Consider the following 268,575-nt stretch of genomic DNA (forward strand, 5'->3'; position numbering starts at 1 on the left):
AGCAATAAAGTCTGACTTAACCACACCCACTGTGATTGGCTGATGGGGAATGAGTCTCTGTCCATTTAATCACACAAATATTGTAGGTATCATAATGTTGCCATATTCAAATAAAGATGTTGAAACATGTGTCAATAATTAAACAAGTATTGGTTACAGTACTTGGTCAAGCTGGGAACGAATATGGCCCCAACCATCCGTTTGGCCCAACGACGGAATCCAAACGCTGGCGAAGAGTTATATCGCGTTCAGTCTTTTCCGGCGCTTATTAAGACAAATTAACGTTATGCAACTTTATAATCTGACTCCAAAGATATAAAACGTATTGTAATATGAATCAAATTGATATAAATATAGAATTTGGATAAACATTTGATCATTCTATTTACTCATGTTAACATTGAACTCATTCATTCGATAACCAATATCATATCAGCCCACATCGGCCGTTGTGCGGGTTCTGAAACATAAACTCAACCACACCAGAGGTCCTGACTTATATAGCCCTCGAATAATCATCACAATTAAACACAACTTAGTTAGGGTTAAATAATTAGTCTATCCGTGTAACCAGAGGAAATGGTTGAAGCAACTGCCCCATGCTGGCGTGCCCTTCATTATTATTATAAAATACTTACGCAACCCCAGCCAACTATATACAACTTAATACAGAACTCAGAAACTATAATTATAGTAGTTATCATCTGATAGCCCACATATAGTAAAGTAATGGCTGTACATCTTAGTTCATCGGTATAGACAATTAGCATGAATTTACACCCCGGTTATAGATTTATGGTGACAAAGGATATCGTAATACTTATTGGAACTTAGAAGAGTCAATGATACAGAGAAGATTAGAATGAATACAAATGTAACAATTTATTAACCAGGTAGGTAGCACATAATTCAGAAGCCAATTTACATTCCAATTCAAATACGAAACAAACGAAAAACTGTTGCATACCTGGTAAGGAGATGAAGATCTGGTTACAGATTCCTCAAAATAAAATAAAAAGAAACATGATGCTGTATCAAAGATACAGCATCATGGGGTTGCATTCCTAGATATCGAAAGTCCCGCCTGAGCCTTCTACACATCTCCTTAAATAACCAGAGAACAAAGCATATAGGAGTTTGGTACTGATTGGTTGTTGTAAAGTCAGGGGTGTAGCCTAATATACATACAGTGGGTGATTGGTCAACATGTCTAAGTTAGGAGTTGTCTCCCAACATTAGGTTAAGTTTACTTATTTATTGTCACAGATTAACATTGAATCCTGTTGTCATATTAATAAACCCAAATGTACCACTTGCATTAAAACACTTCATATAACACCAAACAAAACCAGTTTCACATTCTTTGTACATGTAGAATGTATTGCTTTTAGAACATGAGGAGAGGGGGACAAGAAAGTGTGGTCGGGTGTGACTCTGTCCCACACCATGGGGTAACTGTCTTGGGGGGTAGATGTGAATTCTTTGAGGAAGGTTTCGGGGTAGATGTGAATTCTTTGAGGAAGGTTTCAGATGATAATTCAACAGGAATTAGGAAGCGGTTTCCTATGGATTCAGCCATTTGCTGCTGGCTTCAGGAAATACCTTCTGCCAGGGTTTGGCACCACCTTACAGCTCTTACAGTGGGTTGAGCTAAAAATTGTCCTTAATCTATGGAGGTATTTTGGTGTAAAACACCTGCACACATGTGACACTGGAATTTGTTTTTGTAGAGATTATCCCCACAGGTGCATCAATAAATTTGAAATAACTAGGGATGTCCCGATCAGGTTTTTTTTGCCTCCGAGTCATTTGATTTTGAGTATCTGCCGATACCGAGTCCCGATCCGATACTTCTATAATACATAAAAAAGAATAAAGAAGAGCGGAAAAAAACAGATCCAGGATGTTCCTTATGTTATGCTGCACGAGTTGCTGTTTCTGTGTGGAGTCAAAAGAGTCTAAGGCTGGGTACACACCAAAAGATAATCGGGCTTATTTTGGGCCGATTTTCCCCCTTCCGACAATCCTAGATATTTCCCGAGTATCGCTATGGTTCTACAAATTATTTTATCAGATTGTCCCTTCGTGTGAGGTGTGTTAAGAGTGTCCGAACCTGCTCGGAAGAATGTCGGAGCCGCGCCGATTGCGAATCGTAAATATTCAACATGTTGAATATTTACGATCAGAAATCCTCATGTGTGTGGGGAATCCCGAGGACAAACGCGAGCACGAAACCATATCCAATCAGAAAGCGAGATGAGGGAAGACGGAAGCAGTCATGGTGCAGCATAAAGTCCGCTTCTCAATCCGTAGGTCGCATTTCCAGGCTGTATATACGTCATCAAGAATATTTCATATTTCAGAATATATAAAATTGGCTATTATTCCTTGTTCATCGTATATTGTTTTAATAAACTTATGACTTTTGAATGTAATGCTCAGTTAACTTGATTAAACCAGGTTTTGTGACGTATATGCAGCCGGCATATGCGACCTCCGCAGGCTACAGCCTTCGGATTGAGAAACGGCCAAAGTGAAGTTGATGTGGACCGCAGAGATGGAGGATCTGTGGCAACAGCATGAATGTTTATACAACGTGTCTTGTAAAAATTATTCCAAGCACTATCATTGAAATGTCTTCCTGCATATCATCCGCCATGCTTGTTTTGAAGTCTTGCGAGATTTTGTGGGATTTCCTGTTTTCACAGTCGAGACTCTGATTAAACTATAGGAGCAAAACGGATAAATCTAGGATTTTTTATCCTCTAGTTTGTGGTCCATCACATTTTTAAAATCTTATAAGATGTAAAAAATATTTTGGTGTGTACCCATATATATATATATATATATATATATATATATATATATATATATATATATATATATATATATATATATATAGTATATGTACAGGGGTTAAATTGGGATTTGTTTTGTGGGGAGGCTGTGTTGGGAGGGAGGGTTTGAGGGGTAGTGCTATAACCTTCATTAATCCTTCACAAATCATATTTTCTGCATCACAGATTAAGAAACTCATATACTCAGGTTATTTGCTACATTTGCTGCAGTAAATATAGTGCAAAACATATTTTATGGCCTGCATCAAAAAATATGGTCGGGTACAAATTTTGCATACTCGAAAATCAGTATGTGCATTCATGCAATGAGAGTTGCATGCGTGTACAATGTTTTTTCACAATTAAAAAAGAAAATTCTAGCACAAACACAAGTACATAACTACAACTGCTTGAATCTGCTGCTATGAGTTTCAAATGGTTTTTCGCTTACACATGACAAGTTTTGCATGCTTTTTCTTTTGCACCACATATCTTTGAGAGAAATGGTGAAAAAGTGATTTGTACCTGCAGGCTATGGCGAACATTGTTCAGCACTGCCCACCAGGTGGTGCCTGAACGGACATAGTAATAAAGCCTCTGCAGTGCAAAGCATGGCAGTGGCAAGTAAGCAAAATAAAGCCATCGGCTGGTGTATGTTTTCAATTGTTTCCAAAGGAAGCCCGGCACTTTTCAAAAAAGCCTGCTGCTGGCTTTTTTTTGCGCAGAAAGCCAGTGCTTGCAGTTTTTTTGCACTTAGGGAGTGTGCACACCAAAGCTTTTAAACGTGCTGAAAACACCTGGAGGAGGCCGAATGCCAGCTTTTTTTTAACTGAGCGCCAGCTTTCTTCAGCTGGGCACTTTGGTTGCTGTGATACTTCTGCTCTCTTTATCAGTCGTTAAATGATGCGCCGGTTGGTTGTTGTGATATTTGTCCCGCCCCTTCTCCACAGTGATTGGACGGCTGTGTGAGAACTGACATTGACAAGCTGATCTTTTCACCCAAAGTTGAATATTTTTCAACTCTCAGTGCTGAGCACAGAAAAACCACCATACGCCGTCTTTCAGCGCGGAAGAAAAACACCAGGTGCTGCCTTTTTTGAAAAACGCTGAGGTTCCATTGGAAACAATTGAAAACATAGCCAGCCGTGGGCATAAAAGCTTTGGTGTGCATGTAGGGTGGCCATTCGTGCCTTTTCCGCCTGACACGTCCCGAACAGGTTTCCGGGTTTGTTCTCCCGAAGTCACGTTGGTCGACCGCATACGTCATCAAGGTTTAAAATTTTGGGATCAATTTCAGAAAAGCTAAATTTTTACATTTCAAGGTAAGAATGAAACTACAATGATTGTATGTCTTAAGAGAAATCAGTCTTAATTTTCTAATGTATTTTAACTGAAATGTGAGAACCTCAATGATGTATGCGGTCAAGCAACGTGACTTCCGGAGAACGCACCCAAAACTTGTTCGGGACGTGTCCGGCGGAACTGGCACGAATGGCCACCCTATGTGCATGCCCCCTGCTGAGAGTTAAAAAATATTCAACTTTGGGTGAAAAGCTCAGCTTGTCTGAAAAGGTCAGCATGTCAATGTCAGTTCTCACACGACTGTCCAAATTATAAAATTATACGTTTTTATTGTAGTTGAAAATATATTTAATTTGAATCTTTTCAAACCTGTTATGTTTACAGGTTTGTAACATAAAAAAGTTTTTCTTCCTATGCGATGTGAATATACATGCTTTAAAATAGATTTATTTTTTAAATATATTTCAAACTACAAAAAAATGCCCAAAAAATATATATTGGTGACAAATACATTTTGTAAACATATTTCAAAATATATTTCAGCACTAATATTTTTGGCCATTTTTTGAAATATATTTAAAATTATATCTGAAAATATTTTTTTGCCATATGCGCTCCTAAACTTTTACAGATTCATGAGCTGGTTCTGGCACTGAAATACTATTTTTTCAAGTCAAAATGACAAGCTGTCTGTACTGTGGAGAAATTTTTTAATATTAAAATATTTGGAGTATATAAACATATGTTGCCATGACTTAATTGTTCACATAATAATTTTTACAGTTTACAAATAAGAATGTTTTCATTCATGCAAAACTGGAACTTTATTAGGGGGGGAGACTTTTATTTTGACAAGCTGTTTATTTAATACGTGTGACGGACAGATGTGTGTGAGAATGCAGCAGGAATGCTTTACTGTCCGTCTCTCTGTCTGTCTTACATTTGATTTTCTCACACATTTAAATAGATACTAAACAGACATTTAATCACAGGACTGATCTCAGCGCGAGCACGCGCACATACACCTGTGCACGTCGAACTGCAGAACGCTCGGTTTAGCCGATTTAGGTTTTCGCTCACGATCAAGGGAAACCCATTACCCGTATTTATCAGATGTGAAGGCGTCGCATTTCTTTGTGATCGTGTGCAGGTGTTTTTGAAGCGCATTGGATGAGCATGCATTAGCGCAGCATCAGTTTGTCAGTGCGCATGCGCACGCTGGAAGAGAGCATGAGCCCGCTGTCAGTGCTGTGGAGAATCATGAGATATCTGCTCCTCCGACCCGAGACACTGCTGCTCCTCTGCATCAGTCTCGCTCTCTGGAGCTATCTCTTTCACACCGATGATGTAAAGACCATCGTCCAATCCATGAACGTGATGAAGGGTAAGATGAAGATGACGCCGACTGATGGAGATGATGTTGTGGATGGACAGAAGGTGTCCAGGACATGGGAGTTCAGGAGTCCGACCGCAGCCGTGTACTCTATCCAAGGCAAGAGAGATCATATGGAGGACAGGTTTCATATTCTCACTGACACCATCAACAGAAGCCATCCAGACATCTTCGGCATCTTTGATGGACATGGAGGAGAGGTAATTCATCTGGATATGTGCTAATCATTTACTAAAGGTACAAATGCTTTAATATTAAGTACTAAAATAATAAAATATTAAGTATTTGATGCTGAACTTCTGTGTTTTTGCACATGCATTTAAAGATAATCGCTTATATTGTTTAAAAGTACATAAAACAACTTTATGTCAATAACAAGAAAGGTGACAACTTAGTCAGAGAACACCTCAACCAATTAAAGGTATAATACAGTGAGTAACATTAAGTTTTTCATATTATGACAAGTACTGAAATTATATACTCTTGTTTTTCTCCGTGAAGGATGCTCAAAACCTTTTTTTCACGTTCTCACATGCATTTTACCAAATATGTTATTTTTTGTTCTGCTAAACTGGATAAATGACAATTTATGACAATTGGGTAAATGTCATAAAAATAATGAATGAATGCAACATCAGCTTGATAAAAGAGTTTCTGTTTCTGCATGTTTCTGCTCAAACAGAACAGATGTAAACTGTAAGACCAATGGAAGTTTTCCTCCTTTAGTATTGGTTTGTTTATATTTTGACTTATGAATCATATGATACACACAGTGTTGGGTGTAACTATTTACTAAGTAATTAGTTACTGTAATTTAATGACTTTTTACTTGGAAAAAGTAAAGTAAGTGATTACTCAGTAATTTAATTACAGTTACTTCTGATGTAATTGAACTAAATACTGTGTATGGACTGTAGAACAATTATACTAATACAATAGTGGATTTAACATCACAAAATTTAAAGTCTAATGCTGCGTTTACACCAGCCATGGTAGAGGCGTGAAGCATGAGTGATTTCAATGTTGAGTCAATGTGAAGACGCGTTGACGTTGATGCGGCAGCCCAGCCCGGAGTCACTCATTCAACCTGAAGGAACGCTTGATATTGTCCGTGAGCAGTCACCCGGAGCTATACGACACAAGTTTTTATTTCTATAGGGGAGACAGGAATAAAAAGGACCTTGCTTGGAAGAGTGTCAGTGAGGACATCAGGCAACCTGGTAAGCTGTAATACACATTTCACTTTTGAGTCACATGACGTTTATCGACCCGCGTCGTTTATTTTAGTAATGTTAACAAATACAAACCTGTAACTCTCTCGATAAATGCACATTCAACATCAGTCGTCTTGCAAACAGACAACAGCATATCACTTGCCCCTCCCACAAGAAGCGGATTTTGCCTCTGATGCGCGTCAAATGCTGGCTTTTTCCGCGTGTCTACTTCGCTCTAGACGCGCGAATGCATTCAAACTGTTCAAGCGGCAAACTAGGCGCGGTTGGTGTAAATGCAGCATTAGGTTAAAAATAATAGCTCATCCCTTGTCTCCCTTGTAATTGTCGCCCTTTTAGTGACTTAATATCTACGCTATCCTCAGTTTCAGACAAAAGCAGAAGTCAGTGCGCCAACATTTTTTATTTGTGCAGAAACCTACCCATATTTGAGAGGTGATAAAAAGAAAACAAATGAAGAAAGGCTGAAACATTCTTTAATTTAATATATTGTATGTTTATTTATTTAAAGAAGATAATTTTTTTTGAAAAGCATTAAACTTTGGTGAAAATCCAAATAAATAAATAAAATGCACTTTTTTTAACGCTGGCGGGGAAAGAGTTTAAGTCAGCTGGAAAGTTAATTTTATTCTCACATATTCATCACCAACTACAGTATAATATGGCATGAATCGATTCTGGTGTGAAAGGACCATTTTTGGGCCATTTCTTTTGCCTATGGGCCTATGAGGGCTTGCGTCTAACCCACATATTCATCCACAATTCATTGCACCAGCCTAATTTGAATGACATCATAAATACATTTTCACATTCTTGTTACCTAGCAATGTTCTTTTCGGCAAAACCATTCATGTGGCACTGACTTTAAAATGTAAAGAATAGCTAGACATGTTCGATCAAACCCACTGCTATGAAGTATATTAAACAGTATCACCTCAAAACAGTTCTTTATATATTTACACTTATTTTTCCAAGTGGCCAGGACATGCTAATAAGTGCTATGTAAGAACTAAGCATTAAAGGACTTTAAGATACCTTCAGTACTTCTTGAGTAACAGACAGAGATTTAAAATTAACCTTTTTTCTCAGTTTTTTCATAATTTGGCATGTAATGCAACAAACAACAGATTTTACTAACAGACAAACCAATCTCAGTGTAAAAATGAAATAATGATAATGGTATCTTTTTACAGGGGACATTTCACAAGACTTTTTAAGATGTCAAATCAATCTTTACTGTCCTCAGAGCACATATGTGAAGTTTTAGCTCAAAATACCATATAAATATTTATTCTAGCATGTTAAAATTGCCACTTTGTAGGTGTGTGCAAAAATGTGCCGTTTTGGGTGTGTCCTTTAAAATGCAAATGAGCTGATGAAATTCAAACACCGATCACTATGATGGTCGTTTGTTGCAATTAAAACTCAATTGTGATTGTCTCTGCACTAAATGGCAGTGCTGTGGTTGGATAGTGCCGATTAAGGGGTGGTATTATTATAATAAGAGCTCATTATTGCATCATAAGGAGAGCCAAATTTTAACAACCTATTTTTTCATGTGCTTTTAGAGAATGGTTTACCAAAACTAAGTTACTGGGTTGATCTTTTTCACATTTTCTAGGATGATAGAAGCACTGGGGACTAGGGATGGCACGGTTAGAAAATGTCATATCATGAGATGGCACGGTTAGAACATTTCATATCATAATTATAGTGACCAAAGTTATCACGGTTATCAATATGATCATGGTTTTCTTAAATTGAGATGGAAATGTTCAAAAAGAACTGATACACACACTGAAAAGTTTTATTTTTGAAAATCAGCAAACAACAAATACAATTAGCAGCTATATGCACTTTTTTAAGCAGAAACATTAAATCAGGGGTGTCCAGCCTTTTTTGTGTGGCAATCTACTTTTAAAATGATAAAGCCGACAAGACCTACCTGCTAAAAAACATTTTTTAACAAAACACTGTTAAATTTTTTAATAACACTTTAAATGCGTGTTAGGACTATACTGCATATAACTCTACGTTGAATTTAGGGCTGTTACCATTACTCCATTATTTTTGAGGAGTTAAAAAAATCCTTGAGTACATGCCAATTACTCCTTATAGCGGAATAGCGGAGATGCGGTTTTGATGAAATAAACTAGAAAATGACATTATCAGAAGCATCTCTCTCTCTCTCGTTCGGTCGTGCGCACATACACCGTGCGTGTGGATCAACTCCTGCATGAAGGCAAGAATGTGCATCCAAATTTCGGAAGTTAGACAACTTCGCTGCAGCGGGCAGACATAAGATATAAAAACACACTTGAGAAGAAATGCGCAGCAACTCAAAAATACTTGTTTCTAAGACCATAATGCCAATTTGGCGCTTTGTTTTCCGAAGCTCGTGGAGGCGTGGAGCAGCATAAACAGTTATTAACTTATGTGCGATCTACCGGCATTGCATTTGCGATCGACTGGTCGTATTGGACACCCCTGCATTAAATGAACATGGAGCCCTGAGATGTATGAACCTGTTTTAATGAACAGTACCTTAAATAAGAAGAACATCAAATGCACACATAAGCAACGCATTAAAACAGTGCATCTGTTACTGTCTTCCGCCACGCCTTCTCGTGCAAAAACCAATGTTGCATGCGCGCGCCTGCGTCAAGCTGATTCTGGCTGGATAGGATTTACCGTGAGTTTTCAAAGTCACGGTAATCAAACACGGTTGTAATGAAAATTACATTTTAAACGATAATACTACCCGTCAGGACATTTTATCATGGTTAATCGTGAAACCGGTAATCGTCCCATCCCTACTGGGGACCCAATCATAGCACTTAAACATGGAAAGAGTCTGATTTTCATGCCATGGCCCCTTTAAAATCATTATTCAATCCCTGTAATGTGGCTAAAATCTCAGTTGAAAATTGTAATTCTCAGTAAAATCAGTACATTCTCAGTAAATATTCACTCAAGGGTCCATGCATACCTGTCAACCCTCCAGTTTTTACCGTGATTCTCCCATACTTTACCATTCTATCCCACTATCATCCAGTTTAAATATTTTGCCGTATTTCTCCCGTATTTTTAATCTGTCTATAAAAAAAAAACCCTGGACGTATTTGATATGTTTTCTACTACATTCACCACCGGGAAAGCAGGCGGCAGTATTAGCTGTAACATTATTTACAATCCTTGGGTGATAATGTAAGGACACACCTGCATTAAATATATCACACTGTGCAAGTGGTTTATTTTATTTATTATATTTTATTACAAAATGTGTGGCAAATCTCATAGAATCACAGGCAAAAAATACATTTTGATTCAGTTTAATTAAATTTGTATAGTGCTTTTCACAATGTGCATTGTCGTGAAGCTTCTTTACAGAAACCATTAGTATATTAATTCTATAAATTTACATGTGAAGAGCTCTGGTTATCTCGTTTTGTTTTTCTTTTAAAGACCTAAATGTGTTCCTATGAAAAGCAATGCTTCTCTCTGAAGTATCTGCAGAGCACATGTTTGGATGGGGCTGTCTGAAGGAATTTGACTAAATGTGCAGAGGGTCACAAACATCTGCTGCAGATGCATTTCGTGCATTTATTTAAAAATCTGTCTGACCAAAATAAACTCTCTGAATCACAGTAGATTCTAGTTTGTGCACTTTTACATCTCAAGATGCTTTCTGGAGAGACCATACAGACGGATAGGCTACATCAGTTTGATGTGCTGACACAAGGAAGAACTGCCAAATTCCTTACAGTTTTCCTATTCTCTGCTTTTAGTCTGTCACAGTAGCTGTACCTATGTGTCTGTTTGGTGACTGGATTGGATTAGACTTGGGTGATTTTCTCACTGAATGTGATTTAAAAGTGAACACAAGAGTTTTAAGTCAGGTTGTCAAAGGATAAAGTCACACAACAGGAATTATTACAGCAGATTTCTGATGGAGGATAAATTTAGCCTCTCATATGGTAATAAATACAATCATATGAACAGTAAGGATCTGATCCTGAACAAGCTGTGTACTTTAGAGTAGTTTAAAAGCATATGGTCCGACTCTCAATGAGTGTTCAGGGCAACTGCCAAAATCCCCAAAAGTCCCAAGTCTTAAAACCATTGGCCTTGTTGATCTGGACCAGTATTCACAAAACATCTTAAAGCTAAAAGTAGCTCTTAACTTGCTGATTCAGGAGAAACTCTCCAACATAATGGGCCTCATTTATCAGTCTAATGTAGAAACAAGCACAGATCCGTGTGCAAATATCATTTTAAGACGAAAAGTTCACATGTGATTCATGAAACATTCATATACTGCCAAATCTCATTTTACAAATGATCGTCCATTGGTAAATGTGCCGGATGAAAACTAATGTAATTTGAATATTATGCACATATAAATAAAGCCTCTCCCCAAGAGTTAACGACATAAATAAATGAAACCTGGCCAAGCAAAGAAACTTCTCTATGGATACTAAACTTTGACCTTTCAAATTCAAAATAAGTAGCTTGAAAAGCAATATAAAAGGAAATCGGGAAAATAGAGTTTGGAGCCAGATCACTGAAATGAAATTGATCTTACACCAAAACGCCAACATTGTAGTAATGCAGGACTGTAAATAGCCATTTATCAGGTGATGAATGTCATGCTGCTTAGCTAAAATACTGAAAATGTTACAGTTGAAGTCAACTGTTAAAGCATCAAATAAATGCTCTATGAATCTGTGAATTTGTGTATAATATGGGTTTATTATCAGTAATGAACTAATCAATGTAATCATTAAAGGCGATAAAACACGCAAACTTTGTGCTGAACAGGCAAATATGAACGAATCAAATCACAAAATATAATTGCGATTAAAATAGCAACAAACGTGTAAAAATCTGAATTGAATTAAACTCATGAAACTGTATCTGAAACCATCTGGTGTAATAAACACAGGCAGATAAATGCAGACTCTTGTCATTAGATTACCTCAGATAGACAACGTCTTGTACCACTTTTTGTTATCTGCAATGCGGTTATGAGACTCTGAGAATGATCCAATCACATAAGTTCAAAGACAAAAAAACAATATTGATTCGCGTACAACATAAGTGGGAGGGTTTGAGGTGCACAGTCCTGCACCCCAAGGCAGATCCAAAACCAGCCAATTAGAGAACAGGAGGGGTGTGACGTGGGGTGAGATTGGGAAGCTGTAGATCAGGAGAGGTGTGACATGGAGTGAGATCAGGAAAGGTGTGACGTGGAGTGAGATCAGGAGGTTCTGACGTGGAGTGAGATAAGGAGGGATGTGACACGGGGTGAGATCAGGAGGGGTGTGACGTGGGGTGAGATCAGGAGGGGTGTGACGTGGGGTGAGATCAGGAGGCTGGAAATAAGGAAAGGTGTGATGTGGAGTGAGATTAGGAGAGGTGTGAGGTGGGGTGAGATCAATAGGGCTGTGGCATGGAGTGAGATCATGAGGGGTGTGACATGGGGTGAGATCAGGAGGGGTGTGACGTGAGATCAGGAGGGGTGTGACATGGGGTGAGATCATTAGGGGTGTGACGTGCGGTGAGATCAGGAGGCTGGAAATCAGGAAAGGTGTGATGTGGAGTGAGAACAGGAGGGTGTAGTGTGAGGGTGTGGAGTGAGATCAGGAAGGTTGTGAGGTGGGATGAGATCAGGAGGGGTGTGGCATGGAGTGAGATCAGGAGGGGTGTGACATGGGGTGAGATCAGGAGGGGGGTGACATGAGGTGAGATCAAGAGGGGTGTGACATGGGGTGAGATCATTAGGGGTGTGACGTGGGGTGAGATCAGGAGGCTGGAAATCATGAAAGGTGTGATGTTGAGTGAGATCAGGAGAGGTGTGATGTGAAGTGAGATCAGGAGGGTGTAGTGTGAGGGTGTGGAGTGAGATCAGGAAGGTTGTGAGGTGTGATGAGATCAGGAGGGGTGTGGCATGGAGTGAGATCGGGAGGGGTGTGACATGGGGTGAGATCAGGAGGAGTGTGACGTGAGGTGAGATCAGGAGGGGTGTGACGTGGGCTGAGATCAGGAGGCTGGAAATCAGGAGAGGTATGATGTGGAGTGAGGTCAGGAGAGGGGTGATGTGGAGTGAGATCAGGAGGGTGTAGTGTAAGGGTGTGAGATCAGGAAGGGTGTGAGGTGGGGTGAGATCAGGAATGGTGTGGCATGGAGTGAGATCGTGAGGGGTGTGACATAGGGTGAGATTAAGAGGGGTGTGACGTGAGGTGAGATCAGGGGGGGTGACATGGGGTGAGATCAGGAGGGGTGTGACGTTGGGTGAAATCAAGAGGCTGAAAATCAGGAGGGGTGAGATGTGGAGTGAGATCAGGAGAGGTGTGATGTGGAGTGAGATCAGGAGGGTGTAGTGTGAGGGTGTCAAGTGAAATCAGGAAGGGTGTGAGGTGGAGTGAGATCAGGAGGGGTGTGGCATGGGGTGAGATCGGGAGGGGTGTGATGTGGAGTGAGATCAGAAGAGGTGTGATGTAGAGTGAAATCAGGAGAGATGTGATGTGGAGTGAGATCAGAAGAGGTGTGATGTGAAGTGAGATCAGGAGAGATATGATTTGGAGTGAGATCAGAAGAGGTGTGATGTGGAGTGAGATCAGGAGGGTGTAGTGTGAGGGTGTGGAGTGAGATCAGGAGCCTGGAGATCAGGAGAGGTGTGATGTGGAGTGAGATCAGAAGAGATGTAATGTGGAGTGAGATCAGAAGAGGTGTGATGTGGAGTGAAATCAGGAGAGATGTGATGTGGAGTGAGATCAGAAGAGGTGTGATGTGAAGTGAGATCAGGAGAAATGTGATTTGGAGTGAGATCAGAAGAGGTGTGATGTGGAATGAGATCAGGAGGGTGTAGTGTGAGGGTGTGGAGTGAGATCAGGAGCCTGGAGATCAGAAGAGGTGTGATGTGGAGTGAGATCAGGAGAGGTGTGATGTGGAGTGAGTTTAGGAGGGGTGTGATGTGGAGTGAGATCAGGAGGAGTGTGACGTGGGGTGAGATCAGGAGGGGTGTGGCATAGAATGAGATCAGGAAGGGTGTGAAATGGGGTGAGATCAGGAGGGGTGTGACGTGGGGTGAGATCAGGAAGCTGGAGATCAGGAGAGGTGTGACATGGGGTGAGATCAGGAGGGGTGTGGCATGGAATGAGATCAGGAGGGGTGTGGCATGGAATGAGATCAGGAGGGGTGTGAAATGGGGTGAGATCAGGAGGGGTGTGACGTGGGGTGAGATCAAGAAGCTGGAGATCAGTAGGAGTGTGACGTGGAGTGAGTTTAGGAGGGGTGTGACGTGGAGTGAGATCAGGAGGGGTGTGACACGGGGTGAGATTAGAAGGGTGTGATATAGGCTGCATTTGGTTGATTGAAAACCATATGTACTGAATACTGTTGTGTCTGTCTCAGGCAGCAGCAGAGTATGTACTGACTCATCTTCCGGCGGTCCTGAGTAAACAGCTCCAGCAGTATGAGAGACAGAAGGAGAACAGCCTGCTGAACCATCGGTCAATCCTCAAGCAGCACATACTTAACATGGACAAAGAGCTTGTGGAGAAACTCTCAGCCTCATATGATGAAGCAGGTGATGAAAAAGTCTTAACATCAATTCACTGATGATTCATTTTTTTATTGTTTTTAAAATAGTAATAAACAGTGGCTCAGTAGCACTGTTGCCTCACAGCAAGAACGTCCCAAGTTCAAGTCTTTCTGTGTGGAGTTTGCATGTTCTCCCTGTGTCAGCATGGGTTCCAGTAAAAAACTCTTTATGAATAAATTTGAATGTAAATAAATTACATTTGTATGAGGACAAGATTGAGGATGGGGACTTTTGAACATAATTTTAATCTCATTCAAGATCACTTAAAAAAAGCTTTTTGTTAATACATTTTTCTTTGTGTGAATAATGTGTGTGGAAAACTCTCTCACTGTATGGGTTGCTGGATTTTTGTTTATCAGGAACTACATGTCTGGTGGCTCTGCTGTCTGAGAAGCAGCTGACTGTAGCTAACGTTGGCGACTCAAGGGCCGTGTTGTGTGATAAAGACGGTAATGCCATCTCGCTGTCACATGACCACAAACCCTACCAGCTAAAAGAGAGAAAGAGGATCAAGAAAGCAGGTGCGTCTGCACAGTCACTCCACACATACCTGCAGGAGATATTAATATTGCTAATAGCCTATGGGGTATTTTTCCGGACAGGGATTAGCTTAAACCAGGACTAGGCCTTAGTTTAATTAGGAAATAAAACGTCTCAGGTTACGTAGGTAACCCTGGTTCCCTGAGAAGGGAACGAGACGCTTCGTCGCCATAGCAACGCTTTGGGGAACGCCTCGGCGTGACTGATCTGAAGCACGTGAAAAAGTTAATCAATAATTAGATGATTGGAAATAGGCTGGATGCCGTGCGGACCAGTGGTATAAGAAGGCATCCCAAACAGACACACTCGCTACCAGTGCCGAAGCAAGTGCCTACAGGGATGCGGGGAGTATGGCATGGAGACGTAGCATCTCGTTCCCTTCTCAGGGAACCAGGGTTACCTACGTAACCCGAGACGTTCCCTTTCGAGGAACTCGAGCTGCGTCGCCATAGCAACGCTTTGGGGAACGAGATGCCCACGCTTCCATACTACCAAATGCCTGTAGTGTGTATAACTGAACACAGTCAAGGCAAAGAACCTGGGACCCTAAAGAGGGGTATAGGTCTAGACCATAAAATCTGACAAAGGTGAGCGGTGAAGACCAACCGGCCGCATTACACACGTCCTGAAGAGAGGCGCCTGACCCTAAGGCATTAGAGGCAGCCATACCCTGGGTAGAGTGGGCCCTCACAGCGACAGGTGAGGGTAAGCCCTGATGTTCATAAGCCAGTGAGATAGCATCTACTATCCATCTGCTCAGAGTCTGCTTGGTCACCAGTAAACCTTTTCTGGGTGAACCAAAGCACACAAATAGCTGCTCGGACTTCCTCCACTGAGCAGTCCTGACACCAAATTCAGCTTTTCTTGGTCCGTGCTCCTTAAGGGGGGAGGACAAAGGGCCTGTAGAACAATAGCCCTCGGCACATTGTTCAGCACCTTGGGAATATAACTTGGCTTCGGGTGTAAAAAAGCCTTAGCCATCACAGGTGCAAACTCCATACATGTCGGGGATACTGACAGGGCCTGAAGGTCCCCCACTCGCTTTAAAGAGGTGATAGCAGAAGGAACATAGTCTTAAAGGCCAGAAACCTATCTGGCAAAGTCTCAAATGGTTTAAACGGAGCCGACGAGAGCCCTTCCAGCATGACTGGTAGGTCCCAAGTTGGCACCCTTGTGCGGCTAACACGTCACAACCTGCGAGTGCCACAAAGAAAGCGAGCCAGTAACGGGTGTCTACCCACTGATGAGCCTTCCACCGAAGTATGGCAGGCAGAAACTGCTGCCGTTTAAACCTTAATGGTGAAAGGAGTAAACTCATCAGAGAAACACTCCTGCAGAAACCTAAGCACTACGTCGACAGGCAGTTATAACTGGGTCTGTCAGATGAGCTGAACACCAAGAGGTGAACATTTCCCACTTAATGGAATAAAGTTTCCCCGTGGAGGGATAAACACAACCAGGGGGGAAAGCATACAGACGTAGCCTCGGCCACGCCTGTACCATGGAAAACCACAGTGGGCAAAGTGTGGTGTCCTGGGATGCAAACAGATCTACCTCTGTGCGTCCTAACCTTTTCCAGATGTGGTTCACCACATCTAGATAAAGTCTCCACTCCCACCGGAGATGTCTGTTGTCTCGAAGGGGCATCTGCCACCTTCAGGTGGCCTGGTATGTAGACGGCCCTCAGAGAGTCCAGAAGTGTATGGTAGGCAGAAACTGCTGCAACCTATACCTTAAAGGTGGAGTAATGATATGGTCTCCACAACCTCAGTTGGTAGCATGACATTCTTCCAAAGGAGTATGGTAGGCAGAGACTGCTGCCACCTAAACCGTAGGGTGGAAGGAGTTAAGCCAGCAGAGAATTGCTCCTGCAGAAACCTCAGTACCACGTCAAGGGGCAGTTGACTGGGTCTGTCAGGTGAGCTGAACACCGAAAGGTGAAGTTTCTCTACTTTAGGGCATAAACTTCCTCGTTGAGGGAGCTCTGAAGTAATCAACTGGTTCCCACAACCTCATTCGGGAGCTTCTTGAGGGTTGTCCAGACGAGATATGAGGTACTTCCAAAAGGAATACGGAAGGCAGAAACCGCTGCCACCTAAGCCTTAAGAGTGAAAGAAATGAAGCCAGCAGAGAATTGCTCCTGCAGAAACCTCAACATCACATAAACAGGGCAGTTGGTTGGGTCTGTCAGGTGAGCTGGGCACCATGAGGTGAAGTTTCTCCACTTAGGGCCTAAGCTTCTTGAGGGAGCTCTGGAGTAATCATATGGTCTCCACAACCTCAGTTGGAAGCCTGACATCCTTCCAAAGGAGTATGGTAGGCAGAGACTGCTGCCACCTAAACCTTAAGAGTGGAAGGAGTTAAGCCAGCAGAGAATTGCTCCTGCAGAAACCTCAGCACCACGTCAAGGGGCAGTTGACTGGGTCTGTCAGGGGAGCTGAACACCAAGAAGTGAAGTTTCTCCACTTAAGGCCTAAGCTTTCTCCTTGAGGAAGCTCTGGAGTAATCATATGGTCTCCACAACCTCAGTTGGGACCCCGACATCCTTCCAAAGGAGTATGGTGGGCAGAGATTTTCTCCAACAGAAACTTCAGCACCACAACAACAGGGCAGTTGACTGGGACTGTCAGGAGTAAAGTATGGTCTCCACAACCTCAGTTGGGAGACCTGAGCCTGCGAGCCTGGCCCCCTCAGAGGCCAAGCTGACAGCTACCATATCTCTGGCAAACTTTCTCCAGAACTTCTGTGGCAGAGTGATTGGAGGTAAGAAGAGAAAGCCACATCAGGCAGTGTGTGGTGTCCTGAGACGCAAACAGATCCACCTCTGCGCATCCAAATAATCTACACCACATCTGGCTGGAATCTCAACTCCCAGGAATGGGCTTTGCCTTACAGGGCATCTGCCATATGCAAGTGGCCTGGGTCTAAACTGTCGTCATCGAGCACAGTTTGTCCAGAGACCACAAATGCCATCATACCAAAATAAACAATGTTGTGATTTTGGATCTATCAGCTTTCCATAACTGTACTCCAACCTGTAAGGGATGCATCTGTTGTCAGCGTCACACGCAGCAGCGCACACCCAAAACAGTCCTTAGGATAGAAACCAAGGTTTCCTTCACACCACCAGAGCACGCAGACAACGATGCGTGACTTTGATTGCAGACATCCTTAGAAATTTATTTAAGAAACCACCAATGTGATGTCTGTCTAGACAAACACATGATGGCTCCTCAGGTCTAGAAGGAGATGGGAGTCCAACCCATACCACCATCATTTCCAAGGCAATTTCAGTGCCATAGCCGATGATGAGTTTCAGCGATTTTGACCCTTTTGGCTTTCCATAATCGCAACAACCTGTGAGGGACGCGTCTGTTGTCAGCGTCACACATTGACAACGCACACCCAACACAGGACCTTGGGACAGAAGCCATGGCTTTATTCCTGTTACCAGAGCACGCAAACAACGGTGGGTGACTTTGATCATGCGAGACGGGTTTCCCCTCGGGGAAAACCCACCCGTGTTGAATGAAGACATAAGCTCTAATGTAAGGAATCAGTCCTCGGATCTGATTAAATCAGAGTCTGTCTCAGTCACAGCATAGGACTCAGCTGCATCATTGAACAATTACAAATCCCTCCTTTTTGAAACAATAAAGCAATGGCTGTAGGTCCTCATTTCTCTCATGTGGAGGTTCTACAGCCTCCTGCACAAGAATGTATACATGCTCCCCACTGGAGCCAGCTGTATGCCATCCCACCATATGCAGGAGAATGGTTAATTGTGGCTGCCTGTGGTACTACGCACAGCAGTGAGTGTGCCCTGTGAGGGCACTGAAGGGAAGCAGGCACCATAAATGGGGTGTGAGCTGCTTCGCTTCAATAAGAAATAGTGAGTGCCATAAACAAAGACTTTACCCGCCTCAGCGGATGATGGACTCGAATCGTAACACACTAGATCATATCTTGTTGGCGCACCAGCGGCCGATAAGGAGAATAAATGCTGTGTACAGCTGTACAAGCAACACTCAGTATAAACACAAAATCACTGTTTGACACAGCTCATGCAGGCTGTGACAGGCAGATATACATACATAGCCTACACATACAGGTGTAGAAAATGTAAAAATATTATGTTCATTATTATGTATGTACATATAATACCTCCATACTGTAAAAAGAGGAGGCTTCACGTGGAGACTGCACGTTTAGTCTTAAACAGTAGGCGGATTATGAAGATGATTCATCTCTCCAGAGATAGACAGCTGAAATATATGGCTCTCACGCAGGGCGCCTTCCCGATCCGGCGAAAGAGAGAGAGAACGGACGTTACGTGCAAGCGGAGATACCGCCGCCTGCATGGAATTATATCGCGACTACCACGAGTACAAGCCTCCTAGAGAGCGAGAGTGCAGTTACCGCTCTGCCTCGACAGAAGCGGGACCGAATCTGCGAGCCTGATGTATCCTTCTCGAAGCGCGAGGCTGGAGCGCAACACGTGCATGGGAATGCTCACAGTGCACACAGCCAGGTTTCTCAAAAGCCAACTGTGCGTGCTGCGCTCTAAGACACATATGCATGTGTATCCTTGTAGGGCTGCAGCTATCGATTCTTTTTGTAATCGATTAATCTAGCACTGAATCGATCGATTAATTGAGTAATCAGATAAAATTTTTGTGTGTGTTTTTAAACAACCAAAACAAATAATGCATAACGAAAATGACGTGGCTGTAAAATGTTCAAGCATTTGGCTTTTCTAAAAAAAACAGAGGTATTTGGCTCCAAAAAATAAGCCTATTTATTTCAATTTTTACCCAGTTCGTGTTTATAAGTGCCAGTACCAACAATTAAGCACTTTAATTTATTAATATGCACAACAGGTTTCATGCTGTAATCTAGCCCTGACATCAAAGTAAATATCTGGTTTATGTACATTTCTACACCTGCAGCATTTACCATTAGGCTACTTACAAATAATATATAATTTCTGGGGTGAGCCTATTTGCTATGGTAACAACCTGTGTGTGTGCGCGCACGTGCACCTGTGTTTGTATGTGTGTGTGCACGCGTTCTGTGCGTGAGGAAGAGTGACACCCCAGTCAGACGTTCAGTTGCTTCATTGCATGTTGGTACGGCAGAAATACATACATTCATTTTCAATAGAACGCTGCATTTGGTTTGCATCACTTGCATTGCGGTGCATTTTTGGTTAAGAATCCGTTCGAAAAATCACAAGATCACGTCCCGCTGTATATAGTGAATGCATGCAGCTGAAATTATTGTTGCGTGGCTACATAAAAGTTTAAGCATATGTGATGCATTGCGCGATCGGTCTGACTCGCGTGAGAGAGAATAACTTCCTTATGCTAAACTCCAATAAAACAGAGATTGTTATTATTTAACAAAATATGTCAGATTACAAGTTGCCCATATATGATTGCACTGTGGTGCCGTTTTTTGGTACACACACCTGTAAAGTGCATGCGTGTGTGTGAAGGGGTTCTTTTTTAAGCTATACTCTCCTGCAATTGAACGTGAATACGAAAACATCAAAGCTAAACATCATATCTAGTCAAACCGCATAACAACATCGCTACAAATACTGTATGGGATTAAAATACCTTGTTTTATCGACGCTTGGTGAAACAGCAGTGGATGTTTTCGGTTCAGATGCTGAATGTAATGATAATGTAATGATCCCAAACTTTAGACGTTCTCTCTCTGGCGTTTATGGACATATTCGCTCTCCGCCATCGTGCCAACTAAATTCAAAATGTACCACGCGCTATGGTGTGCTTCCTGAACATTGAACAACGGTCCGTGTGAATCAGATCTCGGCGCGTGTAGTGCACGTCATATGAATTTAACGAGGCTTCGAGGCAGAATTTTTGCCTCGAGGAATTTTTTGAATCGAGTTAATCGAGTAACTCGATGAATCGTTTCAGCCCTATATCCTTGTCTGTGATATCGCACTGACAGGGAGATACACATACTTGAACTGATTCTTAAAACATATTTCAGATTTATGCAAACGTACACGCAGTCACTTGCTGAGGCACTAAAAGCGAGTGTGTCTGTTTGGGACCAGCATAAACCACCTTAAACCAGCTAAAACCAGCTACCAGCTTATGCTGGTTTTAGCTGGATTTTTCAGTAGGGTTTTGAGGCAAAACAAAGGGCACTAATGTACTTTAAGATATGTAAGTGCAAGTTGTTTTCAGTTTGGACAGCTCTTACATTTATTTTAGTCTAGGACTAGTCTAATCCCTGTCCGGGAAACCGCCCCTAAACGAGTGAATCACATTTAAACTTTTCACAGCTAAAAGTTACTAAATGAAAGGATGCACTGTGAACGATTACCCTGTGACTTTTTATATGTGCAGGGCAGGGTAGACTTGTTTTTATAGGAATTCTTAATCGAGCATAATTTCCACATCTATACTTCTCATTAAAAATAAGCTCAGATGTCTAGTTTAGGGTCAGATGATAATAATGCTAATGTTTCCTGAAAACTGGGATTTTCTTTTGAAACTAGAAAATAAGAAGCAGTTAATGTGAGATCTTTATAAACAGTACTTGTGCAGTACTCTTGCAGTACTTCTGCAGTACTCAGGTAGTATTCTCGCAGTACTTGTGTAGTATCCCGGAGTACTAATGCAGTACTTGTGCAGTACTTCTGCAGTACTCATGTAGTATTCTCACAATACATGTGCACTGCTCTTGCAGTACTCATGCAGTAATCTTGTAAAACTAGTGCAGTAATCTTGCAGTACTGTCACAGTAATCTTGTAATACTGGTGCAGTACTCATGCAGTAATTTTGTAATACTGGAGCAGTATTTGTGCAGTACTCATGCATTAATGTGATAATACTGATGCAATAATAGTGCAGATCTCCTCCTTTATGCTGCGTTTACACCAACCGCATTTGAGGCGTCAAAATCGTGTTTACCACGCCTAGTTTGACGCTTGAACAGTTTGAATGCATTCACGCGTCTAGAGCAATGTAGATGCGTGGAAAAAGCAAGCATTTGACGCGCATCAGAGGCAAAATACGCTTCTTGTGGGAGGGGCAAGTGCTATGCGGTTGTCTGTTTGCAAGATGGTTGATGTTGATGAAGAGAGTTACCGGTTTGTATTTGGTCACCTTACTATAGGGGGAAAATAAACGGCGCTGGTCGATAAACGTCACGTGACTCAAAAGTGAAATGTGTATTTACAACTTACCAGGTTGCCCAATGTCCTCTCTGACACTCTTCCAAGCGAGGTCCTTTTTATTCCTGTCTCTATAGAAATAAGAACTTGTGTCGTATAGCTCTGGGTGACTGCTCACGGACAATATCAAGCATTCCTTCATGTTGAATGAGTTTATTCCGGACGGGGCTGCTGCCACAGCAGAAACAGGCTCCTGATTGGTTAACGAGGTGCGAAAATCAGCCAAAGTTCAACTTTTTCGGGCGTCAGCCGCAAATACGTGTCAAACGCAAAATGCACAAAGACCACCATTTGCACGTACCGCAGCAGATGCTCAGTTTGCGCCATTCACGTAAACTAGACCTCCAGACGCGCATCAACGCGTCTTTACATTGACTTAAAACTAAAATCACTCGCGCTTGACGCCTCTACCGCAGCTGGTGTAAATGCAGCATTACTCCTGCAGTACTCTTATAATGCTTGAAAAGATGGCCCAAGACAGGCGGGGATGGAGGCGATTCATCAATGGCCTATGTTTCGAAGGGAATGTAAAGGCTTAAAGAAAAAGAAAGACTCTTATAATGCTCCTGTACTACTGCAGCCATTTTCATGTTAGTGTTTTTGTTTTCTCTTCTTTAGGTGGCTTCATTAGTTTCAATGGATCATGGCGTGTGCAGGGCATTCTGGCCATGTCACGTTCACTCGGGGATTATCCATTAAAGAAACTGAACGTGTTGATCCCTGACCCTGATGTACTGACATTTGACCTTGACAAACTGCAGCCTCAGTTTATTATTTTGGCATCAGACGGACTTTGGGACACCTTTAGCAATGAGGAAGCTGTACATTTCATCAAAGAACGTCTCAACGAGCCGCATTTTGGTGCTAAGAGCATCGTCCTTCAGTCGTTTTATCGTGGCTGTCCTGACAATATCACCGTGATGGTGGTAAAGTTAAAAAAAAGACGCTCTAAAGCTGCTGGCCAGTGAAGATGAATCAACTCTTAAATGTACAACTTAATGTAAACTAGACTAAGTATTTTTATGAATGAATAATCAAAAGTAATTCACATTATGCATAAGTTTAATGTGAGATGAACACTGTCAACTGTATTTTTGGAGCAATTGTTTGTATTCACATTAATAGTACAAATGTACGCAAATCCCTATTAAATTTTCAGCAATCTTTATGCTTCTCTTTTGCAGGGACAGATTATAGGATCCATATCTGTCAGGTTCTAACACACACACACACCACAGTCCCCCACAAAATGTATTGAAAGCAGTCCCTATTACCCATGGGCTGACATCAGGTTATTTGTGTTTGTTTGGGGTTGGAGTACAGTAAATCTCCTGGATCAGAGTTAGCAGTGTCAGCAGCCATATAACCCTTTAGCCTGCTGCTGGAAGAGGTGTTAGTGAGACCAGCAGGGGGTGCTCACCCTGTGGTCTGTGTTGGTCCTAACACCCCAGTATAGTGATGGGGACACTATACTGTCAAAAAACACCGTCTTTCGGATGAGACTTTAAACTGAGGTCCTGACTCTCTGTGGTCGTTAAGTATCCCAGGTTGTCATTTGAAAAAGAGTAAGAAAGGCAAGTTTATTTATATAGCACATTTCATACACAGAGGTCATTCAAAGTGCTTTACATAGAAATGAGAAAACAAAAAATCAAATATACATGAATTTAAAATATAAATTAAAAGAAAATAAATGTGATTTTAATAAAAACTGTTTAAACGTGTGAAAAGAATAAAACAGGAATAAAAGTATAAAACAGTTAAAAATAAGAATAAAAACAAGAGAAATAAAAATAATTAAAATAGTGCATATAAAATATAGTGCAATCAGTTTGGACGCAGCATAGTGCTCATTCAGGAAATGCATAGCTAAACAGATGTGTTTTGAGTCTGGATTTGAATGTGACTACTGTTGGAGCACATCTGATCTCCTCCGGAATCTGGTTCCAGCTGCGACTGGCATAATAGCTAAAAGCTGACTCTCCTTGCTTTGAGTGAACCCTTGGTATTTCTAGCTGATGTGATCCTAATGATCTGAGTGATCTGTTGGGTTTATATTCAAAATCAATCCTAAATGTAACTGGTAGCCATTGTAGCGACCTGAGGACTGGTGTGATATGTTCATATTTTTTGGTTCTGCTCAGAATCCTGGCAGCAGCGTTCTGAATGAGCTGGAGCTGTCTAATGGTCTTTTTGGGCAGGGCAGTGAGGAGGCCATTACAATAATCCACCCTGCTGGTGATGAAAGCATGCACAAGTTTCTCTAGGTCTTGTCTGAAAACAAATTTTTCAATGATCTTGCCTATGAAAGGAAGATTTGAGATTGGTCTGTAGTTCCCTAACACAGTGTTATCCAAGTTGCTCTTTTTCAGGAGGGGCTTAACAACTGCAGTTTTAAGGGACTTTGAAAAAGTCCCAGAGATAAGTGATGAATTTACCACTTCTAGGAGATCTGCTTCTAAACAGTTAAAGACACTTTTGAAAAAGGATGTTGGGAGTGTGTCAAGGGCACAGGTTGATGTTTTAAGATGTTGTACTGTTTCTTCCAAAATTTTACTATCAACTGCTTCGAAATCAGACATCGTAACTACTTTCTGATGTTGTGGTCTGACTTGTCAGACCCCGACGCAGCTCAAGGATGTGCTGATCACCTTTCTGATATTATTGATTTTCTCAGAGAAGAAGTAAGCAAACTCACTACATTTGCTGTCTGAGAGCATTCACTTGGAATGTGACTTGGGGGGGTTGTTAGTCTCCCTATAGTAGCAAAAAGAGTGTGTGTGTTATTTATGTTGTTGTTTATAATATTTGAAAAGAAAGTCTGTCTAGCTTTGCCTAGTTCCACACTGAAAGCACGAAGGCTGTCTTTATAGATATTATATTGGACTACAAGTGTTGTCTTCCGCCACATGCGCTCAGCTTTTCTGCATTGTCTCTTCATATTCTGCACCACTGTTGAGTTTCTCCAAGGTGATTTTTGCCTGCCATTCTTCTTCCTGACTTTTACAGGAGCAATATCATCAATTGGACTCTTAACTTTCGAATTAAAGGAATCAAGGAGAAAATCAACAGAGTCTGCAGATATGCTTGGTGTTAAAGATATAGCCTTCATAAATAGCACACTGGTGTTCTCATTTAAGCATGTCCTTTGACAGACACAGATCTAGTTTCAATAGTAGGAGAGATCAATATATCAAAGAAAATACAGAAATGATCAGACAGTGCTACATCCTTAATAACAATTGATGAAATGTTTACACCCTTACTGATAATTAAATCAAGAGTGTGTCCACGATTGTGTGTGGGTCCATGTACATGTTGAGTCAGATCAAAAGTATTTAAAACAGCTGTGACATCTTTTGCCATAATGCTTTCTGGCTTGTCTATGTGCATGTTAGAATCTCCAGCAATAGCAAAACAGTCAAACTCTGAGGAAATTGTTGATAACAGTTCTGTAAAGTCCTCAACAAATGCTGGAGAGGACAGAGATTGTGTCCATGAGCAGTGGTTGTTGTGGCTGCGTGGTGTTATCTCTGTCCTTGTGGTATATGTCAACGGCATGTCCATTCAGGTGCTGAAGAGAAGTCCTGTGGTCATTCATTCTCTGTCCAGATGTGTGTGTGTCATTCAGGTTGAGTGGATTGGCACACACTGCTGAAGGATGATGAAGGGAGAAGTAGATATTGTCCTTTAGCACTCTTGCACCCAGTCTGTTTGGGTGGATGCCATCCTGTTTGAATAGTTGTCTCTGACTCCAGAAAAGATTGAAGTTGTTGATAAAGTTCAGTCCCTTTTAGGGCTGCACGATTTGGGTAATTTTTCCCATTGCGGTTATTGATGCTAATATTGCGATGTGCGGTTGCGATTATAATAAATGGTATCATGAGTCATCTTGATGGGTTTTAAGGAAAATCCACACACAGTTTAGTGATAATGCTAAAATGTGTATTTGTAAAACTAGAAATGTTTTCGTATTGCAACGTGATGTAGCAACTGCTCAGTGTCAGTAATCCTAAATCCAAAATACTGCCATACAACAGACGTAGAGTTTTTTTTAGCTACCAGATCACTGTCAATCTCCTCTGCATCCATCTTCGCTCTGGTTCACGCCACACACGTGCATGCCACACTTGCACTGCCTTTTTTTCCGTTTTTCTTTCTTTTTTAAACAGCAAGGAAAATCATCAAAGTGTTATCAGAAAGTTTGTGTTAACAAGTCCACACATTTATTTATTTAATATAATTGCAACATTTTGCTGTCATATAATCACATAGGCTGACATCGCGATTGCCATGCGATTAATTGTGCAGCACTAGTCCCTTTATGTTGCAGGTTTTTTGTAGCCAGGTATTAAGTCCAAGCAACCGTGAAAACCTATTTGTTCCTCTTGCTGGAAGTGGTCCACTGATGAATGGCTGAACTTTCACTCTTCTAAGTGTTTCAAAAAGTTGGTTGAAATCCCTCTTAAGGAGTTCAGATTGCTCTTTGTGAATATCATTCTTTCCCACATGAATGACAACTCGATTTACAGTCTTATGTTTCATCAGAATGTTCTGAAGTTCCCTGTTTACATCAGAAACAGTTGCTTGTGGAAGGCAGCACATAGTTGAGTCCCTGTTGCTAATGTTTCTGATAACTGAGTCACCCAATATCAGAGTTCTGGACTCGGATGCGCTCTGCGCTGAGCGCTGCAGTCTGCTCGATCTTGAGCGGCAGTTAGCATCAGTGTTAGCTGCTGGCTGATTTGATCGGTGTTCAATCACATTTATCACATTTGGGGATTCCTCACTCATATTTATTAATACTTCAAATCTGTTCTCAGGATGTATAGGTGGTGGTAGAAAGTCAGTGTTTGCAATCCTTGTCATAGCTGTATCTGGGGTAGAGGAAGCAACTGCGGCAAAATGTGATGCTCGTGACAGTCTGATTTCTCGAGTGATTTTGGGTCTTGCTCCCTGTTTGTACCATTGATTAGTGTGTTGATCATTAGATTCATGGGACTCACCGGCTGTATGCTGAGGGCGTCCATGATGACGAAGCTCTGTTGTGTGTTCCGTCTGGTTTGGTAGTCCTGTAAGTAACTTTGTTTCAAAAACAGCAATCCTTTGTAAAAGTCTGTGGCAGTTTGTGCAGCAAGTAGATTTTTGATGAGGCATTTCTTTTTCTTATCCTTTTGAATGTAGGCAGCTGTGTTTTTCCTTCTGGAATGTAAGCTGATGGCGGTGGGAGGCTAGACTGATGAAAAATTCCACTTTTTTGTAATGTTCCAGTCCCGAAAGTTTGTAATTTAATGTTGATGCCATACTTTGTTGTTTGAGCACTATGCTGATTTGCTGAAGTTAAAATTATAAGATAAAATATAAAAAGTGATAGAGCAAAGCGCAGAGCAGTAAGCAAGAGCATCCGAACAGTAGCAGAGCAGGAAGTAGAATGTGTCATATGCACATTAAATATTATTGTATTTTAAATACTGACATTTCTTTGAGACAGGAATAACAAATGTTTTTATATTATAACACAATTCAGAACAATTGAAATAGTTTTAGGTTTGAAAAATTCTAATTTAAATTCTGTTTGTGTTAGAGAATGAAAGAAGTACATTTGTATTGTTTTTGTTGCATTTCAGAAACTGTAAAAAATTCAAATTAATTGAGAGTAATTAAAATAATAGTGATGAAATCTACTCTTGTCATGAAGATTACACATCACTGATCTGTTTTTCTAGAACATAATGTTTTGTTATAGGGGGCAGACACTTTTTCCCCAAATTGCATTATTCTGATAAAATGATGGGTTTAAAGGGGACATTTCACAAGACTTTTTTAAGATGTCAAATAAATGTTTGATGTCCCCAGAGTACATATGTCAAGTTCTACCTCAAAATACCATATAGATAATTAACTATAGCATGTTAACATTCACACTTTGGAGGTTGTGCTTAGGTTGGATAGTGCCGATTAAGAGGCCGAATAATTAGAAGAAGATCCCCATCTGACATCACAAGAAGAGCCAAATTTCAATGACCTATTTTTTACCTGGTTTATTAAAACTAAATTACTGGGTTGTTCTTTAGGTTGATAGAAGCACTGGGGACTCAATTATAGCACTTAAAGGTCCCATATTTCCTGATCCCATTTTTCAAACTTTAGTTAGTGTGTAATGTTGCTGTTAGAGCATAAATAACCTGCAAAATTATAAAGCACAGAGTTCACTGCCAAGACGATATACTGTGTGGTTTTACACACGACCACGTTATATTGCGTATACCATAAACACAATCATAGCTTCAAAAGCACAGGAAAAGTGGGACCTTTAAACATGGAAAAGACAGATTTTCATGATATGTTGCCTATAAGACAGCTGCTGAGTATTCCAGAAAGCCTTGACAACTGTAGCTAATTCAACAATTTTTGACCAAAGCTGGAGCTTAACCTCGGAGTGACATCTATAATTCAGGTTCAACATATAAATCATTTCTACAATTGAATGTTGATGAGCCTTTTATTCCACCTACAAATTGCCAGAGTGCATCATTACCAATTTTTTTAAACTGTTGAGCTGCACCAATTAGCCTCCTTATACTTTAAGTCTCTCTGTAGTCAATTTTATCAGTTAAAGGTCCCATTCTTTGTGTTTTCTGAAGTTTTGATTGCGTTTACAGTGCGTAATATAACATCTCTATAGCGCTGTTTTCACTGTCCTCAAAATGGGCTAATGTCTTCCTTGTTCTATGAAGTCCCTCCTTGAGAAATACGTATCAAGTTCTGATTGTGTAGTTTGTTTAGTGTGTTGTGATTCGATAGCAGTTTAGTTTGCCGTTAGCTGGCGACTGACGTATTCCTGTGGACGGAGTTTAGTCAGAAACTGTTCTAGTGACGTCATTAAAGCAGGAAGTAGAGGGGTGTAGTCCATACCGGCGGTTCGCTGTAGGCTTTAAAAGGCGAATTCTGTTAAAGAAAATATATCGCCTGGCGGTAAACTTTGAGCTTTATCATTTTACAGGTATTATGCTATTATCGAAACATTATATACTAACTAGGGTTTTAAAAAGGGATCAGAAAGAATGTGAACTTTTAAACTTTTAAAAACCTTTTAAAAATCTTTGAGCATCATAATAACACATAAAAAAGTTTCATCTGTCACAATAATTTCTTTATGCTTTAAAACAGCTTAAATGTAACTCTACAAATTACCTCATTTAGTAAACGTGGATTGATGAATATTAAATTGAATTGAATGCCTTTAATGTCATTGTATTTTCCTGATTACAATGAAATTAGTGGCACATTAAACAAGCAAATTAGTCCCCTCAATCGCACCACATCGGACCATAGGCATATATGTAATAGATGCTACATTTGTTAGTTTTAGACACATAACTGCTAAGTCTGGTTTCACACAATGCATACGTAAACTATGCGTTTGCAGCACTAATCTTTATGTTAAAGGGCTGATGTTGAAGGGATAGTTCACCCAGAAAGGAAAGTTCTGTTATCATCTACTCATCCTCATGTTGTTCTAGACCTGTATGGGTTTCTTTTGTCTGAGGAACACAGAAGAAGATATTTTGGGAAATGATGGTAAACACACAACATATTGGGCCCCATTTTAAAAAAAAATTTTTATTAAAACTTTTAAAAGCCGTTTTCTTTCAATCATAGAAGTAAAAATAGCAGGCTTTCAATTGCTGTAAATGTAGGCTAATATCCTACATAATCATTGTAATCTCATAAAATAATTAGCAAATATGCAAGAAAGGGTTTGTACTGTAAAAATACAAACAAGAGATAAAGAATTTACCTACGTGCGGAGGGCTGAAGTGTTTCAGCACTGGGACAGCGCCATATGGAATTTTTTACAAGCATTACTTAAAGGGGCAATAAGTAGGATTTTAAGTGTCTTTATTCATAAATATGTCCTTGTTGGTGTCAAATGACCTCTGCCAGTGATCTGACTTTTCTTTGTAAGCTTAAAATTTCTCCTCTTTACTTACATTGAAGTCCAAGGAGGCATCCATATCGTTCCGCTGTATTGATAAACTATAATAGCAGAGAGGGACAAAAAGCACTTGCTTACCAACGCGTTTCCACAACGCGTTTTCATTCAGAACATGTGAACCAGCTGCAATGAACAAGGAGATCAGCGATTAACGGCTACCGTAGTAGCAACCCGCATTTGGAAAGGGGAGGCGCTAGAAAACACTGTTCGTTTGAATGCAAAATACAATTCCACCACTAGATGGGGGTAAATCCTACTTATTGCCCCTTTAAAATGTTTCTCATCTCACCATATCCACAGGTACAGAGTCATCATATACAATAAATCTGTAAGGTAGCATTTAAAAAACATTTAAAAATAGATGCTACAGGTGAAGCAGCTCTTTACGCTTTCTAACTTCTCATAATCGATCTTCATTTATGTCCAAGAGACTCAATAATAATCTTTTACATTTTAATCCTTTAATCTTTTTATATTTAAAAGCGTTTTTGTGCTGCTGAGCATTCATATGTGATAAGCAAACCTGCGTTGTCATCCCGTTTACAGGCGCATATTACTAACGCGCTCTTTAAATAACAAAAAACATATTACGCCATTGACTTTAGACCAGGTTTTTGTTGGTCAATGGCGTAGTCTATTTTAGTTGCCTCAAAATAGCAACGTGCCAACAATGCGCCTGAACACACCTTGTTTTTAGATCAGAATGCCCATGGGCGCAAACATGGACGCAAATGCATTCGCTGTTTAAACAACGTGGCACTAAACGTGAAAATTATAATTGCGCGGGGTCGAAACTAGCAAAATACACTTGCTGCATTGCGCCGAGTGTATGATAGAGCCCATAGTGTCCATTGACTTCCACAGTAGGAAAAATATTTTGGAAGTATTGTGATAAATGATGAAGAAAATATTTTGATAAATGATAGAAAGCACACAGTTGATGGTACCCATTAAATTCCATCATATTTTTTATTCCTACTATGGAAGTCAATGGTCATTATATGCTGTGTGTTTACCATCATTTCTCGGAGTGTCTTCTTTTGTGTTCATCCGAAAAAAGAAATTCATACAGGTTGAAAAAAACATGAGTATGAGTAAATGATGACAGAATTTTCATTTTTGGGTGAACTATCCCTTTAACAAGTTTAACAGCACTTTGCATGTGTGAGCAGCACAGAAGCTGAGCTAAAGCAGCGGTGCTGTGATCATTTCAGTGCCGGGGCCATGAGGCATCCAAACATAACATCTATGACTACTGATCCACTCGTTCAACTGTGTTGATATGACTGGTTACATGTTTGTAACTTGGAAACCAAGGCAATTTTAGACTGCAGGAATCAGACTCTCTAATTTCATGGAGAAAATACTCAGCAATGGTGATGAATTTGCATATGGCTTGCCTAAATGCATATTAAAAACACCACATAGACACATAAACAACAATAAAAATCTAAAACAGGTGGACTTAAAGGTGCAATGTGGGACTTTTAGCGGGATCTCGCATTGAGATATTAAATTGCAACCAACAGCTCAGTCCACAGTTAACCCCTCAATTTCGAAACACATAGAGCAGTTTGTCCGTTTAGGGATACTGTAGAAACATGTCGGCGATATCCATTAGTAATCAATGCAGTGCACAGTGTTACTTAACTCAAAACGCATATTGGGGCGGTTTCCCGGACAGGGATTAGACTAGTCCTAGACTAAAATAAATGTAAGAGCTGTCCAAACTGAAAACAACTTGCACTGACATATCTTAAAATACATCAGTGCCCTTTGTTTTGCCTCAAAATGCACATAAGTAATGTTTTTAGTACGGTATGTTTCTTAAAACTAGTTATATTTCCCAATTAAACTCAGGTCTAGTCCTGGCTTAAGCTAATCCCTGTTCGGGAAACCGCCCCATTGTGTCACTAACCACTTTTAACTGAAAATGTAGATACCAAAAAGTAACTTTAAAATAAAGTGCATTAAGTAAACATAATGTATATTAACTAAAATAACTCAATTAGCTGAAATAGTATGTATGATTTTCCAGATATGGAAAATATAAATGCATGATTTTTTTCTTCAACCTATAGACCGTTTAATCGGGTGCAGGTGCGGTGACGCGATAAGCGTCTGGTCCGAACTTTACTTCCGGTTTCTGTTTGTTTAACGGTCTGACTAGTTGCTAAAACTGAACTCTTAAACAAATACCCCGTCAAAAATAACAAATGTTTTGGGTTCCTATGTAAACTACATGTTGTTTATTTTGCTTTTTATATAAATAAACTACTTTAAAAGGACTTTGTTGTTATTTATTCTTCGCAGAGTTTACCGGAAGTTACGTGATGACCACGAAAGCCACGGTGTTTATGTTGTTACTGCTGAAACCGTCTATAGGAAAGATGGACAGTAAACATTTTTATGTAACTTTACACGTGCAAATGTGTCTATATCTTTGCAATGGAATCTTCTTCTCTCATAATTCTCACAAAACATTTTCATTTTTGACCGAAAACTGTAAAATCTTACACTTTAATGGAGTTGATTAAATGTCTATAAAATACCATCCAGTAAAAATAAAAGCATAGCCATTACAATACTGTGTATATTTAAAATAACAGATATATCTTTTTATATATCAGATTTAAGTAGCTTATGCACTTGAAATTGTCAGTCCAATCAGATTATTTTTTAACAAACTGTATTTAATATTTTATTTATTACCTCAAGGCGCACACAGTCAAATCAGATTTCCCTTAGCTGTTATTTTCCTTGCTTATTCACAGTTATAGAAAGTGAAAGTAAAGAGGGTTTTGAATATTCAAACCATTCTCTACTATGCGTCAGATGTCGGTTTCATAAGCTAAAAAATATATATATTTACAGAATCAAGGTATAGGAATAAAATGTTTTTTTAATTTTCTCTCTAGCGCCCGGGGTCCTTTTGAAGTCATATTCCGTCCCTGAAGTTATACAATGTAAAACTGTTCTCTTAATTTAATTTGTTTAAGAGAAATAACATTGGGTTTATGACTCGTATTAAAGAACAACATTCCATCATTATAAACTTTTTGACAGATGCGAAAGAAAACAGACGGGACAAATATAACTTACTCACTGAAATGTTTGTCAGGATGTCCCCCCTCCCCAGCGCGAGGCGGTGCCCGTTCACCGGCAATCCCAGCATACACCGCGCTTTCATTAGCATTAAATAGTCCGGTATCTACGAGAGCTGCGCAAGATACGTTTACTACAAGAAAGTGACAAATATATAAAGAATATACTGTGATATAAAGAACCAGCGACAAAATGAGCGACAGCGAGAAACTGGACAAGCAGCGGCTGAAGAACTTCAAGAATAAAGGGCGCGATCTGGAGGTAAAGTCACTCACGCGCGCTGCTGTGACGTCGATCACTTTTACACCAAATTCACTAAATAACCGTTTGTTCATACACACCGGGGTTATGATCTCAAAACATCGCCGTTTCTAACTAAAACTTGACGACGTTTGAGTGTCTGTTTGAGAATATATGCGGTAAATCGTACAAACGGGTGAAATGACGATGTTAGCTGTGCTGCTAACTGTTCGTGCCCTTACCTCCATATGCCGTTACCATCGAGATAACACGCATCAAGCCACGTAAATAAAGTGTGTTTAATGTACAACAGTAATATTTGTTGAGTAAAAGACTCCGTATATTTGTAAAGTGTAAATGTCTCGGGTTCAGGCCCTTACAGGAAAACATCCTGCGAGTGTTAACTTAGCATACATGCTAACTGCTGGCCTGCTACATCAAAACACATTTTAAACATCCACATCATGTTTTATATTACTGTTTGGCGGAAATGTATGCGTGTATGAAATATATCGAGCCGTTATTGATAATATATGTTCTGTCGGTCAGTATAGTCATGTCCCCTGTTATACTAGTTTTAGCAGCTAGCTAACTAGTTAAACTAACGTTAGATCACACATACAGAACAAAACAAGCCGCATACCGACACAAGCGTTCTTCTGTATGCATATGTTTGTGTAGATTTGTAATATTTATGGCTTAATTTAATGTTGAGTATTGATAACATTAAAGTGAATGTTAGAAGTGGATGAGCTGTACATTATAAACGTTGTATGTGATTTTCAAGTAGACTAACTTACATACTGTTATAAAAACACACAAAAAGATGATTCACATGTATCACATGCATCTCTCAAATGTCTTGAACACTAGAGTTTGTACAGTAAAAAATCTGGAAATGTAAAAACAGTTTTTTCCAAACTACAAAAACTTGTTGAAACGAAATGTAACGTTACATAGTTAAGAGTAAAGTTGTGTAGTTGTGTTCCATCCGCTGCAGGTCATGTTTTGTGGGTGATTTATCTAGTTAAATGAACTGAAAAGATCATGGAAAATCATTTGCCAAGAGATTTGTGAAGCCCAGAACACTAATCCATAAAATACATTGAGATATATATATATAATGCTAAAAACTAACTAATGTGTATATATAATGTATAAATTCTGAGAAAGCTGTACGTAGATGAATTCTATAGTAAATAAAAGCTCATGGTAAACTCTGCGAGTGAAATGATCTCAGGACAAATTAACATATTAAATGGTTATTACAGTCATTGCAAGATATACAGCCGCAGATAACAGAATTATACTTTATGCTCTCTGTATTGCCAAATAATACCAAATTTATTCATAAATCATGAACCTTTCTTTGGAAAAATGTCATTTAGCAAAGAAAATGCTAGATTTGTAAAGCATTACAGTACCTAATACAGTTTGAAGTCACAGGCATTATGCTTTTAAATTGTGCTTCATAATGCTGCGTTTACACCAACCCACGTTTGAGGCGTCAAAATCGCGTCTACTGCGCCTAGTTTGCCGCTTGAACAGTTTGAATGGTTTTACGCGTCTAGAGCGAAGTAGACGCGCGGAAAAAGCAAGCATTTGACGAGCGTTAGAGGCAAAATCTGTTTCTTGTGGGAGGGGCAAGGGCTATGCGGTTGTCTGTTTGTAAGACGGTTGATGTTGATTGTGTATTTATCGAGAGAGTTACCGGTTTGTATTTGGTCACCTTTCTATAGGGGGAAAATAAACGGCGCGGTCGGTAAACTTCACGTGACTCAAAAGTGAAATGTGTATTTACCATAGACTGTAAAAAAGATGGACGACGCCTGTTCGCTCTCTTCCATTGGTGAAAAGTGAAGCCGTCAGTTGCCCGATATGGCGCTGACATCTTGGGTCTTGAGTCTGCGCAATAGCGATTTCGGGACCAGTCATGCGCAGTAGTGAGCAGGAAGGGAAGGCGCGAAGTCAAAACCCCGCCCTCGCTCTCGTATAATGCGCATATCACACGATATCACAGCTGTCAATCATGACGTGACACCACTGTTTTTATATCATTAAATAACTAACTAAACACAAACCTATTTTAAAAACAAACATTAGAATTTACATCAGCGTGATAAAAACTACAGTAAATGACAGAAACCAGCTTCGGAAAAAAGATAATTGAAGTGTAATTAATTTTTTTAGCTGGTCTCAAGTCCCATTGAATAACATGGGGAGGCGGGCTTTATGACCTATACTGGGACCGGTCACTGGGGGGCGATCGAGACTTTTTGGCTTCACTTTTCAGGGCTTGTGCGGCACGCTTGGTATTTACAACTTACCAGGTTGCCCAATGTCTTCACTGACACTCTTCCAAGCAAGGTCCTTTTTATTCCTGTCTCTATAGAAATAAGAACTTGTGTTCTATAGCTCCTGGTGACTGCTTCGGACAATATCAAGCATTCCTTCATGTTGAATGAGTGACTCCGGGCGGGGCTGCCGCCACAGCAGCAAGCATGCTCCTGATTGGTTAACACGGCGCGAAAATCCAAAGTTCAAATTTTTCAACTTGGGCACCAGCCGCAAAATCACATCAAACCGCAAAATGCACAAAAAGCACCATTCACGCGTACCGCACACGACGCTCAATTTGTGCCATTCGCGCAAACTAGACGCACGAATGAGGCGGAAACGCATCTACCGCGCCGCGCTAAACGCCTCATCCACGCCGCGCGACCTCCAGATGCGCTTCAACGCGTCTTCACATTGACTTAACATTGAAATAACTTGCGCTTGCTACCTCTACCGCGTCTGGTGTAAACGCAGCATTACATTTCTTCGACTGTCAGATCAACATCATCAGTTTTGAGGCAGTTGCTATTCTCATTTCTAGATGTTTGTGTGAGAGTCTTGACCAGCCACAACATTTTAAAAGTATGCTTTTAATAAATCATCATGCAGGCTGAAATGGACACTGTTGTTGGCTATGTTCGGCACCCCTCTATGTTTAACACCCCTTGCTGCAGAGAAAACAAGTTCAAATTCATTTCTCAACAACAAAATACTAATGTTTGTATGTGTATTTTAAGGAAGTTTTTTTTTTAACTCAAAATTTGTCACATCTTTCATGGGTCTTGATATGCTTTCAGTCTTTTACGTTGCTGTTGGCTCACTACTGAAGTTTGCTTTTGTTGAGATTCAACAGACACTGGACTGAAATGGTTAAAATGCATCTAGAAATGATGATTATAGTCAAAACTGGAGTGGTCTTTTAATTTTTCCTGCAGCTGTACAGATGAGTTTGTATTAAACTGGCAATAATTCAGAGATTAATAATAAAGACGATAATAATAACTGTGTGATTTCTTCTGTACAGACGATGAGAAGGCAGCGAACAGAAGTGGTGGTTGAACTCCGAAAGGTATTAAACACCTGTCCATTCATCAACATAATATAGCTTTAGTTGTTTATTGATGTGTAAGATCATACAGCCTGGTCATGTGTATATAACCAATGTAGTAAATAGTTATAATGATGGTGTTACTGCTAATAATAACATTTTACAACAAATTGGTAGTATGTTAAATAGATAAAGATGTCACACACATCACATACCTTTCTAAGTGACTCTTGTTTGCGTCCTTTGATGCTTTGAGTCAGTGAGTAGTTTGTAGTTAGTCTGTCACTAGTTGAGTCATCTGTCATAGAGCGTCTCAGTCATGTAGTGTGTGTATAGCTAAGACACGAGCAGACCGAGAGGATGACAGAGATTAGTTTGATATCTAGATGTGGTGTCGTTGGATGACCACTGGTTGACAGAAACAACGAGAGGAGCGGACATGTTACATTTGAGTCAACTCTTTTGTTTTGAATAAGTGGGAATTTTCTCTGTATGAATGATCTTATTGGTAAAGCAGTCAGCTGTGTAGTGTGAACCCTTGAAGAGACTCTTCATATCATGAAAATCTGACTTTTCCCATGTTTTAGTGCTATAATTGGGTCCCCAGTGTTTCTATCAACCTAGAAAATGTGAAAAAGATCAACCCAGTAACTTAGTTTTGGTAAACCATTCTCTGCAAGCATGTGAAAAATAGGATGTTCAGTGATGTAGAAAGCTAGTTTTATTATAATAATACCGTCCGTTAATCTGCATTATCCAACCACATCACTGCCATTTACTGCAGAGAGAGAGAAAACGGCACAGTTAAGTTTGAATTTCAACAAACTACCATTATGATGGTCAGTGTTTGCATTTCAACTGCTCATTTGCATTTTAAAGGACACACCCCAAAAAATTGCAAATTTTTGCTTGCACCTACAAAGTGGCAATTTTAAGATGTTATCATAAATTATCTGTGGGGTATTTTGAGCTAAAACTTCACATACGCAATCTGGGGACACCAAAGACTCATTTTACATCTTAAAACAAGTCAACATAATGTGGCAACTTTTAAAAAGAGTTAAGTGTTTGACTTCATGTAACGCTGTGCAGACAGATTGGTGTATGACATTAAAGGGCACCTATTATGCAAAATCCACTTTTACAAGGTGTTATGAGATCTTTTAAAAATGGGCATAATATTTAAAGTACTCAGAGAAACTGTGGTACTGCGATGTCACAAGCTGATCAGTCTTCGCAGTGCCTCATAAATTTGAGCACACTTAAATGCAACATCATTTCTGTAGCAACCAATGCAGCTATTCCAGAAAACCAAAGAGCACAGGGCACACAAGTTCAAAGTCATGTAGTGTGGATTTAGTGTAAAGCTCTGTTATTCATGAATTAAAACCTACAAATACTAACAAATACTCATAAGTGTATGTCACGAACCTGTGTCCTGTAGAATAAAAGAGATGAGCACCTGCTGAAGAGGAGGAACGTACCACATGAAGATATCTGTGATGATTCAGATGCTGATGGAGATTTCAGATCAGTAAGTTCCTTTGCAGATCTTTATGGATTGTTGTTATAGTGTTTCTATGAAGGCTTTGAGCTTTCAATAATCTTGATCTTTGTTTGCTTTTACACAATAGCAGAACACCTCTCTTGAAGCCATAGTGCAGGTAAGTCAAATCACATCACAAAAAACAGGTGTCTGATTGAGAAATAGATTAAATAATCAAAAAATGTGTTGTAATAAAATAAGATTGTTCGTATAGCATCTGATTTGGTTTTAATCATTATAGATCATTGAGGAATTGTGCAGTGTTGAAACTAGGGTTGCAAAATTCTGGGAATGTTTAAGGCAGGAAACTTTCCATGGGAATAAAAGGAAAAAAACTGGGAATTTGAAAAAATTGCAGAGTTGCCTATAACAGGAAACTTTAATGTAGTTAAAAAAAATCTTGCAGCGTAATGTTGTTTTATAAACAACAAGATTTAATGCAATTTCAGCTGAATTTCTACCCTGCACATTTACACTGCTTACTGAAGGGCCATTGAGGCCACACCCCTGCATGTACTTGCATACTTCCATAACATGCACAGATCATTTCTTGAGTCCTGCACACAAAATAATGTCAAAATGTCCATCTTTTCATGTATTCATGTACATTTGCTTAAAACTTCCTTGTCCTGTGTTTAAGCTAGTGTGTAACAACATTATACCATTGTACAACCCGAATTCTGGAAAAGTTGGGACGTTTTTTACATTTGAATAAAATGAAAACTAAAGGAATTTTAAGTCACATGAGCCAATATTTTGTTCGCGATGGAGCATGGATGGCATAGCAAATGTTTAAACTGAGAAATGTTACACTTTTATCCACTTAATTAGCTCATTTAAAATGTAATGCCTGCTACAGGTCTCAAAAAAGTTGGCACGGGGGCAACAAATGGCTAAAAAAGCAAGCAGTTTTGAAAAGATTCAGCTTGGAGAACATCAAGTTAATTGATATTAAGTCTGTAACATGATTAGCTATAAAAGGTATGTCTTAGAGAAGCAGAATCTCTCAGAAGTAAAGATGGGCAGAGTTTGGACCAAAGAGTTTGGATATTTTCAGTTTTAAAACTAGACTCTTCTGTAGTTACATCGTATACTAAGGCAGTCGGAAAATTAAAAGTTGTGATTTTCTAGGCAGATATGGTTAGGACTATACTCTCATTCTGCCGTAATAATCAAAGACTTTGCTGCTGTAACATGGCTGCAGCAGGCGTAGTGATATTACGCACTGCCCGAAAAATAGTCCCCTGCTATTGAAAGTTACTGAGATGCTAGGAGTGGTGGCACCAGACCCGGAGATCAGCTGAATGCATTCCAAGGAGGTACAAATCAAATGTTTGACTCTAGGGGGGCTGGAAAATTAGCATATTTCATAGTGTCTCTTCAATGTGTATATGATATCATTGTTTTGTGTTTTTTTAGAACGCAACCAGTGATAACCAGGGCATTCAGCTGAGTGCTGTACAGGCCGCGCGGTGAGTAACATCATCATCGTGGTGTTATATAACTCCTGACGAGTGTTTTGTAAGAGCTATAAAGTTTACCAATCACTTTTTAAACACACTGCAGTCATTTCTAGGGCCATGTGATTTTAAATTAAATCCTGTGAAAGACTATTGAAATTTTACAAGTTATTTTACATCATTTTTAGGAAGCTGCTTTCGAGTGACCGTAACCCTCCGATAGATGACCTGATCAAGTCTGGTATCCTGCCCATCCTGGTGCACTGTCTGGACAGAGATGACAATCCTTCTCTTCAGTTTGAAGCGGCCTGGGCTTTGACCAACATCGCTTCAGGCACGTCTGAGCAGACGCAGGCTGTGGTCCAGTCAAGTATGTCCATGCTATACTTGTTTATTTGATGTTCTCTTTAATGTGTATAGATGTTTCCATAAAGCTGTTGGTGCGTATAGTGGAGAAGAATTTCCTGTTTTATTTAAAGCTCACGTAACACACGCTGTTTCTGCATTTCTGATGTTAATCTGGAGTACCTATAGAGTAGTATGACATCCTTTATATCTCTGAAGAGTCTTTAGTTTAATCAGATTTATAAAAGAAAGATTAGCTTTACCGAATCTTTCCGATAACGTACGAAAAAATGAAGAAGGAGGAGTTATAACACGGGAGGAGCGAGTACGAGTCATGCAACACTATACAACACTGTTTTAACTTATGATTCACTACATGTTCGTGTCATTTATATAATATACACGCGCCTATTTCCAACATAAGACAGAAGTCTTACTTACCACGTGTAACTCGTCATGACCCGGTTCTGAAAATCCACCGCATCAAACACACACGCAAAACTCCGCTGCTAATCCGGATAATAAACTATATCCATTGTTTCCATAAGGCTGGATGTCTTCTCCTTACGTCCAAAAACACACTTCTTGTTGTGCCATTATTGACTTTTGAAATTAAACAAAGCTGAGTGGCGTGATAAGCTGTTAGCAAGCTCTAGCGTCTCCCGCTGACTGACGGCTGGGCGGGGTTTTCCGGGGGAAGTTTTCCGGCGGAAGCCCATATAAAGAAGTGATACGTATCGAAAACCCCTGAAACGTCAGTTAGACCGTAATCGAAAAAAACAAGCCGAAACTTGTACGAACCCTGGCGAAGTGCATTCGGCACAGAAATACTCTGAAACACGCCCAACTGCATTTTTGACACTTTGCCTACGTTTAGCATTAGGAAACAACTCTATAACTGTGTTAAGTCAGAATGCTTGAAATACCATTAAACCCCCCCTTTAATAAAGGAACACGCCCAGATTTTGGGAATTTAGCTTATTCACCACATCCCCCAGAGTTAGATAAGTCCATACATGCCTTTCTCCTCTCTGTGCGTGCTGTAACTGTCTGACGCAGCCCCCGCTAGCTTAGCACAAAGACTGGAAGTAAATAGCTTCAGCTAGCATACTGCTCCCAATTAGTGACAAAATAACGCGAACATTTTTCTATTTATGTTGCGCAACACTATCATTCATAAAACGAGCTAAAAGACTAAAACTCACACCTTGAGTGTGATGGATGAAACGAACATGGATATGCAAGAGAGAGAGGCCGATTACAACAAGAGTCAAACACTATGAAAATACATAATGTGGTTTTGTGTTCATGTAGATGCAGTTCCTCTGTTCCTGCGACTGCTGCAGTCCCCTCATCAGAATGTATGTGAACAGGCTGTCTGGGCTTTAGGTAACATCATTGGTGATGGTCCTCCGTCTACACTGCTGCAGTCTCACACATGTTTATCATCACACTTGAAAAAGTGTAGATGTGTTTATTGAATGTGTTATTGATGAAAGTGAAGACCGTATGGAGTAAATGTGTGCGTTTTGGTGACGTTGCAGGTGATGGTCCACAGTGCAGAGATTATGTCATCAGTCTGGGAGTGGTCAAACCTCTTCTGTCCTTCATCAGTCCATCCATACCCATCACCTTCCTCCGCAATGTCACCTGGGTCATGGTTAACCTGTGTCGTCACAAGGACCCTCCTCCACCCATGGAGACCATTCAGGAGGTATGGATTTAATATGTTTGGGTACATATTGGCATCCAAGATGAATTTCAGTGTTTTTAAATAATGTAAGTGTTTCAAGCCTTGCTAAGTTTAGACTTGCTGAAGGATGACAGACCAACATTATTTATGTCTTCTGAAGAACAATTTCTTTTCTAAGGGTTTATAGATGATGCATGCCAAATATTGTGTGACTTGAACACCTTGTAAGAAAATAGTTGTTGAAGTCAGTTGATCAGATTGACAGATGTGTAAGCTTATGATTTATTATTGTGATGATGTTTCCTCATACAGATTCTTCCTGCGCTGTGTGTATTGATTCACCACACTGATGTCAATGTAAGTGCTGGACACACACACACAGAGATTATAATGACACATGTTAACTTGTGATGACTGATAGGTTTTTGTTGTCTTTAGATTCTGGTAGACACTGTTTGGGCTCTGTCGTACCTGACTGATGCTGGGAATGAGCAGATTCAGATGGTCATTGACTCTGGGATTGTACCGTACCTCGTCCCCTTACTCAGCCACCAGGAGGTTAAAGTTCAGGTATGACTTTCATATTCGCATTAAACGCATGTTGAGTGTAACAGGGTCAGAATAGAGTCACCATTGGTGAAGGTTGTGTCATTAAAGTGACTCTAGACAGATCAGCTGTAAAATGCCTGTGATTGGCTGCAATGTTTGGCAATATAAAAATGCCTTTAATGTAAAATAACTTTCAGCGATTTCACAAATGGTTGCTCTAATCATGATTTATTTGATAATTAGTCTGTTTGTGTTTGCAGACTGCAGCGTTGCGAGCTGTGGGAAACATTGTGACAGGAACTGATGAACAAACTCAGGTTGTGTTGAACTGTGATGCGCTGGGTCACTTTCCTGCTCTGCTCACACACCCCAAAGAGAAGATCAATAAGGTAAAACCTGATCCTTAATGTCACACTCACAGATCAATAAGACTTGACTTTAGTCACTCACATATTGGATATGACGAAAACAGAGGCGTGGCACTGGTGTGTGTGATGCGTGATTGGTTACAGCAACTGTAATACAAAGATGCAGATGTAATGTTTAATTATGTAATCCTTTAACTAGAGTAAGTGTGTGTGTGTGTGTGTGTGTGTCTGATGGGTCAGGGTGTCAAAGGTCATAGGTCACTGCTGATACAGGAGTGCATCTGAGGCAGCCGCTCACTCACACTGAGGTTTTTTTGCGGTCTAGCCGATGATTAGAGCCTCTGTATCATTCTGACCCTCGGCCGTCAGTGCCACGATCTCAAAAGGGGCTCGCCCCGTGGTCTGATCCGAGTTGCTCGCTCTCACTGCGCTCTTTTCACCTCCTCTGCTGGGACTCACATCATGTGTTTTTCTATCGCAGGAGGCTGTGTGGTTCCTTTCCAACATCACGGCAGGGAACCAGCAACAGGTCCAGGCGGTTATTGATGCTAACCTGGTGCCCATGATTATACAGCTGCTGGATAAGGGTGAGCGATGACCTTCAGCTCTCCAATGAAGCGTAACGGTTCTCCACTGAGGATCTCATGTTTTTACAGGCAAGAGAGCTGATGTGTTTTGCATATCTTGCAGGGTGATTTTGGCACTCAGAAAGAGGCAGCATGGGCCATCAGTAACCTGACCATCAGTGGCAGGAAGGATCAGGTGTGTTTTATATATAAATGTGCACACACAGGTGTCTGTAAATAAAGAAATTAAGGATTCAGATGTAATTCGCCTTTTGTTCTGTAGGTGGCGTACTTGATCCAGCAGCAGGTGATTCCTCCCTTCTGTAATCTGCTGACAGTGAAGGATGCTCAGGTGGTACAGGTGGTTTTGGATGGGCTCAGTAATATACTTAAGATGGCTGATGATGAAGCAGAGACCATCGCTAACCTCATAGAGGAGTGTGGAGGTTTGGAGAATACAGCCGAACACTTACTGCAGGTCTGAGATATGATCGATCAATCTCACTCAAGCTTGTGTGTTGTTTGTTTTCATCTGCTCAGGTTTGGAGAAGATCGAACAGCTACAGAATCATGAGAATGAGGACATCTACAAACTGGCTTATGAAATCATCGATCAATTTTTCTCATCTGATGATGTAAGTCTAATGTTATACACGCAGCAGTCAGCTTAAAATGTTTTAAGTCAAACTTTATTTATAAAGCACTTTTATTAATTTTATTTTGCAAGTGCAGTACAACCATGGGCAATACAATATAAAATAATAAAAAAAAAATTAAGATAAGTGAAAGAAAAAAAATTAAATAAGAGCCAGACGCTCACACAGAGTTAAACTCCAAGCTATAGAAATGGGTTTTTAAATTGGACTTAAAGATGGTAAGTGTTTGGGCATTTTAAACATGTAACGGCAAACTCTTCTAAAGTTTAGGTCTGTTTGTCCATTTTTAAAATCATTATCTATTAAAACACATCAAGGATTTTATTTAGGGGTTCACAAGTGATTTTAAAATGTCCAAATCCAGGTCGAGATCCCCACAAGCGCCCTCTGGTTTAAACAATATGTCTTCTGTCATATTCTCGTTAAATTTCAGAAAATAAATGGTCATCCAGGCTTTAATTTCCCCAAGACAAAACAAAAGTGGCGCTATTACGTTTGGGTGTTTCAAGGGCACATATAATTGTTTGTTATTTGCAAAACACTGGAATCCAATATTATACTTTCCAAGAATATATCCTAAAGGAAGTATTTATAGAAGAAACAAAATAGGCCCCAAAATGGAGCCTTGGGGTACCCCACACGGGACATATAATTGCCAAGCCGAATGGACAGACTTCTCCCAACCAAATGATTTCAATCCGATTAACCAAATCGCATGTAGGCACGGTACAGAGCGATCACACTAGTCAAACCAGCCAGGCTTTCGGGGGTCAAGCGTGCTCGGTGTGGTTTGGTTAGGATATTGTGAGCGTGCCCTTACATGATGCACAGTAGGACAAATGTACTAATTTTTATTGTACTAATTACACTAATATTTTTATAAAGCTCAATATTTTAAGAGAACAGTTGATGGGTTGTTTTGTTAAAGTGCTGCTACATGATGTAACATAAAATATCAATCAAAGTTTTGTGGTAATTTTGACAATGTTTTTTTTTTATAATCTTAAAACCTTAAGATGTGAATGCATGGAAAGTAGTGCAGTTATACAGTGAATTGATGGATACAGATGACCTTGTGTTAGCCCGAGTCTGGGTGAACATACTACTTCTGAACATTCCCTTCTTCCATTGTTTAAGTGGTTTACAGTATATTGAGCTGTTTCTAGCGATGACAGTAGTAGACCTCCAGCCTTTGCCTTTCTGACTCTAATCCTGACCGATCATTCCCACATCTCTTTCAGATCGATGAGGACTCAAACCTGGTTCCCGAGGCCATCCAAGGGGGAACGTACGGGTTCAATTCCTCGACCAACGTGCCAGCGGAAGGATTCCAGTTCTAGAAGGTGACACGAAATGTGGAGTTTTGTTTGTGGCGCAGCACTCTGTTCAACATAAAAAATAATTACGAGAGAAAGCGAGCGAGAGAGCGTGTGAGGATAAATGAGATCCGTTGTGCTTTGCTGATGGGATCCACGGCTGCATCTAATCCAAGAGAAATTGAGCGGAGTTCCTTTGGCTTTCCGAAGGAAGCGCTCCATATGACGTTTGAGATGGCTTTGAGTGGATGCGAGTGCGAGTGAGTGGGTGACTACTGCGTTTCAAAACACGACCATCAGACCGAACGCGCTCTGAGAGAGCGACCTTCACTAAAACTATCTGCCGTGTCTTTTCGACAAACCAAAATCAAACCAATGGGAATAAGGAAGATATCACACATTAGGCAAGAATAAAGAAGACACGAGAGCACACTTCAGAGGTGGCCCGGATGTGTGTGTGTGTGTATGTATGCATGTATGTAGGTATGTGTGTGTATGTATGCGTGTGTTTGAACGGCCCCTGACCCTGGGGGTCCGTTCATCTTCAGCTCTGGAGACGGATCCGGCGGACTGCAGACCTCTCCCTGCGCGCCTGCGGTCCCATCGTGTGCGCAAGTGAATGGACGTGTAACGGTGTGTGTGCGCTTGACTGACTGGCTGGAGAAATGCAGGACTGAATGTAACGCCGCAACGATGCGGTCGACGACAAAAAAAATCCAACAGTGCGTATGGAAGGTGACTTAATCTGGGATAATTCGGTGGGAAAATATGAATTGGCCTGGAAGAGTTCAATAATCACCTTCAATGGAATGACTTGATATTGATGATCTAAAGAAGACAATTACATTTGAGTTTCCCCTTTCGTTTGTTTGCTATTGATGACACTGGAGTTTTGAAGATCAGTCGATTGGCCCCGGTGTGCATTTCTTTACTTTTCTTGTCTTCCCCCTGTTTTGACTTTTTATTTCCTTTTTAGTTTTTCAGTGCTGGTGTGTAAATGCATATAATACACGTTGTGCACTGTTGTAACTTTGCACAATCTTGGGCTGTTGTACATTTATGATATTCATGGTCATTATCCAAGGTTTTACTTTTCTGTTCTCGGATCCGTGGGTGGTTTTGAGCCGATTATGAGGGGATGTATTACACAGATTTTATGTGTGACAGATTTCGGACATATCCTTTGCATGTGCTTAACTACAGCATAGGTCATTTTAGTGAGTTTTAGTTTAAGTGTAAGTTTTTTTTTTTAAGATAACCTGCTGTGCTGTTTTTGTAATTTTATGTCTCCACCCACTTCTGGCCCCTGACGACAAGCAATTCTTCACCATTTTGCAAATAAGTGGTGTATAAACATGCCAGCATTCTCAACCTCTATGTGTAGTGCTAACCCAGACTAGATCTTGATTTGTAGATGTGTTGAGCTCCATTAAAGCAGTGAGATCTATCTGAAATTGAAGTCTTTTAGTTTCTCTGCAGACTGTGTGCTGTGCACGGACGGATATAGGAATGAATGCTTGTTTCCCAACACTGGTTTACAATCCTCAGTTTCTTTAATTGGCCGTCTTTTTGTTTGCATAAACTCTTGATGGCTATATTCGGTTTGATTTACACCCCCACAGCATTCCTTGTTTGCAAATACGTAGTTTCAAAGAAGACAAAATAGATGGTATACATCTCCTGTTGGACATAGACTACAGGTTCTGTACCTATTCAAATAAATATTCAAACGTGTCCATTTCACCTCTCCATGACTCTGATTTCTGTGTGTTTGAGTGACAAGCACAGCAAGGCCTGATGTAGACCTGAGGGAAGTTGTTCTCGTGCTAAGGAGAAATTCCAGGCTTAGCATAAACATAAAAAATATATTTGCATACTTAAAGCACTGAGCTGCAAAAACACATGAGTGAAAAACAAGGTACTTGTAACAAACTGACATGTTAAGCTAGCTTAAATGTTAACATAGCTTATGGTTATAAGAGCCGCATTAGTAAAAATGATCACTCATTAGCATGTTAACCTATTAGCATATTAAGCTAATTAACTTTTTCATTAATGTAATTTAAAGGGGACATATGCATGAAAATCTGAATTTTTCCATGTTTGAGTGATATAATTGGGTCCCCAGTGCTTCTATTCCCCTAGAAAATTTGAAAAATAACAACTCTGTAACTTAGTTTTGGTAAACCATTCTCTGCAAACATGTAAAAGAAGTTCATTGAAATTTGGCTCCCCTTGTAATGTCAAAAAGGATCTTATTTTAATAGTACCGCCCCTTAATCTGCACTATCCAACCACGGCACTGCCATTTAGTGCAGAGAGAGAGAGAGAGAGAGAGAGAGAGAGAGAGAGAGAGAGAAAATAATTGACAACACAATTGAGTTTCAATGTCAACAAACCAGCATTATGGTGATCAGTGTTTGCATTTCATCAGCTCATTTGTATTTAAATGTACACACCCAAAAACGGCACACTTTTTGCTCGCACCTACAAAGAAATGAGATAAGAAGACCGTATTTTAAGAAATTACCATAACAAGCATAACTCCATAACATAAAATATACAGAAAAGACAATGAGAGAATTAACTTTTGATCTTCACATGGCCTTCAGAAGATCAAGGTGATTTAACTTTCTGGTGAAAAAAATGCATTGTGAAATGTTCAACACAAGTTTGTAAGAGGGGGGAATGTGTAAAAACCTGAAGATACGACCAAAATGTGTATTTTCTCTTTGAATATTTTTAAATATCATAAAAATTATAATATTTTAAGTCGAGGTGGGATATGCAACTACACAAAAATAAAAACATAAAGACTATGCTTTACAGATAACAAATGCTATTTGTTAGTATTCTATGTAGTTTTTATTAAGGTCTTAAAATATATAGTTTAAATTTGTTCTTAGGAAAATGTCCAGGCGCCGGTTGCACCAGCTGTGCGTAAGTTACAATGTAGCATAGTTACGATGTAAATCGGGCTTAAGTAACAACTTGCGCACTACTAAATGTTTTTGCGTTGCACCATTACACTTAGTTTAAACGTAACAATACGTTGTAACTAAATAATTACGGAAGCCTCTGTCCATGAACAGTGGTCTGAATAAGATGTCAGCTGGATTAGATCACATCGATGAGCTCGTAATTGATTATGAAGAGCCGCAAGTTCGTCAACAAGTTTTTAAGAACTATTTTGTTTTCTTTGTATCCATCAATTAAAATAATAAATTCTTCATGACTGAATTTTTTCTTCCTGTTAATTTTCTCCTCCATGTGTGGGATAGATATTTTCAATTAAAAGTGTAATGTTTTGAGTTCGATAACGTATGCTTTAACGTTTTTTTTTAACTTTCAGTTTAGGCCAGTCAAATTTTGAGTATGAAATTATGTTCAGACTATTTCCTGTTTACCTATTAGAAGGCTTGTGATTGGGTTAAGAAAAATAGACGTCATTCTATGCGACAACGCAATACTTTACGGAGAGCTTACGACCTACTAGCTACGTTCTGCCTTAAGAACAAATGGTGCAACAGAATAAAGTACAGACAGAGTTAGTTATAAACTAGCTAGTAGTTACTAAGCCTCTAGTTTGGACTTTACGTCCCAGTTTAAGTAAGAACTTACGAACGACTGGTGCAACCCTACCCAGGACACTTATCCCCTCCTCGGTTTCACATGCAAGGCATACAAGGTAGTCCTAGACTAAACACGTGTTTGAGCTGTCTAAACAGAAAATAAATTGCACATACAGATGTTAAAATATCCCAGTGCCATTGTTTTGTCTCAAGATACACATCAGTAATGTCTTTTTCTAAGGTATGTTTATAAAAAAATGTTTAAACGTTTTAATTTAACTAAGACCTAGTCCTGGCTTTAGCGAAGCCTTAATAATGTGCTTAATAATAAAATGTATTTTGGAGATAGTTTCGCATTTTTATACAATGTCATGGGATACATGTTAGTGATTACAGCTCCATTCTCTGATCTCGTGACCTCTGCATACCATGATGTCAGAAATCTTTGTACTTAAACTACATCGTAGCTTCAATACAAAACTTTAAAATGGTAAACAGCAGACACATTGACAATAATCAAGCATACAAAATAGTATTTTAAATTACTTTTTATATAACTTTTAAATATTAGTTTATTCTAATAAAATGGGAACTGATCCGTCTTTTGGGAGAAGCCATTAAGAGTTATTGGCATTGATTTATTGTGATGTGTGTGTTTGGAATAAAACTTTTGGCTATAAACAAAGAAGGAATGTAGTTGTTGAACAGTGTTTGTTGTTAAAGAGATTAACTAATTTTGGGGTGAACTTTGTGCTTTAAAACTTATTTGCTTTGAAATTTATTTTTTATGCTTAAACTGCACAATACACCATAATTAAAGTAAAAAAGTATAACATGTGCTCTTTAAAGTAGTAGGCTGATTGTTCACTCTAGGAAGATAATCTAAACTCTCTGGATGTTAGACAAAGTGTGACAGGACCCGCACATAACCATAAACACACCTTAGACTTAATTCTGTCATACGGACTCAATAACAGAAATATTACCTACAATCGATGTTATTTCAGACCTTTGCCTCATCTCTTGCAACCCACATATAGATAAGATATCTCCACCACCACATCACCGGTTAGGCAGTGCAATCATATCTACTACTAAAGAGAGTTTTATTAGTAACCTTCCAGTCTGGTTTCAAATGAAATCATGTGACACAAACTTGATTTTGATCCTTAATCTTGATTATGTGACAGAAACCTTAAAGCTTTAGAAATCGTTGCTCCACTTAAGTTGACGTGAATTAAAGAAAAAACCCAGGCATGGTATGACCATCACACCTCTGCTATTTAAAAAGGTAGCTAGAAAACTGAAGAGTAGATGGGGACTACAAAGGTTTTCTGCGATGCATGGAGGGAGAGTGTTCACAGACAGGCTCTAAAAACCAGCATGTCTACAGATCTTGGCAAACTTCTCAGAATCTTTAAGATCCTAGAATTCCTTATTTTTAATACAGTTGCAAAACTAACACGTTTTAAAGCATCAGAAATTATAGAAGTCTCTTGAGGTGCAAAGTTAAATAAAAATTAACATTTGATCATTGTGAAATATTACTTCTCATATTACAGGATCTAAGTGCAGGTTTTTACACCATAGATCATACAAATCTAGATAGACTAGAAAATTATTAGTCAGATGCTAGCCTGGTTTAAGTCTTATTTATCCAATTGTATCACTTTGTTTATGTAAATAAGAAAGTCATATAACTCTCAGGTTAAATGCGGTGTACCACAGGGATCGGTTTTAGGCCCTATCATCTTTTCGTTATACATGCTTCCTCAAGGAGACATTATTAGGAAACACAACATCAGTTTTCATTGTTATGCTGATGATACCCAGCTCTACATTTCCTCAAAACCCGGCAGTTTTTAAGGTTAACAGACTGTATTAGGGATATCAAAGAGTGGGTGGCCAACAATTTCCTTCTGCTTAATTCTGATAAGAGGTATTGATTATTAAACCATAAAGCTCAAAACAAAAATGGTGGTATACAACATTTCTGTTGGTGGTTGCACTGTTTTTCATCTTCCACAGTTAAGAACCTGGGTGTGATGTTAGATATCAATCTGTCATTTGATAGTCAAATTAATCAAAGGTATCAACCAATAACTCGTCTCTTAAACCAAGCATTCACCTAATTTAGCTTCTAAATATATTTATGACGCAAAAGTTAGCTTGACCGGAACCGGGCACACACATCTATTGTTTTGTATGGCTTTAGCATTTCATGCAAGTGGCCTCTACGCTATTATCGGTTTGTGTTCTCCCCTGGTCTTATCCTCGGGTCTCCGAGGACACCTGAGACCCACAGACCCAGTTCCGGCTCTGCCTGATGCCTATCCTCGTGATGCCCAACTTATGACTACAATCAACAGCTTAGCCATTTCCTGTGTCACCCAGAAGCAATATGAAATGGTCTTCTTTATTAATCTCCTGCACAATCTGCTTCATTTGCCTGGTTGTGTACGCTTTTTGTGTGAACTTCCAGCCAAGTTAAATAAAAATCAAAATATCTATTCTTTGTAACAGTAGTTTGATGTTATAGCTGCACTCAGTAACATTACTCTCTATGACTTGACATTTGCCTCAAAATCAACATTTTTACAATACATAATTATACCTCATACCTATATGCCATTTTTATTCAACCAACCTTCAAAAAATCACAACCTATCACAATCTGTTTAAATCATTTTTCAGTCACATCTGCCACAAAAACATACCCGGCAGTTTAAAGCCAATCTAAAGTGAATAATCACTATTTTAAGCTTCTATTTTAACCAATGTCATTGGAGAACTGACTCTCTCGCTTAAGTCTGGTATCTCACAAGGTTTTTGTTCTGGTTTCTTGCTGCTTGTTGCCCTGTTGGTTTGCTGACATTAAGCTTACGGTTTGGTCAATTCTGGTAATATAGCTTTTTTGTAATGGTCCGGCTACAATCTTAAAGATGTCACTGTTTAAGTTTTGTAGGTGTGTGGTGCACTTGATATTGCTATATTTTCTGTATGCTTTTTATGCTGCTATTCATGGTATTATTGCAAATTCTTATGTAATGTCAAACTCCTGCTTTTATATATTTTATTTTTTTTAAGAGCTATTTCCATGTAAGACAGAAAGGCATGTTTGGTTTTATATGATGCCTGTTATCATATTGACTAAATGTCCAATAGGTGAAGAAAAAGCATATAGGCCTACCGATTTTTTTTTGCAAGGAATAATAAACGACAGGCTGTTAAATTATTCAAAAAATACTGCACACCCAAGGTGGTAATGCGGCACGGCGCAGAGCATTCAACAAGGCCTATGGTAGAACATCTTATAATCTATTTATGAGGACAATACAACTAGCAAAAAATACTATGGGTCAGTTTCCTGGACAGGGTTTAGATTAATCCAGGACTAGGCCTTAGTTATTTGAGGACATTTAAGTAGTTTTTACAAACATACCCTACAAAAAACAACACTGGTGTGCATCTCGAAAGGCACTGATATATGTAAAGATATGTCAGTACAAGGTGTTTTTAATTAAAGGGATAGTACATTTTAAGATGAAAGTTCTGTCATCATCATGCTAGTCCTCGTGTTGTTCTGGACCTGTGTGGTTTTCTTTTTTCTGATGAACACAGAGGAAGATGTTTTGGGAGGTGATGGTAAACACACAGCAGTAAGTGACCATAGTAGAAAAAAAAATATTTTTTAAGTATTGTGATTAATTATGAAGAAAATATTTTGATAAATGATGGTAAGCACACAGTTGACGTTACCCATTAAATTCCATTATATTTTTTATTCCTACTATGGAAGTCAATAGTCACTATCTTCTGTGTGTTTACCATCATTTGTCAAAATACCTTCTTTTGTGTTCATCAGAAAAAAGAAATCCATACAGGTTTAGAACAACATGAGGAAGAGTAAATGATGACAGAATTTTCATTTTAAAGTGAACTATCCCTTTAAGGCAGTTTAAATATGCATTTTGTCCGGGAAACGACCCTCAATATTCTAATCTATTCTATGTACTTTATATATAAAAGTTTTTCCGTTTTTTCTTAGTCTATATTAAAAGGCTGCTTTAAAGCGATGCAACATTGCAAAAAAGCTAAATAAATAAATTTGACTTCTAATAAAGTGAGTAATATTAATTATTATTATTATTATGAAGCTCACACGCAGATGTAATGACTCCCTGAAATTATGAGTAGACTGGCTCTCCATTAACTTCCCCTTAAGAAAATTAACCGTGTTTTTCTGGCTTATGGTCATTGAGTAGTAACCATGTTTTTTATCGACTACAGTAACCTTGTGTTTTTTATAAACTGTAGTAAAACCATGGTTAATTTTCGTAACGGACAAAGTCACATATCTTTCTAAACATTTGTCGTTTGGCAGACGCTTACAGTCAGATTTTCATTTTGAAGCTCATATTATAATTCAAGCGGAATCTGGATTAACAGTCTTAAGCGAATCAAACCGTAGACACCATTTCAAGAGCAACTTTCCACCAATCACATCTCTCGTCTCAGGATGAGCTACCTGTTGCGTTGATCGGTTGATGAAACGGGAGATTGGATTGGTGGAGAGAGTAGCTCTCCACGCATGCGCGTCTCGTGTAGCTGTGGAGCGGTTGCAGTTTGTCACGGTTAGTTTGTTTATTTCTCTCACTTCTCAACTGTTATTCAAACATATCATTGCGTTTTTACCCACAATGAATTTTATTTGTTAATGTACACTTGTGAGGAGAACTTTACGTGTTTATGTATAGTTTTTAAGTCCTTTACATTATGACTTTGAATATTATCATATTTATTTATAATGCCGTCATACAGTCAGTAGAATTAAATGCCCCATTAATAAACACAGGGGCACGCGCGCATCTCTGTATAGATTTCTCTTATACACATCATGATTTTAATATATCTTTGTGTTGTGATGATATTTGATAGTCTTTCAAATAGTGAAGACACTTCCTGGTGTTTAAACTTTATCCACACTTATCAGTGTAGGTTGTGTGTGTGCGCTTTATATTGTCTGTTATGTTCAATCATCTCTGTGTTCACACGTGCTTTAACCTGTGATTTTATAACTTTGCCATTATACTGTGATTATTAACTAAACAAAGCATGACAACAGTCCATAAGTAGTGTAGATATCATCACAATGGTGTTTGGTGTTTCCAGGGTGAACACATTTCTTGCAAAACCCTAAAAGGCCTTCTGCAGTTTCAACACACAGACGCCCAATAAACAACTGATTTAAACATTAATACTTGAGCTCTGATACTGACCAAAACTTTACAATAGCAAAGCTGGAGTCTTTTGTTAAGTTCCCAGTGATATATTAAGTTAAGATGTAAAGTATTTCTTTTATCCTCATAAAAATTTTTTTTAATAAAAATATCAGATGACATTTAATCACTAGGAACACAAAAATCAATGAGATTTGAGACATAATGAGCAGTTAATGTTTTGTTTTTACATTTATCTAAAGTGCTGAAAACATAAATTCTCTTACGTTCATCATTTCATTGCTGTTCAAAAGACATTTATTAATCTGCTGAAGATTTCAGTAAATGTCCTTAACATGCATAAACATATAAACTGAAGTTTACACCTAAAATCTCAATCTATCCTCCATTTACTGTAATGTTATAGGGAATATTCTAGTATGAACTCTGTTGTGCAGTTCCAGGACAGGGCTATTGCTGCGTACACACCAAACGTGTAGCATCGCGTTGCTCGCTCTAGATTACTCGCGGGATTTAACTTTGTGTCATGCGAATTTTTCGCTTGAGTTAAATATTTTTAACTTGCGCAAAGGCGCGTTTGAGGCGAATTGTGCGTTTTCGCGGCAATCGCGCCGCCCAATTTGCGTCTTTGCATTGACTTTGTATTTTATCTACTCATGCAAATCGTTGGACCGTTGGTGTGAATGCCCCATTAAGTCTAGTCCAAGACTTATCTTAAGTAGAGATGCACCAATTGCCATTTTCTTGGGCGATTTTTGATTTTTCTGTAGGTGTGACCTGCCAATAGCGATTTTCTTTCTAATAACTATAATTGACAGCATATAGGCTACAAACAAAAATCCACTTTATTTTAATTAAAAAATAAACACATTGCACTTTCACCCAAATTACATGATCTTTTATTTGAACAGATCTCAAAATAAAGTGCTCTTAAGGGGGTAGCACACCGGACGCGCAGCTCAGCGCTGCGCCGTTCTAAAAAATCGAACACATTGTTTTCTATGAGTATACGCACACCGGCGCCGACTGGTGGCACCTGTCCGCGGCGCCCAGCTTTGACTCAGGAAGTTGCTCAAATCCCTGTCGCGCCACTCACATAGTTTAACATTAAATAACATCATATTTGTTCCAAATCATTAACGATTAACATTGGCTGCTAATGTATACTTAGCATTTTGAAGTAGACGCTATCTGACTAAGCTTGCGCTATTTAAAGGCGGAGTCCACGATGTTTGAAAGCCAATGTTGATATTTGAAATCACCTAAACAAACACGCCCCTACCCCAATAGAATCTGGACCTTCTGTTGATAGACCCGCCCCACACATACGCAACCCGGCAAGGATGTCGGTTAGTAGACACGCTCCTTACTGCTGATTGGCTATAAGTGTGTTTTGTTAGTTGGCCCGTCTCCTTTTCCAAAGCGTTTTTCAAACATCGTGGACTCCGCCTTTAATGTGCACTTCTGGTTTACGATACATCAGAGTTGTCCTAGACGTAACGGTCTCGAGCTTATCCTCGCCCAGAAGCGGGAAGAGTTTGGGCGTGCTCTCGACGGGGCGAGCGAGCAGCTGACGCATACGTACGACCCAATCATCGAGCGACTTAAGGAGCTGCAGGTAGAACATAGCAAGCTGATATCTCTGAGCTCCAGTATTGAGGACGAAGAGCGTCCACTGGTTTATCTAGAGAAGGCCCATGAGCTGAGGGAACGTCTGAAAGTATTGAACGAGAGCGTGCTGCCTGAGATACCTTGCATTCATCATACACCACGAGCAGAAGAGTTCATAGAGGAACACTGGACTCATGTAACCATCAGAGGACTGAGAGATGGACCCATTCCAGAAATCTCATGCCGTGCACACAGACACTCCATAAGCAGCTGCACAAAATCTGAACAAAATCAGTGCAGGCACGGTCGACCGTCTTTAGTTGTATTGTTGTTGCTCATCCTGGTTCTCGCAGTCATGTGTTTAACTTCAGTTGATGGGTCCAGTATTGGGTTGCCACACATACGCAACCCGGCAAGGATGTCGGTTAGTAGACACGCTCCTTACTGCTGATTGGCTATAAGTGTGTTTTGTTAGTCGGCCCGTCTCCTTTTCCAAAGCGTTTTTCAAACATCGTGGACTCCGCCTTTAATGTGCACTTCTGGTTTACGATACATCAGAGTTGTCCTAGACGCGACGCGTCCGGTGTGCAACCCCCTTAGACTCATTATGTTAGATGTCTAATAAAATGTCAAACAGGTCACGGATCCGGGTACAGAATTTAATTAATGCAGCTATTGGATAACAGGTAGCTGCTTCCACTGCGAACGTGGCTGTGACTAGGGATGCAACGATAAATCCCGATATACACTAATAATCCCTGGCCGATAACTATTCTGAATTGCACAGCCGATTTTATGCACAGCTATTTCATGTACTACGGCTTTTGATCAGTTAAGTCCTTATCAATCTAATCACTGTTAGTTTAAGTCGTTTATTATAACATGCATTTGAAAAAGCAACCTCTGGCTTTTGGATGTAGCGGCATTTCACCGTAATTCTTTGAGAAGCATAGCAAGCATAATCGGCCAATTTATCGGTGAATCCCTAGCCAGTCCTTCCAGAAAAACACAGTTTTTTGTGATTGTTGCGGGCAAAAATCCTCGATTTTGCGGCACGTTTTCTTAAAAAATGCGATGGAATATGCAGGATATTTATGCAATTTATGCGATGGAATTGTGGGGATTTGCGAAAATTGCGGAACTTGCAAAAACTGCGGAAACTTGCAAAAGCTGCAATGATGTTCACGTCACATAATCACGTCACTTCATAGTGTTCCCATGGCAACAGAGGACACGGCTGCGCTTTTGGGAAGTAAATGCAAAATTTTTCAACTTTCTGCTAATATATATGTGACTTTTTGCTACAAAAATGCGGAGATTATGAAATCATGCAAGCCCCGCATATTTTGTGCGCAGATGTAATTAATGCGGCGAAAGTGCGTCGTATTTGGAAAAAATGCAGCCCCGCATAAATATGCGGACTTTGACTGATTATGCAATATATCGCGCGATCGCGTTTTTCTGGAGGGACTGCCTAGCTGTGACGGTTTTGCTTGCGCAACTGGCAGCAAAAAGACTGATTCGGAATTGGAATGTCGTAAAACTGAACGGACGATAGGGTTGGGTATCGTTTTAATTTGAGTGATTCTGATGTCAATTCCGCTGATCAAATCCTGTCTCTTATCGATTCCTGGTTCCAATTCCAATATTATTAGTGAGAAAAAAAGAGCAAATACCTTTTTAAGATTTTTTTATTCTTGCCATATTTAGTCTATAACCTGTAACTGACAATTCGTCTAAAAATGAAAATTTAAAAAGTGCCAGAATGAATGATACAAATTGCAGGGCTGTCAAGTTTCATTAAAAGTTTGCAGGGCAGGCCCAATAAGATATTTGTTGCAGTGGCCCTTCGCCCCCCCCCCCCAATTCTTTCAAGTTCGTGCTAGCAATTTAATTTGACCTATCGTTCATAACTGACAATCACAAATAGAAATTCTAACAATTGGTAAGTCTGATCAAAGACTTCATTCAAATAAAATATTTTTATATAGCCCATTTATAGCTAAATTAGACTCCTCCGTATGATTTCTCAAATAGTTCACGCAGTACTTTGACGTCATGTGTGTCTCGGTTCTTGCAGCGCCGTGTAAAGTTGAGCACATCTTAAAACTCAAGACAGCTACAGTAGAACTCCCGGTAGGGAACCTTTCTTTCTTCTCTTCTGTCAGTCTTAACAATGCCAAACTGATCAACTTGAATATCCTGCCCTGTATTTTCTACATTATTAAAGTTACATTTTTAAATGTCTCCAGTGTTCATAGACAGATAAACACACAGACGTATTCATTATATTCCTGTAATAGATGTGTACGTCTGCACACGGGTGGATTTTTAGGAGACATGAATAGACACAGAAACATTCATCATGATTTGATTTTTGTCCTTAGGAGAAACTGCTGCTGTCCCTCATGATGGATAACCTGGAGGAGGATTTAACATGTTCAGTGTGTTACGGTCTCTTCAGTGACCCGAGAGTCTTGCCCTGCTCCCATACATTCTGTAAGAGCTGTTTGGACAGCGTGCTGCAAGTCTCTGTGAATTTCTCCATCTGGCGACCTCTTCGCCTGCCGCTCAAATGTCCCAACTGCCGTAGCGTAGCGGAGTTGCCGACCGACGGCGTGGACGCGCTTCCGGTTAACGTCTGCCTGCGTGCCATCGTAGAGAAGTATCAACGTGACGGTCGGCCCCGTTCTCCTTTATGCCCCGAACATCCACATCAGCCTCTGAACGTCTACTGCGTTCAGGACCGCAAGCTCATATGTGGCTTCTGCCTCACTGTGGGTCAGCACCGAGGCCACGCCATTGATGACCTCCAGACCGCTTACGTGAAAGAGCGAGCTGCTCAGGCCCAGTTGCTGAAGTGTTTGAGAGGAGACCGGTGGGAGGAGATCTGCAGCCTGGCAGCTGATCTACAGCAGGAGAAGATCCAGAGCGAGAGTCTCGTTCAGAAGGACCGAGAGGTTGTATCGCGTTTCTTTCAAGGTCTCGAGCTTATCCTCGCCCAGAAGCGGGAAGAGTTTGGGCGTGCTCTCGACGGGGCGAGCGAGCAGCTGACGCATACGTACGACCCACTCATCGAGCGACTTAAGGAGCTGCAGGTAGAACATAGCGAGCTGATATCTCTGAGCTCCAGTATTGAGGACGAAGAGCGTCCACTGGTTTATCTAGAGAAGGCCCATGAGCTGAGGGAACGTCTGAAAGTATTAAATGAGAGCGTGCTGCCTGAGATACCTTGCCTTCATCATACACCACGAGCAGAAGAGTTCATAGAGGAACACTGGACTCATGTAACCATCAGAGGACTGAGAGACGGACCCATTCCAGAAATCTCATGCCGTGCACACAGACACTCCATAAGCAGCTGCACAAAATCTGAACAAAATCAGTGCAGACACTGTCGACCGTCTTTAGTTGTATTGTTGTTGCTCATCCTGGTTCTCGCAGTCATGTGTTTAACTTCAGTTGATGGGTCCAGTATTGGGTTGTCAGTTTCATCAGGGATCAGTTCTATCATTTCGCTTTCGAGTGAGCTTACTCACCTGTTTCATGACTTGTGGACACACCTTCTCTGTATGTTACACAACATTAACACCAAACTATGCTCTCATATTATGACTTTAGGAGAAAACGCTTACCAACATCTGATAACCTTTTTCAAAACACTCCACTTGTGTTAACCATTTTGTAACTTGAATGTAATGGATTTACAAACATTTCACCCGGACTGAACCCTTCTTCTGTACAGACACAGATTTATTCACTGTGTTTCAAGAAAGCGGTCCGTTATGTAATCAGTCCATTTATTCACTCTATTCTCAATCATGTGCTTGTACTTCATTATTGAGCACAAATTAGATTGTGCCTACAGAAATATTTTAACATTTGTAATAAACTTACAGTACAAACATTGCATTCACAGTATTGCCAGAATTATAGATGTTTTCATCACCAGCAGGGTGGATTATTGCAATGGACTTTGACCATTTGACAGCTGCTGCCAAAATATCTGAGCACATCACTCCAGTCCTGAGGTCCTTACACTGGCTTCCAGTTACATTTACAATAGATTTTAAAGTATTATTACTCGTTTATAAATCACTTCATGGCTAAGGACCGAAATACATGACAAATATACTAACTAAATATAAACCTAACAGGTAACTCAGATCATAAGGATCAAATCAGTTAGAAATACCAAGGGTTCACTCAAAACATGGTGGGTCAGCATCGAGTGCAGACTTGCGCGCTGAAATCTGCGGAGGTCATGTGACCAACAGGAAGGTCGCACACATCTCAATTCTCACAGTTGCATTCTGTGTTCTCGCGACCTTTTGAGTTCGTTCTTCCAAGGTCGCCTGGCAAGACCAGTCTTCACGAGAACGCAAGTCTGTTCTTGGAATAAAGAAACAGCCATAGAAAAGCTTTTGGGTAAAATTAAACAGTCAGTGTCTGTGGGTGGATCTTTATCAGTGTGACATCACATTAACAAGAGAATCAAAACAGCATGTTTAATGATACTGATTTAGTTTAATGGGGATAAATAAAGAAGGAGAGGGTGTTTTTCATTGTAGGGTGGTTATGTTCACACACTGCTAACACTTTGTAAAAGTGGAATTTGCATAATATGGGCCCTTTAAATCTAAATGAGCACTGTGCTGCTTCAAACTGACTGCACTTTTATTTCTGTTTTATTCTTTGTAAAAACGTTAAATTTTTTAATGAAATTAAATGTATTGCTTTTGATTGCTATTTTAAATTTGTATGTATCTTTTATATGTTATCTTTTATTGTGATTTTTTTGTCCTCTCTTTGAAATGATTAACTTCTTTTAAAGACCTCTGTGTATGAAATAAACTTATCTGGCTTTATCTGGGATGCGTTACTATGTTCACATAGCTGCTGCTGCTTTTAATCCAAATCCCTAAGATATGCGACCTACTCAAATGCATTAACCAAACATTTTTGGGTCAAGCTGACAGTATTGATATTAGCCAGTGTTGATTTGGGCTGCTCATAGAATTTATTAGTGCAGAAATAAGACAGCTTTCATTTTTAAGTGATCAGGGCCTGTACGTTTACTAAGGTATTGGTAGAAATCCACATTCTTAAAAAAAAAACAAGTAAATTTACTCATCCAATGTCATCAAAAATGTTTGTCTTTCTTTGTTCAGTCAAAAAGAAAATACGTTTTTTTAAGAAAAACATTTCAGGGTTTTCTCCATATATTGGACCTTAACAGTTAAAGGTTTCAATGCAGTTTAAAATTGCAGTTTCAACAGGCTCTAAATGATCCAAAACTAGCCATAAGGGTCATGCATACGTAATACTTAAGGTCGTGCTGGCGCATCACACAGCTGGTGCAAAACGAAAAGTTTTGGCTTAAAAATACATATTTTTTATTTTTCTTGCTGAAAATGACTATAGTTTCACTAGATAAGACCGTTTGGGATTGTTTAAATACAGTTCAAATGCAAAGTCCATTAAGATGAGAAAAATCCTGGAATTTTTTCCTCAAACATATTTTTTCTTGACTGAACAAAGAAAGACATCAACATTTTGGATGACATGAGGGTGAGTAACTTATCAGGATTTTTTTGATAAAGGTTACCATATTTAAATACAGATTTTGAAAAAGTTATGTTAAATAAAGACTGTAAAATACAGGCTAAGCATTAATAAATAAAATAAGTAAATGTTAATCTAATTTACAGCCTCTTACATGTCTGCATCTCAATTATTGGATATGCCTACAATATGCTACGGAAGGTTCTTCACTGCAATTCAATAAAATACATTTTTGTTTCCATGGTACGGCAGAAAAGCCCTTGATAGACTAGACTAAAGGCAAATCCCATTTCTCTGTCTTACCCCTTTGTTTTGCACGTTCACGTGAGAGTAAGGGCTATCCCAATTGGGCCTTACTCTCACGTGAACATGCAAAACTACGGGGTGAGGTAAGGGGTAAGACAGAGAACTGGGATTCAGCCTTAAAGGCTGTGTCCGAAACCACTTCCTTCCTCCTATATAGTGACTAAATTTGGCATCTGCCATTTTGTAGTGTTGTCTAAAACCCAAGTGAACAACTTAATTCCCTAAATTCATTCACTACTTTTTACCCAAAATGCACTCTGACTTTGAGGGTACATTAAATGTACAGTCGCTCACTCACTATTTCCCATGATACAAGAGGAGATGAACAAGTAAATATAATCATCTGAAGAATAGTGAGAGTAAACACCACAAATTTACCTTTATACACTTTTGTTAGTTCTTCTTGTCAGTTATTTTCTACTTTAAAAAAAAATAGGTGATACCTTTTATTTAAAATAGGAGACATTTTTATTAAATATAATAAACAAACAACAGTAAATAAGCATGAAAAGCAGTCGTTTCGTTCTCTTTATTATCATAAACCTTTACACTGTTTGTCACATTTGTCAGGTTTATGACAAATCTCTGCAACAGCTCTTTGACGCATAGCATTTACGTCAGTGTCCAAAATCGCTCAATCATTTTCATTCACTTATTCCCCATATAGTGAACTCAATTGTCATTCACTATATAGAGAATATTGAAGGGTTTCAGACACGATTACACCAGCCCCAGCCTCTATCAGATGACCACACACGTGGATAGCTGACACCAGCTCTGCAAGGACCTCAGACGACCCCTGCCCTGGACTATAAACGGATTATACATTTTCTTTGAATCTTCTGAATTGTGTTTTATATGTTTTTACATAATTCCTTCTGGTAAAGCTGCTTTGCGACAGTGAAAAGTGCTATACAAATAAATGTGAATTGAATTGCTGAGCAACATTGGACTCATGTTTAAACACTGAAAATAAAAGTTACGCTACAATTTACAGAGGCCAATTTAATTCATAGTTTATTAAAAAAATAAAACAAATAAGAGTGCAGAGCAACTATTTATTTCTGCTATAATGAATAAAACAGCTTATTAAAAAAGATGTAAAGATGAAAGTTTTTATAAAGATGAAGATAGGAGAGACATTAACACCACCTCAAGCCGTTGCCGTCTCCTCTCTTAACACAATGGTTTTAGGGTTGATAGCGACATTTTTGGTGGTGTTGTGTGTCTTATAGATGCCAATGAGACGATCGGCCATCTCAAACATGTTGTTCCTCAGGGAGATGATGATGAACTGAGCATTCTTGGTTTGTTCCTGAAATCATTTGAGAACACCATTAGAGACAGGTGAAAAATATCAGATCAGATGAATTCAGTAACAATGACATCTTAAACAAAATGAACAGGTTCAGTAAAACAGGATTAAAATAACACAAACAATATAGTCTTTCAGCATTTTATAATCATATTGATTTCATATAAAATAAACCCAAAGCAACATTAACACTGAGATTTGATTTTAGAAAATCTGCAGGGAGGAAGAAGCATTTAAATGAGAATGTATCTACAAACAGACTTGTCATTAGAGCGTTTCATTCATCTGAAGACATAATAATGGATGATTAAGCATCAGACACTCATATCAGTCCCTCCAGAAAAACGTGATTAAGCGATCGCATGAATCTGCATATTTATGCGGGGCCTGCATTTTTTAAATACGCTGCACTTTTGCCGCATAAATTGCAGATTTCTGCTTGCAAAATATGTGGGCTTGCATGATTTCATAATCCCTGAATTTTCGTAGCAAAAAGTCACATATATCTTAGCAGAAAGTTGAAAATGTTGCATTTACTTCACAAATGTGCAGCTATGTCCCCTGTTGTCATGGAAATGTTAGGAAGTGATGTAGTACAATAATACAATAGTTATGTAAATCACATTTTTTAAGAAAACGTGCCACAATCACACAAAAAACTCGAAGTTTTTCTGGAAGGAGTGTCATATAATCGCGGTCATACATATGAACAGAAGGGTAAGGGGGCGTGTAAACCAAAGTGTTTAAACGCGGCTTAAATGCCAAGTGGAGACTGACTGTAAGCATGATACTTCTATTCAGTCGTTGAATGATGCGCTGGTTGGTTGTTGTGATTTTGGTCCCACCCCTCCTCCACTGTGATTGGAATTTTTCAATTCTCTGCTCGGACAAAACCCACCAACTGTTGGCGTTTTTGAAAAGGGCAGCACTTTTATTGGAAACAATTGAAAACATACGCAGGCAGTGTTGGGGGTAACACATTACAAATAACGTGCATTATGTAATAATATTACTTTTCTGAAGTAACGCATAAAGTAACGCATTACTTTGTAAATGTACACATTAATATTTGAGTTCCTTTTACAAAAAAGTAATGGAAGTTACTTTTTTAGTTGAATTAATTCAAATAAAAAAATGATGTACTGAATCAAACTAAACAGTCACTTTATGCACTCTATGCGTACACACAACAGTTTGAGTCAGAAACCGAGATGGCAGGCCAGAGCTTGAGATTTTTGTGATAAAATATGCAATTTCTGAATGCACAACTTTTCAGTCATAAAAAACAAGCCTCAGCCAAGAAAAAGTAACTAAAAAGTAATGCAAGTACTTTCCATGAAAGAAAAGAAAAACTTTTTTGGGGTGTACCTAATATTGTAATGCAATACTTTTAAAAGTAACTTTCCCCAACACTGTACACGGGCATAAACGCTTTGGTGTGCACGGTACCTAAAGCTGTTGTTTAAAGGGTACCTCCACTATGAAGACTTGAGATCTTTACTACTTTATATTGCCACAGCGTGAATGCACAGCAATGGTGTCAAAGTAAATGATCCTTATATTAATTGTGAAAGAGAGGACTCACGTATATGTAGCAAGCCACGATAGAGACGTTCTTAAAGTCAAGTGCAGCGTCAATCTCGTCCATGAAGTAAAGCGGTGTGGGCTTGAAGTGATGAAGAGCAAACACCAGAGCTAAAGAGCTTAGCGTCTTCTCTCCTCCTGACAGATTATAGATCTTCTTCCAGCTCTTCTTTGGAGGACGCACACTGACGCCACACACACACACACACAGACACACACAACACAACACAACACATTAAAACAATATACTACAGTGTTTCCTCTAGGATTTTTTTCAGCTGTGGCGGCAGGGGGCGCCCATGATGATTATAAATGTACATTATTATTTTTTTTAAAGTAGAATATAGGCTACAGTAAACTAACATGTATTTTTTATCATTTTCATGCTTTCATTTACTTTTCCTTATATTTATAGCATATTGCTTTTCTATGTTTGATCTAAAATGTATTTTCTTAAAAAACGTTACATAGCTACGTACGTAGTTCGGATATTTCATTGTAGTTTTAATGTAGTGTGCATTGCAAGTTGTGCTCGTGTTTAGCGTAACAGATCTGTTGCAAACTCACGCACAGTCCTGTTTCATAATCCGCACCGCTGTGATTGACCGAACATCCATCAGCAGCAATTTTATTTCACACCCAGACCATTTGACATAAAGACCCCGAGCAGGTCACACCGCAAATCGCGCAGTTGAAACCTTTAACGGTCTTCAGACAGATCTTAAACACAAAGCACGGGGCCATTTAAAAACGAGTCAAATTTTGGTCTTGGATGTTAGACCCGCATTTTACTCTTGTCTATTGAGTCCCGACCTGCATCTACAACGCAAATGACGCGCGAAAAGCCTATTATTACACCCGTTACATCAAATATTATGCAGTTCACCCGCGTGTACCCCGACCTTGCTGTTTCGTCTGAAAACAGATAAAACAGTCTCACCGTCTGCCTCAAGTTTCTATTACCAACGTTCTTCTCTTCCACGGGAATAATGTAAGTTTCCTTACCAACAGATTCGACTATTAATGTCTTGCAGTCGCATAGATTCAGTATTTAGCCTTTTGTTTTTGGACAAATATCATATAATTTAATGTGAAACTTTGTGAGTGTCGATTTAAATCACAGAAGATTGATTGACAGCTGAGCGGTCAGCAGCGCGCTCTGAATAACTAATGGCCTGATAAGTTGATAATATGAGTACAGTGATTCCAAATGAATGTCCAAAAAACTCTTAATATGTTAAATCGAAAGTTTAATAATGTCTTTTCTCGCATCCCTGCGCTGCGTCCGTGTATATGCGCCGGTGAACATCAAATGCGTGATGACCTTGCACCTTAAATTACCCTAAATTTATAGTCATAAAGATAAAAGTAAAACAATATTCGAAACTTCAATTTGTGTATTTTTATTTGTGTAAACTCACAATAAGGTGAAAACCTTGTGCTTATTTAAATCATTAAAAACATGACGTGCTTTCTGCTGCTTTGGTCAGCGCGTCACAAAAAAAACAGAAACTCAAATACTTTTTATTCGTTTTGTCAATTTAATTATTATTTAAGTGTAACATATTTCGTGTAGGCTTATTTATTTTATTATTATTATTTCTCAAAACAGAGACGTAGCCTAATCATCCTCTGTTGATTTAAATCTATTTGTTCATTAAACTAAACCCATGGAAGAAATTATGATCCTTTAGGAGATTTATTTATAAATGAGTTAACAACGCGAATCCAGAAAGGAATTTATTTCTAAGAAAGCCAGTCTGGCAGGGCGTACATTTCTGTAGTTTTTTTGCGAGCTGCGGCCGTGGGTTTTGTCTAGAAGGGATACAGCAAATGCCGAAAAGTTAAGGATTAGATTTGGAGGTAGGATTATTAGGATGAAAACAGCGGCTCTGGCTAAATGAGATACAAATACATCCTACAATCGTGTGAAATTTTGTGTTTAGAGTTGGGTTTGGTTGAAGGATTAGGATAAAACAGTGGCCATCCAGCGAGATTTCGTTTGCTGTATCCCTTCTATCCACAACCGCAGGCGTGGCGGGGATGTTTTAGGCATGGCGGGCCGCCACGGTAGAATGTATATAGCGGAAACACTGTACTATCACATATACTGAAATAGATCTTTAATCGATTAACAAAATGTGGGATGTCTTAATGATTTTAAACCCTTTAAATCATAGCTAAACTCTTTAGGTAAGTGGATCTCACAGGCCAAAGTTAGTTGATGTAAATATAGTACAGCATTGTATTATGATTGTGAAGTAACAAAACACTGTTGATGCGTATGCACCTGAACATGATGCCTTCAGAGAAAGGATCCAGACTGTCTACCAGCTCTAGTTCAGCATCTCCACCCAGTGTGAGCATCTGATAATTCTCCTTCAGTTTATTAGTGATGATGTTGAAGCCGGCCATAAACTCATGCAGTCTCTGTTTGCGCAGATCCTCACAACCTCTCTTAAAATTGTCTCTCTGTGCGGTGATGTCATCGAGCTCTGCCACCCTCTGCAAATACAACTCCTCCTACACACACACACACACACACACACACACACGTACGTTTGTAAGTTGTGTTCATGCAGGCCACTTTGTTGATTTGTTCTTAAATGTTTTTCATGCAATTCCCCAATCTGACAGCTATATTCACCTTCTTCTTGAACTCTGCAATGGCACCGAGGTTGGGCTTCATATTGGCACAGCGGTCCTCCAGCAGAGCGATTTCATTCTTAATGACATCTGGATTACTGATCTCCTCCAACTGATCTGGGTTCAGTGTGGGCAGCTCTTCTGATGGTGTACCGTCAATGGAGTGCAATGACAGTTTACTGGCCTGAGAATACAACAGGAAACAAAAGGGAAAATTAAGATGAAAAATGTAATTGGCTGATGTTTAAAATGGCATTTACATTCATAAGGGCTCTAAACACTCAACGTAAATCACTGAAGTTAAGAATTATACGGTCTTGATTTGGTATAGACGGTTTTATTGGACGCATATGCCATGACGCGATTACGCATCTGAGCGTAACTGAACTTCCAGTCTCTGTTTGTTTAATGTTCTGACTAGTTGCTAAACTGAACTCTTAAACAAATATCTCGTCAAAAAATAACTAAATGTTTTGGTTTCCTAAAAACGAGGGAAGACGGCGATCATGGATTGCTGCTATTTGATGGGAGGTTTGGCAGCCGATCTGTAGTTAAGATTGCATACATTATATAGTACACATTTTAGGGGCCAGTCACACTAAAAGCATTTATGGCAGTTGCAGGCGCTTTTTTTTAATGATATTCTATGGGCAGGGAGCGTTTGCGCGCTGTTTATGTGCGCCGAGCGCCTTGCGTTTTTTTTGCCACCTGCCGCTGAGAGCGGAGAAGCGCCTGACGTCATTCGCGTCTTTCCATTGTCCAATCGAATCAGGGGAGAGGCGGGCCTTACGTGGTGGTGAGGGAAGTTTACAGTTGCTTTGAAGAACCGGACTCCACTCGCTCACTCTCTCCTGCATGTTTGTGCACCTCTCACCCTCAAACAAGGTCAGAGCAAGCGCCCTCTTTTTAAAGTTTCTGCTAATATGACAGTTAACAGCAAAAGAGCCCACGCCTCAATATTTGATTGACAAGACAGCTGACTCAGTGGTTGCAATGCTTAGCAATATGAAAAGCCGTGTCGCACTGCTCTTTTTTTAAAAAAAAGTCAGTGCGTCGCGCCTTGTGTTTGCAAGCGTTTAAAGCGCTTTTGCTGTGACTGGCCCCTTACACAGTAAAGCGAAGTGTAGTTTTTGATATGAATTTGAACTAACTGTTCTTTCATACCGCCACTGGTGAGAGTGTCAAAGTGTCCGGAAGTCATTCATTTTCAATGATAGCCGGTGACAAGCTCCGTCGGGCAGCGGCGCGTCACGTACAGTGTGAACCTCGAAGAGAGTTGAAATCAGCTCAACTTTATGGTAATGAGCTATGAAACGGTTTGGCGGCAACCAATTGAAACGCAGAAACGTTAGGCGGCAACCATTTGGAAGGCAGAAACCTCCGCTTAAAGGATTTCAGAGAATGCATTCGAGCATCAGAGCGTCCACTACACCTTCTCTATAGCGTCGTTGGTAGGGCAGCCAGAGCTTTTACTGATGCTCTCATGTTTTAATCTCTTCTGTTTGGCCATGTCTGGGTTTTCTTCTCTCACGACCTCCGTAAAAATTCCAGAGCAATTTACCTACTGTTTTTCGCCAAACTCAGAGGTCCATTAAGAAATTTAAACCTGCCAAATGCAAATGTCTGTGTTTGCCAGCAATATCTTTTGAAAATGCGTTTGTTTTCGTGTTTTGGCTAACGCGATCTGGCGTAAGTTCTTACTAGCGCGCGTATATTGTACTTCCTGCTTCCCATTCATTCAGACATGGATGTTTTTCCATTTTGGCAGAATAAAAAATTAAATCAAGCAAGCTGAATCTCATACACTGTTAAGGCTGCCAACTGTAATATCAGTCTCAGGTAAGAAGCTAAGCCTTATTTTTGTACACTCCTGAATGGTAATGTTAATTAATGAAGATAATAAATTCTTATTAATCGTGATTTCTTCATTTCTTTTGTTTTATATAACTGTCTGCTTATAATAAACCCAGTTAATTTGATTAATTCAGCAAAATTTCAAACATCACAAATGCGTATCCAGAGTACGTGATCTTCTGCAACACCCAAATGCGCGACTCCCACCTCTGTAATAGCCTGTACATTTTAGTCCCGTCCGAATCGGTACATAAAATCAAACATCGTGGGGGACACGTTGAAACTCAAAACGTCGTTTGGAAAACTAATCCGTCCCAATAGACCCCTTCACGGTTCACGTCACAGGTGGTTCCCACTGCGCATGTCGGGGTCAGAAAAGCCATTACATCAATGTTTACAAACCTTGAAGGGGTCTATAGTATTATAGACTGACATAGAAGAGAAGAAAATGTGCAATCATTTTTTTTCTTGAGCACGTAAAGTAATCTTGTCACTTCATATAGTGACGCCTAAATCATTAATCGCATGGACTGTTTTAACAATGTCTTTACTGTCGTTTTGGACCTTGACGTACCAGACCTTGAGAGTCGCGTTGCTGTCAATTAGGGGTTCAGAAAGCTATATGATTTCAAGAAAAAACTCTTTAACTCGTGTTGCGAAAATGAATGAAGGTCTTACGGGTGTGGAACAACATAAGAATTAATGATAACATTTTCATTGTGGAGTAAACAGACCCTTGAACTCTAGCCCATCAGCGGTAAGTTGTGCGGTTCATCCACTATTACTTTAAAGCTCGATGAATGAAGAGGCAAAGTCTACCATTATACAGACACTTAGTGGTAAGGGGTAGCAAAAACACACGCACACATGTGCTGCTGTGAAGGTATTATTCAGATCAAGTATTATCTATAAGAGTCAGATGACTGTGTACGAGTGATCAGTACCTCTTTGTCCCAGTGTTTGATCTTGTTCTGACACTCGGTGATAGCCGTGTCGATATGCTCCACCTTCAGCCGTACATTGAGAGACTCTTTCTGCAGGGCATGCTCCTGTTCCTGAAGAGCCTTGATGTCCTGCAGGACTTCACGATGTTTCTCCTGAACCTCAGGCAGGGCTTCCTACACAAACACAAAGTTAACACTGGATTTGTTTTTAAACACATGCTTTAGTTTTTTTTAAATGCATAAATCATCTCTCTGTAATCTTTAGATTTAATACATTTTTAACGAAACGAATTACAAAATGATAAAAACTCTAGAAAAGCTGGAAAATTAGCCTATTTTCAAAAAAGTGGAGTATCCATTTAAGGCCCATCTGACGGTCTTCTGTGTGAGAGATGCTGAAAGTACCTCAGCCTGCTGATACGTCTGCATGATCTCTCCGGCCTGCTCCTCTAGTTTCTTCAGTTGCTCCGTCAGCTGCTCCATCAACGTCTCATTATCTGCGATCTCCTTCTCCAACTGAGAGACGCTATCTTCAGACTTCTTCAGATTACTGTCACATCAGAATACAACATTCACATAACACACTGCCATGTTGTTTGAGATAATGTGAGTGGTTTGGCACATTATATTGCGGTGTGTGGTGCAAGACAATCAATATACTGTTATACTCAGAAACAAAGCACTAAATATAAACATGAACCACATGATGACGAGGTAAGGGTTTGAGCAGGGACTGACCGCCCAGCAGTCTTGATGGCCACCTGGGCTTTGGTGATGGCTGAGGAACATTCATCCAGCTGTGTGTTGATCTGATCCAGTTTGTCCTGTTGGGCCTTCAGCTTGTGACTGTTGATATCCAGGATGAGTGCATGCAGTCGCTTAACTTCGGCCTCCACCTTACCTGCTTTACTGGACGCCACCTCGAAGTCTTTAAGAGACAAACAAAAGTGGTGAGTATCAGCAGGCGTTTAACAACGCTGTATGCAACTCTCCTGTCAGCGATACCTTTCCTGAAGGTCTCCAGAGATTTCTCCATCTGCTTCTGCTTGGCTTTATCAGGAGCGGCTGAAATGACATTGGCTTCCAGATCTTTAATCTGAGTCTTCAGGTGAAGCTCCTGCTCTGCCAGACTCTAAAACCATAGCAGATTTCAGTGTTAGTTGAATAAAGATACAACCTCTTATTGATGATGTATTAGTGATGAATGGGGTCTGACCTGGATGCTGGCCGTATATTTCTCCAGTGTATTCTTCATGTCTCGGAGGTCACATCTGGCTTTGTGCACCTTTTCCTCCAGCTGAAGTTTTCTCTGCTGCCAGTCCTGTAGCTGTGCCATCTCTTTATTCAAATCGTTCTCCATTTTATCCAGCTGCACGCAAACACATTCATGTCCAGCCAGTGTCATTTAAAGTCAGACACATGTGAAATATTCATTTGAAAATGGATAATAATTGCAGTAACATTAAACTTTGGAAAAAGGTTTTTGGGGTGAACTCATTCATTAACCATCTGACCTGTTCCTGATTGACATCAGCACAGACCGAGGAGCCCATCCGGCCCTTCATCACTCGTCCTCCTCCTCCGGTCATGGTACCTGATAAGATGACAGCAGTGTGTGAGACAGATGAGTCTTTGTGACAAGCACACGGCAGCTGAACGTGCACTCACCGGCCTGTTCAATGATCTGGCCCTGCATGGTTACCACCCTCCAGCGCTTGTTTTTCTGAAACGCCACACGCGTGGCCTGCTCCAGGTCTTTGGCCACCAGTGTGTCTCTCAAGGCGAAGTAGAAGGCCGGACGGACGGCCTCATCCTTCACTCGGACCATGTCAAACAGACGAGGGGTGTCCTCTGGAGTGGAGATGGAGCCCATGTTCTGCTCCCACACTTTCATCTAAGCAACGTAAAACAATTTGTTATGGGGAAGACCATTATCTCACAAGACTAAGACAACTTAGTCTTTTTTCCATAAAAAAAGAAAAAAACTTAAATCAAATTCCATCCTTTTCCAAAAACATGTATGAACCTTGTTTTCTAGGATTAGTGTGCTTTGTGAAAGGGTGTATGTTGAACAAAACATGCCTGTCCCTAGGATGGTCTTCAGCTCTTCTAATTTATTTTAACTGCATGTTTAACTAATTTATGTCATGAGATTATTTTCTCATCTTGTCTAGAGCAATGAACGTGGCCACACCGATGTTCTGGGTCTTCAGGAAGGTGACACATTTCTGTGCCGTGTCGATGGTGTCCACTAATATATTATCAAGAGAGCCACAGCTGGAGGAGATGGCGACGTCATATTTCTCATCTATAGCACCCAGATCCCCCTGATGAGAAACATATGCTGATGTGACACTAGCAGCAATGTGCATTTAAGTGATACGACCGTGATTAAAGTGCGCGTGGACGTACCAGCCGGCCAAGGATGCCCGGGATCTTTCCTGAACGTTTCTGCTGCATGAGGGAATCCAGCACTTTGCTTCGGCTGCGGTTAGTAGACAGAGAGCTTTTGGCTTCAGCCACCTTCTGTCTCATATCTCCAACTAACACCCGCTTCTGTCTGTCCTGTTCAGAGATCTGCTGCAGCTCCTGCTCATCCTGAAACCCCCAAACATTCATCTTACAAACACATCTGTCAGGGCTTCACTTACCCACAGATTCTGCCCAATAAATCTTTTTTATTTCTTGTATTATGAAAAAAACTGATGTAAAGCCAAAGTCTGACACATAGTAAAATGACCAATCATTATTCAATGTGAAGTCACACATTATTGGTGTGCAGCAAAATCTGTCACCCACAGTACATACAGTATGTCTTGATATCAACCATAACCCCCCCCCAAAAAAGACAAACTAGTCGACAACTAATTAAGTTTTATCTAAAACCACCAATGCTTTATGCATAATGATAACATTCACAGCTCATGTAAAAGTTTATACTGGGAAAAAAGTCACTTACTCTCTCTCAACAAGTATTGTTTCGGAATAGTGAAAACTTGTAACTTGGTATAAACACTTTTTGTATTATTGCCTCCCTACTAGGGGTGGGCAGTTTGATCAAAAACCCATTTCCAAAATGAATCATTTTATTTCACGGTAACTGTATATTTCACAATATACTTTTTTTTTCTCTGATTATATTGTTTAAGGAATAAACATTTGCAGAAATTTGCCACTCACTGTAGCTTTTAACTTAATGCTCACCGCAGTTTTAAAATATGGGCAAGTTAAAGGGAAAATTCCCAGAATATAACAGATTAAGTCTTGATAGACAGAATTTTGTTTTTAAATCTGTTATTTATTTAGACTATTGAAGATACAGTTGAAAGAAAAAGTATGTGAACCCTTTGGGCTTACTTGGACTTCATCATAAATTGGTCATAAAATGTGTTCTGATCTTCATCTAAGTCACAACAATAGAGAAACACAGTCTGCTTAAACTAATACCGCAAAAGCATTATATGTTTTCATGTTTTTATTGAACACAACATGTAAACATTCATAGCATTCATAATGTTCATTTATTATGAGTGGATTATTTTACATGTTTCTCCGTAACACTCAGTCTAACATGCGGGTGTGCAGAGTTAGCCACGCCCACTTTTTTACATTACACGGAATAGAAAAATCTTTTACGTCTGACATTTTATTTCAAAACAAAATATAACGCCATACCGCCCAGCCCTACTCCTAATGACAAATCGTTTTATTGGTTTCCTAATCTTTGTAAGTCACTGTGGATAAAAGCATCTGCTAAATGTAAATACATTAATTCCACACATACCTTCTGGAGCTGCTTCTCACACTGGGGTATTTTGACGTTGAGATCTTTGATAGCAGCTCTTCTGTCTCGCAGCGTGTCCACAGCCTCCTGTAGGGCGTCTTTAGCCTGCTTGAGTTGATTCACAGCGGTGTTGTGCTGACTCAGATAGATGTCCAGCTCAGATTGAGCCACATCCATCCGTGAGCGAGTCTCATTCACAGCCTTACTCAACTCCAGCAGATCCTGCTCCTTTTTCTGCAGAAGAAAATTTGAAAACTTGTGTCATCATCACCTTTTAAACTCCAGTGGCGGAGAACGGTGCATGGATGTGAGTGATCTCACCTCCTTATCTTCCTGCAGGCCGCTGGTTTCCTCCTTCAGACTCTCCATAACCTGAGCTAACTTCTCCTCCTCATCCAGCTTCTTCTTCTCCAGCGTCTCTTTCTTAGCAGACGCCTCCGTGATAATCTTCTCACTGCTGGCAGGAACGCTCCTTACCTCCTCCAGCTGAACAATAAACATCAAATGCTCATGACAATCATTATAGTTACCATGAGCAGCATATTATTAGGCTTTATGACGATACGTCCTATATGCTTAAGATCTCAGGAAAACAAGAGACATACTCTCAGACCCAAAAGTCAAGGCAGAGATAACTCACCTTCTCCTTGTCTTTCTGTAGCTGTTTCTGCTGTTTCTTGGTTTTGCTCTTGGTATGTTTAAGTTTCTCGCGGACCTCCACGTCCTGCAGGTCCAGCTGTGTGAACTTCTCCTTCTGGCTCTCTATGAACTTGGTCAGCTTGGTCAGTTTTCTGCAGAAGAGAAACAAAATGCAGCTGAACTGTGCTGCAATGTCTGAGCAATATACATGCACAAAGGAGGAGGAGGAAAAGGATACTCACTTCTCCACAGTCTTCAGCTCCTCGCCCTTCTCCTTCATGTTCTCTGTCAGCTGGCTGCTTTTCTCACTCAGCTCTTTGGTGTCCTCCTGAATCTGCTGTTTCTCGGCTTCTTTCGCTGACACTCGCTGCTTTAGATCATGCCTGAAGAGAAAATAAATCTTCAATTTAATGCTGAAGTTAACAATAAATTATAAAAATTTTCAGGTAGGAAATGTAGACCTAACAGCAGCTTGATCACTGTAATTTTGTCTTTGCAAGTGTTTGATAGACTACTTAAGATAATACAGTCTTATTTCAGTGATTGATTTCTGTATAAGTTAAAGAGCTGATGGTGTGTTTGTTTCTTACACATAGAACTGACAGAGGAGGCTCCTCTTCTTAAAGATGTCATTCTCTAAAGTGAGAAACTCCACAGCTTTGTTCTTCTCACCCTCCAGAGCGCTCTTCTCTTTCTCCACCAGCTTCACGCGATTCAACTGTACACAAATACAGACAGAGATTAAGACCAGTATTCCCTAACACAATGTAACTGTATGAGATGTTTTCAGGCTGATAACACATAATGTGAGGTCTCATCTGTAAGCACAATTAACAGACATGCTAGTGTTTGCTCAAGGTAAAGTTGCCAAAAAAAATTTAATTTGTTCTCTGATATCTACATAGAAGGTTTGTGGCTTTATTAAGTGCAAAAAAGATCCAGAGATGGTTTTACATGTCCATTTATGTTTTTGTATGCACAAGGTTTACATATGAAATGGGAAACAATCGTGTTTGAGGCTCACGATATGTCATTACCACATACAGAACTATTATTATTCATCTAAATACAGTTTTACATTCTACAGCAACTTTAACAGCGCTGTATTTTTGGGGATTTGTAAAGTCAGTAGATTAAATTGATGTTGTGGTACCTTCTCTCCTCGCTGCTCATTGAGTAGCTCCACCCGTCTGCACAGCACATTGATGGGCTCTTTGAGACGACATGATCCGATGATGTCCTCCAGATACTCCAGCATACCTTCATCATGTTCTGTCTGACCTTTGGGCTTCATCATGGCAATTTGTTCCACCTCACCCTGACAATGAAGCAGACATTTACTAGGGATGGACATTCGTCAATTTTGCTTTTCGAGTACCCGATAGGTCTGAAAAACGAGTACATGATTACTCTTTAAGTGGGGCATTAGCATGGGGGCTTTAAGAACCACTGGACTAAATCAACTCTGCAATGTCAGTTAATGTATATTTGTTGTTTTAATTGATAATATTGACGCCTCAGAATTCTACAGTGATAAGTTTTTACAGCGTTTTGTAGGGGTGGGAGAAAAATAGATTTGCCAAACTATCGGGATTCTTTATAAAACAATTTTGAAATTGATTTGTTTACCTCAGAATCAATCAATATTTCTTTGTTTCCCATACATTGATTTATCTGTGGCGGCCCGCCACAGAATCAACACTGGCCGCCGCAAATAAATTTTCATGATTCCCATTTACATTTTACTATTTAAAATGGCTTAATTCATTGTAGCGAGCACTCAGCCCACCTTCCTCCGCGCTCTCTCTCTCATATTTCGTTTAGCGCCTCAACAGGGTGCGCCCCCTCGTCTCTCATGTTGTGCAGCGTTCCTCTCTCGCATACAACAGTGAAAAGTGTTTTAACTCTGCATTCCTCCATGTACTTTCTCTTTTTCGCGTAAAGTCAACAGTCACGGATGTTACTGACAGGGAAGATGGCTGATCGAGTTCATCATGACTTAACAAAAGGTTAGCAGTGGTGTTTCCAGCAAATACCTGTACTCTTGGTGAGTCTGTGTGCAAGCTCTCTCCCTACCTATGATGCGGTATGCCCGCGCACGTGTTCTGTGGTCGCAACTCAGCAACAGTGTATTCTCTAATTTTTCTAAATTTGCTCCAAATTGACTGCCCTAAATGCGATGTACAATAAAACTAACTACTCATAACACACTCATAACACAGCAACACTTATGAGAAGAGCAACATCACGGCCTCAATGTAAATGTATGGTGATTTTGTCGAGTTTTTAGCAGCAGTTAAAGAAACAGTTGGTTGGATTAAACAAGGAGGTAATGTGTCATGTTTAGTCACTATTTTATAGACAACAGAAAAATTAATATGTAAAAATAGCATTCAGTTGTGTTAAAATGCAATATAATGTGACAGATGAAAAAGTAAAACATGACGCGATGACGTAACATATATGCTAATAGACGTGTGACGTCATCACCGCCACAGTCTCTCAAAATCCTGTGGAAAACACTGTATTTACTTTTCCAAAGAGGTGGCGGGGAGATGTTACAGCTTTTAATCAAACAAATGGCAAAACGTATGTTGTTGTCTGTAATAGATAATGTCGTATCAAGCTGGAGTGAGAAAGCGAAACCATGACAGAGACAGGGGACCAAACCTCTTCGAGAATCATTTCTGCACTTTCACGTGATAATAACGCTCTTTGATAATGACATTTTGCGTGTGAACACATTATTTCTCTCCCGATGAGTTCGGTGTGCATTCGCGCGCTCACTGTTTCTCGAGGAATTTGGTTGCAAAAGCTCCGTGTCACATTGTATCCATGTTTCTGAACTTGAGACGAATTGATTGCATTAAAAGGTCTTTACGGAGGACCCGGGTAAAAACAGTGTAAAACCCGATGATCAGAGTCACTCAGCGCTAATGCACATGTGCAGTCTTAAGCGTGCCTCCGGTTTCTATGGCAAAAACAAACAACTGGCTCTTGCTTTAAAAGTCACAACCACGCAGTTTGTCAACGCATTTGTCATGAAGCGCCGCTGTGTCTGTTCATTCATTGCCCTTCAGTTCTGACTGGCCTGCATGACAGAGGAGAAGCCCAGTATACGAGCATTGGTAGCGGTCACCGGTGCTATTAATATTCTTTTTTAAGCGAGTGGCCTCTAACTTTTTCAACTTTGTTACGCGACTGGACACACCCCATACAGTCGCATACAATCGGGGTCACTGTCGCTTGTGTCGCTGGAAGTCTTCAATGGAAAAGCTTCCATTGAAATTAATGAGATGCTACTGCTAGTTGCTGCTAGTCTGAATGCAGCTTAACCCTGCTTATGTTTAAAGAGTCACACAGATCCAAAACCGAAACTGACCTGTATTGCAGTGTGTCAAGTAGCTGTCCATCAATGTAAACAATGTGCAAAGTAGTTAAACCAAAAAGTGCACGATTAATAAAGTTATTGGCTTCTAAAGTAGGGAGTCGACTCTGAATCGCTGAAATGAGTCGTTATATGGATTGGATCTCCCGCCTGACTTTTTCCACGTCACACAAACGCTTCCATGTCACAAGATACTAATCTCCGCCTACAGCCTTGCCCGTGGGAGAAACGAAAACTATGACCTGCCCACAGATAGTTAGTGTGAAAACATCATATCACGTTGTGTTTTCAGTTTGTGTTGTTTTCACTACCAAAGGAGACTTTTTCAAGGAGGGATATACTAAACGTTTGGCTGTGAAGAATCAGTGGTTAAAATAACTTTTTCATGGAGGGATTTACGCGTGCATGGGGCTTATGCTGCACTTACGGGTTTGCTATATCCTGGTTAGTTTACATAAATGCTTAAATGACTGTAAAATTGTTAGTTTCTATTGTCATTTTTATTGCTTGGATTAATGATGAATGATATGTATTGATGTCGATAATGTCTTCAGTAAATCATGTTAGCAGATCTAGGTCAATACATGTTGCACTATTGTTGGTCTTTGCCACTGATCTGTGGTCTGTGCAGAGACTCAGTCAGTTGACCAATCAGAGCAGAGCAGGCTACTGAAAGGTGGGGTTTAAGCAGACTGAGTCGTTGAACGGCCTCACACGAATCGTTTGGGGATCTCTGAGAAATGGGGTAATTTTAAATTTATAATTTGAGAAAATTACAGTGTCTTGCACGCATTTAAACCTGTTGTCCGGGACTTATAAACAGTGATAGGACGCTTAAAATTGACATCTGAATTCACATATCACCGCAGCACATCGAGCCTCAACTATCATCTCAATGCAAAACATATAGCAGCTAGCGTGGACGTTAGCCCGACTCCGAGTACAACGATTTGGTTGAACCAAAATAAACAATATTTTGTTGCTTAAGCTTATGTATTCAGTCATTTTTCATGGTATACTAAAAATCCATGTGAAAAAATAACTTCTCAATGTTCTCAGGTCAAATATTTATATGTGATTAAAATGTGATTAATTTCGATTCATTAATTACAAAGCCTCTAATTAATTAGATTAATTTTTTTAATCGAGTCCCGGCCCTAGTAAAAACACTATACAAATACATTGAAATAGAGCCTCCTAAGGATGCAGAGATCATTTTTATGTTTCTCTATAAATCCACCTCAAAATACAGAAATCCCACAAAGTTCCTGCTTATTATCCAGTGCCTGAAATTCATGATTTTTTTTTACATATGTTTGCCATCTGCATAAAATGAAATTAACACCTAAAAAACTTCAAATACACACGAGGGTGCTATAACATCACTGTCTTCTCTGTCTGTAGTGAGGACATGGAAGATCACAGCTAAATAACATCTGCAAGTGTCAACAACTGAAAACACAAGACGACTAGAGCAAGAATGAGTCATACCGCTGCCTAACACAGACAGTGTTAAAGCACTTTCATCACAACAAGCTTTAGGTCCTTCAGATACTCTTTGGAGACAGGGAACATTTACAGGGGAGAAAACATTCCAGTTACCCCCTTTATAATTACAATTGTTAGTAGGTCTGGTCCGAATATCATTTTATGAGCTTTGAAGCTTAAATAGAAATCACACCGAGAATTCAAAGCTTTGGAAGGAGGGGCTGAACATATTTTTCTCTCCAATAAAGGCAGGAATCTGTGTGTCTGTCTGCAGTTTTATTATGTGACGGGTGTGTTGCTGCGGCCCAAGGCAGTGAAGTGTTGCATTTTGGTGCAATATGGACATGTAACACGTTCAAAATTTATAGAGAACTCAGAGAACAGGCACTGCATTAGTGAAACAAAACACATAAGTCTGTTAAGAGCAATACTTTTAATAAGGTAGCCTAACATTTTTCTAACAAACAAACACTCCAAGAGTCAGAAATTAGAAATGATCAGAAATTAGCACCACAGTAAGTACTGACAACGCATTAGGGTAGGCTATTTATATAAAAGAACAATGAAAATAAATTGAAAATCGAACCATAATAAAGAAGCACAGTAGCATACTTTCAAAATCAAGTTTATTTACTAACACTTACACTATCTGATTTGTTTTTTCCTCAGAAGAACAATAAAAAATATATGAAGAGTTTGGTTCCAAAACGCGATAAACGCCATTTTTGAAAAAAATGAGTTACTGCCAAAATCAGTATTATATCAGGTCAGTATTTAAAAGTAAATAATTAATTTTACGCAAAATCCAATATCCGCAGTGTTATTCTGTCATCTTTTCTCCCTTTTTCCCAAAATGCGATAAACGCCACTCCTCCTTTTTTACAGAACGCAATAAATCCGTTCCACATATTACAGCGGACCATTCACGCAATGTAAACAAACATGCCGGCGCACCGAGTACACGGAGTCCTAGTTTTCCTCATCTACTTTGTACTTCGTGATCAACAAACAAAACAAAATAATACTTTAATGGCATTAATAAACCTGTGGTTGTTTTCTGTGACGGGAAAGATTGTCATCAACATCTAATAATTCACACGAAGCACTCGGGAGACTGGTGCTTATCTCCCGACAGCATCAAGTTTCTCATGCTAACACATTGACCCCAGAGGATCTTATGAAAACTTTACATTATTTTACTCAAAGTCAACGAAAATCGAGCAGGACTAAAACATTTTACAGCTGATCGCTGTGAAAAATGCTAAGCAACGGCGTCAAGTATAACCGCAGCAATATGACAGTGATCTTAATATGACAAAGTAAGTGTTTTGATTAATGACATTAATGTTTATTTTTTATCAGTGTATATCACTGTTCAACTAAATGAACATATAATGGAAAAGATGAATGGACATTTATACATTGATTGAATACATTTATAGTATTTTGAAGAAAAAAAACCCGTCATGGATTTATTGCATTTTGTGGAAAAAATAATTCGTTTTTATAATAAATCTTTGAAAATCAATTTATGGATTTGAATTTTTTATGTTTTTATAACCTAAAGATGCTATGGGAAAGTTTGTAACAGAAAATAGTGGTTATCATCTTGTCACTTTCTTTGTATAGAAAACACGTTTTTACCGAAATTTGTCAAAATGGAATTATTGCGTTTTGGAACCAAACTCTTTATATTTAGCCAAAACCCCAGTGCTCCATCATGCAAGTCAACAAATCCGCCACTTTAACCCCATTCACACAGACCTTTGGTCCCAGAAAATACCTGTAAAATTGCCAGACAAGCTGCTGTGTGAACGCAAACATGTCCCGTAAATATTCTGGGATCTCTGCCGGAAAGAGGACCTAGTAAGATACACGGAAAACTATCTGTGTGAACAAGAAGCTGAAACAATGCCGTAATGGGCGTTTTATGGTTCAGCTCTTTAAAACGAGAGATTTACATGTATATCAACATTCACAACGAGAAATGTCAGCAAACTAGATCGAAGCAGTTATCAGGAAATGATAAATGAGACGCATAAACAATGACGCGCGTGCTATGGCATGAAGTTTGTTCAACTCTTTAAAATGAGGGATTTAATGTTACATGGAGATCAACATTCACGACGAGAAATGTCAGCAAACTGGACTGAAGCAGATATCAGGTAAGTTTGCTCGTCACTCGATCATTCAGCAACATAAGAGAATATCACATCACGTGCTCATTTAAGCTTATAATAAACAAAAATGCCCGCGCTCATCCCAACAAGATATATCGTTCAGCTCCTCAAGACGCGGGTTTTATATGCATATTAACAATCACAACGAGAAATATCTGAAAACTGTATTAAAGCAGAGATCAGGAAGCTCGTCAATTATCCACTCTGAAGCTGAGATCATTCACCAGCATAGAACGGCGCATCACGCAGTCATATCAGAAACAAAAATGCACGCGAGTGGTTTCTGGAGAGAGAAATGATAAATAATATGCAAACTTCAGACGCTGCGTAGAAGATAGGGCAGGGCTTTAAACAGGTCACGTGTCTTCCGGGACCTTGCATGCCGGCAAATCAATGGCAGTGTGAATGAACAAAAATCAAACGATCCCGGAAAAATCCAGGATGCATTTTCTGTGTATTTTCCGAAATGTCTGTGTGAAAAGGGCTCTACTAGAGAGCTTAAAAAGCAGATATATCCAAAACAAAAGTAATTCCCCATAACTCCTGGTGACATATTGAGGTCTTGTGAAGCAAAGCGATCAGTTTTCGCAAGAACTTGAACGCCATTTACAACACTATTAGCATTAATGCCAAAGCAAGAAGTGTACTTTAGGTTTTTCTGCATTGGCAGCCATGATACTTGAGCTCTGAGACGGTTGGTTGTTGTGATACTTGTTCCACCCCTCCTCCACTGTGACTGGACGGACGTGTAAGAACAGACACTGACGAGCAGAGCTTTCAACTTGCTTTTTTCTGTGGTTTTTCCACGCTGAACTATGGCTTGTTTGAAAAACGCTGCGCATCTATTGGAAACAATTGAAAGCATGCGCTGGCTGTGGGCATAAAAGCTTTGGTGTGCACGCACCCCAACGCTAATAATGTTGTAATAAAAAGAATATTTGAAGAGTTTCGTTGCAAAACGAGATAAATCCATTTTTTTACATTTTTGTCAAAACATGTTTATTATTATGTTATCATGTTATTATTTGGTTTTATGGTGCTACTTAGCTGTATTTTTTAAGTTATGAAGGTTTAAATCAAAACAAACCAACTGCAGTTGCATTGAAATTAATTGGAATGCACAACCAAAAAACGAGATTTCTGAACAATAAAAAAAACGGTGGTTATCTCGTTTTGCAACAAAACTCTTCATTTGAATCTCAAAACTGACAATCGAACCCACAGAATGTTCATTCAAATATTCTGGTCCAGCCCTAATTGTTAGTAAACATGTTTTCATGTAAACAAGCACTATTTATTATCTGACTCTTAATGGATTCTGCCAACAAACCACTATTTCTGAATTTCCTGAGGCAAGGATTAAGCAGATTTGAAGTGAAAGTATTTGATGAACGTATACATGCCGAGAGAATTTGGTTAATAACGTTAATTTGTGATGGAGGTGGCATTAAGAAGCTTTTTCATTTGACCTCCTCATATGTTTACACTCAAGTATTTGAGTTATACATTTTTCCTGTTTCATAAACAAAAACATTACAACTTGAATCACATTAATTTCACTTATGTGCATCATTTTGTTCAAATTGCATTTGGACAACAACATTTATAATACTTTTTCAATTTAACTTAAAAAAAAATCAAAAATCAACAGTAACACGACTGGCATAGTTGTAATAAATCCTAACTAGAATCAATAGTTTATGGTCACTTAAAATTCTTTAAAACCCATAAATGTCCTCAATAAAACGCCATTAAATATAGTGCTCACAGTATTTTCACAATTTAGATGCACTGAGTGAAGAGAGTATATTTCTGTTCCAAGTTGCAATTTAGAGCTCTACTAATTGTGAAGCTGTCAAGGTATTAAATATGCAGCATAGAAATGATTTGTGTTAAGAAAAGCTCTTCTACCACCCACCTATACAGCCACAGAAAGCACTGCTTCAAACTAACTTAGATATCAAATTCTTAAAGTGTATGATTAATCTGGAGCACAAATGAATGATGAGATAATGAGAGGCTCACTCCTGCCTCACTGAAGCAGCACAAATAATATTGGGGTTGGACTTGACTTTAACACACACCAATATTTACGTGCTGCTAAAGCGGGGAAGGTAGAGTGGATAGATGGATGTTGACCTCTGACCTTTTACAGTGACCCGTGACCTCACGCACAGCCAAGTCAAGTGTATGAGAGTCCTTAAAATCCTAGAGCAGCAAATGATGGTTTGCACTTTTTCCTAAATGTTGAAAACCATGATGCGCTGCTATAGCAGTCTAAGGCCGTCACTCACGGCTCTCCAGAAAATACAAGAGGCCAAAAGCACACATCATGCATTAAATGAGAGATAATCACCCTGTAGAATCAGGAAGCGATTGTGGTCAAGATCGATGCCATGACTGCGTAGTAATGTGCCCACATCTTTAAAGGTTGACTTCCTGCCATTGATGTGGTATGCAGAAGAATTATCTTTTCCAGCAGTTCTCGAGACATAAAAGGAACTGTCGGGGATGACATCATAGTCGTCACCTTCCTAAAGGCAAAATTAACATAGTGGACAAAAATAAATATTACAACACAACAATTTCCTTTTTTTTTTACATTTAAGCAAAACACATCATATTTTTGGGTCAAACGTTACCTGAACATTTCTTTACTAGTGATGGGTATTATTTTCATTTTAGCGATATTGATTATTGTTAAGAACCAGGATTGATAAGCTGTATCGTACTATTATCAAACAGAAGTGGCACATTTTTTAAATAAAAAGGCTCTTAAAATAGCTACAAAAAATACTAACTAGTAGACGCAAACAGATAAAAAAATAAGTATATTGGATTAAATATATAAGGCATAATGCACTAGCTGTGCATTAAAGAGGACATTTCCAAAGACTTTTTTAAGATGTTATATAAAACTTTGGTGTCCCCGGAGTACGTATGTGAATTTCTAGTTCAAAACAGCATGTAGATCATTTATTATAACATGTTAAAATTGACACTTTGTAGGTGTGAGCAAAAATGTGCTGTTTTAGGTGTGTCCTGTTAAATGCAAATGAGCTGATCTCTGCAATAAATGGCAGTGTTGTTGTTACGTTAGTGCAGATTAAGAGTAGGACTGGGTATCGATTCAGATGTTCCAGATCTATTCGATTTCAATTCACAAGCTATCAAATTGATTCAATTTCGATTTACAATTTCGATTATCGGCTTGGTTTTTATTATCGATTCTCGATTCAACTCAATGAATACAGATTTAATAAAAATCCTTTATTTATAAAAAAGAACAGTGAACATAAGTTTACAAGTGGGTAATTAACCATAAAGAAATTAATAGCCACAAACCTGTATATCAAAAAACGCTTTTATTTTAGGTACACTAAAACAGAACCCATCTCTAATTTTCTAATGCATATTATGTTAAATACAACACAATTTTGATGCAAGATGAAAAATGTATGCTGAAAAAAGTCAGAACAGCCAATCAAACAGTATCTTTTTACATTCATGGTCTTTAAGAATAAATTTTGAATCAACCACATAAAAAAAAAAAAAACGATTAATCCGAATATCGTTTTTTTTGCCCAGCCCTAATTAAGAGGCGGTATTATCCTCTTCTGACATCACAAAGGGAAGCCAAATTTCAATTACCTATTTTTTCTCATGCTTGTAGAGAATGGTTTACCAAAACTAAGTTAATGGGTAAATCTTTTTCACATTTTCTAGGTTGATAGAAGCACTGGGGACCCAATTATAGCACTTAAACATAGAAAAGTCAGATTTTCAGATTGCCCCTTTAAAGGATTTAAACACTCGACTGGAAGGTGGTTGCCTGAATGCAGTGCATTTATCTAGTTTCCTGTCAGCATTTTTGTCATTTTCACAAAATGCCTTACCGGAAAAATTTCTTCTATAAATATATAAACAAACAATACATTTAAAATGAAAGAACAGACCCTCTGCTTTTAAACAAACCAAAAAAATAAACAAACAACGGATATAATCACTTAAATATGGGAAGGTTTCTTCAAAAATACCAAATTTTGAAAAAATAATTGAATTTTTTATAATTAATTATTTTATAATTGTATGAATTTTGTTAGAGATCAGATTTAGAGCGATGATCAAAACATACATTGAGTTTACAACGTTGTAGAATTAGCTGATGCTTGAGTTTTTTTTTTATAAATTATATAATAGCGGAATTACAGATTACCATAAAAACTCGTCATGGAAGCATCATTGGCATGGAAACATTTTCTCTTAATGGGAAAGAGTTATGCATCATGAATCACGATTACTAAGTTTACATAATTCACTTCAGACACTTGCCACAGTAGCAGGCGATTATATTATTTAATCAAATTAAATTTTCAAAACAACCATTTATGACAATAAAAATACTTAGCAGAGGGCCACTAACCAATCCCCAAGCGAATCACATGCACAGTGTGGGTTTTTGTGTTTTCTTTAATAAATGATCAAGTGCTTCCTCTCACTTAGATGCAGTTTTGTTAGCTTTTGTCAAATATCATTTCATAATGTCTTGAAGTTTAGCAAAACTACCCTTCAAATCCACATTTACAGACAGCAAGTATTATTATATGCAATATGCATAATATATTATTCCAACCCTGATTACTATAAATGGTTGCATAAATAAATAAATAAATCAAATAAATAAAGTACATGGTAAAAAAAGGGTACATGTGCATTCTGTGACTAAACCAGTGAGATTTGCTGTTATTGGACTCAATGTCCAGCTAAGAGACAAAGTAGTTTACCTTGTCAATGATCTTCTGAAAGTGCACCTCTACAGTGCAGCTCTGGATATCCTGATGGCCATCAGAACTGTGGATCAGAACCGACAGCTTCTTTGAGCGGATCTTCTGAGCTCTGTATCCAAACACAAACAGCATGGAGTCAATCACGTTAGACTTCCCACTGCCATTTGGCCCAATGATGCAGGAGAAGCGCTGTAAGGAGACACAGAGAAAGGGAGAGAGATGGGTTAAAAATTACACATACTTTAAAAAAATAACTTCCTTTTAAAACAAATGATCTAAATATTGTGTGCAGCTCACATGGGACAACTTTGCATGTTTGTTTTAAACTCAATTTAGCATCTAGCGCCATTTTTAATGGTCAAATTAATTTTGGAATAAAACCTCTGCCTCTCTCCATAAAAAAAAAGAAAAGGCATGGGAGAGTGAACGTGTTTTGTTATTATAGATGTATGCAGTTTCTTTATGTACATTCTACATAAGAAGCAATAAAATACCCAACAAGACACCTAAATGATGCCCTGACAGTTTCTCACACCAGTAATTGAGTTATTGGTGAATAATGTCATAACCTGTAATCATTATCCATCACTCTGAGTTTAAAACTATCCTTTACTCCATTTTATCGGTCTTGTTGGTTTTCCTAAAATCATCATATAATTACACAATTACTTTCTATGGAAAGTTATAAACTGTCGTTTTCTCCCAATCATTACTTGACTGAATGCTCTCTCTCTCTCTCTCTCTTCATACCTCAAGGATAATGAAAACAGACATGCTAGATATAAATAGTTCTTTTTTTTAATATGTCAACATGATGACATAGACATCACTCAAATGTATATATTAATAAGTAACACTTATAATATAGTTGTGCGTTTAGTAGGGCTGCATAACAACTAATCGCAACTAATTGTCTGCAGAATAAAAGTTTTTGTTTACATCATATGTGTGTACAGTGTATAATAATTATGCATTTATAAATACACACACACACACACACACACACACACGTATATATTTAAAAAATGTTTCCATGTGTATATACACTTACACATACATACACACACACATATATATATACATATATATATATACACACATATATACACATATATACATATATATACATATATATACATATATATACATATATACACATATATATACATATATACACATATATACACATATATACATATATACACACATATACACACATATACACACATATACACACATATACACACATATACACACATATACACACATATACACACATATACACACATATACATACATATATATACATATATACATACATATATACATACATATACATACATATATATACATATATATACATACATATATATACATATATATACATATATATACATATATATATATATACACATATATATACATATATATATATATACACATATATACATATATATACATATATATACATATATATACATATATATACATATATATACATATATATATATATACATATATACATATATACATATACATATACATATATACATATACATATATACATATACATATACATATACATATATATATACATATACATACACATATATATATATATATATATACATATATACATATATACATATATACATATATACATATATACATATATACATGTATATATATATATATATATATATATATATATATATATATATATATTATGGGTGGAACAATACATGTATTCGTTTTCGTTTCGAACCGGTACGGGGGTCACGGTTCGGTGCATGAATTTAAAACGGAGAATACACGGTATGAAAATAAAAAAACTTGCGTGCAAAATAATTAATGTAATGCGGAACTACTGTTAGATACGCGGGTTCTTTATGGACAGCTAATCTGTTGCCCCGCTTTAGCTCTGAAGCTCTGATTGGCGCCAATGCAGCCGAGCTCCGCCTATGTATGCGCTCTATCAGAGCCCGTCTACATTCTCTGGCACTCTGCATTTACGTCGACGCCGGTCCAGTCAGTGAAAGAGCAGCCGACAGCGAGTATGGCAAGTGGTGGTGTTTCACAAGAGTTAGACTTCCGCCAGCCTCTTTAAGAGCGCAAGTTTGGCAAAGCTTCAGTTTTCCAGTCAGTTACAATAGTACAGGCGAGAGAGTGGTGGAAAAGACGAGGACTTTGCGTCAGCGTTGTTCAGCAGTTGTTAGGTATGTGAGTGGAAATACATCTAATCAGGGCTCTCAAGTCTCACGCATTCACCTTGACAAACACGCATTTCAGTCAGTTCAAACGCCACACTTTGTATTTCTCACGCTGAGAAGTAGGAGATAAATTGTCCTGCTATATACAACAGGCATACGCAGGGCAGTTCTGTCGAGTTCAGCTGCTTTCAGTTTTTTAAGCGTGCTCAACTTTACGCAGCGCCATCAGCGTCAGAGTACCGCGAGAAATCTTGCGGAGGAGGCTGATTTCAAATCGCTCTCGCGTTACTCTGACGTCATCCACTTGTCGTTTCTTGCAGCCCCTCGTGAAGTCGTACACACCTATTAATTCATCCTATTTTTTGTTCTTTAGTACATTAATATGAAGTAAGGCCAAAATGTAATTTTAAAATGTATTTAGGTAACACTTGTAATACATTTGAACCCATATTTGTATGAAAGATGAGTACAAGATTACTTAAAGAGGTATACATTTTTGAAATACGTGATAGTATGTTAAATGCATTTCAGTTCATATTCATGACATCTCAAAATAACACTGATAAGGACACCTATGTTTTTAAGATTAGCTTAAGTAATAAAAAAATGCCTTCATTTTTGTTTTGCTTTTCCCTCCATTGTACCGAAAGTGAATCGAACCGTGGCGCCTGAACCGAGGTACGAACCGAACTGGGACTTCTGTGTACCGTTCCACCCCTAATATATATATATATATATATATATATATATATATATATATATATATATATATATATATATATATATATATATATATATATATATATATATATATATATATATATATATATATATATATATATATATATATATATATATATATATATATATATATATATTTATATATTTATATATATTTATATATTAGGGCTGTCAATAGATTAAAATATTTAATCGCAGATAATCGCATGATATCATGAGTTAACTCGCGATTAATCGCAAATTAATCGCACATTTTTATCTGTTCAAAATTTACCTAAATGTAACACTTTTTAAGTTTTTAATGCTCTAATCAGCATGAATTTGGATAATATATATGCTATATGCAAATGTATGTCTACAACAGCCTGTTTACATTTTCAACAGAACCATCAGCCATAGTTTTATAAATGTTTTTGCCTTTAGAAGACCTTGTTCTTTCTCCATTTCTGTTTGCTGCTGCATCATTTGTGACCTGTGCTGGCAAATTGAGTTGGGATAAGCAAATTTTCAAAAATGTGTCATTTATATTTTAACATTCTCTATTAAAAAACTTCTAAACAATTGGACCAATTGTTGGAATCTGACAAAGCATGACAGAACTATACCTTTTGCAGAGCAAAAACAATATCAATATACATATATGTTTTTTTTATTGTTTAATTTTGACAGACAGACCACTTTAAGACTGTAGGATAATGCAAGGGTTTGATATAAATGATACACAGATACTTTTCCTTAACAGTTAACCAAACATTCACTTCAGATATAACAGATTATAGGTCATACCTGCGTGAATTCTTGTCAAAACAGATATTTTTAAACCTGTAATTTTGTGTTAGATGTCTATATATATCGAGCCCAGTCTCCTGAAGATGCGTATAAATAGCACGAAGTGTCACGCACTCGCGCGTTTGTGTGCACGCGCTTCAGACGTCTGCGTCAGACATCGCTTTTGAGCCTTGTCACTCTTAATAACTCTTTTAACATCAATCAGATCCCAAACTTTATCTCTCTTAATAATTTTTTTACCATCAAGTAAGTCCTGCGGTCTATTTTCTATAATTTCTGAATGCTTTTTAAAACGAAACTAAAAAGTGAAAGAAGACGCATCTTTGCTTTATATGGATTTGGGACGGTACACCTCACTGAAAACGTGCAGATAAAGAAAACTGCACGTGCAGAAAACGTGCATTTTAGATGTTTAATGACCATTTAGAGCATTGGATTCGCTAGACGAGAGCTTAATATTCTTATTTTTATGAAAAGCTCCGACTCATCTAGACAGCGCCAGTCACTTGCTGCGTCTCAATTCATCCAGCTGTGGGTCAAACAGAAATTGCGTGTTGCCTTAATCGCGCGTTAATAAAATTAGTGCCGTTAAAATGAATTTGCGTTAACGCGTTATATTGTCATATATATATATATATATATATATATATATATATATATATATATATATATATATATATATATGAATTAGTGATGCACCAATGTATCGGCTGCCGATATTTATCGGTCGATTTTTTATGAATTTGAAACCATCGGCATATCGGCACTAGCATGAGTAAGGCAGATACTGATTGTTTATTAATTAACTGCATAAAGGCAATGAGTTGCATGTCTGTTGTTTATTTAAATTATTTAATGTTCTGGTGTGCACTATACTTAAGCACCGATAGAATAGCTTTGTTGAGCTGGCTCAAATGTCTTGGACAATAAAAGAAACAGACTGCAATTTAGTGGGGGAAAAGTCGTCCAACTTTTTTTGAAGTAGCAATATTTATACTCTGTTCAAAGCAATAGCACTGGCATTATTTATGTTTATTAAAGAAATCCATTATATGTAAAAAAAAAAAATGAGTTAATGTTGTTAATAAAAGAAATGCTGAATAGCAAAAACCACCTTTGAAGGTTGTCATGTTGTCTTATTATATTTGTTTTTAGCTTAATTTGTGCCTCTCTTATTATGTTGGTCAGTTGAATGTTAATTAGATCCAATCCATGTTCAGTAAAAATAATTTGATGCAGAAATAAACTAGCTAATAGACCAACTGTATAGTATTAGATACAAGTGTTTAATATCGGTATCGGCCAGAAGTTGTCTGTTTAAATCGGTATCGGCCCAAAAAAATCCTATCGGTGCATCTCTAATATGAATATTTAATTCATGCACATTGCACACATCTTTTTCTTAAAATTATACATGCATGTGTGTGTAATTATAAATACATAATTATTATACACAGTACACAAACATATATGATGTAAACAAAAACTTTTATTCTGCAAACAATTAGTTGCGATTAGTTGTTACGCAGCCCTAGTTTTTAACATTAGCGAACATGCTAGCAATATAGTTTTTAGCATTTATTAATCTTTGTTAAAGGAATAGTCTACTCATTTTCAACATTAAAACATGTCACCACCCCAACTAAGAACCGTTGATACATCCCTCCACCATCTGTGCGCGTGCACGCAAGCGCCGGAGCGCGCCGCGACGCCCCGACAGCACCCAGCCCAGCCCCATTCATTCAGTGGCACCATCCAGAGACAAAGCCAGAAGCGACCAAACACATCAACGTTTTTCCTATTTAAGACGAGCAGCCACACGAGCAAGTCCGGTGGTACAAAACAAAACGCAGCGCTTTTCTGAGCGGATTTAGAAGATGAGCTACATTTTATGGCGTAATAGCACTTTTGGGAGTACTTCGACTCTGCGCAGTAACACCCCCCCTCTCCCATTATGAGAGGGAGAAGGGGAGCGGACTTTTCAGGCGAGTCGAAGTACTCCCAAAAGTGCTATTACGCCATAAAATATAGTTCCCCTTTTAAATCCGCTTAGAAAAGCACTACGTCTTATTTTGTACCACCAAACTTGCTCGTATAACTACTCATCTTAAATAGGAAAAACGTTGATGTGTTTGGTCAATTCTAACTTTATCTCTAAATGGCACCATTGAATGAATGGGGCCAAGCCAAATGCCATCGAAGCGTCGCAGCGCGCTCCAGCGCCCACGCGCACGCACACAGGTGATAGAGGGATGCATCAACAATTCTTATTTAAGGTAATAACATATTTTAATATTGAAAATGAGTAGACTATTCCTTTAATGTTAGTAAATGATAACCCAGTCGTTCATGTTAGTTCATTGATGTTAGGTCATTAACTGATGTTAACAAATACAACCTTATTGCAAAGTGTTACCCATTGAGGTTTTTCAAATCCGTAAATGATGTATTAATGTTATGACAATGTACTCTTGTGGACACCCATGAACAAAAACCTAATATTAAACTTCTTATTTTATTCATATAAAAAGTCGGCTATCAACACAAAAAAATTATTTCTAAAATGGGTTTAAATTAAACACAGGCTCCACAAAAATAAAAGAAAAGACTTGATGTAACAAGCATAGAGAATAAAGTAAACAAACAACCTCTAGCCAATGGCAAATCTAACCCTAATCTACAGCATGCAAAAAACAGTATGTATACTTATTATGAAGTATTTATGAAACAAGTGAAAAATATCTAGATGGTACACTGAGATTCTGAATGGTCAACAAGTAAACCGACAAGGTTGATTAAAAAATTCAATACTGTCACAAATTTCTTATGTAAACACACCCTTAAATATCATTTACAATTCATACAAAACTCACACAAACACACAGATTAGTGCAACAGGCCATGAAAAACACACCGCTGTCCTGCTCTTCGCCTTAAACTGGATTTACAAATTTCAGAATTTTCTATGAAACTTTCAGTAGACATTATGAAAAGGCTGATTGATTTTTAAGCACTTTTATAAATGATTACTATCAAATTACTTGACTTTTTTATATAAACACTGTTGTCGAGCCCTAATTCTGAAGTGTGCAACCACTGGAGACTTTATAGTATATAAGTAATAGGAGATGATGAGTCATCACATCTAAAAAAAAACAATCTAACGAGAAATATGAGCCAAAATTTGCCCACCTATGTTCTTGATCAAATAAAACATTATGTGCAAGTTTGCAAACACCAATGGCAAAGTAAAAGTGGTTTGGAAAAGCATCATCTTGTCAATGACATTCAGACAGTTGACTATATAATAACAGCTGATGATTGTACCTTATGGAACGGACCAAGGATCTGCTCGCCAGCGTACGATTTGAAGTTTCTGTTGACGATGTGAGTGATCATGAGGCGGGGGGCGCCAGGCTCCGAGCTCATGGTGGGCGGAGGAGGAGGAGGGATGCTGCCCAAAATCTCCTCCAGACTGCGGTTATCTAGGACTTCAGCAGACTCGCTCGTGGCCACATCTATGATGAAACAAATCAAACTGTATCTGTGCTAGAAGGATTTCATTTTATTCACAGTGTGCTAGGGAAAACAAGACAAAAACAAACCCAAACAAAACTCCAAACCAAACAAATATGATTGTTACTACTCATCAGTTGTGTCACTGTTTCATTCATTAATAAAAACATGTAACGAGTGAATGTAGCCAGGGGTCTAAACAGTAAGAACTAGAAGTTGACTGATTGTTGTAGAACAACAGTCTAAACTAAAAAAAACAAATAGACATTTATTATCATGTAAACATTATGATGATTAAATTATTTATCAGGTCTAGCGAAAAAGGATTTTATCCTAGAAAGCAATGACAGCCATGGTAAAAAAAAACAAAGAGCAAAGAAAGAAATGATGACAGGAAAGTGTCTGATAAGTGAAGGTTGTAAAACTCTTCAGAAAGAGTTTTTTCTAAAATACTTTGGCTTTAATAGTGACATTTTTACATTTAAAATATCTGCTCATGATGAGGACATTTTGATTATTATGTACAAACAAAAAACCAGGTCAGTGATAGGGCTGCGTGACTATGACAAAAATTGCATTGCATTTTGGCAGCAGGGGTCACATATAATGATAAAGATCTGTACGATGATAATATTTTGTTGAAACTGAGAATGACTTGTGATTAACTACTAGTGGATAAACTAGTAAAAAGGCATTTAAAACAAGAAAACGTACGTTTACTAACTTTTCCATCTTAGGGTTAGATGTCATGAAGTTGCATCAAAGCTGTCCAATTTCAAACTACTACTGTATATTAAAAATATAACACTAACAAATATGTCATTTTGACAAAGTGAACTTGAGGTTGACTTTTTTGACGGTGTGGCGACCAAAAATTTCATCAGAGCAAGTAAAAAACTGAACAGAAATTGTTTTTTTTTGAGCATCGGCTGCTCACTCGTGCTGTGTGTTTCTGACTTTAGTTTAATGCAGGTCGAAAAACCAAGATGAATAACTAAATTAACCAACAAACAAAAATAGGTAACAGAAGGAGAAAGAGTAAACACGTGTCAGTCAATTACACAAAACAGATATCACTCATGCAAGACTTATTCGTATCTTACCGTCCTGCGGCGCCGGTGTGTCGCTTGCGGCTTTGCCGGGTGTGATGCGCTCATCGTCGGAATCATCCCGCAGCTCAGTCGCCCTCTTAGCAGCCGTCGAGCTCTTGGTTGTTTTTACAGGCATAATTCAAAGCACCTGAAGAGCACATGGGGACAGGACAGGGTGAAGTCACGATAAACATAAACCCGCGTCTTTGTTCGCATTGGCATCTCTCCAGTTAAAATCGCGGCGTACAGAAAAGAACCAAGTGTTTAACAAAACCCAGTACATAATGACAAAGTCAGGGCAATAACACGAGTGTGTGTGTGCTGTCGATTATGGCGAAGTTCACACAATGAGGAAAAACACACAGTTGACAAAAACAGCACTACAAAACCAAACAACAAACAAACAAACAAACCACTGAGCTAACGTTACAAATCAAATGACACCACTTCCGACAAATGGCGTTATTAAAAAACACGTATCTTAAGAAGGGGTCAAGATAAAGATATTGTGTTTTGTTATATTAATGACAATCTAAACGCTAATAAAATAATAAGAAATTGTAAACAGTAATGTTTTAAATCAAACTATTGTTTTTGAAAAAGCATCCGTTTTTGCTAAGGTGCTTTCACAAAGACTTTTTTAAATATCTGGCAAAAGGATCGTGGATTGACAGGTTTTGATTTATCATACAGTATATTCAATATTTATCTAAAGTTAAACGAGACGAAAATTAGATAAAACTGATACAAAAGTTACAAAAAACAACCTAGAAACACTAACGTTAAACGGTTAAGTTAACGTAACTTCAAGACGGGAGTAAGTTAAGTCTCTCATCTGAACATCTCTGTAAGTATATGCCATCATAAAACGCGATGTAAATAAATGAGTTTACCAGATTTGAGATAACGTTAAATTATTAACGTTAATGCAAACTGACACCATGGTAAATAACAACAGTTCGTATAAATGTACCTTGTTTTCTGCCGATTTCACTTAGACCTCTTCGTAATTCCTCTGATATTGAGCTCCACGATAATTAACCCACATATACTGAGTGTTTTTTGAAGTAAAATGAGAGTAAATGTGCACTCGTTCCGCTCACATCAGAGATATCTTACTCATAAATGGCGCGTAAACTGAGAGGACGAACCCGAGTTCGTTATAACCCGCGCAGTGCATCATGGGAAGTCTACAACCCTGCGTGAGTCACATGACCTGTGTTTTTACATTCGGCTTGATCGACTTCATGCGGCGCCGCAAGAATTGAAAGTTCTATGACGTAAAAGTACCGCGAGAGCAATTCGAGAAATCATGCGGAGTAGTCTGTTTTCAAATCGCTCTCGCGTAACTTTGACGTCATCCGCTTGTCGGTTCTTGCGGCGCGGCATAAAGTCGAACAAGCTTATTGACGCACATATTAAATTTGTTCTCAGCTCAGTACAAAAGCGATAAAAACGAAATCTTTATTCAGGTATTAAAAAAGATAACTAATACGGTTAAGAAAGAATCACATGATTCAAACCAATTCCAAAACTTATATCCTTTAGCAGAAATGTTTAAAAACAAACAGTTTTTATAAATACAATGTAATGGTGAATCGAGGCTAAAGCAAGTTCATCGATAATCATTTATGAATAAAAAATATATATTTGTATAACTTTTAAACAAGTCATCACATCGCTCGGATCATTTGAAGTTTGGATCTACATCTCGCGAGATGTGTGACGTCACACATCACCATACTTGTTTGCATGCTGCAGTAGTACATAGAAAGCAACGCAGAAATCTGAATATAGAAGTTACTCTGAATTAAGAAGGTTACTGGGAAATAATGTTAGCGGACGGTGTTTTGTCAGAAGTGTTTGTTCAGAGGCAACGCTTATAATCATTGTATGTTTATATAAGAGGCTCTCTGGCTAGCCTAGCACAGCAACAGTGAACGCGTTTCCGTGGCAACGGCGCATTCAGTCTGGTAAACGCTAATTGTCTGTAAACTGTTTGTATTAGCCTGACAGAATGATGTGGATTTTCACCGTTTTATTTCTCGTTAACAGGAAAGATCACACTATAAAAGCATAAAGGTAAGGAGAAAGGATGCGACTGAAAACGTTTCTGCTAAAGGAACCAAAACATATCCTTTACTATCTCTTCACACAAAGTCTCTTAATAAAACGTTTTGGCATTAATGTAAGCATGTTTGTGACATTAGCCATGTTAACCATGTTATAAACAACACAAGTACACAATATGGTTTCTGAATCGTTCCCACATAATACTGGATAAATGGTGTTTGTACTGCCAAGACATTTTCAGAATAATGTGTTTTTGTTCACCTTTTTAATTGTTAGGCTGGTTTCAGACTTTTGAACGCTATTGTGTCTTTCAGACTGGTAAAGTAACAACTGAATACATTTATTCTCGTCTAATTTGCATTAACTAACACCTTATTTGAATATGATAGTGGTATCAGAAAATAACATTTCTATTAGGAAGATTATTTTGCCCCCAGGTATTGACTTCCATGTGCATAAATGTGAAAATCTTTAAAGGAAAACATCACAGTTTTCCAATATTTTACTATGTTCTTACCTTAACTTGGACAAATTAATACATTCCTATCTTTTTTCAATACGTGCACTTAATCTTTGTACAGCGCCTTGTGAATGTATTAGCATTTAGCCTAGCCCCATTCATTACTTAGGATCCAAACAGGGATGAATTTAGAAGCCACCAAACACTTCAATGTTTTCCCTATTTAAAGACTGTTACATGAGTAGTTAGACAAGTATGGTGGCACAAAATAAAACGTGGTGATTTTTAAGCGGATAAAAAATTAGAACTCTATTGCATAGCGGAAGAGTTTGCACTTAGTTCATCATGGCCCAGTCCCAAATGGCGCACTTCTTTTTGCCTTAAATTGCGCGTGCTTGCTTAGTATACGGGTGCGTAGGGTGTCCAATCTGTCATTTTTACACTCCGAAGTGTGCTCATCAGCGCCCCCTTTTCCACCCTTGATGTGGTCTTAGGTAAAGCCCGCACTGCAGCAGGCTTCACGCACCTTACCAACCCAGAAGTCTTTGTGAAAGAGCAATCAGACCAATCAGAGTATGGAAGGGAGGAGTTCACACTGATAGGCAACTTCTCTTCCTATTTCCGGCATAACGCTCAAGTCTGTACCAAAATATGACTCTGATGCGCCCTCGTAGACTCGCGTCAAGGGTCCCTATGGTCTGCACTACATGATGTCTTTAAAGTTTGGACTCTGAGGAAGTCCATAAATCCGGAGTGTGCCATTTGGGACAAGGCCCATCACTCCTGACTACTCAACACTCGCTCAATATTCTTCCGTCAATATTACTGCGCCCGAGGTCGAAGTGCTTCAAAAACAATATCACTGATATTTGTTACAATTAGTCAGTACAATAGGTTTTTAAAATTACAGCAGCTTTTAAATTAAAGCAGCTCAAACTTGCATTTTAGTCTGGGACTAGGATAAGACCTGTCCGGGAAACTGCCCTGTTAAGAATTAAGCAATATTTTGCATGTATCTCAGAATGGCTCATAGACTTTAATATTGTTCCTTCAAGAGATAGTTCACCCAAAAATTAAAATTCATCACTTACTCACTCTCATGTTGTTACAAACCTGTATATACATTTCTTTGTTCTGATAAACATGAAGGAAGATATTTTGAGAAATGTTTGTAACCAAAACCGATCATGAGCCAGATTCACTTCCAAAGAATTCTTTTTTCCTACTATGGAAGTCAATGGTGCCTCTGTTAGATGTTAGTATTTTAGGCTAGATTTTGGCCTTCAGTGGGCTTTGCTGATACTGGTGGGAGGTACAAGACTTTGCTAAACTTTTAGGGGCGGTTTCTCGGACAGGGATTAGACTAGTCCTAGACCAAAATAAATGTAAGAGCTGTCCAAACTGAAAACAAATTGCACTGACATATTTTTAAAAATACACCAGTGTCCTTTGTTTTGCCTCAAAATGCACACAAGTAATGTTTTTAGTAAGGCATGTTTGTTAAAACTAGTTATATTTCATAATTAAACTAAGTCCTAGTCCTGGCTTAAACTAATCCCTGTCCAGGAAACCACCCCAAAATCAATTCATTTAACTGCCTCGCAAAATATAAAGGGAAGGTGGAGTAGGGGTCGACCGATGTGTGTATTATCAGGGACTTTCCGTGTAAGAGTCCAAAACATTCAGTGCCTTCAGCTCTCCGCGTTGATTGGTTGGACTCTTGACTACCAAAAATCAGATGGGTGGGTGGACATTATTCTAGGTCAAATAGCACATTTCAGATTGTAACTAGTTTATCGGCAAATCAATTTTGAAAATGACCGATAACGATAACTAGTGTTGTAATACTCAAGATTAGTTTTGGTCTGACCATTCTTTGGTCTTGTTCTTGTCTTGGTCTCTGTTTAGGTGGTCTCGAGTTGACCACAACAATGCCGATAACCATAAAAATGTTTAATATTGGCGCCGCTAATTAGGACTGCACAATTAAGCATTTGTAAACCGAAATCGTGATTTGAAAGGGTGCAATTTTCAAATCGCAAAAGCTGTGACTATTTTTATTAGGGACTATTAAATATGCTAACAAGCATCCACGTAGTCCTTGACGTCTTGCTTACTGCACATTTTACATTTAATGCATAGCATAAACAATAGGCGCATTTTAACACTGCATGTGATGATCGAATGAGCAAAGAATTTTCTTTATTTGTCGTTTGCATCATAACAACTTTATTTGTCTGGCCACAATGTGGATTTAAATAAACATTACCACAGTGTTAGAAAAGTTTTTCACTACGCTTGGTCTTTCTTTAATGCTGTTAAAGCACCACAACAAACCTGTAGTAGTAAATTGCATTTTAGATCGCTATTTGATTTTTAAAAATAAATGCAATTAGTTTTTTCCTCCAAATCGTGTAGCCCTACCCCTAATCCACCAGGCTGATAATTGGTCGGCCCCAAGAGTAAAGTGATACAAACAGCCAAGCGTCCCATTTCTATTATGATGAATATCAGCACATAAAATGGCTGTAGCATAAGAATGAAGGTTTTGGGGACCCGTCATTTTTTATTATTTACATTTTAATCTATTGTATAAAATCACCCAGGTATGGAGGTATGTTCCTACATTTTGTTGTGCAGATCATAAATGATAGAGATATTCACTGTTGTCAAGAACTTGTACTTTATATGTAAATGTTGAATGATTATTTGAATAATGCATTTAAATTTCATTTGTAGCAGCAGTTGGCTGAAAGTTTATAGAAAAGTCTGTGGATATGTGTGCCTTAACTCCTGTACACATAGAGAACTGGTCAGTTGTGTAGGATGGACCACGGCTGATGAGCTTTACTCCTGTAGTGATGACCATCAGATACTCAGATGGAGCCTGCTCACCAATGACACCAGTGTTGTTGTGAAACTTCCGGATGATATTTATCCCATCGACCTGCACTGGTTTCCCAAGACCGTCAGTGGAAAGAAACAAGGCGTTTCTGAGATCTTTGCCCTTACCAGCACTGATGGTAAAACAACACTTCATGAGTGTTTTTCACTACAGGCATCTCCCATATGTCCCAGAGGAGAATCTTTTTCAAAACACATTCATACTTTTCCTTTGTCACCTTTCCTTTGTTAACCCTTTCACCATGCCTTCATTCATTTTGTCTTCTTTTGTATATTTTGTAGTATTGTTTTACTCTTGCCCAAGACTTTTAGGGCCTGATTTACTAACACTGTTGGGATTTACTAAAGACGCGCAGTGGATAATCAGCGCTGAAAAGGTGTGGTCCAGTTATTTTTGCGACTGACCTTATAGCATATGCATTTCTAGGAGTTTTCCTTTCAAACGCACATTTTATGGCAGGAGAGTATTTAAATGATTCACGCAATGTGATTTACTAAGGTTTGCGCTTGTAAAACATGTGTTATTTGCGCCATTATTTAATGCAGAAAAAAGCATGTTTTAAACAACTTTGCAATCGAAATGGCTGCAATTGTTGCTTCTAGATCAGGGGTCACCAATCCTGGTCCCGGAGGGCCGGTATCTCTGCAGAGTTTAGCTCCAACCCTAATCAAACACTCCTGAAGCGCCTAAATTAGCTGCTTCAGGTGTGTTTGATTAGAGATTGTGAATTGCAACCAACGGATTAGTCCAACGTTCACCGAAATGCATTGAGAAGCTATGGAAGTCACCACAGGACAAACATGTTTTCTAGGACAAAATACAGAACAAGTGACAAAACATGCTCTGTAGAGCAGTTTATCCATTTAGGGCTACTGTAAAAACATGGCGGCACAAAATGGCGACTTCCATGTAAGGGGACCCACGGTGTATGTAGATAAAACGTCTCATTCTAAGGTAATAAGCACATAACAGTTCATTATGCAAGGTCTTTATATCCCGGGATAATATAGTTATGTATTTTAGATTGCATTTCTGTCATTAGATACTTCTAAAAGTAACACAGTGCACTTTTAAATTGCTGGAGAAAATTAAAGAGGAGTCACTAGGAGAAGTCATAAATAGCAGGTGTTTCAAAACTTCTTGTAAATCTTTTTTGTCCTCCAGTTCTTTTCGTTAGCTGGAATTTCACACTCCACATTTTCAGCTGCAATGTCTGTGGTGCTGAACTCAAGCGAATCAGGTGTTAGTAGATCACCTGCACCTGAGGAGCATCAGCTCGGCTTATGCTGCGTTCCAGGCAACCTGTAACCCGTAAATTACGACTTCAAAACCACGAGTCACGACTCTGAACTGGGAGTACATCGATCTAGTACGAGTTCACGGGTGTGAAGTCACGGGTTTGACTGCAGTTCCAGTGCACTCTCACGGGTAGAAGGTTGGAAAAACACGGGTTACTTACAGGCTGCCTGGAACGCATAGAGTCGTGAGTCGTGGTTTTGAAGTCATAATTCACGGGCTCAAAAATATGCCTGGAACGCAGCATTATTTGCAACCCTAAACTAATTTGTTCAGCTCTTAGTAGATTGAGTTGATCATTATTGTGTTATTTATTTTGTGCGTTTTTGTAAATTACATGCAGATATTTCCACTCCCATATGTGCTTTTTTGGAATTGTGCTTTTTTGGAATTGCGCTCTTGCGGTAATTTGCCCTGTTTACTAAATCTGGCCCTTAATCTTAAACTTTAACTGTGCGCATGTACTTAGACAGCGCTCTGTTAATGTTTTTCCCTTGACTAGGACAATATTCAGTACTCGTTTTGTGTCTCATCATTTACCCACCCTTCTGCCATCCCAGATATACAGTACCGTAAGTCTGAGATGCTTCACAAAAAATGCATATTCTCAGTGTCTAGGAAGGTTTACAGTTCTGGTTTCGAATCTTTTTAATGTGTTATGGCATTTAGATTTAGCTGTGTTTTATACAGTACCATACCCCTGCTGACAGTCATTACAGTAAAAGTAGAGGTGTTGACAGCTATTGTACAGAAATTGTTTTTCTAAGGGCCTGCTATTACATCTCATTTGCACAATATTTCATGCTTGTGTACTTGTAACCTGCTTTCTGAGCTTGGCTGCATTCACATGCACTAAATATAGCAGAAGGGAGGGCAGCAACATGCTGATTTGCAGTTTTAGGTAACCAGAAATTACATAGAACATTCAGGATTCTTTTAATATGCATCACCACAAAGTATACGCTTAGTTTCAATAACTGTCTCCATGCTTGATTGCTGTCTGTCTGCAGGGCAATCTGAACAGCAGAGACACTGTGAAAGTCATATACTCATAATAAGAGTGATACAGCTGACTTACCAAAATACAACAATTATATAATAAGTTATCCCTCTCATCCAGTGATGTCATTTTCTATTATTGGATACAAAGAGACACTCGTGTTGGCCTGTCCTCTGATCTGATGTCCTCTTACTGTACTGTCGTTCATCTCTGAGATCTGCTATGTTGTGTAGGTAAACTCCATCTGGTGTCGAAGTCTGGTCGTATTGAGAAGAGTGTGGAGTCTCATAAAGGAGCTGTGCTCGCAGGACGCTGGAATCATGATGGGACCGCTCTTATCACAGGTTTACAGTTTTATCATGTCAACTTGAAAATAATAGCCATAAGGATTTCTGCGGAAAAGGTGAATGTCTGAACTGTGTTTTTTTCTTTACACTGTAAGTCAAAAGGGATCAAAAGACACTCTTTGAAATATCTTGATTTATGTTACTGTATGTCATGAAGTTGTACTGATGGTTTTCTTCATGTCTTAAAGCTGGTGAAGATGGACAGTTAAAGATCTGGTCTAAGAGTGGTATGCTGAGGTCAACTCTAGCTCAACAAGGTAAAAATACACTAACCCAAAGTCTTTTAACTCGCATTAAACACAAGAAAATTCTCACAAACCACATTATCTTTATACTTGTTTTGAATTTCTAATGTAGGGAATACAGAACAAACAAAAAAACGTAACAATGGAGGCCAGTGACTCCTTTTTCAAGGGCACATGAATGCGAAGCTTGTCAAAATGTGTATTTAGCCCATCATGTGTGTGGCTTGTCATGTCAAAACATGTATGTAGCCCGTCATGTGTGTGGTTCGTTATGTAAAAATATGTTTTCGGCGTGTTTGGTTTGTCATGTCAAAAAATGTATTTAGCCCGTCATGTGTGTGGCTCGTCATTTCAAAATATGTGTTTGGCGCGTCACGTGAATCTATGTGCATCACACATCATGTCAAAATATGTGTTTGGTGCGTCATGTGAACCTATGTGCAGCATGCATAATGTCAAAATATGTGTTTGGCGCGTCACGTGAACCTATGTGCAGCACGCATCATGTCAAAATATGTGTTTGGCGCATCATGTGAACCTATGTGCAGCACGCATCATGTCAAAATATGTTCCTGCTCCAGACACTTCGAAGGGGTTTATAATAAAAGAGACGCTCGCATTTGCCAGATAATCGCTTAATCTCGTGTGTAATCTCTTTTATCATAAAACCTTTCTACACGTATGCAGCAGGCATGTATTTTGACATGACTTAGATGCACATAGGTTCACATGACGCACCGAACACATATTTTGAATTCGCACCCCTTGGAAGAGAAGTCACCAGCTGCTACTGTAAATGAACCCAAGAAAAGAACTTGACTACAGCCATGTCGTCAGTTTGTTAAGAAACTGAACTTTAGGATATAATTGTTGAACTTTGCCGATGTAAACTAGTTTAAGTCCACACGCTCAGTCTTTATTTATATTTTTTCCACATCTTATCAAACCTGTGGTATAAAACAAATCTAACAATGGCAATTATGCTGAGGCTAAAAGCATTGTAATCAAATCAAAACTATATTGTTTTATATCATCTTCGGTGTAGTTTTTTTGCCTAGAATTTTCAGAAATGTGCTCTTGGCATTTTACTAGCAGCTTCTTGATGTCTCACCTTTGCTCTGTGTGGTGAACTGTGTGTCAACACCTTGCATTTGTAGCAACAAAAAGCACCATCTACTCACCTGACACATGGGCTATGGTGCTGCATTGAGTTATATATTTTAAATAATATCCTGGCTTCTTTCAGTTTTATAATGGCATTGGATAGTTTTTTAAAGGTTTTTATAAGGGTCAGATGTCAGCCTTCCACCTAACCTCTCTCATGAACATGTGTTATAACTTTATAGAAATATAAAAGTTTCCTTACAAAAACCCATCACTTCACGTCAGAAAACATTTAATAATTGTATGACTTGGATGCAATGTTTAGATTTGTAAACATGGGGTACCCTTTAATGCCGTTATAAAGCTGAATAGAATCAGGATATTATTTAATCTAACTCAGACTGAAAAAGTAAAGTTATAAACTCATAGGTTGGCTTGAAGTGCAGTAAAATGTTTTTATTTTTGGACGAAGTTGTAAGACATCAAGAAGGTCAAATATGGCTTTAATTGTATGATCATGTCTTTCTCCTGTGTGTAATGTGGCATGTGAAGGATCTCCGGTGTATTCTGTGGCGTGGTCTCCAGACTCCAGCAGGGTCCTGTATACGTCAGGTCGACAGCTGATCATTAAACCACTGCAGCCCAGCTCCAAACCTCTGCAGGTATTAACCTTCTTAACTAAACCCACTAAGCTCTAACTAAGCTTACAAGTTAAGGTCCTAGTGTTATGTAGGTAACAGCTGTGACTGTAGCTTGAGATGCATGTTGACATACATTTACAACCACTGGTGGCAGAGACAGAAAAAAATCGCCCACTCCCAACATTTCAAACACATTACCAAAGTCCCAAAGTCTACATGAATATAGAACTGATATATGTTGTTGTGATATTATCACACTAGTTTACAAATGATTGGATAAAACGTTTAATTCACTTTACTTACTGTGTAATCTTTCATTAAATTCCCATCCTACATTTATTTTATTTTGGTCAGTTAAACCCGTTATGGCGCTTTCCATAGGATAACATTGACTGTTACGGTACAGTTCAGTACAGCACGTTCTGATAGTAAAATGCAGTGGCGGTCCATGCATTTCACACCTAGGCCTTTAGTGGTGTCCTGTCTGAATTAATCCATCTCTTAATACCATCATTATGACGTCACGGCAATAATGTATTTTACACCTCAAGGAATAAAAGTCAGATTTTACTATAAAAAATTATATTCACAAAATTCACATTTTACAAATAGTATTTGCTTATTAAATGAAATGCATTAAACTCACCAAATTAGTCTAGGGATTATTTGTACACAAAATCCATCCTCCTTTCTTTCCTCAAGAAGAGTTCAAAAACTCTGTTGTACAACATGAAGTCCTTTCTTTCGCCATAGAGGCTAATGCTGAGTCGAGACTGTCCAGTAGTATTTCAGACATAAGTTTTAATACATTTAAAGACTGAGAATGTCCGTTCGATCAAAGCAGAAGACACGGGAATAAACACCGCCAAACATGTCCATGCGTACAGCGTACAGATAATTATGATGAAGGAAATCAAGGATTTCAACAGGATTTTTGTCTTCAAAATCAGTCATGGCATACATTACAGTCAGTTCTGTTTGACAATGCGTTATGCTGGAGGACACTGCATTCGGGAATTTTTTTCCAGAATGTTTGAAACTGCTACACTGAAAAAAAAAAGACTTTCTTACTTAGTATATTTGTCTTGTGTTCAGTGGAAATATCTAAAAATTCTTAAATTAAGATGTTTTTTTGATGAGCAAAATGACCTAGGAGAATAAGTCTAGTTTTTAGACAAAAACTATACAATTTAGGTGAATTTGGACTTAAAACAAGGAAAAATATCTGTGAATGGGGTGAGAAAAAAAACTTGAAATAAGTTTACTTTTTTCATAAACACTTAATTCAAGAAAAATGTTCTCACCCTATTGGCAGATATTTTTGCTTGTTTTAAGCACAAATTCACAAAAATTTTATATTTGAAAAGTATCGAAAGTTCTTCTGATCTTCGAAGGAAACTTGCTTTCATATCGCTCTCGTGGTACTTTGATGTCTCACGCTGAACGGTCTGCACAGCACCAAAGATGAAGGAAGAGGACTGATGATGAGTTGAATTAGATGAAACAATCTGGAGGGCTACTTTTCTGAAATGGTCTAATCAAAACTTGTTGATTTTATTTTATTTTACTTGTTAATATGTTTTATCATTGTTTATTGTACATCGTATCATTGTTTACATAAAAGAAGCTGAGCTAATAAAAAAATGTAATAAATAAATATTAAAATTGAGGCTGATAACAGAACGTGCTTTGGTGGGAAACTCACAGGCTATGTGCGGGCAACCTGTTGGAGACCACTGATGTAGATGTCATTGATGATGTAAGTGGTAGTAAAATTTCTCTGTTTGTGTGTTTGTCAGTGGAAAGCTCATGATGGTGTCATTCTGAAAGTTGACTGGAGTGTTGTTAATGATCTGATACTCTCAGCAGGTGAAGACTGTAAATATAAGGTAAGCACACACATACACTACATCAAACAAGTACATACTTCATTTAGTGTGTGTGTTCTTCTGAGCTTACACTGCTAGACTCCTACTATCTGTAAAAACATTCAGCTGTTTGTTGTGTAACTTCACAAAATTCTAGTTAAAGCGCCAATCCATACATTTTTTTAGTTAAAAATGTACAAAAAGTAGAGTAGAGGATGGGAGTGTGTAACTTGTTCAGAAAACAGTTGCTTAGAGTTTAAAGGGCACCTATTTCGTTGCTAAAAAACCATTATTTTTTGTTTATGGTTAAAAAAAAACACATTATTTTTCACATACCGTACAGTTTTGTAGCTCCAGATATCCCTACCTTCCTCAAACGATTTTTTACAAAGTTTACCGATCTAAAAAGCATTGTGTCCCAATTGGCCAGCTTACCAGTACCAGCTTCCAATGCAATACTGACATGAATATCATCAATATCTTATCAATACGAGCCGAATCTGATCCAGAAAATGCAGATGACCAAGCTGATTGATCAACATTGTCAGTGCGGCTTGAGCAGAACATTACAGATAAGGTAAGGTAAGGATACTAAAACATTAAAACCATGTCTGCATTTGTGATCGTAGTAACGACAAAAAACAAGCGCTACTCTTCACTGCTCAAAACTCGTGTTTGAATCATGGTTTAGTCAGTAGTAAAGTCTTTAAATATGAAAACATAGACTGCCTACAGGCTGTGAGTCAGAAGCGGGAGGTATTATGATAATGTCGGTCGTGTCCACGTCAACAGACAGAGGAAGTGAATTGTTGCCTACAATCCGTGTGTTTGTTGTAGTCCAAGAAAAGAGATTTACGTTGGAGACGATAACTCGCGTCATTGTTTACTTTGTACCTTTTGCAATGTTAACATGTACTAATACAAACCAAAGTAGATCGTGAATCGCACCATAAGTGCTCTTTAAAGCTGCAGTCTGTAACTTTGGCCTTTCTATTGCCATCGCTGATTGAAAAAAAATTCAGTTATTTGATCACTGCATCAGAGCAGATCTGTCATTATACATTGACACGACAGAAGTACATGCGTATCCAAAAGCTACAGACCTAAACCCATATTAGCGGATGTGCCGCCAAGCATGTGGGAAACACTTGAAGTGAAGTAATTTATCTGGCGCATTGTTCTGACTAAATGAAAAAGTGTTTTAACAGATGTCTTACTGGTTCAGAGGAAGCGGTCTCTGCTCCAGTATTTAATCCATTCAGAGTTGAAAAGTCTGGCTGATATAAATTTGTTTTAGCAAGAGATCACAGTTTGAGCTTTCACTGTTTTAACAGATGATTCCCCACATGTAAGAATATAATAAACTGACATATTTAGATGCTGCTCCCCAGATGATCGTCTTTTGGAACTTACAGATTAAACGCCTCCATCTAGATGACACTTCAAAGAGCAAGTATTTCAGTGTTTCCCCATGCATTGATTTACTCGTGGCGCACCGCCACGGAATCAACACTGGCCGCCACGAATAGATTTTTCATGATCCCCATTTACACTTATATTTTACTGTTTAAAAGCATCCTAATTCATTGTTGCAAGCGCCCAGCGTGCACCCTCCCTTTCGCGCATACCTCTCTCTCACATAACAGTGAAAAGGTGGCAGTGTTTTCAATGTCCTTTCCTCCGTATACTTTCTTTTTCGCGTAAACGTCAGTAGTCACAGATTTTACCAACAGAGAAGACGGCTGATCTAGTTTATCATGACTTGACGGAAAGTTAGCATTAGTGTTTCCCACACATAAACCCATTCTCTTCCTCTCTATAATGCTGTATGCCTGCGTACGTGTTTTGTAGTAACTTTGTGTAACAGTTACTGTGTATTCTCTCATATTTCAGAATTTGCACCAAATTGTCTGCGCTATACGCGACAATAAAAATCACATTTAAAATAAAAAAGGGCTCATAATAAAAAAGGGCTTCAATGTAAATGTATGGTGATTTTGTCAGACGATGTCGCGTTTATAAATCAGGATTTTAGCAGCAGTTGGATTAAACACGAGGTGTTACTGGGTCGTGTTAAGTAACTATTTTTATAGTCTACTCGTTTTATGTCTGACAACAGAACTGATAATATGTAAAAATAACATTCAGTTGTGTTAAAATGCAGTATAATGCGACAGATCAAAGAGTAGAAGTGAAACATATTTCAGGTGCCAACACTCGATCAAACGCAAACACGTGATGAGGTCACATATATGCTAATTAGCGTGTGACGTCATCACCGCCACAAGTCTCTCAAAATCCTGTGGGAAACACTGTATTATCTGATTTACGATTTTATATTTTCTTTACATACCCCAAAGTAAACAATGACGTGAGTTATCATCTCCAATGTAAATCTCTTTTCTTGGACTACAAAAAACACAAGATTGTAGGCAACAGTGGCTTGTTGACGTGGACAAGACCGACATTATCATAATTTCATCCCTCTTGGACTCACAGCTTGTAAGTTAACTCCTGTCATTATTGCATTGTGACATAATCTTTCAAACATGGTAAGGAGCGTCACATTTCCGGCTGACGTCAGAGGTATTCAGGCCAATCACAATGTACAGATTAGCTAGCCAATAAGGGACACAGCGCTTTTCAGATTGATGAGCTTTGTAAAGGAAGACAGGGATATCTGGAGCTACAAAAATGTACAGTATGTGGAAAATAATATGTTTTGTGAACCATAAACCACACAAACACATTGTTTTATACCAAATACACAAAATAACGTTGTTTTTTAGCAATGAAATAGGTGCTCTTTAAGGCTCATACATAATAACTTTAGCATACAAAATGGTTTTATGAAAGATTTTATTAATACAACCTGTCCTTGTTTTAAACATTTCAAAAACTGTAACCAGTAATTTACTAGTAAGTGCTATGTGGGAATGGAGAATAAGGATTACCGGTATTTAGAACGGACGACGACAGCTTTGGGCCATATATAAGTTCTGGTCATACTGCCAGCATTTAAAGCATGTGTGTTTATCCATTACTGCCTGTCTAAAGAATCAAATTGAAGAGATTATTTTGGTGAACAAAGTTGTTTGGTGTCATCTGTGATTCTCAGGTGTGGGACAGCTATGGGCGTCTTCTCTTCTCCAGTTCCTCTCATGATTACCCCATCACCTCTGTGTCCTGGGCTCCTGATGGTGAGCTCTTCGCAGTGGGCTCTTTCCATACACTCAGACTGTGTGATAAGACTGGGGTAAGAGCTCATGATCTAATGTCACAGCACTGCCTCTCTGGAGGATTTCACAATGTCTGAAGCGCTTTAGGGGTTTATCATAGAATAGAATGGGCTTGTTAAGTCATGACGTAAGAAATACAGTACTGTTTCCGGGTCCAAGCCTTCACTTGTTTCAATAGAGGATATTATTGAAACAGCCATTTGTGAGCACAATTTATTCATATCGCACATTCAAGGGAAACTTTTATAAACTCAGTGTACACAGCAGTCTCCAGGATCATGAGATCACTGACAGCATTATATTAATAATTCATAAAAAATTCTGCTCAGCCAGTCAGTCAGAGCTCAGCAAGTCAATTTGATTTAAGCCGATATGTTTTTATTATTGCTTTGATATGAATGCATCACCTCGAGCGAATAATTTAGTAGACAATTAACTTAACATTTGCATCATTAAAAACACGATTCATCAAAGTTAAATATTTTTTGAATGATAGAGCCAAAGCCAAAAGTGTTAGTTTGTGCCCCGCTCTCCCCTACCTTATGATTTGAGTAAATGTAATTTAAAAAATTAAGTAGATCTGAAAAGAACTAAATTTATTTATATGACGGATAAAATTGAGTAGATATAATCAAAATCCTAAAGCAACATAACAGTAATCCAAGTCAAAACCACAAAATTTTTTTTTTTTAATTAATGTAATGCTATGTAGATGCAATTGAAAATGTAATGTATTTATTTATTTATTTTTGTGAGAAAAAATAAATATTTCATTTATACTAGACTATTAATTATCAATGATAAACAAAGGAACTATGCACTGTATTGAAATTAAACATTTATTTAACAAATCTTCAAAACCTTTACACTGTGAAAATAAAAGTGTAAGAAGTTGGCTGAAGTGCAATATGTTAATGAATGAGTTAGCAGATAAATCATCATCACCTCCTCCTCAGGTGGATCAGCATCATCCTTCACACACCGTAAAAAAAACATTATTTAAATTGTTTTAATCTTTTGTACCTAAACTGATCGCAGTCAGTCAGTGTACGGTGCAGAGCCAAGCGAGAGTATACACGTAAACAAGGTATGGCAGCATGCGTCTTTAGTTAGAGAGAAAACCAGCTTGTATGTTTTGTATTACACGTCACATTAAGGGCAATAATTACATGAACAGGGCATATTTGTGTGAGAGCACATTACAATTCTGTTGTTATTTTCTTGGTTATCTTGTTAACATTATTATTATTATTAATGCATCATGAGATGCAGCTTTGTTTTTATTACTTGGGGCCTATAAACATAGGGCCTAGTTAAATGAGTTTATTAACAAGTTATGCATGATAGAAAAACTATAACAATGAGAGAAATCAATCAAACTGCAAAATGAATGATTTTAGTAATACAGCGAGGTCCCCTTCATATTGTGTGCTGTAGTGACACTGTTTTTTTGTACAGAACATGCTACAGTAGAATCAAAGGATTGTAACTTTATACAAAGTGACTTAGGCTATGTTTACATTAATGCGTTTATCTTTTAAAACGCGTTACTTTTGCTACGTTTACGCCTTTCATCTACACTACACCACCGTTTTCGACCTCATAAACGGATTCGTTCGCAAACGCTGCAGACCCTGTTTTAGTTTGAGAACTCAGACGTTGCTCTGAGTGTAAATGAAGACGGAGTCTTATGTAAATGAACAGCTGATGTTAACGTGACAGCGCATCATTTTCAAAGTAAAAATTATTTTATTCAGGTAAATGGAGGTTTGCAACGGAGGTTTTGCCAAAAGTAAACATCTACCAATTAGCTATTATAAACGCTATATCGGATTGTTTTCATGTATCCTTTTAGATCATGTCTGTTTTATATTTATGTTTGAGTATTGTTGAGTTTGAATATTGTTGTAATGTTGTTTATGTTTTGTTTAAATTTAGTTAGCTTATTACGAAAGATAGACTGTAATTTTAAATGCCTTATAGGGCTCTGTAAAGGCCAATATGTAGGGAGAATTGTAATGGGTCATTATTTTCGAGTTTAATTTAAGTTTTGTTTGCAACTTTAAAATGTATTTAGTTTCATATAATTTGTCTCTTAATTTTAATCAATGTTTTGTTGATACGTTTTGTGACTATAAATAATAAAATCAATAAAATCAATAAACTCAACGTCATTAATATTTAATGCTCGTTTAGCCGCTTGCGCTTTTAGCTATTTCTGTGTTGCTAGCGGAGGACGTGCACGGGCCTCGCACACTTTTAAAAATGAATGCAATAAGTATTTCTGTAGGCTAAAGCTATACTTCACCTCTTACTATGTTTGATTGAAGTTTGCATTTGCTGAAATTTATTTTTGCTTCAAGTTCGTTTAGTACTGTTCACTTGAATGCTTTCTTTTTAAATCATAAAGACCTTTCTGTTTAGTTATAAAATAAAAATGTACCTATTAATCATATTAATGTGTTGTAGGAGGGAGCTAGAACAGTATACGACTTTCCCAAACACATTTTTATAGGTTAAAAAATAGTGTCTGTTGTAGTTGCCAGCAATGGACCCAGCTATGAATTTTTGTCAATATCGCACACCCCTAGGCTAAATAAATGCACAAAGGTAAGCTATTATTAGAGTAATAAGTTATTTTACACTTTTGTGCGCATGCCCAGTTACGTGATTGGTCATGTTTCATGCGTGGTGTATAGTGTGGATGAAGATTCTTTTTAAAATGCCAGTATAAACGACGATCGTTTTCATTTTAAAATGCCGCTTTAAAATGCAAATCCTCTAATGTAAACAGGGCCTTACAGTGCATTACAATTTATACATTTTTGATCAGTATGTGTGTTTCCTGGGTTTGAACCTTTGACCTTTTGTCCTAATTCATGCCTGTCTTTCCGTCTGTTAGTGGTCATACTCTCTGGAGAAGCCCAGCACAGGAAGTTTATTTAGTTTGGCCTGGTCTACAGATGGTACTCAGCTGGCAGCAGCGTGTGGAAATGGGCATGTACTGTTTGCTCATATTATTGAACAGAGATGGGAGTGGAAGAACTTTGAAATCACACTGACAAAGAGACGCTCTATGCAGGTACACACACACACACACACACACACACACACACACACACGTTGGCATATGTGGTATATGGGGACATTTCTATAGATGCAATGCATTTTATACTGTAACCAAGACACTTCTTTGTTTGTCAAAAGCGCTTAATAACACATTTTTCTGTGGTGTCACAAACTAAGAACACATTTAATAACACTTTATGCAGACTTTATTATAAAATTTTATCAAGCAAATTATTATTTCTGCTAGAAGATGTAGTCCATTACATGGGGTAATAATCTAGGTACAGGCACAGCAGAAATATTTATTATTGTTCAGGGATAAAACGGGAGATTTAGAACACAATGTCAACAGTATGATGATGACAAGTTATTTATTCATAACAACGATTGATAATGATGTAAATACACACCTTTATTTCTGTTGATTTAGGTGAGAAACGTGTTGAATGATGCAGTAGATGTTCTGGAGTTCAGAGATCGGGTCATCAAGGCATCATTAGCTCATGGACATCTGGTGGTCGCCACATCTCTGCAGTGTTATGTGTACAGGTACTGATGCTCTGGTTTATTCACACACACTTGTCAGAGAGATTTACTATCTCTACAATACACACACACATGCATAGATTACACATGTGTTCACTTCTACTATAGTTTACATCACAGATGTTGCTCTTACGACTGTATGCTTGTGATGTTTCTAGAGAAGAGTATCTGATGAATGAATAAATCTAACTGAAGAGTTGTGATGTTGTTCTAGTGTGAAGAACTGGAATACTCCACTGATCTTTGAACTGAAGGAGGGCACGGTCAGCCTTATACAGCAGACAGAGAGGTGAGATTTACACCCTGGGTGGGTTGCACCAACAAGGATTAAATTAAGCAGAGTTTAGAGCTAATCTAGGGTTTGTTGATCCCAGTTTAATTTTAATTCGAGTTGTGTTGCACCACTTAAATTTAAACACAGATTAACAAATCTTAGATTAAACCTTTAAACTGTATTAAATCATTCATCTGCGATTTATTTTGTCCGCCATGTTGAATTTTCCGGTGTAATTAAACAGCAACAATGTTGACGTTGTCATTCAAAAAGGAAATAAACAGTTTATGCAAGCAAAGGTAATGTAATTGTTGTATTATAAATCACCTACATACACCGGTAGGCTTATCCAGGGTGCGATTTGTAAAAAAAACAGAGGGGGGGATGTTTTCATAGGCGTCGATTTCGGCAACGGTGGGTACCCACCATATTTCGTCATGAGTCATTTTGTACCCACCATTAGTTTTTAACTTTTTTGACTGTTTTCAGTGGTTATGAAGAGCAATATATGAGAAATTTGGTAATCATTGTCCGACCTAACAAAATCCATTATAATATTATTATTATTTTTTATATATTTCTAATTAAAATATTTCTAATATTTAGAAATGCGCTCCCCACTCACGAGCTCTGATCGGAACAAACCCGAACCTCACTGTCTGCTGAACTTGCGCAGAAACATAAAAATATAACCAGCTTTTCACAAACTCACTTTGTTAAGATGTTGATTTAAAGCAGATTTAGGCCTAATCCTTGTTGGTGCAACCCACCCCCTGTGTCCTATTCTACACATTCTATATCACCCCACATACACAGGGTTTGGTTCTAGGCATGGACAGGGATGGGTTAAGCCCACCCAAACGTCTGTCTTGCCCACCCAATCAGTATTTAGTCAAAGACATCATTCATATTTTATTTTACTAGAATTTATACATTGGTTAAAAGCAATTTGAGGCGGGCCAAGGTAAGGGTTTAAGGAAGGGCTTTAGACGGTCCTAACCAATCAACACCAGAAAATGTCAGTATTTATCTGTTTTTATTGGCTGAAAGCAACATCACTCACGACTCATAAGGTGGGCTTTGAATCTGACTGACATCACACAAGATTTAAAAGCAGAATAACTTGTGTGCAATATGTAGTTTTCAGCCTGTGGATTCCACAAAAAAACAAAATTTTTCACAGCTCTTGTTTCAGAAATAAATCCATCTCGCTCCACCATTTCCCAAAAATCACGTTACAGGAATTGACTTAAATTTAAATGCACCGTCCCAGTGATTTGAGTCCATTTAGCAGTCATTTAAAGCTCACGTAACACACGCTATTTCTGTATTTCTGATGTTAATCTGGAGTACCTATAGAGTAGTATTACATCCTTTTTATATCCAAAGAGTCTTTAGTTTAATCAGATTTATAAAAGAAAGATTAGCTTTACCGAATCTTTCCGATAACGTACGAACAAATGAAGAAGGAGGAGTTATACCGCGGGAGGAGCGAGTACGAGTCATGCAACACTATACAACACTGTTTTAACTTATGATTCTCTATTATGTTCGTGTCATTTATATAATATGCACGTGACTATTTCCAACATAAGACAGAAGTCTTACTTACCACGTGCAACTCGTCATGACCCGGTTGGGAAAATTTAGCGCATCAAACCCACAAGCAAAACTCTGCTGCTAACCCGGATAATAAACTATATCCATTGTTTTTATAAGGCTGACTTTCTTCTTCTTTCGTGCCATTGTTGAGTTTTGAAATTAAACAAAGCTGTGTCGGGTGATAAGATGTTTGCAAGTTCTAGCGTCTCCCGCTGATTGACGGGTGGGCGGGGTTTTCCGGGCCAAGTGCCCATATAAAGAAGTGATACGAATAAAAACCCCCTGAAACGTCAGCTGGACCTGTAATAAAAAAAAAAAACGTTCCGAAACTTGTACAAACCCTGGCGAAGTGCATTCGGCACAGAAATACTCTGTAACATGTCCAACTGCTTTTTTGACACTTTGCCTACGTTTAGCATGAGGAAACAACTCTATAACTGTGTTAATAAGTCAGAATGCTTGAAATACCATTGAACCACCCCTTTAATGTTGGACGGTCCGTTCGTGTCTCGGGGTCGGAAATTACTGAGGGCTTTGGGAGAAATGCAATCAAGATGAATAAAAATTCCCCCTAAATTGAAGACAATGGGGCAAACGTGGCCATTTACAATTAAACAAAAAAATATTATGACTGTCATGATCAAAATGAAATGTGAAAAACTTTTTTACATGTTATTTTTACAGAGTTACAGCTAATCACAGTTGTGCCTGTTGAGCAGATGAATGTAATTCAGCTCTCCCAATGAGATGGATTTGAATTTGTGCAGAGCCCCTAAGGGGACATGGAGCAAAAATTAAATAAAGTTTAGTTTTGCGTGCTCACGTTAAATTATCGCGTGCTCACATGAAACTATCGCGTGCTCACGTGAAACTATCGCTTTAGTTGTGATAGTTTCATGTGCGCGGGGGAAATTTTTACGTGAGCATGCGAAACTAAACTTCAAAAAAAAATTCTGCACATTAAGGTTTCGCGTGAGCACATGAAACCAAACTTTCGATTTTTTTTACTCCAATGTCACCTTAGGGGCTCTGTAAATTTGTCCATTGAGAGCAGGTTGAATCGTTTGAAGTTGGCTCATGTTGCTATTTGCTAATCACTGCAATCTTTTCCCGGACCCTACCCACCTGCTATGACCGGAAGTAAAGAGAGATTGTTTCGAGCAGGGAAGGAGAATTGCGCTTTTCATTTAAGATTATGAGGGCACATGAATAATGAAGCTCACAGAAATATTTTTTTTAAAATACCACAATATTCCTAAACAAATGACAGTTTTCCATTTCAATTTCATTGGACTATAACTGTTAAGTAAGAGTTTGGTTCCAAAACGTGATAAACGGCAGTTAAAAAAATAGTTACCACCAAATCAGTATTGTATTAAAGGCGCTCTAAGCGAATCTATGTGACGTCACTTTTGGTTGATGTTTGAACTGTTTTCAAACAAACGGAGCGCAGCTAACTCCTCCCCCTCCCTTACGTGCTTTCACGAAAGATTTACAGCAGGGAAAATAAGTATTTGACACATCAGCATTTTTATCAGTAAGGGGATTTCTAAGTGGGCTATTGACCCAACATTTCCACCAGATGTAGCCATCAAGCCAAATATTGAATTCATACAAAGAAATGAATGAGAGTATAGTTCCTAACCATATCTGCCTAGAAAATCGCAACTTTTAATTTTCTGTCTGTCTTAGTACACGAAGTAACTACAGAAGAGTCAAGTTTTAAATATAAAAATATCAAAACTCTTTGGTTATTTTTAGCGCGATGCTAATGGTCTAATCAGATTCAATGAATTTTTTTATGACGCTAACGCAACGATGACTAGCTAAAAATGTCTCTAAGGTGACGAAAACATGATGAGATGCTTTTGAGTTTTCGTTGACGAGACGAGATGGAACGAAAATGATTATAAGTCTGACGTTCACAAAGCATATCATTTCTGCCTATTTTGCGTGAAATCTGTCTGTTTTTAGCTAAAAAGTATCAGCAATGCTGCCACTTCCTATCCTTGTTTTGGGTCAACTCTTGATGCGTTCCAACCCGCTTACTTCCATACTATACTATATAGTAGGCAAAGAGTACGAGAAGTAGTGCTTTTTGCCTACTATATAGTATGGAAGTATGCGGTTTGGGACGCAGCGACAGTCTCACTCACCCCCACCACCCGGCTACCGCCATGCCGCGCACCAGATTTCAAACAACAACAACAACACACCTGCGGCTGTGGTGAGTTCGAAGGACCGTGGCGGTGACGCCAATAAACGGAAACGACGAGATGATTTATGGACATTTTTTCAGTATAATCCATCAAAAAGAAAAACGGAATGCATATTGGGAGACTATGGTAAATGTGGCCACAAACTAGATGGGAAGAATACCACCAACCTCAAGCGGCACCTGAAGGCTCCTCACGCTAATATTTTTTTTAAAGGTAACTAACAAGTCACGCTGTTAACATATCATATAGATTTAATTTTACTCGACATTCGGCTTGTGACACATTTCATGGTAAGCTTAATGTTTTACATGTATACTTGTCAAACCTAAGCCCATTTCCAATACTTTTTGTGGTGTATTTAAATAACAAGGCAAAGCACTTTTTAATCCTAATACTTTTTTTTACTAAAATTGACTTAAACTTGACTAAAACCTTTTTGTGTTTTCGTCGACTAAAACTTGACTAAAACTATCAAGTTTATAAGTGACTAAAAATGTGACTAAAACTAAAAAGCATTTTCGTCCATAAGACTAAAACTAAAAGGGCTGCCAAAAACAACACTGCTGGAAAATGAGCATATTTTCAAAAAAAGTGGAGTGTACCTTTAATCCTAGTGTCTCTTAAAACCTGCTTGCCTTTTAAAGACATATCAACTTAATGATCCAACTGATTGAAAACCATCAGCTGTTAGTTTATCTTGATAAAAGAAAGATGAGCCTTAATAGGAGGAGAATGTGGATGTCTTTACTGCTTTCATCTGAGATAATGAAGTCAGATCTGTGCAGTACTCTGAGGGCTGTAGTGTGTTTACTGGATGGTTTAAATCCGAGATATCAGTTTAGCTGTTTCAGGTTATCTTTGAGCTTGTTAGTGTTCAAGTTCATTGTGCTGAAGTGTTAAAAGTCTCCATTGTTTTGTTTTTTGTCAGATATTTTCTGTTGGTTGATGGAGCCGATGTTTATGTGTACTCATATGAGGGACGTTTGGTGTCATCTCCTAAGAGTCCAGGAATGAGAATGGACATCCTGAACTCTCTGTCAGTTTCTCTGAGTAATGACATCATCGCTATACGTGATACAGCTGATGAACGAGGTGTGGACACGCATCATACAGATTGTGTGTTTGTGAAAGTATTCATGTTGTAGTCAATCTCTCATCATTGTGTGTTTTCTGTCTTCTTTAGTCATTTTTCTGTTTGAAGTGCTAACAGGAAAACCCATCGGTGATGGCAAACCTTTCATTCACAAGGTAAATACATGCATATAGTTTATGTAAAAAAAATCATCCACATACAGTAAATTTTAGGGTACAGGTGTTATCAGTATGTGTGTTCCCCTATACAGCTGTATGAAATATAAACACATTATGTTTCTATAATAAGAGTCAAAGCCTCAAAGCCAGTCATTCATTCTGATTGGTCAAGATGGATGATTGACAGTGTTGTTACCACCCATGAGATATACACAGACACGTCAGCATAAACACACGGCACACAGTTATTTACAGCTGTCGACACTGTTTGTCTAAAACTAAATGCTTTACAGAGATGAAGATGTTTGTGTATACACTGTGTTACAAATTATTATGCACATCGCCATTTGTGTTTTTTTCCCCCTAATACAGTCAATAAATGTACACATTTTATTTTACCCTCAACAGCAGTTATATGACAGTGTAGATGTTATATTATTTAAATGAAATAGAAATTCTAAAAGATACTTTAATACTTAAATACTAAAATATGCTGTTTCAAATTATTATGCAGATGCACTTTAACAAAATTTAGTTGGTTATAATGATCCAAAAACAGATATCTGTCAAATGTGCTGCATGGACAGATCTTTTTCCAAAAAACAAAACAAACACAGTGTAAAACAAATAATGTATTTACAGTTCAAGTTACATAATAATATTTGATATGACTTTAACTCTCCCATTCACTGAACTTGTAAGTCAATTTTATTTAATGTAAAGATTCTAGTATTGCTTCCCAGAGTTGATGTTTTAATTTATAGTGCTGTCCACCTCACAGATCTTTCATATAATGATGCACCACAGGCTCATAAAAGGACTAAGATCAAAGGATGATGGTGGTCACAACTTGATTGCTTTCTTATTTTATGTCCATATGAATTAAAATAGTCAGTGATGCTTTTTGCAGCATGGGATGGTGTATTTTCCTAGCCTGGCTCCGCCCTCCTACGTGCTTCCGCTTAATTTTCATTTCGCTTCAGTACTACGTCTGGGATTGCTCTGTAGAGTTTCTTTTTCTCCTGCAAAAATCTGCAGGTCCAATCAGCGAACAAAGGAAGGTGGCTAAGAACGATGACGTTGAGGTCGTGCATCAGTTTGAGTTGTAGTTCAGTAATGGCAGCGGAGAAAGACGTGAGAAAAGCTATTCGGTCCGTTGTTGCAAAACTGCCGAATATACAGAAGTTAAAGCCGGAGCAAGAAACAGGTTTGCTAAGTTTTGTTCGTCTGATTATTCGTACTTGTTGTTTCCGGCCGGTTTCGGCGCATGATATACGTCACGACCACACGTTAGCGATTGGTTATGGCAGATCCTGAGGGACTCTGGGGAGATCCAATAGTTTTAAACTTAAACAGAGGACCCCCCCTTAACGGAAGTAATGCTTGGCAATGGAGCGTGGCCAGACTCTCTGTACAAATGAAATGAACGTACGAGAGTCTGGTTGGACCAGGCTAGTATTTTCCTGCATTAAAGTACATTTATTTCAGAAGACATGATTCCTTTTATACCCCATAGTGAAAAACATCTTTTTAGGAACCCTACATATCTTCTAGATGTCCTTTTGACCCCTCAGGGACCCTAAAGGCATCTAGCATCTTCCCAATATTCCAGCCCAAATCATTACTCTGGCATCACTCCCTATTATAGTCTTGTTTGAAAATAGTGGCTATTGACCAACAATCCAGAATGACAATTATCTATATTATTAGTGTATTATGGCATGTCAATGAATAAAACTGTTTAATCAAGTCTTCTTGTATTCTGAGCTCACAGCAAATGTTTAATTTTTGCACGTTTTGGTTTGGTGGAGGGTTAGGGGTTTTATGCACTGAAGGATTCCAGATACACCAGCAGGTTTAAATACATGTTTGATTCTTAATGGTGGCTTTTTTATTGCTACCCTTTCCTAATATTTTCCCTATAAAGCCTTTATATAGTCAAATCCTTCTGAATCACTCATAAATCTTATAATAGTTTAATGATTTTTGTTAATAATGAAATATGAATTGTTATAGAGACAGAGCGCAGTTATGCTACTTAACCATCTCCATTGACTTTGTATTGCGAGAGGCCGCCTCCTTGTCATTTCTGGCTTATAACAAAAAACAGAATAATGCCTAAAAGCTGCTGTGTGACAATGTGTACAGCTAACATGCCAAAAAACCCAGAAATAAGTTTTTATAAGCTGTCGAGTCGTAAAACTCAGCCTTTAAGGAGGAAAAAGTGGATCGCCGACTACGTTTCCTTCTAGTGGGCGCTGTTCTACTAATAGTAGTATTACGAAAAGTTGCCTGTTTTCCACTTTTGTGTCTATAAACGCTTGTTTTTTGGGGTTGACAGCTTATAAAAACTTATTTCTGGGTTTTTTGGCTTGTTAGCTGTAAACCCTGTCACACAGCAGCTTTTTGCATTATTCTGTTTTTTTGTTATAAGCCAGAAATGACAAGGAGGCGGCCTCTCGCAATACAAAGTCAATGGAGACGTATGGATTGTTTTCCCCCCGGTGGGCGTGGTTATTCAGGTTATGATGTGTTGCGCTCTGTCTCTATAGGAAATAAATAGCTTTTTTTTAAGATTATGCACAATTTTGTGTCTTTTTCATACCTATATTGTATGAGAACTACAATTTGCTTAATAATGTGGAACAACTTTTTCAAGTAGGTTTCCGTTTCACTAAGATTTCTCTGCAAACTAATAAAGAAACCTGTCTGAGATTGATACCTGTTATCTAAAAACATATGGGAAATAAAACAAAAAGCAATTTCTTTAAAACCTGAATGTTGTTTTACTGAAATCTTACTGATATGTGACATGCATAATAATTTGTAACACAGTGTATTATCATTATTATCTGTCATATAAAGGGCATTTTCATATATTACGTCGATTCAAAATCGATTTTTAAAAAATGAAATCCTGATCCGTTTTGATCAAGGAATGTGGCTGTTCTGACTTTTTTCAGCATACATTTTTCATCTTGCATCAAAATTGTATTGTATTTAACATAATTGTATGCATTTGAAAATTAGAGATGGGTTCTGTTTTAATGTACCCAAGTGTACCTAAAATAAGAACATTTAATATGCAGGTTTGTGGCTTTTCTTTTTATTAATTACCCACTTGTAAACTTATGTTCACTGTTCTTTTTTATAAATATAGTATTTGTATTAAATCTATATTCATTTATTTGAATCGAGAATCGAATATAAAAATTGCTCCAAGAATCGGAAACGATTAGATGGCTCGTGAATCGAAATCGAATCGATCTGGAACATCTGAATTGATACCCAGCCTTATTCATATATAAGTGTTAAGAACAGGGTTCCCACGGGTCATGGAATTTCTGGAATATTAATGGAATTTTTTTCCAGACATTAAAGGCGGAGTCCACGATGTTTGAAAGCCAATGTTGATATTTAAAATCACCTAAACAAACACGCCCCTACCCCAATAGAATCTGGACGTTCTGTTGATAGACCCGCCCCACACATACGCAACCCGGCAAGGATGTCGGTTAGTAGACACGCTCCTTACTGCTGATTGGCTATAAGTGTGTTTTGGTAGTCGGCCCATCTCTTTTTCCAAAGCGTTTTTCAAACATCGTGGACTCCGCCTTTAAAAGTCAGGGATTTTTGTTTGTTGGTTTAAATTTTAGTTTCCATTTATCAAATGTAATCCGCTTGTTAACTTGTGAGTTAGTGAATTTGAGTGGGAACCCTGCGAGAAACAAAGCAAATCTTGACATCTAAGGGATGATGTCTGTTTCAGACAGAGGTGATGTCTATCGGTCTAGATCAGTGTGGATCATCTAATGACAGACGGATCGCATTGATCGATAAGAACCGTGATCTTTACCTGAGTTCAGTGAGGATGTTTGGCCGAGCTCATAGCGTTTATAAGATTGGTAAGAATGAAACTCTGGATGAAACACTGATAAATGTGTGTTATGAATATTGAAGCGGTCTCGTGTTTGTCAGGTACGATGGTGGACAGCATGGCCTGGAACGATTCATCAAACATACTGTGTGCGATCCAGGATAATCATTTAACATTGTGGTATTATCCTAATGTTGTGTTTGTGGACAAAGATCTGCTGCCCAAAACCATCTTTACTACAGAGAACAGGTACTGCACTTCTACCCATCAGAAACCATGATGATTATATAATACTGCTGAAATAAAGTCAGAGTTTGCTTTTAGTTTATTAATATATAGATATGATCCTCATACAGTAAAATGCCATCATGTTGAGAGTCCAAAGTCAGATACTTGAAACGCAAAATAAATCTCTGTGACTCTGATATATTAACATCACCATTTATTAAATACTGACATTGATTCATCACTAAAACTTTATACTCTCTTTACTTGCAGAAGAAATTACATGCAAACTTTCTGAATAAATAGAAGATTTCTTCTTTTTTAATATACTGTGTTTCTTTCTGCTAGTAGTAAACTTCAGATTGTGCTCAGGATGTTTTTAGTTTGTGTCACGTGTAGAGCATTGATTGTGATTTATATTTATATATTTGTGCAGCGAGTTCAGTCGACCGCCTCAGATCCTGAGTTATGTGGGTACTCAGGTGACCGTGAGACGGGTGGATGGATCTCTGGTGTGCAGTGGGGTGTCACCGTACCCAACATTACTGCATGAGTACACCGGCAGTGCCCGCTGGGACGACGCCCTTCGCCTATGTCGCTTCGCTAAGGTCAGTCAGTGTGTGAATGTCAATACTGTTTGTGTATGAAAATGATACAGAGGAAACTGACACACATCTGTCATTGATTTTATTTTCATCACAGTGGTCCCTCTCGCTTTCTCACTTTCACTCTCTCTCTCTCTCTCTCTCATTATCTACTGCTGGTTTTTGTGTTAATGTTATAATGTTGTTAATTCAGTAGAGGGCAGTACTGTGTTGTAGTCTGGAGGATGTAAATCAACTCTCAGTACATTATAGCACAAATGAAACCTTTCAGATGTACAGCCAGTCTGTGTGCTTGTGATCACAACGTTTTACATCACTCCAAAAAACTTGTGAATATTATTCAGACTTTATTTACATTTATTTACAGTTTGAATATTTAATCTTCCATATTAGGCTTGGATTGGCTAATGGGGAGCACTGGAAGAATTCTTGGGGGGCCAGTCTGTTTTTTAGCCCCGGTATTGTAATGCCACCGGGTTGAAGGTTGCTGTCCCAAGGCTGCCTGTACTCACAGCAGCCCCACTTGCATAATTTGCGGATGGGAGATGTCCCCACCACTTTATGCCAAAGTTGATTGTGTCCCGACCAATGTAAAAAAAAATGAGTTTAAAGCCAATAGTTAGCGGAGCCTGCCATCACCATCTTGGCTGTGACGATTGTACTGACCACCGTACCACCGTGGTGGTGGAGTGCGACTCGCGGTGGGGAAGTTCGCCCTGCAGTGGTGTGCACGTCACAAATTATGAAAAATATAAACTACAATCTCGCCTAGTGAGATGTCTTCAAGTTCATGTTAACGCAAACAGCCATCAGACGCAGAGTTAATGAGCTACTTGCAAGGGAAGGCAACTGATATCAGTGGTGACCCGCTGGCTTGGGGGCGGAACAATAAGGCAAGAAATTGGCGGTTCCTCAATCCGAAGACCGTAGCCTCCCGAGGTCGCATTTGCAAGCTGCATACGTCATCAAGACTGTCTTATTTCATAACATTAATCACATTAATTATAAAGTGGACTATTATTTTTTGTTAGTCGTACATTGTTGTAATATGTTTATTAAAACCACACGGAAAACGTGGCCGCGTCGCTTTCCTACTCTTCAAAGCGCGTGGGCGTTTCAGAGCGTCTTTCGTTGCTAAGTAACCTATAACCATTGCTTGACGGTGTTACGAGCACCCACTGGCGAAGAAAGAATTTGGCGCCTATGGACACGCACGTTTGTTAAGAACTATATATCTGATGATCGTTTACATTTTTATATTTCAAAATATATGTATGCATTATATGTAAGACCTATATGCATCAATGTCCACGTGCACACACACATCTATAACCACCACACCACCGCAGTGAATTTGTGCATTAACATCACGGTGGTAAAAAACTGCCACCGTCACAGCCCTAGCAGTGTGTCACCGCACATCACTCACGGATAACCGAAAATGGACAAAAGGTTGGATGTGGGTAAAGGTAAGGTGGTTGGTTGCTGCTCTGCTCGCTTCCTGTAATCACGTCACTACTACAGCAAGGTCCTGATTGGTTAACGCCAAAGTTCAGATTTTTCAACTCGCGTGTTTGCCACGACAACGCTCAATTCGCGCGGAACGTGCCATCCGCCTAATCATGTCTTTGACGTAACATGATAATCACTTGCGCTTGCCGCGTCTGATGTAAACGCAGCATAACAAAAATGATGTTTTCTTAAGTAAAACTACAATTTTAAAGTCCATTATATTTGTTTGTTTTTTTGGCCTACCTTACGTTATTTGGCAATATACATGATCTCAGTAATTACAAAAATTAAGATAAGGAATTAATCTTTTTCTATCTGTTTTCCATGCATACTTTATAAATCTTGCTTGTGTATTGAACATCACGGGTTTCCAATCCTTTTTTTATAGACATATAGAGGAAAACACAAACACATTTATTTCCTTTCAGTAGTTTTTGAATAAGTTTAATTGAATAATATTAAAATGCCTTATGGTATACCTGCACGGTTATGGCAAAACATCTTTTTTGTTTAGGCTACTCTATTTGCACTGCATTGGAAATTATATGTTTGAAAAATACTGGAGTGAACAGTGCACTATTACATACTGATATTTAACTCTTTCGATGAGTTATCTTGTCAATTAAGAGAAAACACTTCCCTGCCAATGACAAGTTTTACAGCAATCTATATTTCTGCTATTTTCCACTAGGTGTCGCTCATACACAAATTATACAACACTGAAGCATGATTCAAAAACAAAAAACTCTGTGTATGTTTTGATGATCGCTCTGAATTTAATCTCTAACAAAAGTCCTTTACAAAAATGCAATTATCTCAGTTTTTTGGTCAAAATTTGGTAGTTTTGAAGAAACGTATTTGAAAGGTGATATAAAGAGAAGAAATAAAGATAGGATGAAACGTTGAAAGCAGAGTTCTTTCATTTGATATGTTGTATGTTTTCATATTTTAAAAAAAAAAATTGTAAGGCATTAAACTTTTGTGAAAATCATAAAAATGCTAACACTGGCTGGCAACTTTTAAAAAAATGCTGGCCGGAAAAGAGTTTATAAAATATTAATTTAATATAGTCGGGTGAAATAATATAACTCCAGAGCTGAAAATAAGTCCCACTCCGGCCCTGTTTCATATGAGTTGATCTGCATGCATTATTGTTATGAGGCTTTTGATCAGTTTAAGAGTTCACACGAGTCGTTTTATGAGTATTATGAAGAATAAACAGAGACTAGACAGAGAGCTGAAGCTTTGAATACAATACAGAAATTTCATCATTAATTGTTAATGAATAAATGACGATTAAAGTTTAGCTTTCATTCACAAGATTAGAACAAACTCAGGGTTCCCACGGGTCCTTGAAATCCTTAAAAGTTTTTGAATCTGGGGAAAAAGATTCCCTGTGTAGTGTAGGATAATATCATAAAACTTTTTAAGCACACGTGCTAAACTGTTTGCTTTAAATGCTTATATCTTCTGTATGTGAATGTTGATTCATACCAAAATGCTTTTTGCATAGTTGTGTTTGATACATGAAAACGTCTCGGGTTACGTATGTAACTGTTGTTCCCTGAGAAGGCAACGAGACGCTGCGTCTCCCTTGTCATACTTCCTGCGTCCCTGTAACGCCATCTTTGGCAATATTTCAGATAGCGATATGCTTCCTGGCTTCTGTGTCACCCTGTCTTTGTCGTTAAGACTCACCATTGGTTGAATTTCATATAAACATTCAGAAGCACTTACCAATGGAGGCGTCCCCAAAGTGTCACAGCAGTGACGCAGCGTGAGTTCCCTCGAAAGGGAACTGTAACAATGTATCTTAAATGGTAACACGTTGCTCTCACTTGAAATGTGTCCCCACATTTAGTTCTTGAATTTAAAGGGATTTGACCTGGAAAGTCCTTGAAAGGTCCTTGAATTTAAAGTTAACTAATGTGTGGAAACCCTGCCAACTGAATTTAAGGCAGATTTTTATATAATAGATAACAATGAACACAACAGATAAACACAATAGGTTGAATGTGAGCATGAGTGAATGATGTGATTGTTTTGAACAGGATCAAAGGCTCTGGTCGTGTTTGGCAGGAATGGCAGTGGCCAGTCGAGAGCTCAACACAGCAGAAGTGTCTTACGCTGCTATTGGAGAGGTATATAGACTGAATATACTACAGTACAAAAAAACTCTATAAAGTACACAGTCATGTTGTATTTGTTTGTGTGTTGCAGGTTGATAAGGTGCAGTATATAAACTTTATAAAGGATCTGCCGTCTAAAGACTCGTGTCTGGCTCATATGATGCTCTTCAGTGGTCACGTACAGGAGGCGGAGTCTACTCTCCTGCAGGCCAACCTTATATATCATGCCATTCAGATTCACATTAACCTGTATAACTGGGACAGGTGCGTGGTGTTCCTGAGGTTGTCAGCTCAGTGTCTGTTTTTTTTCTGTTAACAGAGGTCTTCTCATTACAGAGCTCTGGAGCTGGCTGTTAAACACAAGACACATGTGGACACTGTACTCGCACACAGACATAAGTTCCTGCAAGACTTCGGCAAACAAGAAACCAACAAACGATTCCTGCAGTACAGCGAGGGAGTGAGTAATGTTTATCACAGTCATTGGTGTCATTCACATCTGTCCAGTATATGAGTGAGGATCTGAGTTACACAGAAGCTCAAGTGCTGTTTGTGTGACTCACTTGAGTTGAAACATCATATTGATTGATAATAGGGTTGTGTCCTCCTCATTTGCTATTATATGTAACTAATGATAATTGCAGTTACAGTCAGCCAATGTAGGGTAATCCACATGTGAGATGTGTCATAAGCCCTTTTCACACAGACATTCCGAAAAATACACGGAAAATGCATCCTGGATTTTTCCGGGAACATTAGATTTATTTGTTCATTCACAATTTGCCAGCATCTGCAAGGTCCCGGAAAGACACGTGACCTGTTTAAAGTCCTGCCCTATCTTCTACGCAGCATCTGAAGTTTGCATATTATTTATTATTTCTAATTCTAAGCTTAAATGAGCACGTGACGCGATATTCTTTTATGTTGCTGAATGATCTCCGTTTCTGCGCGGTAAGTGACGATCAAACTTACCTGATATCTGCTTCAGTCCAGTTGCTGACATTTCTCGTCGTGAATGTTGATCTCCATGTAACGTTAAATCCCTTATTTTAAAAAGTTGAACAAACTTCATGCCATGACACGCGCGTCCTCACTACATGACGTGTGTCATTGTTTATGCATCATTTATCATTTTCTGATAACTGCTTCGATCTAGTTTGCGACATTTCTCGTGGTGAATGTTGATCTGCATGTAAATCACTCGTTTTAAAGAGCTGAACCATACATTTTCTTGTGATGACGCGCACATCCTCACTACAACACGCCCATTACGGCATTGTTTCGGCTTCTTTTTCACACAGAGGGTTTTCCATGTTTCTAACTATGTCCTATTTCCGGCAACGATCCCAGAAGATTTACGGGACGTGTTTGCGTTCTCACAGCAGCTTGTATAGCAATTTTACGGGTATTTTTTGGGACCAAATGTCTGTGTGAATGGGGTTTATCATTACACCATTTTATTCTGTTTCATGTAGTACAGAGAATAACAAAGTCCAAAGTACAAAAGTAAAGTAAAAAAATAAATTTAGTATTTAAATAGTTATGGAATTTAACTTTTACCTCTGCCAAAACAATAACAACAAAAAAGAGACTAAATATGCATAAAAGAAACAAGTTATCGGTTCATTAGACCAAATACTGCTAGTTTGATCAACCCAAAACAAATAAAATCTAATTTTTGACCATCGAAAACAGATACATCAGAGCCAGCAGGAAATTATAAGCGACAGAGATCAGGCTGTGGTCAGCGGGGTGAGCGAACACTGACGCTGGACGCGTCTGGATTTCACGTCCGAATCTTTCTAAGCAAATAGGCGCTATCGACTTACTAATCGACTGCAGATTGTAATATTATACATATATTTTCCCTTGAACTAATCTTAAAACAACACTTTGTGACAAGAAATGGCAATATTAAGAAACTGCTATTTCGTCTATTGAGTTATTAGGACATTCAAATCAAAACAAACAGCCAAAAGGTTACCTGTCATACTGAGCTTTAAGTCAGTGGCGTTCCTGACCTAAAAAAAGACTTAGGGGCCAGTCACACCAAAAGTGTTTATGGCAGTTGCAGGCGCCTTTTTTGAATGATATTCTATGGGCAGGGCGCGTTTGCGTGCTGTTTATGCGCGCCGAGCGCCTTGCGGTTTTTGCCGCCTGCCGGGCACGCGTTTTTGAAGGAGCGCTGAGAGCGGAGAAGCGCCCGACGTCATTTGCGTCTTTCCATTGTCCAATCGAATGAGGGGAGAGGCGGGCCTTACGTTGTGTTGAGTGAAGTTTACAGTTGCTTTGAAGAACCGGACTCCACTCGCTCACTCTCTCCTGCGTGTTTGTGCACCTCTCACCCTCAAACAAGGTCAGACCAAGCGCCCTCTTTTTAAAGTTTCTGCTAATATGACAGTTAACAGCAAAAGAGCCCTCACGCTTCAATATTTGAATGACAAGACAGCTGACTCGGTGGTTGCTTAGCAATATGAAAAGCCGCGTCGCACTGCTTTTTTTTTTTAAAGGCAGTGCGTCGCGCCTTGCGTTTGCAAGCGTTTCAAGCGCTTTTGGTGTGACTGGCCCCTTAGAAAGTAGTTCCTCAACAAACAGGCTTTTAAAATCACTCCATTGTTGTTTTCTAATTTTCTTTCTTAAACTTGTGCTGTTAAACTGTTGTATAAAAGCAATATCGCTCTCGGAGTCATGTGATATACAGTAGCTGCCTCGTGCCTCTGGCCTAATCACAGCCGTGATGATATAGACAATTTCATCGGACGAATGTGCATTTAGAAAGAAAAAGAATACTATGGAAATGAATGGGGCTCACGAATGGTTTGGTTACGAACGTTCCTCAAAATATCTTCCCTTTGTGTTTGTCGCAGAGCAACGGATCAAACCTAATCCGACAAATTAAATTTAAGAGACAAAAGCGTGCAGCCCCATTCAAATACACATTTCTGCAGTTTCAACTTATCTCTGATGACGTCACGAAGAAGAATCCGCTTTAGCTTCTCTTTGATGATGTCATGATTCTTTGTCGCCATGGCTGCTCCTTTTAAGAGAAAAACGTAAACAAAGACAAATGTCCAATACATTTGCCTGCATTTTTGAAGGACAAAAGCTGGGTATTTATTTGTTTGTTTATTTATTTACACCCCTCCAAGTGAACACAAGCATCCGCTAATGGTTTATTTAACGAATTTAGCATGCTTGCAGTTCGACACACCTGATGTGGACTTCATGTCTTGAATTACACGACACAACACTGTTTAACAACATTTAAGTACCCACAAGTAATGTAAACGGCCATATTTTTGCTTGGATTACACTACACAACTCTGTTGTGAATTAAACGGTTTACAAACATTTGAGTTCCCAGAATTAATGTGGCTGGTTTTATTTTGTCTGGATTACGCGACCAAAACTTTGTTGTGAAATGCATCATTTAACAACGTTTAAAGGGATAATTCACCTAAAAATGAAAATTCTGTCATCATTTACTCACTCTCATGTTGTTACAAACCTGTATGAATCTCTTTGTTCTGATGAACACAATGGAAGAAATTTTGAGGAATGTTTGTCACCAATCCGTTCATGAGCCCGATTCACTTCCACTTGAAGTGTGTGAGCTTCATTACAGAGTGACCTTCAGCTCGTAGCAGAATAAAGATGACAAACTGAATAGATTTATTATTGAGTAATAATGATTAGAAAATATATTCTTGTGTACCTCACAATCAGTCAAACACACATGACAAAGTTCCATTAATATTAATAAATATTACAAAATTAGTTAATTTGTTTATTAGTGAGGACTGATATAACAAATACCTAAAAAGTGTAAAAATTTACATAATGAATTAAATGATCAGATGATCCTGATGTTTGTTAAGAAACAGACATGATTTGACTGGGAATGGTCAGATTGAAGATAATCGTATTCGTCATTGTGTTCAGGTGGAGGTGGACTGGGAGAAGATCCAGGCTAAGATTGAAATGGAGTTTGCTAAGGAACGAGAACAAGCGGCAAACTCCTCTGTCAGAAGCAGTTTGTCCATCCGACGCTGATCTGACTGATCTGAGGACAGGCAAACCTCCTCCAAACTAAAAGCTGCACACTGTTGTAAAGCAATCACTTATTGGTCAGCACCTGATAATATACAGTTGTCATTTATAGACCACAAGAGGTTTTTTATTGACACCTTCAATATTTTGTGATAAATCATTGTATAATAGCTAGAATAATTAGAATGACTTTTTTTCTAATGTAAATCAGATGTGTATGTGCTTATTAAATGCAGATTTTAAAGTATTTTTTCTAATGCAGCACTAAGTCCTTTTAAATCTTTTCTGATGTACTGCAGCTGATTCTTGCTGTATTTACTACACTGATTACTGGATGAGATGGAAATGAGGGTGTAATGTTATTAATCGAAAAGTTTATCCACAAATGAAAATACTCCTTTATTTACACACCCAAAACGGCACATTTTTGCTTACAGTGGCAATTTTAACATGCTATAATAAATTATCTGTGGGGTATTTTCGGCTAGAACTTTACATATGTACCCTGGGAAAACTAAAGATTTATTTTACATCTTATACATGTCTTGTGAAATGTCGCCTTTATGGTAAACAAGTTAATCAAAGACCGTTTTTTAAAAAATTGCATCATGTTTACTCTACCTTTATTTATTCAAGTTCTTGGGTCTACATGAATGATTTATCCATTATTTAGGATCCTTTCATGGGAATTAATATTGATAATAAAAATGCATTATTTCATTCAATTTTAATCGAGATGAGAAAAGGTCTTATCTTAACAATCTTTGCTATTCTGTTTTGTTTGTAATAAAAGAATTTCTATGGAGTTTATAGTTTTAGGATGTAACTTTACTTCATCATTCTATTGTCCTTTAATAAAATGAGCTAAAAGGTATAAAAAGAATCCTAAAGGATTTAATTAGCTTGAGATGCGACAGAATAAATAATTGTATCGTAGGCATAAATATGTAATTCTGCAGATTTTTATTCTTTGGCTCAAATCTTTCATAAAAATTGAAAAGAGAAGTGGTGCCAATATAGATCCTTGCGGGACACCCTTCTTAAAGGATGAATTTTAATTATCAAAGAAACACACCAGGTTCTGTCCAAGAATTTTTAGACCAGCTCAAGGCCAGATTACCCAAACCTATACTTTTACTGTAAGTCTCTGTAACAGTTAGACACGATCAATTAAGTCAAAATTGACAAATAAGGCCTCTCAATGCTGCTTCTTATGAAGAGCTGTAATTATCTCATTAGTGATTAGCGTAGCAGACGTTATCATACTATGGCCTGTTCTAAATCCAGATTAAAATTCATTTAAAATATTACGTCCAGATAAATATTCTTTGAATTAATAATTTACCAAAGACTTAATTACTTCTGCTAACACTGGTAATCTAGAAATAGGGCAGGAATTCAGAACTCCTTCATTTAATAACATAACCATAGCTGATTTCCAAGACAATGGAATTATTGTGACAGCTTCAAGGATAAAGGTGTGACATCAGTTTAAAACAGGATAGTTTTTATAACATGTTTTAGAAGCTTGTGTCCGATTTTGTCTCTGTTAATTCACCACTGGGAACATTATAACACCCACAGTCTGGTCTTCTGTTACCAACACCAACCTTTATTATTAAACAGTATACATAGATTATATAATAATAACAACTTATAAATATAGCTGCAAACAGCAATACCGGGGTCAAGCCAAAAAGGGCACAGAAGATAGTAAAGTTGAGTTTGGATGAGCAGTTTACAGAACCCTTATGATTTCAGACGAATAAAAGCAAATGTTATTAACAAAAATAATCAAATCTATGTTCTTGTCCACTGCAATCGTCCCACTCTTATTGAGAATCATGGAACACTAGATCTCTGAAGAAAAACAAAGTGGTGCTTTCTGTGGCAAATCTTGGGGTACAAAATGTTAAGGTTCCCTCAAGGTTAATGAATCACTACTATGTTCTGATGCAGGGATATAGCTCTTGCAAAACGGTTGTTATAATAACATAATACAGTAACTTCATATTATTAAAGTGTGCCGCATCTGAAAGGTTTATAGAGTGAGTTGTTTATTGTTATTTACATATTTTTTGGTGCTAAAAATGTTTCCTTATTTACAAACTAAACAGTGCAAAAACACTTCATATGATGTTGAATGCATGTCTTCTTATAAACCAGTGTTCCATGTCACAATATAATTTATCATTTTATGACGAGAGAAAAAACTCAAGACATACAAACCTGTCAGCATTGAAACCTTTTCTGACACGTCAATAAAAAACACTCTCCTTCACCATTTTTCATTGGGAATGATTGGATGCTGTAAACCTCATATTTAACTCGCAATCCGATCAGCAATACAATATAAGAAGAATAATTTTCACTTTAAGTGGCTGGAGCTCAGATTCTGCAGAAATAATAAAGCACTATCAATCAGCACTAATATAAGCTTTAATTCCAGATCAATATTAACAACAATTTTATGTTGGTACGCATTCAACAGAACTGTCCAGTAGTTGTTATTAAACAATAAGGAAAAAGGTAATTGTTTAAAAGTGCTAGTGAATAATTTAACACATTAGCTGCTCCACAAACAAAAATCAGCGCGCACGTGTGTGTATGTGTTCCAGAGAGGTTCAGGCTCTTTTAGATGTGTTGGAGATTTCTCATCTGTCCTCCGGTGCTTCTGTATTTGTGTCCATATAATTTCCATTTACCTCCATCATGATCTCCTCATATGTGGGCAGATCTTTCACCTCCTCATATGTGGGGAGCTGCAGTACCGGGGAGCTGAATTCTCCCGTGAGAGAGTCCTGGGATTCATGTCCGTGCAGGAGTGATGGCTCCTCTGGATTTTGGCGACGGGGACGCGGACACACGACCCGCTGAATGAAGTAACCCACCAAGAAGAGAAGCAGCAGAATCAGGAGACCCGAAAGCTTCCGGACGATCCAGTCCAGGTTGCCCAGGAAAGTGTGCTGAGGGAGTTTGCAGCAGTGGACCGTTGTGTTATTCTCCTGAGTGCAGCATCGCTGATCTTCATCGCATTGTAACTCTTCACAGCTCCGCACAGCTTCACAGGATAAACTCACAAACCCAGACAAAACACTCAACCATGTCCACATACTCATGCTTTAAGTTTTGATGATCCAATAAAGAAATTATGCCGTGCTGTCCAGTCCAGAGAATCGTCAAGGTTTCTGTTTATGTAAAATATTTATTTTCTACTCATTTTTAAAGAAATAGCGATTATCCCGGACGAGCCCCCATCGGCTGCATGGAGCGGTGAGTTCTGGCGCTGTGTCTCGCATCACTTATTGGAAATGAGAATTACAGATCAATGTAATAAAATCACAGCCTTCCTGTCGTGAGATAATGACATTTTCTTTCTATCACTTTGGTTCAGTTTTCAACCCACAGTTCTTGCACATAATTTACATCCTTGAATGGAGAAGGCGACCTCAGAAGCCACCTGATTAAAAATGCATGGTACTGGTTTTCTGTGGCTTTGAATGGAGCCATTAGAGTCAGAACCAACCAAAACTGAACAACCCTCTTGATGCTCTCCAGCTATATTGGATGTGAACAACATGAGCACTCTTGTAAGGTGCATCCAAAGAATACATTGAGGAATTTTATTTACATTAAAATGTTCAGGTTACAAATATATACAAAATAAAATTGTGATTTGCAATTTGTTATTCGTGGTGTGTGTTAAGGTATTTTCAATTCCCTAACTCTGAAGTGACACCTCTAGCATCTAACAAACGATGTGTTTTATAGAGGAAAGATAAAATGGCAAAAAATCATATAGACTTGAGGACTGATCACTAAACATTAAGGATCTCCATTACAGATCTCAAATGTATCATAATTAAGGCTTTGTTTGAGAAATGTGAAACTTAAAGCCATGATTGAATTAAAAATAAATGAACATTAATTCAATTTTAAGAAAATTTCTGGTGTACATAATTGATTGCCGACAATTTATTTTTATTTTAAGAAACTTAATTCAATCATGTGGGACCGGTGTTGTCTGCACGATTATTTATTTAAGTTTGTGATACAGGGTAAGTTTTAAAGGTTATATTTAGCCTTTTTGGTTAAAATGGACTGGAATAGTACATAGAATAGGACAATTCAGTATACATTTACAGAAGTTATCTTGTGAGGTTTCAATCGATATTCACTTCTCATAAACAGAGCTAATGTCCAATTGGGCAAATGTGATTACCGGAGCATTACGCAGTAAAATACACTGAAACTGAATCCAATTCATGAGGGATCGTGTGTCTCACTCGAATCGTTCTCATTTACTGAAATCTGATACGTGGTGTCATTAGTACAGAATAGAAATCAACATTTGCTTTCTCTGTGCTTTATTGCCCACTTCTTCTTTTGTGAAATGGCCAAATAAATGCTTGTATGTTCCCAATTCTCATGTTTTCCAGAAAACAGCTTAACCAGACCTTTAAAGTTATGCTTTACCTTTCAGGTTTTGAAAGTCTAACATTTTTGGAGTGGTTGATCATCATTGGTTGTCTAGAAAGGAGAATTTTAAGTGTGTTTGCATGACAATTACAGGTCAGTGTAAAAAAACAGAAACCAGTTTATTTCCTTATACATTTTCAGGCATCTATTGATTTGTGTGTGACATGATATAAATCAGTGGACATTATTTCATTAAGATGCACAAATATATATAAGAGCTTTAATAAGTATATAATGTAAGAAAAGACCATTTCCATTTTGTCTGTATGTCTTTTATAATCAATACATTAAAGTTACATTCAAGGATTTGAAGGGGGTGTAGAGTAATTTATTGGCTTGTCTACTTTTATGCCTGAGATTTTATTTACAATATACCCAACACATGCAGTAACCCATAAAAGGTCTTTATTGATCCTTTTATTTCTTCTGAAATGCATTCATAACAAATGAAGGGTCAGATCAGGTCATTGTCTTTATTAATGGACTGTAATGGTTAATTCAGATATTTTATTAATAGCTTAATGGCTGTATATGTTGTGTGGCACTTGCTTAGATGTTTAATATTTCAGAGAATGCTGATAAATCAAGATGTAAGAGTGGTTGATTGAAAACGTTCCAGCATGGCATTTATGAAAATTTCATCCCAAAGCTGCAGATAGAAACTCTGTGAACCATTGCTGAATGTTACGTTTGTTCATCAAAAAACATGTGATCTCAAAAGTTCCTGGTTCAGTGGTCCTACAGGTCCTACTATCTGTCACAGCCACACCAGACACATCAAGGTCTATAGTCATGCCTACTCTGGCCTTGTCCACAATCACACCTGTCCCACCCTTGTCCATAATCACCCCTGCTCTGCCCTGGTCCACAATCACACCTGCCCCACCTTGGTCCACTATAAAACCTGTTCTGCCCTGGTCCACAATCACCCCTTGATACATGATCATGCCTGCTCCACCGTGTTCCACAATCACATCTGTTCTGCCCTGGTCCAAGACCACTCCCTGGACTACAATCATGCATGCTCTGCCCTGGTCCATGATCACGCCTGCCCCAATCATGTCCATGACACACCTGCTCCACCCTTGTCTTTGATCACGCCTGCTCTGCCCCGGTCCATGATCAACCCTGATCCAAAATCACTCCTGCTCTGCCCTGGTCCACAAAAACACCTGCTTCACCCTTGTCAATGACCATACCTCCCCCGCCCATCTATGACAACCGCTGCTCTGCCCTGGTCCATGACTATGCCTGCTCTGGTCTGTTCCACAATCACACCTGCTCCACTCTGATCCAACATCACGCCTGCTCCCCCGGCCCAAGATCACACCTGCCCGGTCCAGTCTACAAAAATGCTTCCTCCACCATTGTCTACCACCATGCTGGCTACGACCATCTACGATCACGTCTGCTTCACCCTGGTTTATGATCAACCCCTGGTCCACAATCATGCCTTCTCTTCCCCAGTCCATGATCAACCCCTGATCCAAAATTACACCTGGTCAACAAAAACGCCTGCTTCTCCCTTGTCTATGACCATGCCTGGTCTGCCCATCTATGAGCACGCCTGCTCCAACCTTCCTGTCTTTAGATGCAATGTTGCCACTGACACCTTATGTTCTACTCTTATATCATGTTTAGATATAAGCTGCTAGATATAGCTGTCCGATATTCTCCACAAGCAATGGACTACACTCAGGGTTGCTGAAAGAAAATGGCACAAACGGACTGACTTCTGTCACTACCAGTCACTTCTCTCCTCTTTCTCTGCTGCTGTCACTACATTTAAAACATCCTTCTATACCACCAATGTAACTAATGTACCTAACACAAGGCAACTGTTCAAAACTTTTAACTCTCTCCTCTGTCCACCTCCACCCATCTCCCCTTTGCTTTTGCAAAAATTTTTTTACCAACAAAACTTCATCCGTCAGTAAACAATTCTCTCAGGCCCGTCTTCTTCTGTTCATTGAGAAAACAATTGAGAGAGCTGTTTTTAACCAGGTATCCTCCTTTCTATCTCAGAACGACCTACTCAATGACAAGCAGTCAGGCTTCAAATGCAACCACTCCACCGAAACAGCGCTTTTATGGTCACAGAAGCATTACGGCTAGCTAAGGCAGAATCCAAATCCTTGGTTCTGATTTTACTAGACCTATCGGCAACCTTTGAGTCAATTATCAGATACTACCATCGCTAGGGATCACAGGCACTCCTTAGGACCTATCATACAGGCTATGCTGGTGACACCCATTTCTTCTCATTTCACCCTTATGATCTTGCCATAGCAGCACGTATTACAGCCTACTTAGAAGACATTTTGGCTTGGATGAAGAAACACCACCCCCAATTGAACCTAATGAAGACAGAGCTGATTGTTTTTTCCGGCACAACCCATGCTATAGCAAAACCTATCCATTCAACTTGGCAACTGTCCCTTATAACATTGCAAAGAAGCGCAATCATGCCGTTTTGCATTATACAATATCAGGAAGATATGGCCATATCTTACAAAGCATGCTGCACAACTTCTGATTCAGGCCCTTGTACTGTAATCTCCAGGCTGGACAAGTCGCTATTACTTAAAAGCTCATTATAGTTGTGCGTACGTCCTATGGCTTAGCCATGATAGGGTAGGCTATGCGTTGTTTTTTTTTATATATACTTCTGTGTCGTTGTCCACGTCGCCATGCAAACACACATGCAGACTGCTGGTAGGCAGTATTCTCATGTGTAACCACACTAGCAGCTCAACTGCCAAAGAAGAAGCAGCTTGGCCAGTAAACCACAAACGAGAAAGAAGCAGCAGCTTGTTGTGTATGTTTTGAGAAGACCACAAGTGATGATAGTAAATAGCCAGCGACTTTTGTTGCAGTTTGAGTTAAATCACTCCCATCTTTGTTCTCACCGTTGCAAACGGATATACATATGACACAGTTTTTTTTACCTGAAGAGAGGGGTTCTAGTGGACCAATCACAGCTCTTGCGGCCCACGTAGACATGCTATAAATTTTTTTTGCCAGGGGCACGTCAGGCTACGCAGAGGCTACAATAACCTACGGTGTAACTACGCCGTACACCTTACGCACCACTATAAATTGGACTTTTCTTACAGAACTTTCACTGGGACCGCACCGGCATACTTTCACACCTTTATACCCCATCCAGAACCTTACGTTCAGCAAATGAGTGGCACCTTGTGTTACCTTTACAAAGGGGCACTAAATTATGTTCCCGCTCAATTACTTTCACTTCTCCCTGCTTATGGAATGATCTTCCTATTGCAATCCGGTAAGCCACATCTCTTGCAACATTCAAAAAACAATCAAAAACCCATCACTTCCAAAAATACTCGACATATATTTTAAATAGATTTCTTTTAACTCCTTTTTCTCTCAACAGGTATTGTTTTAGAATAGTAAAAAACTTGTATTTTGGTATAAGCTTTTGTACTATTGCCTCCATATGACACATCGCTTTTATTGTTTCTTAATCTTTGGATAAAAGCATCCGCTAAATGACTAAATGTAAATGTGTGATGTGCTGTTAAAATCCAGTTAGGTAACAGACTGACTTATAGGGGCGGTTTCACGGACAGGGCTTATCCTAGTCCCATACTAAAAAGCATGTTTCAGCTACTTTAATTTCAACACACCTTGTACTGACATATTTGAACATATATCAGTGCAATTGTTTTGTCTCAAGATGCACACCAGTATTGTTTTGTAAGGTTTGTTTGTTAAATATAACTAAGGCCTAGTCCTGGACTAATCTAAACCCTGTCCAGGAAACTGCCCTAGGTTTGACTACTTTAGTAAGCACAAATCTTAATCCAATAGCATACCATGATAGTCTAGACAAGAGTATTGTGTGCTTCTCATTTTATAGCAGCAGTTTGGGCAGAGCAGCTTTTTATTCAATTTATTCAATTTAATAGACAATGCCCCTGTCATGAACAAAGCAAGGTTCAAAAATAAATTATTGATTTAGTCTGGTGTGGAAGAACTTGACTGGTCTGCATAAAGCCCAAACCTCAACACATCTGAGTCAAACACCATCACCCAAACCCATCATTGATTTAGACAAAAAAAGTATGATATTGTATAGCATTAATATTTGCTCTGAATAACTGGAATAGATAAACATGTTTATTTATTCTAAACGTTATTTTAGCATCTATGGCTATATTCATGGTAAGAACTGGTTAATCCCCCTGTTTAAAATGTAGGTTAGGTGAATTGAAGCCCTTCCCTCAGTGTGTGTGTGTAGTTTTTGGACTGTGGAGGGGAAAACCTACCTGATCTCACAAATTTCCGTGAAATAGTCAGGCATTATTTTGCTCAGTTTTGCGTGACATTGTCATGTATTTCCACCATATTACGTGCCCCTGACACGACTTTCTTTTCCGTGACAGTTTCACGTATTGGTTACTTAACTGTTTTTCCTATTTTTAAACAATTGTCGCTTCGGTTTGGGGTTACATTTACTGTTTGCGTTACGATGTCACTTAATGTATTGGTTTATAAAAAAAAATTTGGATGCTTTTTTAACCATTGTCGCCTGACGTTAGGGTTAGAATTGGGTTTGGGTAAGGATGTCATTTTATGTAACAGAACGTTGTTCTAACCCCAAACCGAAGCGACGATTGTAAGAAAATAGGAAAAACAGTTGAGTAACCAATACCTGAAACTGTCACGGAAAAGAAAGTCGTGTCAGGGGCACGTAATATGGTGGAAATACGTGACAATGTCACGCAAAACTGAGCAAAATAATGCGTGACTATTTCACGTATTTTGTGAGATCAGGTTGGGGAAAACTATACTGTTGTACCCCAAGTAAAGCCATCCTGACACAGGGAGAAAATGTAAAGACCTCCTGAACCAGCCAGGGCTTAAACCAGAGACCTTCTCACTGTGAGACAACGCCCCAAACATCCTTGTTAGAAGGGGGCATCCTAATACTTTTGTCTATACATTGTATCAACTGCAATGGTGGGTGACCATGTAGATTTTGTGACTTTCTGTTTGTCAATGAAGATTTATCAGCTCATGTATTCTGTTATCAGGTTGAAAAGAGCAGTAAGGTCTGTTTTCTAATCTAGCCCATATGCTAATGCTTTATAAAGATGTTGTAACTCATGTGGCAGATGGTCATATCTTGTTCATCAATGGTTTCATACCCGGTATCCTAAAAGTTTGTACAGGGTGGTGGAATTTTTTCCCTTCCTGTAACCTAAAACCCAACGGGAGAAATGCTGGATGTGGATCAAGCAGTGTGGAAGGCCTCATTTACAAATAAATGTAGACAGGATTAAACACCTACCGTATTTTTCGGTCTATAAACTTGGCTTCTGCTGCGTCTTACAGTCAGGTGCGCCTTGTAAGTCAGTATGAATTAATTTTAACATTTATGAGGCAAGAGACAACTTTACCGTCCACAGCCGCGAGAGTCCGCCATATGCTGCTTCTGTATTTATGTAATTCAATGAATTCAGTGATGTGGAATGACGAGTATGCGAACTTCACGCAAGTTGGCTTGTTTGGTTAATTTAGACTATTCAACCTTCCAGGTAAGTTCTGTATGCTATGGTTTATCGTTTAAATAACTGATAATATTACTTTAACGTACACATATCTATTCAGCCTGCTGTTCTGTCTGCTATTGTTTAGTTGAATAACTTGCCTTTCCAGATTAAATGTCTGTTCTTCGGCTTGGATTTTGTGAAATAATTTTTTTAATAAATGCGACGTATAGTCCACTGTGACTTATATATGTTATTTCCTCTTAATGACGCATATTTGAATGATGCGGCTTATACTCCGGTGGAGCTAGCTAACTCAGCACATCATCCTTGGAAATAATGATGGTTCTTTGTTTATAATGCATAACGGAAAATATGATGATTAAAGGCAAGATGGAGGCTGACTGAAATATTTTAGCATTTTGTTAATGGACAGCCTAACGTTACCCCTGATTACCCCAATCCGATCGCGGCTCTCCCGGGGTTATTTAGTAAACGGGAGAATGTTATCATTGCTAAGTAGTCAGACTAATGTCTTTAATTGTGTTTATTCCACAAGACTTATGGATAAGATGTTTGATTTATAATTATTAGATTATTTTCACAAATTTCACAAACAACAAAGCTGGTCCTCAATTTGTGTGTTTTCTATTTGAATAGTTAGTGTATGAGGCAGCTGCTGCTTATTGCTCTGGGACCTAAAGGCTTTAGCTTCATTTTTGATTAAATAATTTTTTAATCGGTTGCATATTATGTCGTGGATATATCCCTCGAATGCATACTGCAGTCCCTTTTGTCTTGCTACCACAGATATTTCACCTGTTTACCAAAAATTACTAAATATCTTCTCAATCCTGACAGTGTTTTTTTTTTTTTAAGTTGCCAGCCAGCACTAATATTTTTATGATTTTCACAAAAGCTTAAAGCCTTCCAAAAAATATTATTTTTTATATATATAAACATGCAATATATCAAATGAAAGAACAGACCCTTTGCTTTCAAACAAAAACAAAAAAGTTTGTTCTCTTTTTATCACCTCTCAAATATGGGAAGCTTTCTTCAAAAATACAAAATTCTGAGCAAAAATTTGAGATAATTGGATTTTTGTGAAGGACTTTTGTTAGAGATCAGATTCAGAGCGATGATCAAAACATACACTTAGTTTGAACTGTTTGTTTGGAAGGGAATTCTTTGGAAGGGTAATAGCGCCACCTGGTGGATAATAGCGCAAATACGGATTGCCGGAAAAACTTGTCATTGGCAGGGAAACTTTTTCTAGTGGGGAAAGAGCTCTTCAGAGCTGACCGTAACATTGACCTGAAGCATTGTGAGAAGCCTCACGAGAATTCGTAGATATTTTCTGAGTTGCCTAATTCGTATTAACTCATAAGTTCACATTTGTAAGTTTTGGTATGATTTGCCTTGACCCCTGTGACGTTGGGGTTAGGTGCGGGATTTTGCAAGAATAACTGCGCATGAATTAGCCAACTCTTAATATATGTACGATAATGTCCAGCTCTGATGGAAAGCCTGAAGTTCTCATTAGATCTAGTACTGTATGCCATCACATCATTAGTTTAATCGTGTTCTTGGATTTCATTTTCTTTCTAACTTTTATCTGAAAAAGGTCAACTTTATGAACACATTGTGTCATTTTCTATTGAATGAGGAGTCTCTTACACGCAGATGGATTCAGCTGAATGATATCAGAACCATCAACACCTTCATTTTCAGAAAGTAAAGTGCTTGTCTTTTGTACAGTCTGATCTATCAACTATAAATACAATTGAGTTTAATTAATTTTTTTTCTGTTTTGTAGAGAGAAAGACTGTCCCTCAGTTTTAAATGTAGATTCTAGTTTCTATTTAATAAACAAATTAATGATCTTTCATTCAAATCAAATTGTTGTATATCTGCTATAGATGTGTAAGATCTGTGATGTTTTCTATACAGATGTTATTGCAGTGAAAGGTCTCTGGGTTTCTTCTGATGGTCTCTTACTGAAGTAAAGTTATATTGGGAACTTGATATCACTGCAGTGAATGTGAGTTTACTATTGAATAGAGATCATCTTCAGATGTGTCCTCCAGTTGATGGATGCGGTCTCTCACTGATCTAGCTACAACACAGTCCTTATCCACAACAGAGATCTTAATAAACTTAATACAAGTCATCATCTTATTAATATGTGTTTCACTTTAGCCCTGCTGGATCTGCTGTGGTTTCATCTGATCAGTGTCCTCTCTGACAGTCAAGTTTGTGTAGAAAGAGACTCAACATTAGAGCCCAACATTAATGTTCTTCACTACAAACTTGTTTCAAAGGGAAAACATCAGACAGTGCAACTTACTGTCCCTTCATTTATTTGTCCTCTTTCTTTGTTTGTGTAGCATCTCTAAATGAGTCTCTCCCTCTCTCTCTCAGACTTAACAGTTTTTCAACATAAAGCACAGGAGTTATTCAATGATCTTCAGGCAAATGCCAAATACACACTTTATATTCATGGAGAAACTATGAGTGGGAATTTTTCAAAGGCAACTTTAGATGTTACCACACCTCTTCTAGGTAACACACACACACACACACACACACACACACACAGCAGACAGAGAGGTTATATTGTGAATGTTTTTTATCTTATACTTTATACATTTTATTCAAACCTTTATATTTTGGCAGAAAAATATATTTTTGCCTTATGGGCTGCCCCTGAAATAATTTTTTAAATATAATATAAATATATAAAGGTTAAAACTAAACATATTTTTCAAATTCAAAAAGACATTTAATTAAGGTTTACTTTCTACAATATGTGTAGCATATATTTAAAACATATTTATTGGTCAGATAAATGTATTTTATACTTATAATCATCACTCCTGCGCAGTAACATCATCACTCCTGATTTCGGAAGTTTGAACGAGACGGGGATTTGATGATGTTACTGCGCCCGAGGACGAAGTGCTGCAAAAAGTGCTCTTCTGCTACACAATATTGTTCTCATTTTTTATCCGCTTACAAAATCGCCGTTTTATTTTGTGCCACCATACTGCCATACATACATGCCAACACTTGTGTACTTACTCATGTAACAGTCGTTAAATAGGGAAAACATGGAAGTGTTTGGTGGCTTCTAAATTCATCCCTGTTTGGATCCTAAGGAATGAACTGGGCTAGGCTAAATGCTAAGGCGCTTGCCAGCTTTTTCAACTAAGCTGAGCCCTTTGATTGTAATGATAGTTCTGATTCGTTTATCAGTCGTTGAACGATGCACCGGTTGGTTGTTGTGAGATTCGTCCTGGTCCTCCTCCACTGTGATTGGACGGCCGAGTGAGAGGGACATTGATGAGCCGAGCTTGTCACCCAAAGTTGAATATTTTTCAACACTCTGCACTTGGCGTCGCACAAAACCTGCCAGCTGCTGGCTTTTTTGAAAAGTGTCGCGCTTCCATCGGAAACAATTAAAAACACATGCCGGCTGGCGTAAATGCTTTGGTGTGCATGCTACCAAATGAAAATTTCTCTTGACACAAACTTCCATCTTGGAGTTTTAGTTGCACTCCAACTCTTCCACTAAACTGAACATCTCTGTTCCACTCTCTCAAGTATATCTTGTTCTGTAAGAGGAAAATCAAGTCATCTTAAGATGATTAAAGAAGAGAGCATCACATTAGAGTAAGAGCACTCCACGAGAACATTGAGTCTAGGAGCTGTGAGCACATCTCCAATCTCTGAACATGACGGATTCTCCACAGCCTACACAAACAAACAAATCACATTCAAAAACACATAAACCGATAAATCATCATCATTACGTCATCAAACATGCTCACCTTCTCTACAAGGATTAACCTGTCTTCTGCTAATATCTTTTTACTGTTGACGTAAGATGGATAAATGCACAAGAACCTAGAATACAAACCAACAGAAGATAAAGATCCAGATGTATTTTCACAACACTGATATTGACTGATTATAACATTGCACTCATGTCAGAAGCGAATAGCAATAGATGTGCAGTTACATTCATGTTACACTGCTTCATTAAATACAAACCTTATCCTCTGGGTTTGACGTTAAATGTGGCATTTCATCCGTTTGTGTTTATTTATCAAGCGTTGGCTTGTGAATGATTTGAACTGCAGTGATGAGTGTTTCTTTGACTATGGCTGCGTCCGAAAACCCTAAATTGCTGCCTTCTGCGGCAGCTTTCCAAGGCAGGAAGGCCTCAAGGCATGTCCGAATTCAGTGTTAGGTTTACTCCCTGTCTCCTGAGATACCTCCATTGTCCTGTCCCACAATTCTATGCGTCGGCGTACAATGAGAATTTGATTGGTTGAGCCTGGTCGAATGCGAAAAAATAAAATGGCGGCCAAGGAAGCGAGTGGAGCACAAATTTAGTGTAAATAAATGTATATTTTCACTTTTTACACCTTTTAATTGCATTTGTAATTAGAAATTAGTATTGTAGTTTTCAAATATGTGATTAGTTATCACAAAGGCACTCTCTGTTTATATTTTAAACGAGCTGCCTTTGAAGTGTGTCAAAGTCTTTCTCTGAGCTGCCTTTATGCCTCCCAAGTCATTGCCTCATGAGGCAGCGAGGCAACGAGTCACTGCCTTCAATTTTCGGACGAAGCCTACGTCAAGTCCATTGTAGGCGTTTACTTCTGATCGTCAGAGGTAAAGAGCGCGTGATCCCACAGCGCCGTCTGTCGGTTAGGAGCGTAGTGTTTCTTCTTTTCTTTCCTGTTTTACGGCAGATCGCTGACTTTTATTGCATTACCACCACCTATCCCTCTAATGGACCATTTACGCTCAGCAGCCAAGGGAAGTTACTCATTTTAAACTAGGAAATCTGCCAACCACCGAAGGACAGATTTTAGAGTCACTCAATAGTAAACTATTCATTTGTCTTATATTTACCACAGCTACTTTTAAATTTCACAAGCTGTTGGCTGGCTGGCTGGTAGCTGGTGCTCTGTGCCTTGCTTTGACGACATGTGCTTCAGTTTTATTTCACCTGTAGTATCTTTGCTTGTTGATGCCCAGAACATGTCTGTTAGGGGGTTGTGCACACCAAAACTTTTAAACGTGGCTGAAAATGCCTGGAGGTCAACGATTGCCAGCTTTTTTATCAGCTGAGCGCCAGCTTTCTTCAGCCGAGCGGTTCGGTAGCTGTGATATATGAGCTGTGAGCCAGTTGGTTGTTGTGATACTTGTCCGCCCCTCCTCCACTGTGAATGGACGGCCGTGTGAGAACTGACATTGACGAGTGGAGATTTTCACCCAAAGTTGAATCTTTTTCAACTCAACGCTCAGCATCGAGCGCAGAAAAAACGCCAAGCACCGGTTTTCAGCTCGGAAAAAACACGCTAGCTGCTGGCTTATTTGAAAAACGCCAAGTTTCCATGGGAAACTATTGAAAACATGCACCAGCCACGGGCGTAAAAGCTTTGGTGTGCATGCCCCCTTATTTTGAAGCATTTCACTGCCTCCTCCATATTTTTTTTCTTTTGAGTCTTCTCAACTCCACCTTTCAAGTTTTCTTTTTTGCCTTTCCATCATTTAACTCACTCAGACGAACGTTAGACTTCCAAAAGAGGTGTTCGGCGGCTGTTTACATCAAAGGCCGACAGGCTACGCCATTTGAGGAGGGGCGGCTCACTGATCCCCCTATATTTTTGGGTTGAGGACTTGTATATAGCCTACTGTGTTGAGCAGAAAGGCTGCACAGTTTGACCAGCGGGATGCGGCCGCACATCAGGCCGCCAGACGGTGTTGCCAATATAACTCGCAATGTATAACTATTATTAGACCGGCCCTCACGGCATCAAAACACTACCGACCCATCAGAAAAAATCCAGACTCTCCCGATTGCCACTCCCCAGATAGCACAGGTACGTCTGCAAGATGTCTGGGAAAGATCTGGAGATCTGGAATACATCTGGTGTGTAAAAACGTCTTATAAAGGTCTTAGAAAGAGCTGCTTTACATACATTCTAAATCAAAAACGTCTTGCAGATGTCTTCAATATGTCTATATGACATCTTTTAGGAAACGTTTTAGAGACGTATTGCAGATGAGCAAACAATCTAAATACGTCTTGCAGATGTAAACGCAGACATCAAATAGACGTCTTCGAGATGTTTGTGTGCTATCAGGGTCCGCTACTGGTTCAAGCGTTTAACTACACACAAAAGCAATTTATTCGCTTCATTCGCGTCTGTGTGAACAGTAGGCTAAAAAGAAACAATTAAGGCATAATTGGACATCCCAATCATTGGTAAAGATAACACAGACAAAAACATGTTTTTATAGATGACTGTTTTATACAGTTTGTGGGTTTTCGTAGTTGCCACTACAATACACTTCAAAAAAAGACTGTTCAGTTTTATGATTTAAACAACATAATCCTGGTTGGTTGCTTTACAGATCTTGTTTCTTTTATTCAGCGTGAATGTGTTTCAAACCACTTGGAATAACGAGTTTGAATGCGAAAACAAAGACAATACAGAGCAGCAGTTCTTCTGACTGAAGCCGCAGCGGACCGTTCCCGCCACTTCCTGCTGCTGCAGATGCGCGCGACCTCGCGCGTGTGTGTATGTGTGCGCGCGCTCCCGATTGTGTATGGGAAATAATGGTCGCACACATGGCACATTATGGAGAAACTGCAGAACTGGATGACAGGTGAGTGTCCATCGGTATCTGCTGATAACTGAGCGTATTCAGATGAGTTCGTGTTAGTTTGATGAAGGATTTATCATCATTATCATCATCCTTTCTGTGTTATTATGCGCGGACAACATAAACAATGAGCGCGTGAAAGCGATGTGCCACAGCAAAGCGAAAGTATCACAGTAATAGCTTAAATGTGTTAATGTTTTGGAATAATGATTCATGTCAAGTTTAATTTCCGGTTACAGACTTTGTATTGACTAGTATTTATGAATCTTAAACACGGGAGCACTAACGTCAATGAGATCGCGCGATATACGCAAATCACTATTAATATATATTTTCTCTTAAATTAGTCACTTTATCCAAAAATAAAGAAATAATAAAAAACAGCCGGCAGGTTATCGTCAAATCGCGTTTAAAGAGGAAAAAACTACCTGGATGCTAACTTGTTGACCCCTCATTCATATTAATGAGGTAATGTGAAACCCATAGCTTTACAATGGAAATGACCTTTTGTAGAGTGCAAATATACAAATGCAATGAGAAAAATAGGAAATAATATAGATGATAGGCAAATATGATCAGTATAATAGATTACTTGTCAATAATGTCAGTTATCATGCAATAATTAAGTGTAGTTCATATTTGTTACGTAGCCTAGTATTATAACATTGTTTCAGTGTAGTTGATCATAATACTATTATCACCTTTGCTGGCTAAAACAAGTGCACACATCCAGCATGTTAGGTATGAATCTTTCTGCGGCTCAGTGGGTGGAGCATTGAGCTAGCGACGCAAAGGTCATGGGTTCAGTCTCAGGGAACACTGCAAGCACTACAAGTTGCTTTAGATAATTGCCTCTGTCGATTGCATTTATGTGAGGATGTGCGTTATTTAAAATGTTTGAATGTGTTTCTGCTTGAGAATGACTAAAAGTAACACATAACTAGCATTATGTGTGATTGTATTGGAACACATGAGTTTGGTTCCAAAGCCAGATAACTTTTTTCCCAAAAATCTTTAAATTAATATTAATCAAGCTGCAGTTGGTCTATTTTGATTTAAGCATTCATAAAAAATACAGCTAAGTATAGGTATGTTGCTAAAATGTTCAAAATGGTTAAATGCTAAAACTAGGTGTTTAGATAGAAAAAGCTTTTAAATGAGACCAAGATCATGTTTATGGGTTTAAAAATAACAAAATACTGGCCATTTGAAACTGGAAAATCATCACTTTATTTTGTCCCATGTTTTCCATTATAATTCAAGAAAATGTGTGACCGAATCATGAAAATTATAACGTGTTTTTGCTATAACTTTTTGAGATATTGACCTGAATCTTTCAGGATAAGCTGTTTGCCATATTCTCTACATATTCTACTTCTGAAAAGTCATATATATATAAAAAAACAAACCACTAATTACACCAATAAACACTCTTTATTCAGTCTATATATACAGACATCTACTACATGGCTATACGTCTGCTTCCCATTCTTTGTCCATTCAAGCAGATTTTGGGGGTGGTAAAACTCCCGTGGTCGTCGTTCAAATGTATTAAAAATTTTTTCACTTGTAGTTTAGCAACTTAACTAAATGTCTATTACAATTTCATGAATGTCCTTACTCGCCTTCAGCAAAAACAATGACAATTTTACAAACAACAGACTTTGGCGAGCTTGCACAGCCAGTACTTAAACATGAAAGGTGGCGACTGAAAACGAAAGGGTACCTATGCTGCTTCCGGTCATGTTAACAATAAAAACTTCGCCATCAATAGAAGCATTATTTTCCACAACGCTGCACGCCGCCTGAGGAAATCTTGAGTTTCGTTGAGCAGAACCAAAAAGTCAGCCGCGACAACGGAGTTAGCGACATACTTACTAAGTATCACAAAAAACACAATAAAAACATGATAACATAATAATAAACATGTTTTGGAATCAAACTCTTCATATTGTCAGTTTTTGTGTAAATGTTATAGAAATATATACGCTGAGGTGAAAACCGTATTATAATTTTAAAAAGCCTTTAAATTATAATATGCTTTCAAAAAATATATAATATTTTCGTATGTATATTAAATGTAAACATCAAATCAATCACATGACTTAATGATTTAATGAATTTTGTATAAACATGGCTCATACCTTGGAGACAGTATCACAGAACATGTTAGTGGTTTTGAAACATTGACTGTTGTTGAAAACCTCGGTATACCTTGAAACCGGTAAGCGGCCCATGCCTAGGAGTTTGCATGTTCTCCCTGTGTAAACATGGGGGTACTCCGGTTTCCTCCCACAGGACAAAAACAAGCAAGTTAGGTGAATCGGAGCTATGCCAAACTGCCCCTCCCTCAACCTGTGTATGTGGATTAAGGGGGACATTACAGAAGACTTTTTAAGATGTAAAAATAAATCTTTGGTTTCCCCAGAGTACACATGTGAAGTTTTAGCTCAAAATACCACACAGATAATTTATTATAGCTTGTTAAAATTGCCACTTTGTAGGTGTGAGCAAAAATGTGACTTTTTTGGGTGTGTCCTTTAAAATGCAAATGAGCTGCTCAGCCCCGCTCCATTCTAAAAAATGGAACACATTGTTTTCTATAAGTATACGCTGCGCGGCCGGTGTGCGATCTCCTTAAGGGGCGGTATTATCCCCTTTTGACATCACAAGGGGAGACAAATTTCAATGAGCTATTTTTTACATGCTTTCAGAGAATAGTTTACCAAAATTAAGTTACTGGGTTGTTCTTTTTTTTACATTTTCTAAGTTGATAGAAGCACTGGGGACCCAATCATAGCACTTAAACATGGAAAAAGTCAGATTTTCATGATATGTCCCATTTAGAGAGAGAGAGAGATGTTTACTTTAAACTGTTACCTGATTTTTTATAGAAAAACCCTTTTGTATTATAGAAACAGGTGAAAGCTGTCTGAACAATAATAATGACTCACAACTGTTGACGGTACTACAGAAAGAGCTATGTTATATAGTTATATCTTGTCTCTCTTTTGTGCATTTATCCACTAGATAGTGAATCTTGGTTTAGTTTTAGGGAGTGGTGCTGACACTACATTTCCTGCAATTAAATCTCAAGAGACAGTCAGGAAAAAGTGTTTGATTTAGGAACTTTATCTCTTGGTCAAAACACATACTGTAGGATGTCATTATACTATCAACATAGGCTATTGTTGTAAGTTTCAACAACACCAAGAACAACAGAGCACGGCCAATTCTCTCTAAAGCACACGCACATGCAGACTTAACATCTCTTTAATTCATGCATACTACTACTACTATTACTACTAATAATAGTAATAATAATAGCAACATAAATTCGACTAATTTTGCTGCTCTTATTAGTGCAATGAAGCCCCTGTGTAATCTTTTTTAAAATGCTCTTGTTGTTTACAGTGTTGTAAATTCTTGTGTGCTCAATTCTGTTGGTCTGTTGAGTGTTTGAGGTATGTGATCGTTTACATCAGTACAGGATTATATGTGTGTTCAGCTCATGTCTGTATGGATTGTTTCACTATCATGCAGTCTTAGTAAAGAAACTTGTTATTGAATGATGTAGAGTATGCCTGAGGCCTCGATTACACTTTGCATTCACACATGTGACCTGTTTTTGAATATTGACCACAGATAGACATTTAGAAGACAAGTGTAGACCTGTTTGTGATCTAAACGTGTTAGGATCTGCTCATCCTAAAGCAAATGTAACTTGTGATCAGGTATCACTTTAATCTAAAACAGTTGTCAATCATATTTACATTTACAGTGTAACACACTGAAAAAAACAACTTAAGCATATACCTATACTTAATATTTTCTTTATAAAATCCTCGTTACAACTTTTTAAAGTAAAATGTACTGCTTTTTTAAAGTACAACTAACGTACACTGTCAAAAATAAAGGTACCAAGCTGTTACTGGGGCAGTAGTACTCAGTACCCTTTATAAAAGGTCCTAATATGTACCATTTAGGTACAAATAATCTTTGAACTGCCAATATGTACCTTTGAAGTACTAATATGTACTTTTTGGGTACAAAGGTGTACCTTTTTGAAAGGGTACTGTCCCAGTGACAACTTTTGTACCTCTATTTCTGAGAGTGTACTAAAATCAAATAAAATCTACTTAATAATGCATGAAAAACATTTGTTAAATAATTAAATAAATGTCACTTAATTATTTTTATTTTAGAAGTTCGATTTATTTTATCGTTTAGGTATAACTTTTGAATATTGAAGCATTGCTGTCCTAAAAATATTAAATAAATGTTATTTACTGTTGTATTGTAGATTGTATTTACTGTTTGTTATTTTCTTTAGCATATTTGTATGGACTTAGTCACTCTTAGTGTTATAAATTGCATTATAACTCAAAGTTCATGATAAGTCAGTCATTTAATAAACTCGATCATCCACACACAAAACTGTGTTTTTGACATGAATTGTCAGTACTGTGGAGAGAAATACAATATAATGTCCTGGGCTGGGTTTCACGTTAACGATTGAACTTAGCACTTAAGAGCGCTTTCTACGAGCTACTTAACGAACATTCGTTGTTCATTTACATGCGTTTCCCAAAGATGCACCTATAACGATCGCTTGCAGCTGGGTTTTAAGTGCTACTTAAGAGTCGCTATCCGTTTGTCAAGTGCTGAAATGTTACCAATAGAATGATTCAATTGGTATTTGAATCAATATGTAGCAGAAGCTTTTTTATCTTTAGCCGATGTGCACTAATATTTTTAATATTATTATTCATAATTGTTCAATGACTTGTTTTATGAAATGTTTTAATAATTTGTGCATAATGAAATATTCTTTTCCGTATTTAGTTAGGACTCTTCCCACCGCGAAATGCCTTCTGCATTTTATATTATAGTTTAGATTATTATTATTATTATTATTATTTGTTTTTATTATCTATGTTTATTTATTATTAGGGCTGCACATTTTCAAGTTTTTAATCAACCGTTAACCGACACCCTTAGCGGTTAATACTCGGTTAACCATATTATGCGCAAGGCAACCCAGAGATACAGACACACGAGAAAGCGGTAGTTATTAATTTTTAACACCTTTAATAACTGGTTGGACCACATTTAAAACTAAATTAATTTATAGAATTAAAACGCAGTGTTAAGGACAGAGCAGCTTAAGTATGTCACTGACTTTTGCGTTCGCGGGGATGGTAGCTGGGCGAAGGTACTCGCAGGCTCCGCGGCCGCCTCTATGATGCACGGGTGTTGGCTGGGTTTGTCGCGATAGTCGGTGAAACGGTGATTACCGGTGCTTCAGCCTCTCACCGGTTAGATCACTTGCCCACCCCGACACCGTCTTTCACCATCGTTTTGATATTTTCTTGCAATTAAATCATTTAGCTTCGTTAGAGAGAGCAAACACTTATAACTGAATGTGTCTGCTGCATGAATTCACAGCGGAGCTGAACGCGAGTCACGTCACAGAGCAGCAGGTGTCAGATTTAATTTATTTCTGTCAGAGTTTGCGAGGCGAGCTGAATGACCAGACGATAGCAGAAGCCGGGTGCTTACTCGTTTTTGTTATAATGCACATATATGACGTTTAATATAAGCGAGATTTTCAAGAAAAATAATAAACCCATCATTCAAGCAGCGCTTTATGGAGGAGTAGCCGGTTGCACTGCTTGGAACTGCAGAGTTCTGCGAGAATTACCTGCGCATATTGCCTCAAGCACTTAATTAAACCAGCTGTTGCACTCGCATTGCACACAAATTCATACGCGATTTAATGCAGCTTACGCAAACGCTGCATTTAAACAATTGCGTAATTCAAAAGTGAAAGTAAAATGCGCACGTCTGCATGCATTAACCGGTGGGAAAATTCTGTCACCGCAGCAACCCTAGGTTGTACATGAAGTATATAAGCACTGCATTGCAATACTTGCATTTTGCCCTGTCATTCTCGATTTTAAAGTGCTCCCACGCTGTGCTTTTCTTTGCCCGCTTCATATTAATTAGAAAACTGCTACTACTTGTGGACATTACAAATGTCTGGGAGCGCTTTGGCGTTCTCTGGTGGTGCAAAAATGTATTACAACTAAATTCAATGCACGCCATTGATGCCACTTAACCGAGCAAAATGTTTCACTCGGTTAAACGATTTTTAACGGTTAATCGGTTAACCAAGGACACCCCTATTTATTATTATGGATTATTGCACTGTACTGTAAATATTTATTTGGTTTCTTTAATTAGATGCCATTTCCCTTCCAATTTTTTTTAGATTAATTATAGCAGCAATCGGTAGGAACCATTTATCATTTTGATAGTACCAACTTTTACCAAAATACAAAAAAACTTTTACCAACTTGTACCAAATACATTTTTCTTCTTTATTAATTTATATTTAGTTGTTTAAATTTGATTTCTCATTAGAATTTTTAATATATCATATTATATATTTAATATAAAATAAACAAAGAAGAACCCAAATAAATAAATATAGCCTACATTTAAACCATTACATTATCGTCATTGCAGGAGTGCAATTTGCTGGTTGTGACCTTGTAACACTGTTGTCTTACGATGCACTTATGAATGAATGATTACTCCAGACCACTCGTAGATCAACGATGATTTTCAAGTGATACTTAAAGCGACACCATGTAATTTTTCAACCTTCATAATAACTTTTCAAGACCCTTGTGATAGTACATCGACTTTAAATAGGTTGAATGACATGTCTACCATAGCCTGACGGGGTCTGTATCACTTTTACTCGTATTTTAAAACTTAGGGTTTCTGGTAGTAACCAGAGCACAAAAAAACTACAAAATTCGACTGCTTTACGCATACGTCACTTCCTCCACACAATTTGTTTTTAACGTGAATTTTGCTGGAGGCTACTTAAGGAGTGTAGAGAGCAACCTCTATTATATCACTCTGTGGCACCGTGTTTTTGTCATGGACCTATGACACGGGCGACCAGGGTTCGATTCCCCTTTAAAGCAATTTTTTTATATAAACTCACAATCTTGATTCATACATAAATGCAATCTTCTTTATAAATGACGGCGATTATCTTGCATATAGTTCCCTGTATTCAGATGCTGTGTTCACGTATTTACCTTTCTTTTACTGTGTCTATGGTATTTACATTACAATCCAGGATGCTATAGCATTCAAACTTGCTCAAACTCACACAGTGTAAAACCAAACCCTATTCATTCACCAATCAGATCCGAGCATTTCTCTCTTCCTCATTTGCTGCGTTCCGCTGTCACTCACGTGACGTATTACAAAGCGGCAGACCTATATACATCGGTTTACTTGGATTTGGAGCGCCAATTTTCACACAAAAGAGAGGAAAAACGAGCGCCATTGCGAAAAATCCTGGTGGCGAGGGAGAGAGAGACGATGCAACAATATTTGTTTCGAAAAAGGCAAGGAAATACTTCAGTCGTTTCTCAATTGGAAGGCTGCAGCCTCCGGAGGTCAAATATGCAGGCGGCATACGTCATCAAGCCTGGTTTATTAAGGTAAACTGAGCATTACATTCGCAAGTCATAAGCATACTGCAACAATTTACGATTAACTAAGTATAATAGTCAACTTTATAATTGTTAATATTCTGAAATAAGACAGTCTTGATGACGTATGCAGCTTAAAAATACGACATCCGGAGGCTGCAACCTTCAGACTGAGAAATGGCTTCTGCCACGAGTTCCTCATCAGAAAGTTGTGACATGACGGCGTTTCTCCCTGATGTCTCAAAATGTTGATCTTTTAGCGTTTTAAATATTTAGTTTTTAGTTTAGTTTTAAGGTTGGCCAGTTCCTTTCCTTTGCGACAGTGCTGTGGCGCTTGTGGCCTCTAGGGGCGCAAGGCGTGAAAAATACATGTCTAGCGCCCCCTAGTGGCCAAAAAGTTCCATGGTGTGCCTTTAAGTTACGAAGCTTTTGGGAAATGGCCCGTAATGATTGATGATTTTTACGATCGTTTTTACGATCTACTTAGCCTTACAATGCTTTTGGGAAACCCGGCCCTGAACAGGGTTCATGTAAACACCGATCACCTGAACGCTGACTTTACAAAATTATAATTTACAACAAAGCAACATCAATAATATAAGAGCTTAAACCTTTATAACATTTTATTAACAAATATTTAAGTAATTAAGGTTCTTATCAGTTCTTATTCTGTAAAAAAGCTTAAATAATCAAAATGTTCAGGCACAAAGGATTGTGGGTATTTCTTACAACGTGTGCAAATAAATTTAAGTTCAGTTCACTTGAATGTTTTAGTTTAATGGATTTAATGCTTAAGTTAAGTGAACTCAGATTTTTGACTTGAACACGCTAAAGTTTTTAATTAAAATTTACTTAATTATTTTAGGACTATAAAACAAAGTTCATTTTGTACATGAATTAATTGTGTATTTATTAACATTTTACTTAGGAAAATCTAGTTCTCAATAAATGTTAATAGAAATTATGAGTGTTAATCTAATATATTTTACTACACCAAAAAAGTTCATTTTTCAGTGCATCATTCAAATCCTATTTTCTATTATTATTATTTCCATGTACGTTTAAATGGCATAACTGTTTTTGTATGATACCTTTTATCTATAATGGAATAAATGACTAAATATACCACACTTAATCCACACTTATAGAAGTGAAGAGATTAGGGTTGCAACAACTAGTCGATAAAAATCGATAATGACATTTGTGGTCAACGAATTTCATAATCTAATTGTGACATCACTTGCTCCCGCACCACTGTCAGACAGCACAGACACGCGTACGCTTTTAACAGCGCGAGTTGTGCGCTTATAATAAAAGTAAGGGGGAAGTTAAGGTTTTTATTACTGTAACAACGCATTTATATCACTTTCATATCATAATGACTTATTTATTTTGTTAATAATGAATAATGTTATCTCTCAAAAAGGTCTAAAGTTGAAGATTAAAATGAGTTTATTAATCTCTGGCAACATTTCATTACCAGCACATCCCTGAAGACTCATTATGTTTTTTGTTTATTATTATTTTGACATTTAAAGATGTTTTACTCTTTAAAAGCTGCACAAGCTTTTTATTTAAGGCTTAAAATATCAGTAGTAGTGTGTACACATTTTTAAAGTACACTTTTACACATGATTACTCTAATTTAGTGCCTTATTTAGCTATAATAAGGGGAGAATTTAATTGAGTAAATATTTTTTATCCGATTAGTTGAAAAAAAGCCCAATTAATTGATTATGAAAATAATTATTAGTTGCAGCCCTAAGCGAGAGTAATATCAGACAGTGTGTGTTGTGTCCATCTTTTATTGTGATTTCTTCTTACACTCATTTCTTATGTGCTTAAGAAATCAATAAGTCAATTGAACAAAACGTTGTTAATAAATACAGTTAGTAGTAGTTTGTAAATTTAACAAAGTAAATTTGAGTGTGGTGGCATTGGTATTATTATTGATGACTATATAATAAACATATATTATTGATGAATATAACGTGACACTACAGTACATCTAACACCTATATCATAAATATCTGTGTCACTCTTCTGGTGGTAAACTGATACTTACAGAATCATTATTATTAGCTATTAATCATTATTATTTTAATTATGATGTTATCAAAAACACAAAATGAAAAGTTTGATGACAAATAAAATATAAAGTTTGATTTTGTCCTTTTCTGCAACTCATTAGTTTATTTTCTAAAAAAAACATTATTTAGTTGATGTAGTTACAGTACCTTACCAGCAGTGGGCACAGGAGACCATAATTACATCTAAACCTTCAGCCTTTTGTACTTCGATATTTTAATAGATTGTTTATTTGTTTTTCAGGAATGGAGATGTTTCACCATCAGATCTCAAGAGTGAGTGCATTATTTATTTACAGTTTAATGAGAACTGAATTGTGTAAATGACATGAAATGCATTCAAACATGATCGGTGTTGGACAAAACAATATAGAGAATAATGTGATCGAAGAGCAAGATTCAAAGAAATCAAACTTAAAGAGCAAAGATTCACCACAGTTTTAATAGCAACTGTATACAGGACAGAGAATTGAACTAACTTACAGAATAGAGAAATGGACTAAAGTATTTACTTTATTGACAAATACCAATTTAATTCAAGATTTGTTGTGTGATCCACATATTCAAACATGATGTTATTGTATAACAGCACTAAATGTGATCCCAACCTGTATTAAGTACGCATGTTAAGTATGGCTTTGGCTATATCATTTAAAAAATATTTAAGTTACAAATGAACACTTAAAAAGTTTGTTTGTGGGACCTACCATACACCTGAGGCTTAATTGTGTTACAACTAACCCGTGCTGTGTTACAAGGTTTTCAATCCCAGCTATCAGTTACTAGGAGACATGCTGAAACATGCTGACATGTTCTAAAATGCTGGAAAAAATGTTTTAAAATGCTGTTATGTTTTAGGTAACCAGACAGTGATTAAAATAATATAAGATAATATAATATATACAAAAGTAAAATGCAACATGCACAATATTGCAGCAATGATATTAATTTACATCACTAAAACATCATTTACAATAGTAAAACAGTTACAAGGACCTTTAATTTCCAAAATATACACTTTTATTTTACTACAGTTCTTACTGTTTATTTCAAAATACCCAAATCTCACAGACACGCATTAAATCTTGGGATAGCCGAGGCCGTGAAGGATCCATCTATGGGATCAGGAAAAATTAAGGCCACATTTGGAGGCTGCATGTGAAGGAGCCTTTGAATTGGAACAGCCTTCGCTGTGATCCGGTGATGTCATTGGCCTTTAAATATGGCCTTCGAAGGACGCAGCCCCTGAATTTGGATGCACCCATTTTAATGTGAGAGATGAGAGGAGGAATGGAGACCCCCAGTGGTCTATACAGAAATAACACTGCCATAACTCCGGCTGTCTGAAGTATTATATGAATCACTCTCTTTAACCTTTAATAGACAAAAGGTCATATAAGTTCTGAGTTTGTAAATCTGTCTAAAGTAAGTACAAACACAAAATCACAAGTCAAGTACAAATCACAAGTCAAACTGACACTATTACAGTAAAACAGCGGAATATAAAAAGATGAATAAAAATAAGATTACAAACAAAACCTCTGCTAATGTATTCATGAATATAATGCCACAAAAATCTTTCAGAAAATACTAATGCTTCTAAAACAATACTTTTCTTTTCATTAAAATGTATTAAAATGTGCGTGCATGCGCGTGTGTGTGTGTGCACGTGTGTGCGTGCATGAGTTCGTGTGCTCTGGACTGTGCTGCTTTCACTTGTGGTTTTGATGTGTAATATAAGTCAGAAGTGGTTGCTTGTTGTCACTTTAAATTTACAATAAAAGCAGTGAAAATGTATTTTTTTTCGTGACATGCCGGGAGTTTTCACATGATGAGACATTATGAATTGTATGACTGTTGAATAAAGTAGATAGTGATAGTGGTGTGTGTGAAATGAGATTTATAGTTGTTTAAAGATGAATGTAATGCAATAATGGGTCTTTCCCACAAAATGCCTGAAAACCCCAGGACTCATCCACACATGCACTACTGAAATTATTAACATTATTCCCATTTACTTTTCATTTTATTAAAGCACTATCTGATGAACAAGAGAAATAAGCATTATAACCACAGCTCTGAAATCAGATATGGTATGTGTGATAACAAAGATAATAAATCTGTGTGTTTATTATTTACAGGTCACCCTACTGAAAATCATCATAGTGCTTCAGGTATCAGATCAGTTTACTGCACAATTCAAATCTAATGACACAAATTCAAATAACAGTAAATATTTCTGCTAGATGAAAGTCTTTGTGCCTTATTTATAAAGTGTGCACATGCACAGATTTGATCGTAAAGTGTCCATACGCAAAAATCCATCACAAAGTCCAAAAGTACACACAATCAAAATATAGCAATTTGGATTTATTTGTACAAAAGAACAAGCTCATAGTAAAGTGCAGTATCACTTGTTATACACTCACCTAAAGGATTATGAGGAACACCTGTTCAATTTCTCATTAATGCAATGGTGTGGGGGATGTTTTCTTGGCACACTTTATGCCCCTTAGTGCCAATTGGGCATCGTTTAAATGCCACAACCTACCTGAGCATTGTTTCTCACCATGTCCATTACTTTATGACCACCATGTCCCATCCTCTGATGGCTACTTCCAGCAGGATAATCCACCATGTCACAAAGCTCGAATCATTTCAAATTGGTTTCTTCAACATGACAATGAGTTCACTGTACTAAAATGGCCCCCACAGTCACCAGATCTCAACCCAATAGAGCATCTTTGGGATGTGGTGAATGGGAGCCTTGTGCCCTGGATGTGCATCCCACAAATCTCCATCAACTGCAAGATGCAATCCTATCAATATAAGCCAACATGTCTAAAGAATGCTTTCAGCACCTTGTTGAATCAAAGCCATATAGAATTAAGGCAGTTCTGAAGGCGAAAGGGGGTCAAACACAGTATTAGTATGGTGTTCCTAATAATCCTTTAGGTGAGTGTACATGTACAGTATGTCAGATATTGATAGATTTGAAAAAATAGTTGATTGTTTTTCCTCTTGTGTGTTTAGATAATACAGATTCATCAGTTGAGAGCTCAGATGAAGATGATGAGGAAGAGTCAGATGAAGAAGAAAAAGTTCCAGGTTTCCCACAGAGATTTCTGATCTATATTTGCTTTTATCTGGCTGTCCTATAAACCCTATGAAATAATATTAGATATTATGGGGTGGTTTCCCGGACAGGAATTAGACTAGTCCTAGACTAAAGTAAATGTAAGAGCTGTCCAAACTGAAAACATCTTGCAATGAGATATCTAAAAATACATAAGTGCCGTTTGTTTTGCCTCAAAATGCATTTGTAACAAAGGCATCTAGTTATATTTCCTAATTAAACTAAGGCCTAGTCCTGGTTTAAACTAATCCCTGTCTAAGAAACCACCCCATCATCTTATAAATGTGACCTAGTCTGTAAAACCCAGATTAAGTTATTGTGATTTATATGCATAAAATCCTACATACTGTAAAGATTATTCAATGAAAATATAATCTTGATATCTTTAATATATTGACTGAGTAAGATCAAGACAAAGATTGAAATCAAACTTTAAAGCTGCAAATCTCATGGTTAGATGACAAGACTTTAGTCTGAATAAATGTGAAGGCTTTGTGGATCTTCAGGACAAATGTTTGATTGTTGTTGTGTTTTCAGATTCAGACAGAAGATGTAAAGCAGAAGATCTCAGTGGTAATGTTTCTCCTGTCTGTCTGTAGTCAGATCTGAATCTTAACTATGACTGACTGTCGCTAACTCTCATTTATCTCTCAGGAGAGACACAGACGTCCTGCTGTGATAAATGTAAATCTCTGAAGGTGAGTTTTATCTTCTTCATGTGATTTTGCTCTGTATAATAAATGATTGATCATCACAGCGTGATGGAAATGTTAACATTGAATTTTCTTTCTTATGAGACTTTTGTGTCTAATAATAATGGCTTTATGAAATTAAACTGGTTTGATAGATTGCTCACAGAAATACATTTTCTCTTCTGAATTTAATGTATCCTGAAATTAATGCAAATGTGGAACTGTTATTTTACCTTCCCAGAATCCCAAAAATGAACTTGTGACCCCCAGAAAACTCTCCAGAGATCGTCTGCAGTATGTTCTTCTATTCATTGTACCTCAGTATAACCACAGTACTTCAGTTATCTCTTATTCGGTTCTTCTGTAGCACCAGCATCACTGTTACACTACACAATCACTGTACCGTTTATAAATTCTTTATACAACAGTTCTTTTTGCTTCTCAGTTCTCATATCTGATTGGCAGTGGCGGCCGGTGACTTCTTTTTCGAGGGCGCACGATGCGAAGATCGTCACAACATGTATGTAGCCCGTCATGTGTGTGGTTCATCATTTCAAAATATGTGTTCGGCGCGTTAAGTGAACCTTTGTGCATCATGTGTCATTTCAAAATAAGTGCCTGCTGCACATGCGTCTAAAGGGTTTCTGATAAAAGACACATATTTTGAATTTGCACCCCTCAGAAGAGCAGTCACCAGCAGCCGCCACTGCTGATTGGCTGAAAGGCGTTTCCAACCATGCAATATTCCACCAGTGTCGTCACGCGAACCGTTTCCTGGCGGCTTCCCCTGTGGTGAAAATAAAGTTTTTATTGTTATTATATAAATGACTTGTGTTGGCAAAATGAGTCAATATGCGCACAGTCTAATTTTGAGCTAGAGGCAGTATAAATGAAGAAAGAAAGAAAATATAAATGTCGAGTTTGGTTAAAATGTATGCTTTCATTAAAATAAGTACATTAAGCCTTGTCTAGCAATATCAATGCTCTAAATAGTCATTAAACATCTTAAAAAGATCTTTATTTGTAAGTTTTCTGAGAGGTGTACCGTCTTAAATGCTTAACTAATACACAAAGGATGGTTTATCCACTTGCGCGTCTGACATTTTAGTTTCGGTTTTCAAACATGCAGGAATTAGAAAATAAAGTGCAGGACTTGCTTGATGTTAAAATAGGTATTAAGAGTAATAAGACATGAAAACGATCCTTCTCACGCCGACTGACAATTCCGAAGCATGCACAGATGTGCGAGCGGGTGTCCCCGATATATAAACATTTACACAGAATTTCAGTTTTAAAAATGAAGAGTTTTGTTGCAAAACGAGATTTTTTTTTCAGAAATCTCGTTTTTTGGTTGTGCATTCCAATTAATATCAATTCAACTGCAGTTGGTTTGTTTTGATTTAAAACTTCATAAGTTATAAAAAGTAGCACAAAAAACAACTCAATAACTTTGTTTTGGTAAAACATTTTGTGCAAGCATGTGAAAAATTAGGTCTTTCAGATTTCACCTGTTTTGTGATAAACGTAGCAAGTCTTATTAAAATAATACTGTATTATAATCCAACCATGGCACTGCCTTTTAGTGCAGAGAGAAAGAGAAAAATAATTGACAGCACAATTGAGTTTTAATTTCAATAAACCACCATCATTGCGACCAGTGTTTGCATTTCAACAGCTCATTTGCATTTTAAAGGAGACTCCCAAAACGGCACATTTTTGCTCACACCTTCAAATTGGCAGTTTTAACATGTTATAATAAATTATCTATATGCTATTTTGAGCTTCACATATGCACTATGGGGACACCAAGACTTCGTAATTTCATTCAAAAGATTTCATAATATGACCCCTTTATTGAATGTTTGGTTAGCTGTTGAAGAAAAATATCTGATATGTAATATTAAATTAGATTTTTGCATTACAGTAGATCTTAAAGCTGTCTGTCTCAATGTCAATCAAACAATAAATGATACATACATACATTTTTCCTACAGTATTGTTTTTGACTTTGAACCCTCAAAAATCTTTAACTCGATTTTTCTTAAAACTGACTTTGCTGACTTCAACTTCAAAATGGTGTAGCTCTGTCATTTTTTGTCAGATTTCATCAAATCATACATCGATTTAAAATATAAATAACTCATTTTTGCTCATTCTGACTCATTTTGCCAGCACGGGTCACATATTATATTTTAGTTTTTATTTACCAAATTGTTACGCAGAACTACAAAGGTCTAATATCAGTATTGAAAGAGCCTTTCTAAGAGGTAAAATGAATCTAGCTCATAATGAGTAATATGCCTGACCGGTGCTTTCTAACCAGATCCATTTATGGTAAAATGCAGATGTACTGTACAGTATGTGTGAGCAAGTGTCTAAGAATTGTAGGACTATGGCTGATTCGACAGATTTAGCACAGAAGAAAACACATAACACAAAGAGCATGAGATGATTGAAAATCAAATAACCTTTATTGTGACACTACCAAAAACACAAAAGTGTAATAGTGGGTGAATACTCCAGAAAGAGCAGAAACTTATGAGGCAAATATGTACATACAGTGTACTAAACATGATATAGGAGACAATATAACGAGTCCAGTCCAGCCTTTTTTCACATTCTATCAAAAACTCCTGTAGTTTCTCCAGGGCCCTAAACGATATGTGCTTCAGTGGCTATGTTTACATGCCAAATGTATAATTGTGTCAATTCAACTGAATTTAATCTCATTGAAGGTTACAACAATACAGTTTACTTGTACCCTAAACATTGCAATCTGATTAAAATGTTTGTTTACATGTACATTATATAGAATCCAAACCAAAAGGCACAGCCAGGGTTGCCAGATTCATGTATCAAAACCATCCCAATGGACACTCAAAACTAGCCCAAAAGCATCCCAATGACTATTCACAACCCAAATACCAATAACTAATAAACTAAATCCTGTAATCTTTAACCCGCAGAAAAAAATCAACTGGTGGAAACAGTTTAAAAATAGCCCAATTCTGAACTTGACGCAGCGCACAGCATCTCTTGTCCAGTTCACGCATTATCTCTGAATAGAAGTTAAGTTGGAGAAAGTTTTCAGATATAGGTAACATTAATGAAAACACACCTTTCGAAAGGCACTGTGCTATTTTAATGCGTTATGTAATGTTATGAAAGACATGAACGCTGCAGAATGTACAGCGCATGACCCCATTATCTTACTGTAAGAATGCGTGTTGCCATTGCCTTGTTATTGCATGTTTCTGTGACGTAAATCATGTGATATAAGGTAAATATAAGAGGTGAACTTAAGTTCAAATGTTCTGCGCATTTGCACAATGTATTTTTGCATCTGATTTAGAAAAATACTACAATTCGATGTGTACTTTTCTCCTGCTGATCGGATCACAGATCGGACTACACCATCCCCTTCAATACGATTCAAATTTGCATTCGTTTGACCACAATTGTAGTGATTAAGGTGTTTACATAAACAAGGCTTTTCTATACGATTAAGCCATCAATAGACCCTTTTACAGCCTACGTGATCAAATAGCCTGCGCGCGCATTTCGGCAATGGAAGGGGGTGTTGTTCCCCATTGGTTTTAACTAAGAAAGTTTATTAAAATGGTTTCCCAGCATCAAAATGTCTGGTTGTTGCATTTGGTTGCACTTTATCTTTCGATCCATAACACTTCAACACTTGTCGTTTGAATTTCCGTACAATGTAGCGTCTGTTTGCTTGTGCGTAGTGTACAATGTGGCGGATCCTTCCCACAATGCATTGCTACGCAAGTTGCGATGACGTCGATTCCCGAGCTCTATATAATAATACTAATATACGTATATATGTATCAGGCCACTTTATATTTGGCCATCTGCTAATGTCTTCTATCCACTCCACTATAGTACACGGATCTGGTAAGAGTGTTGAAAAAGTTGCTAAATCAACTTTTTAAAATAACTTTCTCGGTCTGTGTTGCTTCACTGCTGATTCTTGCCATACTTCCGTTGCCAAACTGCATGCGCATACGTTGCCACGTCATCATTGGGTACAAACAGTAAAATGGTCTATACATCAGTTGTTGCATGTTAACGTAGCTAGTGTGAGCATCAAGCTAGATCAGGTCTGGTTCTTCTCTGTTTCAAGGCTACACCTGGATGCTGAAGGTGTATATGAATGCACAGACACTGGACTGGTGTTCGAGGTCTCACAGCGGGTAAAGATCACTTACTGCGTTCTCTCATGGAGTAAATTCAGCAGCTACCTGACCGACGGCTGGAAATTTGCTGGACCTATTTTTGACGTCGACTGCGATCCATCGATTCTCAAATCAGTGCAGTTCCCACACTCGCTGTGTCTGGCAGGTACAAAGATTCATTGGTTTAAACTTTACTTGAAGTTATCAGATTGATGTCTTTCCTGGTTTCTAATATCTTCCTGACGCTTTCGGCAGATGAGAAGAGCGATGTGAAGTTCAGCGTTCTTCACGTGAAGAACCAGAGGGGTCTGATCGAACCTTCTGCCGATCATTCGGGCAGTCACGTCAAATGGACCGTGTCGTCTCTTTCACCTGTGGGTCCGGTCGTTCAGACATCTAAACCGGCGGAGCATCACGGTGTGGTGCAGGTGTTTAAAGAGGTCGGCCGTGAGAACTCTTTCTCCTTCAGAGTTTATCTGGCTGGCAACAACTGCTCCGACATCAAGGTGAGAAAACACTTCACTTTTTATTTATATACTTGCCTGTACTGCTCTGCGTTTACTGTAAAGATGATTTGCTACAATAGAGAACTGTAAAAAGTGCAATAGAAATTACAGGGGAAGTAATAATGTCTTCAGTGACTGTGAAATTAATAGATATGATGACATCATCATTGTGTAGTAAGATGTGTTTGTTTCCTGTGTATTGCAGCAGAGTCATAAGAAATGCAATGTTTGACTCAACAGGATTTGGTCTGGTTGATCACTCGACCGTGTTGCACGAGACTAAGTGTCATGAATATGTGATCTGTATCTCTAGCCTGTCTTGAGTATCAATTACAGTCATTTACATCAGAAAATCACGCTAAAACTCCACAACATCAAAGATAACCAAAAATTATAGACACCCAAATCTGTGTAACCTAATCTAACCTGCCACTGTTCGTAAATACTGTATTAAACAATTAATTTACATTTCTACATTTCTAGCATCTTACAGTCAGTGCATTTATAATACACACATCTGATTCTCAGTCAACACATCAAGAACTATTTTGCTGCTAATGCAATGCTCTCACGAATATTCATCACAACTTCACCTCATCATGGAGAAAATGTTCTTGTTTTTATTTCTTAATTCTGATTAAGTTTTTATCTTCAGTAGATAAATAGTTTGATTCATCAATTCTCATAGGACATCAGAAAAGCCGTTCGACGGGCAAACTACTGCAAGAATAACAAGAGATATGTGCCAGTAGACAAGCCACCTACATGTATACTAGAGGAGAACCGACGATATCGACTGAGCAGTGAACCTGTGGGTCACATCACACCAGAGGTACCACAACACGCCTCATACTAAAGCTGCACGGTTATGCCCAAAAAATCATCATTCTCGATTATTCACCTTCATATTGTAATTGCGAACACATGATTTGCGATTAATAGATTTTACGCTGAAGTTTTGAAATGTTTTAACTCTCTGTGAAGCAGCTGCATGGTAAATTCTAAACATCCAAAACTTAATAATAAAATGTTAATAACAAATAATTATGGGAGTTATGTTGTTAGTAAAAAATACAAAACTAATGGCCTAAAGGACACATCAACTTCTCAATTTTAAAATCTCAGAGGATGGGTGCCTGCATTTTCTGATGCAATAAACATAATCACAACATCAATTATTAAATATCAGAAATTAAACATTTTGAAAAGTAATTATATTGGTCTACGAATCGCAGATTTTGTATTTTAACATTAGGCTATTTAAAATTGTTGTGGTATTACAGTAAAATTGGCCAACCATGAACGCAATTTGTCCATGTTTTTCTTTTTTCTTTTTTGTAATGAAAGTGGCAATGATAATGCATTACAGTTTTTCTCAGTTGCTTAAATACATTTATTGAAACTATGCCTCATATTCTCAAAACAGTAAACACAATATCATAACATCTTACCCAATTCTCCAAAAATCATATTTTCAGGTCAAAATGAAGCTCTACACTCGAAACCATTCACTTTTACTGAAAAACCAAACTTTTCCCTCAGACAACACACACAAGCTTTCAAAAACACACACACACTACAACATAGTATTACACACTGGTGCAATAAATTCAAAACACTATATCCAAAACTGGAAAGTTGCTTGTGGTTCTCCCACTTAAAAACTTTTTCATATGACCAAAAAAGACACAATCAATGTATGCATTAGCACATTTTTATTCATTAATGTGCTATATGCAGCACAACTGTACTTTTTTTTATTATTATTCCGCCTCAACATCCCGTCTTTGTTCTGGGTCAGGCCAGAGAATCTCATCCACATCACAGTTTATATTGGTCCCAGCCAAACAGCGAGGGTAAAATCCTCTTGCATGATCCACCCCTGGGATTCATTTACTGATATGTTGATCTGTATGCAAGACAATATGATGCATTTCTTTATTCCAGTAGCATATAGTCCAACAGTGTATGCACACTAAAGTTACTGTACAGAGCAGTCTTACTGTAAGTACATCTATCTGTTTTCCTCCCTGAAGATGGAGGCAACAGTGAAGCGACTCAAATTAGGCTGCACCCGTTGCTCAGCCACCCTCATAGTCATAACATGGACAAGGACATGGTCAGCTAGAGTGGCTCGAATTTCATCTGAGACTGCTTGTCACCTTGCCTTTAGTCTCCCTCCTCCTATTTTACCACGTCCTCCTCCTCTTCCTCCTACTTTACCATGTCCTCTCCCTTGTCCTTTACCACGTCCTCCTCCTCTTCCTATTTCTTCATCATGTCCTCTCCCTCCTCCTTCACCACATCCTCCTTCTTTCCCTCCTCCTCAGAATCCTCCTTCACCTTGACATATTCCTTCATTTCTCTGTGGATCCATTGTTCCAAAGCTCAGTGAACTGATTCGGGCCCTTTTATCTATTTATTTGAAGGATCTGATTGCTGTGTGTTCATTTTTGACTCTTAGTGTTTCCACCTTGGTAATTATGGCTAAGCTGTGCTGACTTGAGTGAACAGTTTTGAATGCTAGCCAGTGTTTCCCACAGATCTGAAATTTACTTGTGGTGGTAGCTGATGAAAAGGGAAATCATTATCCACCAACAAAAAATGGTCTACTATACATTTTACAAAGAACTAATAATGTGTGACACAACACAATACTTTGATTTATTAAACATTAATATTAATTTAACATTATAGTTCATTAATCTAGCCACCCCAAACTTTCTTTGCCCTAAACAAAGCTGACATTGTTTGTCAAAGCACCACAAAAACACTTAATGTTTTTGCACTGATATATGAAGCAATTTGATGACCCCTTTTATTAAACTCAATATATACAATACTATGTATACTATGGCCTATTAATAGACAGTGCAGGGGCCTCATTTATAAAAGTGCGACGTAGGAACTGTCCTACATTTCATCTAAGACCATTTCTGAAATGATCGTAAGTGTGATTCAGAAAAAAGGAGCTTACGCACAAAAAAACGTGCGTACGCCTCTTTTCCAGATGTGCGGTTTATAAATCACAAATGATCTTAAAATTGTGCGCAGCTGAATGCTTTTAGAACTACGCCTTGTAAACGCCCCTAATTTAATTCATTAGCATATAAATATTACATTTTCAAAGGCCAAATTCTCTGACTGCTACAATGGCGAGTGGTAAGAAAACATATTTGTTGTGGTTTGCTTAAGTTTTTAATATTTCTAAATTCTAACATGGAAACTTTATTGACATCACTCAAGTTAAGGCGATTATTAGTGGATCTTTCAATTCACGGGTTTCATTTAAATATAGTTTTACACGTAGGCTAAACATATATTATATATTATATTTGTGTCTTTAAAGTTTTGTTTCAGTTTACCATGCCTCCTGCGCGGCGGTGTTAAAATAAGATATTTTCGACTTTAAAGTTCAAAGATCGTATCCTAAACTGTCGGAATATATTCCATATGGATTCTTTTGGATTTACAGATGTTTAACATTAAAATCGATGCATGTGAATAATTTGTATACATTTTTGAAATACCCATCACTCTTAAATGTCGCATGTCCCTTGGATACATCGAGGCTTCACAATTTAGTTCCTTTCACGTCGTTTTAATCATTAAAATAATTTAATCATTTAATCATTCGATCGGGTTTACTCTCATTCAATAAAGCACATGTTCTGTAACATTTACATGTGCCTTAAACACTGCGAAACAATTTTGTTATATTTTTAAATATTTTTTTAAAAGATGACGAACTAGAAAATCGTTTTCTGAACCTATAGCTTGGGCGCCATCTTTTTGCATTAGAATAGACCTACATTTTAAAATATCAAAATAGGCCAACATATTTTGTTTTAAAATATATTCTAAAACCTGGTTAAATTACTTTGGAGTAGCCTAGTAGGCCTTCTCCACAGTTTGTTCATTTTCTGTGTGCATCATTGTTGCATGTTTTTACGTTTCTATTCTGAATAAACAAACAGCGCAGTTTACATGCTTCGTCCTTGTTGCATTAGCTCATTAAGATAATTCTAAACAGATTTCTGTAATTCAAAAAACTCTGAATTAGTTGAGAACGTCACGGCGCACTATTAAAACATTGTCGGTAATGTGTCGGTCGGGCCGGGCTCGGACACAACGTGTAGGGGGGCTTCGGTTATGGTTTTTTGTGCCCGATCTAAGCTCTAATACAGATGATGTTGACGCTGTAAAAGTTTCGAATATTTATTTATTTTTTATCAAACATATTCAATACTTTTTTTACATTAGCCAGGGGAGGAAAGAGAAAAATAATTAAATAAAAACATGGAAATGCTGACATACATTAATACATTTAGCAGCTTTCTTGTTTATCAGATTATTAATAGATTTTAGGTAGCCTATTGCTTAACTTCTAATTGAAAAATACGGAATAATGGTTTATAATCACCATATTTACATTTATTTATAATAAACGTTGCAAACAAAAGTAACACATTAATCAAATAATATTTCTTATGTAATAAGATATCATAAGAGAAAAAAACTAATTAAATATTTTCCAAAGTCTTAAGAAAAATATATGAATTCTAACAAAAGAGCACAAATCTAACCTTTTTTTTCTTTTTTGAATAAGGACAACTCCAAAACAAATGAAAAAATGTTTCTGCATGTTGACCACAAAAGGTACAAAATAAAAAGTTTCGAATATGCCTACCTGCAATACTGCAATATTGCCACAAGGAAACGTGCGTACGTCAAGTCGGAACCTGACGTGGAGGTAAGTATTTTTCCACGTCAAAGACAAGTTTTATAAATCTGAGCGTTTGAGTGGATTTGAGCGTACGCACGGTCTTAGATCAAATCTGTGCGTAAAAACGCTTTATAAATGAGGCCCCAGGTCTATAGATTATAAATGTGACTGATGTTACAATGGTAATAATTTCTATTAGGCACTTTTACTGCTTCTGCTTTCTATTTCTCTTTTGCCGATTAAAAAAGCTTAATCCACTAATTATTTCAGATTTAAAAGTCTACTTGCTGTCCCGATGACAGACTTTACATAACAGCTTTGCGTTTTTTATATCCTGAGTCAGCTGGAGCTTTGCTCGTTCAGTATTAGCACTGCTTTTTGCTACAATCTCTGTGCAAACTGTTGAGATTTTAGTAAAGAAATGGTCTATTAATAGTAAGATAATTAAAAAATGAGCTGAAACAGCACTCGAGCTTCAGCTCAGTAGTGCCCGCGGCCATTCTCCGATCGACTCGGGTTTTACACACAATATTAATCAGACTTGGGACCCGAAGTAATGAACTAGGACCGACTGACCATTTAAAATATAAAACCGGAACCGTTCGGGTCCCGCGTCCTCAGTGAAGAAAGACCTCTAATGGTAAAACTCTGCTCAAGTTCCGAAACATGGAAGGATCAGGGGCGGACTTACCCATTAGGCAAAGGTCGGCAGTTGCCTTGGGCCCCGCCTTACCAAGGGGCCCCAAAACGCAGGGGTGTACTTGGTGAGCTGCCACTTTTTGCCCCTGGTTATCATCAATATTCCCAGAAGACTATCATAATTTTGTTTAATTAAGAATTCTATTTAAACATGTTTTGTGTTTTTTAGTATATTCCCATAAAAGGTTTGAACGTTATTATTACATCTGCATGAATGCGCCCCCCATTATAGTTTAAAGTGGATCATTCCATGCACTACCGGATACTGTATGCGCGCGTAGCTCAAATCAACAAAGCGAGCAGAGCTGCAGGCAGCAGCGAGTGAGTTTGATACATTAAAAGAGCGAAGCTGCAAGGAAATAAACTAAGAGTGAAACGTAGCTACACCAATGGAGCAGAAAAGATGATTCACACAAAAATGTTGCAAAAGTCTCCGCTTTTCTCCACACAAACACTGCCACGGTCTGTGCTGCTCTCAGCAACCTCTTTTCCGTCAGACACAGCTCTCTCTCGGCCACGGACACTGATAGTGTGCCGGTGAGTAGGCCTATGCTCCGCAAATAATACAGGATCTACAGTTTATATAATATTAGCGTGTAATCTCAGGTACAGTAGCCTTTAGGTAAGCTTTAGTCCGCCAAAATGTCTGCCCAGCGCCACTAAAGATTGTAATTTATTCCCCAATATGCACACGAATTCGTGATCGCTTTAGTCTCATTTAAATCTCAAATGAAAACGGTAGCATGCATCGGCTTTGCCCTCTATTTCAGTAGCGAACGTCAAAGTACAAGATGGGTACATAGATGACATCTGTATAGTTCAATAATATAAAAACTGTTTACATAATGTAATGCAGAAGCAATACATGACGCTTTACCATCCATATAGAAAGTCAAATTTCACCCCTTGTTTATCTTATTTCGAGTTCTTAACACCTATGATTGTATTCAAATGAACATAATATGATGAGAAGAAACATAATATGATTTTAAAATAATGCAAAGTATTTTAATTTAAAATATATTGTGGATGTAATGTGGCATTAAATGAAAATGTATTAAAGAAATTAAGTACACAAAGTAAAATAAAAAGTACATAATTGTTATACACATCTTTTTACCATGTAGTACTGCGGTTAGTATAAAATCCAATCATATTATCAAACAGTATTAATCTCAACCTCATTGGGAGCTGAAACTTATGTAACTTATGAAAAAAGAGATAGCGATGAGAAAGAGAGAAAAATACAGTAAAGGTTGCATAAAGGGTGCATAGTTAGGGCCCCGACACATGGTTCGCCTTGAGCCCCCAAATCACTAAATCCGCCCCTGGGAAGGATACAATGTGACACTGAGGTTGCTTCGCTACGTGAACGGACACTCAACGGGAGAGACACAACGTGCTTGCACGCGAAATTAAGCCAACTTGGATGCTATAAACACATATGCACATAAGCATATGCAACCATTTTGGTCGCAGTGTAGTTCCCTGGCTGGATGATGAGTTTATGACGCGTGCATCATCTTCACGGTCACCCGACCCCCACCCCCAAATACAATGGTAGAGAAAGAAAATGAAAATGCTCAAGAGATTGCTATTGAAAATACTGAAAACTCAAATGATGTTGAAAACGGTGAGGATTATGGAATAAAGGATGATGAAACATTGTCTGAGTCATCTGAATTTTCTGAGGTTGATTTACAGAGTAGAGATGATACATACTCCGTGCAAGAGATTAATGATTTTTTGGATCTGACGTTTGGAAAGACAGTTGAAGTGAAGGATTTTTTCCCGGATATAGACAAATTCATATGGTCAGTGGTGTCAATGCAGAAAGTTGTTAGTTATGAGGCTTTATGTAAAAAGAAGAGGTTTAGGTTGAAGAAGATTCTTGCTAAATTGCGGAAAGAAAAAAGAGCTTTGGAAAAATAGTATGCTTAATACACAGGGTGATCTTTATACTTATTTCATGTATCTGTTCTTTCTTTATTTCTATCTCTCTATGGAATTTTTTAAATTTGGTTCCTTAAATATAAATGGGGGCAGAGATAGAAATAAATTAGCTATGATTTCAGAGTTTGTTAAACAAGTTGATATAGTTTTTTTGCAAGAAACGCATACAAGCAGTGATAATGAGACTCAGTGGGGCATGTGGTGGGAAGGGAAATATACTCTTAGCCATGGAACCAACTTAAGTGCTGGGGTAGCTATTCTTTTCTCCAAAACGTTAAATGTAAATATATTATCAGTAGAGGAAATTGTAAAAGGAAGAGCACTTTTAACTAAAATAGAGTTTGAAGGAACAATATTTGTTTTAATTAATGTATATGCTCCTAATAATGGACATGAGCGTGTGGTGTTTTTATGGATTTGAGATCAGCCATTCAAAATATTGATGATACTGTGTGCATGATAATTGGGGGTGATTGGAATTGCACAACCAATTTTACAGTTGATAGGAATGGAGAGGAACCACATAATCAGTCAAGCATGCAATTGTTTAAAATTATAAATGAGTTTGATCTAATGGACTTGTGGAGAAGTAGAAATATAGGAGTTAGACAACATACATGGGTAAAGATATTAAATAATCAAATAAGTGGTGCTCGGCTTGATAGATTTTACTTAGGGAAGATATGGAATAATAAGGTTATGAATGTTTCCACATTGCCTAGTGGCTTTTCTGATCACCATATGATTACTTTTGATTTTAATTAAAAAAAAAAGTGGTTAAACCTTCTTATTTTTGGCATTTTAATGTCAAATTGTTACATGATATGAGTTTTCGTGAAAAGTTAAATATTTTTTGGGATAAGTGGAGACTGAAGAAAGATACTTTTGAAAATCTTGGTCAATGGTGGGATGTAGGTAAAGCAAATATTAGAATTTTTTGCCAAGATTATACTTCACATGCTACAGCATTGATGAAAATAACAATTAAAGGTTTACAAAGAGACATTTTATTTTTGGAAAAGGACATTTTAAATATTAATGGATTTGTGAATGATGATGGGTTAAATAAGAAAAAAGAAGAACTTGGGTCTTTTTTACATGAGAAAGTTAAAGGAGCACTTATAAGATCAAGAATTTGCTCAATAAAAGATATGGATGCTCCTAGTGCATTTTTTTTTAATCTGGAAAAGAAAAGTTTTTTACAAAAACAGTTGTGCCATATAAGACGTCCTAATGGAACTATTACCTCTGACCCTATGGAAATGAGAAAAATGACAGTGGATTTTTATTTTAATTATATAGTGCGAAGGTTTGTGATCCTGGAAGTATTGCTGACTTGCTCTGTGATTTGCCTCAGTTGAGCGATGAACAAAAAAAAGTCACTGGATAATCAAATAACTTTGCAAGAGCTTACTGATGCAATGAGACAATTATCTCCTGGACGATCTCCAGGAGTGGATGGTATACCGGTGGAGTTTTATCAGACTTTTTGGGGATTACTTGGACAAGACTTAAATGAGCTGCTGATAGACTGTATCAAGAGGAAGACTTTACCTATAAGTTGTTGCAGAGCAGTTCTACCCTTAATCCCAAAAAAAGGAGACCTGGGACTTCTAAAGAACTGGAGACCCGTGTCATTATTATGCTTGGATTACAAAATTTTTTCGAAGGCGTTAGCAAATAGACTTAAAAACATCTACAAGTATTAGTTCACAGAGATCAGTCCTTTTGTATACCAGATAGATCAATTGTGGATAATTTATTTTTATTGCGTGATGTGATTGATTTTAATCAAAGGAACAGTTTAAATTTGGGGGTTCTTTCGCTTGATCAAGAGAAAGCTTTTGATCAAGTTGATCATAAATATCTTTTTACCGTATTGAAACAATTTGGGTTTGGTGATAATTTTATATCTTATATGAAATTGTTGTATTCTGATGCTTTTGTAATGGTTAAAGCTGGAGGCACCTATAAAGATGTCCAGGGGTATTCGACAAGGTTGTCCACTCTTTGGACAGTTAAGTAGTTTGGCAATTGAACCATTTTTGTGTAGATTAAGGAAAGAATTAACTGGAATTTCAATTCCAGATTTAGAGAGTACATTTAAAATATCCTTGTCTGCATATGCGGATGATGTCACCGTGTTTATAAAAGGTCAAAATGATGTGGAAGTTTTAACGGGAATCATTGAAAGATATGAAAATGCATCTTCAGCCAAAGTGAATTGGGAGAAAAGTGAGGGATACATCATTGGTAAATGGGAAGAAGTAGGACCTCCAAAACTACCATGTGGTTTACTTTGGGGTAGAGAGGGGATAAAAACATTAGGTATATTTTTAGGGAATGAGCAGTTTCAGATGAGAAATTGAGAGGGATTGTTGGAGAAAGTGACAGCCCAATTGTCTAAATGGAATTGGCTATTACCACAATTGTCGTACAGAGGTCGGGTTTTGGTCATTAACAACCTGGCGGCCTCTACAATGTGGCATAAAATGACTGTTTTGGAGCCCCCAGTGAAATTGGTTGGTAAAATACAAAGGACATTTGTGAATTTTTTTTGGAGTGGGGCACATTGGATCCATGCTGCAGCACTTTACTTACCTGTCCATAAAGGGGGACAAGGGCTGGTGAATATGAGAAGTCGGTTGATGTCTTACAGGACACAAGTAGCACAAAGACTTTTATATCACAAAGACTTGGCTTGGACTCATATTGCAAGTTTAATTTTGAAGAAAGCAGGAAGGCTTGGTTTGGACAAACATTTGTTTATAATGGACTTGGAAAAAGTGAGCCTATCAGAGATTACACCTTTTTATAAATCAATGCTCCAGTCTTGGAAGACGGTTTTTAAAGTGGATCGGAGTAGTGATGACACGGGACACTGGATTCTGGAAGAACCTTTATTTTTCAATCCTATGATCCAAACAAGGCTTTTGTCTTCAGTAAGTGTGTCTGCAGTTTTGAAGCGGCATGGGGTTGTTAAAATTAGACACCTCTTGGACGATGATGGGTGGAAGCCGGTGGAAATTCTAAAAGAAGTGACAGGATTGAAATCTGAACGTCTTGTATTAAAACTCACAGAGGAGATCTGGAATGTATTACCAAGTGGGCACAGAGAGTACATTGAGCGTGGTCGTTTGATGGACTTAAGAGATACAGAAGAAGATTTTCCAAAAATCAGAGTGTCACCAGTTATACTTGAGGAGAGAGTGAATGTGAATATGGAATCCATTTTGTCTTTTGATACACCTCAGCTGGACGTTTTTGAATCAGTGTCAAAGAAAGCAATGTACTATTCTTCAGTAAAAGTCACAAATCAAGTTTTTCTCAGGAGGATAAAAGCCTCAAAGTGGCCAGGTTTGTTGGGATCAGACTTACTCGTGAGGGACAGGTGGAGAGCCCTGTATAAGCCTCCCATAGAGAAGCATACTGCTGATCTACAGTGGAGGCTTATTCACGGGGGATAGCTACGGACAGACATGTGGCGCACTTGAATCCAGCTGTGGGTGGTGAATGTAGATTTTGCGGGGAACAAGAAGACTTAGAACATTTATTTTTGAAATGTGGAAGATTACAAGGTCTTTTTGAACTTCTTAAAGATTTGTTTATGGATTTTGATGAGGAATTCTCTGATAAAGTATTTATTGGGGGAGTTAAGTATAGGTATTCAAAGAGAAGAATGAAATGCTTATTAAATTATTTGTTGGGTACAGCAAAATTAGCAATATGGAAACGAGGAAAAATAAAGGGAAACAACTTGGGATAGAGCTTAGATCGGGCCCAACAAACCAAGCCCGACCCTACCCGAGCCCGTGCACATTGTGTCCGAGCCCAGCCCGGCCCGACACGTTCACTGTAATTATAAAGCCCGAGCCCGATTTAAACCCGACCATTTTTAATATGTCGTTATAACCAGGGCCGGCGCCAGATTTTTTAACGCAGGAGCTGCTGATTATTTAGGCTACAGGGGAGCACCTGCTGCACAGTTATATATATATATATATATATATATATATATATATATATATATATATATATATATAAATACTATTAATAAGTGAGCAAAAACTGGTCACTCAGTATTAAATATTAAATAATTTTAATGATCATAATTAAAGTTTTAATTGTATTACATTTAACAAGCACAACATTCAGCATTCAATCAAATATTCTTAAAGATTAATTATTATTAATAATGTTATTTCAACATAATATGTGTGTGGGCAACAAGCAAGATGTGCATTTGTAAATTCGGTGACAGCGTGTGTTGCGAGTTTCAAATAGTGTAATAACGCAGCGCGCCGGCGCTCATGTCATTATTATATTGTCTGCTATATTGCTTTTTATGTATTTAATCCAGGCAATTGGTTGATAAAAAATGTATTAAAATTATGATACAATTAATACTAAACGAAATTTACTTTAAAGAAAAACTTTCTTCAAAACTTAAAACTAAATGTGCTTATTTAATGGCTTAAACACGTAGGCTATACTGCCCTCCAAAGGCAGAGTGCAGTATCTACGCAAACACTGAAACTGAGAAAAATGGCTTTAAAGTTTTTACACTAGCCAGCCAAACATGTTGTGGGTAGATTAGTGGTAATGCATTCATGTAATGCCTTGTTAGGAAGAAATTTTTATAGAAAAAAAAACATGACCACCGATGTGACCCTTGACTCCCAAAATGCAGATACTGCACTCTGCCTTTGGATGACCTTTAACAACTAAAACACTATTGCAATAGCAGAGTGCAGTATCTACGAACTAAATGTGTTCACTCAACATTTTCTCATGCTTCTTAATACATGTTGATTGTTTTTAATAACTGTAATACTTTCATTGATGTTTGCATGTTGTGAATTCTAAAAATGCTCCTTTTACCACAAAGAGTATTTTACTCATTTTATTAATTTTTATTTATTAATTTACATTATACGAGGTTTGCTTTAAAAACAGTAGTTAAAAATTAACACAAGTTAAAAATAGAAGAACATGTTTGTCCCAAAGACATTATTGTAACTAACAGTATGCACATTTTAGTTAATTTTCATGTTGTCTCAAAGTAGCACAGTTATGTAAACTTAGATATTCTTAAGATTATAGCTTAAGAAGTACTAAACAAAATGTTTTAATATTAAGTAGCCTACAAAATTAGTTAGTGGAAAAAGAGCACTTATTATGGAAGTGTACTTTTTCACCTAGAGTGCTTTCTGCCGGCCCCGGCTGCGCTCGTCAGGTTGACTGGGCGCCGTTAACTTTGCCTAACAATATAACTTTACCAGACTCTTATCAAACAAAGGAGTAACCCCTGTCAATACAATTGGATTAGCTGCCTAAAAAGTGGAGAGATGGTCGAATCAACAAACACCAATGTGACTGAATCGGATTATATCATTAATGTCGGAGGATATTGCCTTCAATGGACGAGCACAGGTAGGTCAAAACTTGCTAGCAGCTGGCTAGTTAACTACTTATAAAGCTGTAATTTGCCTATGTATGAGTTATTATCTTGATATCTTCCTTACTCGTATTTGTTTATTTGCGTTTTAACGCGAGTTCAACCACCATTTGGACGCGGCATTGTGCCATGGTTGGTTTGTTGTTGTGTGTTACGATCGGGAAAAAACGCAGTATCTGCGGTGTCAAAGCCAGGGAAACAAAGCCAGAACGCAGTAACGTCACTTACTGCGGTTTGCCTTGGTATTAGCATGGATTTTGTAGTTACTGCAATTTTGACACCCTCATTTCTCTGAAACGGGACAAAATTTAACTAGGAGACTTTGTCATAAGACAGAACAGATGTCATAAAGCTCGTTTCAAGCCTTAACTCAATTTTGACCAAGCGTGTAGTTACTGCGCTTTCGCTTTGGACGGCAGTATACTACAAGCTCTCTTTTTGTACAAATTGCAGAACATTAATTTAATTCTGAATTTTGCAAATGTTGAAATACATTTTTCTGTGCATAGTAAAACATATCTATAACATTTATCAAGTTTATAATTGTGCGTGCATTTATTATTATCTTGATGAATAATACGACAAGAAAGAAGCATGTAAACTGCGTTGTTTGTTTATTAAGAAACAACTGAATGGATCCTAAATGGATTGAAATTTCGAATAAAGAAACATAAAAAATAAAATAAACCGTGCACAATGATGAACACAGAAAATAATGGCCTAAGATTATAGGCCTACTACTTTAATAAAATTAAACAATGTTTTAGAACATATACTATTTTATAATATAATTTTAAACATTATAAATATTTTTAAAGCCTATTAGAAAACGTAGGCATATAGTGCAAAAACGCTGCTCCATTCTGGTAGCCTCCTGCCTGTGTATGAGCCTGTAGATTAAGAGAAATTGATTAGGCCAAGTAAGGCTGCCTGCATTTATGTAATAATTATATAATGTCATATTCATCACAAAGCTATAGCTACTTACATGGTTCTACATGTTGTCATGCAAGAACAAGATTGCGTCGACAGTCCTCTGCTCTATCGTTCGGCCAGCTGCGCTGAACACCCGTTCGCTGCTGCTGCTGCTTGCTGGAATGCAGAGGACGGATAGTTTTGGGTACACCAATCCGTTCACTTTCCACCATTTCAGTAGATCCCGGTCGTCATCCATGGCATGCTTTTGTGAGTTGTACATAGCCACTTCATCCTCATCTGGTTCGTTATCATCGTCTTGGTTCTCCCACTCAGCAAATTTGGAGTCTCTCCTGGGCCTGGCTACTGGTGGCGTGAAGCCAGTACTGCTCGTTGCACCGTGAGCCACCGCAGCATCTTCCGCGCAGTTACACTTAAGCGAATAATGCAGCACGCACAGCAGGTGTGATGCGTTACGTGTTCGAGACTCCGAGTGAACGAGATGCTGCGCATGACACGTGACGTGCCCGACCCGACCCGAGGATGTGTCTGGAAATTTCGGCCCGACCCGGCCCGCGGGTTCGGGCTCGGGCAGAGAATCTAAGCTCTAACTTGGGACTATTGAGGTGGAAATGATGTTTAGAAAACTAGTGGGTGGAAGAATCAAAATTGAATTTGCTTACTATAAACTTGTGAATAATGAAATGCTGTTTTATGATATATGGTGTTTTAAAGATATTTTATGTGTGTTGTTTGAGGGTCAGTTGACATTGAATATCTAATTATTTTATTATTATTTTTTTATTGTGATTATGTATGATACATAAATGAAGAGGTATAAGAAGTTGGTTAATCCTCTCTTTCTCTCTCTCTCTCTCTCTCTCTCTCTCTTTCAACAAAACACGGGTCATCCAGTCGAGTTCAGAAAATACGGAAATTCGTAAAGTGATTTTTTTTTCCTGGGCGGGTCGCAATTTACCTGGGCGCACCGCCAAAGTGTATGGGAAACACTGCTAGCATATTATTACTTTATAAAAAAAACCTGTGGCACAACAGTGCACATCATGTTGCAGAATTGTTTTGCTGTGTTTAAAGAGCAACTATCATCCGATTCACAGTTTTAAATTTCCTTTGGTGTGTATTAGTTCATGTTAACGATATGCAAAAGGTACAAACCACAAAGTAAACGATGACACAAGTTATCGTCTCCAGCGTAAATCTCTTTTCTTGGACTACAACAAACACACGGATTTTAGGCAAAAGTTAACTTCCTGGGATTGGTGATGTAGAGATGACCGACATTCTCATAATTCATCTCGCTTGGACTCACAGCCCTTAAATTAACTCCTGTTAGCATTGCATTGTGAGCGAATCTTTCAAACATGGTAAGGAGCGTCACATTTCCGGCTGACGGCAGAGGTATTCAGGCCAATCACAATGTACAGATTAGCTGGCCAATCAGAGTTTTGTACAAAATCACTGCAAAAAAAGTGCGAAGAAAATCTGAACTACAAAATTGTACAGTATCTGGAAAATAATGTGTTTTTAACCATAAATCACACCAACAAATTGTATTATACCAAATACACAAATTAACATTGTTTTTTAGCAATGTAATAGGTGCACTTTAAGTCAAATTACTATTTAATTTAGTGTCTATATCGGCAAAAATGTATATCATTCATGCACAAATAAATTGTATTACTTTCTGAAACCCCTGTGGCACAACAGTGCACATCATGTTGCAGTATGTTTCGCTGTAGTTTAAGACCATGCCTCGACGACATATTGTAAAAAAGGAAACCAGAGTAAAAATAAGCATTAGGTTAAACTATAATTTTGTATTGGTCTTTAGATCTAACAACTTCTTTGATGATTATTAGCTTTGCTGTAAATATTGAAACTAAAATATAACATTTAATAATCCTGCAATAAACACAAGGAAAATACTTTTGTAAAAAACGTGTTTCTTTGCTATGTTAAGTAAATGTAACATTTCCAGCATTTTTTTTTTACTTTTCTCGCGACTACAAGTGACATCACTGCCAGGAAGCGCATGTGTCTGAGAGTGCAAGTGCAACTTGCAGACAGACCCTTCTCGATTCATCACTGTATTTGGTGCATAAACATACTGCAGAAACGCACAGAAATGAGCACAAATGGACAGCTGTATTTGAGGCTTGTAATTGTTTCACCTGTAATTGTAATCCTGATTAGTTTTTTTATTAATTGTGCAGCCTTTCCCGATACCTCATCTAATACTGCATTCAAATACTGCTGCTAAACTGTGTGTGTGTTTTTGCAGGACATGCTCTTCACACCAGTCCCTGTTGAACTGAAGGGATATTTTGAGGTTTTCTTTGAGGAAAATCCTCCCTTCACGCTCTCACTGGCAGACACTCATACAGGTCACACTGTGTGGAGTGCCGTCATCAGAGACGGTACCTAGCCATCTTTATTCACCTCAAACAATATTTACATTAATAAATGTTATATCATAAGATAAACCCAGACCCTGAAGAAGATCAGGGCTTTATATATTGAGAGATGACTGACTGATTGTGAACAGGCACTTGCAACATAAATATTAACAGTGAAATAATAATTTAAGAAGAAATAATTGATAAGAGATTATTTGGGTAGTGGTAAAAATGTAAGATAACCAGGTCAGCGATAATCTCAAAAATCGCATCTCAATCTTTTACAGGAGACTGTGTACACAATCTGGAATCTGAAAACCAACAGAAACCAACACGAGGTGCGTACAGTATCTGTCCTGAATGTCGAGAGCTCGATTTGGATGTTAATGAATGATGAATTATTTCTTTACAGGCAAAAAGAGGCGGAGCAGCGCGTCAGAGGAGGACAACAAGCCCAATAAGAGATCTCGATACATCGATGAATCAGGTAAAATCATACTGATAAACACACACACACACACACACACATCATTTGTGAATGTTCAGACTGAATTTCTGTTGTGTCCTCAGACTGCAAGAAACCATCGGCCGAAGCTCCCGACCTCACAGACCAGCAGCTCATGCAGGTGGCAAAACGAATGGGAAAAGAGTGGAAGATTGTGGCCATCTCTTATCTGGGTCTCAGTAAACAGGATCTAGAAGAGATCGAGTCGGCCAAAGACGAGGACGTCATCATGTTAAAATTCAACATGCTGGAGCGCTGGAGGCGACGGCAGCCCAAAGGAAAAGCGGGAATTCAGGAACTCTATGAATGTTTGAAAGACAACGATGATGTGCCGAATGAGGTCATTGCTGTATTGACCGGTGAGTGATGTCAAGTTGATTCAAACATGCTGTTTTTTATTTATTTAGTGAGACTAACTTTGAAAGTATCCACCGAAAAGCAGAAAACTAATGTTGTGTTTGTTTTGTCTTTTCGCAGAAATGCTTCAAAATCATTCGACTAAATGAACTTGTCAGTCATGAGATGAGATGAGCCACGTTTGTCCAATCAAATGGAGTCACACCAGTATCAACCACTAAAATACCCAGAGGATTCGACCAATCAGCAGTGGTTGTCATTTTAAACAACCACAGTTTCAGTTGAACGTTGAAAGTGAAATGTGTTTTCATCAGTCACATTGATTCGATTCAATTCAACTTTATTTTTATAGTTTACACTCCTGCAGGACATGGATGATGATATTATAATCTGGTGCTGACATCTCTACAGCATCTGTACAGTTTAGTTTTTATTGAAACATTTGAGTTCATTTGTTGCTGTACATTTTTGGAGACCTGTTTTAAAGTTTTGCTGAATTATGAGCCATGATACAGTGCAGACCGTGTCTGTCTGTGGGTTTGATCTCAAATCTCAACACCAGTCTTAACATCTCTTGACACTGAAAGAAGCTGATGAGATCTTACTGTCTCATGATGTCATCATGTCACACAGCTCTGCGCAGACTGATCGGTGTATGACATCACAGTAGAGGAAGAGCCGGAGATCATACAGAGCAGTTCTCACTGTGAAGTTTCATACATAATCTCATCGTGTATTTCACAATGCTAATGATGTTAATTTCTCAGGTGAATCTTTCAATAGTGAGAAAATCATGTTGACTCTTTTGTAAAATGATAAATCATTTTGAAATAAAATAAATAGTTTATTTTAAGATTTCATAGCAAATTTTAAGTAGGACCATATTTTGACTCATTAAAGTTTCACACACAAAAAATGATTTTTATAAATAGTTAATAAATAGTGTATTTCATACTTGCAAATAAATACTTAGATAAATAGATTAAATAATTAACATCATATATAAATATTCCAACTTAATAGCCTCATAACATGTAGCTTATATATTCTTTGCTGGTGTTTCTGTCATCTTTAGTTTGATGTGTTAAATCCTCTACAGTCATGTGATGCGATTGGTGTGTGTCAGTGGTAGAGAGTGACATCACTTCCTGTGGTCTCCAGAGGCGATGTAGCTCAGAGCTCTGTTGATAGTGATGGCCCGAACGTGGAAGCCCTTCAGTTTTTTGCACAGGGACACACGGTCACCAAAGGGCAAGTCAACCCAGACGGTCCCCTTTACACAACACACAAATGTGCATCAGAAATTAGTTTCACTAGAAGATTTTGAGGTTTTGTTTCAATGTGATGTTTAATGATATGAAACTCACCTTGGGCAGCGTTCTCTCAGCGGATACATGAGGATAGCTTTGTTGCAAACACTTCAAAATCAAACATAATAATATAATATGGTGTTAGTACCCAAAAGTCATGACTTTCACATCAATGAGAGAAAACAAAATTCATTTTCTGTTATTTTTTCAACATGCACATCAAACAAAACTGGGCTTTTTGCAAGAGAAACACATTTAAAGAAATGTATGAGGTTATCTAGGAGTTATCTATACAGACCATTTGCTTTTAATGATGCAAATAGAGTAGAAAGAGTATTGCTATGTGAACTTAAAATGTAGTTTCTTACAGTCACAAGGTCTTTTGAAGTGTTCACAACAGGATTCAAATCCTTCTCGGCCTGCTTGACATTCTTCATATAAGAGTTCAGTAAGTCATTATAATAACACAGATCATCTCGGATGTTCCTCAGACACTCAGTCTATAACAAATAAAAATACAATACAAACATCACACCAAAGTTAAAGAGAGAGACGGTGCTGAAATACACACAACACAACTAAAAAGAAGCAACCTTAACAGCAGTAAAGTTTTGATCTCACCTCACTAAATGTCGAGTTTCTTTGGTTGACACATGAAACTTTCTGAAATTAAAACAACATTTACTTCTTTATTATCAACTTTAAAAGGAACTGAAACTACTGTGAAAGACTCTGCAACGGATGATATTTGCAGTGCAGATTTTCAATTATTAGAATAGATATGCTGTGTTGTGTATGGGATACGATATAGGCCGTGATCTAGAGTATATATCAGATGTGAAATAGGCCGCCCACCACCTAGTGTGTGTATATGCGATACAATATAGGCCACGATCAATCACTTGTTTGTTGTACAATATAGTCTGTCAACTAGGGCGTATATGCGATACGGTATATGTTGTGATCTAACGTTTGTATGCAATATGATATAGGCCATGGTCTAGACTGTATATGCAATACAATATAGGCCTAGATCTGGATTTTACATGCAATACGATATAGGCCTTGATCTAGAGTTTATATGCGATATGTTATAGTCTGAGATCTGGAGTATATTCAATGCTAAATAGGCTGCGATCTAGAGCGTATATATGCATTACGATATAGGCTGCGATTTAGCATTCATATGTGGTACGATACATACTATGGTCGAACATTTATATGTGGTACGATATAGACCATGGCCTTGAGCTTGTATACAATACGGTATGGGTCGTGATCTGGAGTATATATGGGGTACGATATAGGCCATGGTCTAGAGTATATATGGGGTACGATATAGGCCGTGGTCTAGAGTATATATGGGGTACGATATAGGCCGTGGTCTAGAGTATATATGGGATGCGATATAGGCCGTGATCTAGAGTATATATGGGATGCAATATAGGCTGAGATCTAGAATATATTGCATTTATAACAATAGGGCAGTGGTCAGGGGTCCTCAGACTTTTTCGGCTCCCCCATGTGTACGGTGAATTGTTTGTAGCCTCACCAAACTTAAAATGAATTAAATAAAACATATTAAATGAGATAACGTAGTGCTGTTGGTAATTAGCCTTATTATTATTATTATTGTTATTCACAGAATTTATGATAAATAAATGTATTTTATTAAATGTCATAAAATTTGGCCCCCTGCCACATTCTCCCCCACTTAGAGAACCATTAAGCTAGGGTATGAGATATAATCTAGATTTCCATATGGACACTACCCAGTTCAACAGAGTACTCTCTCTTATTACATAAAAAGTAAACATCAGTGAGACTCACAGGAGATGTGTTGGGCTGACAAACAACTCCTGTCTGAGTGAATTCATTCATTTGTATTGCCAGTTCAGTACAGTTAAACCCAGCAAACAAATTCTCATTATCCTTCGGTCCCTGTTCAGAACAAAAAGAATATGAACATTAATCAATCTGCAGAAATAAATCACCAACAACCATTATAAGAATTATTTAATAATGATCATTCAGAAAAATTATTAATCAAATTGTTAAGACATTTCAAGGTATTTACATGTGCATTTAATAATAATAAAGTTAAGATATGGTAATCAAACCTTGTCCATGACATGTGAGAGGTTGGTGAGCAGTGATCGAGCGAGTTTTGAGCAGTCAGTGCACTTGTGTATGTTTGATGGTACTGGAGTTCCAGTCACAAGAGCCACAACTACACTAAACACAATCACTGAGAGAGAGAGAGAGAGAATTAACAGTTATAATAGTAAACAGTGCTTGAAAAGTGAACCATTTATAACAATCTTCACTGACAAATTTCACCAGTCAGTGAAAGCTTTTCTACATCTCTTCACACTCTCTCTAATCACATCATAAAACCATTTATACATTAAGGAAAACTTTATTTATTTATTTGATAAGTAGCCAAAGTTGCTCTGTAACCATACACCACATTGTGAGTACATTAAGATAAAATCAATGTGTTTCTGAATCAAAAATCTAGAACAACATACCTGTCAAAAGTAATAAATGAAATAAATAATATAATACACTCTTTTATAAAAAAAAAAAATATATATATATATTTTTAATGAATTATATTATGGCTAAGGATTGGTTTATATATATATATATAAACCAATCCTTAGCCATAATATAACTCATTCAGTTGTGAAGTTTATTTGACCCTTTTAACTGATAATAACATAACTATAATTATAACTCTTCTGCTTGTAACCCAGAATATACAAATATATATCATTGAAATATAATCTCATGAAATGCAATGAGTCAAACAGAAGTTTACGTCTTTTTGCCGTTTTGTTTATCATACAGTGACTTGTATTTTTACCTTACTAGAAACAGTTTTATCAACAATTTACTGTAAAAGCACATTGAACATATCAAATCGTCAACATGTTTATAAGATATATGGCGTTTTTACTATATGTCAGGGTCATTACCAATTACCAGGTTTTTACTGTTGCAGTTTTATATTATTTTTCAGTGAAATTATTTTTTTTACAGTATATAATCTGAAGGTTGACTCAGAAACATCACAGCAACAGATAGTTCACATTTTAACTGTGTGTGTTAATCATTAAATAAAATAATAAAATCTATAATATCTATAATAAAGCTTTTATAGTATAGATGTCAATACTCACAGTATTTCATGATGAATCTTGATGACAGTCTTGAGTGTGTGAATGTTTTAGTAAAAGAGACTTCAATCATCAGCTTTTTATACACATTCATGGGGAATCCCTTATTCTGAGTCACTCAAACACGCACACAAACACACACCTATTTTTTATTCCACCTGCTTATAATAATATAATAATAATAATAATAATAATAGTATGTACAGTATTAAAATAAAGGAACCCTAACCCTATCTTGATTTTGTGAAATTAAAGTGATGTCTTGGGGAGAGTCTTATATTCTCACACACAACATATTTGATATTTTTAACATCAAGCATTTATGTTTCATTTCAGTATTTTATATTTGTTGCAATAATGTAAAAATACCACATAATTTGTCTTTAATGGAATAATACATAAATCATCTTCATCTGTAGGAGTTCATAAATTTCCAACATAAAAATGATTCATTTACAAAACAACAAATCATTTAGGCTACCATAAACTATCAAGAGACTTTGTTTTTAAAATGACTTCAATTAAATGCTTGATCATAAAAATAAATGTTATGAGATAAAAATACAGCCGGAAAATGTGAATGTAAGTGAAGCACAGGGGAACTACTGATTGTGTTAAACGTGGTTTTGATTTATGACAGCACCTTGTAAGGTATTAATTTAGGATTTTGGGAAATTACCGTATTTAGGTACTCCTAAAATAAAGAAAATCTTAAAATCCACTTTTGACAACAAAACTGAACCAAGCCAGAGCCTCTATGAAACAAAGTTTTATTTGTATTTTATACAGATCTGTACATAACCATTTCTCCCTCAAATAAAGAATCTGAATACAATACGAATGATAACGATATGAACACACTTATTTAAATGACGTGTCAGAGGACCAACATTCAGGAAATGTTGAGTACCGAGTGAAGTGTTACCAAAAAAGCTACAAGTCAACTACAAGGCAGGCAAGATTCCTCTTTAGCACCTTCAAATCAAACATTTCAGCTGAAAATCATCAAAGAGGCATTTCTTTGTTTTTATAAATACTGTCCAACTCAAACGTTTCATTCACTGCTCGTTCATCGAATATTCTTTTCATTTTTTTTGTATCATTTTAATTGTAATGAAATTTCTCACTAGGTTTATACAATTTAGTGGCGAACGTAAAAGATTCAAGCAAATCTATGACAAAGCAAAGGCCAATCACTGCACATGGAAGTGAACGACAGAATGTGGGAAGCTCTCAGGATGCATCACTGATCTCACATCAGATCTCCAGTGAAGGTGATCTCAGTGATCTCCTAAAGGTCCCGGACAGTCACTTTGCTTTTATTTAATGTGTGTGAGGATGTGACCAATCATCAGCTGTTATAAAGCACAGAAACAAAGGAAAAGTGTCTGAGGATGTCAAGTGTGGACTTCATTTAGAGGGCATCTTCTCCAGCATGTGTTTCTGCTGACTCTGAGCATGCCTGTGGACACACACACACACACACACACACACACACACACACACACACACACACACATTAATTGTCAATGGGCTCTGGTGGATTTAATCCAAAAACCCAGTATATGACAAACTATCAATACTTTAAAATAATGATAATGATCTGAGTGAGCTGCTCACCTGGTCAGGTCCTCAATGTCCACCAGCATGGCATCCTGTTCCATCTGAAGCTCATCTCGTATTAGCAGCAACTGGACCAGCTCCTCATTTAGACCTGCAATCAATCAATCAATCAATCAATCAATCAATCAATCAATCAATCAATCAACCAACCAACCAACCAATCAACCAATCAACCAACCAACCAACTAACCAATTAATCAACAAATTAATCAGTGTATCAAATCAGGTATTCAATCAACCAACCAAATAATTGAGTAAATCAACCAATTATGTAACAGATAGATGTTTGTGATGATGTTATTTGTGTATAGCCCTATTCGGACGGGATTAGTTTTACAGGGGGACCTCTGAGAAAATCGTGCTTCTCAGAGGTCCTCTGTGTTTTTAATCCCGTCCGAATCGGCCATGTCTGTGTTTTTCTCTGACGACCTCCGTAAAAATTCCAGAGCAATTTACCTACTGTTTTTCTCAGGTCCTCTGAGAAATTTAATCCTGTCCGGATGCAAATGTCTGTGTTTGCCCGCAATATCTTTTGAAAACGCAGTTCATTTCGTGTTTTGGCCAACGTGATCTGCCGTAGGTTTTACTAATGCGCGTATATTGTATTTCCTGAGTCCCATTCATTCAGATATTAATGTTTTTTCGCATTCGGCAAAATAAAGTAATTAAATCAAGACGAGCTGAATATCATACACTGTTAAGACTAAACACTGTAATATCATTAACGTTATAAGAAACTCCGTTCAAAGTTGTTCAACTCCGGAATGGTAATGTTAATTAATAAAGATATTAAATTGTATTAATCATTATTTCTTCATTTCTTTGTGTTTATTATAAGCAGACAGTTATATAAAACGCTAACGTTACTTTAGTAGGATTTGTATATTTTATTTTGATTTGTTAAATTATGTTCTGTCATAATTTTACATTTAAAGCAAAATATTTTACATTACAAACACGCGTATCCAGAACACGTGCTACTGCAACGCCCAAATGCATGAAACAGACACTCCCATCTCTGGAATAGCCTGCATCATTTTAATCCCGTCCGAATCGTTACATAAAATCACAGACGTCCTGGGGGACATGTTGAAACTCAAACGTCGTTTGGAAAACGAATCCCGTCCGAATATGCTTATGTGTGTGTTTGTGCGTTACCCTCGATCTGTGAGTGAAGGTCATTAACGATGACCTGCAGTTGGCCGAGTGTCATGTCTCTGAGGTCGGTGGGTTTTAAACTCCTCTTCATCAGACATTCACTAATATGTGGCATATGAGGAAGCTGTTAATAAATAAACACAGCACATATAAAGACATGAAATATAACTAAACCTTTACTACAATCACCTGGTTATTATTAAAAAATACACAGCAACAGAGAGATCTCTCATATCACTCTTTATATTCTGACCAATAACACAAAAACACAGATACTCCACACATGAAGAAAGTATTTAAACACAAAGCAGTCAGAATGTAAAAAAAACAACAACCGTATAATAATGAGTTCATTTCTAACTTTTTTTTTTTAATATTCAGTACCATATTTAATTGAGTTTGATTCAGTATTGTGTTTTTTGTGTGATTGTGTTTGATTTCAGTGGGATTCTCCCACCTGCAGTAATGAATATAAAAGCAATTATGACCAGGTCACTTCAGAGAATCTACATTATACATTTTACTATCAAACACACAGAATAAATGTCCATCATCATCATCAGGTAATTTACCCATCTGAAGTTTCCCATGAGCACACACTGTTCACACAACACACTGCACTTTCACTTTCAAATAAGTCTGATTTATGACCCCTATTCTTATTATAACCCATGCGCCCTCCCTTACAGTCGTAATGAAACTAAAACTATCATGTCAAACTTTTATATATACTGTATATAAAAATATTGAATTGAAATGATTTAATCCAGCCAGGTGGAACTGGATGGCAGACACAACCTCACTTTATTCTGAGACTCATCAGCGTTTATATACACAGTTCATACAAACAATAAAAACATAACACAAAACTGACATGCTTACATTTTTTGCTGTTTTTATGCAGCTGTTTGCCAGTAACTTACTGTAGATTTATATTGATGTTATTTAATGTTTGTTTAAAGTTAAATTAACATTAAACATTAACAAGTCTTTATCTTTACAGAATAAAACTAAAATAACAGCCTCATGCAAAGCATTATGGGAATCAAAATCTAAAAGAAAAAACAGTAAAAGATTGATGAGGATTTCTGGTTCCCAGAATGCTTTGCAATTTTTTAGTTTATTTCTGCAAAGACACAGACTTGTTAATGTTCATTTAACTTTAAACAAACTTTTGGCATTAAATAACATCAATTTAAATCTACAGCAAGTTACTGCGAAACAGCTACCAGTAATACTGTAATTTATACACACATTTTTAACCGTGCAGATTTGCTTCCGAATCCAGACAAAGTCTTGAAGTTAATGAGTATCTTTCAAAACTGTTAATTGTATTTTACTGTGAGAAGATGACAAATTGATGCTCAGTTCTTGTTTTTTTCTGACACAAGCAGATAAAATTATTGAATTCATAACAAAGACTTCAGGTGTGTGCTGTTAAACTCATGAACTCTACAGTAACACCTGTTGAGTAGCATCACTGCTTGATTTTAATCTTAACAAATGTATTGGATCAAATTCTCACACTTATTTTTTACTTCAATCACTGATTTCATTCTTTGACATGATCTTACTCAGTCAATATTAAAGATATCAAGATTATATTATTTGCACAACATTCTTTACATCATGTAGGATAATTAATCAGAAATCAATGACATTAGTTGGGTTTTCACAGGCAGGGTCAGATCTGTTTTAGTGTGTGGGTCTTTTTAAGAAAGCTTAAGAAACCCGCATCGAGATCTTTCTAAGGAATTTCTAATAACCAAATTTCAGTTTTGTTCTTAGTAGCCAAACATTCGCTCGATCCTGTTCAAAAATACGCAGAGAGTCGATGAGAGAATCACAAAGAATCAAAATGAATCAACATGAATCATGAAGCCTGAGAGTCAATGCAGAAGTGAGACATCTCGGGATTGAATTCATGACATCAGCAGTAATTTAAGAGGAGGGACGGTTTCACTCCAAATGTGACGTGTGATGACACTTAATGAACTTTCAGAAGTGGCTCACCACACTTACCAGAAAGAAAGAGAGAGAGACAAAGAGAGAGAGAGAGACAAAGAGAGAGAGGCTTTATGAAGGAAGTGCATGTGTCTGAACAGTTTCAGTTGATTGTCCCTCAAACACAGAGGCGTACCGTTTCACCGCCGTACAACGCAACAATACGTCACCAAATAATTCATGTCATGTAAGAGATTGCGGTCACATCGTGATTAGTATTTTGGTTTATGTCGTATTTGTAACCTGAGCCACATCCTGCATGGGCCTCATTTATAAAATATGCTCTGTAGCCACCATCCTAAATTTGATCTCACGATCATTTCTTAAAAATGACGATGTGTGATTCATACACCAAACGTATGCACAGGAAATGCGCGTACCCCTTTCTTTCAGATGTGAAATCTATAAAACACAAATGATATAGAACTTGCGCGCAGCTAAATAGTTTCAATCTTCGCATTTAAACAATTCCTTATTATTTCATTGAGATATAAAAGAGCGCCTGCAAAAATGTCTTATATTTCCAAAAACCTGCAGCAATCGGCCAAGCAAAATTGCTCAGACCCTGACGTGGCCCTATAAGCACTTTTCCACCTCAAAGACAGTTTTTTTATAAGTGTGAACGTTGCTTTTTATAAATGAGGCCCTAGATGTGTGTGTGTGTGTCATAAATAATATTCCAACCAACATCTCTGTAAACTGCGTGAACCCTGTGATTTTCACAATGACGCGTGAAAGCCAAAGACGTACCAGATCTGCCACAGGAGATTTCTTACGGTTCTGTTTCTCCACCTCCACCTGCATCTTTGCCATGGGTTTGGCCATTGCTAACGCCAGCCTGGCCTCCGCCTGAAGCTTCTTCTGTCGACTCAGAAAGTCTGAATCGTCCAGCGACTCTGAATCATCTTCGGTGGTGTCTCTGTCTGAATATGATGAACTCTGTTTGCTCTGAAAACACAATCATCAATACCAGCACATTAATTAATTAACACTATTTCACTGACATCCCAAACTTTGCCTTGTTTGAGCCTAGACATCTGGGCTGTGTTTGGACAGCGTCTTTTAAACCCAAAATTGTTAGGTGGGATGGCACTGTAGATGAAACGTCACATTTCTGATTCAGAAAGTCTTAGAAAATGAATGATATCACTAAACGTGTATACATCATGTGTGTGCGTTCAAATATTCATCAGGGTGAAAGCTGATCCGTGTATAGTGTGTATTGGGGCATTTGTCTCTGATCTGTGACTAAAGCCATAATATTACTGTAACCGATCATACAATGACTGATGGGAAAACCAGCGCTCCCAAACCACATCCCAGATTCAGGGACATTCTGGACGGGACTGTTTTAAGCCATCGGTTGAATCACAATCCTAACAAAAACTGATTACAACAACTCATGTTTATCTATAATGTAAACAACAATATGTTTCATGTTTTAAACAATATACTAACATGTAAATATATTTCTGTAGTAATGCACATTGGGAAAGGGCTACACAAACACAATTCATGTGAAAATGAGTTAATGATAGCATTTCTTTTCTTATAATTATTAAACAAATATAGATATTTGTGTTTAGTGCGTGTAAAGGTTATGGCTTTATCTGTAAAGGAGAAGAGTTTTTAAACATTAACACTAAATACTGGCAGCATTACTTAAGTATTACTGTATGAGTTTGTGTTTTTCCCCTTTACAGCACAAGAATGACACATCTTTATTGTACCAGGGTAAATCACATATTTTGTAATACGCTTCTATACTTGTGTTTCTGTGCAGAGGAACTTAAAGACACAAAAAAATAAATCCACGGCTGAATCCCGAGAAACAAAGATCAGACACAATCCTATAAAAATATCTCTTCTGTCATGATATCAACATACAGTAAACACAACGCTCTCATTTACAGAACGCCACTGTGTGTTGTCTATCATCACTGCGTATAGTGGAAATCTTTATGTTTTACAAATGTTTACAATGGGATTTCTGTAAGAATACAGTAAAGTACAGGTTAGTGTTATGTTTTAAACAGAAGTAAATACACATAAATGTGTGTGTGTGTCTGTCTGTGTGTTGATACCATTGGTGAGAGTGGTGTATCCAGACTCGTCTCCGTCCTGCTATCATCAGCATCGCTGTCTTTATCACTGCCGCTGTCATTCACAAAGCAGATCTGTAGATTCATGCCACTCTGAAGCCTAGAAGACCAGAAGACAATCATTTAGCATACAAGTTTCCAAACTCCTGTTTATTACATGTGTGCAAGATTAAAGTTATTACATGTGTGCAGGATCAAAGTCCAACTAAAACATATCATTACATATTTATCATCATTGGTCCTTAAACAATGGTTTTCCAGCACTGTTTATATCTCTACATATTTCACATGTAAATTCTCATCACTGTTTTACTAAATGACTTCAAAATGTCATGTGTGTTATATAATACATATACATAATTTACATAAACTAAAACTAATAAATAACAATTAAATATTTTTCATATTAATTATGCACCAAACAGACATAAACTCTTGACTAATGAAAGTCATTATATTTCATTGTCATTCATATAGTCATTGTATTTCATTTTTCATTTATTATAAGTATTACAGTTTTTTTACAGACGCTAGGACACATTTCTCAATACTTAGGTCTCTTTTGCAAACTCTTCAAACAGTTATCCTAACCAACTTTCAGCTTAGCAAAGCGGTTCATTTCACATTCAAAATGCACTACAACTACCAAAACACTTTATTCAGGTCTCAAATCAACTCTTTCTTCCAAAACATTAGCAAAAGTTGACAGCCGACAAACACACTTTGTCACCCACAAACAATGACCTAAAAAACACTAACATGTAGCAACAATGTTTTCTTGTGTAAAACAAGGACACATCTCTGTTTATAATTCACTGCAATATATGTTACTGGAATGAATCAGACATGATGCAGAATTCTTCAATATTTGATTTGGCACTGAGTAATTCCAAAATACAAGAATGTGTATACACACCATCCACTGATACAGATACAATAGTAATGCTAATCTGCTCGGTCTTCTCCATTTAGCCAATTGTTTTTATAGCATTTAATTTTAAGATTTAAAATAAATCTCAAAAAAATTATTGTAGAACTGTAGCAAATTTCTGTCTTATTCAGTTTGGTATTGTCTTATTGTTTTGAACATATGTTTAACAGTTTTGAAAACAGTATGCATGTGCAAATTGGCATGTATGTACAAATAGTTTGGGCAGTTATTGTGTGTGAGTGAGAAAAGAATTCATGAAAATTAAGAGATGTAGTTATTGAATGCATTTTGTGCCAAAGCAATGATAATTGATCCTCAGTTTAGCCCCCATAGACTTCTGTTGTGCTCACTGTGTGAGGAGTTTTGCAAAAGTGACCTAAGTATTGAGAAATGTGTCCTAGCATCTGTAAAAACTGTATTAGGTTATAAATATTTTAAATTAAATACACTCAGCTCCATAAATATAATACTTTTTTAGCTGTTAATATAGGTGTTTACCAAGATTTATTCCAGTTACTGTTATGAAATGAATATTGGCTTAAACTCTCAGCTTTATTCAGAGGGTATTCACATCCAGATTGGCTGAATTACAGCTGTTTAATATGTACACACTATAAAAAGTGCCCAGGACACTGGGTTGTAGTTTAACATATGCTGGGTTGTTTAAACCTACAATGCTGGGTTGTATAAATCCATTGTTGGGTCAGTAATAAACACTTTGGGGCGGTTTCCCAGACAGGACTTAAGCCTAGTCCCAGACTAAATTAAATGTTGGTGTTGTCTTGATCGAAGACAGCTTGTTCTGACATATCTTAAAATATATCAGTGCGAGTGTTGTGTCTCGAGGAATACACCAGTAATGTTTGTTTATAAAATATGTTTTTAAAAATTACTTAAATATCTTAACTTAACTACACCTAGTCCTGGCTTAAGATAATCCCTGTCTGGGAAATCGCCCCAATATGGGTTAATTTAACCCAACGACTGGGCTCGACTCTTTCTGACCCAACGCTGGGCTGAAAATAACCCAGTGCTTTTTAGAGTGTAGTTCCCCCTTTTTAAAGAGGCCAGTAGTAATGGGACAGTTGACTCAAAAATGTTTTATGGACAGGCATTGTCTATTTTTATCCAGTTGTTATTGGGGTCTTAGCGTAAAAGATGCCTTTTACATGTTTAAGTGCAATAATTGGGTCCCTAGTGCTTCTATCAACCTAGAAAATGTTCAAAAGATCAACCCAGTAACTTAGTTTTGGTTAACCATTCTCTGCAAACATGTGAAAAAATCGTGGTTTAGATTTCCCCTCTTTTGTGACATAGAAAGCATCTTATTTTAACAATACCGCCCTGCACTATTCAACCACTGCACTGTCATTTAGTGCAGTGAGAAAGAGAGAGAAAAAATTATTGACAGCACAATTAAGTTTTAATTTTGAACAAACCCCCATGATATCAGTGTTTGCATTTCATCAACTCATTTGCATTTTAATGGACACACCCAAAAACACATTTTTGCTCACACCTACAAGTGGCATTTTTAAAATGTTATAATAAATTATCTATATGATATTTTGAGCTAAAACTTCACATCCACACTCCGGGGACACCAAAGATTTATTTCCTCATAAATGAAGGATGCAAAAGCTCTGGAGTTGACTTTAAGTGTGGTATGTACATGAAAGCTGTGGCTATATGAACCCACATCATGTGATTCAGGGAGATCTCCAAAGTGATGCAGACCATATTTAGGTTTTAAAAAACACAACAAATCCATCAGTCAGATAGGACAATTTGGTACATTCTGAGAGAAAAAAACGCACTGTTGAGCTCAGCAACAAAACAAAAAAATCCTGGAAGTCCATATAAATAACAACGGTGGATGATCGCATATCCCCTTAATGATAAAGACAAATCCCTTTACAATGTCCAGACAAATGTGCCTCTGTTTCAATATTTATGGAGCTGACACTGTTATTTTAACATTGCATCTATGGAAAATATTACTCTATGTACTGTTAGATATTAATAAAGATAAAAAAGTATGACACCAACATATTGGTTATATTTCTGACCATAGAGGGAAGTTTGACGTCTGTAAATACTGTAAGAGAAGTGAAATACATGCACTGATGTTTATTATGCACACAGACTGCAGACTTGTTTTTCTGACAAAGTTTTTAACAATATGACTGAAGTAAATGTGTTTATACAGTACTGTAATGTAAAAGACCTTGTGTTTTTTATTATTCTGGTATGAAGAAGTAATCTACTGTAGACAAGATAATCAAACCATTGATAAAGCATTAACATTTAATCAGAGTCAATTTTCTTATGGCTGTGAACAGAATCAAATGAAAATGAGATTGGGAAATATATTTATTTTACTTTGTGTTTCTGTACTACATCAATGCTTAAACATTTGTAGAAATAAAATCTTTAATGATCTGTTTAGGAAATTAGTATTAAAAGTTTTGAATAAAAGTGATCATAACAATAGTAAGCCATGAGACCACACATCTCACACTAACAGTAAGCTTTCCTGCTATTTTAATCTATTTATTATCCACTGTCATGAGGCTTTTATATCAATCTGCACAGCAGTACAGCAACAAAACAAAACAAAGCAAAGCATGTCCACAAGAGTGATGTTTATCATTTACAGTAAGAGAACAACATGATGTTATTGTGTTAACATGAGACATAAAAGATCAAATGTGATGTCATCTTAATCATGTGAAGAAAAAAGTGAGAGCTTATGACTCAACACAACACTTTAAGACACACACACAGAGAGAGAGAGAGAAGTGCTTCTGTTTTGGGAAGAGTTGATGTGTCGGGATGTGAGGAGTGTAGGGGAAAACCTTCATGTTCATAGAGAGTTAAAAAACGTGATGTGGTTTCTGTGTCTCTATCTGCGACCATGGAAATTCATCTCAGTCTCACTCTCAGTGGCTGTCGGTGAATGATGTCAATCTGAAATCCTAAAACTTAGACTCTTATGTCCAGCAAGTATTTATTTACTTTCACTGTCATGCAAAAAACTCATTCTTTTTATTGTGACTGTGACTTGCTTTTGACTTTGTTTATGATATCATTAAATGGGACATTTCGCAAGACTTTTTTAAGATGTCAAATAAATATTTGGTGTCCCCAGAGTGTTGAAGTTTTATTTCAAAGTACCAGATAATTTATTATAACATGTTAAAATTGCCACTTTGTAGGTGGGGGCAAAAATGTGCAGTTTTTGGGTGTGTTCTTTAAAATGCAAATGAGCTGATGAAAGGCAAACACTGATCGCCATAATGGTGGATTGTTGAAATTGAAACTCAATTGTGCTGTCAATTATTTTTTTCTTTCTCTGCACTAAATGAAGGTGCCGTGTTTGGATAGTGCAGATAAAGTATCATCCTCTTCTGACATCACAAGGGGAGCCACATTTCAACTGCATATTTTTTCACATCTTTGCAGAGAATGGTTTACCAAAACGAAGTAACTGGGTTGATCTTTTTTCACATTTTCACTTACACTTAAACATGAAACAAGTCAGATTTTCATGATATGTCCCCTTTAAATATCATTGGGAGTAAAATAGGCTGCAGCTGTATCCTAACTAAAATTTTCAGAAAATTTAGATTATGTCAATTTAAGCAAACTTTGGTTTGAATAATGAGCTGGACATGTTGAAACATGTTGGACATTGTTTGCTGTTATTTGAGGTTTTGTCACACACACACAGAGAGAGGTACTAACCGTGATGACAAACTGGGTTTGCCGCTTTTACTGCAGCTTGTATAGATGCCCGGCCCATCATCAAAGAAACTTCCCAGTGCCAACTTCTGTCGGATAGATTCACGCTCATTCTTCTGGGCCTGTGACAGACAGAGATCACATGACTTTAATATCAGGAGAGAGTCACCAGCAGATGGCAGCAGAAAACTGAACAGCAGACACGAACATTAAATCTGGGATTCAGATTAATTTTACATGATGCTGAAGCTTTTTTGTTTTTTCAAATTGACACTCATTGAACATGTACATACTTTTACTTTAGTAAGCAGATGTTTCATTTCAAAGGGATTTAGAAACGATGAAGCGTTTAACATTTGCCTTAAAAGGCAAGATAAAACAACACAAATCTACAATTACAAGTCGGCATACACAACACCTTCTGTCACAAACATATCACATCATTACACACGTAGATGTATAATGCAGCAGTCATTTAACATTAATAAATACTATATTAGAAGAGTTTCGTTGCAAAACGAGATAAATCAATTTTTTAAACATTTTTGTCAAAACATGTTTATTATTATGTTATCATGTTATTATTTTTTTTCATGGTGTTACTTAGCTGTATTTTTTAAGTTATGAAGGTTTAAATCAAAACAAACCAACTGCAGTTGAATTGAAATTAATTGGATTGCACAACCAAAAAATGAGATTTCTGAACAATTAAAAAAACGGTGGTTATCTCGTTTTGCAACGAAACTCTTCATTTAGAGATGTATTCATTATGGCAGATTATTTCTATATTTTAGTTCATTAAAACAATAAATCACATTCAGGACTAATCTTAAATTGACTGAAATTTACAATCCTGAATAATACATCAAATGTATTGTTGTCCTCAATAACAATGTGTCTCATTCATTGATGATCACTTTATACAGCATCAAATAAACTACATTATTCAATGATTGCAAATGATTTTGCTTTTGTTACAGTACATTTTCTCTGTGGATTTTATTTTAAATAATTGAGATGCAATCTTTAAAAATCACACAGTACAAAATGAAGCGCATAAACACAGATAAACACAAAATAATTGGCTGTATGATTTCAAGTGTGTTTGTGTCTGTGTGCATGAGTAGTGTATAATGACCTGTTTATAATCCTATAAGGAAGAGTCCCCGACATCCCGTAAACTGAATTCCTTAAAACATACTAAATGGTAGTTTTTCATAGTTTTTTGTGATGGTTGGGGTCAGGGAATGGGGTACAGTATAAGTATAAATATAAAATACATTGTTTCTATGGAATTGTCAATAACACATGTCAATAATCACCCCCCATACAAACAAAGTGACACTTAACCAGTTAAAAAACTTTAACACTTTACTGTTTAACCAGCAGTAACTCACAGCTGTTAACACAACCTGAGGTCATAAAACACCTTAACATCTCATTTACATCTGAAGTCAAGTGTGCTTTGTATTTTAACACACAATCACATGAACATCTGTGAATATCTCTGCTGATATCTGCAAAGCAGTTTCCAGTCAAATCAAAGACATCCTAACCTCATCAACATATGAATAATGTCTGAAGCAAAACTGCTTGATGCATTCTGTGAACATCACATTTATTACACACACACATGCACACACAGATCACATTATAGTAAATATTTAGTGTAGTTATTGTGTGTCTATTGCTTGCATGACTCTGCCCATCATCTAACTCAAACCTTTATGACTTACACAGAGTATCAATTCTGGCCAAAAAATGGAAACGTCAAAGCCATGACACACACATACAAAACATTGATTCATGGAAAGTCTATTTGAAAAACCTACAAAAATATGCTGAATCCAAAATGAACTCATTCCTCGCCAGCCTTTTTAAAAAAAAGTTGCCCGCAAGCATTTTTTTGTGATTTTCACAAAAGTTTCACAAAATGCTTACCTTGAAAATTTTCTTCTAAAATTAAATAAACATACAAATATATCAAATTATATAATAGACCATCTGCTTTTAAACAAGCAAACAAATAACAAACAAAACAGAAAAAAACAGTTTCATCCTATCTTCATTTGTTCTCTTGTTATAACTCTTGTTATAGTTATCAAGAAATCGTGTGTGGTTTGCCTCAAGGTTCAATACTGGGCCCAAAACTGTTTAACATGTATATAAATTATATTTGTAAAACATCCCAAATACTTAGATTTGTTTTGTTTGCAGATGATACAAATATTTTTGCGTCTGGAAACTATTTAAATCAACTGTGTCAAATAGTTACTTTGGAACTCAAACGTGTTAATAAGTGGTTCAAAGAAAATAAATTATCATTAAATCTGGGAAAAAGCAAAATGATGATATTCGGACCTGGTAATTCTAATGCTCAGGAAGTAATTCAGATAGAGGACGTTGTTATAGAGCGGGTGCATAAAATTAAATTCCTTGGAGTTATTATGGATGATAGAATTACTTGGAACTCTCATATTAAATATTTAAGTACTAAAATATCAAGAAGCATTTCAGTGATTGCAAAAGTAAAGCATATTTTAAACACCAAAGCTTTGCATACTTTATATTGTTCTCTGATTTTGCATTACTGCTCTGTGGTATGGGGTAGTACTTATAAAAGTACATTAAAACCAATAGTAATGTTGCAAAAAAGAGTTATCCAATTAATTCACAAAGTTGGGTTCTTGGACCATACAAACTCATTATTTTTAAAATCTAAGATCATGAAGTTTTATGACATTGTTGAGTTTCAATCAGTACAGATGCTATATAAAGCAAGACACAAATTGTTACCAAGCCAAATACAAAGAAGGTTCCAAGAACGCACTGGTGGTTATGCATTACGTGATGAAATGAATTTTGGGGTGCAAAAACATAGTACAACCTTAAAGTTTTAGCCTTACAGTTAATGGGGTGCGACAGTGGAATAATTTGGAGATGAAATGTTGTCCAAATATTAATCTATTTAAATATAAATATACAAACAAAATATTTTTAAAGGGTATAAAGAAGAACGCGTTTATCATTAGGAGTATTGTTATTATTGGACATTGCAAGTGTATATAAATTTTGTCTGATTGTATATTGTTTGATTTGTTTGATGTTGTATTGTGGTCGTGCTGTTTTGTATAATGATTTTTGTATTACTGTAATATTAATTACAAATTTTTTAGCAAAAAGCTGAAATAATTGCATTTTTGTAAAGGTCTTTTGTTAGAGATCAGATTCAGAACGATAATCGAAACCACAGATATGTATAATAAAGGCAAGATATGTATCTCTAACGTCATCACCTGGTGGCCATCTTACCACAGGGCGCTCGCTCACTCATAGCATTGTGTTTTAATGATGCATGTACTTTTAAATGACCATAACTTGCTACATTTTCTACCGATTTTCAAATGGTTTGGTTTCTTACAAACGTTATTAACGTGGTTATAATTCTGGATGCTTTAACATGTTTCATGAAAAATTTTTTTGTATAAGTATGCAGTGTCATAGGTACATCTTTGACGTTTAGAACAAATCAAACCGTTTGAAAATCGGTAGAAAATTAAGCAAGTTATGGTAATTTAAAAGTACATGCATCATTAAAACACAATGCTATGAGTGAGCGAACGCCCTGTGGTAAGATGGCCGTCAAATGTGGATGTTCCACTCAATTGGCCAGAAGCGCAGGCGAGATATCTAGCCTTTATTATACATATCTATGATCAAAACATACACAGTTTTCTATGTTGTTAGATTTGTTGATGCTTCAGTTTTATATAAGTCGGGTAAGAGTGCCACCAAGTGGATAATAGCGGAAATATAGTTTGCCGCCAGGGAAGCGTCATTGGCAGGGAAACGTTTTCTAGAGTTAAAACCAACCGTCCACAAACAAGCACATCAAGAATATCTAATAAGACCAGAAGAATTAAAATAACTATTACACATGCTGTTTAGACAATATTAAAAGAGTAATACTGAAACACAGCCTTATTTAAACTTTTTAATCTGCTTCTATAAACTTTCCTGAAACTTGGAGTATGGCTATAATACACCTACCATAGAAAAACTTCAACTACAGAGGCATTTGTGTGAACAGTAATGTGGGGAAGACGTTCTGTTGTATCCTGAATGCTCAGATTCAGGCCTTCCTTTTCAAACACAATGTCTTGAGTAAAAGCCAGATTGGATTTCTACCAAACCACCACAGCATCCATATTTACTGCAGACGCTAGTCAAGCAACAGGTTCACCACAAAAATTATGTCTAAAAAGACAATGTAAATGTATTATGTTGATTTAAAAAAAGCATTTGACCTGATATGGCACAATAGACAAATGTACACCCACGGACATATTATTAGGTATTATTATTAGCTGTAAAATTGGTGGTTAATACACATTGCTAATCAGCCAATAACATGGCAGCATGACATACTGAAGGTCTCGGAACCATGGGAACTTTGAATGGCAAAGGACCGCCCAAGAGGTCATATGACTGACACGTAAAGCAACCAATCATGTTTTGCTTTGTGGCGCGTCATGTTTAGGGGTGAGGAAATGTATCATCAACTACAAAAACTATAAAAAAAATTTTTTAGATTCCACTAATTGTGTCAAGCAAAACCTTGAACCTTGCATACTTTTTTGTGTTGTTCCAGGTCCATTAGAGAATGAGACTCCCGGAAATCCTGTGTAACGTCTGATCCTGAGACTAGGATTCAAGTGACTTTGAATGTAACATGGTTGTTAGTGGGCTGGTCTGAGTATTTCAAAAACTGGTGATCTATTGGGATTTTCATGCACAACCATCTCTAGGGTTTACAGAGAATGGTCCAAAAAAAGAGAAAATATCAAATCATTGGCAGAGGAAAATGCTATGTTCATGTCAGAGGAAAAAAGCAGACTGGTTTGAGATGATAAAAAAGCAACAGTGACTCAAATAACCATGCATTACAATCAAGCTATGTAGAATATCATCTCTGAACACACAACATGTCGAACCTTGAAGCAGATGGGATACAGCAGCAGAAGACCACCCCGCATGCAACACCTGTCAGCTAAAAACAGAAACTGAGGCTACAATTCGCACAGGCTCAACAAAATTGGACAATAAATTTGCCATAAACAACATGAAAACATGGATCTATCCTGCCTTGTATGATTCAGGCTGCTGGTGTAATGGTGTGGGGGATTTTTTTGTACACTTAGTACCAATTGAGCATTGTGTAAATGCCACAGCCTACCTGAGTATTGGTTCTGACTATGTCCATCACTTTATGACCACAGTGTGAAGGCTACTTCCAGGAAAATAATGCACTTGTGTGTCACAAACCCTTAAATCACCTCAAAGTGGTTTCTTGAACATGACAAGGATTTCACTGTATTTCAATGGCCTCCAAAGTCACCAGATTGAAATCCAATTGAGCATCTTTGGGATGTGGTGGAATGGGAGATTTGCATCATGGGTCTGCAGCAACTGCGTGATGCTATCATGTCAATATGGACCAAAATATCTGAGGAATGTTTCCAACACCTTGTTGAATCTATGCCACGAAGACTTAAAGGATTACTCCACTTTCTGGAAAAAATCATGATAATTTACTCACCCCTATGTCATCCAAAATATTGATGTATTTCTTTGTTCAGTCGAAAAGAAATTACGTTTTTTGAGGAAAACATTCCAAAATTGTTCTCAATTTAATAAACTTTATTGGACCCCAACAGTTTACAATTTTAATGCAGTTTAAAATTGCAGTTTCAATGCAGCTTCAAAGGACTCTAAACAATCCCATCCAAAGCATAAGGGTCTTATCTAGCAAAACTATTGGCATTTTTGGCAAAAAACAAATTAAATATGCACATTTAAACCACGACTTCTCGTCTTGTGTAATCACACCGAAACGTCTCGCAGTACAAATGTGAAACCTTTTGCAGACAATTTTCAACAATAAACTGACACAAAAACATTAATTAGCATCATTCCACATACAAGAACGTCAGAACGGTCATCGATCTCCACACTTGTAAACACTGGGTAAGTAGTTTTGAAAATGTCATGTGTGACCTTTCTTGGAATCTTGGAATGTTTTCCTCAAAAAACGTAATTTCTTCTTGACTGAACAAAGAAAGACAAAGAATGACATGGGGGTTTTCTAAATTAGTTACTTTTTTATTACTCCAAGAAAGTCGAATAATCCTTTAAGCCAGTTCTGAAGGCAAAAGGGGTCCAACCCAAGGTGTTCCTAATAAAGTGTCCGGTGAGTATATGTCATCATCAAATCCATGAATAAGCAGTGTTACTGGAACCACGACAACCGATACAACTCTGATGTCAAATGTACTTCTTTTAAAGAATTGGAGACCAGTTTCTTCATTGTGTATGGATTATAAAATATTTTTATAAAATATATATATAGAGAGAGAGAAAATACGTTTTTTGCTTTGTAGATTTTTTGTCTTACAGTGATTAAATGTACTGAAACCCCATTTACCCCAGACTGTTAAATCTGGTGGAAGAAATTTCTGATGCATTACCACAGTTACAGGAAGTATAATGGGAAAGGATTGAGAGGGTCTCAGCATATTGCGAAGGTGGTAGAAGGCAGATTTAGTGAGCGAGGAGATGTGAGGAAGGAAGGAAAGAGAGGAATCAAAGATTATACCCAGGTTTTTGACCGTGGTGGGAGGTTGAACCAAAACTTCAAATATATATATATATATATATATATATATATATATATATATATATACACACACACACACACACACACACTATTTTCTGGCCTTTAAGTCGCTCCGGAGTATAAGTCACATCATTCAAAAATGATCATTAAGACGAAATAACATATATAAGTCACAGTGAACTATTTGTCGCATTTATTTTGAAAATTATTACACAAAATCCAAGCCGAAGAACAGACATTTAATCTGGAAATCAAGTTATTCAACTAAACAATAGCAGACAGAACAGCAGGTTGACTAGATGTCTGTACGTTAAAGTAGTATCATCAGTTATTTAAACGATAAACCATGGCATACAGAACTTACCTGGAAGGTTGAATAGTCTAAATTAACCGATCAAGCCAACTAGCATGAAGTTCGCAGGCTTGTCATTCCACATCACGGAATCCATTTAACTACATAAATACAGAAGCAGCATATAGCGGACTCTTGCGGCTGTAGATGGTAACGATGTGCCTCTTGCCTCATAGTCATGTGCGCCTTGTAAGTCAATATGAATTAATTTTGACATTTATAAGACGCAGCACCAGCCAAGTTATGAAAAAAAACACGCGGTTTATACTCCGGAAAATACGATGTATAAAAAACGCTACAAGTTAAAATTGTACATTAGGATTAACTGGGAAGACAAAAAATGTCAAGATGGTCAGAATTATTGAATCCAGATTTTCTTGTGAGGCACACGTGGAAGACCCTTTAGTATATAAACCTCCATTAGAGAAGTGAACAGTAGATCCGGTGTAGAGAATATATTCACACAGTGACAAACATGTGACACACCTGGATCTAGTAGTAGTGGTTGTAACCATCTTAAAAAGCATTTTTTTAATCTTCTTGATAGACAGTTTCAAGCATTTAATGAGTAATTCTCAGAAGGTGAAATGTAGATGTTCAATATGAAAGGAAAATGTGACAAATGTGTCTGTTATACTAGATGTCTCTTTCACTTCACTTAAATTATTTAATAGGAACTGCAAAATAAGTTGTTTGGAAGAAAAATGAAGGATTGCAAATTTCTAGTACTGATGCTGAAATGTTGTTTGACAATGCAGTGATATCGAGTGATGCAACAACACTTCTTTCAAATCATACTTGTGATACTTGAATGTCACGCGCACATCGATCTGTGCAGTGACACATGAATTCAAACAAACCTAAGGTTTCTATGGCAGTGAAAGCAGAAACCGAGGATAACCTGGACATAATGGCATTTACAAGTGACCCTATGAACAATAAATTCTCTGTATTCAATTTTTTTAAACATTTGGGATAACGGAAGCACAACGAACCAAATATATTACACTGTGCTAGTGATTTTTGGATATGTTAATGCATTCATATTGCCTCCAATTTGTTATTTTTGTGAGCTGTTCATGTAAACAGAGAGGTTTTGTTATATATACGTTTATTATATTTATTATAATTGTTCTGTCTACACTAGCAGCAGTAAAGACAGGACAACACAGCTAGAGATGACATCACATCTTACACATCACCCTGACTTATAAAACACACACAGAAACACAGATAATAAATACAAATATTTACTTAATATGATTTTTTGGTATTTAGTTACTCTTCATGTATTCACTGATTACATTTATATTAATCAACAAATAGGGCATAATAAACTAAAAAATAACAATGTGTGTGTGTTTCTGTGTTTTGCAGTGGGGTGTAAATAATGTTTGTGTGTGTGTTCAGGCAGAGACAGAGACAGACCGGCACCAGTCATCTCCAAGCGGGCCGTTGCCTGGATACCAGCCTAATAGAGGGGCCCCTGGAGGATTGGCCCCAAAACACACAGACACACACACATACCTGCATTGTCTTCAGCTGACATCCTGTTATTGTGTCATATATCTGCTCTTTATTTCCATTAAATGTTTAATGTGTTAAAGTGATAAATTTCTATCTATCTCTCTATTTCTCTCTCAGCTTTTCCTGTCTGTCAGTTTCCTTCCGTCCACCTTCATTTTCAGTTTCCTGTCAGAGCTTGGCCACAGTTTCATGTAAGAACAACGCTGGCTGTCTACCAGTCTTTCCTGCATTTAACAGAAATATTAACCACTGCATTACTTCAACCCTCTTACTATTTGTTTGAAATTCACGTAATAATATATAATATAATCTGATAAATTCTGCTGGTAGGTTTGATGTGCTGTCTAAAGAATCACTGTGATAACATTATATAATTTAGAAACAGTATGAACCCATGACATACAGACTACCGGCACATCCGGGAACTTGACTGTAAACTTCGTCACCGCCCCTTTTTGGGGGAAACAAACCAGACCTTCCATTGACTTCCATTCAAAATAGCGGAACAAAGCAACGTTCGTACACAGCCGGCAGCCGTAAATAACTTATGAAATCACTCAGATTAAACATGTTGAGTAATTATCTGTCCACCCTGCCTGCCATAGAGCGAAAGATACCTTAACACATTTAATTTGGTCAATATAAAAACAGGTCCCTTTCATTCTCCCAGCGTCAAATTTGTGTAACAACGCTATCCAGTGATTGCTGGAAAATCACTAAGGCTAGTTGTATGGCTGAACGGAAAAGTACACTCAGTACTCTAAATATAAAGACATAATATGAAGAGTTTCGTTGCAAAACGAGATAAATCCATTTTTTTTACATTTTTGTCAAAACATGTTTATTATTATGTTATCATGTTATTATTTTGTTTTACGGTGCTACTTAGCTGTATTTTTTAAGTTATGAAGGTTTAAATCAAAACAAACCAACTGCAGTTGAATTGAAATTAATTGGAATGCACAACCAAAAAACAAGATTTCTGAACAATGAAAAAAACGGTGGTTATCTCGTTTTGCAACGAAACTCTTCATATATAAATATGAAGTAACTTTCAAATACGTAGTAAAATCATTCACTTGCTTCCCTGTTGACTCGATGAGGTACGAGTGAATGTCCGGGTAAGACACCTCCGGCCAATAGGGAGCGTTGTTACACAAATTTGACGCTGGGAGAATGAAAGGGACATGTTTTTATATTGACCCTTATTAAATGTGTTAATGTATCTTTCGCGCTCTATGGCAGGCAGGGTGGACAGATAATTGGACAGATAATTACTCAACATGTTTAATCTGAGCGATTTCATAAGTTATTTACGGCTGCCGGCTGTGTACGAGTGTTGCTTTGTTCCGCTATTTTGAATGGAAGTCAATGGAAGGTCTATTTTTTCCCCCAAAAGTGGGCGTGAACCTGTTCAGAGAGATTCTATGACGTTGCGCCAGTTGTGCGTATTACATCTCATTACATCCTGTTATATAAACACAATGTTTTCACGTTTTCAACTACAATCACTCAAATTCTTACACGTTTTTTTCTCTCGCTCAAACATATTTTGAAGATCTTTAAAGATTTCTCTCCCTTTCTGAATAAATCCTCTCACACACACACACGCATGCTCTATAAAGAAATGCTTTTTCAGGGCGTAGACACAATTCTGTTATAATACAGAGTTAAAGGACACATACTATGCCCATTTGCACAAGATGTAATATAAGTCTCAGATGTGCCTAGAATGTGTCTGTAAAGTTTCAGCACAAAATACCCCACAGATCATTTATTTTAGCGTGTCCATAATGCCTCTATTTACGGTGGGAGCAAAAAAAGCGCTGTTTTCATGTGTGTACCTTTAAATGCAAATGAGCTACTGTTTTGGGTTAAAAATAGATCTCTTGAGACAATAGTATCTTTATATGAGTTGGTGCTAACAAACACATTTAGAAAAATTTTGGATAAAATTAACCAGTCAGTCAGTGGCTGTACGCGGTGCTTTATCAGTATGATGTCACATTAACAAGAGAATCAAAACAGCATGTAATAAGATCTATTTGTGTTAATGGGGATTAAAAAAGTTGTGAAAGACTGGGTGGATGTTTTTCATTGTAGGGTTGTTGTGTTCACACATTGCCAATACACATTTATGCCCAAACACCTTGTAAAAGTGGATTTTGCATAATAGGTAAGCTCACTAAACGTAGTAAAACATGCATAACTGTGGTCGTGGATGCTGATTGGTCAGTTTAGTGCTTTAGCTGTGCTAAAATACATGATATATTACCAGCTGTGATGTAACACCTGTCCGTATCAACAAACTCCATAGAGAGCAACTGTTAGCCTCAGTTTACTATAGAGGAGGACGACACCTTTCATTTACAGTGTTATATTTCACTTGAAATGTGAGTTTTCCAAATGTTTCCTTAAAAAACATCAAGGCACTTAATGTCGTGCTATACTGACAATATTGTCACAAAAAATAAATAAAATAAAAAAGACAATATTGTCACTCCACTGTGGGTTCTTATCTATCAGCACCATTTAATATCGAATATATTTTTACAATATAAACACAACATCTAGATATGATGAGGTGTGTGCATGTGCGTTTGATGTGTTATTGAGACAGTGAGACATTTCACATGAGGTCTCTCTCTCTCTCTCTCTCTCTCTCACACACACACACACACACACACACACACACACACACACACACACACACACACACACACACACACACACACACACACACACACACACAGCTGCACCTGCATTCAACCAGAAGCACTGAAATGAAGTTTCAGTGTTTTATCTCATGAGTTTTGTTTAAAAATGTCTCACTAGAAACAAACACAGCTGAGTAAATGAGTCAAAGTCTACATTTACTCATCGTGTAGTCTCAATGCCAGTTAGGAAACACACCCTTACTAGATATGAACAAAATCTTGTTAGTTATTATTATTTCTCTTTCTGAAAGGTTTTCACTCAGCTAGCAATTCAACATCCACAAAACAGCCTGATCGTACCTGATGGGAATATTTGTCCTGGTGCACCATCTCTCACTGCATCCTAAAGGCAGAGACTGCGGCAGGAGAACCGTCAGCAGAACCACAGGATTAACCCAACCCTAATCAATCCAAACCAATCCAACCGACAGATTCACAGCCGAACCTGAGCTATATCCACCCTCGTGAGACGTCTCCCTGTACACACTAATGGAAAGATGGCATCAGACGGGAACGGAGGGTGGGGTCCCGGGAAGACACGGAGCAGCACGAGAAGAACTGAGCCCTCTCTCTCTCTCACTGCTGACCAATCAGATCACAGCACAGGGGCAGGAGAGGGGTGAGAGGGGGCGGAGCAAACTGCAGGACTGAGGGAGGGGTGACCTTTCAGAGAGGAGCGGGGGTGGGTCGATCGAGAGAGAGGGATAAAAGGAAAAAGAGTGAAGAAAACATTGGGAGGAGATGGCCTGTAAAGAAAAGAGGCTTTATTAAGCAGATTCCTTCAGCTGAGGAATTCCTGAGCTGAGACGAGATGAGACGAGAAAGCGCATTGGAATTTAAATGCTCCGCTGTTTCTCTGTGAACTTCTCACACATCTATTCAACAGTAACACATTCCAACAGGCCAAGACAAACAACATGTGGATAAACACACACATAATGTTTCTAATACTCAGCCTGGTCTCCTACACAACAGGTGCCACTTACTTACACAAATATGTTAAAAAAAGCTTTGACTAAAAGTAGCTGATGCAACTCTTTGAGTTTACATTCTTAAAAATAAATAAAGGTGCTTCACAGATTCTTTATAGCAAACCATTTCTTATAATCTACCATTTTTATAATCTAATCTAGTGGTTCTCAACCTTTTTAGCTCTAAGTACCCCCACAGTCCTATCAGTAAGGCTAATGTATCCCTTCATCGGAACTAAACTAAAGTTGGGTTTTAAAGACAAATAATTAGTAATAATAATTAATTAATTAATTAATTTTAACCTCCTAAGACCCAAGCTTTGGTTTGGCTTGCATTTCAGATTACTTTCAGCTATTTGGGGTTAGGAAGAACCAATAAATATAATAACCTATGAACACGAAGCAGTGCAATTGTCCACGTTTGTGTACAACAGGTTCCAGTTACACAGAAAAAAAGTTACACTTTAAAAACACTGCAATTGCATATGTGATTAATGCATAAATGTGGTCTAAGCTGTTTCTTACGTTTTTGCATACATTTAAAATGAATTTTATTATGAACGTTTTTCTTAATTCATGATTTGTAAGTTAAAACATCCGTACACGCATTTTACAAACAAATTTGTGTGTACGCATACTTGAATGAGACCCACTGTTAGCATCAACACACTTTTATAATGATGTGATCTGCTGTGGTTTTATTGTCGGTTAAAGCTCAGCAACTTTAAATTAATTTGAAGTGGTTCACTTTCGAATCAGTCTGCTCAAGTGAATAATACTTTCTTTTTTGGGTTAGGCATGCTTAGAGGTCAAGAGCAGCAGTTTAATCCAGAATGTGAAAGAAAAGTGATTTAAGTGACTCTGAATGCGGCATGATTGCCGATTGTTTGAGTGCTTCAGGAAAGTCAAGTATACCCCTTAACTTTTACTCTCAAAAGTATTCCTCTGATCCTGTGCATTTCTTCCGTATTGATCACAGATCAAGTACGATCTGTCACACTACCTTCAAAAGTGCATCAGAATTGACAGGGAAGGTACTGTGTTGATGTGCACATTATAAGGAATTCATGGCGATGTATCAATATTTTAAAAACAGCACCAATTCAATTCAATTCAATTTTATTTATATAGCGCTTTTCACATTTGTTAATTGTTTCAAAGCAGCTTTACATTAATAGATGTAGGAAAAGCAAAGAAAAGCGAGTGTAGTAATAATGTAATGTATACAGTAAAGTAGTAAGTTAAGCCAAAGGTGGCGGACTCTCCAGGGGATGAAAAAAACCCCTAGGAGAAAAACACTCCTGGCTAGTCGAGTACAAAAACTCCTAGGAGGGAAAAGACCCTTGACAGAGATACATATATATTTCTCACCACTACTATAAACAGTTCAGACAAGTTTCTAATGTACTTGTGCGAGAGATTTTATTTAATTTTTGCCTCTATTTAACACTGAGTTTAGGAGAGGACAGGAAAGAAAGAGGGGTACTGGATCGGCAAATGACCACGAGCCGGGAACCAAACATGAGTCGCCGAAAGTGTGAAGGCACCACGTCGGAGCGCTGCCCACTACACCATCGGCTCCAACATGAGCATATTTTCTTAATATTACACCATGCACTAAAGAAAACTGCTCAAAGACAAGGAAAAGCAGGATTAACAGTTGACACACAGACAGGTGGAGACTTGAAGCAGTCCAGTGCTACATTCGACCAATCAGATGAAAATATAGTTATTGAATGTCCTTATGTACATGTACTGTATGGAGTGTTAGGACAATGTCTTTGTCAGAAATGCAGAGGATTAATGGGAGGCAGGTTAATCGTGCCATCTGGTGCTCAGTACAGTCACATTAAACAGATTAACTCTCTCCTCATTTACACTCATATGAAGTCCATCTCTTAATAACTTGCATTTTATCATCAATCCTGACTACATTTATACAGTAGTTATATACTGTATAAATCTCATTGTAAACACAAGTCAATGACCGGACATCAAAACAAGCCAATGAAACTGTTTTTCCTTCACACAGCATTAATCATTAGTTAAAGACCACGAAAGCGATTTAACCCTTGAGTGAAACTCACTTCTATTGTTAAAGTTGTGCACATCATCATGCATACTGTAGCTTGCTCTCAGGAAATTAAATCTTCTTTTCATGAGACAGAAACTGAGCAGGATTATAGCATCCTCTCTCTCTCTCTCTCTCTGGATTATGTGCTGTTAAATGTTTAATCTGGATTTGGGTTGAAAGCAGTACATGTTTAGTAGGAGCTGATGTGTGATATCAGAGATCATTACTGTGGAGGATGACATCATCATTTCTGATCACAGCAGTGATGTCATTCTGTCACCATTCTAATCCCCATGTCCTATTAAACATCGGATGTCATAATACTGTCTTTGATTTGTTCACATTATTTGCAGTACTGAATGGCAGTGTATATTTAAACCATGTGTTAAGCTACATACATCATCATCAGTCACTAAGCAGAGTTGATTTTGACAAGTTTTTTTTAACTAATGTCGAGCTGTGCAGTTCTGTCTAACCGTGAGCCGCAGGTCGATCATGAATTTTTAAGTGAGTTCACAGTAGGAGAGGAAACAGAAGAGCAGAATATAATAATGAGCTACTGTTTTCTGTCAAACACAAGCTAAAAGGTTAAGCTTTACTATAAACGACCTGTTCAGACCAACACTACAGAAATATAATGGTATATTTTTACACATGATGCTAGTGCACTCAGATTAAACACACACACTACAAGAGACAATACACATATATTAGACATGTTGAATGAAAGATAATTTAAAGAGAAAGTCTCAGCACTTGGCAGATGTTTCATTCATACAAGACCAAGTCCTATCAATTAAAACAAAAAAAGATTGATTCTGTCACTAAACTCATTCAGTAAGGTCATAATAAAACACCAACAATTACATAATTACACGTGACATTAAATATAAGGGTCTTTTATTCCCTCTGGGTTATGATGTTATTGATGAGATAAAGAATGTGATTTATGTATTGTGTTTGTAGGGGAGATGGGTAAAACCTGTGCCTTTTTTTATATTTCAACAACAATATTTTATTTATTAAACTCGAAGCCAACACTAGTAACTATTATTTGTTCATCTCATTTAAAGCACCAATTCATCAGATGTGTTTCTGTGAAGTTTGCAGGATCTTTGTCCTCATCATCATCCTCATGACAACAGATTATGATCAGTCCAATTATGTCAGAATGTGTTGGTGAAGACAGGTCAAAGATTTCCAACATGAAAAATGAGAAAAGTGTAATGCCGCTTTGAATGTGTTTTTTTTCTGTACATTATAAGGTTTCAGTTTCACTTTTTCTGAGCAAAAAAAGTCATTTACAATTTAACCACGATCTCTCTCTCGCTCTCTTTGTTTGTGGGCATTTAGAATAAATCTATATCACAAAGAAAAGAATGCAAAAATGAACAATTATTCACATCTAATTTTAATAAACAAATCTAACAATGTGCTTTTTTGCCATTGCTCTTAATGACATTTTAGGACATCCTCAGACCTCAGCGTCAGTAGTAGCAGGTTTCAGGTAAAATTGTATCGCGTCTCAGACTGAAAGACATCAGTTCTTAGCAAAACATGGTCAGGACTAAAGTCTTACACATCAGGCAAACTGGCCTCGGACTAAAAGACATCAGGTAAAATGGCTTTGGACTAAAAGACATCAGGTAAAACGGCCTCGGACTAAAAGACATCAGGCGAAACGGCCTCGGACTAAAAGACATCAGACGGAACGGCCTCGGACTAGAAGACATCAGGCGAAACGGCCTCGGACTAGAAGACATCAGGCGAAACGGCCTCAGACTAAAAGACATCAGGCGAAACGGCCTCGGACTAAAAGACATCAGGCGAAACGGCCTCGGACTAAAAGACATCAGGTGAAACGGCCTCGGACTGAAAGACATCAGGCAAAACGACCTCGGACTAGAAGACATCAGGCGAAACGGCCTCGGACTAGAAGACATCAGGCGAAACGGCCTCGGACTAAAAGGCATCAGGCGAAACTGCCTCGGACTTGAAGACATCAGGCGAAACGGCCTCAGACTAAAAGGCATCAGGCGAAACGGCCTCGGACTAAAAGACATCAAGGGAAACGGCCTCGGACTGAAAGACATCAGGCGAAACGACCTCGGACTAGAAGACATCAGGCGAAACGGCCTCGGACTAGAAGACATCAGGCGAAACGACCTCGGACTGAAAGACATCAGGCAAAACAACCTCGGACTAGAAGACATCAGGCGAAACGGCCTCGGACAAGAAGACATCAGGCGAAACGGCCTCGGACTAGAAGACATCAGGCGAACAGCCTCGGACTAAAAGACATCAGGCGAAACGGCCTCGAACTAGAAGACATCAGGCGAAACGGCCTCGGACTAGAAGACATCAGGCGAAACGGCCTCGGACTAAAAGACATCAGGCGAAACGGCCTCGGACTAAAAGACATCAGGCGAAACGGCCTCGGACTAAAAGACATCAGGCGAAACGGCCTCGGACTGAAAGACATCAGGCAAAACGACCTCGGACTAGAAGACATCAGGCGAAACGGCCTCGGACTAGAAGACATCAGGCGAAACGACCTCGGACTAGAAGACATCAGGCAAAACGGCCTCGGACTAAAAGGCATCAGGCGAAACTGCCTCGGACTTGAAGACATTAGGCGAAACGGCCTCGGACTAAAAGGCATCAGGCGAAACGGCCTCGGACTAAAAGACATCAGGCGAAATGGCCTCGGACTGAAAGACATCAGGCGAAACGACCTCGGACTAGAAGACATCAGGCGAAACGGCCTCGGACTAGAAGACATCAGGCGAAACGACCTCGGACTAGAAGACATCAGGCAAATGGCCTCGGACTAAAAGGCATCAGGCGAAACTGCCTCGGACTTGAAGACATCATGCGAAACGGCCTCGGACTAAAAGGCATCAGGCGAAACGGCCTCGGACTAAAAGACATCAGAACAAAAGGTGAAACCTTTTAGTCTGGGGCCGTTTCACCTGATTTCTTTTAGTCCGAGGCCATTTTGCCCGATGTGTGAGACTTTAGTCCTGACTATTGAGCCAAGTCAATAAACTTCATGAAATGCAATAGAACAAACATAGCAATAGAAGACAGACATTTGTTTTAGTTTAATAAACACACATCGCTAGACAGAAAGGGACCACAATCTACTCAATATTTTAAATTTATGCACGGATATGTAAGAAAATAATGAAAGTGTTTTCATAATATACTTGTAGTTGTGTAGTTTCTTAAGTATTTTATTAGTCAAAATCAATGACTATTCATAAATATGTCTCATTGCTGTCAAATGACCTCTGGTAATGATGGGACTTTTCTTGGTAACCTTAGAATTTCATTTCTTTACTTACATTGAACGGGTCCATGTTGTTCCGCCATATTTAAAAACTATAATAGCAGAGAGGGACTAAAAGCACTAGCCTACCATAACGTGTTTTCGTTCTGAACACGTGAACCAGCTGAAATGGACAAGGAGATCAGTGAGTACATAACGGCTATCGTAGCTGCAACACGCATTTGGAAAAACAAGGCGCTAGAGAGCACTATTCGTTTGAATGCAAAATACAATCTCACCGCTAGATGGGGGAAATCCTACTTACTGTCCCTTTAACAAGTGTTTAAAAATGTTAAAAAGTCAGAAAAATTTTGTTTTTGCTGGTTGTGGATGAATAACAGCTGTGAATGATCACAACGTACTTAAGCAGCCACGTCACAGGAAAATAAGTGAACAGTGTCTCAATGTCAAGTGAATCAGGGTCCTTACCAGTGCCTGAACCTGTGTACACTATATATTGATTCACCAGTTCAGGAGTTAGGGAGCCGATTGAGACACAGCCAATAACATCAAATCCATTCACAATCAAACACATCTTAACCAAATAATCAACTTGTACAAGGTTAGTTAACAATTAGAGGCAGGTGTTTACAAATAAAATATGCAGAAGGGTACAGCTCTCCAGAAACATGGTTAAAGATCCCTGCTATATAGAGTAGATGCAGTGTGGACGTGGCCAATGTGTTTGAGAGCTTTCGTGCTGTGCAAGGTTATTTTAAGAGACCAAACCACCCCTAAACACTTAAATATGTGCTTCACGTTACTGACACACACCCTACATAAACACATCTTACTCAAATAAATCTATCACTGTATGACCTGTAATTTTCTTATACCCACTATTCACCAAAGAACCGTACAAACGCTCACATAAAGAAGACTTCTACACAGCCAGTTATAAATACACTTTACTCAGTTTTCTCAGTACATTGATGTCCCCAAAACGTGGTTCAAGGTACAGAGATACACACACACACACACACACACATACACACACACACACACACACACACATACACACACACACTAACACACACTTAAGTATGTTCAGTCTGTTATAAAATTTGGTCTGAATGTGCCATGAGTTTCCACTGCGAACACGCTGCCACCTTGATGACATCATGCATGACATCATAATCCTCACAGGCGCACAAACACACACACACACACACACACAGAGAGAGAGAGAGAGAGAGAGAGAGAGAGAGAGAGAGAGAGAGAGAGAGAGAGAGAGAGAGAGAGAGAGAGAGAGAGAGACATACAAATGTTCAGCTCTGAAACTCATGAAGGGTTTGGTGATATGACAGCACAAATCTCTTGTACAGACACGCTTCAGTACGTTCAGTCTGTTATACATGTCGGTCTGAATGTGTTGCCACAGGCCACGAGTTTCCACCTTGATGACATCATGCATGACATCATCATCATCACAGGCACACACACTTTATCTCTAACCTTGACTAACATGCTCTCTTCTCCCTGTCTGTGTATCTGAACCATTTTGAAAAGCACAGTGTGTGCATGTGTGTTACAGCTGATTATTTATCATACACCTGTAATCTGATCCAGTGTTATGTGATATGCAATATAACCTGAAGACATGAAGATCTTTCTTTTAATTTTGAAATAGGAGATAAACATCTTGACAGATTTTGTGAGACTCACTCATCTGTGTTACACATTTGTTCACCAAACCATCATACACTGAAATGTAACATTATGAGGAATGAGAAGATAAAAGTGTGTGTGAACCTCATTAATCTCCTCACACAACACCTCTACAGGCGGACACAAAACAGACCATTTCTATCTCTTCATCTGTGACTGTACAATTACAAACTGAGAGGAAGTGAGTTCCTAAATCAGAAACATCAGATGAGAAGAAATGAGAAGATAAAGGAGGTACTGAGATCAGGTTACCTGTGTGAGGTTTGTCACCTGAGCAGATGAATCCAGCGCTGATGTTAAATTCACACTCATTCGTTAAACTAAAGTTATGTTCAACACATAGTGGATCAGTATGAGAACTACATGAATCAAAGTTAAAGCTCAGTGAGACTAACACACTACAGAAAGAGCACGACAGCATGTTGGAACCTGCAGTAATCTGAGACACAGAGGTGAGGTCATGATGGTGTTTGAGGCTCATAATTTAAACTCTTCTTCAGACTTACATTACATTTAAGTGAAATCTCCACCTTCTTCTCTTCTGATCTCTAAGTCATATATAGACGGTTTCATTGGATGCACACACATTGTCATGGTTATGAACTGAAGTGAACTTCTGGTCTGTATATATTTATCGGTCTGGCTAGTGGCTAAACTGATCTCTGAAATAAATACCTTGTTGAAAATAAAATGTTTTGGTTTGCTAAAGACGAGAGGAGATGATGAGCATGGATCACTGCTGTGTGGAGAGGCAGGCAGGCAAGAATTTAAGGACCTGAAGCTAACATTCATTTTATACAGTAACGTTAGCTCAGTGTAATAGTTTGAGCCCAGTCTCCTGAAGATGCGTATAAATAACACGAAGTGTAAAACTCGCGAAATACATACGCCAAATTTCACTTTGGCGTGCATATGATACGCAAGTCCTTCCCATTCACTTAAACGGTGCATCTTTTTTTTTCTTTTTATTTATTGGTTTCTCAATTTTTTGCTTTTTTTACCATTTTCGCTTGGGTTTAGGGTAAGAACAACTTTTTATTATATAAAAATGACATCCTAACCCAAACTCTAACACCAACTCCAAGCGACCATGGCTTAAATATGGACAAAAACATTGAGAAACGGTTTAAAAAACAGAAAATGGTTTAAAAAACTGAAAAAAAATTGAGAAACCAATAAATAAAACGACAAAAAAGATGCCCCGTTTAAGTGAATGGGAAGGACTTGCATATGCACGCCAAAGTGGAATTTGGCGTATGTATTGCACGAGTTTTACACTTCGTGCTATTTATACGTATCCTCAGGAGACTGGGTAGAATAGTTTATATGCATTAGATATGATATATAAACAAATGTAATTTACTTGTCATTTATTTTCCTTGTTATCAAAAATAATCTACTGTAACTGGAATCTGTTGTTATTAGTGCTATGTGGAAGTCTACAGGAATTTGCGTTTAGTCCATAAAAGTCATTTGTTTATGTTATTGTTGCTGAAACTGTCTATAGAGATCAGTGGTTTGTCTTTTCATGGTGTTCCTGCAGTTTCCTTGGGTAATGGTCCAGCTCTGACCATCACAGTGTTACATACAATGAACTAAAATTACAATTAGAAATCATCAAATACACAGTTGTATAAAAAATCTGATGTTATTTATAACTGTTTAGGGACTATTAAGAGATTTGTGTACCTTTATGTTTCTATTACATTGAGAATTCATTAAATATAACCTGCAGTGCCTGTATGCCAATAAACCTTCTGCAAGTGTGTAAGAGAAAAATGTGTGTGTCTCTGTGTGCCGGGGCACCACTAGCAAATCTAGGCCCTATGAAAGAATATGAGGTTTGGCCCCATACCACACCCATTTCGCACCAAACATACAATACAACTTAGCTATCTACAATCTTTGTCTGCAATTTAATAATAGTTATTACTTTTGGCAGATACCTACCATGTCTGTAGCTAGAGATGATTTATTGAGCAAATGTAAATGTATTAGAAAAATACAACATTCAACAATAAAAAATGCAGCATTTTTTAACAAAAATTAACATGCATTATATGATGTGTATGAACCTTAACTCAAAAGCCTTCAGCTTTATACACTATAATTGTGACCCTGCCTGTGAAAACCCAGCTATTTGTTTATGTTTTACTGTTTTCTACATTAAATCATCCTACATAATATAAAGAAAATTCTGTGAAAATATAAACTTTGATATATTTAATATTAACTGAGTAAGTTCATGTCAGTAATTGAAATCATAGTGAAATAAATGCTTGAATTCAAACTTTGATGCTCTTTATCTCACACTTAGATTTGAGACTTTAGTTTGGAGTCTCGCATGTGTATGAGTCCGCTAGCATAATTTGCTAACAGAATGTTAGCAAGTGGCTACATATTCAAGTGTTACATCCTTCTTATTTTTAGCGGTGATAAACGTAACGTAACGTTGAATTGACAAATAGGTAACTGTTAGCCGCTGCATAAATTATGGCAAAGGGAAGCCCTGTGAATAAATAATATATACATTTGTTTTGAAAAATACTGGGTAAATGTCATTTTCTCTCTCTCTGACCTCTGTAGCTTCTCTTTTAGTCTCTGATCTCCAGACAGTTATACTTCCTCATCAAAGATCATCTGATCTGGATGAAACCATGCAGTGAATGGGGGGGGGTAATTTTGCCGGAAATGCAGAAACAAATCATAACTTAATTTTATTGGTAACTCTTTGGTAGATACATAATGGGGCGGGTTCCCGGACAGGGATTAGTTTAAGCCAGGACTAGACCTTAGTTTAATTAGGAAATATAACTAGTTTCAACAAACATGCCTTACTAAAACATTACTTGTGTGTATTTTGAGGCAAAACAAAATGCACTGATGTATTTTAAGATATGTCAGTGCAAGTAGTTTTCAGTTTGGACAGCTCTTACATTTATTTTAGTCCAGGACTAGTCTAATCCCTGTCCGGGAAACCGCCCCATTATCTATTAAATAATTACGATTAGTGTTACTAATAAAAATTATCTATGGGGGCCCCAAAAGTGCACGGGCCCTTAGAATCGTCCTAACCCCCCCCCCCAAATCGCACCCCTGTCTTATTAAACACAATGGGTTGGTTTCCCGGACAGGGATTCTCTTAAGCCAGGACTAGGTTTAATTAGGAAAATAACTAGTCTGAACAAACATGCATTCCTAAAACATTACTTGTGTGCATTTTGAGGCAAAACAAAGGGCACTGATGTATTTTAAGATATATTAGGGCAAGTTGTTTTCAGTTTGGACATTTATTTTAGTCTAGGACTAGTCTAATCCCTGTCCAGGAAAACCGCCCCTAGATCATTTTATTAAATCACAGTATCAGCACTGAAACATTCCTGCAGTAAAGATATTAAATTCTTCTCTTATCACTTTATAAAACAAATATAAAACATGTCTGAAATCTATATAAGGTTTAGTTTTCATTTCTAATAACAGGTAACTGAAAGAAGGTCATGAGATACTTAGAGAGTCTCTCCAAACACACAAAACAATCATAACACCAAAAATCTATCCAACAGATGTACAACTAACTCATTTCAATGTTGCTACATAAAGGAAGTTTTCTGACAAAAGATTTTTGAGTGCAGGCTTTATTATCTTTATGTGCAAAACATCATTTGATTATTTTGATTTAGGGATAAAATATGCCATTTTTTTCATGAATTAATACACACGTTACTGTGAATAGTCTCCATAGAGCACAACACAGTTTACTTCAGGCACTACATCTACTAGACGAGCAGGTTCTATTAAATATGTGTCCTTAATATTTGTGTTGTTACCTGTTTTAACAGATAATGTGTTTCACAGACATTCATTTATGAATTTGCAAACAGAAAGCTATTTACAAAATTGATTTGCTAAACAGAATCTTCAGATTGCCACTAACTAGGGGTTCGTCGTAAAGGCCTGGGTATGCTTCACCTTTTACGTGTACGTGAGGGTCAGCGTGACAGTCTGCGGAAATTTCATTATCAGAATAGTACACGCGTACTTTACGCACACTGCTATATTTTTGTAACTGCACTTAGATGCTTTATAGACACAGGTCATACATGTGTCAACCGCCTGTGTATACATACGAGTAAATGAAGTATACTTTGCAAGGCTGTGTGTTCGACTGTGTGGGTACCTTTACAACAACAAATTAAACTTGGGCCTTAAGGAGCCAATCCGGTTGTTACGTAATGACGTAGGGAATACTGTTTCCTGGTCCAAACCTCCACTCATTTCAATAGAGGATACTATTTATACATATCACACATTTAAGCAAAAATGTTATAAACTAACAGTTGACTGCAGTCTCCAGGCTTACGTTATCCGCTTGTTAAGTCATGACGTAAGGAATACCTTTTCCAGCTCCAAGCCACCACATTTAATATAGCACACATTTAAGCGAACACTTTATAAACTTGCATGTAAACTGCAGTCTCAGGCTCCCAGAATCAAAGACAGCAATATATTAATAATTCATAAAAAAATACATCCATACATCCATGTCAGGTCATCTCGGATTTTGTTATGGAGATAAAATTAGGATTGGGTGTTTTTGGTAGTTTTTCATTATGATACGAGTGTATTATAGCCTTGACTTTTTGTTATTTCTCTATACATCTGTGTGGGGTTGGACCCGGATTTACCTCAAATCTTTCAGAAAAAGCCAACGAGACTTGTCAAGGTTTATAAGGAAGTGGCTTGCCCCACTCAATCAGATTTGTTGTTCAGAGCAAATGCAATGTGCTATTAAATGCTATTTTATTGCTATTTATTATCTATTTATGATCGTTCACTAGTCTGTCTTGCATATACTGCTCAGTGAATGCGTTCCCCTGGTTGCCTCAAGCATAAAAGAGAGAAATTTTCATAAAAGATGGCAGACTGGCAGACATCATCTCTATAAAGATGCATCTGTGTATTTATGGATGTGGTTAATACCTCTCTCTCTCTCTCAAACGGACACAACCTCAGATGCGTAAGCCGAGCTCATGCCGATGCAATGTTTGTGGATGTCCAGCCTGATCTCACGGGAATTCATGCGTATTTTATGCGTTGGCTAATTCATATGAATTTGTACAAAGGGAAAGCGTCCAAATTCTCAGTATCAGTAAAGAAGGAGACAAATGTGATTAAACACATCCTGCATTGCTGTGGTCCAGTGACCACCTACATACACCCAACGTTCCGCACTTCATCTGTTCGTCACCACAGCTGCTTCACTTCTTTTTTTAGTTAAGCCTTTTTCAGGCTGAGTAGTAAATAGACAAGCACACACTGTTTAAAATTTTTTTTTAGTTTTTTTTACCTAAATCATCTGTACATAGTATCAAGAGCATAGTTTAAGTAGGTGAATTGGGACGCAGCTTCAGACTCTATTTGCCATACTTATTCAATGCGACCTCTCATAACTTAATACCTAATTAGATCACTAAACAAATTTCAATAATTGTGTCACTCATTCAACTATGGAGATGAGTTGTGATGTGTAGAGTAACAGATTTAAACAGATTTCAGTGTCACATCATGTGTTTGTACTGCACACATGCTCATTTCAACATAGATTCTCACTGTAGATTGTTTTAGCAGCTCAAAGGTAATCTTGTTTGAATTCCAGTGAACACACACGCTAATAAAAATGTATAGCTTGACTGCACAAGTGTCTGCACATGCATAAATGTAAATGATTGTTTGTCTGTAAAAGTTGTGAAATGATTGTTTGTGTAAAGTTCAGGATAAATGTCCACTGGCATCTGCTGATGATAAGAAATATCTGAAGGACAACCACCCCCAACATTCCTCATGTTCTCTCCAGCTGATAACACCAGATAACACCAAATTCTCCCCCAAGTCACTAAAGGCGGAGTCCACGATGTTTGAAAAACGCGTTGGAAAAGGAGACAGGCCGACTGCCAAAACACACTTATAGCCAATCAAATCAAATCAAAGGTCGGGTTGCGTATGTGTGGGGCGGGTCAATCAACAGAAGGTCCAGATTCTATTGGGGTAGGGGCGTGTTTGTTTAGGTGATTTCAAATATCAACATTGGCTTTCAAACATCATGGACTCCGCCTTTAATTACAATCACCATCTTGGTATCACTCCTGTGAAGTTGTTGTATAGGAAAGAGCCTCAGACTGCAAAACTGTTAATGGTTAATGGACTGCATTGATATAGCACTTTCATAGACCAACTGCCATTCAAAGTGCTTTACACATTACCTCAAATTCAACCATCCACTCATACACCGATGGCGGTGTCAGCCATGCAAGGCACCATCCAGCTCATTGGGAGCAGCTGGGGTAGCTGTCTTGCTCAAGGACACCCCCACATTTGGTCAGGTGGAACCAGGGCGGGATTGAACCACCAACCTTCCAATTTGTAGACAACCTACATGAACCACTGAGCTGCTACCGCCCCCAAGATTAATAATTGACCCTTCAACAATCATTAAAATCACTAATAAAATGTGTCAACAAAGGCGGGACATCTTTTTCTAGAGCTGTAATGTTTGGCAGCATTATTTGTCATTGAATAGATTAATACTGTTTCTGAAGAGCAGAGACACAGAGATCTCACATAAGATATAGGCTCAAATCAGTTTGTTTACATAATAAACAAGCCCTTAAATCCTGCCACTGTTTCTTTCCTGGTTTTAAAGAATCTGTAGATTGAAAAGCAGTGCCGCAGTAGATTACACACTCATCTCACACCACACAGTGATCTTAAAAATAATGCAGCACCGCCATCTCCTGACTCTATACACACATCACATACACACACACATATCCACTAACCTATGGAGGACAAAAAATGACTTAAGTCTTAATAAATAAATACATGAAAAAAATGAATAATAAATGTATAAATAAATACATGCATAAATAAATAAGTAATTCATAAAATGCATAAATAAATAAATGTAAAAATACAAAAATAAATAAAGGAATGAATACATAAATGCAGAAACAAATGAATGTAAACATAAATAAATAAATAAAATAAATAAACACATATAGGGGTGGTTTCACAGAAAGGGATTAGCTTAAGTCAGGACTAGACTTTAGTTTAATTAGGAAATATAACTCGTTTTAACAAACATGCCTTACTAAAAACATTACTTGTGTGCATTTTGAGTCCAAAAAAGGGCACTGATGTATTTTAAAATATGTCAGTGCAAGTTGTTTGCAGATTGGACAGCTCTTACATTTATTTTAGTCTAAGACTAGTCTAATCCCTGTCCAGGAAACTGCCCCATATTGTTTGGTCAAAAGTATCAACTTTAATTTTATTATTTTTTCACCATTTCTGTTATACTACATTTATTTCTACATTCATTTATGTAGTTCTACAGTTATTTATGTATTTCTACATTTATTTATGTTTTTTTGTTCAAGAAATGTTGACAACTTAGAGAATTTATTGCTACATTTAGCGACTCCTACACCCATTTAGACAAACCTATACGGTTGAATCTTAGCTTTACATCTGTACAGATAAGCTACTGAAAGAGATTTGCATGCATTGTTTACATTTCAAAGGAACCAACACTAAGTGGCTGGTCCGCTGTTATGTATGTGAGCATTTTCACACATAAGATCCGGTGAGGCGCCAGGCAAATGAGCTGCAGACATAAACCCTCCATACGTTGTGGCTGTGGCTTCACTTTAATTATTATTATTCACTTTATGTCTGCATTTATGTATTTATTTATTCTTTATTTGTTTATGTATTTCTACATTTATTTATTTATTTATGCATTTAAATAATTAATTAATTATGCATGTATGTGTTTATTCATTTATCATTTATCAATATCATAGTATTCATTTAAGTCATCATAAATTCTGTGCAATTAAACCTCAGAAAACTTAGGCTACTAACCAACAGCACCACATTGTTTAATTTAATATGCTTTGTTTAAATTCTAAGTCTAAGAGTTTAAAGAGGACCATTGGTTCGATTCACAATTTCCTTTGGTGTGTAAGTGTGTATTAGTACATGCTAACAATGCAAAAGGTACAAACCCCAAAGTAAACGATGAGGCGAGTTATCGCCCCCAACGTAAATCTCTTTTCTACAACAAACACACGGATTGTATATAATCCAATAAAAAACTTCACACTCTATTATACATGCCAGTGTTAAACATAGATCATAAATATGTGGTACCTTGTGTAATGATTATATAACATTAAGTCATGCTCTAATTCAACTGCTATTGTGTATTTTGTATTCAGGTTAAATGAAGTCTTTTTCTGTAATAAATCGCAGTTATGTTCTCAGAGAGGATGTGATCACAGCAGCGGTAAGTTGAAGTAAATGACCATATGCTTGATTAAGTCTCTACTAACAGCCTATGTTGAATATGCATACGCATGGCTCCAGTTGAATTATTATGTCTTATTTATAAAAAGTTTTTTAATGTAACAATAAATTGACAGTAATGTGAACAATAAAATTTTTATTTTATTGTAATTGACTGTTGTTTTCAGGATTGACAAGTAGCAGCGGTAATATTTAGACTTGCACATCCCTAATACACACACACACACACACACACACACACACACACACACACACACACACACACACACACACACACACACACACACAATTGGTGAAAATTGCTGTCCCACATCCAAAATAAACCCCCACATCCCCACATATTTAAGCATTTAAGTACCGTATTCAAATCTTAGATGTTTATACTGTCCGAAAAAAAGTTGCCGGGGTGGTACCTTTTTGTACCTGTATGAGTATACAGCACATTTAAATGTTGTACCTTTTCGGGTGCAATATTATACCCAGATGGCCATTGTAAAGGTACAAAACAATACCTTAGGGTACCACCCCAGTGACAAAACAGATACAGTTGTAAATCTTTTTTCTGACAGTGTAAGATCATTTTATTATATTAAAACCCACAATAATATTTACCAGTAAGATTAATATATATAAAATCATCATTCATTGGGTACTTTCAAATAGGAGGTGGCAATCTTGAACCCTAAATTTCTTAATTTTTAAAAAATATATATTTTTTAAGTGAGGTTATACAGTTGCAAGAAAAAGTATGTGAACCCCTAGGAATAAACTGGTTTTCTACTGTGATTTGCCATAAAATGTGATCTGATCCTCATCTAGGTCACGACAAGACAAACACAATGTGCATAAGGTGACAACACACAAATAATTCTAGTTTCTTGTGTCTTTTTTGAGAACCCCCATTAAACATTCTTAGTGCTGGAGGAAAACAGCTTGTTGAGCCTCATTTGGCAGCAAATACTTCAAGCAAGCTCTTTCAGTAGTTCTGAATCAGACCTACGCAATGTTCAGAAGCAATTTTTGCTCATTCCCCTTTACAAAACCGCTTTAACTCAGACACATTTGTAGGATGTCTGGTATGAACCGCTCTCTTGAGGTCATTCCACAGGTTAAGGTCTGGGCTTTGACGCGGCCACTCCAAATGGCGCATTTTGTTTTTCTTAAGCCAGTCTGTGGTGGATTTACTACAATGCTTAAGGTCATTGTCCTGTTGCATCAACTAACTTCTACTTAGCTTCTACTGGTGGACAGCCACCCTGACAGTATCCTGTAGGATTTTTTTTTTTAACTTAATAATTCATTTTACCCTCGATGATGGCAAGTGGTCCAGGCCATGAGGCTGCAAAGCAAGCCCAAATCATGATGTTCCTTCCACCATACTTCACTGTTGGGATGAAGTTTTGATGTTGGTAAGCTGTGCCCATTTTGGGCCATAACATTTTTCCCAAAAAATTCAACTTTTGTTTCATCAATCCATAAAATATTTTCCCAGTAGCACTGGGGTTTGCCAAGGTGCTCTTTTGCAAACTTCAGGCTCACAGCAATGTTTTTCGGGAGAGCAGCGGCTTCCTCCGTGGTGTACTGTCATAGACACCGTGCCTGTTCAAAGACTTGCGTATGGTAGACTCAGGAACAGAGCGGTGTGCCTATCCAATGATGTCTTCAAGCCTTTAGCTGTTACTCGTGGGTTCTTGTTTACTTCATTGAGTATTCTGCATGGTGTCTTAGGAGTCATCTTGACTGTGCGCCCACTTCTAGGAAGGGTAGCTAGAGTATTTAACTGTCTTCATTTATAGACAATTTGTCTAAGTGTAGACTGATGGAGGTCTAAACATTTTGAGATTGTTTTGTATCCCTTTTCAGATATCTTTATAAGAGCATGGTTCAGAAGAGCTGATGCTTCTTAAGGACAGCAATCTTAAAATGTGTGTGCGTCTTAATATCAAACAAAGTTGCACTAAACCACACATTTAAACTCATGTTATTAATTGGACTCCAGTTTGCCAGCTTTTGACAAAAAAAAGCTTTCAATAAAGTAATTAGTCCATAGGCTCACTAGGGCTGGGCGATAAATCGATTTTATTTATTAACTCGAATGTGTGGTCGATTTGTTTGAATTAAATCGGTTTCCTCTTTAACATCCGCCAACACTTCCCTTGGGCTCCCGTAGTTCCGAGTGGGCTCAGTCCTCCCCCGCGGGTTTGCCATAGGGATACACAAACAACATGGCAGCGAGCATGGAAGAACGCGTTCCCAAGAAAGGCACAGTGTCATATGTTATTTGGAATTTGTTCAATTTTGCGGCGTCAGACACAAAACAAACAACACCCCGCTGCAAAAGTCTTTTGCTAGCAAAGGTACGAACAATTTACTGCAGCACCTTAAACAGAGGCACGCTGTCGAGTGGGAGAGTAAGACCGCGAAAGACCGCAGCAGCACAAGCTAACACGCCAAAAAAACAGCCTATTGTCTAGAAACATTTACAAACTGCATCCAGTAACGTTAGTGGTGCGGGTTGTCTTGTAACCTGCGGGGCGGGGAAAGTTGTCACTTTATTGTGGAGCGGGTCATTAAAAACAAAATAAAAAACATGTATGTTGCGTGCAATACCCCATAGTCTTAATTAAATATTTGGGAATGTTTATTTTAATATTTTATTAGGTTCTTTGATAAGGTTAAATTACCTTTCTAATAGCTGTTTCCAAGCACTTTTAGGCTAAAATAAAGCCTGTTTTCGTTTACATTACACATGCTTAGTATGTCTATTTTAAAGGCGGAGTCCACCATGTTTGAAAGCCAATGTTGATATTTGAAATCACCTAAAAAACACGCCCCTACCCCTATAGAATCTGGACCTTCTGTTGATAGACCCGCCCCACATATACGCAACCCGGCAAGGATGTCGGTTAGTAGACACGCTCATTACTGCTGATTGGCTATAAGTGTGTTTTGGTAGTCGGCCCGTCTCCTTTTCTAAAGCGTTTTTCAAACATCGTGGACTCCGCCTTTAATGGTCACAGGGCGGGTTGGAAAAATAGATACAGTGGTGCATGGCGGGCCAAATTTTTCATAAAAGTGGGACCTACGGGTTGAAAAAAATCCTGACTCGCGTATCACCAGTATCCAGTATGATAAGAATAGGGGTAGTTGGAAAATGATCACAGATGCAGTCGCAATGTACATTGCTAAAGATATGGTCTCCATATATACTTTGGAAATAAAGTTAAAAACTTGTTTGGAACAATTTCTTAGCAATCTGCAGAATGATTTTTTAGTAGGGAGGAAAATTGATCTAAATCGTAAATCGGATTTTTCGTGAAAAAAAATCTGGGATTTTTATTTTGGGCCACATCGTCCAGCCCTAAGGCTCACTTACATTTTCCTCCAGCACTGTGAATGTTTAATGGGTGTTTCCAAAAAAGACACAAGAAACTGGAATTATTTATGTCTTGTGAGCTTATGCACATCGTGTTTGTTTATTGTCGTGACCTAGATGAGGATCAGATAACATTTTATGGCAAATCACTGTAGAAAACCAGTTCATTCCTAGGGGTTCACATACTTTTTCTTGCCACTGTATTTCTGAAGGATATTTTAGATATTCATTTTATTTTTAAATCATGAAACTTTACGTGAAAAATGTGTCCCGCATTTTCATGTCAACACCGAAACAGTGTATGTTTTAGTCTGTTGGCTGTGACTGATTTTTACAGCTCTCTGTCTCATGTAGCTATGTGGTAAGTAGATACTGTATGTCCCATAATTTCGAGATAAACATGTTCAAAAGTCTGAAAATGTGTGTGTCACTTTAAGAAACATTAATACCAAACACATTTTTTCTGTGATTAAGCAAATGTTTGGGGTGTTATTTCATAAAATTTTGATTTTCTATGTGTTCCTGCTATTGGTCAGAAAAAAGGCTAGTCCTTGTTCTCAACCCCACTGTTATGTCATATATATGTCTAAACATCACATGCTCTGCCATCGATGAAATTAACAGATGGACTCACATAGGTGGAGTTGCTTCGAGTCAGGCTGTGGTTCTGCTGACGTTCTCTGAACTGCAGACCTGCGAGGTGTCTCTCCAGAGCCGCCCAGTCCATGGCAGGAAGTTGACTTTCCTCCACACATTCTTCTCTGCATCCTCCCAGCCCACATCCCGCTTCTCCAGCTTCCCGTCTCATGACGGCACTCTCACGCTCGGGTCTGCTTAAGGTCTTACTTTTACAAAAGCCGGGTGACAGCGGGTGGTCAAAGAGCTCTATCACATTACCGTTCTGTTTACGCTCCTTGGACACGCCGTTAACCAACGGGGGCGCAGGTGCCTCGACCTTTTGCAATTCCTCGGCCAAGTTGCGGCTGTCGATGGATTCGTGGAACATTCCAGTGTGGTTATAGTCCTGTTGCCGGTTGTCGTATTCTCTCTCCCAGTCCAGCAGTACTCTTCTCCTGTACGGCTGGCAGTCTTCATCTTCCTCATAGTCGTCCAGACCAGCCAGATCCAGACTGGGAGAAGATTTGTATTCAGAACATGGCGTCACCTTGTTGGAGTTGTTCTCAGAACTGGAGCGACTGGAACTATCACTGCCCAGGTCCATGCCATCCTCTCTGTAATCCGTATAAAAGACATAAGAGACATAAAAAAGAATAATAAATGTATCACCTCATACAGATTTTTCTTAATTATCATAAAAAATAAAATGCTATCAGGGGAAGGCAGGTATGTGAATGTTCTGACAAAGTATTAACTTCACATCGTCAGAAAACAAACACTTCGTGATCATATTCACACACGTGTGTGTCCATACAGCAAACATTCCCAAAGCATAAATACAACAATAGCCATTGTATGTAGCTCAATCACATCTAACACATATAAATGTATCCATGTGACTGTCAAATTATATAATGTTCCTTTAAAGGAATATCCTGGGTTCAATACAAGTTAAGCTCAATCCGAAACATTTGCTACATAATGTTAATTACCAAAAATAATCTTAACCCTTTAAAAAAAGGTTTGATCAACATTAGGCAATGTTGTTTTTTGTTGTTATTTTCTTCACTTAAAAGTTTGTGGCTGTCATGTAATACACAAAACATCTGGTTAGTGAAGCTTGTTCACTCTCATTGGCTCAGTTCAATCAAGAGGTGTAAATATATCAAAAATATTTATATTTATGGTTTGGGGAGGCTCAGGGTGAATGGATCAGGAGCAGTAAAACAATGACACACAACTGAGGATTGTTTTGAACAAAAGTTAGTTGTGACAAACTTCCCCCATTAGTATTAATCAATTCAAGTATGGTGTTAGTATGCTTTTGGTAGGGCCCTATTTTAACGATCTAAGTGCATTGTCTAAAGCGCACGGCACACAGTCTAAACGGGCATGTCCGAATCCACTTTAACGACAATTTAACGACAGAAAAAATGGTTTGTGCGCCTAGCGCACAGTCTAAAAGGGTTGTTCCTACTCTGGTAATGATTAATGGGTGTGTTTTGGGCGTAACGTACAATAAACCAATGAGAGTCTCATCTTTCATCGCCTTTAAAAGCCAGTTGCGCTCGCGCCATGCCCATTGCCTATTTAGATGCCAGAATTTGTAAACTTAAAAACTAAGCAGAAGAAGGCAACCAGTCCACCTTTTTTGTATTAAAACCTAAAAATCGTCTTCTTTCAGTCATGGAAGTAAGACTACATGATCACTGTAATCTCAAAGAATCATTTACAAATATGCGATAAGGTTTGTACTCTAAAATACTTTATTCATAACAAACAGGAGATACAGAACTGACGAATGTTTGGAGAGCCGGAACGTTTCAGCACTCGGACAGCGCCGTGAAGGTTTTGAAAAGCACTGCTTAAAAAATGTTTATTGCTTGAAAAAACAATGCGCCTGAACACAACTCGGAACACAACATAGACGTTATGGTTTTTATACTGTAAATACAGTAAAATTTTCTATTTCCTTCCCCTAACCCAAACCATAACCCCAACCATTAGAGAAAAAACGCTGCTACCTTAGATTTTCAAGAAACCTCATGTAGTTGGATTTTTAAGCTTGTTTTCCCATGGGACCTCACAAATGTCCCCACGAGGTCAAAATTTATCTTTCAATAATCCACACAAACACATGTCCATACATCCTGACCACAATCAACACATTATCTTAAACATAATTTTAAGATGGGTAAAAGCATTTGTGTTAATTGTTGCAAATAGGCCTACTGTATGTATCTGTATGCCTTTGAGTATAGACTAAATTTGAATGACTGAGCAATTAATCTGTTTAGAAATGGGATTTCAAAGCGACAGAAGGTTAAATTAGTAACATTAACATATTTAATGTACTGCATATAATAATGAAATGAAGAGTTTGGTTCCAAAACGCAATAAATCCATTTTGACAAATTTTGGTAAAAACGTGTTTTCTATACCAAGAAAGTGACAAGATGAAAACAACTATTTTCTGTTACAAACTTTCACATAGCATCTTTAGGTTATAAAAACATAAAAAATTCAAATCCATAAGTTGATTTTCAAAGATTTATTATAAAAACGGATTATTTTTTCCACAAAATGCAATAAATCCATGACAAGTTTTTATTCAAAATGCTATAAATCTATTGAATCAATAGCCTATATAAAATGTGCATTCATCTTTGCCATGTTATATTCATTTAGTTGACTAGTTGTACACACTAATTAAAAATATAAACATTAATGTCATTAATCAAAACACTTACTTTGTCATATTAAGATCACTGTCATTGCGGTTACGTCGTCGCTTAACGTCTTTCACAGAGATCAGCTGTAAAATGTTTTTGGTCCTGCTCGATTTTCGTTGACTTTAAGTAAAATAATGTAAAGTTTTTCATAAGATCCTCTGGGGTCAATGTGTTAGCATGAGAAGCTTGATGCTGTCGGGAGAACAAGCACCCGTCTCCCGAGTCCCTCTCAGGGAAAATATTAGATGCTGATGGCTTACGTTTCTTTCCCATCACAGAAAACCATCACAGGTTTAGCGATGCAATTAAAGTATTATTTTGTTTTGTTTGTTGATCACGAAGTACAAAGTAGATGAGGAAAACTAGGACTCCGTGTACTCAGCGCGTCCGCCATTGTTTGTTTACATTGCGTGACTGGTGGGCTGTAATATCAGAAATGGATTTATTGCGTTCTGTAAAAAAGGAGAAGTGGCGTTTATCGCATTTTGGGAAAAAAGGGAGAAAAGATGACAGAATAACACAGCGGATATTGGATTTTGCGTAAAATTAAGAATTTACTTTTAACTACTGACCTGATATAATACTGATTTTGGCAGTAACTCATTTTTTTAAAAAATGGCGTTTATCGCGTTTTGGAACCAAACTCTTCAAATATATCTCACCGATCGCTAGTGAATGTGGAGATTTTTTCACACCATTTCATTATTTATGTTTATAATGAAAATTATGCCTATTCATATAGGATTTCATGTTTTAGACACATAATGAAGTTTTATTTTTATTTCAGCTATTATGTATAGATTGTAAATAATATTTAAACGTTTAAACAGCCTTTATAATTGTGCAAATAACATTTGAAGTAAAAACTAATACAATATAAAGAAAAATAAAGTCAAAAATGTAAAAGAAGAATAATCAGGGTATAGGCTACGCATTGTTATATTCCATTGTCCTCGTAGCTTTAAAAGTCCTTTTAATGTTTCAAAATAAATATTCATTTGAACATTAAATTGGGTAATACTGGGCTTTATCCAAGCCCACTTGCATTTATGAATGTAAACTAATAAAATTTAAAAAGAACATATGACCTTAAAAGAAGTTGTTTTCTCCATAAAAAAACAAAACATATTTTTGCTGTATTTTAATTGTTCTCACACAGAATAATTCAAATAAATATTCAATATCAATTCAATATCTATGCATTAAAAAAATATGTACTATAGTTTCTTTGTTAATATTACAAAATACACAAGAGTCTGAAAGATACTTTTTATATTTTTTGCAGAAATTGCATTATAAGGGTCTATAACAAACTGAAGTCTCTGTCAGACCCGTTCAGTGTTCTCGCGTGATTTCTCGAGATCAGATGAGCTTAAATCTCACGCGTCATAGAGTCGTGCTGTCTGCTCAGTCTTTACTGTGTGTTATATCATTTATCATGAAAAGATAATGTTTTAAAAGAAAGATTTAAACAAACACGAGCTCGTGCGTGCGTGCGATTTTCAGTGTCACGCGCACTCACGCCCAATCTGCCACAGCAGCACTACATTCATTTGACACATTTTTTTTATTAATATTCTGTAATGATATTTGTATAACACATATAGATAACACAATATACTAATATATATCACAAATAAGACACAAAGCCCACTATGTGTAAGAGTTAAGAGTTTAAAAAAAACACAATAATATAACACTTTCATTAAATCTCTCTGAACACCATCCGTTTAAAACCGTTGTACTGTACTGAACGCACTGTATGAAATATAAATGAAATATTAAATGTACCGTATGAAATATAACTGAAGGGCTGCATGTTGCCCAGTCACTGTCAAATGATGTCATGCTCCTAAAATAAAGCAGAGACAGCTGATATCACAGCACAACCAAACGCGAGCTATAACACCCCTTTCACATAAGGTCTGAGGAGCTCAAGACGCCTTCAAAACGCCCAATAACTAAACGCCCAACACATCAGCTGAGATAAATGTGTGAAAACAGGTATGATCATTAGATGAGAACTTACAGTCATATTCTCTGATGGACTCTCTTTCTCTCTCATGACATGTTTAGTTTATCTGACAGAGTGCCGCTATATTAGAGCCGCTCACCGGTGAGATACGCCGCCGCCGCCGCTGAGCGGAGAACGACCGCGCTGTAAGTCATGGCGGATCTCCGGTGCTCACAAACACAGAAAATAACACGCGCGCGCGCACACACACACAGAGACCGGTGCATCTCCAGCTTACAGAAGAGATAACAGAAGAGAGCCCCCCCCCCCCTCTCTCTCTCTCTCTCTCTCTCTCTCTCTCTCTCTCTCTCTCTCTCTCACTTTCCTCTCTCTCAGTACTCAAGAACGCCCTTACCATCCATTAAAACAAAACAAATGATGGCCCAGTTCATGATTTTAGGAATAATTCAAAAGAGAATATTTGATTTATTGACAAAGACTTTTAATCACAACTTTCATGTATGTACTCAGTCTTTTTCATTGCTGTTAGGTGAAGTTTGCATTTGTTGTAATTCAACATACACTGGACTGAAATGGACACAATATCATTTATTTGTATATGCACAATAACCACAGCATAATGTATTCATGGCAGGACAGCTGCATGTTCACATTCATTCAAATTTTTTAAACAAAATTAATTCCCTGATAAAAACCCCAACATAAATATTATCACTTACTCCTATTACATTTGAAATATATATATATATCAACTTTTTGTTGACTTTTGATAGCACCCATCTGATTGTGCCATCCAAAAGACTCAACCAGACAAAAAGACAGCTTAAACAAACTTTACAAATAGAGGGTATGTGTCACGGGGTGACTATTGGAGGGCGGAACCAAAAGTGGCGGAGACTGGTTCCGCCTGAAGATGGTTTCCGCCCGGACCCGATTTTTAGAGCACTTTCACTTCCTGGTCTCCCTGACAACAGAATTTGAGGCTTATCAGAAACAGGTGCGCAGGATTAATGTGGCAACCCACGATTGGAAGAGAAATGAGGCTGGGCAATATAAATAGACCGGGGAAACACAAAGAGAGAGAGTCGATTTCGGGGGTAAGCTCCGCTCCGCCAAGGGCGGATTAAACGTCCACTCCTCCGAAGGCGCTGTTGATCTGGGAATCGCTAAAGCGAGCGGAAAGAAGACGGCCGAAGGAGCCGAGAGGAAGGAGTGGAGGTTGTTTATGCAAGGAGCCCCGTCGGTGTGCTTGGTTGCTGTATTGCGGTGTTGTGGTCCGTTGGTGATAGTGTGTTGTGCTGTTTTACTGTGGATACCATGGAGGATTGGAAGACGAAGGACTGGGTGAAGAAAGATCGCTAGAGTGAGTTGGTTTAGCCAGCGAAGCGAAGGCAGCTGCTGATCTGAAACTGGATTTACTGGGAAACTACAGCTAGTGTGAGTAAACGAATTCGATCATTGAAAACTGCTAATACAAAGTATCACCTGATCTTGTGCTGTGTATCACTACGGCCCCACTGAAGAGAGAGAGAGGCGTGGGTGAGCCGAGGAAGTCATCCTGGAAGTGAAGCATCTGCGTGAGTAATGTTGCTGTTTATGGTGTGTATTGCTAATACAAAGTATCACCTGATCTTGTGCTGTGTATCACTACGGCCCCACCGAAGAGAGAGCGAGGCGTGGGCGAGCCGAGGAAACCGTTCTGGAAGTAAAGCATCTATGTGAGTAATATTGCTGTTTATGGTGTGTATTGTAAATGCAAAGTATCACCTGATCTTGTGCGGTGTACCACTACGGCCCCACCGAAGAGAGAGAGAGGCGTGGGCGAGCCGAGGAAACCATCCTGGGAGCGAAGCATGTATGTGAGTAGCATTGCTGTTTATGGTGTATATTGTGCATACCAAGTCTCACCTGATTTTGTGTTGTGAGTAGCTACGTATCACTACGGCCCCACCGAAGGAAGAGAGTCGTGGGCGAGCCGAGGGACCAGTCTGAAAGTAAGACACCGGCGTGAGTAGGATTGCAGTTGATATTGTGCTTATATGTGCAAAGTATTACCTGGCCTTGCGTGAGAGTTAATTTGTAGTGCTGTGGCCCCACTGGAGAGGAGGAAGCGTGGGCGAGCCAGGGAGCATCGGTATCACCACGAGGAGGTCCTGTGTCCCTCCCCTATCTACCCCACCCCCACCACGAAGGGCCACTCAACCATCCATACGTCGGCCCGGGTCGAGTCTGGCTTCGTCCATAATTCACGAAGTGTGTATGTAGTGCCGTGGGTGAGTCCCTTTTTCATTTGTGTGTGTACACTTAATCGCTTGCAGTGCCGTGCTGTGTCCCTGTTGACAGAAGCCGTTGTCGAGACCCGGGGAGTTGTGAGGAGATCCAGGCCGTTGAGGTCTGTGGGGTGTGAGGGAAGAAGTGTGCTAGTTGAGACTTCCTTGGGTGTGCAGTAACAAAGTTCTCTGTCCCGACGATTAAATGGGCAGCGGTGAAGCATCTGGACGATCCAAGTGAGTAGACCAGTTTAAAATCCGTCGTGCCAAAGGGTCTTGGGTTGACGGCTGTAAGACAATAACTACCTTTGTGTGGAGCCTCTTCAAAGGTTCGGCCCGGTCCCGCGTCCTTGACGCCGTGAGTGAAGGAGGATCCAGGGAAGCGTTCGGCTCCACGCTATTGTTTTCCACGTCCGGTCCTTCCCTACCCTTGGAGGCTGTGAGTTGAAACACACTGCGTGGGTCTCCTCGATGTTTAGTCCGCTGCTACCTTTGCTTACAACACGAACCTAGAAGGAAGGAAAGTCCCAGTAATGTGTAACCACTTACCTTTGCTTACAGCCCGAACCTAGAAGAAAGAGAAGTCCCAGTATTGTGTAACCTTTACCTTTGCTTACAGCACGAACCTAGAAGGAAGAAAAGTCCCAGTAATGCGTAACCATTTGCCTTTGCTTACAGCACGAACCTAGAGGGAAGAAAAGCCCCAGTATTGTGTAATCACTACCTTTGTCGACAGCACGGACCTAGAAGGAAGAAAAGTCCAAGTATTGTGTAACCACTTACCTTGCGTACAGCACGAACCTAGAAGGGAGAAAAGCCCCAGTATTGTGTTACCACTTACCTTTGCCTACAGCACGAACCTAGAAGGAAGAAAAGTCCCAGTATTGTGTAACCCTTACCTTTGCTTACAGCACGAACCTAGAAAGAAGAAAAGCCCCAGTGTTGCGTGACCACTTACCTTTTGTCTACAGCACGAACCCAGACGGAAGAAGTGCCCCCACGTTTGGGACCTCCTCGAGGTGGAAACTAGGAAGGGGCGTGACCCTTTAGCTATCTCGGGTCCACTCCGACCTGTGACATATGCATTGACGTCACTTTTCCACATGACCACGCTGGAACTCGCCCCGTCCAGAGTCTGATAAAGATAGAGTTACGACACGCTTTGATCTCGCCGCCGCGCGGTCACGTGATTCGTGTAACATTCTATAAACCCCTTCAAGGGCCATGTCCCAAATGGCACACTCCGGCCTTGTGGTCCTCCTATATAAATATAGGGAGGATCTTCCTCCCTCGCTGGATGCCATCATTGATCTCGCTCTCCGGATCGAAGCCCGAAGATTGCTTCGCAATCAGCAACGCTCCATTCGCCAGCGAGTGTTTTTGGACGAGACCACCACTTCCCCCTCTTCCTCATCTTCACCTTCTGCCGAGCCAGAGCCCATGCAGCTGGGGCGTATGCGCCTGTCACAGAGAGAGAGAGAAAGGCGCTTACAGAAAGCCCTGTGTCTGTATTGCGGGAAACCCGGACATTTTGCAAAGACCTGCCCGTTAAAAGACACTGCCCACCAGTGAGTCCGGGAGTCCTGGTGGGCGCCACTTCTTCTAAACTCTCCCGTTTCCAGTACCCAACTTCCCGTCATGTTGTCCTTCACTGGGCGTGATCATCCGTCCACCGCCCTTCTCGACTCTGGAGCAGAGGGCAACTTCATTGATGAAGCTCTGGTTCGCGCCTGGGGTGTCCCGGTTGTCCCTCTCCAATCCCCTTTGGATGTCTGGTCCCTTAAGGGGCAGCAGATGGCGCGGATTACACATTGCACTTCTCCTGTGAGTCTCTCTGTGTCAGGTAATCATCGTGAAGAGATTGTGTTGCATATCCTTCATGCTTCTCTATCTCCTATTATTTTAGGGCATGGATGGCTAGCGCAACACAATCCTCACGTTGATTGGCAGCATAGTATCATTTTGTCTTGGTTCCTGTCTTGTCATGTGTCTTGTCTTGGTTCTGCTGTTTCTGGTTCTGTTCTTTCTCTTCCTCTGGTTCCGGCGGTCGATTTGACCGGGGTCCCGGCGGAGTATGCGGATATCGCTCAGGTACGGGGTTTTTCTTTGTTGAAAAGAAAGACGGCTCCCTGCGTCCTTGTATTGATTATAGGGGTTTGAATGACATTACTGTTAAGAATAGGTACCCCCTTCCTTTAATGTCTACTGCGTTTGAGCTCTTGCAGGGAGCGCAGGTCTTTACTAAGCTAGATTTACGCAATGCCTATCACCTTGTGCGTATAAGAGAGGAAGATGAGTGGAAGACAGCATTTAACACCCCTACTGGACACTTTGAGTACTGCGTTTTGCCGTTCGGGCTTTGTAACGCTCCCTCTGTCTTCCAAACTCTGGTTAATGATGTGCTGAGAGACATGATTAACAAATTTGTCTTTGTGTACATAGATGATATTCTCATCTTTTCTCCCTCTATGCAGGAACACACTCAGCATGTCCGCCGAGTCTTACGCCGGTTGTTAGAGAATAAGCTTTTTGTCAAGGCGGAGAAGTGCGAATTCCATCGTAAGTCAGTTTCGTTCTTGAGATTCGTCCCGACCCAGCCAATATCAAAGCGGTTGCCGAATGGCCAGTCCCCGAGTCCCGTAAGGATTTATTAAGATTTCTGGGTTTCGCCAATATATACCAGCGATTTATCAGAAATTATGGTCAGGTTGCTCAGCCTCTTACTGCTCTCACTTCCACTAAGGAGAGGTTTGTCTGGAATTCTAGTGCTCAGGAGGCCTTTGATAATTTAAAGTCCCGTTTTATCTCTGCTCCTGTTCTCTCTATTCCAGATCCGGCTGCTCAATTTATTGTGGAGGTGGATGCTTCGGATGTCGGTGTAGGCGCCGTTTTGTCTCAGCGGTCTGCTAAGGATGGCAAGGTGCATCCCTGTGCCTTTTTCTCCCATCGTTAAACCCAGCAGAGCGAAATTATGACATAGGTAATCGGGAGCTGCTGGCGGTCAGACTGGCTTTGGGTGAGTGGCGTCACTGGTTAGAGGGGACCTCGGAGCCCTTCCTGGTCTGGACGGATCATAAAAATCTTGAATACATCCGTTCAGCCAGGAGGTTATCTTCTCGTAAGGCTTGTTGGGCACTCTTCTTTGACAGATTTAACTTCACCCTCTCGTATCGGCCCGGTTCTAAGAATACTAAGCCCGATGCTCTCTCTCGTGTGTTTGAAAGTCCTGGTTCTGCTAGGGACGAAACCATCCTCCCGGAGGGGCGGGTGGTGGGTGCCCTGCGCTGGGGAATAGAACAACGGGTGAGACGGGCCGGCCGGGAGGGGGAAGTGCCAGATGGGTGCCCAGCGGGTCGATTGTGGGTTCCGGATTTGCTTCGCTCCGAGGTCATCCGGTGGGGTCACGACTCCAAGTTTGTTTGCCATCCGGGGGTTCGGAGAACGTTGGCTACCGTACATCAGCGTTTCTGGTTGCCCTCTATGGGTCCCGATGTCAGACAGTTTGTGTTAGCCTGTCAGGTTTGTGCCCGTAATAAGGCCTCTCATCAAGCCCCTATTGGTCTGCTTAAACCGTTACCCATTCCATCTCGTCCTTGGTCTCATATCGCTATTGATTTTGTGACCAATTTGCCTAGTTCTAAGGGAAACACTGTTGTTTTGACCATTGTTGACCGCTTCTCCAAGGCGGCTCACTTTGTCTCTTTGCCCAAATTACCCACTGCCAAGGAAACAGCCCAGGTAATGATCGAACACGTATTTCGCTTACATGGTCTGCCCACAGACGTTGTTTCAGATAGGGGTCCTCAGTTTATTTCTTGTTTCTGGCAGGAATTCTGTAGACAAATAGGCTCCACAGCTAGCTTGTCTTCGGGGTATCACCCTCAGACCAACGGGCAATGTGAACGGGCTAACCAAGATTTAGGTAGAGCTCTCCGCTGTCTGACATCGCAATATCCGAGCTCCTGGTGCCAACAGTTACCCTGGGTTGAGTACGCCCATAATTCTCTCCCTGTTTCTTCTCTCAATATGTCCCCTTTTGAGGCGTCCATGGGGTTTCAGCCTCCTTTATTCCCGTCCCAAGAACCTGATGCGGTGGTTCCGTCTGCACTAGCTTTCGTCCGTCGTTGCAAACGCACCTGGAGAAAAGCTAGATTTACATTACGCCAGGATCCAGACGAACCAAAGCCGCGGCCGACCGTCACTGTAGACCCGCGCCCCATTTTATCTGTGGGCAGAAAGTATGGCTTTCGTCCAAGGATTTGCCTCTCCGTGAGCCTTCTCGCAAGCTGGCTCCACGATTCCTTGGGCCATACAGCATAGTCAAGGTTATTAATCCCATGACGGTCAGGCTCAGATTGCCCCCAGCACTTGGTCGGGTTCACCCTGTATTTCATGTCTTCAAGCTTAAACCTGTTTTTTTCCCCACCTTAATCCTGTTCCCTCTGCTCCCACCCCTCCCACCCCAGCCCCCTGGTGCTCCCGTTTATACGGTTAAGTCTTTACTGGATGTGCATCGCCGGGGTAGGGGATTTCAATATCTCGTAGACTGGGAGGGCTATTGTCCGGAGGAGAGGTGTTGGGACCGGCCCGGGACATTCTGGACCCTGGGCTGATAGAGGATCTCCGCCGGCGACGGGGTGAGCCTCCTCATGGACCGCCCGGTGGCGGTCCTGGGGGGGAGTCCTGTCATGATTTCGGTCGTATTGGCTGCTTTGTCTTTGTTTCACTATGTGTTGTGTTTTGTTTTGACAGCTCCACACGTGCGCGCCTTCCACCTGTTGATCTCATTATCTCTGACTCTACTCACCAGCGTCTCACACCTGATCCTTATTATTGCCCAATCCTGTTTGATTTAAATTCCCCTCGTTTCCTCTGTTCTTTGCAAGTTCGTCTTAGTATGTTTGTGCCCGCTAGCTTTGTCTAGTTCTAGTCTTGTCAAGCTTAGCAAGTTTTTTGATTTATATCTGTGCTCTCTGCTGCCTTTGCCCCTTAGATTTCCCGCCCCGTTGTCACTCTATTGTGGATTAGTTTCCAGTCTTCGCCCTCTATCTCTGCTGGATTATTCATTATCTCTGCTGTCTGGTTTTCCTCGACTGGTGTGGCAACAGTCGAGGATTGCGCTCTCTACATCTGTGGTTCTCGGAGCACTGTCCAACGGCTTGTGCTGACCAGTACTGTGCGCTGTCCAGCGCTTTCGTCAGCTGAAGACTCCGTCAGCTAATCTCTCTCTCTCTGTGCCCCGCCAGGAATCTCTCTCTGTGCCCGCCAGGATTTCGTCTGTGTTTACGTATCTGTGGATGTCCTACAGCCCGGCTGTGTTTCCCACATTGTGAGCTACCTAGAGGAGATCGTTGTGGTCCGCCTTGCTAGTGTTTTCTCTCCATCTCTTCATCGCACAAACGGACACTGAGAGTTTTCTATTATACATATTACTGATTCACCAAGTGTTTTCTCCTATTATACTTTTCATCTGATGACATTGAGTGTTTGTCTACTATACATATTTTGAATTAAAAAAGCTCTGCGCTGGGATTCCTGTGTTGTGTGATTCCTAACAGTTTGTACTGTATAAAATGCATTACGTCTACGGAATGTACCCACAAAACATGGAAACCAGAATGTGTGTGCGTGGTGTGTGTGTGTAACTCATAAACCACTCTGAAGGCACATTTTGAGGAAGAGCATTTTACAAGAACCAAAAAAGGCCAGAAATTGAGGAATGATGCTGTTCCAACAATATTTTTACATCGTCCAAAACCAAGGAGAAGGAAGGGTCCTGCAGTTAGAAACAGCACAGAAACTCCATTACATGCAGTGGCCAATGACCACACATACATTTCTAAAAAATACATAGGTATGAATAATGTTAAGTAATTAGACAAAAAGTTAAATGCTCTCTGCTAAATTATATAATTAATATAAAATTATATAAATGTAAATGTGAGGTACCATTTATATATTTCTGTGTTAAATGACTGGAATACACACCATTGTTGTAGGACTAACAATGCAATGTAATTTCAGAAACAGGAAGAAGTAAGAGAAGGGAAAGTGTGAAAAGGAAAAGTGAGGAAATAGAAGACAAGGCAGTACAGGATTGTGAGAAGATTGAGATGGCTAGCGAGGTAGTCAGTGAAATAGCAGTTGGCAAGGTCAGCAAGGTAGCAGTCGGCAAGCCAGCAGACGCCATGCAGGGACCAACTGAACCTGCCAGTGTGAAAAATTTGTGGAAACAGTTAGAGATACAAAAGCATAAAACTCGACACCTGGGGCCTCAATTATAAAATGCTGCGTAAAAACCATCCTACATTTGATCTTACCATCATTTAACAAAAATGCGTACGTGTGATTTATAAACCGAACGTACGCGCAGAAAACGCGCGTACCCCTTTTAAATCTATAAATCGCAAATGAACTTGAACTTCCGAGCAGTTTCAGATCTCCGCCTTTAAACAATACGTAATTAATGTCAGACATATGTTTAAAGTGCCCATATTATGAAAAACGCACTTTTTCTGGGTTTTGGGGTGTTATTTTGTGTCTCTGATGCTCCCACACGCATACAAACTTGGAAAAAAACTCACAGGTCTCCACCCACCAGGGAGCTAGAGAGAGCACAGAGCAGTCAGTCACTTTGCTGTTACCATGTCTCACGGAAATAACATCGCTATTTGGATATTATGGATTATACTCCCGCCTACTTTTAAAAACAAAGTTTTAAAGCGTGGTTATTGGAACCCGGAGTATTCTTATATACAGTGTGTTACGACGCAAATAGTCATCAGATTGTAGGCGATAAGACCTTCATGCGAAATCTGATGTAAACAACAGACTATGTAGCTCCCACGGATTATACGCATTTGTGGACAAAAATGGTCATTGGATGTATTTTTTATTTGTATTGTATTTTATTGAACTTTCATGGATCATTCACACATCTGAAGCAGACTGGATTCGATTCGCGATCGTTGTATCAAACACAAAAGGTAAGAAGTCACGTTATATTTTGCATGTTGTCATCTTCTGTCACAAAATACTACATTTATGATGCTAGAGCTAAAAGTTTTTTGCCAAACTAACTGAGACTGGTGTAGCAGCCGATCCCGTTCCCCTTGAAATGTCTGTTCCCCCTTCCAGTCGATAAAGCGTTTCTGCCGACGGCGCAGGTACCTAAGAATATCTGCGTCTTTTTTATTTATTAAATTTTTTTAGTATGGTATAGCATATTTACCGAGTTTGTACAACCTAATACAGCTTACAACAATTAAAACTATAAAATAAATATTCAGAAAAAACAGCTGGGTGTACAAAAAGCGACACGGGGAACACACATTCCGAGGGGAACAGACATTCCGAGGGGAACAGGATCGGCTGCTACACCGGGCCTTACACCCCGGCTTTTCTGACGAGGCTGACCCCCGAGCCTCTAATAACTGTACGGTCCGGAGCTCCCGCTAGCTTCTAGCAATTAGCACGCTGTCCACAAGCAGTATACATCCCCCACCGGGTCTTAATTTCTGTAATTTGCGAAAATAATGCGTTTGAAAATGTTTATAACGGGAATATGTTAGTATTGTGCAGGGAAAACGAGTGTATTGTTGAGACTGCTCATCACAATTTACGCTGGAATCTTTGTGTCATGATGAGTTTGACACACCGAGACCGGGCCTTAGCGCCCCGGCTTTTCTGACGTGGTTAACCTCCGAGCCTCTAATAACTGTACGGTCCGGAGCTCCCCCTAGCTTCTAGCAATTAGCACGCGGTCCACAAGCAGTATACATCCCCCACCGGGTCTTAATTTCTGTAATTTGCGAAAATAATGCGTTTGAAAATGTTTATAACGGGAATATGTTAGTATTGTGCAGGGAAAACGAGTGTATTGTTGAGACTGCTCATCACAATTTATGCTGGAATCTTTGTGTCATGATGAGTTTGACACACCGAGACCGGGCCTTACCGCCATGGCTTTTCTGACGTGGTTAACCCCCGAGCCTCTTATAACTTTCCGGTCCGGAGCTCCCGCTAGCTTCTAGCAATTAGCACGCGGTCCACAAGCAGTATACATTCCCCGCTGGGTCTTAATTTCTGTAATTTGCGAAAATAATGTGTTTGAAAATGTTTTATAACAGGAATATGTTAGCATTGTCCAGGGAAAACAAGTTTATTGTTGTGACTGCTAACGTAACATCACAATTTACTCTGGAATCATTGTGTGTCATGAGTTTCTTCTCCTGTAGTGTACTTATTAGTGATACTTTTCTGCATGATTTGTCTGTTAGCAACATAAACCGTTAATAATAATAATAATATATAAAATAATAACACAGTATGGTCTGTACTGCTCACGATACCACTGAGCACGCGCACGGGCACATGATGTTAGTAGTGGGGCGTGATCAAAGGAGCAGCAGCTCGTAAATATGTAATGACTAGCTCAAAACGGCACAATCTGAACTGCCATGAAACAGAGGCTCCTATAGATGGGTCTTTTCCTACAAGCTATTTCGAGCAAACAACTTTTGAAACATGCTTTATGGAACTCATACACCTATATAACTTGTGGAAAAGCAGTCATAATATGGGCACTTTAAACCCAATTTCAAACAGCAAAAATGGCTTATTTTCCAAAAACCTGCAGCAATCGGACAAGCAAAAGTGCGTATGTCTGCTCAGACCCTAATGTGGCCCTAAGCACATTTCCACGTCAAAGACAATTTTTATAAATATGGACTTTGCCATGGATTTTTGCGTACGCACACTTTATGATCAAATCTGTGCGTATGCATGCTTTATAAATGAGGCCCCTGGAGGGAGCTCTTAACCCTCTGGGGTCGGACCCTTTTTGGACACAGTCAGAGGTTCTGACATGCTCTCACATTTGGTCTTTTTTCAGTTTCTTTAAAACACATTAATGGCTAATATCACATAACACTGTATTCAGCACAAACTGTGCTATAATAATATGTAAGATAAATGTATGTACATGTTTGTATTTTTAAGTAAATGATGTTTATGCGTGGTTAGTAAAAAAAATAAAACAAAAAGTTGCTGAAATAAGGCCAAGAAACACATCCTAAACATTTGTTAACAAGCAAAAAAGTTATCTACTCTTGTAGAGTAGAGAATTTGCTACAAAAAGATGTAAAAACCATTTAACCCACTCATTCACATGAAAAAATACATTGATTTAACTTTTGTAAGACACTTTTTGCTGTGTAAAAGCAATATGCAAGGGAGGGTCAATGGTCATGAATATTGATGTGTTTCACACCTGAGGAGACCCAACCCCCTAATGGCTCAGTGAGGAATGTTGGGACAAAAGAACTGTGACTGTGGGGAGACTTAAAGAGAAAATCTTTTGCTTGTAGTTAAAAAAAAAATAGGTTAAAATAAAGTACAAAATACTTTTTTAGTAAAATAAAAGTCTTATAGGCTTGCAAAAAAATGCTAAAAACATGAACAATACAATAGATTTAAGAAGCTTTATTATAATTATAAATGAAGGAGCTTCATTGTAATTATAAATAATAAAGTAACAATATGTATACATGTAACAATATTCTATATGACCAGTACAATATGGCTCTAATTAAAAGAAAAGGATTCTAAATGGTCAGCTGTGAAAGTTTGGTGTGCATCTAAAAATACTTCCAAATATAAAAAAATAAGGTAGGCTATACATTTGTAAACCATCACACACTCTTTGGGAATGGAGTTAAATGTTGTCGTCCCATTGTTCAAAACGTGCGGGTACCAGACGAAGTTGGTGTTGCAGGCACATTCCTGAAAACATATCTTAATTAATATCATGTATTTTCAAAGTACAAAGCAACACATCAGTATTACTAATATTGAGAACTTTTTTAAATAATTAATAGGGGTGACCCCGAATAGTTGAAGATTCGATGCATCGGAGAAGCCGGATTCGACTACCAATCTCACAGTCGAATCGTTGCAGATGTGTTATGAAATGAGGATCATTCAATTTTGGCCGTATATGGGTGCACACATTATCTGATTTCACATATAACAGCTTTCTCCCAATATATTAATATACAGTATATTATTATAATGCTGCAAATGATATGTGATGTAGCAGCTTTCAATAAATATTTTTAAAATGCGTTAAATCCAACTAACAAAGCCTGTGATGGGGCTACACGTCCATAAGAGGTTTCTATGTTAATAAACCATTGCATCTTTGTTTTTACATTTAAAAGACAAAGCTGGCAATTCTGGCAATACTTTCGTTTTTTATTAATTTCTTTATTTTATTTATAAATAACTCTGGGTTATCTGATTTATCTATTTGGCTTGTGTTTTGTTTCCGTGCACTTGAGGCATTTTGCACATTTGTTCTGCACGTTGTTACTTCTGACCTTATTTTATTTAAAAAATGTATTTATTATAAACGTAAATTCTGATATAATTTAAGTCTGTACATTTTAGATTGTTTTTCGTTCTATCGACGTTGCGCTATTGCGTTCTGGCCATGTTTGCGCATGCAATTTAGCCGAAAGTGCTAGGTGCTCTACGTCTCATATTTAGAAGTTCATCGAACTAAACATTACAAAACGGATGTTTTTCGACGGGTATACGTTTTAAAATGTATTTAAAACCGAGTGGTTATCTATTTTGGTCGGTGTTCACTTTCAAATGATAGCAAAGAGATTCCTGAAATAAATAATATCATCAGGTCTTTCTGTATCTAAAGTGAATACAGAGATGATCAAAGTCAAAGCAAGCAAGCATTTCTGTGCTAAACAATAACGCGTAGTGTCTATAAAATCATTAATTTCAGTGTTTTTCTTGTTATAAATTAACGTTTAATGAATTGTATACAAAGCTTAGTTTTTATCATTTACAGTAACAATCACAAATTATTTGTCATTTGTCTTTTTTTTGGTCATGGCTTTGACGCGCTTAATCTCCAAATTAAATAAAAATACTAAATTGTAGCCGGGGTTTCCAAGGCAGGATCACCATTGTTATTTTTTAGGTTTAGTTCTCAAAATGTTTTTTTGTGTGATGTTCTGTAGATCGTGGCATTAAAATGTTATGAGGAATAATTAAACAAATGTTGCCTTACATTTTACCTTAAAAAAATATATAAATGCATCCACAGTCAAATATATACTGTTATATAACTCAGGCAGTAAATCAGAAAATAATTGGGTACAGAGATGCGCTGTATATGTTTGTTAACGGGCCATTACCGGACATATTTATAGCTAAAAATTAACACATGACATATCTCCGGGCACATTTACAGCACATCAATACTAGGCTACATCGAAACATTTACACCCGAACAGATACATGCATATTTGAGCATGATGACAATCTCTGGGCACATTTACTGTTATCATGTAAGCAACATGTCAGTAATAAAAATATTGTGAATGCATAAGTTCTATGTTTATGCATAGTTTTATGCATTAAAAAAATCAAGCAACACATCAGTAAGACTAATATTGAGAACAGAAAAGCCGGTAAATGTAACTTTATGAATTTCGGGTTCGTTTCTGCATGCCCCCGTGCGAGTAAATGACGATGAAGCCACGTTACTAAAAAAAAAATATTTGTATCATGTATTTTCGGAAAATACAGATATGTTTATATATATATATACATCTTGTATTTTCCAAATTACTACGCAAAACATCAGCAAAAGTCTACTAATAAAACAGAAAAGCCCGCAAATGTGACTTACCCAGTATGAATGTCCGTCGCATTTCTGCAAATGCCCGCTGAAGAGGAGAGTAATGCTGCCACATTCCTACAAAAGTTTTTAATAATTAATATAATGTATTCTCCACAGTAACAAACTTATAAAGCAATACTAAGGCGGTAAAGCATAGTTGAGATAAGATAATTGGGTACATAGATGCGGTATATCTTTTTTAACGGGCCATTACCGGACATATTTATGGCTAAACATTAACACATTACATATCTCCGGACACATTTACAGCACATCGATACTACATCGATACATTTACACCCGAACAGATAGTCGCGTAAACAAGACTTGTTGAGGCATAAACACTAGTCAAAATATATTCTAAATAGTGATATTGTTTTATGACATATTGTATATTTACAGCACACCATACAATCATACTGTTTAACGCATGACATATCTCCGGGCTCATTTACAGCACAATGTTACACCCGAGCAAATAAAGAAGCCTTATTGATAAGTCGGCATGGACACTATAGTTAAAGTAGTGATATTGCTTTATAACATATTCACATTACACTAATCAGCATACGGTTTAATGTAAGAACTATCATTTTAATGTAAACAACCCACTAAACACAGGACGTCGAATAGACGTGCAGATCGTGTCTATATTGGGTCCGTCGGTCCATGACCAATTCTGGACATCTATTCGACGTCCAAACTAGGTCCACTATTTGGACGTCCAACCATGACCCTACTTGGACGTCATATTTACGGGCAACATTTGACGTTTAAACTGGGTAATTTTTTGGACGTCATTTGGACGTCATATTTACGGGCAACATTTGACGTTTAAACTGGGTAATTTTTTGGACGTCATTTGGACGTCATATTTACGGGCAACATTTGACGTTTGAACTGGGTAATTCTTTGGAGGTCATTTGGACGTCTATGACAGGCCTATGTCTGTATTACATGATTAGGCCTATAAAAAAATTTTTATTTACAAATATCAGCATTATTGTACCAACATGATTAATACTTACGAATAGTCTATATTATTTTATACAGTACTGTGTTTTCTGCTTTCTTTATTTATATACGAATTAGGGCTGTGAATCGATTAAAATTTTTAATCTAATTAATTACATACTCTGTGATTAATTAATCTAAATTAATCGCCTACATAATTTTTGCTGTGAAAATATTAAATATTTATTTTTGAATAAATCAGTGAATAATCAGCATTAGTGACAATGAAGCTCAAAAACTCTTTTATTATTACAGTATTTTCACTGTTCAAATAATGGCTATAACAATCAACAAAAATAACCTAAAGTAATATGCTAAGGAAATAAAGTGCTTCAGGAAGATTATTTACCAAAAGTTTAACAGTGCAATATCAATTGCAGGGCTTTTTTGTGCAATTGAACATAAACCTTAAATAAAGAACCCGACAGGTGGATGACATCAGAGTACCGCGAGAGCATTTAGGAAGCAGTCTTCTGTTATGATTTCTTGAACTGCTGTCGCGGGATTTGGATGTCATCTGCTTCTTGGTTCTTGTGGCGCCACATAAAGTGTACTCACTAGTTTAACAAACCCGTTTTATCAGCCACTGGTTAGATCAACGTAGCAGTCAAAAACGGGATGCGAGTAATCACGTACGAGAGAAATCGTTTACCCACAAAATACAGGACACCTATACTGTGCTATATTTGGTTTTCTGATCCCAATCTTCATCATTCCGCTAAGCCAAGTCAATCTCCATTGGTCTTTTACACCTTTATCGATCTCCAAAACTTCGGAGCCTTCCTGCATTATAAGTATGTCCATGCTAGCTGAAATAAAGTTTTACCTCATCTTACGCGCTACAGCCAGAAAACCCGGAGTGGATCCGGTGCGTAGTGATTACAGAAAGCTTACAGTGGAGAGAGGAACGTGATTTTGCTCCACTCCAGGCTTTGATCACATCCCACTTAAAAAGCTGAATACACGTCGTATTTATGAAAAGTTAATTTAATAATTTTGCAATTGACGAAAATCCGTGTAAGGACGGAGAACTTTAATCCATGTGCTTTGTATGATGTGGTACTTTAGAGTGGACGAACTCTATGATATGCAAATTCTTTGCTGCAGACGTTGCATACTTTATTTTTATCATCACTTCCATCAGGCCGTTTTTTTATAAGTAAATGTTCCAGTCAATGATCCAGTCACCGCCAGAGCGTTCTCGTCTACCTCCTTTATTTTACAGTCAAATGGTGGCTAGAATGTATCCAGGTTCAATACGGAATGGATTAATCTGCGTTATTTTTTTTAACGCGTTATTTTTTCTCAGATTAATTAATCGAATTAATGCGTTATTTTCACAGCCTTAATACGAATTCATCTAAATGTATATGTTATATTACAATATATGATCATACTAACAATTTAACATGAAAATATTCTCACCTGTTCTCATAATGTTGCGTTCGTGTTATGAATGCAATAAGTGTGCCTTATATACAAAATTCACATATGGCCTTGTGGCTGAGTGGTTAGCGAGATTGGCTTGTAATCCAGAGATCGGTGGTTCGAAACCCGCGGCCGGCAGGAAATGACTGAAGCGTTCGGTGTTGCAATGGATGGGTGAAGTGCAGAGACAATCATTTCTTTTCGCTTTTTTCATGTCTTTTTTCCTTACACGGAGGTCCTACGGATGTAAACATTTAGACGTGCAGAAGACGTCGCAAAAAAGACGTCGCCTGGCGTTACAAAACAACCCCTTTTATGTACCGAATTCGGACGTCCAAAAATTCCATGAAAAAGACGTCATTCTGACGTCACTTTGCGCAGTGGGAAGTTGCCAATTACGAGACGTTTCTATAAAGTCATTATGAATATCTGCTTGCAAATAGTCAGTATACAGTATATAAAAGTTTACATCACACAACATTTCAACAAATGTAGGTAAAACTTACTCTTCAGAAATTATATCCTCAGCTGGATCAAGTCGCTCTTCAAAAAACAAACGTTCATCGTCGGAGTCCTGCTCTTCGTCTGAAGAAACAGTGAACTCTTCCTCGCTGCCAGGAGCATCTGTATAGCTTCCTCACCTGTAAAGCGTGTCATCTTCCCAGCGCGTTGATAAGTGGATGAAACTGTCAAAACTCGCTGCTTCTTAAAGCATTGTTTGGGGGCGTTGATCTTGTTTGCATAGCCCGCATCAGGTAATTTCCATATGAATGGCGCGCACACGGTAGGTGGGATCACATTAGCGCTAATGAGGTCGAGCCAGAAAAACTGTACCTCTCTTTACTTACATGTCGATTACACAAACAGACAATGAGTTCTTCAGATTTTAATTACATCATGTAAAAGAAGACATTTCAGGCTTTCTTTAGCGCCAGTGCAGAGATGCAATGTAATGAATCGCTGGCACGAGAGAACTGTTTAGTCAAGCCTTTAATGGCGGAAACAAACACAACAACCACACACGTAGAGCGTAACCCGAAACTCCACCCAGGTCTGCGTGTTTGTGTACAACGTCATGAACCACGTCACACACCACATACTGGCGCCGCCCATTTTTCCTCCAGGACACAAACTCCCACACAGGTGCCTGCGGGAATGAGGAAACAAAAGCAAAGCACAAAACAACACAGGGTACACCGGGTGAACCCGCAGTGCAGAGCAACAGCACAAAGGACACTGCTGAACACACGTGGAACATCAACGCAACACAATAACACTACATTGTAAAGCGAACCAAGGATACAGGCAAAGGTAGCCTGACTATTCCAACTCATAATCTTGAAACCTGGTGGGGAGCCGACGAAGACGGCCAGACCGCCGGGGAGGCTGCACCGGGACACCTGAGAAGGGGCCCATATCACGGCATGGGGCTTCCACCGAACAGGGAGGGGCAACAATAGTAGCTTCCTGGTGCCCGCGGTCGTCAGACCCCGGAGGGACAGCAGGCTCAGCAATTGCCAAGGGGATATCGGGACCGCATGGGGGAGCAACAATCTGCACACCGCCCTCCTCATCACTCTCCGACACAGCAGCGTCATCACAATGATCTGTGGCACCTGAAAAAGAGTCAACTTTATAACAGTCAGACAAGCGAACCCTATACGACGCACGCCGCAGCTGGGAGCCCGTAAACTTATGTACATTGCACCACGCACCGTCGGAACTAAGCACAAGATATCGGCTGCGAGCCCGAGACTTATTGCGGTCACTGTATAAATATAGAAGGTCGCCTGGGCTAATGTCAGGGCAAGGTGCACCCCGACTCCGAGGTGCCTTTGACTTCACGCTGTAAGGGTGGTTAGACAGACGCTGCTCGTATTGCAAGGTGATCAGGTCCCGGTCACACACCGGTAACTGGTCGTGCGAGAACTGATCACGCTGCAGTAGCATCTCACGAGCTGACAGGCCACGTGAACGAATATGGCTATTTAACCGAGCGACAGCCACAGACAGCAGCACAGGGGTAACGGCCCCGCAGTGTGGTTCCAAACGCAAAATCTCACCCTGTAGCTCCTGGATGGCCTTTTCAGCCACTGGATTTTTATTGACATTTTTAGCATTGCCTACTTCAATGGTCAACCTGTACTGAGCCAGCACGGCGTCCTTAGCTAGTGCAGAAAAACCAGGAGCTGGGTCAGTTCTAACTACAGCAAAGGGGCCATCGAGCGGACGAAGGTCAACACACAGGCGTATAAGGCCATCCGGCAAAGTATCTTTCCGCTCATCGTCAATCAACAATGCAGCTGTGTAGGAAGTCACACACTCCCGAACAACCAGAATGAATTGACGTTCACGCCTTAGAACATCAGCAGCAAAGGTAGAGCCGACTGTCTCTGGTGGGTCACTGCTGGACTGTTCCACAGCGAATACTGGGGTCTTCGCCAGTGCAGCACATTGATGACAGCCTTTACTGGTGAGTTGGATGGCAGAGTCAATGTCCAGTGCATAGAAGTACCGGCAGACAACAAGTCTCAACTGATGCGCAGAGGGGTGATCTAGTCGAATGTGCAGAGACATAAGCAAACCATGCAATACGGACCGTGGGACGACAATACATTCAGTGGTGTTTGATAGCGGTGTATTATGCCGTACGACTAACAGGCCATCATTTGCCATGGTGACAGTGTTCAAATATCTCTTTACATCTCTCACATTGGTGACTCTCTTTGAAGGACGAGTGCCCTGCCGAAGATGGGCACGCACCCTGCGGAGATCAGAACACTCCGCCTGAATCGACAGCCATGTGGCTCTATTGGCAAAGGGTACTTTTGCAGCTCCCTGCAAGATGTCGGCAACTTCAGTACGGCACACAGCAGAGACCATAGACTCACGGACAAAGTTACACACCTGGCATGTGGGATTGTCGCACTGTGCGGCATTACGACTTGCAAAATCTGACGGAAGAATAGCGGCCCCGGCAACATGACGAACAGATGCTTGGAAACGGCTAGCAGTAGACAAGAATGTAGTAACACGTGGGCTTGCAGAGAATTCTCCCCTGCACAGCTTCTCAAAGGCTTGCACGCATGGTTTGCTATCAGTGAGAACACACGGGGTCTGTGAAGACTGGACAATGTAAGGACCAAAATGCTTCAGGGCGGCGGCTATAGCTAACGCTTCAATTTCATACGGAAGCCAATTAATTTGGTTTTTGCGAAGCTTAGCACTAAAGTGTCCGGCGACCAGCAATTTGTCCCCCCGTGTAATGTACAACGTCGCGCCCAACCCCGGATCCCTAAGGGCGCCATCAGTAACAACCCAAAGCTGATCGTCTGGTCGCGGTATCGTCACAGCGCAACTAGTGGATAACACTTGCTGGGCCCTATGGAAACACTGCAGAAGCTCATCTGACCACACAATTGTATTAGTAGATTCCCCACCGGCGACTACACTGTCAAAAGGGGCAATGATAGAGGCGCAACCCTTTAGGACGCGAGCAAGGACTTTATATGCACCAATGAATGATCGTAGAGCAGTGACGGTGGAAGGGGGGGCACATGAGGCCAGGGTTGAAATGCGGTGGGAACTAGCGCGAATAGTACCTTGACTCCAGACCCACCCCAATATAGTGGTCTGTACTGGGGCAACGACAGTCTTACTGGGAGATAAGCATAAATCGCACGCCCGGAGGGCTGCCAGGACCTTTTTCCACACCAAGAGAAGATCTTCAAGGGTGTCGGCGCCGCAATACAGATCATCTGCGACCTTGGCCACCTGTCCCTGTTGAAGGAGGTCGCCGAGCACCCGACAGGTTAATTCCTTCAATGCGGTTTCTGAGCCAGGCATGCCCATGGCACATCTGGCATACACACGGACACCTTTAAATGGGGTGACCACCCCACAGTACTTCATAGATGGTCTGGAAAGTGGGATTTGGTAGAAAGCTTTGGTGAGGTCAGTTGCGATAATATATTTCCACTGAGCTATCTGACGCAATGTAGCATCAACGTTTGGCATGAGTGAGGGCTGGGGTTTGCTGTAACGACCCACATCAGCAAATGCTGTGACAAGACGGAAACCACCATTTGGCTTTTTGATGAGAAATGATGGGTTTACATATTCAACATCGACATCAATGTCTTCGGGTTTCCGGAAAACGCCCAATGATTCCAACGCGTCAAACTGAGCCTGCAGATCTTGTAATTGGCCTCTGGAGTACTGTGGGACCCTTCCTTTCCGTTGGGGTGGTTGGACGGGCCCCATGTTTACCCTAGCCTGGAAGGGGCCAGCAGCGCCATTATAGCCTTTAAACTGTGGTGAAAAGACCTCGTCGAATTCTCTATGGACCTTTTGAAACTTTTCTCTAATGTCCGCTGTCATGATACCGTTAGGGTCTAATGAGATTAGGTCAGAGAACATTGTTGGGTGAGACGTATCAGACTTAACACTGGAAGCCTGAAGAGCTTCTGCTACGGCCTGCATGGGTCGAGAGTCTGGAATGTAGGTCATACGAATGCGGCATACATGATCGTGTTTTTTGATGCCCTGTGGTACATTGGTTAAGTTGGGAATTCTGATTTTACCCGAAATCCCCACAGACAATGCCGGGGCAAGCCAGTCCGTACAGCTCTCATGTTGCTCGACAGCGAGCTGCTCCCTAACATACGCTAGTTCTGCCGGAAGCTCCAGTTCAACAAAGTCCCCTGGCCACACAGTTTGAGATGAAGTGGCGCGAAGTACATGAGCACGCCGAATAGCATGTCCGTCTCCATACATCCGGTTGTCGCCATACTCGTAAGTGTCTGATCCGACACAGACCTGACGTTTAGCAGGCCGGATGGAAATGTCGTTACATTCCATAAAGGGGATGCCTGCCAGAATGTCTGAATCCAGGTTTTCCACCACAAGTCCGTCGAAAAAGAGCTTGTGCCCGTCTCTCTGAAAATGCGTGCGCGTTTCACCAACTACCTTCAATGGTGAGGAGCCATCTGCCTGACGTGCAGACTGTGTACTGCTGGAGACTTTAAGGCCCAGTCTGCTGGCGTACGCAGCCCTTATCATGTTACCTGTTGCACCGCTGTCGATGGTTAACCTAACGGGGACATGGCTGTGAAAGGCTTCGAGGCATGGTGACTGCATAATGTGGACGCGCATCACTGCCTTGGGATTTTGCAGCATGTCCTCATTCTCGTCCTCAGGTTCACACTCAGAGTAACATGGTGAGCCAGCAACCTGTCGTGCCTTAGCAATGAACGCTTTGTCTGGAGGGGGCAGAAAGGGGCATTTACTTAGAAAGTGCCCATCAGGTCGGCGAGCCTCTTTACACAGCGGGCAAGATCTGTGAGGTCGGCTCAGAGAGGCTGGTTTCTGTCTTGGGGGGTTGAACACAGCTGAGCGCATAGCTCTGGCATCCTCTGATGACTGTAGCTCGTCCAGTAGTGAGCACAGGGCTTGTGATATCTCTGGCTTGATCGATGCCAGAGTGCGTGACCGTAACTCAGTCCCGTACCTCTGTTTCACAAGCTTTGGCAAATCACTATGAATAAGACGAAGCCAAGTGAGGACAACAAAATTTTCTACCGTGGGTGACAGCTCTTCATCCTCTGCAATGGGTTCGCCACCATGGGTAATGCCAGAGTCTTTGCGTAGTAGATTATCCTCAACAAAAGCCATTAATCTTTGATACAAATCTTCTGGTCCTTCATTAGACTCAAGTTTTATAGCAGCAAAATCAATGAAGTGTGCACCGGTTGACTGAAACCCGTAATGTAGTCTAATTGTCTGCCATATGAAATCAATGCTTGTGGAGTTTTTAACAATAGTACTCCGAGAAATCACTGGGCAGTAGTTAGCGATCTGTCCCAGCATAAGTTCAAGCATGCTGACCTTTTGTTGGCGCGTGCGCCGTTGCGCGGCAGGAAGAGTCTCGCCGTCATCAGTAAAACCTCTAAACGGTGAAACTCTCGTCTTCTTTTCCCAGCGCGCTCCGTCCAATAGAAAGGGGGCGAACTCAGCGTCCAGTGATAACCTGTAGATGAGGTTTTGACGCCAGTTTTCAAATGAATTTACAGTCTCAACTTTCTTAAGGCACCACTGCTTTGGTGCTCTGTGTGTATTCGCCATGGCTCAGGTCGCAGGTTTCATCAGCAGCGATTCGCACCGCGGCTCGTTTATGCGCGATTGTAGCGTGGACGAATTTTACACGAGCTCACTGAGCTGTCTGAGGAGTGGGAACAATAGCGCTGCGACCACGGCAGTGCAGAGATGCAATGTAATGAATCGCTGACACGAGAGAACTGTTTAGTCAAGCCTTTAATGGCGGAAGCAAACACAACAACAACACACGTAGAGCGTAACCCGAAACTCCACCCAGGTCTGCGTGTTTGTGTACAACGTCATGAACCACGTCACACACCACATACTGGCGTAGACATATGTATCATGTTCGTGTGACAAGTATTGGCGGAGTTATCAGTTCATGTTTGAAACGTGTTTGAGGAAAATGGTCAAGGAGACAGAGATGTCGAAATGCACTCCCTGTTTATTTTCTTTATTTGCCAAAAGCACACAGTTTTGTTGTTATTATGAAGGCACTCACATTAAAGTAGAGACTTCACAGTTTCGAATGATGTATTACATGTATGTGTATGATTATGAATGACAGAGTATTTTAAGTGGATGTCACAGGAAACAGGAAAAAATGCGTCAAAACGCGGCCCCGCGTTTTTGGACCCCAGGGGGTTAAACGACAGAAAAGAAAGAATGCTGTCCTGCAGAAAAAAATTTAGCAATGGGAAACAAAAATTGCTAATTTTTTTCTAAAGACCAGATCTCTAAGAAGAGTAAGAGAGGTATTAGATGGGAAAAGAACACGGTTAAAATGGCGTTACAACTCCGATTTGCCACAGGCTCAACAGGCTACAAGGCCCTTCAAGACATGGGGATTCCTCTCCCTGACATCAGAACCCTGCAAAGAAAAGTGCAGTTTATAAAATGGAACCAGGAATTTTAGAAGAGGTGTTTGACATGCTGAAGCTAAAGGCCGGTGGCCTTACAGAAATGGAGAAGGAATGTGTACTTACTCTGGATGAGATGGCAATTACACAGAGCATCGAGCTGCACCTGGGAACAGGAAAGCTGTATGGGGACGTGACATTACCTGGTCACACAGGAGTAGCAACACATGCATGTGTTTTTATGCTGGCAGGGAGCACTACAAGATGGAAGCAAGTAGTGGCTTACCATTAGAGTGGTAACTCCACTAATGGAGCAGTGTACAAATCAATAGTTGTCAACATTATTGAAAAAGCAGCTTCCATAGGGCTTCATGTCGTAAATGTCACCACTGAGATGGGCAGCCCTAATAGGGCAATGTGGAAGGCCTTTGGTGTTAACCACAACAACACTTTTGTCTCACATCCAACAAGACCAGACCGGAAGTTATACTTCATGCCAGATGTGCCACATCTAGTGAAAAACTTGAAGAGTGCCCTTGTTCGTGGACAGACATTTACTTTCCCACCAGATATTGTGGAAAAGGAGAACCTCTCCTCCAGTGAAGTTGCAATTGGTCCATTAAAAGATCTGGTGGATTTTCAAGAGGGAATGGCATTAAAAATTGCTCCAAACATATCGAGTAAAATTCTTAAGCCCACTCATTTCGACAAGATGAAAGTGAGCCCTGCAATGCACGTCTTTATCAAGACAACAAGTGCAGCTCTGAGATACATGGTGGAGCAGGAACAACGACCCACCACTTATCAAACAACTGCATGGTTTCTGGAGCAAGTGGACCATTGGTTTGACATCATGTCCTCTCGCCACCCGGTAATGGCACTGAGCAGGCACAAACTGGAGGAATACCAAAAGGCCATCAAGTTCCTCCAGGACATGATGCAACTCTTCCGTGGGTTGAAGATTGGCCAAACAGGTAGCTGGAAGCCTGTGCAAACTGGAATTGTTATAGCAACATCTACAATTCTGTCTATTCAACAAGACATGCTAGCCCAGGGCCACATGTTTGTCTTGACCAGCAGGTTTACCCAAGACTGTCTTGAAAACTTATTTAGCTGCATAAGACAGAGGAATCCAGTTCCAACCCCAGTGCAGTTTCACCAGGTGCTGAAATCAATTTCAGTGGGGCAATTTCTAACAACAGTGAAAAAAGGAAGCTATCAGGAGGATGACAGCATACTTTTGGCAGACTTCCTGGATCCCAAGGCAGAAGATTCCAGTCCTGGCATGAGATTGGAGGAGCTGATGGAACATGGAGATGCTCCTGAGCTTACAAAAACTGAAACTTGTGCTCTCTACCATTTTACGGGCTACATTGTTCACAAAGTAATCAAACAATCCAACATTTGTAATGAATGTCAAAGTGCAATAAAACACAATGGTTACAGTCCTCAAGGAGAACACAGCATGTTGCTGAAGCTAAAGGAGTTCAAACCAGGTGTGCTTTGTCGGCCATCTCAAGATGCCTTTGATGTAGTGCAGCAACTTGAGATGATGTTCAGAGTGAAGACCAGTGCCTCCATCAAGGCACTCCCAAATGCTATTGATTTGCTGGAGAAGGAAGCCAGCCATTTGGACAGCAAGCTTCCTTCATGCTATGATGTACAAAAAAAGCAACAGATACATCAGGCTAAGGTTAAGAATTGCAGCCAAGGCAAAAAGAAAAACAGTACTCTCCGGAGATGGACATCTAGGGAGTAAAAGCCAAACAAAAAGGGCAAAGATGAGCCAGCAAAATCATCAAACATCTAGGGCTACAACAAGCAGACCCCTACCAAACATTATGATCGTTTCCATGCAAGAGCTTGGTCTGACCTTTGCTCCTATAGAAGTCCAACCACCTGCAATGGCTTCATATTCATTAGGTATTTTTCTTGCTTGTCTTTGGTCAAAATATCAGTGAGTGTACATGTTCATCCTATTAATCGCATATCAGGAAAATATGTTGCCTTGTTTGTGGTAGCTTAGACACTTTACATAGATTGAATAATTTTGTTCTACATGTGTTTTGTTCTATCCTATTCTTACAGCCTCAATACAATACCCATTCTCCACTAAGGAATCCTGATTAAAACAAACAGAAACACACACTCACAGACACACTCAATATTTAATTAGTTTAAGTTCTGTTAATTTAATAATCATTTTTAATAATACTGTTAATTAATAATAATAAAAAAGTTTGAGTTTAACACTTACTTGATCAATGACTTCAGGGATTTCTTGCTTTAGGCTTTTATGATATCCTAGAGAGAAAATAAGGCATCACAAAAATAAGTTGTGTTAGTTTTTAATGTATTACTATATCTAGCCACTGCTACGCAAGAGAGGACTTTCCAGTGGCACATAAAGTTTATTCTTTTCTTCAGAATCAGTAAATTTAGCAAACACAATGAAACACTATTTAAGTTGTGTGTGTCTTCATTACTAGGACTATACCTTATATGCATGAGAGACGTTTTTATGATACATTATGACAGAAAGAATTAACATGTATTCCCCCAGCTGCAAATTTCTCAGTAAAAGTATTATTTCATTATACTAATATTATTATTACCTTAAACACGGAAGGATTGTCATGTTGGAATAGTTTTTGCTAAACTCCCTAAAATATCATTATATATTACAGAATCAAGATTTGTACCCACAGAAATGAACGTAGCAAAACATCTATATTAAAAGGTGGTGTGGATGTCCTAGTACTTTTGTGCATATAGATATTATCTAAAACATGTCTTATAAAAATGTATCACCCACTCAAATAGCATATAACACATAAACAGGGAACGAATCCACCCGAAAATATTTCATCTGAATCGACCTGACTTACCTGTGCTATCTGCGTCTGTCTGCTTCTGCTTCTCATCACCTCCTCCAAAAAACTCGAACAATCCATTATCATCCATTATCATGTATTTTGATCCAAAACAGGATCAAGTCCATGCACAAACATCCCCGCTTGTGCTGAAAAGACGACACTGACCGTGCTACTGCTAAAAGCATTTTTCGGCTGCGCTTCCTCGCGTAGCTCCCATCACCTCCTCCAAAACTCAAGTGCCCACCGCATAAAAGGCCTTGGATCGCCGACGCGGCATTTGTATAAATCTCGACAGTTAAACATAACAGAGACACACTAAATTCGTATTTAATTATATATGCTACACAATAAATGTTAATATGAAGATTATATACGGTACATGATTTTCGAGGATACATCACTTGTAAAACTACTAAACATTGTGAAGCAGTGTGACTTTCTTATGAGGCATTTAGCTAACTGTTACTCAATATTACCCCCTAGTGTTACTCTTAATATATATATATATATATATATATATATATATATATATATATATATATTGCGGGTGCTGCGAAAATGCCAGTAAAACTGACTATTATCAGCTTAAATTGAATTTAGTTGGACTTAATAGCAGAGGTGGACAATACTTAGTTACATTAGTAACAAAAAGTCAACAAAAAGTTGAGTTTTTTAAAATGTAATAGGAGTAAGTTACATTTTCCAAACATCTGTGCTTTATTAAGGTATTTGTCTTGGGAAAAATGTTACTTCACTACATTCTAAAGCTTAGAATCATACTGTGCATTCTTTAATATTGCATATTAAAATTTATTTAATACCTAATTACATTAAAATTGTGTACTTTTACTTGAGTAAAAGTATGTTAATGTACTTAAATATTAAATGTAAAACAAAAACTTGTATATGAAATGTTATAGAATAAAAAAATGTATAATATGCTTGATAAACTCCGCTTGATAGTGACCCTAGCAACTTGTCAAACCACCTGTGGTCTGTGGACGTTAGCATGAACGATCTATTTACTTCTCCTTTCGATGTTTTTTTGCAGTCTGTAAAACGATAGCTACGGATTCTTGTTAATGTGCTAGTACAGTCTATTGCACAACATCGGTTTCCATTTAGACGCATTTTCTCTGTGTTTCTGCGGATTTCACACTGTACTCAAATGCCGCCACTCTCTCTTTTGCCACTCAGTGGGCGTAACCGCTGGCACTTTCGCCGAAGGTGACGTCACGTGCATACCCTCTATTGTAGAGCACCCACAGAAATCCACAAGATACATCAGTATGATTTGGTGTGTTTAGGTGTGTTTGACTGCATGCAGCGTGTTGATTAATGAGCTCTCACTTTCAGACTCACTGGACTTGTGCTCCCTTTAACTGCCCCCGCTCACTGTACATGTGCTCCCTAACTACCCCCGCTCACTGTATGCAGTGGCGTGTTTACCATTTTGGGGGCCCTAAGCAAAGTCCAAGAACCGGGCCCCCCATGCCCCAGCATTGCCCAAGGTTTTTCATTTGAATTGCACAACAATAATATTCAGTATATAGAATTAAGTGAGATATATATAAAGCGGATTTATTTTGTTTTACACTGCTTAAAATAACACTAAATTGTTACAGTTTGGTATGACAAAAATTCTTGGTTTAAAAAAATGTTTCACGCCCCTCTCAGATATATTTTTTGCTCGCAAATGTCTTACAGGATGTATTTTAAACAATGTAATTAATACTGCAACTTCAATGTCTGACATCTTACTAAAAAAACTAAATGAGGAAAAAGACGAAGCTTTAGATTATGATTCAGACTGATCTAACAAGCTGAACTTACAAACACCAGCAAACAACATTGTAAGTTGGTTATTGCTTGAATTTATGGATGGGAATCACATAACTCTCATGTTCATATTGTAAAACCAAACTTACTGTGAGATACAACAAGCATATAGACTAGACAAACATTAAAGATGAGATTTGATGACAATAATGAGATACAGAATATGATTGATCTATTTTCGACATGATTAAAACCCCTGCGTGGTGTCTTTATCATGTTTATACCTGTACGAGCGTGGAACAAAAAATGCGTGTCACCAATCACAGGTGTGAAGCCCAAAGTCTTTAAAGTAAACTTGACCATAGAGTGAATGTTGTGCAGTTACGAGAGCAGAGAGAGTCGAGGGAGCGCTCATTCCAGCACTTGTGTGGCTGCATTTGTGAGCGCTGAGCAGAGGTGCGTTTTCCCGTAGAGTTTCGCTCATGAAGTAGCCTATATGTGCCCTCACAAGGATGCGCGCATATATTATTCTGCGTACAGACTCGCACATATCGTGCTCGTGCATGCTTCATCCGTACCTTAGATTTGGGTCTGAATAAACGTAACATACTTTCGCACACCTTGTGGCCAGTAGGGGGCCCCCCAAGCCCGTGGGGCCCCATGCAATTGCGTGGTTTGCGTGGTGGGTAAACACGCCTCTGTATGCATGCTAACTTAAACTGCCCCGCTCACTGTACATGTGCTCCTTTAACCGTCCCCACTCACTGTACATGTGTTCCCTTAAACTCCCCACTCACAGAACTCGTGCTCCGTTTAACTGCCCCCGCTCACTGTACATGTTCTCCCATTAAAGGGACATTAAGTAGGATTTTCCTCCATCTACTGGTGAAATTGTATTTTGCATTCAAACAATAGTGCTCTAGCGCCTCGCTTTTCCAAAGGCGTGTTGCAACTACGGTAGCCGTTATGTAATCACTGATCTCCTTGTCAGTTTCAGCTGGTTCACGTGTTCTGAACGAAAACACGTTGCGGTATGCTAGTGCTTTTTGTCCCTCTCTGCTATTATAGTTTTTCAATATGCCGAAATGACATGGAAGCCTCCTTGGACTTACCCATTCAATGTTAATAAAGATAAGAAATTAAGCTTACAAAGAAAAGTCAGATCATCGGCAGAGGTAATTTGACACCAATGATGTCATATTTATGAATAAAGACATTGATTTTGCCTAATACAATACTTAAGAAACTACACATTGTCCCTTTTACCGCCCCTGCTCACTGCTCCAATTAACATCCCCACTCACTTTGTGTGCTGCTTTTAACTGTCATCGCTCACTGTACATATGCTCCCTTAAAGTCCCAACTCACTGTAGATGTGCTCCCGTCAGTCAAGCAAATAGAAATAACAGATGTTTATAGCATACAGTATAGAATAAAGTATAAATGTGTGTATATTATGGATGTATTTACAAATACTGCTTTTAGCTCGTTTTTGTGTTTTCTTTAAAAGAGATTTTGTGAGTATGTTTCATTTGTTTAGACAAAAATAGTTTTGATTTTGGTCAGTATATCCAAAAACAGTGTATCCATAAATAGACCTTTGTTTCCTTCTCATGTTAGCAAGTCCACTTTTCTGGTAGCTTTCAGTAAATTAATTTCTTCTCGATAATGATTTATAAAACTTGTGAGATCTTTACCCTCAGATCTGACACAAAAACAGAACAGAGTCAAAGCCTCAGGTTAAACCTTGTTATATGACATGGTTGGTAAGATTTTATTGGCAAATAGTTCAAATGAATTATATAATAATGAATTTGATTTCCTAAAAAGTATAAGTAGCATTTATGTTGGGCCAGTATGCTGTGTTGTGAGAAGGGTGTGGTGGGCCACTTTGAGTGAAAAAGTCCAGGGCCACTTTTTGGTCCCAGTCCTCCCCTGATCTCGTGAACACCTTTACACAATCACACAAACATTAAAAAGTGGTATAAAATATATAATTCTAAATATAATTTTGTCAGGGTGTTAATGTCAACCCGAGAAGCAATTGCTACTTTAGAAATTTTAATAACTTAGTTGCAAGTTTGAGGTAAAATGCACTTTGCATTTAGGTTGTCGATGTCAAAACGCTGCTTCAATCCAGATGAGTAGGCTATTGTATAGGGCAAATTTAATGTAGCATGGCTCTCAATTCTCACGGATTCGCTGTTAGACACACCGCAGCAAGCAATAGCCATCATTTCAACGTCTTGTTTCAGTATAGACTTGATATATCCAGGCTATGTGTGGCCCACTTCTAGCCCAAATAAACTTTAATTTGGTTACATGTGGTTTTTGACAAAATCATTTGTAAGATGTATGCTATTTCATCATGTAAGCAAAGTTAACATTGTATTTCTTTAAAGTGTTTTATGCATTGTCTGTACGTAGCCACAATTAACTCTTTACCTGCCAGCGTTTTAAAAAAAAGTTGCCAGCCAGCGCCAGCATTTTTCATGATTTTCACAAAAGTTTAATGCCTTCCAGAAAATGTTCTTCTTTAAATATATAAACAAACAATATATCAGATGAAAGAATAGACCCTCTGCTTTAAAAAAAAAACAAAAAAACTTTCATCCTACCTTCATGAGTTCTCTTGTTATCACTTCTCAAACATGGGTAGGTTTCTTCAAAAACACCCAATTTTGAGCAAAAAGCTGAGATAATTCCATTTTTGCGAAGGGCTTTTGTTAGAGATCAGATGCAGAGCGATCTTTAAAACATACACAGAGTTCTTTCTCTTTCATGTGGGGCGCTACTTCTGGGTTGTATAAGTTGCACCTGGTGGATAATAATAAAAAACTGCGTAAAAAAGTACCTTGGTGCCATCAAAAGTAACAAGTCCAAGCCGAAAACCAAGTTGTAACCGTGACTGAAAGAGGTTATTGCTCTAGGGCATGCTCACGCTACAGGACTGTGAGAGTAACTGAAGTGTTGTGGCGCTGCTTTTCCATCGAGAAGAGGACACCTTGAGATCAGATACAGAAACATGCAACTGCAGCCCGGCTAGCTCAGTCGGTAGAGCATGAGACTCTTAATCTCAGGGTCGTGGGTTCGAGCCCCACGTTGGGCGTGTCAGCTGCTTCTCTCGTTGGAGCTCTTCTTTGCAGCCCTGGGTTCCAGGTGGTGGGAACTTCAGAAAAATCCTGACCAAGGCGTCTTTGCGTTTCTGTTGCAAAAGAGGTTTCCCATGCTCTCCTGTGTACACGGTTGTGTCTTCGCGTTATCCTTATCCGTTTCGCCCGCTGACAAGAGCCCTCTGATGTGTCTCCCACCATCCCACGTCACGCTGCCGTCCGTCTCTGTGGGGCAATCGGTTAGCGCGTTCGGCTGTTAACCGAAAGGTTGGTGGTTCGAGCCCACCCAGGGACATTGGGAGCTTTTCAATGACACGCAGAGCGCCACAGGGCCATGTCAGCCTTGTAGCCATCTGAAAGACAATAGGTTCTTCTTCTTCACTTGTGCCACTTCACTGGGTTTTTGAAGGATTTATTTACAGGAATGTATGATCAGAGTATTAAAGCTCAAAGACCCGGAATTTAAAAAACTGTGTAAAGAAGTACCTTGGTGCCACCAAAAGGAACAAGTCCAAGCCGAAACCCAGTTGTAACCGTGACTGAAAGAGGTTATTGCTCTAGGGCATGCTCACGCTACAGGATTGTGAGAGTAACTGAAGTGTTGTGGCGCTCACACTGCACGACAAGGTTCCTGTCATCTGCCACGAGCCAGAGGTTTCGCAGGAGACTTTGAATATTCTGCCTGCGATAGCGCGCTCCGTCCGGTGGCCACCGAGCTTGCCTTAACTTGTGCAACATGCAAGGCATCTGCTTTTTGCTGTTCCATCGAGAAGGGGTCACCTTGTGACTGGGCTCTTTCACTTGTGCCACTGCACTGGGATTTTGAAGGATTAATTTAAAGGACTGTCTGATCAGAGTATTAAAGTTAAAAGACTGGAATTTAAAAAACTGTGTAAAGAAGTACCTTGGTGCCACCAAAAGGAACACGTCCAAGCCGAAACCCAGTTGTAACTGTGACTGAAAGTGGTCTGAAAGAGGTTATTGTCTCAGGGCAAGCTCGCGCTACAGGGCCGTGAGAGTAACTGAAGTGGTGTGGCGCTCACACTGCATGACAAGATTCCTGTCATCTGCCACGAGCCAGAGGTCTCGCAGCAGACCTTGAATATTCTGCCTGCGATAGCGCGCTCCGTCCAGTGGCCACGTAGATCGAGCTTGCCTTCACTTGTGCAACATGCAAGGCATCTGCTTTTTGCTTTTCCATCGAGAAGAGGACACCTTGAGATCAGATACAGAAACATGCAACCGCAGCCCGGCTAGCTCAATCGGTAGAGCATGAGACTCTTAATCTCAGGGTCGTGGGTTCGAGCCCCACGTTGGGCGTGTCAGCTGCTTCTCTCGTTGGAGCTCTTCTTTGCAGCCCTGGGTTCCATGTCGTGGGAACTTCAGAAAAATCCTGACCAAGGCGTCTTTGCGTTTCTGTTGCAAAAGAGGTTTCCCATGCTCTCCTGTGTACACGGTTGTGTCTCCAGTCTTCGCGTTATCCGTTTCGCCCGCTGACAAGAGCCCTCTGATGTGTCTCCCACCATCCCACGTCACGCTGTCGTCCGTCTCTGTGGCGCAATCGGTTAGCGCGTTCGGCTGTTAACCGAAAGGTTGGTGGTTCGAGCCCACCCAGGGACGTTGGGAGCTTTTCAATGACACGCAGAGCGCCACAGGGCCATGTCAGCCTTGTAGCCATCTGAAAGACAATAGGTTCTTCTTCTTCACTTGTGCCACTTCACTGAGTTTTTGAAGGATTTATTTACAGGAATGTATGATCAGAGTATTAAAGCTCAAAGACCCGGAATTTAAAAAACTGTGTAAAGAAGTACCTTGGTGCCACCAAAAGGAACAAGTCCAAGCCGAAACCCAGTTGTAACCGTTACTGAAAGAGGTTATTGCTCTAGGGCATGCTCACGCTACAGGACTGTGAGAGTAACTGAAGTGTTGTGGCGCTCACACTGCACGACAAGGTTCCTGTCATCTGCCACGAGCCAGAGGTTTCGCAGGAGACTTTGAATATT

The 268,575-nt window shown here is 38.4% G+C and overlaps 9 protein-coding genes and 5 non-coding genes across 18 annotated transcripts; 10 read left to right on the forward strand and 4 right to left on the reverse strand.

Annotated features, from left to right (window-relative positions):
- The first annotated feature begins 4,988 nt into the window (after positions 1 to 4,988).
- ppm1lb (protein phosphatase, Mg2+/Mn2+ dependent, 1Lb) lies at positions 4,989 to 23,288 on the forward strand. The gene is made up of 4 exons (XM_055195754.2): positions 4,989 to 5,732; positions 14,181 to 14,355; positions 14,730 to 14,891; positions 22,743 to 23,288. Exons 1-4 carry the CDS (start codon positions 5,349 to 5,351, stop codon positions 23,090 to 23,092), a joined length of 1,071 nt encoding a protein of 356 aa, XP_055051729.1. The 5' UTR covers positions 4,989 to 5,348; the 3' UTR covers positions 23,093 to 23,288.
- Positions 23,289 to 33,269: 9,981 nt separating this feature from the next.
- kpna4 (karyopherin alpha 4 (importin alpha 3)) lies at positions 33,270 to 47,095 on the forward strand. 2 transcript variants are annotated; one of them, XM_073863131.1, is made up of 16 exons: positions 33,270 to 33,489; positions 36,830 to 36,874; positions 38,298 to 38,387; positions 38,491 to 38,517; positions 39,819 to 39,871; positions 40,048 to 40,229; positions 41,519 to 41,605; positions 41,749 to 41,918; positions 42,210 to 42,254; positions 42,336 to 42,467; positions 42,707 to 42,835; positions 43,296 to 43,398; positions 43,503 to 43,576; positions 43,664 to 43,826; positions 43,921 to 44,015; positions 45,278 to 47,095. In XM_073863131.1, exons 1-16 carry the CDS (start codon positions 33,421 to 33,423, stop codon positions 45,374 to 45,376), a joined length of 1,563 nt encoding a protein of 520 aa, XP_073719232.1. In that variant the 5' UTR covers positions 33,270 to 33,420; the 3' UTR covers positions 45,377 to 47,095. The 2 variants fall into 2 exon arrangements, with proteins under 2 accessions (XP_073719232.1, XP_073719231.1); XM_073863130.1 differs by having other exon boundaries at positions 33,272 to 33,489; positions 38,488 to 38,517.
- LOC129439040 (small Cajal body-specific RNA 7) lies at positions 42,901 to 43,225 on the forward strand. The gene has a single exon (XR_008642763.2).
- Positions 47,096 to 53,236: 6,141 nt separating the features above from the next.
- trim59 (tripartite motif containing 59) lies at positions 53,237 to 60,307 on the forward strand. Its single transcript, XM_055195758.2, has 2 exons — positions 53,237 to 53,558; positions 58,163 to 60,307. Exons 1-2 carry the CDS (start codon positions 53,472 to 53,474, stop codon positions 59,450 to 59,452), a joined length of 1,377 nt encoding a protein of 458 aa, XP_055051733.2. The 5' UTR covers positions 53,237 to 53,471; the 3' UTR covers positions 59,453 to 60,307.
- Positions 60,308 to 62,684: 2,377 nt separating this feature from the next.
- Positions 62,685 to 95,801, reverse strand: smc4 (structural maintenance of chromosomes 4). Its single transcript, XM_073863305.1, has 24 exons — positions 95,576 to 95,801; positions 94,615 to 94,750; positions 93,323 to 93,513; positions 86,253 to 86,444; positions 83,821 to 84,002; positions 75,566 to 75,725; positions 75,003 to 75,130; positions 74,655 to 74,795; positions 74,414 to 74,564; positions 74,095 to 74,259; positions 73,774 to 74,007; positions 72,402 to 72,587; positions 72,157 to 72,316; positions 71,658 to 71,885; positions 71,504 to 71,583; positions 71,206 to 71,358; positions 70,995 to 71,121; positions 70,728 to 70,917; positions 70,395 to 70,539; positions 69,990 to 70,163; positions 67,193 to 67,375; positions 66,836 to 67,068; positions 64,547 to 64,730; positions 62,685 to 62,961 (listed from the first exon to the last, which is right to left on the reverse strand). Exons 2-24 carry the CDS (start codon positions 94,736 to 94,738, stop codon positions 62,800 to 62,802), a joined length of 3,873 nt encoding a protein of 1,290 aa, XP_073719406.1. The 5' UTR covers positions 94,739 to 94,750; positions 95,576 to 95,801; the 3' UTR covers positions 62,685 to 62,799.
- On the forward strand, positions 95,392 to 131,942 carry ift80 (intraflagellar transport 80 homolog (Chlamydomonas)). Of its 2 annotated transcripts, none has more exons than XM_055195763.2 (20): positions 95,392 to 95,449; positions 96,658 to 96,732; positions 99,935 to 100,158; positions 102,570 to 102,680; positions 102,872 to 102,940; positions 104,585 to 104,694; positions 106,473 to 106,562; positions 109,660 to 109,797; positions 112,683 to 112,862; positions 113,280 to 113,398; positions 113,610 to 113,684; positions 118,419 to 118,582; positions 118,674 to 118,738; positions 122,511 to 122,646; positions 122,720 to 122,867; positions 123,280 to 123,451; positions 127,012 to 127,101; positions 127,181 to 127,353; positions 127,426 to 127,549; positions 131,032 to 131,942. In XM_055195763.2, the coding sequence occupies exons 2-20, from the start codon at positions 96,698 to 96,700 to the stop codon at positions 131,140 to 131,142; spliced, it is 2,334 nt and encodes a 777-aa protein (XP_055051738.2). In that variant the 5' UTR covers positions 95,392 to 95,449; positions 96,658 to 96,697; the 3' UTR covers positions 131,143 to 131,942. The 2 variants fall into 2 exon arrangements, with proteins under 2 accessions (XP_055051738.2, XP_055051737.2); XM_055195762.2 differs by lacking the exon at positions 95,392 to 95,449 and adding an exon at positions 96,311 to 96,575.
- A 12,572-nt stretch (positions 131,943 to 144,514) lies between these two features.
- Positions 144,515 to 145,229, reverse strand: LOC129437303 (signal recognition particle 19 kDa protein-like). The gene is made up of 4 exons (XM_055195458.2): positions 145,197 to 145,229; positions 144,974 to 145,054; positions 144,810 to 144,896; positions 144,515 to 144,757 (listed from the first exon to the last, which is right to left on the reverse strand). The coding sequence occupies exons 1-4, from the start codon at positions 145,227 to 145,229 to the stop codon at positions 144,602 to 144,604; spliced, it is 357 nt and encodes a 118-aa protein (XP_055051433.2). The 3' UTR covers positions 144,515 to 144,601.
- A 2,563-nt stretch (positions 145,230 to 147,792) lies between these two features.
- On the forward strand, positions 147,793 to 183,513 carry LOC129438802 (NACHT, LRR and PYD domains-containing protein 1a). The gene is made up of 15 exons (XM_073863328.1): positions 147,793 to 147,830; positions 157,679 to 157,710; positions 159,576 to 159,608; positions 160,468 to 160,542; positions 161,108 to 161,143; positions 161,225 to 161,268; positions 161,504 to 161,556; positions 165,404 to 165,621; positions 165,711 to 165,961; positions 166,650 to 166,793; positions 182,018 to 182,153; positions 182,420 to 182,470; positions 182,545 to 182,619; positions 182,703 to 182,996; positions 183,115 to 183,513. The coding sequence occupies exons 1-15, from the start codon at positions 147,793 to 147,795 to the stop codon at positions 183,141 to 183,143; spliced, it is 1,509 nt and encodes a 502-aa protein (XP_073719429.1). The 3' UTR covers positions 183,144 to 183,513.
- Positions 183,514 to 183,668: 155 nt separating this feature from the next.
- il12a (interleukin 12a) lies at positions 183,669 to 188,108 on the reverse strand. The gene is made up of 7 exons (XM_055195769.2): positions 187,490 to 188,108; positions 186,425 to 186,552; positions 186,135 to 186,245; positions 184,926 to 184,967; positions 184,673 to 184,804; positions 184,362 to 184,412; positions 183,669 to 184,267 (listed from the first exon to the last, which is right to left on the reverse strand). Exons 1-7 carry the CDS (start codon positions 187,578 to 187,580, stop codon positions 184,136 to 184,138), a joined length of 687 nt encoding a protein of 228 aa, XP_055051744.2. The 5' UTR covers positions 187,581 to 188,108; the 3' UTR covers positions 183,669 to 184,135.
- Positions 188,109 to 188,239: 131 nt separating this feature from the next.
- Positions 188,240 to 231,346, reverse strand: schip1 (schwannomin interacting protein 1). Of its 3 annotated transcripts, none has more exons than XM_055195765.2 (7): positions 230,742 to 231,346; positions 199,052 to 199,170; positions 194,356 to 194,473; positions 193,022 to 193,219; positions 190,268 to 190,391; positions 189,107 to 189,200; positions 188,240 to 188,948 (listed from the first exon to the last, which is right to left on the reverse strand). In XM_055195765.2, the coding sequence occupies exons 1-7, from the start codon at positions 231,327 to 231,329 to the stop codon at positions 188,897 to 188,899; spliced, it is 1,293 nt and encodes a 430-aa protein (XP_055051740.2). In that variant the 5' UTR covers positions 231,330 to 231,346; the 3' UTR covers positions 188,240 to 188,896. The 3 variants fall into 3 exon arrangements, with proteins under 3 accessions (XP_055051740.2, XP_055051741.2, XP_055051742.1); XM_055195766.2 differs by lacking the exon at positions 230,742 to 231,346 and adding an exon at positions 218,617 to 218,735; XM_055195767.2 differs by lacking the exon at positions 230,742 to 231,346 and adding an exon at positions 210,621 to 210,903.
- Positions 231,347 to 266,495: 35,149 nt separating this feature from the next.
- trnak-cuu (transfer RNA lysine (anticodon CUU)) lies at positions 266,496 to 266,568 on the forward strand. Its single transcript has one exon. It is a non-coding gene; the product is annotated as a tRNA-Lys (tRNA).
- Positions 266,569 to 266,793: 225 nt separating this feature from the next.
- On the forward strand, positions 266,794 to 266,867 carry trnan-guu (transfer RNA asparagine (anticodon GUU)). Its single transcript has one exon. It is a non-coding gene; the product is annotated as a tRNA-Asn (tRNA).
- Positions 266,868 to 267,819: 952 nt separating this feature from the next.
- On the forward strand, positions 267,820 to 267,892 carry trnak-cuu (transfer RNA lysine (anticodon CUU)). The gene has a single exon. It is a non-coding gene; the product is annotated as a tRNA-Lys (tRNA).
- Positions 267,893 to 268,118: 226 nt separating this feature from the next.
- trnan-guu (transfer RNA asparagine (anticodon GUU)) lies at positions 268,119 to 268,192 on the forward strand. Its single transcript has one exon. It is a non-coding gene; the product is annotated as a tRNA-Asn (tRNA).
- Positions 268,193 to 268,575: the final 383 nt, after the last annotated feature.

Source organism: Misgurnus anguillicaudatus, chromosome 24 (genome assembly GCF_027580225.2).
Source record: "Misgurnus anguillicaudatus chromosome 24, ASM2758022v2, whole genome shotgun sequence".
In the NCBI taxonomy this organism is placed as follows: domain Eukaryota; kingdom Metazoa; phylum Chordata; class Actinopteri; order Cypriniformes; family Cobitidae; genus Misgurnus; species Misgurnus anguillicaudatus.

Excerpts from the sequence above, each read along its gene's own strand:
- ppm1lb (XM_055195754.2), top strand. The coding sequence starts at position 5,349 with ATGCGCACGCTGGAAGAGAGCATGAGCCCGCTGTCAGTGCTGTGGAGA. Across the intron at positions 5,733-14,180 it reads TTGATGGACATGGAGGAGAG|GCAGCAGCAGAGTATGTACT; the intron begins GTAATTCATCTG and ends TGTCTGTCTCAG. Across the intron at positions 14,892-22,742 it reads AAAGAGGATCAAGAAAGCAG|GTGGCTTCATTAGTTTCAAT; the intron begins GTGCGTCTGCAC and ends TCTCTTCTTTAG.
- kpna4 (XM_073863130.1), top strand. The coding sequence starts at position 33,421 with ATGAGCGACAGCGAGAAACTGGACAAGCAGCGGCTGAAGAACTTCAAG. Across the intron at positions 39,872-40,047 it reads AGTGCTGTACAGGCCGCGCG|GAAGCTGCTTTCGAGTGACC; the intron begins GTGAGTAACATC and ends CATCATTTTTAG. Across the intron at positions 42,255-42,335 it reads TTCACCACACTGATGTCAAT|ATTCTGGTAGACACTGTTTG; the intron begins GTAAGTGCTGGA and ends TGTTGTCTTTAG.
- trim59 (XM_055195758.2), top strand. The coding sequence starts at position 53,472 with ATGAAACGGGAGATTGGATTGGTGGAGAGAGTAGCTCTCCACGCATGC. Across the intron at positions 53,559-58,162 it reads AGCGGTTGCAGTTTGTCACG|GAGAAACTGCTGCTGTCCCT; the intron begins GTTAGTTTGTTT and ends TTTTGTCCTTAG.
- smc4 (XM_073863305.1), bottom strand. The coding sequence starts at position 94,738 with ATGCCTGTAAAAACAACCAAGAGCTCGACGGCTGCTAAGAGGGCGACT. Across the intron at positions 75,726-83,820 it reads TTCCTGATTCTACAGGGTGA|GGTGGAACAAATTGCCATGA; the intron begins TTATCTCTCATT and ends TTGTCAGGGTGA. Across the intron at positions 74,260-74,413 it reads TACAGAAAGACAAGGAGAAG|CTGGAGGAGGTAAGGAGCGT; the intron begins GTGAGTTATCTC and ends TTTATTGTTCAG.
- ift80 (XM_055195763.2), top strand. The coding sequence starts at position 96,698 with ATGCGACTGAAAACGTTTCTGCTAAAGGAACCAAA. Across the intron at positions 102,681-102,871 it reads TGGGACCGCTCTTATCACAG|CTGGTGAAGATGGACAGTTA; the intron begins GTTTACAGTTTT and ends CATGTCTTAAAG. Across the intron at positions 122,647-122,719 it reads TCATAGCGTTTATAAGATTG|GTACGATGGTGGACAGCATG; the intron begins GTAAGAATGAAA and ends CGTGTTTGTCAG.
- LOC129437303 (XM_055195458.2), bottom strand. The coding sequence starts at position 145,229 with ATGCCACATTTAACGTCAAACCCAGAGGATAAG. Across the intron at positions 145,055-145,196 it reads CGTCAAACCCAGAGGATAAG|TCTAGGTTCTTGTGCATTTA; the intron begins GTTTGTATTTAA and ends GTTGGTTTGTAT. Across the intron at positions 144,897-144,973 it reads GGTTAATCCTTGTAGAGAAG|GCTGTGGAGAATCCGTCATG; the intron begins GTGAGCATGTTT and ends TTGTTTGTGTAG.
- LOC129438802 (XM_073863328.1), top strand. The coding sequence starts at position 147,793 with ATGGCACATTATGGAGAAACTGCAGAACTGGATGACAG. Across the intron at positions 159,609-160,467 it reads AAATCATCATAGTGCTTCAG|ATAATACAGATTCATCAGTT; the intron begins GTATCAGATCAG and ends TTGTGTGTTTAG. Across the intron at positions 166,794-182,017 it reads TGGGTCACATCACACCAGAG|GACATGCTCTTCACACCAGT; the intron begins GTACCACAACAC and ends GTGTTTTTGCAG.
- il12a (XM_055195769.2), bottom strand. The coding sequence starts at position 187,580 with ATGAATGTGTATAAAAAGCTGATGATTGAAGTCTCTTTTACTAAAACA. Across the intron at positions 186,553-187,489 it reads AAGATTCATCATGAAATACT|TGATTGTGTTTAGTGTAGTT; the intron begins GTGAGTATTGAC and ends TCTCTCTCTCAG. Across the intron at positions 184,968-186,134 it reads GTCAGCCCAACACATCTCCT|AAAGTTTCATGTGTCAACCA; the intron begins GTGAGTCTCACT and ends TTTTAATTTCAG.
- schip1 (XM_055195765.2), bottom strand. The coding sequence starts at position 231,329 with ATGGACCTGGGCAGTGATAGTTCCAGTCGCTCCAGTTCTGAGAACAAC. Across the intron at positions 189,201-190,267 it reads CCTTCACTCACAGATCGAGG|GTCTAAATGAGGAGCTGGTC; the intron begins GTAACGCACAAA and ends GATTGATTGCAG. Across the intron at positions 188,949-189,106 it reads GACATTGAGGACCTGACCAG|GCATGCTCAGAGTCAGCAGA; the intron begins GTGAGCAGCTCA and ends GTGTGTCCACAG.